Source organism: Vulpes vulpes, chromosome 3, assembly GCF_048418805.1.
Source record: "Vulpes vulpes isolate BD-2025 chromosome 3, VulVul3, whole genome shotgun sequence".
NCBI lineage: Eukaryota > Metazoa > Chordata > Mammalia > Carnivora > Canidae > Vulpes > Vulpes vulpes.
Window position 1 is genome coordinate 128,995,309 of NC_132782.1, and position 271,135 is coordinate 129,266,443.

Sequence of the window (271,135 nt, forward strand, 5' to 3'; positions counted from 1 at the left end):
ACAGCACTTCCCACATCCCTGGAACAGAGTCTGAGCCGCACCGGGTGGCGCAGCCCGCCCCGCCGCCGGAGGCACCTGCACCTGCGGCGTGAAAGCACAGCAGCGCTCCCCTATCTGCGGTTTCCCCTCGGCAGTTTCGCTCACCCAGGCCAGCCTGGGTCGGGAAGCACGCGGTCCTCCTCCTGACGAATCAGCAGACGGTCCAGAGTCACCTGACGCCGCGTCCGCGCTGACGTCACTCCCCGGCTCCACCTCCCGGCGGGGCGGCCGCGCGTGTCCCGTGGGCGCCGGCGCGGTGAGTCCGGCACCGGAGGGTCCTGAGGGTGAGTCGCGGGCGCGCCACTTTTCTTGCGGCTCTCGCGTTATAACTGCTCCATCTTATTATTAGTCACCTCTCTTCTTGTGCCTAATTCATAAATTATATTTTTTATCACAGGAATGTCTGTGCTGGGAAAAGCGCGGTGTGTCGGGGGTTCCGGGGTGTCGGAATCCAGGCCCGCAGCCGAGGGGCGCCCGCCCTTTGCCCTCAGCAGCTCGCGGTGGGGAGAGCGAGCTGCGCGCACAGAGCACAGGGCGCAGGCGCCAGGGGCCTCCTCGGTAAGCGTCGGCCCCTCAGGCGTGAGCCCCTCAGCCTGTGACCTCGAGGTCAGGAGCTGGAGCCCCGCCCGCCCGGGGCTTGGTGCTCAGGCGGGTCCGCTGCAGAGTCCCTCCCTCTCTCCCTCCCCGCCCACTCTCCCTCAAATACATAAATAAAATCTTTTTTTTTTTAATTTTTTTAACAACTTTATTTATTTATGATAGTCACAGAGAGAGAGAGAGAGAGAGGCAGAGACACAGGCAGAGGGAGAAGCAGGCTCCATGCAGGGAGCCCGACGTGGGATTCGATCCTGGGACTCCAGGATCGCGCCCTGGGCCAAAGGCAGGTGCCAAACCGCTGCGCCACCCAGGGATCCCCATAAATAAAATCTTTAAAACAAAAACCGAAAACACAGGACCACAAACCTACTGGGTTTCCCTCTGAACAGCTGTTTCCCTGCAAGCTGCCGGCCTACCTCTGAGAACTCCCGTTTATTTCCCCGACTGTAAGGAGATGCACATTATAAGACCATTTCGAAGAACTTCGCTGGTTTGAAAATTCGTGGCTTCTGCACAAATTAAAGCCATCCACATATTGCGTGAGTCATACGATGTGTAAGGAAATCTGGTGGCTTTCCTGGCCAGTTCCACCCCCAGTTTCTTTGGTAATATGTCATTTATTTAGTAGAATTCAGATTTAGTAGGATTCAAGCGATAAGCTTAAAATTACAACAGTTTTGCTCGGTGGTAAGAATTTTTTTTTTTAAGATTTTATTTATTCATGAGAGACACACAGAGAGAGAGAGAGAGGCAGAGACACAGGCAGAGGGAGAAGCAGGCTCCTCACAGGGAGCCCGACGTGGAACTCGATCCCAGGACACCAGGATCACGCCCTGGGCCGAAGGCGGCGCCAAACCGCTGAGCCACCCGGGCTGCCTAGGAATTTTTTTTAAACTATAAAATATTCATGGATGAAATAGAAGAAATAAGTTGATGCTAAAAACCTTATCTCCAGAAACTATCTGAAGATACCTTTTTTACCACAAGACTTGTGACTCAGGGAGGGAAACCCGCCAAATTCTGCAGAGTTCTCATTCTTACCCCAGAATGTATCCTTGAAATGGAAGTCAGCTCTTTAACATTAGGCAATAAGAAGGAGGCTGAAGTGTCCTGTTTTTCCTTATGGACTATTGATTTCAAATTTTAATACCAAGATAGAATATATGATTACTTCCCCCCCCAAAGTGATGACCTTTGAAATATATATTAATAAATGATTTGAAATTATTTAAAAAACTATATATTCCATCTTAGGTAATCAATACAATTCTATAAATTAAAAATACTCTAATGAAAATGCTGACTTGGAAAAACAAAACATGGAATGTGATTGGAAAATTAAGATATTATTAAGTATTTCTTCCAAAAGCAGTACGTTATTTTTCCAACAGAAGTGGAATTGATTCGATAAACTGCCTTCAATTAATAATGTATTTGAGGAGAGCCTCCTGAATATTTTTGTTTGTTTGTTTACCAGTGTCAGATAATTACCTGGAGCAGCTATTTCTTACTTCAGTATTAAATATGGGTTGGAATGTTTGATAACTTTCTATGATGTCTAACTTGCTTACACTCAGGAAGGACATTATTCAGGGAGTAGTTTGCCTCCTGTGTTCATTGCTTTGGATAACATTTTAACAAAAGGAAATCAAGGAAAGGAATGAGACTATCTTTACTGAATATTAATTATTCTACTGCCTGAAATGTTCACATTAACAGACAAAAGGAAATCAAGGAAAGGAATGAGACTATCTTTACTGAATATTAATTATTCTACTGCCTGAAATGTTCACATTAACAGACGGAAGCCACAGAACCACAAGCATGAATAAGGGCATATCTGTCTACCTATATGTGCTTACACCAGGAAGGGCTTCCCAGCATGACTTGCTGATTCAGGCATAGCAAGAACATCATCTGCAAGAACAAGGTGTGCCTTTGAAAATCCATCAGGGTGAACCCCTGGCTCCTCACCTCCATATCTCCAGGCATCAAGGCATCTTAGTTACTCATATGTAGTAAGGCTCAGAGACAGTGCTAGTTCCAATAGTACATAAATTAATTGGCTGTGAGGGCCAGGAGGAAGCTGACTCTCTGTGTGTCTCACAGGAAGCTAGCAGAAGTGATGTCCCAAGCACTTAACACTGATGCAGCTTGGCCCCCGACCAGTCTCTAATGAACATTAGGCATAAACATACTGGCTACAGCAAAGCACCCTGGTTGAGTGTCATGACCAGAGCCTGTGTACTTTATAGGTTACAGATACATTTTAAAATATATTATCTTCACTTATATGTGGAATTTAAGAAACAAAACAAATGAGCAAAGGTGGAGGATGGGAGAAAGTGAGAGGCAAACCACGAAACAGACTCTTAACTATAGAGAACAAACTGATGATTATCAGAAGGGAGGTTGGTGGGTGGGGGAATGGGTGAAATACGTGATAGAGATTAAGGAATACACTTGTAATGAGCACCAGGTGTTGTATGGAAGTGTTGAATCAATATATTATACACTTGAAACTAATATTACAAAACTAATATTACACTGCATGTTAACTGGTATTTAAAATATATGTATCTTTTCCCACTTAATCCTCAAATATTTGTTATGTAGGCATTATTCTTTTTCTAATTTATAGGTGAGGAAATGGAGGTTTGCTTACAGAAGTTAAGTTGCAGTAGGTCACACAACTAACTAGTAAGTGGTAGAGCCTAGATAAATTATGGCTGCTTAACACAACAAGTTTTATTCTGTAATTTCTCTTTCATTATCAGTGCTCATTATCAGGATATGAAACTCAATAACTTTAATTTTTTAAAAGTCTTATGGATTCAGAAACTAGAAAATTAAAACTGACAAAAGTGTTGATTCGGTATTTCAACTTCATGTTATTCAAATCAGTTACAGGTCATTCCCATTAAATGACTTTTTTCTTGGCCTATGGAAATGTTAACGCTAGCAAAAGAAATATGTGAACATTCTCAATATTATTTTTGTGAGGCTCTTCAGTGCTCTCAATTTCTGCTACTGTCAGCATGTTAATTTGTATTGAAAAATATGAATCAAATAGCTGACTTCCTGGATGAAATTTATCCTACAAGTTTAATCTCAGTAAGCAAGGCATGAAGTCATTGAGTCTTTCATAGGGGGACTAAAAATTGACTTATCCAGGAGAGTAGAGACAAAGTTCCTGTTCAGAAAATTCCAAATAATTTATGTAAATACTCGAGGAGATAGAAGCTAGCTCCTGACTCCTTAAGTGTGGGTTTTGCATAGTGACTTCTATCCAAAGATGACAGTACAGAAGGGGAGGGAGGGAAGTAACTTTACAGTGGAGAAATTTGACAAATACTGCCTTAGCCAGATGATCAAGCTTAACATCAATTGCGATTAGTCATATGATTAAAATAACTTTCTGAGGTCTTCCTCCCAGAAGCCATAACCTCAGTCTAATCATGAGAAAAGCACCAGACAAATCCCAGTTGAGGGACATTACACAAAAAAATACCTAACACTCCTCAAAATGCCAAGGTCATGGGGAGCCTGGCTGGCTCAGTCAGTAAAGCATGCAACTCTTGATCTCAGGGTTGTGAGTTTAAGCCCCACGGAGGGCATGGAGCCTACTTAAAAAAAAAAAAAAAACCAACAACCAAAACTGTCAAGGTCATCTAAAACTAAAAGTCTGAAAAATCCTCACAGTGAAGAGGAGCTGAAGGAAACATGATGACTAAATGTTATGTAGCCTGGATGGGATTCTGCAACAAGAAACAGCAGGGCTCAGTTAACTCAAAATTCCTAAAGAAGCAGATAATACAAATGAGACTGCAATTCCTCGAAGCCACCCTTGTTCTGAGAAAGCTTACCTCCAAGATCACCCCCTACACACACATACACACATATGCAGTTATCCTCTCTCATTTTGCTTTCACAGCCAAGGTTCTTATAAGGAAAGTGCAGACTTAACAGTCTCTACTTCACTTCTCATTCATTCTTCAATCCAATGCAATCATGTGTCTACCAACAGTGACTCAGAATCCAAATCCAGTGAGTCCTTTTCAGTTTTCACTTACGTAACCTGATACAGATGAAATTATTGATCATTCATTTCTATAAAATGTCCAGTTTCCTCACCACAGTCTCTCCTGTTCTCCTCTTACCTTTTCTTTTCCTTTGCTAATATTACAGGATATCTACCCTTCACTATTTTTATTTCTGCCTTTTTAAACTTGATAGAACTTGAGCTTCTTGGACTGGAGAAGGGTCACTTGAGTAACCCTCTTAGTTATGCAAATATAGGATGAGTAGACACCCATCACTCTGGAATAAGGGATTTTTTTTTTTTTTTTTTTTGTCTTAACAAACTGTTTCTTTCATTGGTATGTAGAGCTGGTCATTAGGGAGGAGATGACACAGTCCCTGTAAGAAACCTAGTGCCTTCTTGCAGAGAAGACATCAGAGCCCCATACTCCAATTTCTATGATTCAAATGTAGGAAACCTGTAAAGGGTCTATCAAGGAGTCCTGACCAAAGTCTGCTAGAAAGAGAATTAACCAAGTATTCCAAGAGCTGAATGGACCAGGGAAATAAGACATGCCAACACAGAGACTCTACTGCCTTTGCAGGGCCTTGGGGGTAGTAGCCTACCAAGAATGGTCTCTGATTGCCACAGTCCTATGGGACTCGAAATGCAAGCTCCCATGGCCACCAAAGCTAAGCAATCAGGTGGTATTCCCTGGGTAGCAGTCATAAGAACCAGGGCAGTCATAAAAACTAAGGCAACAGATGCATGTAAAGCCTCCTTCCAGGAGACACTGGTACTTTGGAGCACAGCACAGGGAGAGCTTGAAGATAGAATCTGTGGAAACAATTATAATCTATGCCTAGATGGGTGTTTAATTAGAAACCTCCTTCCCCTCAGGCTGCAACTATGATCATTAGCTATTTCATAGTCCTCCTTCACGGAAAGACCAAGTTCTTGTGTCTGTCACCTCTTGCTGTGCCCTGGGGATAGTACTGTTTAAGAAGCCTTTCTTCCTCAGTTACAGTCCTGTAGGACGCACAAGCATATGCCCCGTTGGCTGCCAGAGCCAGGTAATACAGAAGTGACCCATGGCAGCAGGTGCAAAACTTGAGATACCAGAAAGGGGTATGAGCTCCTTTCTATAATCCAATGGGAGCACAAGCTGCCCTGGCTTCCAAGCCAGGTGGCCAAGACAGCCCCTGGGCTGCAGCCACAGTAAAGCACACTTCCAGGAGATGCTGTTGCTCTGGATCCTGGAAAGGGGGTAGGGCAAAGGGTGTACCTGCTAAAGTCCATCCCAGAGAATTTTCCAGCAGGCCCCTACGTGTGTGTAAATTAGATGCCTGCCCTTCAGGGGTGCCTGGGTGGTTCAATGATTGAGCGTTTGCCTTTGTCTAGGGTCGTGATCCGAAGGTCTTTGGATCAAGTCCTGCAACGGGCTCCTGGGAGGGAGCCTGCTTTACCTTCTGCCTGTGTCTCCACCTCTTTCTGTGTGTCTCTCATGAATAAATAAATAAAATCTTAAAAATAAAATAAAATAAAATCTTGCCTTCAGGCAGATGCTTTAATATGAGCTTTCTTTATTTAAGCCTGGGTGCAGTTGGCTGCCTCTGACCTAAGTCTGGGGCTGGTGAGTTTGATGTTTTGGGGGTCCATCTCAGGTGTAGGTCTTACAAGTTAAGTTACCTGATTAGAGGGTGCAAACCCTTGGTCTCTGGGGGTGAGGAGGCTTTGAATTTTCCAGGCTTTGAGTTTTCTTCTGGTTGTAAGTCAACATGCTGAGGATGGAGGGATTTATGGTGAGATTCTGTGCCAGGCTTTCGTATCTGCTTCAGTGCGATTTTCTCCTCGTTTGCCCAAAATGTAGTCATCACTCAGCTACACTTTGGGTTTTTTAAAGAGGGATTGTTCCATAGGTGGTGTTCTGTGGGAGGAGGTGAGTTCAGGATCTTCCTACATTGCTATCATGAACTGGAACCAGAAGCCAATTCCATAGAAAAGAAGGGAACTTTTTCAGACTTATTTTGTGAAGGCAGCATTACCCTGACACCAAAACCAGACAAGGACCACAAGAACATGAACATAAATGCAAAACTTCTTAATGATATATTAGCTAACCAAATTCAACAGTACATTAAAAGGATCACACACCCTACCCTGATCAGTGTAATTTATTATAGGGCTGTAACAATGGTTTATCATCTATAAATCAGTGTGATACATCACAATAATAAAATGAAAAATAAAAAACGATTATCTCAATGGATGTAGAAAAAATACTTAACAAAATTCAATATCCATTTGTGATAAAAGCTCTCAATAAAGTGGGTACAGAGAGAATGTACCTCGCAGCTAATATCATACTCAGTGGTGGAAAGCTTAAATCTTCTCCTCTAAGATCAAAAATAAGACAAGGATGCTCACCTCCTCATTTTTACTGAGCATAGTATGAGAAGTCCTAGTCAGAACAGTTAGACAAGAAAAATAAATACAGGGCATCCAAATTGGAAAAGCAGAAGTAAAATCAACAACACTTACAGATGATATGATATTATGTATAGAAAACCCCAAAGATTCCATCAAAACACTGAAAGAACTAATAAACTCTGTGAAGTTGAAGGATACAAAATCAATGCATAAAAATCTGTTGCATTTCGTACACAAATAACAAGCTATTAAAAAAAGAAATTAAGAAAACAATCCCATTTGCAATTGCATCAAAAAGAAGAAAATATCGGGATGCCTGGGTGGCTCAGCCGTTGAGTGTCTGCCTTTGGCTCAGGGCGTGATCCCGGGGATCCTGGATGGCGTCCTGCATCAGGCACCCTGTGGGAGGTCTGCTTCTCCCTCTGCCTATGTCTCTGCCTCTCTCTCTCTGTGTCTTTCATGAATAAATAAAATCTTTTTTTTTAAAGTATCTTTAAAAAAAAAGAACAGAAAATACCAGGAATAAATTTAACCAAGGAGGTGAAAGACCTGTATATTGGAAACCACAAAACATTAAAGAAATTGAAGAGGGTACAAAAAATTGAAAGATATTTTGTGCTCCTGGATTGAAAGAATTAATATTGTTAAAATATGCATACTAATCAAAGAAATCTACATATTCAGTGCAATCCATATTAGAATCCCAGTGACATTTTTCACAGAAATGGAACAAATAATCTTGAAATTTGTATGGAATCACAAAACACCCTGAACAGAGGCATCTGGGTGGGTCAGTCAGTTAAGTGTCTGACTCTGGATTTCAGCTCAGGCCAAGAACTCAGGTTGTGAGTTCAAGCCCCAAGTCAGGCTCTGTGTTGGGTGTGGAGCCTGCTAAAGATTCTCTCTTTCGGGGCTCCTGGGTGGTTTATTCAGTTAAACAGCTGCCTTTGGCTCAGGTCATGATCCCTGGGTCCTGGGATCAAGCCCTGCATTGGGCTTCCTGCTCAGTGGGGAGTCTGCTTCTATCTCTGTCTCCCTCTGCCCCTCCCCACCACTCATTTTCTCTCTCTCTCAAATAAATAAATAAAATCTTAACAAAAAAATGACCATGAATAGCCAAAAAAATCTTGAGAAAGAACAAAGCTGGAGGCATTATACTCCCTGATTTCAAACTATAGTACAAAGCTATAGCAGTTAAAACAGTATGGTACTAGCATAAAAGAACAGACACAGAGAATGGAATAGAATAAGGAGCTTAGAAATAAACCCACACATATGTGTCAATTAATTTATGACAAAGAAACCAGGAATATACATTGGGGAGAGGACAGTCAATTTAATAAATGGTGTTGGAAGAAGTGGACAGGCCACATGCAACAGAATGAAACTGGACCACTACATTCCCACACAAAAAAATCAACTCAAAATGGATTAAAGACTTGATCTTAAGATCTGAAACTATAGAACTCCTAGAAGAAAACATAGGCAATAAACTCCTTGATGTAGATCTTGGAGATGATTTTATTTTTAACTGGCACCAAAAGCAAATAAACAAGTAGGACTACATCAAATTAAAGAGCTTCTGTACAGAAAAAAAAAAAAAGATCAACAAAATGAAAAGACCACCTATTGAATGGAGAAATTTTTAAATAAATTATAAATCTGATAAGGGGCTAATATTCCAAAATACATAAAGAACTCATAAATAATAGCAAAAACTTTCAATCCAATTAAAAAATTGGCAGAATATCTGAATACATTTTCCAGATGCTCAACATCACTAATCATCAAGGAAATACAAGTCAAAATCACATGTTAGAATAGCTATTACCAAAAAAGACAAGAAATAACAGGTATTTGCAAAGATGTGGAAAAAGGGAACACTTGTGTGCTGTTGGTGCAGCTACTATGGAAAATAGTATGGAGGTTTCTCAGAAAGCTAACAATAGAACTATCTATCATACAGTTCAGTAATTCCACTTCTGAGTATTTATCTGAAGAAAATAAAAACACCAATTTGGAAAGGTATACACACCTCCATGTAATCTGCGGCATTATTAACAATAGCCAAGATATGGAAACAAGCTAAGGCCCACTGATGAATGGTTGGGGAAATTGTGGTATATATTCACATATAATGAAATATTATTCAGCCACTAAAAAGAATGAAATCTTGCCATCTGTGACAATTTGGGCCTCAAATGCATCATTCTAACTGAAGTCAGGCAGAGAAAGAAAAATATCATATTATCCTTCTTATATGTAGAGTCTAAAATAAATAAATAACTAATACAAGCACAGAGATATGGAGAACAGATTGGTGGTTGCCAGAGGTGGGAGGCAGGAAGTAAGAAAAAGGGGTGAAGGGAGTCAAAAGGTAGAAAAAAAAATTAAGAATAATAAAATGCTATTCAAAGCTAATGGTAAACATAATCCCAGACAGGTGGAGGAGAGCCAGATGCAGAGCCAGAGTGAATAAGCTATTTGTAGCCTGGTGATTGGATTTGAAAAAGAGTAGAGCTTCCCAATGACCATTTTAAAATCACTGCAGAGACTGGTCAAAGAGTTGGGAGCAAGAAATCAGCATTGGTTCCAATGTCAGAGTACTTTGGAGAAAGTTTTTGCTGGAGACCAGCAGGGGTAAAAAGATTTAAGTTTAGCTGGGGTCCTGTGTTAGCCAGATGGTTCCAACTGCTGGTGAGAAATTCATCTAATGTTTTGTCATTTGGCAGCAATGGCAGAGCCAATCTCAGGCATTAGGGAGAAAACTTGTAACTATGCTGATCTAGTAGGAAGTAAAGGAAATGCCAGGAAAGTTAGAAGGGGACACCCCTGGTGGAGAAGCAATGTCCAGTAGCATTTTTGCCTATTTTTTTTTTCTTTCAAACTACAACCACATAGAGAACTCAGTGGAATATCTAAGAAGAACCAGGGCAATCTGTTTTACTGCTGGAAGATCAGGAATGCAGAAGGAGGAGGCCTGAACTAGAAAATTGGTGGAAAAATAAACAAAATAACTTATTCTAAGCCTACCTCTTTGGCTCTTTTCTTTCTCCTTGAGAATAATGTTCTACAAAAGAAGTTAACTGATAAGTGCTAACTGAGCAGTATTTTGAGTATCTATTTCTATAAATAGTTCAAAAGGAGCAGAAATCACAGTAGGTTGGAGCCACTGAGGGAATAGTGACTGAAACTTGTCTTCAGGGATAGGTAGGATTCCCACTAAGTGGAAAGGAAGAAACAGGAGAGGCTTGCTAGATAGAGGACCATGCCATGTACAAAGGAGGCAGGAAGCACAAGGCTACTATTACTCGTAGTTTAAGCAGATGAGAAAAGGTTCAGATAGACTAAATTGTCAAAGGATACACAGCTCCTATGTTACTATACTGGAAATTAAAGTAAAGGTACTTGATGTAAAAAACCACATTTCTTCCCTCAGAAAGAAAGAAAAAGAAAAGAGAAAGGACAAGACTGGTGTCTCCCGGTGCGGGGATACTACCCTAGGCACTGAATTCTCTTCTTGGATCTTAGATCTCAGCCATTACTCTGCAGCCAGGCATCTCTCCAGCTTGCTGGCAATTCTAGCTGCCTAACTCATATCTGGCAACTGCAGCCTTGCAGAGACACACAGATAAGCTGAAAAACAAAAACAGAAAAGGCAGCAATAATTCTAATGCAGCTCTATGGTACTGTTGTCCCCTATCAGACCAACAAGCACATCCCAACACCATCCATCAGACTGCGGGACCAGTCTCTAATGGTGATACCCTATGGACTCAAACAAAGATAGTAGACTTACCATTTCCAGTCCTCTCTCCACTTGATGCCTAGAAGAGGACAGACCCACAAAGCTCCCCACTCTTGGGTTGAACCTGTATCTGAAAAAGTATGGAAACTTCTTCCTAACATGGACTCAATTTATTAAACAAAACATGTGATCGCATTTGTAAATTTGTGAAGGTCACACCAGTCACACAAGTTTTGGTCTTTCTGCCTAACACATAAATATTGCCATTTTTTAAGATGTGCTTCACCTAGATAATTCCATCCAATCTGTCACCTTATTATCTCCATGGTATACTACTCTGAGGGGGGAAAAATAGGTATGCTATTTTTCTTCTAAAATGTATTAAGAAAAAAAGCACCTCTTGACCTCCAGGAATTGGCCTGCTACTATTAGCTAGGCCTTGGGGCTCTCCTGTTGAACATCAACAATTTCACAGAACTTCAGCATCAGACAAGGCTGCTTTGTGACCATGGTAAGTCAGGGCAATAAAAGCCACTCCATAGTCATGTCTGCACACAGACATAACATAAACATTGTGCAAGCCACAGAAATTACTCAACATCCTTCTAACCTGCCTAGTATGAATGACTGGTGCTTCTTTGCCAATAGCCTATTCTCCATTTGGTCTTCTCTCCTTGAAGATAGATTTATTAAGATACCCAATCATGGAATTACCTGTCTCCTGACAAAATCCAGCCCTAAGCACAGCCCCATTTCCTCAAACTCTCCCTAAATTGTGTTAAGTGATAACACAAACCCAAGTCCTATAATTTGTCATGGAGACACCCCACGAGTTCCCCATGGTATGCATTCTTCCTTTCTGCCATGAGTACTTAACCCCAATTTGTTCACTCACAAGTATGTTTCTAGTAGTCTTTGGAGGGCAATGGCAGTATGTTCTATATTTAAGTAAAATACTGAATACATATGTACTATTACTTATGTAATTATGTGACTTTAAGAATGATAGGAAGTCACATGGACAGCTGATGTACATTGATATACAGCCAGTATCTACCAACTAATTAAGCATTGCTTTTTAAAAAAGATTTTATTTATTTATCCATGAGAGACACAGAGAGAGAGACATAGGCAGAGGGAGAAGCAGGCTCCATGCAGGAAACCCAATGCAGAACTTGATCCTGGAACTCTAGGATCATGCCCTTAGCCAAAGGCAAAGGCTCAACTGCTGAGCCACCCAGGAGTCCCTAAGCACTGCTTTTTGTTGTCTCTTAACTTGTCTTATTTCACTGTTTTTTTTAATAGTATTTAATTTGTTATATTTAAACATTTATACTCCCCAATGGATTCTCCTGGATCTATCTGGACAGAAGGAAGTTTTGATTTGCTTGTTTTAAATAGGTATGTGATCATATGTAGCTCAAATACCGCCTCAGGAAGCATGTGCTCATGGGGTGACTTTTATAGCATGTAGTACAGGATGGACACAGCACCTTGTTGTTAAAAGACTCAGATGCTGAACTCATCCTGCAGAAGCAGGAACCCACGGTTCCTTTCGATATTATTGCTTGTGTTATATCAACTCCTTCTCTGTTTTCTCCCATCTCAGTAAAGTCTACAGACAATATCTTTGTTCAGGTGTATTTTTTGTGGAAATTGGAGATGAAACAAGTTTTGCCTGAGTTCATTCTATAAATTGTGGGAAAGTGGGTTTTTAGAGGCTACAGAATTAGCAATATGTTTTGATCTAATTTGATCTAGATTTTCAAGGAGAGGCTTTCTGTTGACACCTGGGTTGTACACATAATCTGAAAAATATGTTGAGACTTTTTGAACTATAGTGGAGAATGGAAGTGGCTGTAACTACACTATGGACTTTTTCGGAATGAACTTCTCTTTTCAATCCTTACTACTCAAAGTGGGATTCAAGGTACAACAGCATTGGCATCAACTAGAAGCTTATTAGAAAAATAAATTCCTTTCAATCCCAGGATCAACCATGCACAAACCCCAGACCTACTGAATGAGAATCTGCATTTGAATAAAACTCTTGATTCTTTGTAAGCACAATGAGAAGTGTGAGTCTGGTACTATACCTCAGTCATCCTTGAAGGAGAGAAAGGATAGAAAGAAGGAAGGAAGACCATCTTATTTTGAAAGCTCTTATGCTAGGTTATCAATAAATGAGTTTATGAGGTCTTTAAACATGAGGAGATAATAAGGAAAATATTTTAAATTAAAATTCATAAATACTATGTAGCCCATAAATGCTTTTTTTGTTTTGTTTGTTCTCTAATATCTCATATTACTGTCACAAAATTTCTCACAACTAATTTTTTAAATATAAGTGCTATTATGGTTGAAATCATCTTTTTTTTATTACTTACTTTGACATAAAAATGCTGCCAACTTTGACCTAAAAAAATAAGGACATCAATATTCCTTCTTAGCTACCCAGATCAGCACTGCAGTTTTTACATATTATTTCCCTTTGATTTAAGTTTTAGGATATTATTAATATTCCCTACTGAAGTTGGTCACCAACTTTCACTCATCTTGTTTTGGTAGGAAGTTAAGTTGCCAAAATAAATTGTATTAAGTCAATATTCACTTTATAATTTTGGCTCCCTTAACATTTTGAAACAAAATCATAAGCACCCTTCAAAATTGTTTTCAGGTTTGGTAAATTTAAGAAATGCTAGCGGTCACAATGACATTTGATAATGAACCTTGTGCTGAAGTAATCCTGTTGATATAAGTACTTTGAGAATTCTAAGTACTGTGCTGGCTCTCATCCTCCTTAGCAAAGATAAGAGAATGTTGGAAGTGCTCACACTCCAGTGACCTTAAGAACACAGTAAACAGAGAGCACTAGTCTGCTGGGGTAAAGATTTACTTAAATTTCATTGCTCTTCTCCTCAATGTTTGCTGAAGAGAAAGAAGTTCCCCAAGATATTCAACTATCAACTACAATGTTTTTGTTTATTTCCAGGAAATAAAAAATTATGTGAGGACCACACACTTTAGAAATCATATTTGTTATAGGAAATTATATTTTTCCACTGAATCTGTAGGATGTTATTATTTAAATGTTTGCTATTTAAATCATTTGATAGATTGCTTAGTATTTAAATTTAAATTGTTCAACATTGTATAAATGGAATCTACCAGACTTGTACAGACTACCTTCCCTCAATATTTCATGTGAAGGGTCTCATTAGTCAGACTCCAGCCTTAGCTTTCCAATAGCAGTCGCTGAAAATATAGGGGGCCCCGAGTAGATACAATTCCAAACACATCAGAAAGCCTCATTCTTCCACAGAAACCATAATTAGGCAATTCTTATTTATCATTAATGTATTGAAGACTTTCCTTCCCCACAATTAAATTATATATATATATATTTTTTTTAATTTTTTATTGGAGTTCAATTTGTCAACATATAGCATAACACCCAGTGCTCATCCCGCCAAATGCTCCCCTCAATGCCCATCACCCAGTCACCCCAACCCCCCGCCCACTTCCCCTTCCACTACCCCTTGTTCATTTCCTAGAGTTAGGTGTCTCTCATGTTTTGTTACCCTCACTAATATTTTCACTCATTTTCTCTACTTTTCCTTTATTCCCTTTCACTAATTTTTATATTCCCCAAATGAATGAGACCATATAATGTTTGTCCTTTTCTGATTGACTTATTTAACTCAGCATAATACCCTCCAGTTCCTTCCACGTGGAAGCAAATAGTGGGTATTTGTCATTTCTAATGGCTGAGTAATATTCCATTGTATACATAGACCACATCTTCTTTATCCATTCATCTTTCAGTGACACCGAGGCTCCTTCCACAGTTTGGCTATTGTGGACATTGCTGCTGTAAACTTTGGGGTGCAGGTGTCCCAGCATTTCACTGCATCTGTATCTTTGGGGTAAATCCCCAGCAGTGCAATTGCTGGGTCATAGGGCAGATCTATTTAACTCTTTGAAGAACCTCCACACAGTTTTCCAGAGTGGCTGCACCAGTTTACATTCCCACCAACAGTGCAAGAGGGTTCCCCTTTCTCCACATCCTCTCCAACATTTGTTGTTTCCTGTCTTGTTAATTTTCACCATTCTCACTAGTGTGAGGTGGTATCTCATTGTGGTTTTGATTTGTATTTCCCCGATGGCCAGTGATGAGCATTTTCTCATGTGCTTGTTGGCATGTCTATGTCTTCCTCTGTGAAATTCCTGTTCATGTCTTTTGCCCATTTCATGATTGGATTGTTTCTTTGCTGTTGAATTTAACAAGTTCTTTATAGATCTTGGATACTAGCCCTTTATCTGATAGGTCATTTGCAAATATCTTCTCCCATTCTGTAGGTTGTCTTTTAGTTTTGTTGACTGTTTCTTTTGCTGTGCAGAAGCTTCTTATCTTGATGAAGTCCCAATAATTCATTTTTGCTTTTATTTCTCTTGCCTTCATAGATGTATCTTGCAAGAAGTTTCTGTGGCCAAGTTCGAAAGGGTGTTGCCTGTGTTCTCCTCTAGGATTTTGATGGAATCTTGTCTCACATTTAGATCTTTCATCCATTTTGAGTTTATGTTTATTTATTGTGTAAGAGAATGGTCTAGTTTCATTCTGCACGTGGCTATCCAATTTTCCCAGCACCATTTATTGAAGAGACTGTCTTTTTTCCAGTGGATAGTCTTTCCTGCTTTGTCGAATATTAGTTGACCATAAAGTTGAGGGTCCACTTCTGGATTCACTATTCTGTTCCATTGATCTATGTGTCTGTTTTTGTGCCAGTACCACACTGTCTTAATGACCACAGCTTTGTAGTACAACCTGAAATCTGGCATTGTGATGCCCCCAGCTATGGTTTTCTTTTTTAATATTCCCTTGGCTATTTGGGGTCTTTTCTGATTCACACAAATCTTAAGATAATTTGTTCCAACTCTCTGAAGAAAGTCCATGGTATTTTGATAGGGATTGCATTAAATGTGTAAATTGCCCTGGGTCACAGTCACATTGACATTTTAACAATATTAATTCTTCCAATCCATGAGCATGGAATATTTTTCCATCTCTTTGTGTTTTCCTCAGTTTCTTTCAGAAGTGTTCTGTAGTTTTTAGGGTATAGATCCTTTACCTCTTTGGTTAGGTTTATTCCTAGGTGTCTTATGTTTTTGGGTGCAATTGTAAATGGGATTGATTCCTTAATTTGTCTTTCTTAAGTCTCATTGTTAGTGTATAGAAATGCCACTGATTTCTGGGCATTGATTTTGTATCCTGCCACACTGCCGAACTGCTGTATGAGTTCTAGCAATCTTGGGGTGGAGTCTTTTGGGTTTCCTATGTACAGTATCATGTCATCTGCGAAGAGGGAGAGTTTGACTTCTTTGCTAAATAATATTTTTAAACACCAGCTTGAAAATAATGTGTTCTGGGGGAGAAGGAGAGTAAGGCTAATAAGTACAGCATGAAGTGTTTCATATGGTTTATAACAAATTTTTAAATCCAATATTCTAAAGTCAAGGAAGGGTGTTGGTTCCTTTTTTGGGCAATAAATCCAAGAAGGTTCTCCAGCAAGGAATTTCGATCACTGTTTTCTCTTGAAAATCTCGATTCTTTATATTAAGCTACTGTTAAAACAACCATTGGGAGCACCTATTCATATGGTTTTATCTTAAGTAAGCTTTTTACTGATGTATATCATCCAGAAGTTTGTACAAATTACATAAATTTTATCAAATGAACTCACCCATGTAACCAGCACTGAGATCAAGAGACAGAACACTGCCAGAATCCCGAAGCTTCCATCCTTCCCCCTCCCTGTCATTATTCCAGCCTTTGTCTCTCTCCAAGGTGTAACTGTTAACATCATAGATTAGTTTTGCCTGTTTTTTGAAACTTATGTAAATAGAATTATATGGTATTAACTCTGTTATCTATCTTCTTTCACTCAACAATAACGAGTTCATGTTATTCACCCATATAATTCCTAGTAATTGTAGTTCATACATTCTCATTGCTATGTAGTATTCCACTGTGGGAATAGATAGGGAATGGGTTTTCCATTCTAGTATTGATGACATTTGGGTTGTTTCCAGTTCAGGGCTATTATGAATCATGCTGCTACATATATGGTTTCAAAGCCAAAGTAAAATAATGAGTTTGAATAAGGAGAAGCTTGTCAGATACTTCCTTTTCATCATGAGTTTCCTCTAAGAAAATGAAGCTATTGGACTAGAGAGAGCAGAGTTGAACCTTAGAGGTTAATATTCTATAATCCTAAAATATCATACTAATACTTTCTTCTTCTTATAAAAAGTAGTCAGCTTATCAACTCCATTAGTTTCCATTGCTGCTGTAACAAATTGCCACAAATTTGGTGGCTTAAGGCAACACGGATTTATTCCAATACAGTTCTGGAGGTCGAAAGTCCAGAATGGGTCTTAAGCAGCTAAATCAAAGCATTGGCAAGGCTGCATTCCTTCTGGAGACTCTAGGAGAGACTCTTCCTTGCCTTTTCCAGCCTCTAGATGCTGCCCATGTTCTTCATCTCACAGCTTGCAGCCAGTAACCCATCCCTGCCATCTGCACCTCTGATCATGTATCTTGCCTCCTTTCCTATATAGATCTTCCTCAATTTATGATGAGATTATGTCCCAATAAGCCCATCATAAATTGAAAATAAGTAAAAAATTCATTTAATACACCTAATCTATTGCACATTGTATCTCATCCTAGCCTACCCTGAACATGCTCAGAACACTGAATTAGTCTACAGTTGAGTAAAATCATCTCACACAAAGCCTACTTAATAATAAAGTGGTGAATACCTCATGTAACTTATTGAACACTGTACTTAAAGTGAGAAACAGATGGCCAAATGGGTACAAAATGGTTATAAGTGTATCAGTTATTTACCCTTGTGATCACCTGGCCAACAGGGAGCTGGGGCTGCCACCACCCAGCATCATAAGAGAGTATCATACCACATGTCACTAGCTGGGAAAAGATCAAAACTCAGAATTCAAAGCACAGTTTCTATTGAATACATATCGCTTTCACACCATTGTAAGGTTGAAAAATTGTAAGTCCAACCACTGTGAGTCAGGGACCATCTGTAATATAAGAACTCTTTTTATTACATTGGATCCATCTGGATAATCCTGTATAATCAAGATCCTTAATCACATCTGCAAAGCCCCTTTTGCTATGTAAAGTAACATTCACAGATTACAGGGATTAGAATATATATATCTCAGGAGGGCCATTATCAGCCTACCCCAACAATTCTCTGAAATCATGTTCTGCTACCATTTCACCATACATTTTGTCCTTCCCGCCTCACTGAAGGAAAGCAGAAATTCAGTGCCCTTTTATTCTGTGATTTCAGCCCAAAAACATTTATAACATAAATTCCTGGAGAGTAGAGAGTGACCGCTGTATTACTGTTTCTGCACCAACCCAATAATAATCTGATGCTCAGTCGGCATTCAGTGACTATTGGTTGGTTGACTGAATTCATGAAGAACTATTCCCTACATCCTCACATCTCCCTGATAGGTAAGAAGCAGCCACATTATACTCATGGACCTGGGGATGGGTGCCTACAGCTGTGCTTTCATTCCATAGTCTTGTCTTAACCTCCATTTCCTCATCTGATAAATGAGGTGGCTGGCACAGGTAATATCTAGTGTACCTTGCTATCACTATTCGTGTTCCACATTTTAAGTGGAAATGACTTACAATATACTGTAAAATGAAAAGGCGAGGATTCAAAATTCTGTAAATGGTATGATTCAAATTGACTGTAAAACTATGTACCATACTAACATAAATGCGGAAACCGGATTTGGGGTATTAACCGTATTAACTTCACAGTATTTTGGTAAACTTAAGCTGTTATTTTATATTTGAAAAAATATATTTTAATCCTCTATCCAGGATTCTCAGTAGTTATGGAGATGGATGTATATACATCCCAATCTGAGCACTTACACAAAACTGATTGGAAGATATGATGTGATCATATGTGTAGATATTTAAAGTTTAAGAAACAGTGGACTAATTCACTGGGTTTCTCATTAAATTCACCTCATTGTAAAAATAAAGCTACTCATTAAACATCAATTACCATAATTATCATTATCCATAGAAAAAGTTACATTAAGAAAACATTAAAACAATTAATCATGGTCATTGCTATGTGGCTAGATCACGGATCCCATTTCTTTCTCTTTTATTTTAGTAAGCAGGCTTTGCTTCTATGATGAAAATAAAATTAACAATTTTAAAGTATTTTCAAGAGTCTACACAAAAATTTTTGTTGGCTTATAATTTGAGCAAGTAAAATTACATATATTCTGTATGTACATGAATGTATATAATTGGAATTATTCAGTCTTTAAAGAAAATTTATTGATTCTCTTTCTACCCTTCCCGTAAAACATATTCCTTCCTTGATCTTCCCCCTCTCAGGATATAGGAACATACTCCCATTGTTCAAGCCAAAATCATAGAAAATCATTGTTTATCAGGCTTTTTCCCTTACCTCCCCACAAATCCATCAATAACCACTGTCAACTCTACTTCTAAAATATACCCTGAATCTGTTCATTTTTCTCCATCTCTACTGTCAGCACTTTAGACTGAACCAGCATTTTACAAAAACTGTGAGTTGCAACCCATTGATGAGTTATGAAATCAGTTTAGTGGATGACAACCAGTATTCCTTCTTTTACAGTGAAATCAAATAGCAAATCTCAGAGTGCATCACTCATGGTTAAAGGGATTGCTTCATGAAATTTTTGTTTATGCATATGTGTTTATGTACTGAGTTACCATATAAAATATGTGTCTTTTTGGCTATCATGCTAAAAAACGTTTGAAAGCCTGCATGTAAGCCCACATCATTTTTCCCCAGGACTGCTTAAAACCTGGAATTCTTACTCAGCATGATGAAAAGCCAAAAACCTTACAATGGCCTAACAACCCAATGTGATCTGTGCCTGTTTACCTCTCTGACCGCATCATCTTTCTCTCCTCTTCTTACTAAACATACTTCAGTCACAGTGGCTTTCTTTATATGAAACATACCAAAGTATCTATACCTCGGGGACTTTGCACCTGCTATTTCCCCCTACCTAATGTGCTCATCACAACACCTGTATGTTCTGCATGGTCTTAGTGCAAGGGTCATCTCCACAAAGTAGCCTTTCTAAAATGCCTCCCAATCCCAACTGTCTTTTCTTTTTTCTTTTTTTTTAAGGATTTTATTTATTTATTTGAGAGAGTGAGAATGTGCAAGAGCATGAGCAAGGGGTGGGGAGAGGGAGAAGCAGGCTTCCCACTGATCAGGGAACCCAATGTGGGCTAAGGGACTCTGGGATCATGACCTGAGCTAAAGGCAGACGCTTAACTGACTGAGCCACTCAGGTGTGCCCTCCCCACCCCCCACTGTTATTTCTTTCTTTCCCAGCACTTATTACTTGAAATTACCTTGTATATTTATTGCTTTTTGTCAAGTTTGTTTACCATTGTTTTCCAGTGGCTAGAATGTAGGTTCTAAGAGAGCAGAGCCTTCTGTGTCTACCTTGTTCACTGATGTCCTCTAGAGCCTAAAATAGAGCCTGGCACATAGTAAGTGCTGACTAGATGTTTTTTTGATTGCATGATTTACTATATGTGAAACGCTATGCTAGATCTGAGATCAAAGAGGAAAGACAGGGCTCACAGAGTCACTTGACCTATATATGCTTTCCTCTTCCTTACCTCTCCCTTCTAGCTCCCTGTCAAGAAGGCCTCGACAGTTTTGTTCACCATATTTATATACCCTGTGCTTGCATGGTACCTGGTACCTAAAGTGTCAATGTTTTTAAAGTGAATGACCGATTCCATGAATTTGTGGTGGCTCCAATTACACAGAGTTGAATGATTTTCCAGCAGATTTCTGGATCCTGAGTTGAATATACAAAATGTAGGCATTTGGTTAGATCTGGGATAAGGATATTTAAGAGTTTAAGCTAATGACTGGAGAGTCATGAAGGGAATGGACAGTGGAGAGTAGACTTCTTTTTGTGTTCACGTTTTCAATACACACAGTTTAGATGCCTTTCTAAAAAGAATGGTCCAAGTTATAAAAGTTTTTGGGTTAGTCATTTTTAAAGAACAAAATTAACATACTGGCACGTCCATTTTCTCACTCCATTCTTTAGAACATAAATCCTAATTAGCATTTATTTTTACTCATTAGAATGCTAAGGAATCATTCACATTTTCCCCTTAGAGCGATGCAGATTTACTTATTTCATTACTTTTCTTCGTGACACGGTGTCTTAGAGAGTCCACCTACTGATTGTAAAAATCCAGAGTGGATCTTTCTATAGAAAATTCCATTATCAGTCATCCAAAGACCAATAAAGTTACAAGAAACAACTAAGTATACCACTCAACTAACTCACAGACAACAAACGTCATCAGAATAGTTTCCCCATCCCAGTTCATCCTGGCCTTGACTTTGCACAGAGCCACCACATAACCCTAGCAGACTACGTTTAAAGTTACTAAGAACACAACAATCTTATGGAAAGTCTGATTAGCCAGTACTGAGTCAACCAAGGTAATTGACCCATTTGTGGTAGACTGGCTTCTCAAGATAATTGGAGGATTCAGAGTTTTTGTTTTGGTGAGAAAGGAATAAATAACTTACTGTTTACATTTTCATTAGTCATTTGCTTTCCTTTCTGATTATATTTTCTTGTGGGAAATAAAGAAAAGGGGTTCCAGTTTGGATACCATAATGGAGATGTTTATATCTTTCAGAGGTTAACACTAGGAAGAGTATTTTAAAAATCAACTTGGCTTCAAGTATAGTGGGAAAGTACATCATTAAAACTTTATCTCTTTTCCTGAAGAATCTTGAAGCACTTAGCAAATATTACACTCAGACTCTTTTGGCTAGGTTCATCGATTGCAAGTGATACCATCTCCTTTTACAAATGAGGAAGATGGAGTCATAAACAAGGGGCCTTACTCAAGGGCACACAGTTACAATCAAAGTTAGAATTTAAGCCACCTCCAAAAACTTAGCAACTGAAACCAATATTGTAGAATTGCTGGCTGACAAAAATTAGCTTGCCATAACCTGGGCTATATACCCCAACCTTGATTTTAATTACTCTTTTTAAAAATTTTTAAAGATTTTATTTATTTATTCATAGAGATGCAGAGAGAGAGAGAGAGGCAGAGACACAGGCAGAGGGAGAAGCAGGCTCCATGTAGAGAGCCTGATGTGGGACTCGATCCCAGGACTCCAGGATCATGCTCTGGGCTGCAGGTGGTGCTAAACCGCTGTGCCACCAGGGCTGCCCTTAATTACTCTTATCATAGAATGATGAACTTGAAAGAAAAGGAGCCTTAAATTCATCCAGTTGAACTTCTCACCTTACAGGTGAAAACAAATGCCAAGAAGGTGAGAACACTCGCCTACACAGGTCACAAGTAGGTGGTAAGCTGGAACTGGAATCCAGGCTTCAGACTCCCAGATCAAGTCTTTCCACCATGTTACTCAAAATAACAAAGTCTGTGCAGAAGCCTGAGGAGGGCTGAGCTCCCACTACTTGTTCCAGCCAGTGGGAGTGGATGAACTAATTTCTTTGAGAGAAAACATAACAGCTTGGCTATGGCCATAGAAGCTTCCCCAAGACAGAAAGTTCTGAGATCCAGGCTCAGTAAAGAATGAATTTATTTATCCTGGTTGTTCCAGAAGACCTCTTGGCAATCTAACCAGTGCTTAATAAATATTAACATGATTTGGTGTGCCCAGGTGGCTCAGTTGGTTAAGTGTCTAACTCTTCATTTTGGCTCAGGTCATGATCTCAAGGTCATAAGATTGAGCCCCAAGTTGGTCTCTGCACTCAGTGTGGAGTCTGCTTGTCCCTTTGCCTCTGCTCCTCCCCTTGCTGTCTGTCTCTCTCTCTCATGATTTAATAAATGTATTCTCCACTTCACCTGAATGTGTTTGTTTTGTTTTTAGTGGAGAAAAAAAAAGAATTTTCTTAGTATGTGTCTTGAGGTTAAAGTAGGTGACAGATCTGTGAGAGGCAAGGGTTTCCAAACTTGAGGCATAGCAAGTGCAAAGGCATGCAGCTTGGATGAACAGGTGCAGATAGTAGAACCAACCTGCTGTAAGTTAGATAGATAGGATAGGGTAAAATCACCAAGAACTTTAAATTTGGTTGAAGGAGTTTAGACTTGGGAGTATTTTACTCAGAATATTCAGAAATTCAGATCAGGGCTGTGACACATATTGAAGATGTGTTCGAAAATGAGTCAGTAGCATGTGTGACAGATGGGCAGGGAGGTAGTGTATACTGGGAAAGACCAATTAGGAGACTGTATAGCAGTCCAAGAGGGAACGATTTAGAGTGTTTTCCATGACATCTTCCTAGCAATTCAGACACAGAAACTGGAGACCTAACACATTCACAACAGCCTCCCTGAACCTGCTCCAGGTTACGTGGGCTTCTGCTGTCTGCTTTGAACTTTGCCCTCCACCCTCACCATCCAATGACCACCTCTCCTAGGCAGTCAAACCCCTCCGCAAGGCTGTAGCTCTGTCTGCAGCAGTATCCAACTACCGACCTGCAGCCAGACTCCCCAGAAGGGCCTTATATTCTAGTCATCCTCTCTAAACTTTACCCAAACTCTTTGACGAGAGAGGGCTGGACTGACACCATGGGCAGCATTGAGTCACGAGGACAGACAGCAGACCTGAAAGGGCTGTGGGGAAACTATGGGTCAGTGACACTCAGGAATCTTGAATACACAAATACGAGGGTTCAGGGCAAGACCGTTATTCAGACATGAGGAGAAAAGCAATGCAAGTCACCATAGTGAGGCACTTTGAGACATTTCTTTCCCCCAGAATGAATTCTCCAAGTGGCCATTATGTTAAAAGTTTACCACAGGCTCCATTCTGCTCTTCCAACTACTGTACTTTGCCTTTCCTCATGTATAGAAAATGCCTGAGACCTTGACTTCCCTCTTCCCTCTCATCCACAGCATCTCTGAAGAGCTGTTGCCATTCTCCAACATCTTGCTGAGTCCTCGGCTCCCCATGTTCTGACATCACATCCAGTGGCATCTGTCACCTCTCAGTTCCGCAGCTTTATTCGTGAGTTATATTCAGTTTTTCTAAAGCCTTCTGGTTCTCTCTTTGCAATATTTAGCAGATCTGGCCCTTCTGTCTTTCTTCCTTGTCCAAGGCCATGCATCAGGCTTAACCACTTTGCAGTTGCTTGGCCAATTTCTCCATCACTAGCCTATTTCTGTACTCCCATTCATCTGACACTGAGAATCTCCCTCAGATGCCATTCCAATCACATCACTAAGCCTTAAAGCTATACTTGCTCTGTTGTAATTGCTTTGTTTCAAGTAAAAGCTCTTACTAATAGGATAGGAGAGCTGGAAGGAAAGTCAGGAGATACATAAAACATAACTTTACAGATAACAAGACTAAGACTCACAGAGATTAAGATACTTTTTCACCAATACCTTTGGCCCTTGGATACTTCACTCTTTGCAAATTGCTCTTTCCTAATTTACAATTCAAACAAAATCCTACAGTCTTGTGCCATATCCATTCGTACATCCTTTCTGTCCACAACACAGTATACTTTCAAAACTTCATTTTCTAAAACCTCTCATGATGAGTCTGACAACACAAATTATTTCACAAAGCTTAACTGTCGGGCACAGTTGGGTGTTTTGTAATCACAACAGACTTGGACTTGGGGTCTTCTGCAGGCTCAGACAGTCCACTAAAATCACTGCTCCAGGAGGGTGGCCCCTCATTCCTGCCTCTGCACGGAGACATCTGTCAGCAGTGGGTGACACACTACCAAGATAGATGATAGATACACACAGTCATACAGCATACCTGCATATATATACATATATATATAAAGACAAATACTGGGCAGCCCGAGTGGCTCAGCGGTTTAGCACCTGCCTTCAGCCCAGGGCGTGATCCTGGAGACCTGGGATCGGGTCCCACGTCGGGCTCTCTGTATGGAGCCTGAGTCTGTCTCTGCCTCTCTCTCTCTCTCTCTGTGTCTCTCATGAATAAATAAATAAAATCCTTAAAAAAAAATAAAGACAAATACTATATGATTTCACTCATGTGAAATTTAAGAAACAAAACTAATGTTTGGGCAGGGGGGATGGGTTAAATGGATGATGGGGATTAAGGACGGCACTTGTGATGAGTCACTAAACTGTACACCAGAAACCAATATAGCACTGCATGTTAACTGGAATTTAAATAAAAATTTGAAGAAAAAAGGCACATATAATGAGTGCTTACATTGCATTTTAATGAAGACAAACATTATTGTAATGTGCACATGAATTTCACTATATTCATTTTGATGGGTTCATGTTACCCCAAATGCAATGTTTACCTACAGAGCGTGTTCTTATTTTGGCTTTCCTGTTCCTTGAGATCTTTTATCTCTACTTTTCTATGTCATTCTTCCCAAATTTCTATCTATCCTTGAACTTTATCCTCCATAAAAATGCAGCCTATAATCCATATTACTTTTCATTTCTCCCTACAAGTCCCCTTCTTTGAAAGTTCTGCTTAGATAATTTCTGAAATAGTATAACTAATGATTTGGTAAAATGACATAACAAGATGTAGCAGAATTTAGCTGGAGATAGATAAAAGAGGAAGGGGCTATTTAGCCAATAGGGGAGTCAAGCTCCAAGCCTAGGAGCGCTGCAACAATGGGCTACTCAAGTAGATTCGGTGTGCATAGACCTTATTTGAAGAGTCCAATTTATGAGAAGCATCTAGGAACAGATTATCAGTTACTAGAAAGGGGAAAATTGCAAACTTGCCAACTTGCTTATTCTGTGCAGTTTTAAGAACCATCAACAAGGAGGGAACGCAGTAAGTTAACTTTGGTAAAGACTAGGAAAAAAAAACCAAGACGGGTGGCTCATCTTTGAAACAAGCTGAGGTGTGAGAGAGAGCACCCATTTACACTTGCTTAGAACAGTTCTGAATCCTTGTAATTTTACCTGTGGCCTGTCTCCACTAACAGCTGTGGCTGCTATTTTAATTTTGAAATTCAGCTGTTCCTTTGCCAGTCTTGACACAACATTTTAGGCATGTTCTGAAGCATGACTCATGGTACTCTCTCCAAAGGCCAAACCACTTCAGTATTCTATTCAATTAGCTTTCTGCTTCCTGATCTACTGGATATTCTCAGACCAAGATGCAAAATTCAGACATGGGCAATTTGAGAAGGGAGAAACTCCAGCCAAGACATTTGGCAAAAAACACTTGAGACCACATGAGAGGCCTAAAGAACACGAGGAAGGAGATTAAAAACATAACTGCAAAAGTTTTACTTAATCTGAAAGAGCCTATGGATTAGATAGCACCATTCCTTCCATCAACAAGCATGACTATAATGCCTGCTTCCCCTCCTGGTTTGTTATAAAGCAGGGACCTCAGGGAGAAAAGGGAGGGAAGAGGGTAAACAAGCTCTACAAACATCTTGAAGAAAAATATTAGCTTTAGGATTCAAGAGCTGGAAGAGATTTGAGGAAAGTAATTTTTATCATCTATTCATCAATTACTATGAAAATGTACACTTCGCAGACTCAGACTTTTGCACTAAATAATTGTGATTTTATTAATTTTTTTCCCACAAAATACAAAGCTTTGCACCACATTAGTGTTCTAACACAGGAAAATTTCACGGTTTTCATTGGGAGGAGGGACGATTTATATATATAGGATATTGATTTTATACACATTCTTAAAATCAAGATCAAATAAAATTTGTCATGACAAAGGAAGACCAACCTTGTGTAACATGCAGATTATTGCTTAGAACTTGCATATACTTTGAACTGGCACACATACAAATAAAATATACAAACATTTAACATTTTTAAGGGAATTACCTAGAGATATTAATTAATCCCCTTCAAATTAAGCACAGCCAATGACCAAAGAATACTAAATTGCTATTTTAATTGCTAATAAATCTGAATAACACTTGTTTATAAATTACCAAGTCTCACATTTTGTAAATAAGAATTTTTCATTCAGCCTTATGGAAATAAATTAGAAGGTTTGTTTCTCAAAATGTTAAATGTATTTTGAAAGACTTCCAAAATCTTTATAACAATTAAATAGTAATGTATATTCCCAGAAAGAAATTTTGTGTATCACTAGAGTTACCACATTTGCTGTAATTTCCAAGTAGCTTTTTCAAATGAAATCCATGTCTAAAAGTTATTATAAATTCTAATAATTACCAAAAATACTCATAACTCATTCTAGTTACTAGTAAGAGTATCATCTATGCAAAAATTCTTTAAGTAGAAAGTAGACATAATGATACTAGAAGCAAACCAAGCAAGAAACAGAAAAATATATAGCATATTTTATTTACAGTTATATTTTTAGGCTTCATTAACCAAGAAGTAGCAAATACCTAATGCACACTTAATTACAGGAAAAAATTATGTAAAATATAAAGAAAAAATATACAGATGATGATTAACGAGTTTTCAGCCAGAGGTATTGTATTTATATCTTTAAGATTTAGAAATACTTCTCATTGTTTTTGGTCTTAAATATAGGGCCTGATATCAAAACTGTCTAGTTTGCTGTAGACATTTTCAATGCAAACAAATGGTTTATGGTTTATGGTGTAGCAAGGGACTCAGTGTAAACATTTTCAATGCAAACAAACCAATTTTAGCAGCTAGCCTTCAGTTCTCCACTGCTATCCAAAACATCTTCAAATAAAGGTACAACTTAATATCAAGGCTGGTAGAGGCAGTTTGAGGTCTGGGCTAGAGAGGGATAGGGCTCTAGTCCATGGGTGTTGCACTTGTAAAACATGCTGAGTAATCCACTTGCTGGTAAGCTTGTTTTTAAAAGAAACATGACCATAACTAAATTTGCTCAGTTAAAGAGCAGGACCCAGTAACGCTGCCACACACCGGCAGCCCCTCCTCCTAACGGCCTCATAACACAGAGCTACTTCATTTCCTCCTCCTGCCATGGGGTCTAAGGAAGAGCATTTAGATAATTTATAGGTCTACAATGAATCCATAGCTGAAATCTATATAAAGCTCTTACTGCTAAGCCAGTCTAAGAAAGAGACTACAGATGTTTTTCTCAATAAAACCATAACCTTATTAGCCTTGTTTCATCTTGTAACAAGTATTAAGTACTAAATGGCTTCTGATAGCCTCTTAGCAATTATGGTTTGCTGACCTCTACTTAAACGTATTGCAATGCTTTTTTCAATTGAAAAACGTACTTGAAAACTTTGAAATTTGCCACAACAGATCAGAACACTTACGGGTATGGGGAAGCCTCAAAAGTTGAAAGGTGCTGGCATAGTCTTAAGGGTGTTAGGAGGATGAGTTGGAAGGGCTGAAGGAATTCAGAGAACAACCTTTAGATGAGGGAGGGACATCATGCCTTTTAAAGGAAAATCAGTCATGGTGTCTCCAACTCCAGGTCCTGCTGGCTTCTCATTGTTCTCACACGTGCCACATATGCTTCATGTGAAAAATCCCTTGCAGTAGCTTTAAGGGATTGTGCCTGTCATCAATCAAGTTGTGGTTAAGGCTGGGCAGTTTGTTTGTGTGCCCAGGATCTCTAAACACAGGAGGGGTCTCACTGCTGTGTTGGTTCATACTGGTGGAGAAATGCTGTGCCACATTTCTGATAAAGTTATATGCACTTCTTCTGGAACTCAAGACACACAGATACATAGTCTTCCATAAAGTAAAACTATGATGTCAACAATTACATGGACTTTTCAATTTTAAGCAATAGCCTGGACCACTGAAAGCTGATTCATATGTATATTTACACATTGGAGTTAGCAGTAACCTAGAAACTGAAATTTGTTCAAACATTTATTTTAATAGTGTCTTTTGGAACATGTTTATTTCCCTTAAAAATGAAACAGAACAAACATGAATATTACACTTTCCCCTATATATCTCCATGACAGGACTTTTTCTGATGCATGATGACAAAAGGTGTAACCAGCTGTAAAGCTGGCCCTTACATCTGTGAAGAATCGTTCTCCGAACACCCAATGCACCTCAGAGAAAGTGTACAATTTAGAAACTGACACTTTAGCAAGAAGTCGAGCCAAACAGATTAAAATTTAGAAAAGAATTTGATTCAAACACCTATAAACTAGGCAGTTTTTAAAAATAAGACCTTTACAATAGTACTGGGGCATCCTCGGTATATCAATCACCCTTAGGAATGGTAAAGACATTATTATTTCTACAAACATAGCACTGGCCCATGAAACAACAAAACTAAACAGTTGAAATAAAAATTACATCTTAACTTACCATAAGGCATCAAGACACAAGTTACACATGAGTTAATTTCTTTGCACTTATATAACTCCATTTTGAGTTTTAAATAAATGCAAACAATACTTACTAGAAAGATTTCAGACACGAGTGCAAATTCTACAAACTCAAGTTCATAATTTTTAAATTCTCCCAAATAACAGATGCAGAATCTATGATCTTGCATGCTATTTAGTTGATTTTCATTCACTTTCAAAATTTTGTAAGAATTTTTATTTTTTAGACTACTACACATTCAAAGAACACCTTTATAGTTACAGGTTTGTCACTAATCTTTTTCTATAAAAATAGAATTGCTTAAAAATTTATACCAATTTGCTTTTATTTTCTACAAATATTTTAATAGTTGTTAAATTCAGAATGCCTAATAGATTTAAATTAATCCAGTCAAAATACTTAATATGTAAAATGTCTAGCAAAAGTTAGTCATTTAATAAATGAAAAATTCATCGTTTAATAAATGATATGTTCTGTCTTTAACTCCTTGTATCTTAGGTAGGTGGATACAATCACAGAACAGCAAAGTATAGCTCCTGTAAAGATCTGACTTAAAGTAGTATGGCAGTTTGTAGTGTCTTTTCCATTTCATGCATGTTGTACAAGGAAATATGTAGCTTCTACTTTTGGATATTGAATCTGGATGTTGAATTAGCTGTCATGCAGCCAGCATAAAATAAGATTTGCTGACTAAAGGGAATAGTGAACTTTGGTTCAAAACATTGTATTTTAAACACTTGTTTTGTGAGTAGCTATACTAATGAAAAGTGCTGTTAATGAAAGCAAAAATAAAGTTTTAAGCATGAAATAGCAACTATAAAAACTGAAACTGCTATATGGAAACTCACTTATCAGTGAGCTTTATATTACAATACATTGTAATATATTGCTTTATATTGTCTTCATTTTGATGGTGGATTTAAAATCTGTGTTCAGAAACTATAGAAATATCCCAAGAGTCAAAAATATTTACTTCAATTTTTGTTTCTTTTTAAAGGAATGAATTTCCAAAATAGTTTTCTAATATAAATATTTTCCACTTAAAAATCCAGTTTTCTTGCAAAAGAGCAAGAAAAGAACAAGATAAAACCATGTGCTTTCCTACTCCCTCTAAACAACCAACACGCATTTAAGTGCCTGTGATGTCAAAGGCACTAAATTGGTATCAAATTATCAATTTAATATTAGTAGCTTTAAAAACAAATACCTATACATTACTTTGTCTTTCAAAAATAAGTGTACTTACTGTAAGCCAATAAATTTGATTTTCTCATTGAGTTATTGACTGAGATTTTAGTTACTTTCTTTAAATGTTCTAAAACTTATCAGGCTCTCTCTGCATTAAACAGCCAAATCAATCAAATCAGATCAAATCAGTCTGATCTATCCAGCCAGCCTCCCTTCACCATCATAACATGGACAATGAAAGGAAATCATTCTCCTACCAGCTGAGAAACTGAGTGGATTAGATCTTTTGGGTTGGGTTCAATTAAATTCAAGCAGCTGTCACTGATTAAATTTATTCCCTAGGTGAGAACAATCATTAAAGTACTTGAGAAAAATAAAGGCAATAATAGTTAACTATTATAATTCTATATTTGGGTTGTAAGAATCAAAGAAGTAGTAAACATATACTTACAAGATACACAAAAAAAACCCCAAAACCAAAAAAGGGGAGTCACCAACCATTTATCACCACACGGGAGAAGGATGTTAATAATCAGAATATTTAGATTAAATTATCTATTTTTTTCCTGTTCTTTAGGAAAGACAGATATCCAAAGCACTCAAAATGTTGGTTAAGCAAGTATGGGTGTAAACTGTGAATAAAATATGAATTCTGACTCTTTTGGAGTTTTGGTCTCATTAAGAGGCCTACGTTAGGAGCGTGACAGATAGATACTGCATAACACTTTGGTACTGATGATGTTGGGTTCTGAACTTAGGGGAGTTTTTTGCAGATAGAGCAAATAGAAAGGTTATATTTTTCATGGAAAAAGTGCAAGGGAAACAGAGACAGCAGTGTTAAAGCTTTTTTCTTAATAATTCCTCCCATCAGCCTAAATAATTATCTGTAACATGCATTTTTAGAAAGAGGAATTCATCTCTTAAGGGGCTCTGTAAGACCTATCTTAAGCCTTACAACAAATAAAAAAGCAATACTTTGATAAAATGTTAAAAATAGAAATAAAGTGGTCTGAAAAATCTAAAAATTAAAGTATTTTCTGTGACTGAATTAAATATTCCCAAAATAAGCAAAAATATTTTATCATTCATAGATGATAACATAGCTAAACAAAATATACATCATTTCTAATAGCCTAAGAAAAAGAACATTTTAACAATTTAGAAATTAAACCCTACACGGGTATTGATAGCCATAGTAAGAAGTGAGTGCAGTACAACAAAATGTTGAGAGCTATTTACAAATTTAAAAGCAGTTCCCATTCTTTCAGCAAAATTGGTGACATAAAACTAAGTGCACCCAATTAGCATAGTCATCTTTCCACAGAGAAAAATACCAATGCAGGTTAACAGATTTCTGAAAAGATTCACCACTATATTTGAAATTTTTTTATTTAAACCTTTAAGATTTTATCCATGCTTATATTGCAGAAGAAAATCAGAAAAGAAATCTTGGAATAAAATCTAAGTTTTAGTTTCTCTTTTCTAAAGGTTAAAAAAAAAAAAAGGATTGAAATCCTCGATAACAAATATAATTAATAAGAAGTACAAGAACATGCCAAGAATTCATCCTATCAGTAGATATAATGCAGATAGTACTGAAGTATGCATATCAACAGCCCACTTTTAGTCAAGTTTTCCATTCTGAAGACTACTTTTGGTTTTCTCTTGTCTGATGAAAGAGATGACTTTGATGCAACCCTTTGTAATTTTGATCATCCACATGACATTCATTATATCCAAAACAACACAAGTAGAGATCCAGGAACATTGGATTAAAAATCCAAGCCTTATGTAGGCTTCTGTTCCTAACACGGAATACATGTAACTATAAAAAGGAGGTATTGGGGCAATCCGCACGATGAAGAACACCACTGTCATGAGTATTCCATTGATGACGTTAGCCTTGGAAAACTTAGGATACTTCAGAGCTTCAAAGAACCACCTGGAAAAAATTTTTAAAAGCATCACATTTACTCTGTATCTCCAAGGATTAACCATTTTAATTTTAGTTTTCAGTTTTTAAAATTCAGTGAATATCCCCCTAAGATTTATATAGAGAGGCAAAGGGCCTAGAATAGCCAATATAATACTGAAAAGGAAGAAAGTTGGCAGACACATACTACCCACTTTCAAGACTTACTTACTATATAAAGCTACAGTAATCAAGACAGCATGGCATTGGTGAGAGAACAAATAGATCAACAGTCTTAGCCCAGAAACAGACCCACACAAATATACTCAATCGATTTTTCACTACAGTGTAAAGGGAATTCAATAGAGAAAGAATAGTTTTTCCAACAAACAGCTGGAACAATTGGATATTCATATGCAGAAAAATGAACCTAGGCAGAGACCTCACATTTTATCCAAAAATTAACTAAAAATGAACCACAGACTTAAAACATAAAATGAAAAACTATGAAACTTCTAGAAGAAAACATAGGAGAAAATCTTCATGATCTTGGGTTTGGTGATAATACTTTAGATATAACACCAAAAGCACAATCATAGAAAACAATATTAAGTTGGACTTTACTAAAATTAAAAACTTGCTCTGTGAAAGGCACCGTTAAAACAAAATAAAAAGATACCCATGCACTGGGAGAAAATACATCTAGGATAAAGTACTTGTATCCAAAATATAAAAGGAATTCTTAAAACTCAACAATAAGGCAACAATCCAATTAAAATGTGGGCAAAATATCTTAAACACCTCATCAGAGAAGATATACAAAAGGAAAATAAGAATATGAACAAGATGTTAAACATCATTTGTCATTAGAAAACCGTAAATTAAAATAATGAGATACTACTACATATCTATAAAAATGATAAAATCCAAAATTTTGGCAATACCAATTGCTGGCAAGGATATGGAGCAACGGAACTCTCAAGCATTGCTGGTGAGAATAAAACAGTAAAGCCACTTTGGAAAACAATGTCAGTTATAACACTAAACATATTCATAGCACACAATCCAGCAACCACTCTCCTAGGTATTTTTCCAACTGATTTGAAAATTTATGTCCACACAAAAAAATTACATGCAAATTTTTACATCAGGTTTATTTATAATTGCAAAAAACTGGAAGCAAGCAACTAAGATGTTATTCAGTAGGTGAATGGATAAGCAAATTGTGGTATATCCACACAATTGAATGTCATTCAGCAATAAAGAGGACAAACTACCAATTTACATAACCACATGGATAAATCTTAAGTGCAGATTACTAAATAAAAGCCATTCTGAAAACAATACCCACAGTATGATTCCATTTATATAACATCCCAGAAAAAGCAAAACTATAAAAACAGAAAACATATCAGTAGTTACCAGAGGTTCAGGGAGAGAGAAAGAGGGTAGAGAGTAAGTGAAGCAGAGGAGATATTTTAGGGTGGTGAAACAATTCTATATGATATTGTAGTAGTGACTGACTGTATGACGTTATGCATTTGTCAAAATCCACAGAACAGCATGAAGAATGCGTACAAATTTTTTTTTCAAATTTTAAAATATCAGGAGTTTGGTAGTGCCAGGATAGAATCTAGACTGTGATAAAAGAATCTAAGTGCTTTACAAATATATGACATAACCTTACTGTAGGAAGTGTGGTAAACACAGGTGATCTAAGTAACTTTGGAAACGGTGGCTATAAGACTAAAGACAAAACTATACACAAGCACTGTATTCTAGTTGGTAAAGTTGCATGTCATGGAGGAACAAGTTAGCAATTCTGAAACCCATATATATAAATTGGGATTTAACAAATAAGTACTTTTGTTTGATGGTGAAGCAGGGACCCGGTTTCTCATTGTTGGGGTGGAAAATTACTGACAAGTGAGTAAAAGAGGCTAGATTGAGCCATATGATACTGGGTTAGAGTTAGAAACATCAGTATGAATTCATTTAGCTTAATTGTGTGTGTGTGTATGTGTGTATTTATGGACATAGAATAATTATAGGTAGCTGTGTATACACAGGCTAGTATATTTCCCAGTTGTTATCTGGGAAATTATAGAAACAATGATGCCCCAGTAACAATGAGGACACCCAGAGCCTATACCATGGTCTCTAATACCATTCTCCAATAAAAGGAATCAGGGCTCTTTGAGACACAGCTGATTCTAGGGCTGGAACAGAGAATATACAGTATGAATCCAGCATATTTTTTACTGCCAGAAAGTAAGGAAGTACTCAAAAAACAAAATGGTGAGGTTATAGCAAAGGGACACAGAAACCAACTGAAAGAGTTCAATGGCAAAAGCTGTAACATTTTAAAAACACTTGAAGTATAAAATAAATCCATGAATCCATAGTAATATAAATGAATGAAGGAATAAGTGATTGAAGGAGAAAAGATAAATATCCTATGCAGAATAATTATAAATAATTTCTGTAGATATTGCACTCTCAACAAGGAAAGGCATAACTCCTCACTCCTTAAGAGGGGAGCTATTCATAGTGACTTCCTTCCAGAGTTCAGGATAGAAAGCAGGTGGGATTGAGAGAGTAACTTAAAAATTGAGAAATCTAACAAATGTTACTTCAGCCAGGTAAACAAGGAAAACATCAAGTGATAAGTCATGTTTATAGCATGTAGGCCTGATATGCTGTCATGGGAATGGTACTTTACTTCTGTGGTCTTCCTCCCCAAACCCCATGATCCAAGTCTAATCATGAGAAAAACATGAGAAACTCAAATTGAGAAATATTCCACAAAACACCTACCAGTACTCCTCAAAAACAACAAAAGTCTGAGAAACTGTCACAACAAAGAGTAGTCTAAGGAGATACAACTAAATGTAAAGTGGTATCCTGGCTGGGGTCCTGGGATAGAAAAAGGAAAACTAAGGAAATCTGAATACAGTAGGGACTTTAGTTAATAATAATGTATCAACATTCATGAATTGTGACAAATGTACCCTACTAATGTTAAAATGTTAATAAGGGAAACTGGCTGGGGGGTTATGAGAAACTTCTGTATCACCTTGCACTTTTCTGTAAGTCTAAAATTATTCTCAAAGTTTATTTTAAAAAATTCAGTATTTTCTCTGTTATTTCTGCTCTTTAAAAAAGATTTTGCTGAGGGATGCCTGGGTGGCTCAGCAGTTGAGCATCTACCTTCAGCTTAGGGTGTGATCCTGGGATCCAGGATCAATTCCCACATCGGGCTCCTTGTGGGGAGCCTGCTTCTCTCTGTGCTTGTGTCTCTGCCTCTGTATGTATGTGTCTCTCATGAATAAATAAATAAAATCTTTAAAAAAAAAAGATTTTGCTGAATTTCACCTCATTGTTTAGAGATTAAACTGCAAATATAGTAAAATATACTATCTTGATATATATATATAAATATATATATCTTAATATTTAATTTGACTGAATTAGTTATGACTAAACTAGAAACTGCTTAACCTTAGTAACTAAAGCTTAACAATTAAGAAAACCTTAAAATATTTTACTAAGATCAAAAGATCAAGTAGGAGTAATTGGTAGGATAAGAGGTGTATTACAATTTGTAAGTATATGTAGTGTGAAAAGAGAAAAAGCTCAACTATTCAAGTCAATTAAAAGAGAAACTATTTAGGCAGCAATGTCAAATTAATAAAATATCACAAACAGGAAAACCATCACTGAAGCAGCAAAGTCAAAAACCTTTATTCTAAGGGATCTTCTATCCCTCAGTCTTCTTTAGTCCAAAGACTTCTCTTGTTACCCTCAGCCATTTAAAAAAAAAAAAAAAAAAACCAAATAGCCATTTTTTTAGACTATATGGTGGCCTTGGGATTACCAGAAATGCTATACCTCAAATGACCAATCCCTTTCTCATCACAACTCTTAACACCCCGTATTTCACCCTACCCAATTCCACCTAAACCCATTCTTTGACCTCCCAACTCTCAAAATCCTATCAGCCTCCAGAGTTTGATTACTTCCTTTCCTACCTCCCTGAACTCAGATAACTTCAGAACACACATTAGCACACTCAGGTCTCTAAACACTTCATACATCCCACCCACCCTGTCTGCCTCCAATTTCTTATCACACCACCTTTCCCAGGCATGTACACTGCAAATCGTACTGTGCTCTGCAACCAGAATGCCTGGGTTCAGAGCCTGCCTCTGCCACTTAGCACCTGTGTTGTCTTTCCTCTCTGTCATTGACTTCTATGTCTCAGTTTTATCTCTACAATACTGGGGGCAATGATGGGAACTCCCTTCTGGTATGAAGCTGTTATGACACATAGTAAGAACCCCACTCCAACTAGAGCTCAATAAATAATTATGACTCCCCAATACTGAAATTAAGATAAACAGCAGGCACAACTATAATTTAAAGAGAGCTGGACTTTAGCTGAATTCTCAAATTTCCTTCACCGTCCTTTTACTTAACTCCGCACTCCATAAAATTGCTTCTAACCTCTCTCACCATTCAAGTTACTTCCCTTCCTCATTCTTTTCTACTTGTCAATCCCTTCAGAGGAACTGGCCTCTTCTAACTACTGAGATAGTAGAGTCCATCAACCATGAATTCCTTAAACTCTGACCTCAAGGTCTCAAAACTTCTTTTCAGGCACCTTTACCTTTATACTCAGATAAAGAGTTTTCTCTTGCTCTCTCTAAGGCTAACTGCTTCCCTGCCCATGCTCGGGACCACACTCCATCTTCTGGGACTTTAGTCCATCCATCTAGGTTGATTCTTTCTTCTCTCTGACCAACTTGCTCAATTTTTCCTAATCCAAAAATCTCTCTGCTTCTCTTTCCTATCACACTTTTTGAAAGAGAAGTCAACAGTATATTCACAGGCATTCTTATTATATCTCATAACCCAATACAATATGATTATATTCCTCTACAAAAGAAATTGGTCACTAGTGGCTTCCCTATAATCAAGACAGTGGGTTCATCTTAGACTTCATCCTAAATGGCTTTTCTATAGCATATGACACTGCCAACCATCATACTTCCATCTCTCCTCACCTCCATGATACTATTTTCCTCTTGGTTCTCTAACTACACTTTTCCAGTCTCTACTTCCTCTGCCTATCCCTTAAATATTTGTGCCTTCCAATCATCATTCCTTTGTATATGTGCTACCAAGGCCATTTCATCCACTCTCAAAGGCTTGAACCCTAACATGAATATTTGATTTCAAGTCATCTCTCAAGGTCTACCTGTAGTTCCAGATTTTTAATTTATTCTTGAGCATTTTTATCTCATTTATTGGTGAGCATTTCACAAATCAAAAATTCTCAAATATGCCCAAAACTCAACATGCTTAAAATCAATACTCTAATCCTTGCCTAATCACTCCTCTATACCCAGCCCCCAACCACAGAAAACTGCCTCTTTCTCTTCTGATCCTCCCAATCATTTTGTGGGGTTTTTGAGAGATCGATATGCTTTTATTTTCACGAATAAACTCCATTTTAGTGTGTGAATATATACAAATATGTAAATATATGATATATATAATGAGTTTGTACAAGCAAACTTTTACAATAACACTAAGCTATAGAAAATTGGCTTGTGTAATTAAATGGTCATATTTCAGGTAGCTACATAAAACTGGGACGGGCCCAAAGGCCATCTTTTCAATATAGTTTGTGTGTTAGGTGTCATAAACATCCCAACATTTGCTTTTTCTTCAAATTCAGGTCTTTCTGTGGAAAACTGTGTGTGGGGGGGTCTGTAAATTTTAATTATTTATTTTTAAACTTGAAGTATAATTGACATATCACAGTATATTAGTTTCAAGTGTACAACATAGTGGTTCCACATTTGTATACACCGGGAACGGAGCACCACAATAAGTCTAGTTAATGTCTGTCATCACACAAAGTTGATACAACATTACTGATTTATATTCCACAGGCTGTACCTTACCCCACACATTTTATAAATGGAAGTTTATAGCAACCAATCCTCCCAAATCTTCATCAGTGGCATCACCAATGACTTAACCATCCAAATCAGAAACTTGCAATCATCCGAGACTATTCCTATAGTCTGTAACCAAGCCCTACTCATTCCATTTCTGAAAATTCTTCCTTTTCTTCCCCTGATTCATTCCGTTCCCACTGCTGCCATTATAATTTTTGGTCCTCAGTATCTCTAACCTCAATGACTACAATGACTCAACTGGTCTCCCTTGACCTAACCTTTCTAGACTTTTCTCTTCTCACAAGTCCTATTCTGTATTTAGTCCAGAATACTTACACTTTCTGTTCTCCAAGTACTTCATGCACTTTCCAAATTTTTGGTTGTGTGGAAAGGTGATCATCTACAAATCCAGACTTAAAGGAGTTGTCCTTTGGTTCTACTATGAAATCACCATATTCATCTTCTGCCAATTTTTTTCATGTAACCAATACCTGGTCTTTAAGCCAGTTTCATTCATTCATTCATTCATTCATCTGAGAGAGAGTGAACATGTGAGCCAGCAAGGGAGGGGCAGAAAGAGAAAGAAAGAGAATCTCAAACAGCCTCCGTGCCCAGCACAGAGCCCCACTTGGGGCTCAATCTCATGACTCCGAGATCATGATGTGGGCCAAATCAAGAGCTGGATGCTTAACTAAGTCACCCAGGTGTCCCAAGCCAGTCTCTTTTAAAAGAAAGAGCTCCTATATTAATTTGAGGTAAAATAATATTTATGTAATTGCTTTTCCCTTCCTCTCTCACATCAGAAGAGCCACCTATTTTGTTGGAATCTACTTCTTACCTAATTCAAACACTCTTTCATTCCAACAAATAAAGGCTACTAGATTGTGAATATATGCATTAAAGCTGAGAGGGAAAGGGGCAGGAGGAAGAAGGAAGACATGCTTGTGAGAAGAAAGGACAGAGGGAAAACACTATTTTACCCACCATCTACAGTTATTACTAAGAAAGGTATACAAGAAAAGATAGCCAATTGTATGTGTTTATAATCTTCCAAACCCAACTCTATAGGGAAAAATCTGTTTTTGGTCATTGAGCACTTCTTTCTCCACCTGCACTTCTAAACTTGAACCTTTCAATTATGTCCTGGGAATTAATGGTGCAGTGTGGTATTAACTACAAATAGTGTAAAAACAAGATATTATCTGGTATAATTCACACCTGGCAAAAGCAAAGATGGTTCCTTGCAGGAAGAGAAAGAAAGGAAAAAAGTGAGAAGAGAATGGAAGCAAAAAAGTCCATCCCAACACAGCACTGCTTCAGTGTGTTTTTGGAATTCAGAGTTGAAGGTCAGAATTTTGAGTAAGCCTGGGGTTCTAGGAGATATTGTGAGTTCAAGAGGAGCAAAGAGAATTTTAAGAAGTGTAGCTGTGAATAACAAACTCGATCTTTGTTGACATCCTTGGAAAAACTCCAATAAGGCTATGGATGCTGTACATTTCTGGGCCTGGGCAGTGAGTTGACCCCAGTTACCTTGGTTGCTAATGTAATTTTTTGAGAATGTAAACATTGGTATTTAATAAATATTAACTGTGAAATTTTAGGAGTTCAGAAACTTAATTTTAGAAAAGTTGCCCACTGCTCCAATATTATTTTGGCTCCCCTTCTTCTTCTAAACCATTCCTTCATTATCTACTCCTCCTTATCTTATGCTTCCATTCAAACACTCAACTTTATCATTTAAGTGCCATCTTTTCTCAAGGCTTCAAATGTCACCTCTATCTGATCATTCCAAAATTCTTCTCTGTACCTCTCACTATAGTTCTACTCAGATGCCCTGTTTGTCCTCTTACCTAACATCTCCAAACCAAACCACCTTCCCTTTAGTCCTCCCCCTTGCCTCCTCATTTCTTTTCATGGGCCCAATCCTCAAAGGTACAAAGGAGTTGCCCTAAACTCATCCCTTTTCTCTAATCTCTCATCCATTGCCAATTTCACTTTTTCTTCCTTGAAAATCTCTATTTTGTCATCTTTTATCTATCCCCACAGGCTAATTTGGACTCCTATTTATTTCCTGGACTAATGTAATTACACCATCCATTCATATAACTAAGAGTGTCTGCTAACCTCCTAACCCAATCTTTTGCCTCCAGTCTTCCAATCTATCCTACAAATACCAAAAACTACAATTACTCAATGCTATTTTCAGAATGTCTTCCCCACTAGACTATGTTCTCATCATCCACTGGTTCAAGTTCAATTAACTCTGACACTCAACACCCTGTAAGTCTATCCACCCTCCTCCTAGGCATACTCTTTGATTCTACAAGAATGGGTTTCTCTTTCATGCAGCATGTTTATTCCACTTTTTAAAAACTTATGTTCATTCCTTCCCCAACCACTTCTAAAAACATCCTAAAAAACATTTTAAGAATATGTCCTGCCTTCTCTGTGAAGGCTTGCATGACAAATATCAATAATAGATATTGAAATGTGGTCCATGCACCCTGAGACTTTTTGGAGGGTGTACAAGGCAAAACTATTTTCATAATAATATTAAAATATTATCCACCTTGCTCCTTGTGATGACTTCTACAATGAGGGTGCAAAGCATGGTAGATAAAACTCCTGGCATCTTAACACAAATAACGGCAATGGCACAAAATGATACTAGTGGACACTGTAGCCTTTACCACCACACACTTGCAATTAAAAATGAAACAAGGGAATTTTTAAAAATGTTACAAAAGGGGGGGGCATAAACAGTTTCACTTAAGAATGTCCCCAATGAAGAATAATTTCACTGCATCCTGACCTTTAGGTACATCTTTTTAATATTATGTGTGATAAAATGGGAAGTATACATAACACACTTCTGTTGCAAAGTACAACAGTTATCTGAAGGAAAAAAACCCTTAGATGATGATTTGAATTATGAGCTAAACTACCTGCCTTTTCAATGGAACACCATTTTTACTTGAAAAAACTGAAAAAAACTATGTTATTTAGACTTGGGTATTTGGCAGGCATTTTCTCAAAAATGAAAAGTGAGTTTGTCACATTGAGAAAAGAAGCTTGTCAGTATTTGTTGCCAATAACAAAACTTGAACTTTCAAATGAAAATCAGAATTTTGGAAAACTTTTATTTGCCACTATGATTTTGATAGCCTCCCAATACTTAAAGGCTTTTGAAATGAGATCAGTGGTGATATTAACTAATGTGAGGTTTTTAAATATTATGGTACATATTAAATATGTACCAAATTTGGAAAACCTACAAAACTCAGTGGACCAAATAAACAAATGACCAAGGCATGATGTTACATAATTATGCATGGGCAAAAGATTCAAAGTGCAAAGAGACCAATGAATTTGAATATAACTCTGTATGGGAAGTTCGTTGATATAGTTTCATATTCTATATTTAGATAACCTTTAAAAAAATACCTCTTGGTATATTTTGGCATAATGTTAAAGAAGAATATCCTTGAATACTTGAAAAGGCTTCTTAAATACTTCTACCTTTTCCTACTACATTACTAACTCTGAGAGGCCGGGTTTCTCTTTCATATGCTTCAACCAAAATAACATTTCACAACAGACTGAAAACAGAGGCAGCCCTGAGATTCCAGCTAAATACCACCATGCTAGACATTAGAAAGATTTGCAAAAGCATACATCCATGACACTGTTTCCACTAAAATTTTTTTCATTTTGGTAATGTGGTTATTTTTCACAAAAAACACATTATGTTAACATAAAATATTGTTATATTAAATGAATTAATAAATATTTTTAATGTTGCAGTTTTAATTTCCAGTCTGGCAAATATCAGTAGATATAAGCCCACAGGAAATAAAAGTTCATTCAAGTCCTCAATAATTTATGATATCAACAAGTTTGAGAACAGCTGTTTTATACCATTAACATCAGCGCTTTTTTTCTTGCCCCTTTATACATAACGTCTTGTTTTACTAGCTCATCATTTTATACTTTTAAGTCCTACTTTTTCAATCATAGACATGACACCAGACACCATACTCAAAGGTCCCAGAGTGCAGGGACTAGGACTTTAGGTACTGCGGAGGTATTTAGGAAATACTGAATTAACATATTAAGGAGCATGTGTACAAAGTTCTTATAAGCTATTTAATTTTAATAGCAATGAATAAATATGTCCTCATGGCAACTCAAGGCATTTAGACAAGAAGGAAGTTACCGCCATTGAATTATTTCTTATAAAAAGAAACCTGATGCGTGGATATAACTTAGAAGAAATGTAACTGTGAAGCCCAGGTGTCTAAGCTTTATTTCAGTCCTCTTTTCCTCTATAACCCACCATATGCATTCCATGTGCCTTCTTAAATCATACAACACTTTAAAATAAAGAAAACAAAAATTTACAAACTATAAAGAAAACAATTAGCCAATAGAAAACTCTAACAGAGCTTAAATAGCTGCACTCAATTTTGTTATGATCTCCTTGTTCCATTATACCATTTCCTGTTCACATTCCAACCACACTTCTCCTTTTCTTAATTTACTAAAGACTCAAAGCTTTTAGATAAAGGTATAGAATTAAACTATTGCTAATTTTATGAGTTCTCAAAAAGTTTCAAACAAAAACAAACTGAAGTTCCTTTAAGCATCAGAGTTAATTTTTGCTTCAGTATCACATATTCTGAATCATATTCAAGAGATGGACATTGCTAGAGCTTAACTGATCACCTCTTGGGGGTCATTTTGTCAAAAAGCAATTAAATGGCTATTAATGTGCCAGGCAATGAGTGCTGGACCACACAAAGTTTAACAAAATTTTGTCCTTGATATAATGAAACACAGAGATGAGTAAGACACAGAAAGAGAGAGAGAGAGAAAGAGAGAGAAAACACTATCATAAAATACACTGATCATAATGGTGTAACTCTATGTCACTATTATGGAAACACAGGTGAGGGATACACAATATAACCAGAGAGAGATGGGGTTTAGTAATGGAAATAATCCTCAGGCTGAGTCTTGAAGGATGAGTAAGAAGCCAGGAGACTTTTCCAGCACGTGAACAAGTTGGAGAGATTTTTGAGGAGGAATAGGTGGCAGAAAGAGATAAAACAGATGTATTTGGAAAATTTTCTGTCATATTAAAGAGCCCATGTTTTATCTTGTAAGCAGCAGGAATCACTGAGGGGATTCAACCAGGGGAGGGTTGAAAACATTTTTGTGTTTTAGAGGGATCATTGTGGAAGAAAATACAAAAGACAGATGAAAGGGGAACAGGATTGGAGACAGGGACAGTCTGTCTAGAGCAGGAATCAGCAAACTTCTTCTACAGAGAGCCAGAGAGTAGACATAAGTAGTAGGCTTTGGAAACTGTACACTCTCTGTCACAACAGATTGACTCCAGTGTTGTGTAACAGCAGTCACGTAAACCAATGAGCATCGCTGCGCCCCAATAAACTTTATTTACAAAAAAATAGCAATGGTTTGGCCCCCCAAGCCTTACTTTGCCAACCCCTGGTCTAGAACAGCACTGTCCAAAAAACCTTTATGCAATAATGAAAATGTTCTAAGATATGCTACCCAATTTGGTAGATACCAGTAACATGGGGCTGTGAAGCATTTGAAATGTTACCAGTTAGACTGAGAAACTGAATTTTTAAATTAAATGTAAATAGTTACAAGTGACTCATGGGTACCCTCTTGGGCAGTACAGGGTTAGAAGTTGGTACAGGAGCCTAGGCAAGAGATGATGGGAACTGATGGTAGAGACAGAGAGACAGTGGCAAGGCAAGAAATATTTAGGATCTGATGATGGACCAAATGTAGGTGAGAGAAACAAAGATGATAACCACATGTCAAGCAGGAGTGACTGACAGAGAACGGCTGGGGCACATGCTGAATAAGAGAATATAAGAAACTACAGAGGGAAATATGTTGCATTCTATTTTAGACATGTTGACTTTGATGTCCACTTGGAAGGAGAAAACACTTGACTATAATACAAAGAAGTAGGTAATAATAAATATGCTGTTTTTAAAGAGAAAGCAACTGTAGTACAGTGATGTTAAATAACTTACCCCAGGTCAGGGCAGGTTAAGTGGCAAGGCTGAATTGCAACTTGAGTTTATCTGGTTCTAAAATTCATGCATAGTCCATCACATGAAAATGAGCAAATTGGTAATAGATGACACCATGAAAGGAGAACTCACCCCAGGGAGAAGCATGGAGAAGGTCACTGGGCCCAGAAGAGAGCCTCAGGGAACACCAGCATTTATGGAACTGTCTCTTACCAAGGAAGCTGAGAGAGTTTGGTCAGAGAAATACAAGGACTGGGTGAATATGGTGTTATGAAAGCAAACCATAGAAGAAGGTGCTCAACAGCATCAAGTCCACAGAGAGACATAATGAGACAGGCACCAAAGGGAGTTTGCTGCATTTTGCAACTGGAAGTCACTGGTGCCTCTAATGAAATAGTTCCAGCACAATGACCGAGGAGGAAGCCTAATTTTAATGAGTTTAAAGAGCAAAAAAAGGTACAATAGAGAAAGCAAGTATAAACTATGCACTTCCAATGTTCATTGGGTTTTAGCATGTTGAATATGAATGACATTTAGCATTTACTGTATATAATACCCAATGGCAAGCACTGTGCCAGGTGCTTTATACATATGATCTCACTGAATCTTCACGACAAACTGTGAGGCCTATAGGCATCATCATCCCTGTTTTATAGGTAAGAAACCAATCTTAGATTAAATAATCTTCCACTCATATACAATGGTGAGTGGGAGAGTTTGGATTTGATTGCAGGTCTTTTGACTTCATAGTCATTGCTCTTTGCTCTAGATTTTCACATTATCAGAGTCTTTGAGGATTGCAGAAGAATTATTATTTTAAATATATAAATGGCCAAGCCTAAGAAACTTACTATCTTCTTGAAGAAATATTACACCATCTGAAATACTAGCAAACAAAATAAGACAGTATATAAACAAAACTTGGGAAAGAAAATGTCCAGCAGCAGCTCTGTAATCTATTTGCTCTTATTTGGGGAGTGAAAGGATCACTCTTCCTCTGCTCCCACAACCTTTGGCAAGAAAAAAAAGATCAGTCTAGGGGGACCTAGGTGGCTCAGTCAGTTAAGCATCTGTCTTCAGCTCAGGTCATGATCCCAGAGTCTCAGGATTGCGCCCCCACATTTGGCTCCCTGCTCAACAGGGAATTTGCTTCTCTCTGACCCTCCCCCATTCTCATGCACTCTCGCTCTCTCTCTCAAATAAATAAAATTTTTAAAAAATCAGGCTAATTGCTTGGTGAACATACTAATGACAGATGTCCTGATAAACAGACTTAGGTATTTGTTGCAGGAGAGTTTCATCCATGGAATGCTTTTCAGATATACCTAGTTTAGGATTGCTTATGGTACCCCTTGGGGAATATTTCATAAGTTATGTAACTATCTATTAAATGGCAGTGTTTCATAACCTCTATGTCCACAATAGGAGCTATATATACTGCCTATATGGCCCCTCATAGATAACCTTATTCCAGAGTCAGCCCAATGCCAAAAGGACCCAGGGAATCATTTTGATGGTCCTGAACATCTCCCTAATTTGCCAGGACTTCATGATTACCTGGACCCTTGGGATTATTAGTAAAGCTTAATAGAGGGTACACTCTAACCCACACGAGTCTGGTGTGACACTCTCAATTCCCTGGGTTATCTCTGTACTAAGTCACAAAAGGGCTAACTGCCATCCTGGGAGCCTCCCCTGGCTTTGGAACTTTGACCTAAGATTTAAAAATAGGTAAATTTTTCAAAGATGGAGGATGTGAATAAGGGAAGAAACGAAAGAACCACTCACAGGTGCATGACACAGTAAGGGCTCAAAATGGACCCAAATGAGTAGGAAGAAATAAGGCTGGAGACATGTGGAGCACATTACAGCGAACCTCAAAGTCAGAGAAGTGTCTAAATAGGATGCAGTTTTTAGAAGAAAATAAGGTACAGAAAGTGGATCCCAGGGAAGATTACATTAGTAGCCCTGTGAAGAGAGGACTGAAGAGAGGGTCAATCTGGAAGGAGGGAAGTCAGTCAGAAGGCTATGGCAGTAACTGAACTGTGGATATCCAGAAGGCCCTCACCTAGGACCATGGACATGGAGTGAAAAGAACAGCTAACATTACACAGAAAAGACATCAGCAGTCTTCACTAAATGACAAGATAAGGGTAATACAGCACCATAATAAATCCATTGGCAAATATGAGCAACTACCTCCTCCATGGGGTGGAGCTTAATTTCCTTTCTCCCTCACCCCCTTGAGAGTGGGCTTTACTTCATATCTTGCTTTTCAAGAATAGATAAGGAAAAGAAAAAACTTCACAGTGGAGAAACTTGGTAAACACCACTTTAACCATGGGATGCAAGTTCACATCCCCAGTGATGTCACATGGACATCATGTTCCTCCTGACATGATGTGATAAGAAGGGCATTCTAGTGTCAAGAATGTGAACTGTACCCAAGTTGAACCCAAGTATAATAAAGCATCACCATCCTTCAAAGAGAGTTTTGTTGTAAACTAGGACCCCCACTTTCTAACTAGGTTTCTCTCACCTTTCCAAAGCTTGGTTTCCTCATGTGCACAATGGTGATAATAATTAATATCACATATTCTCATTTTTATTCAGTAGCTTTAGGATCTTGGAAAAAACTTCCCCAAACTAAAAGTAAACAGCACAAGTTTAAAACAATGAGATTAATAACCTACCGCTGATTCACAAAAGGGCTGGAAAGTTCTGCAAGCAGGCGAAAATTCCCAATAGATGCCAGGACTCCATACCTCTGGATGATAGACATAAAACACAATGTCAGGGAGGACAAGCTTATCAACATTTCTAAATATTAAAAGAACATTCAATAACTTCTCCATGTAAAATAACAATCAATACCAAAACAGACCATGTCTCCTAGCTGATTTTCTTCGTTATGAGAATTTAGAAATGTCACTACAATCCTATAATATTTTTAAAAGACAGCATATTGTACAGTTATGTGCACTTATAAAAACAGATTTTAAGCAGTTGTTTCCTGCTTATGTTGAACTAATGAATTCTGCAAACAGCCAATGGTAGCAGCATTCTCAAATTACTGTAAAAATAATGACCAAAATAGCATAAATTTCAGAAGTTGAAGAATTTTATAGCAATGAAATACCTAATAGAAACTCATTTTTATATCCATTAATAAAAGTATCTTTAAAATCTCAAAAGTGTACTTAACATCCTAAATAACAATATGTGAGCCTGTGAGTAGATGCATATTTGCCAAGGGTACACACATGCTAAAACTTATTTATCGCACTTGACCTGAAAAATATATTTGTCAATCAGAAGATACTGCAGCTAAAACACACACTTTAAGGACTTTTATGAACTTAGAAACACAATGCCTAGTAGTACATTGTATGAATTTAATAATAGGAAAAGTAGAGCTAATAAACATTAGAAAGAAGAACAAAAGTATACATTTCAAAAATATCATGTAATTAAAAAATTATTGCTAGGTAAATAGTCATTTCAGTACTTCTAATTCAATCAGAATTATGATCACACACAAAAAGAAATAGTCCTACCTACCCCCAAAACATTAGATACACATGGAACTTCAGAAACCCAATGCCTAAAAGCTATACCATGCTGTCTTCCAAATGGGAATGGTACAAAGCAATAAAAACATGAACTTTTCATTTGAATATTTTCAGTTCTTCTCCATGGAAATTATTTTAGGGATTAAAAATTCAGAGCTTGGGGATCCCTGGGTGGCTCAGCAGTTTGGTGCCTGCCTTTGGCCCAGGGCATGATCCTGGAGTCCCGGGATCGAGTCCCATGTCCGGGTCCCGGCATGGAGCCTGCTTCTCCCTCTGCCTCTCTCTCTCTCTCTCTCTCGCTCTCGCTCTCTCTCTCTATGTCTATCATCAATGAATAAATAAAATCTTTAAAAATAAATAGATAAAAAAAAATAAAAATTCAGAGCTAGTTACACAAATTAGCTTTTCCAACACTAATTTAGAACTTTTTGTAATCTCAAACTCACTGGCCTTAGTGAAATTGAAATGTGTGATGAGAAAGAGAAGAAGGGCACCTGGGTGGCTCAATGGTTGAGCAACTGCCTTTGGCTCAGGGCATAATCCCAAAGGATAGAGTCCTGCATCAGACTCCCTGCGGGGAGCCTGTTTCTCCCTCTGCCTATGTCTCTGCCTCTCTCTGTGTGTGTCTCATGAGTAAATAAATAAAATCTTAAAGAAAAAAAGAAAAAGAAGGAACAGAGGGAGCAGGGACAAAGACAGTAGGTGAGTATTGTGCACGGGGGTGATCAACTTTATCTAAAGTCAGCTGAGACACAGCCACACCTCTCCAAAAACACTGACAACATAGAAATAATCACTCACATGTGTTATTACTTTAACAAAGAATTATAAAGAATCAGTGTTTATCTGAAATTATATATTGTTTTGTACTATTTACTTTTCTGTTACAATAAGAGCTTTTATTTAAAAAGATTAGTTTAATAATGGCAATTAGTAGTAATTAAGAATAGGACTAATTTAACAAGTAAATGTATGAAAACAATATTTTTATGCTTTTTTTTTAATAGGAGGAGAGAGAAGGAAAGGCGGGGGGGGGGGGGGGGGCGCAGAGGGAGAGAGGGAGGAGGGAGAGAGAGAGAGAGAATCTTAAACAGGCTTCGTGCCCAGGAGCTGATGTGAGTCACATTCTCAGTACCCTGAGATCGTGACCTGAGCAGAGATCAAGAGTCAGATGCTTAACCAACTGAGCCATCCAGGCGCCCCAACGTTTTTATGTTACTTTCTACCCTTTTATTTAACTCTTTTTTTCTGGATATTTAAATTTACTAGGCTATATTATTGTATATTTCTGAGGCTTTGTAAAAGGAGAATGTAAATACAATTGGGACTAATTAAACAGTTGTCTATATTTAATAAAAAATAGTGACAACTTCTTATCTATGACACAGTAGGATATTTTTACTCTGTTTCCTTTTCCAATACTACTACTATGAACTGCCTGCAGCCATTAGGTGAATTATATATATATGTAATACACACACATACACACACACACACACACATATTTTGCTTTTATTCCCCAGGAATGAACTACAGTCCAGCATACAATTCACTTTGATTTCTAACTCTGCTCTTAGAAGTCCACATTACTTATATCGGTCCAACAGGATGACCTCAACCTAAATATTTTCCTAAGAAAGATGTGAGCATAATATACTTGAGACTTTACTTACTAGCAACAGCAGGCTTCTTAGAGTTATAAGAATTAAGTCCCTAGCTCTCTTAAAAAGGTCCACCCACTTTATTCCTACAGGCTTATTTTGCTAGACCAACTGTTTGTTTCCAAGGTCCTCTGCATGTATAAATTCATCATATAGACTACTCATTTCTAAAATAGCCATCCTTTTCAACACTCCAAAGCACACTGGGTGGATTCCAAGTAAGTTAGAGTTCTAGTAAAGAAAATCCTGTTCAGTGTGGCTACTCTTTTCTGGTAACATTTTTTAGTTCAGAAGCAGTCTAATTTCCCCAAAATGAGTCATTTTTCCATTGCAAGAGTGTTCATCACAACCTGCACACCACATGAAATAACTAAGGTTTGGATTGTTCATCCTTTTCTGGCTGCTTACCGGTCCCCTCAGTAATCACCAAACACTTTTAGAGAAACGGTACATAAATACCCATTTACTTAATGTAATACTTTTCTTCATTCTCCAATTTATTTCCAAGTTACAGAAGGACATTCTCCTTGCCTCACACTCTAAACATGTGATTTTACAGCTGGCCAACATTTGCTAGCAACAATTGTAGCTATGTTGTAGGCACATGTCTATGGAGATCATCTCCTTATATTTCCATAAAGTCAAAACTTTCATTGTTTTTGCAGGTTTTGAGGAAGCTAAAGGTGACAAAGAACCTTCATTGTGAAAGCCTCAATGTCACAGGTAAGCAAATCACATTCCTTTTTAGCACTGTTCTATGCATGATGTAGAAGACATTTCGCAGGTAGTAACTTTTCATTTTATTTGGTAAGAAGTTGATAGACCAAATGGAATTTGCCAGACTTACATTTGTGCTGTCTGCCAAATATGCAGACAGATTGAGCAGAATCTAATCCATACTTGAACACATCAACAATTTTTGTTTATGTGGATTCTTTATAATCTTTATAGAAATCAAAAATTCAGCTTGAACTCCATTTTTCAAATCAAAGTACCTCAGAGCTAAGGGAACATCTTTTTGTTGCTGTGATTCGGTGCAACACTTGATAGAATGAAGAAAGTATGATCATTAGTAAGATCCAACAGAATCAGCTCTCTATGTTGTAAGAAGCCAACACATCTGTTATCAAAATTTCCCTTTTTTTTTTTCACTGACAGGATGTTTTAGTTGCAACCTCTGAATCAGGAAATGCAACTTTAGTCAGTTCCATAGAGCAATCAAGGGAAAAAATAAAATGTGAACCTCCATGTGATATGTCCAAGTTAATTCAGTGCCTGCTATTTTCAACTGAACGTCAATGTCTTTTTGGAAAATGAAAAAAGTACAGATTGAGATGCATTTGCTTCTCTCATTCCAGACTTGTGAGACTCAGTCTCTTCAGGTGCTTTTACATCCCTATCTCTACCAGGCCCAGGTTAATTTGCCAGAGCTACTATAACAGAATACCACAGGTTGGGTGGCTTAAATAACAGAAGGTTATTGTTTTACAGTTCTGGAGGCTAGAAATCCTAGATCAATGTGCTAAAGATCAAGGTGGATCCATGTTCCTTCTGATCCATGGGACTCGATGTTCCTTCTGAAGGTTCTAGGGAAGGCTCTGCTCCAGGCCTCTCTCCTAGCTTCTTGCAGTTCCTTGGCTTCTGGCAGTCCAACTCCAATCTTTAGGCCTTTTCCCTGTGTGCATGTCTGTGTCCAAATTTCCCCGTTTTTGTAAAGATACCAGTCACATTGGATTAAGGACCCAACCTTCTCAACAATGACCTTGTTTTCAATTAACTAATTACATCTGTATTGACCTTATTTCCAAATAAAGTCACATTCAGAGATAGTAGAACTTAGGACCTCAACAAATGAATTTGGGGGCGGGTTACAATTCATTCCATAACAATGCCCAAGCTCAAATTCTTTTCCGCACGTTGTGCAGTATGATCTATCTTGGTTATCCAATTCCCTCATCCATGTGTCTTTCCATACATCTATAATAACATACCACTATATACTAATATATGTAATAATATACTTATTTCCATATATGATAACTATAACCTTCTTTATTGGTGATGCTTAGAGCATTCTGGTGTTGGTATCATAACTATTCTCATTCTGGTTATCCAAACTTCCAATAGACAAAGATAATTGTTAATGCTCATGATTACAACATACCTCAGTTCCATCATTCAGCATAATGTGACAATGAATGATCCATTACTGTGAATTGCAAATCATGGTTGCCATGATTTTTTTGCATCACAGAAAAAGATTTCACAGGATGTAAGACTTTCAGTGCTAAAATGGTAAAACCAAAATGGACTTGCGCAGGCCACTCCTATCTTTGTTTTATTATGAATTTTATTATAATAAATCTCAAATGTCAGGTGAACTTTTTCATTTTAATACATAATCAGAATCATCTTCCCAGCAATGAGAAAGAGACATGAATAAAGAGTAAATGTCTTGGGATGCCTGGGTGGCTCAGCAGTTGAGTATCGGCCTTCAGCCCAAGGCATGATCCTGGAGTCCTGGGATGGAGTCCCATATCAGGCTCCCTGCTTGGAGCCTGCTTCTCTTTCTGCCTGTGTCTCTGCCTCTCTCTCTCTCTGTGTGTCTCATGAATAAATAAATACAATCATTAAAAAAAAAAAAAAGAGTAAATATCTGACCTAACTCATGCCGCACAAAGAAGCACTTTGAAGATAATAGGAAACAAATTGCCTTGCATGTGCCAAGTTTCTTGATGTTTTGTGGATTTATTTTTTAGTTTTGGTGATTTGTTTGAAGTTTAGGTAAGTGTTTCCAAAGGAAGTAGTTGGAATATTTCAGTTAAGAAAAGGTCAGGAAAATAAGTAATTGTGTTTAGTTGGAGACCATCCCAGTAAAATTAAAAAGCTAAAATGTCCTGCTTTCCTCTACTACATACTTAAATTCTGCAGTGAGCAGAGCAAGGGAGAAGAGCTTTGAAAATAGTGCACAGGTAGAACATGATTTTTGGGGAGGCGAAAAAAGCAAGGAAAATAGTTACTTTAGGGAGATTCTTACTTGAAGCACACATATGAAAATCTTAGAAATAATTTTTATTAGGAGAAATCCTCTATTATAATAAATTTATGTGTGTAATAAACATTTACTCTTATTTTTTTAATCTTTTTAAAAAAGATTTTATTTATTTATTCATGAGAGATGAGAGATGAGAGAGAGAGAGACAGACAGAGACACAAGCAGAGGGAGAAGCAGGTTCCATGCAGGGAGCCCGACGTGGGACTCGATCCTGAGACTCCAGGATCATGCCCTGGGATGAAGGCAGCACTAAAACACTGAGCCACCAGGGCTGCCCTACTCTTATTTTTAAAGTTAATTCTCTCATTTATAACATTGCCTTTCTCTTTTCAGGTAAAGGCAGCTCTTATTCCAATCTATTTTTCTAACAATCTTATTCTTTTGTTTAATTGTTTTAAATCTATGGTATTCTAGGTAACTATATCCAATGTTTAGAGAGTATGACAGACCAAACTACTATAAAATATGAATTAATATGTCCCTAGGGTCAGCCAAAGCCATGCTAAATTCCTTACTGTATCTTTCAAGTAAATCATTTTTCCAAAGATGAGATACAATACTGAAAAATTTTTAATTTTTGTGATTTCTAAAATATTTGCAGATACCCCAAAGTCATGCAAAATATTGAAATAATATTCCAGCAATAGTCTTACTCTCAAACTTTAAGAATTTTAAATATTTCTCTCTACTGAACTTTAAAAATACAAAAAAAAAAACATGAAATGTACTGACTTTTTTTAGTCTAGAAAATTATTTCTTTTAACTCCTTTCAAATTGGTATAAAATTAAAAGTAATATTAACCAAAATATCAAATTAACATCAGATAAAACCTGACTTTATAATAGTCTTTAAATATTAAAAATGACTAGCAAAAATTATAAATTTTGTATGTTACTTTCATCTAAATTTAGACAAAATGCAGTATCTCCACACTTTGAAAAGACTTTCTCTTGAGATTATGAAAAATTGGGCATAGCATCCTAGCTGTTCTTCTAATTTCTCTCCCCTCTTCCCAAAGAAAAGGGTTAGTTCTCTCATTTCTAACCCAGTGGTTCTCAAAGTGTGATCACTAGCCTAGAAGCATCAGCATCACCTGGATATTTGCTAAATATGCATATTCTTGGGCTCCTGAATCAGAAATCCTGGGGGTCAGATAAGCAATCTAGTTTTAACAGGCCCTCTACATGATTTCAATATTCACTAAAGGTACACAACCATTGCCCTAGCTTACAGATGACCTAGGAATCTCTAAGCCCTCAGGGAAACTATCTCCCTACTTCTCTGACATTGTAATTAGTGAAGATTTACAAATCCCCCATCATATCCCACCAGCATTATGAAGGTAGACTAGCTGTATCTCTCTAGAAATTTTTCCCTGATTCCTTAATATCCATCAGGGTTAAGTGTCTCAACAGATCTCTCTGCTTGTCAGAGTACTTAACTCCCTGCAAATATCTACATTCTTTGTGTCTCATTTACAGTTCTATCCATAAAGCTTAGTGCAGTGCCTGGCCTATATTTTCTGAGTTGAACCTCACCTGCCTCCTCAGTGTGAAACAAGCAGAATCACCTCCAAAACCAGAATCCTAAGAGTCCTACAAACCTATTTCTGAGTGGGTAAGCACTCTAATGAGAATATTAGTATTCCATTCTAAAAGAAAAGGAAAAAAATATCCAGATGTTAATTTTGTAAAGAGATCAGTAAAAAAGAGTTAGAGGTCATCATAAATGTGTATGATAAAAAGAAAAGTCTGTTATTTAATCTCCAAAAATTGATACATTTAGATTAGTGAAGCAAGACAGAAAAAAGTGGGTAGGCAAGTAAAAGAGATAGGGAATATCACCTTATTTCTATCAGATTGGCTAGTGTCAAAGCTAAAAAAAAAAGTAAAAAGTAAGTGTTTGCAAGGATATGAAGAAAAGGGAACCTTCATACACTGTTGGTGGGAATGTAAACAGACGTAGCCACTATGGAAAACAATATGGATGTTCCTCAAAAAATTAAAAATAGGACTACTATATGATCCTGCAATTCTACTTCTTGGTATTTACCCCAAAAAAATAAGAACACTAATTCAGAGAGATATGTGCACCCCTATGTAGCATTATTAACAGCCAAGATATGGAAGCAACCTAAGTGCTCTCTGATAAATGAATGGGTAAAGAAGATATGGTATATACATATAATGGAATATTAGTCATTAAAAAAAGAATGAAATCTTGCCATATATGAGAACATGGATGGACTTGACCTAGAGAGTTTTATGCCATGTTAAAGAAGTCAGTCAGAGAAAGACAAATACCATATGATTTCACTTATATGTGGAATCTAAAAAAACCAAAACAAATGAACAAGCAAAACGGAATAGAAAGACTCACAGATACAAAGAACAAACTAAACTAATGGTTGCTAATGGAAAAGTCTGTTGGTGAGGGACAGGGCAGGTGGCCAGATGGGTGAAGGAAGTTAAGATGTACAAACTTCCAGTTATAAAATAAGTCATAAAGATATAATGTACAGCAAGGGTAGTATATAGTTAATAATATTGTAAAAACTTGGTTTGGTGATGGATAGTACTACACTTACTGTGTAGATCATTTGGTAATACATACAAATATAAAATCATGATGATGTAAGCCTGAAACTAATAGGATACCATATGTCAACTATACTTTAATTAAAAAAAAAAAAATAGAGGTAAGAGAATTTGAGACCTGCATAACAGCTATGGACCAGAAGGAAACTCGCTAGAAGAGGGCATCAATGAGCCCTTTATTAACTGCATAACCTTATGGTTATTAACTGAATTTCTCTAACCCCATTTCCAGATTTCTACAAATATGATGAATACTTTTTAATAGAGCTACTGTTAGGAGTGTGTGACGGCTGCTGCACTATCATCATCCCTGTTTTACGGAACAGTGGAATGATAGATGGAAGTGTCTAAGAATGCTACTTGATTATCACCACTGTATCCCAATGCTGATGGCAGAATTTCCATATTTCTTGGCTGGCTGACTGTCAGAATCTTTCAAAACCTTATTCTCTTTGGAAAATTCATTATGATAATTAAACAGTTAAGTCTGGGAAGGCGGGAGACTTAGTATAGTGATCACAAGCCCATGGCATGGAGGCCAGGCTTTGAACCCTCTCTCTCCTGGGTGACCTTGGGTGAAGCTGATCTAAATTTCAGTTTCTCCATTTGTAAAATGGGCATAATACCACCTTTATGACAGAACTGATGCAAGAATAAGATGAAATGTGTACCAATGGCAACCAAGAGAAACATGAAAACAGAAAAGTGAAAAAAAATCTGTAGTTTAAAGGTAAAACTGAACCTCATAATTTTTCACACCATGATTATGAAGACGATTAATTAAGCTTAAGGACGAGTCCTAAAAGGACCTATTCCTTCCTGTCTATGTATTAGTCTTTGGCTCACTGACACTTGGGTGATTTCATGGGATGAATGGCCCAACTGGAAATGATGAGGAAGAGGTAATAATAACACATCACCGTCATGATTAGTGAGGACTGAATGTGGGCTCACTATTCTATTTCAGTATAAAACATAAATTATGTCAACACATCACTCCTCAAAAATAGCTAATGTTACTAATTGTTGCAGAAAAAAATCCAATTTGAAAAGGAAAATAAATACTTCTTAGGGCGAACTGCTTTATTTACAGAATAGCTTATGCCAAACTTTCTACCTTACAAGGATACTTCACCCAACCCAAACTTCACTCTGTTCATGACAACTTTATGTTCATCACCATCAGGAAGTGGTGGCCTCCTTTTACCCACAGATTTTGTAATCCCATCTACCAAAGCTCTTTCAATTTGCCCTTCAGCCTGGACAACTCCAGGTTAAGAAGTATAGCATCTCCAAAAGCTGCCTACTCCACCTTGGAATTGCTATTCAAAAGTTCCAGAACAGGGGATCCTTGGGTGGCTCGGGGGTTTGGCGCCTGCCTTTGGCCCAGGGAGCGATCCTGGAGTCCCAGGATAGAGTCCCACATCGGGCTCCTGGCATGGAGCCTGCTTCTCCCTCTGCCTGTGTCTCTGCCTCTCTCTCTCTCTCTCTCTCTCTATCATGAATAAATAAGTAAAATCTTTAAAAAAAAAAAAAAAGTTCCAGAACTACACTGCACCCTCTCTGACCTCTACCTGCCAGTCCCTACTTCTGATCTTGCTAATCCAAATATCTCTTCTTCACATGATAATTCTTCAAATATTTAAAGATAGCACATGTCTATCTTCTTTCCAGGTACCATTTCCCCAACTTGCTAAAAAAAATTCTGATCTACCCTTTTCACAGGGTTCCTGAGCCTTATTAACTGCCCATCTTCAGAAAGTAAAAAGAGAACAAACAACTAACCAATCTCTTGGTGAAAAGAAGCATTTACACACAATAATCTCTACACATTAACCAGTTAAGTCACACATGCACATACATCTTTTTGAAGGCATGGGGTAACCTTTCCAAAGAGAATTTTAGCAGAACATGTCAATATACTTAAAAATGTACATGCCACTTGCCCAAGATTTCCACTCTACAGAATTATTCTTTGAAGATAACTGTGTATTGCACAAATATGGCATAAATATGAAAAAATATAAGGATGTTCAATCTATACATAATCCAGAAACTCTGAACAGACACATAACAATAGGGAATTGGTTAAAGATGATTATATATCCACATGCCACCAAAAGAGATAACAATCTGACCAGATGGCCTGAGAATAAAAACATTTTCGGAACTTAAAAAAGACTTAGAGAATTTACCTCCTTCATGCTCTTCCTTAGGAAATCATTTGAGGTTATGCTACAGCACAACAAGTGAGTGAACCAAGAAAGACAGACACAGGATCCAGGAAACAGTGACCCCACACCAGGAAAGTCATGGCAGGAAGCCCAGGACACTGGGAAGCAGACCTAGAGAGCAAGCTGTTCAGACTGGAGTGGCGAATGGAGGGCTCCAAGGGCTGGGAAAAGACAATTGCAGACATGGGATGCAATCCTTGAGAATATGAGAGAAGTCAAATGTTAAATGATAAAGGCAAATGTTGCAAGAAGAAAGGGAGGCACCAGAAACTCTAAGCAAAAATTAGATAGGAAATGTAATCTTGCTTGTGCAGTGAACTATTTTAATATAATCATCATAAACACATTATTCATTTTCTCTGTGTAGGATAAACTGGATATAAAGGAAAACTTAATATGATTATGGAATAAAAGGTAAATAGTTTAATATCTTGGCGATACAAAAGTCCGAGTACAAATGACAGAAATTGAGGAGTGAAGTAGGGGTTAGAGACACAGAAGGAAGAATTGAAGTGCTAATATCTTCACCTTAAAAAGTGTATCAAGAGGTGCTATGGAACCAGAAATAAGAATTTTCAGAGGAACTGAGACAGAAACTATAACTCCTTTAACAACACTGAAATAGAGGCATGAACATTAAACTTTTATCTATCACAGCATGAAGATAATAAACATTCTCTCACATTGACCAAGACTGGGTGATAGTCTCCGAGGATGGCCACCACCAATTCCTTCTCTCTTTGTTTGTGCACAATGATCCTCACAGGAAGAGGTGGAGTCTAGTTTTCCTTCCCCTGAATCTAGGCTGCCCTAGGAAGCTCACTTGACCACCAGAATGCATTGGAAGTAACATTATGGGTCTTCTAAAGCAAGGTCATGAGAAGCCTTGCAGTTTCTTCCTGAGAAGCCCAAGGCACACGGAGGGGCCACATATGTGCGCTGTAGGCAACAACATGCTGAGGTCCCAGCAGACAGCAGCAATTCACGAGAAGGGGCTACTGGAATGAGCCCCTTTCCACCCAGTTGAGCCTTTAGAGGACTGCAGTCCCAACTGCTACCTAATAGCACCCACGGGAGAGACCCCATACAAGAACTGCCCTGCTTTCTTTTTTTTTCCTAACATCATTAAGAACTCATTGAGTCGATGGGTTTCAATGGCCACAGTAGTTTTTGTAATTGATGATCAAAATGCCACATTTTTCAGCCAACTGGACTACCTTCATGTTGGTTCCTGTGTCCTTTTGACACAGCCCCCATTAGTCTTTGATGGGTTCCTTGCTTTCTGATACAAGATTACCAGTTATTTTGTTGTATGCAAACTTCAATATGTAAAACAAATGTTACATTTTAGTTTTGATCTCATTTTTGTAATAGTCATACACAGAATGCTGTTTTTGACTTATGCATGCGTACATAGGAAAAAAGCAGAAATACATTCCTATATGTAAATGGTAATTAAATAGATATAAGTAGTTATGTCTGGGTTGTGGGATTGGGGCATTTTTCTTTTTGCTTGTCAATGTTTTCTAATCTTCAAGTAAAAATGAATGACCTGGCTAATTAATTTTTTTAAATGGCCTCTGCTTATACATTTTTTTTCATAGCTTTTTAATTTACAATGTTGCTATAAGGGGCTTAACCACTGTTTTCCAAATGTATACTTCTGTGGTTCTCTTTCTACCCTTCTGAAGTTCCCCTTTGCCTCTTATAGAGGATTATCCTCCTTCTGGTCCCTGACCATGACCTTGATCACACTGCCTCCACAAGACAAACCTTACTTCTAATGACATATGGGCCCCTTTCCCCTGGAACAGCTATGTTATTGCCACAAACTTCATAGCATCTAAGTTACCTTTCTGCACAGTGTCTCCCATTTCCTTCCATGGTATCACACTCCTCTAGTGCTCTGGGTCATTTTGCCCTTTTCATTCTCTTCATTCTCTGAAATCCAAATTAGTCACCATGGTCTATTGATTACAAAATAGCTTTTAGGTTTTTCTTCTTCATTAATATGACCACCACCATAACCACCAAAATTAAATTCTTCATAATCTATCACTTCTACTACTCTGATAACCTCCTACAACATATCCTCCCCCATGCAGTATTTTTTTTCTATATATTATTATCAGCTTTACCTTTCTACTATGCCAATTGTATCAAGTTATTTTTTGGCTAGAAGTCCTACAGCAATTCTGGGGGGAAAAAAAACAAGGCTGGTAAGTTGGAATGTTCACTCTATCAGGTGACCCCATCTTACTCATCCAAATGTACAACCACTACCAGTCCCCCATGGATCCTATGCCCTTACTACAGCCCCTGAAGATTGGACCTCTTCATAGAACTGAGCCCTTACTACAGCCCCTGAAGATTGGACCTCTTCTCCTCAGTGATTTTCATGTCTTCTGACCTAGGAAGCCTTCCCCACTTTTTTGCTGCCAATCTAAACATATTTTTTTTTGAGATTAAGTTTAAGTCCCATCTATCTCAAAAGCTTTCTTAGAAATTTTTAAAAAGCATAAATATATATAGGAAAATCTAGGCACAACTTATATTCACTTCAAGAATATATATCAAGTATTGTCAACTGTTATCTCTGAAGAATCAGACCTAGAAGACTATATATACTATATACTAAGCATTATATTTCAACAAACTCAGAATTTTGTTTATAAATATCCATATGTAGACAAAAATATTAATAGAAATTAACACATTCATCTTTTCATTCCCTAAATTGCTAAAGCATTACTGATTTATCAGCAGCTGATGTATTGGTTGAATTTTTTGATAACTTCCTATGTTTAAATCTTAGCTACCTAGCAGAATTCCACAAGTTCTATCATATCCTTATCCCCTACCCCCAGAGCTCCTTAGTTCAAAACCACACAGGGGTATAGAACTATGCTTCAGTAATCTTGCTTCTGTATTTTCTGCTCCCGTACCTCATGACTGGCCACCTGATTAATCCAATGCACCTATGACAGCATTAAGTGTGGCATGTACTTCCAGGGGCATAGGTAACTATTAGATAAGCCTTAGGTTATGTGTAATTCTTCATTACCTTATCCCCGGCTCTCCTACTCAAGAAAACCAACCGAAATACAAATGAGATAGATGTTATTAATGGGAGAGGTTTAAGTCTACTCTAATATTTTTAGATACATGAATTATAAATTTTGACACTTTATTGTTAGTGAATTATGACAAAACTCACAACTTACTTCTGGCCAATAACGGGTTTCCGACTCTACCATTTATCTACAGTACAACTCACACTTGCCTTGGCCTCTACATGACTCCCTGAGGGAAAACAAGACAGGATTTGGCTGATCCCTTCTGGAGCTTAAAAGAAAATTCTCCCTTTAGCCACTGATTATGAAAATCTGGATTTTTCTCACCATGGGAAATTTCATTTTCTTCAGCTGAAAGTGGCTAGGGTTAGAGCTTTAGTAGATAAGAGAGAAGGATAACTAAAATTATTATGCATCTACTCCTGTTAGCATGGTCTTAAATACTGTGCCACTATCAATGGCCTGGAGTGGGATGGACACCCTATCTCACCACTAGGGCTAGAGAGAAATGCTGGGCATCTCAAACTGGACACGTGTAAAAATGTGACTGTGTTCGGCATGGCAATAATGAGGTGCTTTTTCATAGGTTATTACACTGACCTGGAGCCTTAACACATTTCCATGGAAACTCTTCAGAGTACCATCAATCTTAAAATGAGACTTTGGAACAAAATCCATCCTATATTTAATAATTATTTGCTGAACTGTAATCATTCAAGGCTTTTGGTTATTTATTTACAAGACAATCAAAGGTCTAAACTAACACACAGAACTGGATTGCCAAATGAGACTAATGTGAAACTGATCTTATCTAATATTAAGCTTTACTAAATGTTCCAAAGATAGAAGCAGCCAAATAATTCAGAGGACACAGAGAGAGGTGGGGGACGTCAAAGGCAGCTAGCAAGCCAGGTCCTCCCTGTGTTGAACAGGAAGCTCTGGTGCCTAAGAAATGAAGACTCCACTAAGTGACATTCACAAAGTTCCCCATACAGCAGTGAGAGTTTCACTTGTAAAACAGCTCTTTCCATACCCCCAGAAAGTTGTACGGCCAATATGACGCTCTCCAAGGCAGGCCTCACAGCAACTCCATTCACATTACCATGTCATCTTTGGCCAGGGCCATCTTAAAGGCATTTCAGAGTTCAGGTCTCTTCCTCTTAACATAGGTCAGAACCCATCTTAAAGGCATTTCAGAGTTCAGGTCTCTTCCTCTTAACATAGGTCAGAACTCTGTTTACCCAAAGGTCCTGCTGACAAGATCAGACTAGAGTCATCTGCCCTCCTTTCTTCCCCTCCCTTTCTTCCAAGAAGCAAATGGATTTGTAGGCCAGCTGCTTTCACCCCTTCCTGCCATGGTTACTTAAGAACTTGGTGATATAATTTAGCTTACTCTTACTTGCCCATTGCCTAACTTCTCAGTATTAGAACCAAATCAAATCATTTTAACAAAACTGTTGAATCACAGAATTTCAGAATTAGAATAAAACTTCAAAGATACTTTAGCGTAAACTCCTACCCAAAGTTTTTACTTGCTATATCTATTTTTATATCTAGCTGATTTAAGATATCTTATGGTAGAACTATTTTTAAAAGGTCACTGTTATAATCATCTATTCATTGAGTGTCTCTTCTGTAAAACAGAAGTCTGGCCTACTTCTCTGTTACTGTCCTCAAAGGTCCCAGTTCCAATACCTGAATTAATCCAGAATAAATCTACTCTTCTTCCACTCAATAGTCCTCTCACATTCCCAAAGACATTTCCAAACCATCATGTCCTACAATTTATCTTTATAGGCTCACCTCTCTGGGTCCTTCAATTGTCACAGGATGATAGTTTCCTAATCTAATCTCCACTCCGTTATTCTGGCAGCCCCGCCCCCAGCCCAGGCATATGCAAGGTCGGGGACATCAGATAATGAGCTTGGGTGTGGTCTAACCAGGAAATCTGTGATTTTTGTTTGAATTGGATACTCTGCCTCCCTTAATAAGAGTCTAAATTTGAAAGCAGCATTCTTTTTGAGCAGATGTGACATGCTTTTGGTACAACTGAAGTTGTGGTCATTTACCACCTCTGGGTCATTCCTCCCTTCTTATACATTGCCACACCTAAATGCAAACCTAACATTTATCACTATTAGGTTCCACCTATTTGTTTCAGCCTATTGCTCCAGCCTGAAACTTTTTAAGAATGTAATATATTATCCAGCATATTATTAGTTCTCCTTCCTCACCTTTAGTCATTTGATAGGCTTGTTAAAAAATAAAACAAAAAACAAAAAACAAAAAAAACTTTCTTTATTGTGGTAAAATATATGTAAAAGTTACCCTTTTAACCACTTTTAAGTGTTTAAGTCTCCAAAACTTTTCATATCCCCAAACTGAAACTCTCACCCATTCAACAATAACTTTACCCCTTCCACCCAGCTCCTGGTAACTTTTCTTTTCTGTGTCCATGGATTTGACTATTCCAACACATCATATAAGGAGAATCATATGATAGGACTGTTTTTTAAAAAAAAATCTAAGACAAATATTGACTAGGGTAGACATGGCAAGCCTCTCAGCTGACATCTATTTTACTGTCACACAGAAGTCCAACCTATAAACTGTTTCATTTCCTGGTATTGAAAGGAAATAGGCTTCAAAAACCAAGCCAGGTTAGAAAGGGAAAGGGAGACAGTTCTGCTAAAATAATCCAACTATGCAAATCTGAGGGGATTCTCTGCTCTCATAAGAAAGCATGAAGAAGCAACCACAGGGCCAGGAAGGAAGAGCTAGCCTTGAACTCCACCTAAACCAAAACAAAGGGCGGTCTTAAGGAGCTTTGTTATGTTCATGAAATAGGGGGAAATGGTCACATCAAATATTAAAGTTTTAATATTTTAATAAAAATTAAAACAAATTCCAAAATCCAAACTCATATATTATATGTGTGTGTAGGTCTTTACATATATGCACACACATAGAACATAGTTTTTTAAATAGCCACTTAACATTTTAACCACGACTAATCCCTCAATTAGTAGTAAGAATTATAAACTAACTGTAAAACTGTGGTTGCCTATAGATTTGAATAACTATACAATACTAACAAAAATCTAAATCACACAGACCTTACTACTGAATCTTGCTTTAGCAAGCTATATTGGATGGCTATTTTATTACTTACCTCATCAACAAAAGTATTCATTTTTTGAAAGTTTATTATCTTTTGAAATGTTGCTCTAACAGCTATGATAGTTACCTAAAATTTTTCTTTAAGGCTCTCCTAACAGGAGAAAAGGAGGAAATACATTATTTATGTCTGAGAACAGGTAACACTATTCAAGTCATCTTAAAACATTTTAACAGTTTAACACTGTTAATGATAAACTGTTAGTGAGTCATGGCATTTGTTTCATGGCACTGTTGTGGCAATTCTTTTTTTTTTTTTTTAAAGATTTTATTTATTCATGAGAGACATATATAGAGAGAGTCAGAGACACAGGCAGAGGGAGAAGCAGGCTCCAGGCAGGCAGCCCGACATGGGACTCGATCCCGGGTCTCCAGGATCACGCCCCGGGCTGAAGGCGGGACTAAACCGCCGAGCCACTGGGGCTTCCCATGGCAATTCTTTAGACTAAACCGGAAACCAGTATTTTTCTAATTCTTGTCTCCTGATGTAAATTACAACTTTTTATTATATCTGACATAACAAGTCTTTCATTTTTCAATACCACTCCATACATACTTGCTTGCAAAAATGTTTTTAAAATGTGGACACTGGAGTATAACACTAAACAAAAAAACAAATTCTTACCCTCAGGGTATCACACTGCACCTAATTCCCTTACATAAATTCACTGAGAACCTTGGAAACCAAATTCTCTTCCTAAATTGCAGCTGCGTGGTTTAATGATTAGGTTCCAAGGTAGTGTAATAATGCAGAGGAGTTGGGGAAAGTATGTATAGCAGTGCTTTTCTTTTCAAATTTACAAGTTTTCCAAGAGTATTCTAACTTTTATTTAAAAGTTGTGGTTTGATAGGGGGAATGAGGTGATTCACAAGAAACACAGAAGAAAACAAAAGCTACCAAGAGTATCCTGAGTGAGGGAAAGGTAAATACTAAGAAAAAATCTGTAGGATTATCACCTTCTTATATAGAGAGATTTCTTAAGCTCTACATTACTCCACCAGAGAATTTTCAAACTCCATTAAATATACTGAGAGAGGTACAAAAAAATCAAGATGTTATATAACCTATTTAATAACCTATATTTAAAAGGATCTTACTTTTCAACTATTCAGTAGAGCATACATTTAAAACCTACAGATAACTCATCTCTATTTTTCATTTTAAGTTTTATTTAGTTACAATCAGACAGTCTTTTGGGGTGTCTGGTTGGCTCAATCGGAAAAGCATGTGACTTTTGATTTCAGGGTTGTAAGTAAGTTCACGTGGAGAGAGAAGTTAAATAAACTTTAAAAAAAAGAAAATTTATGAAGAAAAGAAGTTACTACAAATAGCTTAATTAGTTGTATGCATATCAAGTCAAAGTGCTTTCCAAACCCCAATTATCAACATATAAGTGAGGAAATTCATAAAAGTTTATGTAAAATAATAATAGTAGTTGTTACTATTATTATTTTGTTAGCCTTAAATTGCACAAAGTGACCTGGGATTCACTGCTTGGAACAAAAATTTTTCTAGAGTTGAACTGGAAATGTAGAATCCATAAATGACAAAGGTTCACTAACTACATCTATAAGCATTTATTATTTTCTAGGTTTTCTTTTTTGTTTCCCTCTAAATAGATTCACTTAGATAATTATAATTAGATAAATTTACCTCATATCATTTATTTCATACAACAGAACATAGGAAGAAACCAAAAAAGCAATCATCTCTAGAAAATACAGCAGTTAATTTTTTTTATCAACTAAATAAAGTTAATTTCTTTCAAAAAAATCCAGCATGCACCTTGATTTTTTTCTATAAAAGCATAAAAGTCCAAAGAGAAAACAGTATATATCCCACATAATTAAACACTCAATCGCCAATCCATGCACAGCCAGCCCTTTGGCAAGCCTGTAATTCAAGGGCTGAGAGAGAACGGCAGCTCATCATATTCACATTTACAAGTTCACATTAAGTGACCTGTTATCTTTCATCAGCTTATATTCTTTTCACAGCACAGTGGTTATTTGTGACGCATGTTCAGAGAACATACTTCTATACTGCAGTATGATACTAAACTTACATGGGCACCCACACATTCTTCCCAGATTTAATCAGTATTTTGTTAGTCAGCTTTCATATTTTTTAAGCAAGTGTTTAGGAAACAAGTGCTTGTACACCAAATTTTCAAGAACTGTAAAAGGTAAAAATCTATATTTTATAACTACTTATAATCTATTAAAATCTAAAAAGAAGACAAACAGTAGGAAATGCCACTAAAAATAGCCTATTGGTTCAGAAAAATAAAGGATATCTTTTGGATATACATAAAGCACTTGTTTATAGCATTAAAACCAGCATAGTTTTTAAGACATTTATGTTAATGATTTAGATTTATGACTTCAAATCGGTGATATAGTCATGGAAGGCCAATAATATAAGGACTTTAGTAAAACCAAATAAGAAAAAGTCAGTGGTTATATTTAAAAAGTAGAAAACATGGAGTTGGTATACCATAACTATTACATAAAATTTAGATTATCCTAGGGGCATCTCAGTGGCTTAGTTAGTAAAGTGGCTGACTCTTGATTTTAGCTCAGGTCATGATCTCGGGGTTATGAGACTGAGCCCCAGGTCGGGCTCCACACTCAGTGTGGAGCCTATTTAAGATTCTCCACCTCTCTCTGGCCCTCCTTGCTCCTGCTCTCTCTCTTGTGCCCATGCATACACATGCGCTTGCACATTCTCTTTCTAAAAAAAATAAAATTTATGTTATTCTATTTTACATGTATCGGTTATTTCCAAATATCTATTTGGGGCTTGTTGGCATATCTAGGTTTAAAAATAATTGATTGTGGAGAAACCTAACAAACATACAAGGGATATAAACTTGCTAATTTACAAAGGTATAATGCAGGAAAATAATTTTAGATATAAAACAATATGCATTACTGCCTGAAACATTCTGTTGAGTAGTACCCTCTATTAGTTCAGTCTTAGAACTCTGATGAAGTATCTGTGCAAGACTCTCCCAAATGCTCCAGTCTACTTCAATGTAATTACATATATACATGTAACTGTACAATAATTAAACAGAAAAGAATTATAGTAACTGGTTATATAAGAATCTATTCCTAACTCTGGCTGTTAGTCATAAACGCATCTAGAAAGACAGGCAGATATCAAAAGCTACGAAATCCTAAATGGTTTAGGTGAAAATTTAAGAAACTAGGGTCATCTGCCTTAAATTTTATAAATCCAAACAGACATACTAATACAAGCACACAAGTAATTATTTTTGTTAATAAAAAGATGACATATCACAAGGGTGATCCCTGAATGCATCTGGAGTTGGTCTTTATAAACTGAAAATTGTATGCTTCAATGTCTGTTCACCTTTAAGTCATCATTCCCAATCTTGTCTACTTGTCAGACTACTGTAAATTCTGGCACTCACCAGTACATAGTAGTATGCATACAGCGCTGCACAATGGTGAATTATAAAATATTTGTCACCAATCACTTTCCAATACAAAATGAGAATCAACAAATCTGAAAAAAGGAAAAATAAGTGAGATATTACATAGGAAGAAAGCTGTTTTGTTTTTCAAGTGTATTTAACTTTCTTCCTTAAGGAGTAGACTACTTCACTAGTCTAATTACCCATGTTATTGTAAGGTATCGCTTCCACACAACTGTTTCCCCAACTCTACTGTGACTACCCCCAGATGAAGACCAAGTCAGGGAATCTAGCACAGTGCTGACCACACAGGTAATATATTTGTTGGAAGTATAAATGAATAACTTGTTTCCAGGGTTACATAAAACAGAAATGTTATTGAAAAAGATAATTTTTAAATAAGCTTAAATTACTGATGTTTGCTACTATAACAATTCAGATAAGATGGCTGCAGAAAAGGTACAAAATGACAACTCATTTATGACACAAATTCAACAAACAATATTTAAAAATTAACAAAGGATGTAATTAAATATTCATTCAAAATAGCAAAAAAAAAAAAAAACTAAACCAATTCAAAAGATATACAAAGAGGTCAAGGCATCAATTTCTCTTTAAAAGATCCTAAATCTAAGCACCATGATTCAGAAAATAGTTTCCCTTAACAAAACAGAATGTTTAATGAAACAAAAACTTCTCAAAATGTTAACACAACTATTTTCTTTCCCAAATGGTTAAATGTGAAATTTAGACATGGAAGCAAATGGCTATCATGGATGGAAACCAGGGGAGGATTCAGCATTTATGGGGTTGGAGCTAATATATAATATTGGAATCTTCTTTTGTACACTAAAAAAAAAAGAAAATTACTGATACAAAACTAGATGTGAATATTTATTTTAAGAAAAAGTAATCAGATTACAAATTTTAAAGAGAAAGCAAATAGTACAAATGTGAAAATCAAGAAAAGATAACAGTATTAGAACTGACTGCATGACAGACCTGCAAAGATACATTTTCCACTACATATTTTGGCTGTACACTCTTTGGTCACCAATTTCTATGATAATGACCTTGTCATATTTTCCACAGACAGAATAAAAAGAATTCACTTTCATTCAGCTTGGTTTAGAAAAGCTGGTTTCAGTTCATAATTCTTATTTTTAAATGCTTCAGATTATTATCTTATTTGAGAAAAACTTTATCAAGTTTCTTTTATATAAGACTTTCTGGGGGAGCCTGGTTAGCTTAGTGGTTGAGCGTCTGCCTTTGGCTTTGGTCGTGATCCTGGGGTCCTGGGATTGAGTCCTGCAGCAGGCTCCCCGTTTCTCCCTCTGCTCATGTCTCTGCCTCCCTCTGTGTGTCTCTCATGAGTAAATAAATAAAATATTAAAAAAAAAAAAAAGACTTTCTGGGTGGTGACTACTCTCTGAATGGACAATACTCTTAATACTCTTAATGGGATGTACTATAAATGTTGTGTCATCCTTGTCAATGACGGTATTTTTTGCTAAACAAACATTCTCACTTAGTTTCCCCTCTGTCTCTTGTTTAAAAGGTTATTCCAATCCCATCCCACAAGAGGAGAAATACAACAGAGGGAAACATGGAGCAGAAAGAGTCCATGATCTTAATGGATTATGACTAAAATAGTTTTCCTTTGTGAACTTTCCCCAGACAATACAAAACCACAAGCATAGGAATGCATTTCAAGTGTCCTTGCAAGTGAAAAAGACCTTCATGCTTAAATTTCATTTGCTTCCACCCATTCCACCTGAGAGACCCTTTAGGCCAAAAATGGACCATTGCTAGTAAAAAAAAAATATCTTGGCCTGAGACCCCACTCATAGCTCTATCTTCAAAGAGAACCAGAGAGCCAACAAGAAAAATGTTTCATGTTCTACCATCACAGCAGATATTTTTTCCCTCTATATGGATCCCACAAGCAGCTTCTCAAATAAATAAACCAAAAGCACAGACTACGTATTCTTTGCAAAATCCCAGGAGTAGCTTATTTTTTAAATTTTTTTTCTTTTTCTTTTTTTGGTATATTTTTTTATTGGAGTTCGATTTGCCAAAATATAGAATACCCAGTGCTCATCCCGTCAAGTGCCCCCCTCAGTGCCCATCACCCAGTCACCCCAACCCCCTGCCCACCTCCCCACCTTCTACTACCCCTTATTCATATCCCAGAGTTAGGAGTCTTTCATGCTTTGTCACCCTCTCTGATTTTTCCCATTCATTTTCTCTCTTTTCCCTTTTAACCCCTTTCAGTATTTTTTATATTCCATGAGTAGTTTAAAAAGAAATAGTGATCAACATATCACATACCAGAAATGAGGTAGCCTGTAGCAATAGAGATATTCACTTTCACAAGCGATGAATCACCCCTATAAATATTTAAAAAAAAAAGAGTTTCCTTTTTAGCACATGGGTTATAGATGACAGCTACATTTTTTTTAATTGAGAAATAGAATTAAAATGCTTCCTATAGATTCTTGAATGGTAAATTGTCATTTGTACCAGGCCCTATGTTAGCTATGATATACTTCTAACTACACAAATAATCATAATCTCTTATATTAGCTAAAAGTTTTATATAAATAGTTTTACCAAAAGACAACTTCATATAAATGTGTTCTCGTATGATTTGTTTCTGAAAGGATTCAAACAGATTTCCAGATGCTGGATTTTTGTATTTTCGGGTTTTTTTTTTTTAATTTATTCGTTATTCTAAATCAGAGACTCAAATACCTCAAGAAGTCATCTAGCCTGCCCCTGACCTTAAGGCAATCAATACACTATGATTAGTATCACTCTACTGATGACTGGAGAGATCTGCCTATTATCACACAACTGGGAAATGGTTAGAACAGGACAGTTTAATTCTGCTGTTTCAAAACCTATACATATCAAGATCCTACAATTTGCTCTAATAATTGTCTTTACTCCAAGAAACAAATATGAACTATTAGCCTTTTATCTGGTTTATAAGGTGAACTACTGGTGAAATGAACACAAAATTAAACTGATAACAGCTAAACTGCAAATGGAAATGTTTAGCAGAAGTCCCGTCTTCTTTATAAATTTTGACCTGCAAATATAACCCAGGAAAATTGAACTTGGAATTAATTGCAGCATCAAAGAAAAGTAAAAAGTCTGATAAGGACAAGAATTGGTCACTGAATCAAATCTTTGTCATAAAATTTACCTCCCAAAAGAACTGGTTCTGTTGACAATCATTTACTACAATAAAATTAGGAGAAAAAACTTAGAAACAGTTTAGGTAGATTACATGAAAACCTTATGGAATTAAATTCACTAAATTGATTCACTTTGAAAAATACCTTTCTGAAGAGAATTTATCAATACTGATTGAATTCTGATGAGCATAATTCCATATTTATTAAAATGATATTGCTGCAAACAAATAACCAAAAATTAAATTGTCCCACATCCCCCAGAGCCCTTATCTACTACATCCCTATGCAGTGCTTTCTCAAAACATACCTCACCTCTCAAACAGCGAAACTAAACCTTCTCATATAATGCCAGGAAATACAGTTTGCAGTATCTCTGCCATTGGAATGACATTTAAATTTTTCAAAAAGAGTCAGCTTAGAAATTATCCTATTATTGCTGAACATAGTTATTATTAGTACTTCAAATCTCCTCACGTGGTACTAACTTCGTCTTCATCTATAATCCTCATTTTTATACCTTTGATATCAAATGATGGGTTAAACACAAGACTGAGTCTTAAATAGATTATTATCCACATTGACTATCCTATCTCAGTAGTAACTCATTTTTGCTCAAAACAGTGGTTACAACATATTGGTTTTACTCACTAACTCAGTATAGATGTTTACATCGTCGTCATATTCTCCCTGTTTTGGATAATAATTGTGATAGTCGTACAAAGTGGCCCTCATTATTTGTGTTCAACTCTAAAACCCTTTTATTGCATCTTGCTGAAATAAGCCTGAACACAAGCATTTTAATAAACCATGCACCATCAATATGTTTTCAATTTTAAAGTAAGAGATGTTCTTATTAATTATTAATATCAAAACATAAAATCAATTTGACTATATTGGAAAGAAAGCTTACCAGAGTGGATCAGCCATTGTAGCCTCATCAAAAAAGAAAAGGTACAGGCCAAAAAGCCCAACCACCAAAGAATGGCATGTAGATACTACCCTGAAATGAAACAAAATATAAAGATTTTAGGTTCTTTGCAAGAAACTGTAATTCTAGCGAGACATTTAACATTTTGAAGAAGTTAAATCTGGAAGCATTTAAATATAGGAATGGAGTACATCTAAGAGTATGATATAAAATTGCCATTTAGAAATCCAAGGGCTATGACTTTACTTTGGAATTAATAATGAGAAGGATGCCCAGGTCTACAATTTCCCGCAAGAAAATTGTGGAATCACTTATTGGTTAAATATTCCAAAGCAAGAGTGCCAGGGTAGCTCAGTCAGTTGGGCATCAGACTCTTGATTTCAGCCTAGGTCTTGATCTCAGGGTCATGAGTTCAAACCCTGTGATGGGCTCCATATTGGGTGTGGAGCCTACTAAGAGAGAAAGGGGGAGGGGGGAGGGAGAGAGAGAGAGAGAGAGCGAGCAGAGCCTATCTAATGATGAGGTTGACAAAATTTTGTAGAGAGAGCACCTGGTAAGTCCACTACCCTGCAACCTGCTCCAAGCCCCAACCCTAACATCACTGCAGTAGTAGTTTCCTGTTCCAAACAGTTAGGAATAATTTCTAAATCTACTGACCTTCACCAATTCTATATTCTTGAATCGGAATTCGAATGGATCGTGAAATGAAAATTTATTGCCTTGGAGATTTCAGTGTTAAATGCACATTCACATGCACTGCTGCACTTGATTCCTATACCAATCCATGAGAAAGCTAGAATAGCTATTATTAGTCTCTTTTTATCATTATTATGAAACCAATTCTAAGTAGAAAAATTGAGGACCATGAATTTATACAGAAAATCTATTTTTAAAAGAAACACTTGAGTGAAACCAAAATGTTCACGAGATCCGGGCTGAATTTTCTTTTATAGAAGGAATAAGGTTTAGATGAAAAACATCAGTTTCTACGAACATATCTTGCTAATAATTTAATGATTCAACCAACACCCAAGCTCTATGATGCACTACTTAAAGAAGTGTACATAGGATACAGTATATTTATTCACACAATGAAAAAGTTTACAACTAATTAAGTTTCTTTTCTCTTCATTAGAATAAAGGATAAAAGGAACAGCAAAATTTTCTCTTTAGAAATTAATAGGATATCAGTCTAAAATATGACCCCAAATCTTTAACACTGACACATATCAACTAATATGAAGCTTGATATTAGAAAGTCTTATTGTAACTTGAAAAATCAATATGCTTGATCTAATAGTGTAGGTCTAAATAGATATACCATGTTACATCATATTTAAAATGCTCAAAGATCCTCACTAATTTATTTATTTATTTATTTAAAAGGTTTTATTTATTTATTCATAGAGACAGAGAGAGAGAGAGAGAGAGGCAGAGGGAGAAGCAGGCTCCATGCAGGGAGCCTGATGTGGGACTCGATCCCGGGTCTCCAGGATCACACCCCAGGCTGCAGGCGGCGCCAAACCGCTGCGCCACCCGGGCTGCCTGATCCTCACTAATTTAAAGGCACTGACAAAGAATACTTTGTAACACCAAAAGATCATTTCGAAGTGTGAATAATCCAATTTATCTGGTTTACAAGTCTGGAAATTTCATTCCAAAGGTATCTATACTCCAAACACAGCAGTTTAAGGATGTAAGTTCCTTTGCAGCAAACAAAACTCTCCATCTAAATAATCATACAGTCAGCTTTCTATTGCCATTCAAAAATTCTATGACACCAGAAAACACAACCTCTCACTAACTTATTTTAGTGTTTAATAAACTTACACCAGAAATTTTCCCCTTGGAAAAATGCAAACATTTTGTTCCTGATACTCAACCCTCAAATTCCCTTTTATGTTGAAATGTTACATGATAAGTGGGAAGAATTACAAGCCCTAGCTGATGGAAATGGTATATAATTCATGAGAGAAAAGTTAAATCTTATTTGGATCAAATAAGCTCCCACTGTAATGAGCAGGAAAAAAAAATACCCTATGTTTACATACTCCTCTGCATTAAAAGTCTATGCATTCAGAAACTTCTGTTTAGCAAACATTTCATAATCTATTCTTTATTTTTTTTTTTTACAATCTATTCTTTAAAACCAGACTCTTGGCAAAGCAAAATGTAGGTTCCTCACAGTCTAAAATGAAACACCAAGATGCCCAAAAGAAAATACTTTTTTTTTCAAAGAAGGTTAAAAAGAAATGTTTGTGCTAATAAAAAGACAGGGAAATAATGGAAATAATGACCATTGTAGAACAGCAATTTAAAGTTACTGCTCATTTGCAGAGTATTAGTAGGAGTATTTCCAACAGAAATTATAAAGCTCAAACAGACAAGAGTTAAAAATTAGAGAAGTGGATTTTAAAATTAGGAGTATTTCGACACAATAGGACTTTCTATACCATAGGAAACAAGTGTATATAAGAAAATGTTTTTTAATTATAAGATATAAATAATACCTCTATAAGTATGTTTTTTTCTGAAAAAGCAACAATTAAATACAGCAATTTATCACTTATACTTAAACTGTCCTCTCAGGGTGAATTTTCTGGTGAGTTGTTTTTCCTCCTGTCCTTTTTTCTTCTGTAGGGCTTAGACCGCTCATTATTCAGAGATTCTTTCCTGATTATTAGTAAGAATTATGTGGGTTGTGTTGATCTGGGTGTTTCAAGACTGGAAGCTGATTTCAAGACCTATATATGTACTTTACTCAAAAAACAGTCAATCTTTTTTCTTTCTTTACATTCTACCTCACAGTTTCAGTCTCATGTAAACCAAGCTGGAGTGGAAACAAGAGAACATTTGAAAGAGAGACAAAAAGAGAGAGAACACCATTTGAATAGGGTAATGCATCTTCTATAATCCCAGACTCCTTTTTCAAATAGGAACTCAGTTTCCCAAATGGTGATTCTGCACACCACAGAATGGCAGTGATTAGACTGAATAATGCAAAGCATTTTTCAATTTCATTTCATTTTCATCTTTCCCTCTATCTCTCTGTACCATCCCTATTTCGTGGGCTCCCTGCTCTCCAAGATTCAGATGCCCTTACCTACCCTAACCATGGTGAAAAGGAAATGAAAATAGCTCAAAATTTATTCTCAGAAAATTGGTTTCCCATCCCACTCCTCAATCCTTCCTTCTCTTTCCCTATTCTACCTATCTCCATGTTAGAAAGGGTTTTTGAAAATAATGGTTAGTATCTTTTGTTTTTTTTTGTTTTTTTTTTTAATTTTTATTTATTTATGATAGTCACAGAGAGAGAGAGAGAGAGGCAGAGACATAGGCAGAGGGAGAAGCAGGCTCCATGCACCGGGAGCCTGATGTGGGATTCGATCCCGGGTCTCCAGGATCGCGCCCTGGGCCAAAGGCAAGCGCCAAACCACTGCGCCACCCAGGGATCCCGGTTAGTATCTTTTGTATCCCACTTGTGCAAAACATCTTTGTGCTATTAAGACAAAAAACACATACTTATTTTTCAAAACTACACAGAGAAATAGTTTTCATTTTTTGGGTAAAAAGAGCTATAACATGTATAAACTGGACAAATCAGTGTAAGGTGCAAAATGAAACAACTGAGGTCTTATTCAGTCTTAAGTTATAAAAGTGGATGCCTACAAACCAATTTGACTCAAATAGAGGGGATTTCCAGTCAAATATGACCATTCTCAAAAAAATACTTAGACTTTGGCAGAAGTTAATTCTAAAAGGAAATTTCGATGAAAAATAATTATAGCAAGTTTAGAGACCTGCTGAATTCATTTTATAGTTAGCATTAACTTCAAGTAAACAACAACAAATATGGCGATAGCTGCTCCAATTCACCGTAGTTTGCAAATGCTTAGTGATGTGTGGGTGAAATGTTCTCAAGCACATGAAGCAGTCATCAGAGTCATTTTGTGTTTGAAATGTTGTGTGAAAGGTTAACGAGTTGCACACACAAAATATCCATAAGCCAACTAATTAAAACTCTGCAGATTTCTTTACCCTAAACAAGTACTTCTCATTTTCCTTATTTTTTTGGGGGGGGTGTCTTAAATAAAATCTAAAAAGTGTATTTTACTTTAACAAAAGAATAGATTCTGGTGGGCTGAATTATAATAAAAAGTTCATCAAAAGAGAGACAGATATGTTAACCATTTACCACACTCTTTGGTGTACAGCATTTAACTGCCTTCAGTCTGGCTAAACCAGACAACACTATATATAGGCTACTCACAGCCCCAGCCAACATTAACTTCTGTGATCACTTCCAGAGAGCATGTGTTTGTTATCATAAACGTTTCAGAGGAGAATGTAAAACAGGACTCTTCTGAAGTCAGCTGGAATCTACTTAAATGTTCCCACGCTTCCCCAGAAAGTTCAATTTTTCCTAACATCTTTCAATAGAAGAATTTTCTTGTATGAGATCTGTCTACTTACTTTCCTTTTCCTCCTAAGGTCAGATAAAAAAATCTGACCTTAAATTTTGTTAGACCTTAAATGAACAATTTTTTGGAAATATTTTAGATAATTTTATTTCATAAAACTAACTTTCAAAAATCAGTTACATTTTCATATGCTTTACCTGGAGTTCCATTCAATCTTCTTCTCAAAGCTGAGACTAACAAAACCTGGAGAAACTTTTGTTGAAAACCAGAAACTTATAAAGTAGAAAAGAAGCTGAAAGGTGAAAAAGCTGGTAAAAACAGTGCTGGAGACCACTTTGGTGTTGGTGTCCATATTTCTTCAACCTGTTAAGGAAAAAAAAGATAGCTGTTAATTGCTTTAAATTGCTCATAATAAATCTAATTTTATTTTAAAAGAGTTATGTGCTTACATTTTTAATAATATATTTTAACTTGCACAAATACCAGAATACAAGGAAACTAAAAGACTTTTAAGTCTTTATCAGCTATTTGTCATGTATTTTGTATTTGTATTTAAAGAGAAGGGAAAATTATCTTAAATATCTCACTATTGTCAATTTTAGAAGGCAAATTTAACAGTATGATTTCCAAAATTATCTCAGTCTTAGAGTTTAAGAGGGCATTTCAAGTACTATAACTGAAGGTATTCTTTTAGTAATATTTTTAATTAAACTTAGGAAAAATCACCTGATTTCTCTATGCCTTAACTTCCTCATCTATATGAGTTCATTAGATAATTTCTAAGAAACAATTAGGCCAAAAATCATAATAAAACCAAGATTATCTGCAACAGCAAAACAAAAATAATTATATTATAAAAATTGTACAGTGAGACAAATGACATTTAAAACAAAATTAAAATGTTAAGAAGAATAATACTATCTTAGAAAAAAGAACTATACCACTGTTGCTGCTTAAATTAGAATTTAACTTTTAAGAAGTATTCTGCAATCACACACATCTTTGAACCAAAAATAGCCCATGGCTTTTTATCTCTAAAATAAAAGATTTTTATAAAAGAACTTCAGGTTTTAATGGTAGAGTTAGTAGAAAGAATAGTAATATGCATATATACACATTCAAAGTATGTTTTCCATCTCACTGAACTGAACTGTATTTGGATCCTAAAATCTTCGGAACATTCAGACCAAAAGAAAGACACTAAAGCATTTGCTCATATTCAGCAAATACAGCATTTCTAGAAATGGCTCCATCTTTGAGAGAGCTGACCCTCAAATGAAAAGGAAATGAATCAATACATATTTCCAGCTGCCTCATGTGAAGAAATAAAGTCACCTACTGAAGCCAATTCACTAGAGAAAAGCCAAGTCATTGACTGTACTAGCAATAACCCCACTTCATTCCCTTCCAACCAGGACCTCATAATAAGAATCAGGCTCCCACAGGGCCCCTTCTGACAGAACTCATGTGTCTGTAATGAGTTCTTTCCCCATTCTTTCTTTCTGATGTGTGTGCTCAGTAAAAATATTGATATTACAATTCTTCTCCCTGAGATTCCATTAACCTTATTGTTCATTTACTTTTTTTTACAATTCAACATGTGTTTTAGGGTATTAAAAATTTAATTTGTGATCTTTTAACCTAGGTTTAATATTAACCAAATAACACATAAAAGTTTTGTACATAAATTAAACATCATTATAATTCACTAAGTGAGATGTAATAGGGAAAATGGTTTTCTAAGATTAAAGTAAATGGGGATCTGGAGGCCAGGTGGGCAGATAAATATTAAAAAATGAAACCAGTAACCAGAAAGGAGTGGAGAGTTTAAGCTTCATTGTGAGGATAGCTTGCCCTGAAGGATTCTGTATGTTCCCTGTTAGTCCTGGTGGGTGGCTGGACATAAGCTACTCATTTACTTTTGTTAAAATTCAACTATATAATGAGCATTTGTTTCATTAATGATTTCTTTTTTTTTCCAAGGTGCAACTTTTTTTTTTTTTAAGATTTATTTATTTATTTATTCAGAGAGAGCGAAAGAGAGGCAGAGACACAGGCAGAGAGAGAAGCAGGCTCCATGCAGGGAGCCGGACATGGGACTCGATCCCGGGTCTCCAGGATCACACCCCAGGCTGCAGGCGGTGCTAAACCGCTGCACCACCGGGGCTGCCCTCATTAATGATTTCTAAAGTTATATTATAAAACATAGTAGGTATCACACAATATTATCCATTTTATGAACTATTACCCAGCATGTTAAAAAAACACTTGAACAACTCACCATTAAAGACATTCCTCATTCCTACTGGAAGAACAAACATTATTAAAATGTCTATCCTACCCAAAGCAATCTGCATATTTCATGCAATCCCTATCAAAATACCACCAGTATTTTTCACAGAGCTAGAACAAATAATCCTAAAATGTGTATGGAACCACAAAAGACCCCAAATACCCTAAGCAATCCTCAAAAAGAAAAGAAAAGCTGGAGGCTTCACAATTCCAGACTTCAAGTTATATTACAAAGCTGTAGTCATCAAGACAATATGGTACTGACACAAAAACAGACAGATAGATCAGTGAAACATAATAGAAAACCCAGAAATGGACCCACAACTATATGGTCAACTAATCTTCAATGAAGCAGGAAATAATATCCACTGGAAAAAGGACAGTCTCTTCAACAAATGGTGTTGGGAAAACTGGCAGCAACATGCAGAACAATGAAACTGGACCACTTTCTTACACCATACACAAAAATAAATTCAAAATGGACAAAAGACCTAAATGTGAGATAGGAAACCATCAAAATCCTACAGAACACAGGCAGCACTCTCTTTGATTTGGCTATAGCAACTTCTTACTGGACACATTGCCAGAGGCAAGGGAAACAAAAGCAATAATGAACTACTCGGACTTCACTGAGATAAAAACCTTCTCCACAGTGAAGGAAACAATCAACAAAACTAAAAGGCAGCCTATGGAATAGGAGAACATATTTGCAAGTGACTTATATGATAAAAGGTTAGTATCCAAAATCTGTAAAGAACTTACCAAAACAACACCCCAAAAATAACTCATTTAAGAAATGGGCAGACATAAATAGACATTTTTCCAAAGAAGTCATACAGATGGCTAACAGACACATATAAAGATGCTCAACATCAGTAAGCATCAGGGAAATACAAATCAAAATCATGAGATACCACCTCATCCCTATCAGAATTAACTGATAACTAAAATTAACAACACAAGAAACAATAGATGTTGGTGAAGATGCAGAGAAAGGGGAACCCTCTTACACTACTAATGGGAATGCAGACTGGGCAGCCACTCTGGAAAACAGTATGAAGGTTCCCCCTCAAAAAGTTAAAAATAGAATTATGCCATGATCCAGCAATTGCACTACTGAGGATTAACCCAAAGAATACAAAAATACTGATTCAAAGGGGCACGTGCACCCTGATATTTATAGCAGCATTATCAACAATAGCCAAATTATGGAAAGAGTCTAAACATCCATTGACTAATGTATGGATAAAAAAGAGGTGTTATAGACACAACGCCCCCCCACACATACACACACACAATGGAATATTACTCAGGCATCAAAGGAATGAAATATTGCCATTTGTAATGATGTGGTTGGAGCTATACTGTATGATATTAAGCAAAATAAGTCAGTCAGAGAAAGACAAATACCATATGATTGCACTCATATATAGAATTTAGGAAACAAAACAATAAACACACGGGAAGGGAAAAGAAAGAGAGGGAAGCAAACCATAAGAGACTTTTTTTAAAAAAAGAGTTTATTTATTTGACAGAGAGAACACAAGCAAGGAGAAGGGCAGAAGGAGAAGTAGGCTCCCTGCTGAGCAGGGAACCCGATGCAGAGCTTAATGTGGAGCTCATTCCCAGGATCCTGAGATCATGACCTGAGCCAAAGGCAGATGCTAACCAACTGAGCCACCTAGGCATCCCACCATAAGAGACTCTTAATGATAGAGAACAAACTCTGGGTTGATGGAGGGAAGTAGATGAAGAGGACTAAATGGTGATGTACTTGTGATGCACACTGGGTGTTATCTGTAAGGGATGAAACACCAAATTCTACTCCTGAAACCAGTATTACACTATATGCTAACTTACTAGAATTTAAATAATAATTTAGAAGAAAAAAAGAAATTCCTCATTCCTAAAAGGCTACTTTTTGTTAAGTCTGGCTTATTTTTAATTTTTAACAGATTCACTTTCACTTAACGGGGTCTTTAGGGTACATGTTGAGTCTCCCTTTGCAAAAATGTCTCATTTAAAACTAAAGAGCTCCATATAGTCAGTGGAGCTGTGGCTTCTATTAAAGGCTCAACAGACAGAAGCTAATTAAATTGTTCTACTCCCAGCTTTGTTTCTTATTAAGCAGCTGCTTGCTTCATCAGTCATGCCAAATCAAGGACAAATCCAATGATTTTTTACAAATTTCCCCAGAAAATCAAGGCTTCCAGTAGAAAGCAAAGTGCCCCTTTCATTCGTTGAATCAGACAAGAAAAGGGGGAAAATGGACAATGCTTATTACTGACCTAGATTAAGAATCTTGGAGGGGCACCTGGGTGGCTCAGTGGTTGAGCATCTGCCTTTGGCTCAGGTCATATGATCTGAAATAGACTTGAGAAAAACTCCTGCTATCCCATAAGGTTCTCTCTTGGTCTCTTATATGTAACATTTTTAACAGATATTTATATGGTACTCAATCTGCATATAATGCAGAGCTGGGAAAGATAGCTAATATAATGGGTTAACAGAATTAGTTTCTAAGTTATCTTCATAAGCTGAAATAGTGAATCCCAATCAGAAAGAAAAAGTATAATAGGAATACATTTTTTAAAGGCAATACCTAAGTACAAGATTTAGTATAATAGCTACATAACACACACACACACACACATACACATACACACACATACACACACACACACACACACAGTGGAAGCCTTAGCATTTTAAGTTACACAAACCAATGAGAGATAATGTAATGAAGATACGAAAAAAAAAAAGTTCAGGCTCATTTATAGTCAGCATAAAAGTATACCTTTGGATCAAGATACTTATTCTCACTTTACTCTGAATTAATCACATATCATTGGGAACAAGATTACTTAGAAAAGACTCAAGAGCATTCTGCAAACATCTTCGGTGTCATGCGGAAAAGTGAAAGAAGGAACTGATTCTGCATTACTCAAAATGGCACAAATGGCAAAAATTACAGGAGGGAAGAGTTCAGCTTAATTTAAGGAAGAACCTTCTAACAATTTAGAAGTGCCCAAGTATCCATCACGGAGGTGGTAAAAGGACCTCAAGGAGGTGGACCTGAGGCTTTGAGAGCACTCTCAAAGAAAGATTCTCTAATTCTAGGACTAAACTGAACCTGAACTTTGGTATCTAAAAAAAAAAAATTGGGGGGGATGTCTGGGGGATGTCAGTCAGTTAAGCACCTGCCTTGAGCTCAGGTCATGATTTCAGGGTTCTGGGATGGAGCCCTGCATTGGGTTCCCTGCTCAACACGAAGCCTGCTTCTCCCTCCCCCATCCCTCTGCTACTCCCCTTGCTTGTGCTTTCTGTCAAAAAAACAAAACCTTTTAAAAATAGACAATTTTTAATTAAACACTATGTAAACTTCTCAACAGTCTATCATTTAGGTTTTTAAAAATCAAAATTACATATGTAGGAAAATATTAAGTACATATAACTCAGTGGGGAACACAGAGTTAGTTGCGGTCTTGAGGTTGAACTTCATTCCACCGCTTGCTGTGTGACTCAGGACAGATTACTAATTTGCCTTACCTGAACTTCAGTTCCCTGTAAAATGGAGATAATACTACTAGCTTGGCATGGTTGTCAATGAGGCATGAACCATACGTATGTTGGACACTTAGAACAGTACATGGCATACGGTGCACATTCAGTTATGTTTCTGCTTCCACCACTATCCGTCCCCAGCGGCAAGAGGGTATGCAATTTCCGGGTCTGTCACCACGCCAGCCAAGGGCAACAAGACGACTGTCTGGCCACTAGCCCTTAGGCCCCTAACCCCTCCCAGTTGGCATTAGTCAACAACACTCTCACATGCAGGCAGACCCCATTGCAGATATCTATCTGCAGAGACCACGTGACTCTCCCTATCATGCTCCTGAGTTTCTCCCCAGCAGCCACCTGACCCAGCCCCTCACTGTTCACCTCCCAAAGCCTCCCACTAAGCCCCCCATTGTGCTGCTGCTCCATGCCCAGGGAACAGATCTCTGTCCTTGGCCTCTCCTCTGTGAGCTCTGAAAACCACCCTCCCCCACCCCTCCAGTCCCCTCAGGTCATCACTGCCTGGTCTCCCACACTTCGGAATCAGGAGGTGGCCCCATGTCCTCTTTACTCCTCATGGTCTCCTTTGGGCCCGACTCCTCCTGTCCCCTGCTGCCTGAAAACACCCAGCATGCTTTGCTCCTGCTATTTAGTGATGCTACCTCCTAATATCACCCTGAGTGACTTCTCACTACGTAGAAGGTGCAGCCTTCCTTAACAGCCCTGTCCTTCTTTCTTTCTTTCTTTTTTGTCCTTCTTTGTTCATCAGAACTGGCACCTCTTCCATGCCACCTCAACCACTCATGGACCTTTATCATTCCTGATTCACTGTTTTCCTGACTCCACAATAACATTTCAAGTATTCCCCTGTTGACCTTTATTCAAGTGTGCTCAGTATTACAACATTTTTGAGTCCACTGACTTCTTGGCTTGTTCCCAACCCACCAGCCCTTTCCTGTGTTTTACTTCCCTCTTTCATCAGCTTAGATCCTAGAGCCTATCATTTTAGTAATACTCTTACTAGCACCCTACATTCCTATTCCACTGCCAAGAGCTGGCAAAGCTCCAACCCCAAAACTGCTCAACTATTTACTCAGCGATGAGCCCTAAACAATCAGAGCTCTGTTGGGAAGTGCCACACACCAGAAGGGATTGGGGCTGGTGAGTGAAAAATGGCAGAGGGATTAGACAGCCCTCAACACTGGCTGCACTCCCATCACACTGCCCTGGCCGACCCATCCTCTCACACACCACCATTCATTTTCCAAATCATCCCTACTTTTCAAACCTCTAGCCATGCACCCCCATTCTCAACAGATAACCCCCATCTGACCTCATAAAAGAACAGAAGCTAACATAAGAAAACGCAGTCACCAACTACCTGCATCTTCACCCATCTGTCCTTCCATCCCAGGACAACCTCTCCAACCCATGCACTCTGGATCCATCCTTTCTGGTTGCCCTGGGAATCTTCTGCTCCCCGTGATCCTTAATTCTCTGCAACTAGATTTTTCTACTGGCATTTAAACAGGCTCAAGTTCTCAGTAGAAACAAAAATCAACAAATCCACCACTTCTTTAATCTGATAGTTTTCTCTCTTGCCTTCTCTCCCCCTCCCCCCATTCCCTTGAAAGACAAAGTTCTAGAAAGGTATACCATACTACCATATCTCATCTCTCTTGCTCTTTAGCCCACTCCATTCTATCCCCACCTTCATCACTCCCCTGAAATGGCTATCACTAAGTCAACAATGACTCCTAACATGGCCTTCGTGTTACCTGAACTCTCAGAAATGTCAGACACTATTGACCACTTTCTCCTTGTAATACTTCCTTCCCTGTGCTTCTCCTAACACCTTACTTCATCTTCTGTCCAGTCACTAAATAAGAGAATTCCCTAAGGCTCAATCAGATCCTCTTCTCTCTACTTGCTTCCTATGTGATTTCACCTATATCTGTGACATCAGTAACCACTTACATGCAGAACAATCTCAAGTTGAAATATCCCTCCCAGACCCTTTGAGCTCCTGATGTATACAGCCCACTGCCTACTTGTCAGTACCACATAAGATTTCAAAGGCATCTGAAACCAAGCTCATGACTTGACCCCTAAACTTAGTCCTCTTCTAGGCTCTTCATTTCAGTGAGTCTGTATATCCAGATTTGACAGACAGAGCCTAGGAGCCATCCTTAATAACTTGCTTTCTGGACCTTCCTATTCCCCATAATCCAATCCAACAAGTCTATGGGTTTCATTTCTCAAAGAGCTTTCAAAAATATCCATTTTTCTCTAGCTATGATCATCACTTTTCTAGACTATCTGTAAACCGGCAGACTATCTCCAAACAAACTGGAGGACTCCAGGGGGATTCTTCACTCAAAGCTGCCCTTGATTATGTCACATCCTCACCTACCCCCAACTTAAAACCTACAATGGTTTCCAAGTGCTCTTAGGAGTACCCTACTTTCTCTAGCCTCAACTGGCACTTGCCCTCACTTGCTACACTCCAGCTAGTGTGACCTTTCTGTTCCTTAAAGATGCCACATTCTCTGCCTTTAGAAGGCCTTTGCAGAACCTATCCCCACCCCCCACTCTGCCTCCCACTCCCAGGTTAACTCTCATACTTCTTCAGCTCTCAAGTCAACCCTCACTTCCTCAGAGAGGCCTTCCCCAAGCTCCAGCACCAGGTCAGTCTTCTCTGCTCTCATAGTCATAGTGCCAAGTTCTTCCCCTTTACAGCTGCAATTTTTAAAATATTTTATTTATTTATTCATGGGAGACACACACACAGAAAGAGAGAGAGAGAGAGAGAGGCAGAGGGAGAAGCAGACTCCATGCAGGGAGCCTGATGTGGGACTTGATCCTGGGTCTCCAGGATCACACCCTGGGCCAAAGGTGGCGCTAAACTGCTGAGCCACCCAGGCTGCCCTACAGCTGCAATTTAAAAAAACTATTTTTTTTAGTATACTAATATGCAGTGTTGTATTAGTTTTGGGCATACAACATAATAATTCAGTAAGTCTATATGTTAGAAACACTCACAACAAGTATAGCTCCCATCTGTCACCACACAACACTATTACAATACAATTACTATATCCCAATGCTGTGCCTTTTATTCCTGTGACTTATTCATTCCATAACTGAAAGCCCATATCTCCTTCTCCCCTTCACTCATTTTGCCCACCTCACACTCCTCCCCTCTGGCAACCATCAGTTTGTTCTCTGTATTTATAGGTCTGATTCTGCTTTTTTTTTTTTTTGCTTGTTTATTAATCTGATTTTTAGATTCCACATGAGTGAGATCACATAGTCTTTGTCAGTTATAGCTACAATTTAAATCAATGTCTCCTTCCCCTAGTGAAATGTGAACCCCCATGAAGGTGGGAAACATGAACTTGTTTCCCCTTGCCACTGCATCCCCATACCTAACACAGGCCTGCCACATACAGGCCTGTGCTCATACATGTGTATTAAACAAAAATGATTAATAACAGGCATTCATATCCTTACATGGGCTTTCCATTCTAATACCTCATCAACAACAGGTCTCTCATTTTACAGTATAGTCAGAATATTTGAAAAAAAAAAAGAATATTCTAAATTGATAACCCCCGTATTACAGCATGAAAACATATTTACTTCAAAAGGATCCTCACCTCGAATGTCCAAGAGTAAAGAGCGCCAACAAAATATTATAAACTATTACTGAATATGTGTTTTAGTCCATTTGTATTGCTCTAACAAAATACCACAGACCGGGTGACTTACAGACCGGGTGACTTATAAACATCAGAAATTTATCGTTGCCCACAGTTCTGGAGGCTGGAAGTCTGAGATTTCAACATATGAATTTTTAGGGTGGGGGACAGACAGACATTTAGAATATAGCAGTAACATGAATGGTTTCTCTATCCCAAACTCCTTATAAAAAATGGTATGTGTTCAAAGGTTTCATAATAATTATAATCTGCATTGTATTTTCATTCTCTTATCAACGACAGAAGTACTTCTTGATTTAGCTATGTCACTAGGCCTAACATGTTAAAGTGTTTTAAAAGTTTCTATTTGCAAACTGTAAGCTATTCAGAAATGAACACAGGTCTACAGAAGCTATTTGCCAAACCAAACAAAAACCCTATCAAAAAAAGGCATACATACTTGCACCTCACCCAATCATTCTCAGTTTTGTTTGCATTTTCATATAGGTGGTACACTGCAATTATCTATCTAAATGCTTGTGAAATGTCAGTAATTAACCAGAGACAATACCCCCCCCCAGTAAAGAATAACTATCACACTACACACTCTTATCTTTTTATTCATGTAAAAACCATTAAACATCTAATCAAATATATACAAAGGTCTCAATTAACTACAGTTATAGTTTTGGGTTTTATTGGCATTACTGTTATTTTAATTCTACATTGAAAGCTATATGAGAAAAGGAAAATTATGTGCAGAAAACATTCCACCTCTTCTCCTTTTCTGAGCATCAAGTTCAAGAACCATTAGCACTAGTGTGAAAGTCTACGGGAAGCCAGCTACATAAAAGCCAACCTAACTTCCATAATCCTCCAGCTCCTTAACCCCTCTCTGAGAATTCCTGCTGTTTCAAGAAATAATTTCTCTCCTTGGTTTCCTACAGCACTTAATCAGGTCTCCCTTCTATTACAGGTATTTTTAATTAGGATTTTAATAAAACATTCATTCTTATTTTCCTAGCTTACATTTACTTACACTTTTTACATGTTCTGGCTATTAACTTGAAAATAAATAAAATGAAATCTAATACAGTTAACCTATATTGTATCAACTTTTTAAGTCTTGTCTTATTCACATTTTTTTATTTCCTTTTGCACTTACTCTCTGATATGGGATTTGTCTTTATTTTTTTTCCTAAAGATTTTATTTATTCAAGAGAGATACAGAGAGACAGGCAGAGACACAGGCAGAGGGAGAAGCAGGCTCCCCACAGGGAGCCCAGTGCAGGACTCAATCCCAGGACCCCATGATTATAACCTGAGCCGAAGACAGACACTCAACCAACCACCCAGGCACCCTGGGGATTTATTTTTATAATGCCTAACAAGAAGTGTGGCTGTAGGAGAGTGACAGGAAAAGGCTGCCTTCCCCAGCTCGCCCTACTGCTCTGCTAGTTCCTGATTCCCAATCCACTGAAAAATTCTCACCTTAGAAATTCAGTCCATTTTCTAGGGCCTTAAGGCTCAGAGTACAGATTACATTTTATTTAATTGTTAAACATTTCCTAGCATCTAACCCCACTTAAAATTTCTATAAAGAAGTTTTTGTTTTGCAAACCTAAGAGATCCAATGACAGCCACTGGATTTTGGATAAACCAGAATGTCTTAAGCTAGCAGACAATAGTAATTGGGAGATTGCACAAATATAGCACTTGACACAAATAATAGGGGGGTTAGAAGCATGTACAATTAGAGGGCCCATCCTTAGGAAACTCAAGATTTCAAGTACAACACAGTCCCCAAGCCTTAGAAGAGGTTAGTGTATGAGGAGCCTAACAGCTAAAGCAGGGACCAGGTGGCACTGTGTCACCTGGGGGACTTGGGAAGAGGACTGATGTTCTGCAGCCAACTTCTACACAACATCCAATGTCCTTATTTCCCTGCAATTCTCTTCCTGGAAGGGAGCCTCTTGGCTTGAGACATCTCTTGGCTTTCTGCCAACACTGTGAAATCAAGGAAAAGCTGGACAGAGCAAGATTTTTTCCAAATATGTTTTGTTCCTCTTCTAAAGGAATCACTGCCAAGCAAGCTGGGAAATCAGAACCTAAGGAAACAGGGAGGTCCTTCTCACCTTCAAATTGTCAATCGGATTACCCCTGAGAGAGTCCTTGGGATGCAGAGAAGTGGCTGAGGCAGGACAAAGTCCGCCTATCTTCCATTTTCTCTTTTTGCCTACTCCCCACAGGAGCCATAAAAAGTACTAATGGGGTAAAGGAGCTGAAGAACAATTTAGCAAAATTCTCTCACCTGTTGAGTCTTAAAATACATTCCATTCAATTCAAGAGAGACCTAATATCAAATCCTACTCCCAGAGGCCATGGGCAAGAAAAATATAACCTTTCTGACTTGCAAGTCCTATGGAAAGGGATAAGAATGCAAACATTGCAAGACTGTTGTCTGGTTTGAGTGAGATGGATTAAGTACATCAAGCACAGTGTTTGGCACATGTAACCACTTGTGATAATTCCTTGGCAGTGTGACATCACCACTCCTGTCACCCATGAATCTGAGCTGGCCTTGCCCCCTGATGACAAACAATGAGTAGAAGAGAGGCTGTGAGGATCCCAGGGCCTCAGTAAGCCTCAAAGCACCTCTTAGAGCATCTGCCTTTTGCTCTCCCGAGCATTGCTCTAAACTTGCCACATAAAGAAACTGGTCTAGTCTACTGGAGCATGAGAGACCATCTGCAGAACTGAGACACCCCGCTGACAGACAGCACTCAATACAAGCCACCTGCGCCACACTGGTAAGCCTCCTCCGATCTGCCAGCCCAGTGGACCCTCTAGCTGAATGCAGCCATATATATGAGCCTATAACCAGCAGAGTAACTGCCCAGCCACCCACAGAATCATGAGAAAGAATAAATCACTGTTTTAAGCCACTAGGTTTGGGGGTGGTTATTCAGGGGTACATCAAAACACCACTCAATAAAGGATAGCACCTGTTATCACCACCTTTTCCTAAGCAAGAAATGTTACACCCATGTCTCAAATGGTACCAAGTCACAGAGGGATAGGATATTCAGGATTTAAAGCAATGTGATCATTTCCCCCTCCTTTTAACCTATGGCCTAGGGGCCCTGCAGCTTGTCTACACCTCTGATCTGATTGGGGGATATGGTGGCTTAAATAAGAAGAAGCCAGAGTTTTTAAACTCTCTAGGTAGCCTTTCATGTTGTTCCCTAAAGGCCACTTAACACCCTACCAAGGCACACTGAGAGTGGTTTCTCTTCTCTTCTGACATCTTCCCGTCTTCCCGTAAGATTGCCTTTGCCCAACGGCACTGTTTCACAATAAATAGGATATTCACCAGCCTCATGACACTTGTCAGGCAGTCAAAAAAATCTGAACACAGTGACATGTTTCCCTGAACCATTTCTCAGGCCATGAGGTGATGTACAAAACAATCACATGTAGCTTCGGATGACCTCAAGGTTAACATTTACTACAATCTCATGTTTAAATTCAGGCTAAGTCCTATATAAGTACCTTAGCTTAACCCATAGGCTGGGTAATAAAGAACTGTTCTGGGACAACATTCTGAGTTAAGACTTGAGTGAATACGATCATGGAAGCATAGACTCAAGGTTCATGAGACTTGAAGTTTCCCAGCTTCACAAAACAAGGTCACACTGCACTGACCTGTAGATCTTGGAGTCCCGCTAACACTCTCACATGCTACAACTTAGTAATAACTGAGAGCTGGAACACGCTCTTGAGATTTCTTGGAATGGTGACCCTGAGCCCTTCTCAGTGTGAACACGTACCATCCTTCCTACACGGACCAACTACAGATTTGTGCGTATATGTTTTTAAGAGGAAAACTTTTCACTCATTGCTATAGTTCTGATACATTAATGCTATTTAAGCATCCTCACTTCTTAGAGGTGCCTGAAATAGATGATGGAGGATTGAGGAGTGCACTCGTCATGATAAGTGCAGGGTGGTGTATGGAAGTGCTGAATCACTATATTGTATACCTAAAACTAATACTACACTGTATGTTAACTGGAATTCAAATAAAAACTTTAAAAATAAATAAGTAAACACCCCCACTTCTTGCTGTGTAAGTTGCAATCCTAGAAATCCTGGGCAAGTGGATTCTACTCATAATATTCTACAAAAATTATATAATCTGTACTACCTTATAGGAAAAAATTGCCTGAGAACAATACCAGATTGCTGTTTTAATCTGTCCTCTTAAAGCTCTCTCTGGATTAAGCCCATGATCTTACCTCTCACTCTAATGGCCCTTCACTGAGGAGTGCCAAGGCATGATACCCCTGATGAACAGTAAGGAACATGGTATGAAATGGCATCACAAGGCAAGGTCACTAGGTTTTACTGTACAACACTAGGGATGTTGTTGGGAATCCTGGCCATCGCAAATGCAATGTTTTCTGGCTGAAAATCCAAAGGGGAAATTTCTCTCACCTCCTAGAATCAGGAATAGATGGATTTCTCCAATTTGATTTCTCTTCTAGAAACCTTGAACCTTGTTGTGGACTGTTTACATCTCCTCTTAGGCTGCTGGAAAGTTTACAGACAAAACTTCAAAGTACACTAACTAACCTCCCTCATAACTCCATCTTATTTTCCTTTGGTTTATTTTTCACTCTCATCTGAAATTTACTGCATCTTGTCCTATCATATGCATCTTTGTAAACCATCCCGAATCACTTTTGGAATAAGGATGGGTATAAATAAAACTAAAGATATTATAATCAGTGTGTATGCCTAATTCCCCTATGCCAGATGGTGAGTTCTTGTAAGGAAGGGCTGTGCACTGCCCCACTATGAAATCCTTATAGTGTCTAGTGCTTTTACCCCTGAATGAATATTTGGGGAATTAAATGTACAGAATATATACATTTTGATACCACTGTGTTAAATGAATTACAAAATAAGCAGTATACCAATGATTTTATCTTTTATCCTTAAAACAGGAATGTGTCAGTGGATGCATGTACAAGGGTGTCTACAACAGCATTAGAAACAACTCTCAGGGCCAATGATAGGGAAATGATTAAATATACTGGTGCAGCCAAACTAGCAAAGGTTATACAGACATTTAAATAAACAAGGTGATACAGAAAGGCATTCATTCACCTATCACACACTATAGGGTGAAAAAAAAAAAGCAGGCAGTAAAACAATACATTTTTCATAAATACCTGAGTATTTTGGCATTTATAGAGAAGAAAGGCTATACCCCCAAACTGCTAACTGGCTGTATTCGGGAGTGAAATCAGGGGAAATTGGAGCTGGAGAAAGGGGAAGAAGTGAACTGTCATTCTCTTCTGTATTGATTATTTTCATGGTTTTTGTTATTTGTAACAAGCAAGTTTCACTTTTGTAATTAAAAAAAAAAAACACTAAAGAAAACATTTAGCGACTTGAGGTTATAAAGCATTCTCGAATCCTCAAATTGTCTAATGTCTCAAGGGTTTGGTTGGGAGATACTAAGCTGGGATATTCCAAACAAGCTGCCTTTGCTCCCAGGCTCTGCCTTCCTTATGGGCAACTTGGCCTCCTACCTTTAGAGCCTTTATCTTGCCCTGGATTCCTCCACAAAGCACGTAAGAAATTGGTCTGTTTAGTGACATTCATACAGGTTTTTAAAATACGAAAAGGCAAAACAATCTTTCTTAGTCAGAACACAGCTATAGTCTTTGCAAGTCCTGAAAATAGCACATAATAAATTATAAAAAATTTAAATTCTTAATTGTCTCAATGTTTTCACATGTACTAGAGCAAAACATGTTAATTGAACAAGACTAGGTTTGGGGAATTATGTCCCTAAAACGTTAATGCTTTGTAAACAGGGAAGGTTTAATTGTTCTGATTTTTCCACGAGATGAAAATTCCTTCTTCCCCCATTCCACTAAGTAAATACATATCAAATAGGGAGAAGTTTTCTATGCCTTCAAAGTGTACTTTTGAAAGGTTTTTTGTAAGCCTATTTGGAGAAAACTAAACTAACTTGACCAAGACAGATTTTCCATGTCCCCAAAATGTAAAAATTAAATCAAAACCAATGTATAAACCCATCAATGAATGGTTATTTCTAGGTTGGCCATGGCAGGATACGGTGGACACCAGCACAGCACAGGCCAGGATCCCCACACGGGATTCTATGGGAACAGTCAGGTGGACACCAGCAAGTCCAGAGCTCAGAGATTACATCAGAGAAAGTACTAGATCTATACCAGACAGCTGAGGAGAAGGAATGTGAAACGCTGAAAACATATCACCTAAGGAAAGAAAATCAAACAAAGCAAGGATGGGTCAAAGGGAGGATCTAACGAGTTCAGAATGTGTATGACACAGGCAAGCAAGTACACAAGCACCTCCAGTGAACTCTGACACCAGTGCATGCGGCCTTCCACCCTTTGTGGTACTTGCCCTACTAGTGAGGGTGCCAGGTGTAGGAGTCAGGTGTTTGTTGTTAGGAAAAGGCAATCAAAGGCACACAGATAAACTCTGCCCTTGATTATCAAACCCCAGGACCCAGTTACTGGAAATTAGCTTACGGATGCTGCATGCTGCCTCACCTATTTCTCCAAGCTTATTTGGCAATCCCAAAGACTATGAATAAGGATTCCAGTTTGACTGTAGATCTTGAAATAGACATCTAAGGAAGCTTTGATAATCTAACGCCTTTACACTAGGTAATGAGAATATTTTTCCAATTCTCTGTAAGGCAGCTAATTTCCTAATAAGTTTCATCAGCACATGGGATTTTGAAATAACACATCTCATCCACTTTTGTAAGAACTTCTCAAAGCTGAAAGGGGAGTTGCCCACATATTAGACTATGAGCCCCTCTGGTCCCTATCCAGCTGATGAAAGTGGACATGGCCTAAATCCACCAGGCAATTTGTTCTGGATCCATTTGTCCTCTTAACCTACAGAAAAAAAAATCTGCCCTAAACCCTAAAGATCCAAGTTTACTCCTTCCACGCTTCCTTTTCCCTCAAAACCAACTATTTTGCTTTGATGTGGATAGAACCAGTAGGAAGTTCCCCTCTGCACCTGTCCATCCAGCTGCTTTCACTAATGAGTCCTGCTATGAGAAACCAGATGAGTTCCCACACTTCCTCCTGTCTCCACCAACAGAGGTCCAGATTTCCCTATCAATTCTATGCTCCCCTCGAGCATCTCCAACCCCAATGCAACCTGCTTATCCAAACATTAGGCAAACATCTCTAAGCAGTGGACTCTGATCCACTAATGGATAATGAGTTTTTCAGAACACTGAATAGGAACAGAAAGCATAGAAAGAGAAACAGAAAACAGAATGCTATGCAGGGTAAGGGTACGTATCATTTCATGAAAGTGGTTTCAGACTCACATATACTTACTTACATCCTGGGTCGTGGTCCAAAAACCCATTTTGTACTGTGTTGTAATCCGAAAACTCTGAAACACTGCTTTAGACAGCCTTTATCCCTGTAGTCAGACTACCCCCTTGCTATCCATCCCACTGCTCGACAAACTCCCTTCCCTCATGCTAGCTCAAGCTCTGAACAGACTTCCAGCTGTCTTCTTCACCCGCTGTTTTCACAAACCTTGGCCTTTTACAATGATTCACAAGCTCCTTCTCATGTATCCAAAGGATCGCCTTCTCCTTGAACAGACCAATGTTCTGAGGAAAAAAAAAAAAACAAAAAAAAAAACAAAACTCCCTTGCTATTCCTGCCTTCTTTTCAGGTCTGGGATTTGCTTGCAGAACATCCAACTGTCTCACTATGAATAACAAACCTCTGAGCAGTAGGACTCCATTTCTTTGTGTGCTACCTTTCATCTCCAACAAGATAAAAAAAAAAAAAAAAGAAAGAAAGAAAGAAAGAAACACCACCAAAGTCACTCTCACAATACCTTAGGTTTTCTTACAAAATTAACCTCGCTTTCCTGATGTAATGTGTTCTCGGGTGTAATACATTGAGTGCCTGAGACCAATGCCAGGTGAATATAGCTCATCTCCAGTGGTGAGTTAAAGTCTGGTCCCCATCCTTGAGAACAGATGGTTACTCCACCTCCATACTGCCATCTTCTTCCTCTTGCAAGGCAAATGGAAGGAGGGGAAGCACAGCAAGGTGGCTCTCCCTGTGTGGTGGCATCCTTTCCTCTCTCAAGGACGAGGGCACAAGCTGTCCAGCACAATTCCACCACTCTCCGCCCCTGCCTTTCCTTGTCCAACTGCCCACAATTCTCCCCCAGACCATTCATTCATTATCTTCCTCCATAGGAAAACTAGTTTTGTGTATCTTCCTGTAGACTGTTGAGTTTACTTTTTTTCAGCCAAAATGACTACCCTACTTTTTAACCTTCCAAGAGATATCAAAGCCAAATCTGTAGGACATGGAACACTAAGTTGAGAAGAAGGGGACAAGGAGACACTGAGGTCTGAAGGTTTCTTACGAAACCTGCTCAGTTTCCTCTCATACTTGGAATGCCAGCTTTGCTGGTGGAACATAAACCTAGGGTAGTCCCCTTGCAGAGCACTAGGGGAGGAAAGAGCTGCACTTGACTCAGAAGGGCAAGAAACTTGCTCAGAGGGAAAGAGAAAGGGAAGTAACACCTAGGGCACTTTCCAGAATTTGCCAGGAAGTTCCATCGCTGGTCCCTTTCTGTAACCCATCCCCTTTCTCACTTCTGAGTTGGGAACCTGGGGGCTCCTTCACTACCCCTCTGGTTGCCGGACTACCAGGCAGGCCCTCCATTCCCCGACCCCACACCCAACCACACCAAGTCCTCCTCCCTAGTCCTTTGGTGGGAATGCTCTTCATCAGCACTGAGTCAGGCCTCTGTTTACCTTGGTAAACAAATGAATCTCTCTCCATTGGTGATTTCAGAGAAGGAAGGAAAAGCTAGGCCGACTCTTGTGTCCATACTCCAGGGTGTATTGAGAAGACCCAGCTTCTTCCGGTTAGCTTCAGCCCTTGACCCCCACCATTCCTAGGCACCTCCAAGTACTCAGCTTTAGCTTCGAAGAGCCATTTTTCCTTCCCGCAAAGAGGCTTACAGTTAAAGTGATAGGAACAGAAAGCTCATCGTGTACACAATTATGAGCACTGAGCAGCTGGATGCCAGATGTCCAGCTCTAGACAGGTGAAATTTGTACAAGATCACACAGTAAGGATTCCAACACTGGAGGGGGGTATTGTGGCAAAAGGAGTCGCAGGGGTAGGAAGAAAAGATGCGCTCTGTAAATATATTCTCTGGGTCATCTGATGGCATGGGGGGGGGGGTGGAGTAAGTCAACTAACGTCCACTGTTCCTGGAGCCATTCTTTCTAATTTTCTAGCATGGCAGGAGTCCACTTGTCTAATTTAGTTTCATCCCTACAATTAAATGAAACGATTAACAAGGGGAAAAAAACCTCTACTTCACACTTAGAAGGGAATGGAGGTTCTCGGTCATATTACCTTAACTGGCTGCATAAAGATGAAGCTGCATTCCAACCTATGCCATTGCTCACACAGCAGTTATCTCTCAACACACACACAATCCCAGATCGATTTTTCTCAACTCCATTTATGACTGAGTGAAGATTTCACTAAAATGACAGCTTTTCTTCCTGCTTCACACATCAACTCCTAACATCCACACAAACTCTCCCCTCTTGTCCCCAAACTGGGATCAGAGTCATTTAAACATTGTCAAAGATCAGTCCTTAGGAACAATTTTATAGTCTCACGTAAATATGTGAGCTGCATTAACACTCACAAGGGGACCACTGAGGGGGGAAAAACAAAAACAACAAACTCCTGGCCCGCAACAGTGACCCTTTAAGGAACTTCGACAATTCTAAGCACTTTCCCGGAGGTTCCCCCACACTCTTGGGGCTGTAGGAAAATGCTGGCATTATGGATCCCATTTCCCGGCGGGGTACACCGAGGCTCTCGGTGTAATAAACTCACCGGGGCTGCCACAGGAGTGCTGTAAATAGAGCCCAGAATCTTCCCAGCAGACTCTTAGCATGAGGCGACTAAAAATGGGACCCACTTGAGAACGACCCGGGTGAATAAGAGCGTGTTGTTCTCTGTAGTTGGGGGGAGGTGCGAGGGGGGAGACTCGCCCACCCGTGCGCCCGTGGTGCCCCGGCCTCCCACGGGAAGGCCCCGCCGCCCCGCGCCCCCCGCGCCCCCCGCGCCCCCTCCGCGCCGACACCGGGGCGCGGGCCCGAGGATGCTGCGCGGCCGCACACCTGCTGCACCCGCGCCCCCGCCGCCCTCGCGGGGCGCCCACCCGGCTCCGCGCGCCCCAGCCGGCGGCCGCGCTAGGCCGGCACCGGGAGCCGCGGGCGGCGCGGGGCGGCGCGGGGGACCGCGGGGGACCGCGGGGCGCAGCGAGCCCGCCCTCGGCCCCGAGCCCCCTCCAAACGGCGTCACCTGTGCCGGGTCCCGGGTCCCGGGTCGCGGGGCGCCTGGCGCGCGGGCGGCGGTGCACGGGCCGGGAGAGCGACGGGCGCCGCCGAAGCCTGGTCCTCCGGCAGAGCCCCCGCGAGCTGCTCGGCGGCCGGGAGCAGCCCGAGACCACAGCTACCGCCGCGGCCGCCGCGCCCGCCCGGACTGCGGGCTCGGGTTTCCGCACGGCGGCTCCTTAAAGGGGCCGCGGCCGCCCGGGCCCCGGCTCGGCCCCCGCTCCCGCTCCCGCTCCGGCTCCGGCTCCGGCTCCCGCTCCGGCTCCGGCTCCGGCTCCCGCTCCGGCTCCGGCTCCGGCTCGTGGCGGCTGCGACCCGCGGCCAAGGTGGGCGGGGCCCGGGCCGGCTGCGGGGCCGACCTCCGAGGGCCGACCTCCGAGGGCCGCGCTGGGTCCCGGGGGCGCAGAGCCGGGGACGCCCGAGGCGAGCACGCCTGGCCGCGGACGGGGCGTGCGGTTCCCCCGCTTCCCACAGCGCGAGCCAGACTAGCAGGTGAGGACGGTCCGAGCCCCGTTCCGCAGCGGGCAGGACCTGGGCTCACGCGTCAGGGAGACTCTTTTCAGATTATGACTTTATATTACATTTATAAGCGAGAGGACAGGAAAAGGCCAGCTGCAGATTTCCCGTGCCACGTCTGACTTGGCCAGAGCCGAGTCCGCCCAGTTCTTGCTGGGGTTGCAGGTGCATCCCAGCTGGGTAGGGGGCGTGTGTGGAAGAGGCTCGTGCTCCCCCCTGAAAACCACCCCAGAGAGTGCCCTAGCCCTCCACCTCCACCCAACACCTGGAGCCCCGCTGCTGTCCGGGCGAGGATGCAGGATCTCAATTTTTGGTGCTGGCAGAGAATTCCAAGTTGCCCAGCGCATGAAGTCTGCCGTTCAATAGCAGCTCTCTGACCTGCTACATACAGCCTCAAAAACCTTCAAATATTCTCCATCAACAGGATGGAATTTTTTGAATACAATAAAATAATGAAGTATATTTGGGCTGTTTGAATTTGCGAAAAGTAATCATAAATACTTTTTTTTTTGGAAAGAGAGGAGTTCTAATGTTAATTAGTAAGCACTACTCTTAATAATGCAGGGAAGTTATTTGTAAGAAATGTCTATCAATACAGTTAATATGTTTTACCTAATATTTACATGCACACACATACACATTAGCTAAACTAATCTCACTGAGGCTCAATTTCCTCATCTATAAAATGGGGATAATTCATAGTTACCTCTGCAGACCCCAATCTTGGCAAATGTACCTCTGACTGACCTAGAAAGCCAAAGCCAAAGCCAAAGCCAAAGCCAAAGCCAAAGGAAAGGAAAGGAAAGGAAAGGAAAGGAAAGGAAAGGAAAGGAAGAGAGAAGGAAGGAGGGAAGGAAGGAAGGAAGGAAAGAAAGAAAAGAAAGAAAAAGAAAAGAAAAGAAAAGAAAAGAAAAGAAAAGAAAAGAAAAGAAAAGAAAAGAAAGCCTGTTCTACCCTATAGGGACAGCGGCCTGCTGGCAATCAAGCAGGGTGGAAGATCCTGCAGCCCCTAGCCCATTTCTTCTTTTTCTCCCCAAGACTCTCAGGAAGTACTAGGGCAATAGTGGCCTTTGACCACAACCTGTCCCATCATATTTGCTTCACACAGTCCTTGACAACTTGGGTTTGCCCCACATATGCTTTATGTACTCATGGGGCTATAAGCTCACTCTGTGGTTGGTTGTGTGTGTACATCTGTGGGGGCAGCGCTACATACACAGATTGCACCTGTCATCTCCAGACTCTGTCTCTAGATACCTCCTCCAGACCCTCCCCTGTGTTTGTCTGCAGTGGCTGATAGTTGCTCTGTTTTTTTCTGATAAATGCACCATCATTATGTTTAATATGCATATTTTCTTACACCCAAAGCAGTAGCCAAAGCCAAGTAAACCCACAAAAATCCACTCTATACTCTATGTCCCACTATATTCCTTCTTGTTAGGCCTCTACAAATGAATGCACCATCAAATCTGCAGGATTGTTGTGAGATTACACAGAGCATGTCAGTGAATACATCAAGGACAAGGCCTGAGATAAGGAAAGGAATTCAGTAAACATTAGCTGAATTTTGAAACTTTTAAACTAATCAAAACACAATGACCTTAGAAGGTAGAAAACTATATCAACTGCATATTTTTCATCAAAACTGTAATGCAGTTTAATTTCTTTAAAAATATTCATTTCATTATTCACATTTAAGTCTTAACTGTGTTTTACCAATGCTCTCCTTCCAAGGACAGTTGCCCCAAAGTCTGTTATTTACTATCTTAAGTTTTTCTCCTTCTTAACTGTGAGGTATCAAAGCTGACCTGCACTTCTTAAACTTTTGGTCATTGAAATAGTTCAGAGAAATGAAATTATCTTTCCTTAAAAAGAGAAAAAAAATACAAAATTCCTTTAAGGCAAATCCCCCCCCATTTTTTTTCTGCATACACTCTAGACAAGAAATATGGTTTATTGTATTTGTTACTAAGTAAAGAAATAGGGTTTATTTTATTTGTTACTCTCTAAGTAATGTATTCTTGTTACTGTGTGTGTGTGTCTTGGTTTTTTTTTTTTTAATTCCATGATTAACATACAGTGTTATATTGGTTTCAGGTGAGCAACATAGTGCTTCAATAATTATATATTCTCATTGCTCATCATAGGTGTACTCTTAATCCCCCTCACCTATTTTACCCATCTTTACACACATATACATACACTATCTCCTTTATCCATTCATCTATCCGACACCTAGGTTGCTTCCATACTTTGGCTATTGTAAATAATGTTGCAATAAACATAAGGGTGCATATATCCTTTCAAATTAGTGTTTTTGTACTCTATGGGTAAATATCCAATAGTGCAATTACTAGATCATATGGTAATTCTATTTTTAATTTTTCGAGGCAACTCCATACTATTTTCCACAGTGGCTGCACCAGTCTTGCATTCTGACCAACAGTGCAAAAAGGTTCCTTTTTCTCCACATCCTTGCCAGTACTTGTTGTTTCTTGTGTTTTTGATATTAGCCATTCTGACAGGTGTGAGGCCATACCTCACTGTGGTTTTGATTTGCATTTCTCTGATAAGTGCTATTGAGCATCTTTTCATGTGCCTGTCGGCCATTTTTATGTCTTCTGTGGAGAAATGTCTATTCATATCTTCATCCCATTTTTTAATGGATTGGTTTTTTTTTTTTTTTGGTATTGATATGATTAAGTTCTTTATATATTTTGGACACTAACCCTTTATTGGGTATGTCATTTGCAAATATTTTCTCCCATTCAGTGGGTTGTCTTTTAGTTTTGTTGACTGTTTCCTTTGCTGTGCAGAGCTTTTTATTTTGATGTAGTCCCAGTAGTTTACTTTTGCTTTTGTTTTCCTTGCCTTAGGAGACATATCTAGAAAAATGTTGCTATGACCGATATCAGAGAAATCACAGCCTGTGTATTCTTCTAGGATTTTTATGGTTTCAGGTCTCACCTTTAGGTCTTTCATCCATTTTGAGCTTATATTTGTATAGTATAAGAAAATGGTCCAGTTTCATTCTTTTGCATGTAGCTGTGCAGTTTTCCCAATGCCATTTGATGAAGATAAATTTTCCTGATGAATTTGTTTTAAAAAATTCCTAAACTACTAAATGGAGGCAATTGTTTAGAAAAACTGAGACCAAACGCTGTTTCTTCCTAAAATAACAAGATAATTAAGGCAGAAGTATTTTGGAAGACTGCCTCAATTCTCCACCCTCTTGTTAGAGAAGATATAACCAAAATAATAGCAAGCATTTTGATCAGAAAGATTGATTTAGTTAAAAATGAATAACCCCACGCACTAGTTTTTAAATTAGTATTGATAGTTTTCATGTATCAAAAATTTGTGAGTTTTTAAAGTATTTAAAAGTCCTTTCATTTGTTTTTCAGAACTTTTCAAGAAAAAATATTTCAGGATATTACTAATGGTTATGTTAGTGGGTAAGATCCTTATGTCTTTTGTGGGGTTTTTGCTTATCTTATGTAACTTTTTCCTATAATATGTATGTATTGCTTTCGTGTGCATTTTTAATGAAAGTAATACATATAAGTGAATACTCAAATAGTTCATAAAGGCTTATAACAAAAACACTTGAGTCCCATCAGCCCCTTAACCAATTTCCTCCCACCAGTTCCACCCCATGCTCCACATAACCCTACCAGGTGTTCATTTCCTAAACGATATGCTTATACCAATGTTTCCTGACTTCCATTTTTAGACATTATTTATTGACTTCTTGTCATGGAATTTTGAGGATTTAGCTCTTTTATGCATACCACCACCACCACTTTGCCCTTACCCTTCTCACACAGCTATGTCACAACTTTTATTCAAATCAATAATTTGTGTTTTGATCATTGTCAACATAAATACAGTACACTACTGAATCTAGTAAGCTGCCATAATTAATGGTGCTTCTCTTGAAAAATCTCCTGGTCTCCCTGGAGTTAATAATTGCTTTTCTTTTTCACTTATTTTTAATGTATCTGACCCAAATTTTATCCAGATGCTTCAACATATCAAACACCCATGAATAATATCTTCAATGCTCAAACATTGGAAGTTCACACTCTTATTTTGCTGAAGCACAGATTTCAGTAGTTGACTTGGAGAATGTGTATAGAAGATATACTATTTTAGCGTGCTTGCATGTCTGAAAATATCTGTATCCTAATTCTCATCCTTGATTGATAATTTGGATAAGATAAAGATCATTTTTCCTCAGCATTTTAAAAGCACTGTCCCACTGTCTTTTACTTCTAGTGTTGCCACTGAAATAAATGCCTAATGTCTTTCTGGTTCCCTTTCTTCTGTATGTAGCCAGTTCTTCTTTCTAGAATCTTCCTATTATCTTTATAATCTGAAATTTCACAATGTGCCTTTTGCTTTAGAACGGGCCTTTTTTCTTTGATTGTGCTAGACCTCCAGGGGTGCTTTCAATCTTACCTGCAGATTTTTTTATTATTATTATTTCTTTGCTAATTTCCTCCTCATTTTCTATGTTCTTTGTGAACTCTATTCAGCAGGAGGTTGGGACTTCTCAAGATTTATTGTGCTTTTATCCCACTGATTATCTCTACAGTTTTCTTTTCTTTTCTTTTTTTATTTAAGTAGGCTCCACACTCAGCATGGAGCCCAATGCAGGCCTGAATGAATTCATAACCCTGAGATTAAGACCTGAGCTGAGGGCAGCCTGGGTGGCTCAGAGGTTTAGCTGCAGCCTTCAGCCCAGGGCGAGATCCTGGAGACCTGGGATGGAGTCCCACATCAGGCTCTCTGCATGGAGCCTGCTTCTCCCTCTGCCTGTGTCTCTGCCTCTGTGTCTGTGTGTGTGTGTGTCGCCCATGAATAAATAAATAAAATCTTTAAAAAAAAAAAAAGGACCTGAGCTGATATCAAGAGTCAGATGCTTAACCAACTAAGCCACCCAAGTACCCCATCTTTTCTATTATCTATTGTCTAAGGCAGAGGTTCTCAGTTGGGGCAAGGATGGGAGGTGCTGATTCTCCCCCACCCCAGCCATTTGGCAATGTCTGCTGATGCTTTTGGTTGTCATCACAGGGAAATGAGGCATGCATGGCCACCTAGTGAGTAGAGGCCAGGGAGGCTGCTAACCATGTTAGAATGTACAGCCTTCCCACATTTAGGAATTTCCAATCCCAAATGTCAGTCACACCAAGATTCAGAAATCCTGGACCAGGAAAATTACTTATCTTTATCTTCCAACCTTCTACTGAAGTTTCTATTTCAAACATATTTTTGGGGGATCCCTGGGTGGTGCAGTGGTTTGGCGCCTGCCTTTGGCCCAGGGCACGATCCTGGAGACCCAGGATCGAATCCCACGTCGGGCTCCCTGCATGGAGCCTGCTTCTCCCTCTGCCTATGTCTCTGCCTCTCTCTCTCTCTCTCTGTGTGACTATCACACCAAAAAAAAAAAAAAAAAAAAAAAAATCAAACATATTTTTTGGCACAGGATGGTAGCATGCAGTGGTTTAGGCTAGGGGAAAAAAATGCAGAGGCAGTGCCCATAGCAAAGTGATGAGGCTACAACAGACCAGTGACAAAGGGGTGTGATCACTGACAATAACTGTTTCTTTCTCACAGATTGTCTAAAGCCACAGGGAAAATGGTGGAAAACTCACCATCGCCATTGCCAGAAAGAGCTATTTATGGCTTTGTTCTTTTCTTAAGCTCCCAATTTGGCTTCATACTATATCTTGTGTGGGCTTTTATTCCTGAACCTTGGCTAAACTCCTCAGGCTTAACCTACTGGCCTCAAAAATATTGGGTGGTTGCATTGCCCATCTACCTCCTCATTACTATAGTAATCGCTTATGTACTCTTATTTGGAATAAGAATGATGAGTACCTCTCCACTTAACTCCATTCATATAATCATAGGTAACTATGCTAAAAAATCAACAGCAGAATAAATATCAAGAAGAGGCCATCCCAGTATTAAGGGGTAATCCTATTAGTGAAGTGAGCCACATGTTATTTCTTGCAGCCAAAGAACTTTATGCAAAAAATTAAATTGTATGTAGACTAATACCAAACACTTATTATAAGTTTTTGATGTAATAATTTTGAACATAATACTTTATCTCTTATTAGCAACTGATAACGAAATATAAAAAAAGCTGAACTTCTCTTAAATTCCATTAATCTTATAAATGTTCCCAAATATTAGTTATTAATGGACAGAATAAATAAAATACTGCATTACCATAAAAAAAATATCTTTCTTTCCCAGTCTCTGATCAGCCCTTCTGTTACAGGAACTCTCCATCAAAACATAAACACCTTTCTCCAGAAAAGAAACTTCATACTTCACAGAGGGATTGTGTTAGTGGTAGTATGGTCAGTATGACATACATGAATGCACACTGCTGTATGAGAGGCAAGAAGGGACCCAGTGGTGTCCTAGAGCCTTATAAACAACTTTCAGGCAACTCTCCTTCAGGCTTGCGCCTCACTCCTGCCTTCCCCGGTAAGTGCCAAGGCTCCTCAAAGCACTTTTGATTAGCCCCTGTTCCACTCCGTCAAGTCAATTATCTCCATCAGCCAACTTCTGGTTTCCATAATTTATTGAAATGTCTGATCTACTGTAGACTTTTCTCTTGTCTTTTTCCTTGTGGATTCTATCTTGTAAACTCCTTTCTACACTATCATCACTATGTACACTATGAGTACCACTTTGCAAAGAATAAGGATAAACAAAATAAAATTAAAATAGCAGAAAGAGATCCAGAACAGAGAGAAAAGGAAAAACATGAACCTATTTTTCTTAATTTCTAACTTGTTTTTTTAATCGTGCCAAAATGTTTTCATGAATTTTTAAAAACTTTTACAGATACTGAAATCGATATTACCAATCAGTAGTTTATGTTCATAACATTTTTTGTTCTATAATCTTATTTATTCCTTTCTTTTTTCTTTTTTCTTGAAGCATAGTTGACACACAATGTTACATTAGTTTCAGATGTACAACATAGTAACTCAACAACTTTATACATTATGCTATGCCCTTCATAAGTGTAGTTACCATCTGTCACCATACAACACTATTACAATACCATTGATGATATTTCCTATGTCGTACTTTTCATTACCATGACTTATTTACTCCATAACCAGAAACGTGTATCTCCCATTCCCCTTCACCTATTTTGCCTCACCTCTGGCAACCATCAGTTTGGTCTCTGTGTTGATGGATCTGGTTTGCTTTGTTTGTTTAGTTGGTTTTTTAGGTTTCACATATAAGTTAAATCTTATGGTATTTGTCTTTCCCTGTCTGAATTATTTCACTAAGCATAATGCCCTCTAGGTCCATCCATGTTGTCATAGATGGCAAAAATCTCATTCTTTTTTATGACTAAGTAATATTCCACATCTTCTTTATTCATTTATCAATGGACACTTAGGTTGCTTCCATATTTTGGGTATTGTAAATAATGCTGCAATAATATATTCATAACTTTAAGATCAGTTTGTTGAATATCCTCCCAGAGTTTTCCAAGCATACATGTATATACTTTGATTTTTTTAAACAAAAAGGACTAAAATATACACATTATTTTGTAATTGCTCAGACTATTCCATTCAATGGATGCACCATGATGTATTTTACCAAACCTTTACTGCTAAACATTCATGGACCTTATCATGGACCAAATTGCCAGTTTTCCAGGTAGAGCAAAGTAGTAATTAATGTCTGACTAGCAATTAATTCTAAGATTCAAAGCTAGTTTAGATTGAACGGGGAAACACTGGAGGGTTCTTGTTCAGGTCAAGAAAGGAACAAGGGGATACCCACTCTCCCACTACTAATACAGTGATACTTGCAGTAGCAGTCAAGGGAACTAATGAAAGAGAGGAAGTAAAAACTGCTGGGGAAAAAAGATTATACAGTTGTTATTTGTGGATTATATGATTATATACTTAGGAAACCCAAGAAAATCAACTGAGAAAATAAACAACAGAAAATTAAGTATGGAAGCTGGATACAAAATTAATTTATAAAAATCTGTGACATTTATGCATATGTAACATTTATGTATATATAAATACATATGTATATACATGTGTTGTACACACACAATATCCTCTTAACAAATAAAAGAAAGAAAAGATTCCATTTACAATTGAAGCAAAAAATGTAAAAGGCCTAGGAATAAATTTTAAAAGGAATATGAAAAGCTTATATGATGAAAACTTTAAAACGTTCTTGCAGGATCCAAAAGTAGACCTGAATAAATGAAAAGATGGACTATGTTTTCAGATTGGAAAAGTCAATGTATATCAATTTTCCCTTTTAATTTTTAAAATTTAATTTTTAAATTTATTGCAATCTCAATGAAAATACCAAGAGGCTATTTTCTGGAATAGGGCAAGCTGATTCTAAAGCTTGTATGAAAAAAGTAAACAAACAAAAATAGCCAGAAAAACTTTCAAAAAGGAAAAATAGCTTTCTATATATTTTTAAAAAATAAAATTATAGAACCTCAATAATGAAACACCCTGGGATTGCTATAGGAATAGACTAATGGAATTGATTAGAAAACCCAGAAATAGACCCAAATAAGTGGCATCTCAAATCAGTGAGATAAGATGGGACTTTTTAATAAATGTGTATCATCTGGAAAAAATTAAGTTAAATCTCTATCTCATATTGTATGAGATAAATTCCAAATGGGGCAAATATTTAAAGTATGAACACTCAAATGTATTAAAAGAAAATATGAAAAAAATTTTAAAAAAATAAAAAAAAAAGAAAATATGGGTGAATTCTCTTATTTTGGAATGGAAAAATCTAACTATGATTCAAAATCTAAAAGCCACAAAATATTAATAAATCTAATTAAGAATAAAAAAAAACACTATGAGGTAAAAAACAATAATAATAACAGACACAGAGTCAAAACACAAATTACAAACCAGGAGGGGATCCCTGGGTGGCTCAGCGGCTTAGCACCTGCCTTTTGCCCAAGGCGTGATCCTGGAGACCCAGGATCAAGTCCCATGTTGGGCTCCCTGCAGGGAGCCTGCTTCTCCCTCTGCCTGTGTATCTACCTCTCTCTCTCTCTCTCTGTGTCTCCCATGAATAAATAAATAAAATCTTTAAAACAAACAAACCAGGAAAAAAGATGTGGTGCTCAAGTCACAGGTAAAAGGCTAATCTCCTTAATAAATAACAAGCTCCTAGAATGTGAGGAAAGAAAGACCAGTCACTCAAGTGAAAGATAATGGGCATTAACAAACAAGTGACAGAAAAAGAAACATAAAAATGACCTATACACATTATACATGACCCTCATTCATATAGAATATGCTAATTAAGATTAACCAACCCAGAAATAGATTGTAACTCTATTTTCACATTACTCTGCCTTTGGAGCATTTACTTTTCACTACATTTTCTTCAGATTGGCACTATCTATCATTGTTTTTGGAAATTTATGAAGCTGTATCTTTTTTAAGTTCTAGATCCCAAACAGTAAAGTATTATTGTTTATAGACAGAGTTTATGCTTAATGTTTCAAAACATGAAAAATCCATGTATCATATGATAAAAATCAGAATATAATTCCCTCTATTGCTATGAATAAATGATTTTTTTAAAAAATAAAGTTGATAGTTGAATTAGTCATGTCATTTTCATAGACCTTATAGCAAAATGCAATTTTTGAATTTAGAAATATTCCTTAGTAAAAAACATCTCTTGCCCCACCCATCCTGATAAACATTCTCAACTCCAAATTTCTGTAGTGCTGTAAATCTACTACTTTGCTGGTCATATATCCACATGCACCATTTATATGATCTATCCTTTTTTTTTTTTTGATTTATCCTAAATATAACTAAAAAGAAAAAAACGAGAGAAATTTTCATGACAGTATTTTTAAAATATATATTTCTCTTCCATGTCCCAATCAAATTGATCTCTTAATGTCATTATGACGCTTGTTCATTCAGTATAGTATTACTATAATCAACCTACTCCTGTACATCTAAATGACGTTCATCACTAACTTAAGTTCCTACTTTTAGACACTCTCTATATACAAAGTTAAAGGATCAAGAAAATATATATGCTGCATTCAGATCTCCCACTTAATCTTGAGGTCTGTATTCTTTGCATTTTGGTAAAAAAAAAAACAACACATTTTTGCCCTCCAACAAGGAAGTTTTGAAAAATTACCATCTCTTTTCAAAATACTTTTGTTATACTTTGCAATATACTAAGAATTTTTTTTGATTTTAAAAAGAAGACAGTCTAGTTTTAATAAAAAGAAATCATCTTGTAAGAATGTATTTTCCACAAGGAAAGGTATGGTTCTCGTCGCAGATTTTAAAATTCTCATTGGTAGAAAATAAAAGGTAAAAAATAATGTTTGAACGACTGTTACAATTAAATGTCTTCAAACTTTGTCAAATATGTTTCACATGTGGAGTATCCCAAAATGCTAACATAATGTTTAATAACCAAAAAGTAGGAAGAAATGGATTGTGGGGTAAGGAAAATGTTAACTATTAGTACTAATTATATATAACGTATCAGAAACTATAATATCAATAATGAAAAGACCATCAGGATATTTAACTTAATCACTGAATTCTTCTCCTAAAATATAAATCAAGTATTTCACAAAAATAATATGTATACCAAACTGAAATCGCCAAAATTTTTTAGCACAAAAATTATCGTTTGATGTAAATAGTAAACTTGCTTTTCTCCTACATATTTAGTTGTGAGCTAAAGTCTTCAGAATTTGGACCTTTGGCCATAACCAGTTTGCAGACACACTACTACTCGGAGAGGCTCTCAATCTCTCTGCAAGGCTACATGACCCACAAACAACTGTGTCACCTCTGACTCCCTTCCTGCCCCACAGAAGAAGCATTCATGGTCTGAATCAGAGCAACCATCACCAAGCTGGTCTCCTGTGCTCCAGCCTTACTCCTACAACTTCTAATTTACCTTTATTGCTATCATGAGTAAGAAAATAATATTTTTCATATTTAGAAATAAATATGACTACATATTCATCCAAAGTCCAGCAGAGTTCTGGACAGCACTTCACTACCAAAGCCCATCACCAAAGGGAAAGGCAACATATGTTCCATCAGAGTCCAGAGCACAACGGAGAGTCTCACAGCTGTGTTCTGGGGTTCAATCACTAAAGTTACCTGGATTTTACGTTGCCTGAAGACAAAGTTTCTGTCTCATGCATCTTTGCACCTTACACTGCACCCTGCAAAGGTTAAGTGCTCTGCATGTATTCTCTCCTCACATGTCTTCCCCTACTCTTCTCAGCTTGCCAAAGAATTCTTACAGGAATTCAAAGCTCTACAGCTCAGGGAGAGTCTGAACTGATAATCTATATCTACAAAGGAAAAGAGCAAAAGAATGACATATTTCCCCTCATTTTTTATCCTGAGCGATTACCCACAGGTAATAAAAGGCAATCAAGTGATTTAAAGAACTACTTCGCCTTTCCTTTTAAAAGCTCCAACAGGGGAACTGACCTCTGGTTTGCAAAGGAAGTCCTGGACCAGGTGACATTTTAAAAATGATCAGGACTTGGCTTTTAACACAATTTTATGCACACAGTATTCTGCTAGTACAGAAAGGGAAAGTAGTCCCCCCACCCAATATATCAAGGTAGAAGTGAAAGGAATTTAACTTCGATTCACTCTGTCTTAATCCAAATTATCAATTCTTTCAACAAAGACTGCACATTTAAGAGCATCACGGGAGACTTTTAAAACAATTGAGTAGATTCTGATTGCTCGTTATACAAGAAATTCTTGAGAAATAAGTAACTATAACCAACAGTTAAAAACCCCAACTGTTTACATTCAATATTTGCTATATTGATTTGAAAGGCGGAGAGGACAAATAGAGCTAAAGTTCAAAACCACTTGTCTCCTAAACAATGTAGATGTGGTTTTTGGTTTTTGGGTTTTTGTTGTTGTTGTTTTGGTAGATCTGCCCTTCTTTAGTGTGTAATGACCATTACAACAAGAGAAACTAATCCTTCTTTGAATTTGGATGTCAGTATAAAATTACAAAGTGTTAACTCACTGACATCTCTGTCATCACTTCATCACCCTGAACCCAGAACTCAGCCCTTCCACTAGTTTCCAGAGAAAAATTATCTCCGAGAAGTTCATGGTTTTTCCCCCAATTTATATACAATTAAGGAGTTCCTGGGGAGTTGAATGGCTTCCCACCAGTCCTGTGTTCTCTCTCTTCCCTACATGGGAATCGAAGGACTATCTTCTCTTGCTTAAACTCCTTGGAGTTTCACTGCTTGCCTAAAGTAGCGCTTCCAAAGGCAACCCTATCCCTAAAATAAGCCCTAGGAAACATTCTTCAACTTGATTCCCCTCCTTTGCTCTCATTTCTCAATAAGCTCTTGCATTCTCCTAGACCTTGACTTCTTCATCTCCAAGTTTATGAGTCCCTGCACCCAATAACACATGGGCTTTTCTGCTTAATTCTGAGGTCTAAAGTCTGCAGTTGACTTTGCTCAGTTCATTTCTACCTACTCAAGGCAATAGCCTCACCCAATATGGACCCTATCTCAGCCTTGACTTATCTCTGTCCTCTCTATTCTCCAATCGTTGGAATGTATCTAATATCAGCTCAACTTACACGATACCTGTCTTACACTTTCTTTCTTGAGCTCCAGATTTTTAATCCCAATATCATACCAGGTGTTCCAGGTTCTACAAATGCAGTAAAATTATCCCCTTTCTCCTCTCCATACTTTTTTCTCACTTTTCTCAGTTTATGGAGTAATTGTGCCTCTAATCACCAAATCCAAGAAACCTCAATTTTCCTAAATTCTCCCCACTGCTTAGTCCTCTGCATCCAAGTAGACACCAAATTCTCTCAATTCTACTTGCTAAAGATCTTCCATATATTTACCTTCTCTACCCTTCCTCTTTCACTCTCCAAGTTTAGGCCTATATACCTTCCCAGAGAATCTCTGACATCTTTCTGACATTTTCCTTCTTCAAGCTTTTGTATACCAGGACAATAACTTCTCTTCCCATGTTCTCCTAATGCTTACTACCACATGTTTCACACACAACAGACCCTGAATAAATATTCATAAGTTAGGGAAAAGATTTCAAATCCTTGTAATCTCACATCTTTCCTTTTCTTGGCATTCAAAGATTGCCTCTATCTCTCCAACCTCATGCTTCTGCAGGATTCTTCTAACTTGCTGTTGATTATCTTCTTATTCTTTCACTTTCAGTCAAAGCTTTCTATTACTCTTTATTGCCTATCAAGTAAATGAATGGCATGGAGGTCCTCCATTCTAGCTAAAAGCTACCTTTCTAATCTCATGGCTCATATTCTCCCTCTCACATTCTTTACTCAGTCTAGCCCAATCCAGGCACTAGCCATTCCCAAAACATGCTGTGCATTTTCCTGACTCCTTGCTTTTGTTCATGCCTCTTCCAAAACAGAGATTGTCTTTCCTTGGGACACTTGGGAGGCTCAGTCAGTTAAGCGGCTGCCTTCGGCTCTGGTCATGATCCTGGAGTACAGAGATGGAACCTCGCAATAGGCTCCCTGCTCAGCGAGGCATCTGCTCCCTCTGCCTTTCACCCCACTCATGCTCTCTCTCTCTCACTCCCACTCCTGCTCTCTCTCAAATAAAGACCTCTAAAAAAACAAGTCTTACTTTCCCTTCTTTCTCTGTCAAAAGCATTCCTAATTTTAAGACCCAAACTGAATGTCACTTTCTTCATAAAGCTTACAGATTCCTCCAGACAGAATTTCTCTCTTCCTCTTCTCTCCTTCTTTGAAACTTAGTTTACAATTTTGCTTTGTACAAGTATTTTATTTCTTCTACTAAAAAAGTTGTTCAAAGCAGTGTTTTTCAAACTACCTGAAACAGAATAACTGGAGTCTAGTTTAAAAAGAGAAGCATAATAAAAAACCCTACAGAACTAGTTTCAGGAGGTAGAACTGCAATCTGAAGAACCCTGCAATCTGAAAGCCAGCACCCCCTTAAGGTGCACAACAAAGCTGGAGACCTTGGAGTTGCAGAATGGGCCTTGAAGTTGGTAAGCCTCGGAGTTGCATTCCAGTTATGTCTCTGTTAAAAGATAATTCTCAGAAAAAGCTAATAGAACCATAATTCTGATACAGATAGAAAAGGAAAAAAAAAAGTCAGAGATTTTACTTAACTCATTCAATGAGGTAACCAGACAGGTGTCATAACCTGTTCAAAAGAGAATCTGAAACACATTCATACAGGGTTGTAAAATGGCTCAAATATGATGAAAGGCTACCAACAGATAATCTGAAAGGATGTGCAATAGCTCAAAGACAATGAAAGACAAGAATCTGATGACCTAGAAGATGTCCTTTAGGCAATGCAGAGTTTTCTACTGACACAATTTTTTTCTATACCTCTTCCTAGCCATATGACTTTTGAGTATGTTACTTTTCTGACTTCAGTTACTTTTCCTATAAAATAAGATTTCATAATTTAAAAAAACTTTAATGGTAATAATACTTACCTAATATTGCTCTTGTGAGAATTAAATGAGCTAAGGAGCACCAGGCACTCAAGATGAGCACGTAATACTCGACAAACATTACATAGTGGTACTAGTACCAGTGGCAGAAGTTCCTTGAGACCCTCTCTTGTTTCCTAATCAATGTGTTCAATCAATCAACCAATGTGCATAGAATACCTAATCATGCTAAGTTTGGGTAAATAATAAAATAGTCCTTGTCATCAGGGAGTCCAGGCTAGCCAAGGAAATGAGAACCAAGGCCAATAATTACATGGGATATAATAAGTGAAAATAAAGGTATGTGAGCACCACTGACAACATGACTAATCATGTGTGGAGTGTACAGAATGCTTACAGAGAAGCATTATCAAGGGGAACTTGAGCTGAATCTTGAAGGTTGAACAGGAAATCCCTAAGCACAGTGTGCTAACAATTATTGTACTAGATCATTATGTATGTTAACCTTATTTAAATCACACAAGAGCCATACAATACAAGCTCACTCTAATTGAGTACTTACTATGTGTCAGGTGCTATTTTAAATAACCACCATTATCTTATTTTATGGAGAAAAAAATCCTGAGGCTTAGAGAAATCAAGTAACCTTTCCAAGATGATACAGCCAATGAGGGGCAAAGCCACAATTCATCCCAAATAACCTCTTCCCAAACTGTAGGAAATATTACCTCAATTTACTAATAAAAGAATCAAAACCTAGAAAGATGATGAATGAGTTCTCCCAGAGAAACTGATTAGAAATTTTGTCCCTGGTTTTATCAGTCAGGCAAATGGGAAGGAATAATATTTCAGAAAGAGGGAGAACAGACAAAACCCTGGAAGCATGGAGGTTAGCATGGCTGCAGGAACCAGAAATGTTTGGAACTCAATATGCATTTATGGAAACAGCAATCAAAAATAAAGCCACTGGGGGCATCTGGGTGGCTCAGTCAGTTAAGCATCTGCCTTCGGCTCAGGTCATGATCTCAGGGTCCTGGATTGGAGCCCTGAGTGCGGCTCCCTCCTCAGTGGGGAGTCTGCTTCTCCCTCTCCCTCTCCCTATGCTGCTTCCCCTGCTTGTACTCTCTTGCTGTCTCTCTCAAATAAATAAATTAATTAAAAAAAAAAAAAGGATAAAATCACTAAAGTAGGCAGGGACTATGTGAGAGAAATTACACCATACTAACTATTGCAGACTCTGCTCAGGAGGATATGAAACTATCACAGATTTTAAGCAAGAGAATGAGACCAAAAGTTTGGCAACTGGAATTTAGTATTATTGAGACCGGTATTATTAATACCAGTATTATTGAGATCAAGAGTTTTGAACTCCAACAGTCTGCCACTTATCATGACCTCAGGAAAGAGAATCTCTTTGAGCCAGAGTCTCCTCATCTGTAAAATGAATAATAGGGTCACCACGAAGTTTAAATGAAAGAAGGTAGGTAAGTACCTGCTAATGTACTTCCAATCTAATTGGCATTTGATAAATGGTGGTGGTAGTATTAACAGTTGTTTATTGTGACTTTTGCTGTGATGTAAATACATTGAGACCTAGTTTAGGTCTTTTTGAAGGAAGAACATGTTAAATAAATACTCTTTTACTAAAGTTGTTTGATTTGTTCAGTCAGAGTAGATTGATCTGTTCAGACAGAGTAGATTGTTCTAAATAGCAAAGTCCCAGGAGCACAAAAAGAAGCAGATTTCAGGAAAGGCATGAAGTTTATCAAACAGTTCTTGTGTCCCTACCATGTGTGTCTAACATTGTATTAAGTGGTACATATCTAACAAGAATTAAGATACAGTCTCTTTTCACAAGGAGTCAACAGTCTACAACAGAATTATTTTGGTTGATTTCCTTATCCCAACCTGGCTTCCTCTCTTATTTACAACTTCACCCTCCCCTAAGGTCTGATATATACATTACTCTCATGGAAATGACCTTTGTTTCCCTACTTGGTTACCTGCCCTCCTCTCCCACCTTGGACTACTTCCTTTCCTGGCTACTCCAGTTGGCCATGTCAGATTACACCGGTTTGATCCAAATCTGTTCCCAGTACCCTGGTTCTAAGACATCTTGCTCCTATAGTGAAGTTAAACCAATTTTCTCAATAGCTGGTAGAATTCTTTTCAGAAGAAAACAACTTCATGAGTCATTGCGAGCAGTATGACTGAGGAATGAGGTTAGCAGGAGACAGGATCGTAAGAGACAAAATGTTCTACTTCAGAAATTCACCTGGGGGTAATGGAAGAAGTAGTTAGAAGAGAGAAGAGAAAGAGAAAAGAGATGGAAGACACAGGAACTTCATATAACACCTAAAATACTTTTTTAAATGTACAATGCTCTTACTTGCATTTCTTTGACTCCCTCATGTCTTCCAAATCGTTAGTAAGCCTTCTATAATCCCTAGGCCCCCACGCCTCCCCACAAACATATGCCTTGTGAGTAGGTTGGCGGGGAGGGGTAAGTGAAGAAATCATGGGGCCAAGTGCCACACTTGAAGACAAAAGGAACAGCATGGAGACAGCACACACAAAACAATGATACAGGGCATAACTGAACCCATCAGTAGGAACAGGGCCCAAGGTAATGTTAAAATCATAGACATCTGGGAAATTGGCAAAACTTATCAGCAGGTACCTTTATTTAAAAGTTGTATAATTGGGCCTTGAACCAACTTAATTAGTTAAAAAGCAAAACAGATGATCTCGGCTGATATCTGGGTCATGATTTCTTCAGTCATTGATAATTTGGTACCAATTCCATTGGTCTGCCTTTCCAACATTCCTACTGCCTTCCTCGAAGGTGGTCACTATTGTCTTACTCAGTTACTGCAACCATCTCCCTGGGACCAGCAAACATTTTCTTTCTCTTGCTCTCTTTAAAACTGTACTTACTTATCTATTTATTTATGATAACACAAGTTGGGGGGGGGGGTGCAGAGGAAGAGAATCTCAAGCAGGCTCCACACTCAGTGCAGACCCCAACGGAGGCTCAATCCCATGACCCCAAGATCATGACCTCAGGCGAAATCAAAAGTGGGACACTTCACTGAGGAGCCACCCAGGCACCCCAGCAGACATTTTCTTAAAGGGTCAGAGAGTCAGTTATGCCACTCTGCACTTAAGGCCTGGAAGCAGCCACAGACAATATGTACATGCATGGATTTGGCTGTGTTCCAATAGAACTGTTTTACAAAATCAGGTAGACTTTCTGTTCTGCTCCTTCTGTTCCCCACATTATATTCTTTCAAAATGTCACTCTTCTGTATAAACATGTGATTGTCTTCCCATTAACCTCAGAATAAAATTCCAAATTCCCTAACTTAAATTTTATACCATTATCTCCTCTCCAGCTTTTGGCTTCAAACTCAATTTTCAGCACTATTGAACTGCTTTAAATTCCCCAGGTTCCTGGTTCTCTCTTCTTTCTATGCATTCGCATATGTTGCTCTTTGGCCTGGAATCTTGCTCTCTTCCCCCCCACTCCCCTTATTAGTAGATTCCTACTCATCTAAAGTTCAAGTTTCACATTAAGTCTAACTTCTTCCAGGAAGATTTTCCAATCCCTAAATTCTCACAAAGAGTTGAGGTTGCTGATTTAATTGCCTGAATCTGCTGTTAGTTTGAAGTTCTGTGAGGACAGGAAACTGGTCTGCCACTTATCATTGTATTCCAAGGTGCTCAATAAATAACTGGATTCTTAACTGATGAGGAAAGAAAAGACAAGAAGCAAGCTAAAGATGCAGGGGGCCCTCAAAGGCAATTGGTGGTGCATAAGCTGAGATTTGTTTGAGCTATTCCCTCTATTTTTTTAAGATTATTTATTCATTCATTCATTCATTCATTCATTCATTCATTCATTCATTTATTCATGAGAGACAGAGAGAGGCACAGAGACACAGGCAGAGGGAGAAGCAGGCTCCATGCGGGGAGCCCGATTTGGGACTCAATCCTGGGACTCCAGGATCACACCCTGGGCAGAAGGCAGATGCTCAACCACTGAGCCCCCAGACGTCCTGAGCTATTCCCTCTAATCCAAAATCGGCTCCTAAAGCATTTTCCATTTTGCTGTTATAGCTTGCAGAGAGGTTCAGGAAATATACATTACATCATCCTACATTTTCTGATGCAGCAACCGAAGTCCTGAAGGGTTTCACTTTTGCCTTGGTTTCCAAACTTCATCTGTTCACCTTCTCTTTGGCACCTGATTGCTTACCTCACATCCTGTTTACCATCTTGTACACATGTACATATTATCCTTGCCAAGAGATCTTGGCTTGCCTTTCTCACCAGTACTCACATTTCAGTTATCATGTAGCGGGCATATTCTATATGCCAGGCTCACAAGGCTTTTTCTATAAGCCAGTCCTACAGGACTTAATCATTCATTCAGTCCTCAGGCGAGCCTTGAAGTGATGTTCTCAGAGATTTCCTTTTATTATTTCCACTCAACAGCTGACAAAAGGAAGACCTAAAGGGAGTAAGTAACTCATGAAAGAAAGAGAACAAATGGCAGAGCTGGGATGGAAGGGAGGAAAGCCTGACTGCCGAGCCCAAATTTCTGACCTCATACTACTTTACAGTCCCTCTAGGACCATGTCTGTTTCCCTCTGTGAGTGCTGATCCAGCCCAAGCCCAGAAATCTTCCACAGTGATCCTGCGTGGTCCCTCCTGAACTTCACGGATGGTGTGGCTAAATTCAAGGCCGTCATAATCACTAACACTTAGAGAGCATAGTCACTGTGCTCAGCTCCATTCATTTAACCTGCACAGACCCTAATATGAAAGATAGGGTTAGCTCTGTTTTATGGACAAGGAAACAGAGGCACAAAGAGGTAAAATAATGTGTCCAAAGTCACACAAATAGTAATGGGAGAACTTCAGATTTACACCTGGACACTATAGCTTCACAACCCGCACTCCTAGGCAAGACGAGCACATACAGGAAGGGAAAAAACACAGAGTTCCTCAGGCCTCACAGGATGACATGAAAAATATGGGTGAGGTTGAATGATTTGAGCTTTAATCATCCTGGATAGGAGGTCATTAACGAAGTCTTAGTTATTGCTGCCCAAAATAAACTATCACAAAACTTCATGGCTTAAAACAATCATTTATTAGCTACCAATTCTGTGGCTCAACAATTTGGGCTGGACTTAGTTGGGAAATTCCGCTGCTTTTGCCTGGGCTCACTCACACAGGGATAGTCAGCTGTGGTACCTTGGCAGGAGCTTGATGGTTCAAGATGGTATCTCTAGGGTCAAGGCCTGCTTCGTGGACATGCAGCTTGTGCTGAGTTTATTCTGCTATTCCCATCTCCTTGAGATTCTTAATAATTATAGAACAGGGGGAGCTACTGGGCCTTGTAAATTCCACTGTTAGTCATGCTGGTGGTTGGTACTGGATGCCAGCTGGGCACCTTCTCCACATAGCCTCTCATCCTTAAAGAGGCTAGCCCATGTTTCTTCACAGGATGACAGAAGCTTTCCAAAAGATTGACAGCAAAGCCTGCGAGGCTTCTTCAGCTCTAGGGTCACAAATCCCACATCAGTACTTCTGCTGCATTTTATTGATCAAAGCAAGTCACAAAGTCAGTCCAGATACCAGGAGGTGGAGATCCGGAGTCCACTTCTTGATGGGAAGAACAGAAAAGTCACAGTGCAAGAGGGCATATATAGTGGGGATAGGCCGAGTTTGTGACCATTAATTGCAATCTCTCACAGAGTAGGTACATGTTTAAGCAAAAATTATTTCAGTCTCAGACATGTTATGATGAACATTTTTCCTATGGTCAATCCATGCAAAGGTATCCAATACAGTTAACCCTTGAATAGCATGGGGGTTAGGGTACCAACCCCATGTAGTCAAAAATCTGCATATAAATTTTGATTCCCTCAAAACTGAACTACTAATAGTCTATTGTTGACTGGAAGTCCTACCAATAACATAGTCAACTAACACATATTTTGTGCATTATATGTATTACATATATTCTTATAATAAAGTAAGCTAGAAAAAAGAAAATTCTCAGGAAAATATATTTATAGTACTGTGCTGTAAAAAATCCACATGTAAGTGGACCTGTATATTTTGTTCAAAGGCTAACTGTACTTAGATAATATAGGTCTAGAACATGAAAGAGAATCCTGGTTGGACATATGAATTTGAGAGGTATCAAGTGCAGGAGATAAGTTTCTGAATAAATAAATCAGAACCTCCAGGAAGATTGTATGAATTAAGGCAAAGATAAACAAAGAGGTTCACTCAATCCTTCAGACTACCCAACTATGTGAGCACTCTCTTCTTCCTATATACATCAACCTCTCTCTCTAAAAGACACCATTCATGGCCTACCCAGGTTCTGTAGCCAGCTCAAAGTCCAGTATCTCTGAGGAAAGTACAGCCTTCTCTGTTATGTCTATGTTATGTGGCTGAATATAGTCCAATAATTATAAACGAAACAGAAGTTACTTGATGCCCATACTCAATGCAATATGCAATGGTGGGGCAGGAATAAAACTAACCACAATAAAAACTTCCAATTCAAAAAGGACAGAATGGGAAACATGCAACAACCAGTAGTCCTTCATAGTTTCTTTCCAAACAGAAATTCCTGCCCTAGCCATGGAAGAAATTTCCTGATTAATAGCTCTGGACATGTTTGGTTATGCCCACAATGACCCCAGGTTTACACACTCCAGAGGGTTCTTCCTTGTCCATTATCCTCCAGATTCAAAATGGAGTGAATACTGGAAAGTGTGCTTTCCTAGAAATGGCTTGAGGACATAATGACTGGCTTTTGCAGGTCAGATCCCTGGTTTCTTTAGCAATGTAATTTCCTCAAAATCTTAGTAGGCTTCTATGCTATTCCTCTCCAGTCTGTTACATGTGCCAGAAACTATACCCAAAGTTCTTTTCTGGATGGAGCTCTTCAACTTCCTTACCCTCTAGTTTTATTGTTTTAATGGTTGCTATTTTGAGGTAATCTTTAAAAACTAAGTGAGGGTAACACTGCTAATCTGACCTTCACTGTAAGGCTAGATCTCTTTGGCTGATGAATCTTAATGGGTGGGCTTTAAGAAAGTGTTTGAAAAACAGTCTTATCCTGTTTGGACCACAGAAGTAATTGAATTTCCTAACCTTGTGAGGCTCCAATTTTCTATATACTCTATTCCTTCCATCTCTCCTTGCAAACCTTCTTTTTTTTTTTTTTTAAGATTTTATTTATTTATTCATGATAGTCACACAGAGAGAGAGAGAGAGGCAGAGACACAGGCAGAGGGAGAAGCAGGCCCCATGCAGGGAGCCTGACGTGGGACTCGATCCCGGGTCTCCAGGATCACGCCCTGGGCCAAGGCAGGTGCTAAACCGCTGCGCCACCCAGGGATCCCCGCAAACCCATCATTTCTTATGTGAGCTCATTTCTTTCTTGAAAAACCTTCCTAAACTAGCCAAGGAGCAACAATTTCATTTATATTCTGGTTCTTTCCAAATGCTTCCTCTAAAATTCAGCCATACAAGAAACATGGTCAGTCTTCCAAAACGAGTAGGTGAGAGTTTTACCAAATATCTTACAATGGTGCCACGAGAATCACCAGTTTTCTAGCCTGCAAGAGCTATTTCCTCGCTGCCAATTATCTGACCACTTAGGTAATGCTATATGCTTTAAGACTTTGTTACAAGTCTCCCATTTCCAGGTATCGATTTTTATATTCGAGTCAAGGCTAACTTGCTGTAATAGAGACCCCAGAAAGCAGTGGAAATGAAAGTAAAGAAATGAAAAATTAAAATAAAAAGATGAGTGTCTTTCCCTCTCACATGATAGTTGGGCCTAGACTACAGGGCACTCTGTTCTGTGAGGCCATTTAGGACCCAGATTCCTTTTATCTTGTTGTCCCACTCTCTCTTAAGATGTCTCCCTCATCTCAATGGTTGCAGATGGTCACAGACATTTCCATGGAGGAGACGGCAAGCAGTGCAAGGGAAGCTGTCTTCTTTTACAAAGATAAGGCCAAAGTCATACTCACCACTTCCAGTCAGAGTCTATCAGCAAGAACATCCCCACAAAATCATACCTAGCTATAAAAGAGGACAAGGAGTCTCTGACCGAGCCAACATGCACCAGAAGAGGAGGAATGGAGGTTATGGCAGCAGCCATTCATCTGCCAGAAGAAGTAAGAAAAGATTCCCAAAGTTAAGAACCCTCAGAGGTATAAAGACCAAAATGGGGTATATAAGGATTTTTTTCTTAGAGGGAAAGAGAATGGCAATATGGAGAAAAAATACAAGAAAAGGAAAACCTAGCTGGTGACTACCTAAGTTTCCATTTTATTATTTCTAGTATTTTCTAAATATATTTTAAGCTGTTTTTGTTTAAGGGAAGTAGAAAGAAAAACTAAAGAAAAAATTCCAAATAGAACAATAGTGATGTGAGGAGAATCAGAAGAAAATGGAGTAATGAAAATCAATGGGAGGAAAAAGGTTCAATTACCTGACTGAGAGAAGACAAGAGAGGCTAGAGAAGGAAATACTCTTTGGACTTGAAAATCTAGACGTTACCGGTGGATAACAATGGCAGAAACTAGATTGCAGCAAATTAAGAGTGAATATGAACAAAGAAAAATAAGACATCAAACATGGATTAACCTCTTTTAAGAACATTGAGTTTTTAGGAAAAAAGAGATAAGATGGTAACTAGTTATGACTAGTTCCACTTGCATCTGGACTAAGATGAGAACTAATCCCCAGGGACCAAGTTGGGGTATCTGGCTCCGGAGACCAGAGAGGCCCACAGTTTTAGCTCCCTGGCATTATATAATGTGTAACTTGAACAGTTGGAATAGAAGAGCGTTCTGCATGTTAGGTTGGTAAAGTTCTCCCAAAGTTCAGAACTACTCTTGGATATGGTGGTTGAATCCTATAGTAATGGGGTCCTGAGGCCTCCAGAGACACTGCCTCCACCTACCTCCACTCTCATAATCAGTAATTGCCTCTTGTGCATGAGATAGACGGCTTGTTCTCTGGAGAATCGGGGATCCATGCTGGGTGTGGAAATGAAGGACCCAAAACACCTTAGCCACAGCTGGAGTTTGGGCAACCCCCTATTCTTTAGAATATCAATGGAGGGCAATACATCAACAAATATGAACAGACAAAAGAGAGATAAATCAGCAACAGTGAAACATAAACTTTAGGCATTTTTGTTTGGCAGATTAAATTGAAAATATGACTCCCCTCCATCCCAAACCCCCATGAAAAGACTCAGAATGAAATTCTAATTAAAGTTGGTGCTGTTTCTTTAAAGTGCCAGAGAAAGTAGCAATCTTTGTTCTGATACTATAGGGCCAAAATTATTTTAAAAGGAATATTTCATGGAGAAAGGATTGGATTGGATTGGATTGGATTGTCTCTGAGGAAAAAAAGTGCTATTGCAATGTGTGCTTAAATTTTAGATGGCATAGAGATCACTGTGGTGGGAAGACTAAACAACTATTGGGATATTTACCTTCACCCTTAGTCATGAGACTTAAGGTCATTATCCTCTGGAACCACAAATGACTAAGGGGAAAAAAAAAAGAACGCTTGTTCAGATGAAGCCTGAGGCATTGGGACATGGAAAAGAAACCAAGGAATAAAACATCCTTTGATGGGAGGTGGATGAATATTTCTGAAGGACAAGAGGGGCCACCAGACTGAGACTAAGAAGAAATACAACAAAATGGGGAGAAGGCATTTGAAAGCTCCTTTCTTAGGCAGTTTGTTAGGTCTTTTCAGAGAGTTATTGCAGAGCCATAGGGTGATGGCTAACAGGGAAGACTGGCTAAGATAGAGCAAACCTAATAAACCGCATTTGTTTGTTTCCTTTTGTAGGGGCAAGTCAGGTCAGCACAAATTCAACCAAGTTCTTAACCACTCAGCCACCCTTCAGGCTGGTATATTATAGAGGTATCCTGTATACATAGGACAGTGTCATTCTAGGTCAAGGCCTGTGTCAGTCAATACCTACTTCTCTAGGGTTGAGATGAGAGGGTCCTGCTTCCTCTATACACTGAGAGGAGCCTCCATATGTGGAGTCCACTAAGAATCGGCTGCCTGGCTACATGCTCAGATGACTACCTCTCAACACCTGAAATACAACTTTGCTTTGTGCTCACCAGAAGGCTTCAGGAAACAGCCCAATTGTGTAAAAACAGGCTGGGAGTGGAAAAACACTCTGGCAAAAGCATAAAGGTGTGGTTAAACACTGGAGTGCCATTTTCATGTGGTTGGGCTGTGCCTGGCTGGTAGTTTAAAAGGGTTATGCTGAGCCAGACTGATTGAGGAAGGGTTTTATTGATTTCGCTTTTATTTTTTAATGGGGGAGACTTAAGCTTTGTAGGCTAAGGATAAAGACACGGTGAGAGTCAGTGGTTAGTCAGGAAAGAGAGGGCATAATTGATGGAGGATACTGACCATGGGAGGTTTTGTTTAGTTTATAGCATTTTTTCAGAAAGGGAAATCTAGAGATTCTTTTAAATTTTGAAGTTAAGACGCAGGTACTCCCTAGTTCCCTAGGTAAATACTCATCAAATATTTCAAAGTGGTAAGACTTTCTCAGGTTCATTTGTTATCTTTTATGTTACTCCAAAACAAATAAAACCTGCAAAGATCTCATTGGAGTACTAGAGTGGAAAAGAGAACCTTAAGTTTGGGAAATAGCTAAGTTATCTGAGATTTCTACCAAAAAATATTTTTGGTAAATTAACAACCCTGTCTGTAACAAATTGAGAAGAGATTTCACATTGAATAGGGCACCTAGTGCTGATATAAGGTGAGTAGAACATTACATAAAGCACAGAGACTGATAAAAAACCAGGTTAAAGGGCACAGTAAGAGTTATTTACCTGCTGTGGTGAAATGTATTCATATACATTTTTTTGTTTACACAAAACTTGCAAGAGAAAATAACACTAACCTTTAAGTAGCACATCTGTATATTTCATTCTTCTTATCCCCTTCTTCTTAATGTAACATGTTTTCTGCATTAAGTGTCTTCCCTAGGTAACATCACCATATTCCTGAAGCCACTAGATGGCCACAGTACATCCACCGGAAATCAAATCAAAGCAGCAGCCGCGATTAGTGTTAGCGTGGTAAAGCCTCAACTTCCTCACCTACAAAATGGGGATGATAATAATACTTAAGTTCACAGGAGGCTGTGAAAAGTGGTTTAGAAGGTATATAAATGCCTACTGAATGGTAGCCTGCAAGTTTTATTATGCATGTGAATTTCACAGGTACAATGTATAGTCAGATAAGAGAAAGTACAATCTGTGTGTTTCTAACAAGGACAAAGAGCTCTCTGGCAGCAAAAAAAGGATTTGGGAAAGATAGGGTGGAAAGGGAAGATGTACAATGAAGAAAAGACAGACCCGATTGTCATGCCAGGCAGAGGCATTGTGGGGAGGGAGGGTTGGGATGAAGAGAAAATTAATTAGCAAGATTTCAAAGAAAAGCAGTATTTAGTGCAGAAATCTAATTGTTTCTGACTTTATTTGTAGGTCTAGAATTGAAAATATGGTAACTGAAAATTAAAGGAGCCATTATTGTTGTGGTTGTCATTAATAAACGGTACGACGTGGTGTGATACTTACTGTGATAGTCTGGGAATGTATTTTTAAATAAGATTTTAATGTCTTGCTAAATTTGGAACTGATCAGGCATTTTGTGTGTATAAGGCTGGAGCAAGGAATTTATAAACCTATCTGGAAAGATATACCTAAGATAAATGAACATAAAGCAAGAGAATAAAATTAGTGTGTCTAGTAATTTCACTGCAAACTTATCTTAAACAAGGCATGAATCAAGAGTGATTATATACACAGAGAGACAGAGAGACATGTCTATTTACTCTAATATCCTTTTGGAATGCAACTGAAGAACAAGCTAGAAAACAGAAGCAATTCTTAACTGGAATATGAAAAACCCACTTTAAAACAAATTTTTTTTGGTAGGCTCTACACCCAACATAGGGCTTGAACTCACAATCCCTAGATCAAGAGTCATATGCTGTATCAACTGAGCCAGCCAGGTACCCCTGAAAAGGTCACTTTTTAAAGATCCTTTGCCTCCTATTTAGCTCCAATTTTATAAAGAAAAAGTCATAGTAGAGTATATTTCTATCTTCCTTTCTTTAATATATAGCACAACAGCTGATATAAATAGATGACAAATACTTTTAATGATACCGTAGAAGGGAAGAGTATGGCTTTTTGGAATACTGACTGCCAATTCCGGGCTCTGTGACCCAGAGCAAATGATTTCTCTGTACCTCAATGTCTTCATTTGTAAAATGGGATCATTATAATGCCTACCTTGTAGGGTATTGTGAGAATTAGTTAATTCATGTTCTGAGTGCCTGGCATATAGGAAGCACACAGTAAATGCCAATTAAATATTAACAATTGCCTTAGCCTTTAAGGGTTAGTGTTCAAGGAATCCTAGCACGTGGCTTCATTCAGGAAAAAGCTGCAACTTAAACATGTATTAGTATATTTGACAAGGAAAAAGTCTTGGCTATAGCAACGATTTGGGTTGTACTGGGACAATTTCTGTCCCCTATCCTACCACATCTTCCAGAAGATGTCTGTGGCAGTCTGTGGCCCAGACGAAGAACTCCCTTCCAAGTTTACCTTGTCATGGGCAAACATAATGCTGATCAAAGCGGTCTTCCTGGCTCTTGCAGAAGAGCTTCAGTCTTTATCCATAATTTACTACTCTCATTAGGCTTCAGGATTGTTGAACTCTGTTGGGAAAGGGCCTACCTGCCAGGGTCCCTAGTGGCCCATGCTCCAGGGCAGCCCATGAAAGCATGGGTTAGGTAGCTTTTCTCTAGGAGGCCCTTTCTCTCTAGGAGGTATGCAATTCACATAGTCAGGGTCATTATTGAGTCACTGCTTGGGTATTAACTGTTACTGCCTTACCACTGTAACCCCAGGACCTAGCCCAGTGAGCTGCACATATTAGGTACTTGTAGAACTGAACCCAAAGAATCGAGAGCCTGCCCTCCACCGTATTTACTTCAAGCCCTTAGAAGCCTCCCAGATTAGCATTATCCTGATTATCAAGATATTATTATCTTCATGATTACTTTAAAACTTCTATATTCCCCCAATCTGACACAACTCCTATTCCTCACCACCCTTCAAACCCTTTCACAGCATACTTTGGACCTCCTAATCTGTAACCTGAAAACTTCCCCTCTATCTTCAACTTCTTTTTGAATGACTTCTCCACCTCCCTGCAGAAGCCGAAGACTTGCTCCTCAATATGTCTCTCAAATGGAGGCCATTTGTTTCTCACACATGCACAGGAAGTGGGGAAACTCCTGATCCATATCACTGCTTCCAAATCATTTCTCCTTCTTTCAAAAGAACTAGCTCCTCTGAAGTTCTTGATCATGCAGTTGTACCACCCCAACAGAATATAGACGGCATACTTGTATTAAGGTGAGGATGACTTAATAGAGGTACTATTTACAGAGGTAGGAATGAGGGAAGGAAGGCACAAGGGACAGTGCAGTCACTGAAGGCCAGTAACAGTGGAACTGTCACCATCCCTTGCCCTGAAGGAATATGGAAAGGGAGCTCTGGGGCCCAGAAGGAGAGAGAGGTGTAGAAGCCATGTTGAAGAGCAGAGACCTCCCATTCAGGGACATGGCCTCCCTGCATCAGATCTACTAAGGGACCCCACTGGCCAAACCCAACCAGAACCCGACAGCAAGGAAAATGTTGACTATCCACAGGTTTCAGCTCTCATGGCTCTGAGTAGGGTGGAGAATAAGGAATCTTGAGGGACAAATGAAAGACATCCAGCTTATACCCAAAGGTCTTTTTGGTTGCTATCATCTTCTATACTCTTCTTGAAAACTTGAGCTCATCTTCCTCTCCACCCCTTAGTGACTTTGGCATCCGTGTGCGTGGCCCTTGTATCTTTTTCATCCATTCTTACAGTTACGCCCTAAAAACTACTATCAGTAATAACACAATACTGACTTCAAGCATCCTACTCGCTGACCACTGCCTCTTATCTCTACAGTTCACAGGCTCTAGTTCTTTCATTGCTAATTTTCAACCTTCTTTAGGCCTCCAATGCCCTGACTTTTCATTCTGTCACTATTCACCCACTCTCCTACCTTTACCTCCTGTCTTCACTTCCCACTATGTTCAGAGAAAGTTCCACAGACCTTGCTCCCTTGAGAAGAATCTTATCTTGCTGATGTATTCACCTGTCAAAAATCTAACTTTGGTTAAAGCCAACTATCTGCCTTTTCCAGTGGGGAAAAAGACATAAAATTATGCTGACTGGTTTCTCTCTAAATTTGTTATCACAAGCTTCAAGTGGGCATTCCAATCTCCCCAGAAATCCTACGCCAATCCTTGTGAATGTGCCAATTACTTTTCAAGATGATTATTTCCCAACTTCTTTCTCCTTGAGTCTCTCACTCTCTACCCTGAATCTCCACACACTCATCTATTTACCACCAACTCTATAAACCTCACAGTACCTGCATTATATCCCTGCCTTACACCCTGTTATCTTGGGATAAGGGTCCCTCCTCCTATCAAAGCCTAGTTCCTCCACTTGTGCTACATTCTGACCCTCTTCATCTTTTGAAGAACTTTGTTCCTACTCTCATTCCTTTTCTCTCTTGCATCAATTTTCATCCATGGGCATTGTCAACATCAAATGAATATGTCTAACAATTCCCATCTTAAAGTAAGTTTCCTCAATTTCAAATTCTCCATTTCCCATCCAATTTCTCCATTCCCTTTCAAAGAAAAACTTGAAGTAACTGTCCACAGACACTGTTTCTTCATCTCCCATTCTCTCTTCTGCCCATTTCCAACTGCCTTCTGTAACCACCATTTCAGGGAAATGCTGTTCTTGCTTAGATCCTCAGCGACTAATTTAAGTCATGTGATCCCAACTATGAACAGCATGTGATATAGCTGACTGCACTCCCATTCTTGAATCATTCTCTTCTCCTGGTTTTTGTGGATACCACTCTTTTCTGATTTTCCTTCTATCTCCCTGGCTTTCCCTTCTCTATTTTTCTTGCTGGCTAAAGCCCCTTTGTTAGACCTCTAAATGTTAATGACCCCATATTCTTTTCAATCCTGAGCTGCCCAATACTGTAGCCACTAGCCACATGTGTCTATTTAAATTTAAAATAATTTAAGTAAAATTAAGATTCAGTTCCTCAGTTGCATCAGCCACATTTCAAGTGCTCAACAGGCACATGTAGATAGGAAACAACGTGGACATAAAACCTTTCCATCATCGCAGAAAGTTCTATTGCACAAGACTGACCTAAACTCCCTCCCTAGGTGATCACACCCAGTCTCATGGCTTTCAGTACCATGTATATGCGGACTTCTAAATTTAAACCTCTAGCTCTGACCCAAGCTTCAGAATTGTACATGAAACTACCTATTTGACATAACCACTTGTATGTCTAACAGGCTATTCAAACCAACATCCAAAACAGAACACTTTATTTTCATCTCCTCCCCTTTGTCTACCCACAAAAGCTTGTTTCTCTTCCTGTCCATCTATTCTTAGCAAATGACACCATCCAACCACTTTTGAAGTCAAAACTCTAGGAGCCACCTTGATCTCCAATATCTAATCCAACAATGAGTCTTAATGACTCTATAAAATATATCTCAAATCTACCCTCTTCTACCTCCAGTATCATCTTTCTAGTCTAAGTTTCTCATCTGGGTTATTGTTCTATTTATACGAAATCCACTGTACCTAAATCTAGCACATAGCACATGCTCATTAAATGTTGATAAATTAACAAGTACAATCCTACTTAACAGCGCAAAATAATCTTAACTTTTTTAATATTCATGAATAATAGAGATTTTCCATAGAAGCTTTAGAAAAATAGATTTAAAAGGATAATAAAAATCACTTCCCAAATAGAACTTTACTTACAATTAGTTATGGCTCAATAGCATTACTCATTGCCAATTTTTTTTTTAATTTTATTTATTCATGAGAGACACAGAGAGAGAGGGGCAGAGACAGGCAGAGGGAGAAGCAGGCTCCATGCAGGGAGTCAATGTGGGACTCGATCCCGGGATCACGCCCTGAGCTAAAGGCAGACGCTCAACTGCTGAGCCACCCAGGCGTCCCACTCATTGCCAATTACTAATATTTTTCATGCTTTCACAGCACTATAATTTACTTCTGCGCATCTGTAATCTGCATTGGTGGTGCAACTTACTCCTCAAGAGAAATTTTAGTTGCTGCTTGCCACTCAGCCTTGCTTTTCCTGATTAATCCAGTACAGCTTCTTGACCTCTTGATTATCAACACATTTCGTGCCTGTCACAGCCCAGCGATCACTGATTTCGTTCAGGAGTTCCCAAGTTTGTTCCTGTCCCTGCCTGCCACCTAACTCCTCTCTGAACCCAACTTCCTTGTCAGGAACACTGAATATTTTGACCCAAGCCTTAATTCAAAATAATCAATAATTCTAAACAATGTCTGCTACTCCTCCCTCTTTGATTCACTGCATTTACTGGCAGCCCCTAAAAGCTTGATCATCCTCATTCACTCCAGCTACATGCCAATGTGGTCAAGCTGGTTATTTCCTACAGATACAGGTAATTATAGAATTGAGGCGATGGGGTAAAAGAGAATGCAAGGGTGTCTTCTGAGACCTGCAGTCTAGTAATTATTAATATGCCTGACATCTGCATTACCTGTGTTGGGTTACAAAGCCATCTGGGACACAACATTTTCACAGCAATCCAAACGCTATTATTTGCCTAACCAACAATCATCTCTCCTTTACCGTCCTCCAACTTCCTTCTCTCCAAGAGACCATTGTGTTCAGTACCCACCCTCCAACCAACAGCCGGATACAACAGGTATGTTGTATACCATGCTCCACCCTACCCAAGCCAGCTTTGAGGTTTCATCCCTTTTATGAATAAGCAAGTGACATAAATATGGCCAGAGAGCATGAAAGAAAGTTGGCTGTAAGGGGTTCAGGCAAAAGTTTCCTCATCCCTTAAAAAAAAAAAAAAGACCCAATGACAAGATAATGTCCTTTTTTTTTTAGCTCTGGAGATTTCCCCCATCTGCATGTAATTTCTGAGACGCTAACATCTTCTTTGAAGTAGAAGGGGTGAGCCTTACGTTGAAGACATTGCTGGGAATGGCAGAGTGGGCAGATGAAAGAAAACTACAACCTTTGTAATATAGTTAAGTTGTTTTTTATACTGTGCCAGAGGCTCCGGACTTTGAACTACGTATTTATGAGCCCAGGGGATTCTGATTCCATTAAAATTTGAGGCACTGACTTCTAAGCCCACAACTACAAACCTTCTCCACCACTTCCTAGCTAAGAAATCCTAGGCAAATCATTGAACTTTTATAGAATCCATGTCTTTATCCTTAAAGAGGGAAATAATATTCACCCTTTGGCCTCATTGTGAGGGTGTAGGGTTAAGAGGATTTGATCGGAAGACTGAATATGGGAAGCGCTGTGAAAATGATGCTACCAAGTCCCTAAATGTTTCTCAGACTTGCCTGCTGATAGAAATTGATACACTGCTTAGATGACCTGATCCCAGGCCTCTCCTGAGGGGACTGCATTTTAAAAGACACATTCTAGGCTCCAGGGAAGTGTGATCATCAAGCAAGTCTGGAGCAAAGGAATACACCATGTAATAGTCCTATGCGGAGTTAGCATTTCTGGCTTCTGAATCTCCATCTGCCACTATTTCCCTTGAGCAAGCGGTTTCATCTTTCGGGACCTGTTCATTCATCTGTATACTTGCCCTGTCTAACCTGTAGTGTGTAGGGGACTGATGACAAATTACACTTGGGGTGAGGGGGCTTCTGTAATCTCAGTTATTTTTATACTGCTGCAATGCGGATCAAATAGGCCTCAAAAGATTAGCAAAATTGGGGCTGGCGGAGGTGCTGGCTTCGTGGTAAAATTAACTGAATATTAACTGTAGGCGCTGCCTTCTCTCTCCTGCTACCTTGAGTCACTGAGCTTCCACTCCTCTCAGCATCATGGCATAGCTGCAGGTGATCGCTCTCGGCCACTCGGATCACAAAGATCTGTGACAACGCCTAGAAAAGTTAAAAACACGAGTGTCGGGAAAGAGATTGAGATGGGGGCCTTACATTCAAATTTTTCGTACTAAAGGAGCTTTCACTGGCAAGTACAGTCTGCACGTGCAACAGAAACACTTCCTCTGGCATTTAAAAAGGAGGAAGGGGAAGGAAGGGTAGGGAAAGGGGGGAGGGGAGGGAAGGGGGGAGGAGGAGGGGAGGGGAAGGGGGGAAGGGCGAGGAGGGGAGGGGGAGGGGGAGGGGAGGGGGAGGGGAGGGGGAGGGGGAGGAGGGAGGAGAGAAGGGAAGGAAGGAAGGGAAGGGGAGGGAAGCGAGGGAGGGAGGGAGGAAGAAAGGGAAGGAAAGGGAAGGGAAGAGGAGGGAAGCGAGGGAGGGAGGGAGGAAGGAGGGAAGAAAGAGGGTTGGAAGAATGAAAACAGGCGGCGAATGCCATCGGCCTCAGGTGGAATTCCGAGTCAGCGGCGCCGGACACCTCCGACTTGGGAGCTCCGGAGTCCCTGGGGCGCACAGGTGGCCTGACCTCGTCACGGGTGGAAATCACACTTGTCTGGCGCTGAAGCTGCCGAACTTCAGTCCGTGCGCGGGAGCAGCCGCGCGGCACCTGCGCCCGCCGCCCGAGCTCCTCCCGGCGCCGGCAAGCCCCACCCCCGGGCCCGCCCCGCCCCGCCCCGCCCCGAGTGCGCCTCCGCGGCGCCCGTACTTCTTGAACTTTGACCGCGGCTGAGGGTGGTGCGCATGCGCCCTGTCTCCGCATGGCGAGCGTCCTTCTCCTGGCGGCGGCGGGAGCTGCGGGGGCCGCGCTGCTGGCGCTGCGGCTGTGGGTAGTGCTCCGTTGTCGCGCCCCCGGGCCGCGTCGGTCTCTCAGTCTCTTGGTGGTGGCTGGGTCCGGTAAGTATTGGGCCGTGACCGTCGAGCCTGGGTCGCTCACTACAAACCCCAGAGTACACCGCGGCGCTCTCCTCTAGTCTCCTTAGCCGTTTTCGGAGCGTTGCCTGCTGGGATTTGTAGTTTCCCCCGTATTACCGGACCCGGTCCGCGCGGCCGGTGCAAAAGGCTGGTTTGCCGACGCGGCCCAGGCATCTTTTAATGACAAATGAGTGACTTACGCTGGTCTGTAATTAAGCTTCCACGTGGCCTGTATCCTTCTGACTAATCATCATTGAGCAGAGAGGACGCAGAAGCCTCATGACGCTAACGTGCAATCTTCCGGAGTAAAAAATTGCTGCTTTGCATTATTAATCGAGGCATTTTTGTCTTTAGTGTAGGGATCACCCATACTACATGGCAAGTGAGGCAAAGTGAATTGTCACATTCATAAAATACACAGATCCATGAGGATAGGGACAACATAGAAAATACACATTTCAGAATATGGTGTCAGACTGTGAACAACAAGCTGCTGTGTCAGGTAATACAATTTTACAGTATTTAGATTTAACAGTTTAATTTTACCAACTCGGCAGGCCCTCACAATTTTAAATGGGGCAAGTTCTGACAGAGACAGATAAATTGTGTGCATTTAGAGATGCTAGGAGACTGTATCCACTTAGAATGCTGTTTATAGTATGAGCAAGTGTTCTAAACTTATGTTCAAGTATAATTCATAATTTTCATTCACTTAACGTATATTGAGCTACAGGAGAGGCCGGGCACTATGTGCTAAGCTCTGGAGACAGCAAAGCCGGCTAATGCTACTACTTGTCACAGAGTGGAGACCAGGTACTGAAGCCATGTGAAAGGTACAAGGATATCACAGCGAAGGACATGGGGGTCGTGGAAAAACTATCAGAAAACAACGAAAATAGAAAACAAAACAAAACAGGTATTCAGCTAAAACCTGGGGAGTACAGACTGCTATGGAAGTCTCCTGGAAGGGCACCATTTTCTCTGAACCTGCAAAGTGCTGTCTAAACTGGGACTTGAAAGATGACCAGGAAGCATCCAAGGAAGAGGGTCAACCAAAGAAAGGGGGACCTGGGGCTCTGAGGACTGGGAGGGTGTGAAGAGAAGTTGATAGCACTTGGAATGGTCAGAGGTGCGAGGGCACTGTTGCTTGGAGTTCCATACGGAGCCCTAAGCCCAGTCCAGATCCCAAAGGGCGCTGTAAACCATCCTCTCTAAAGCTATCAGCACCACTCCACTGCTTCACATCACCTAGGGGTTAGGCCCCTATGCTCTAGCTTGACGTAATCCTGGAATTGAATCACATCTCTGCCCCTTACTAACTTGATCTTGGACAAATTAGTTAACCTCACTGAGCTTCCTGTTCCCACCTTAAAAAATATGAGATGAGGGCAGCCCGGGTGGCTCAGCGGTTTAGGGTTTGGCGCCTGCTCTCGGCCCTGGGCATGATCCTGGAGACCCGGATTGAGTCCCACGTCAGGCTCCCTGCATGGAGCCTGCTTCTCCCTCTGCCTGTGTCTCATGAATAAATAAATAAAATCTTTAAAAAAATATATGAGATGAAAGGAGGTGATGAGAGATTAAATGTGGTGGTATTAAAAGTGTATAGCAAATGCTTGACATATAATAAGCATTTAATAAATGGTGACTGTTGTTAATCCTGGTAGCAAAGGGTCTTTTAAAATACTTTTGAGTGGAGAGTGACCCAGTTAAATCTAAGCTTTTACAAAGATCATTCAGCTTGCATTGTCACAATGTTTTGACAAAGACTGAGGTAGGGAGACTTCTGGTTTGCAAGTGGGAGGTGAAGGAAGGAAAGGCTCAAGAATGATGTCCAGGTTTCTGTCTTGAACGAATGGATGAATGGATGTTAGAGCCATTCACTTGACAGTATTAGATTTGGTGGACTGGGAACCAAAATTAAAATTGAGAATTAGTCTGGCAAGTGGTGCCTTTGTCATTCACACCATTCAAGGTAGGGGGAGGTCAAGGACCTCAAAGAATCATCCAAGTCAAAGACTTGTGATCAGACAAATAATAGTTCATGCCCAGAATTTTGGAGGAGGGGGAAGGCATTTTCAGTGTTTACCTTGAATACCAAAAAATGTCTAGTCTTTTAGATTTCCATAAAATATTATTAATCAACCACATATATTCAAAGAATATCAATAAAAATTACTTTTCTTTGAAATCCTGTATGATTTCCTTAGGCAGATTTTAGATTTCATACCAAATGCTCATCTACCCGTATACATTCAGTAATAGGAGTGCCTACTATTTTCAAGCCACTGGAGATCAGCAGTAACAAAATGAACAGAAGTCCCTGCCATCATCGTGCTTACCTTCTAGTGGAACAAGGGTTAGAGGAGACAAAAACAAAAGAAATAAATAGACTGTATATGAAATTAAATGGTGATAAATACTATGAGGTAAGGAAAGGAGGTTGCATTTTAGACAGAAGTGTAAGGGAAAGTCTCCTCAGGGAGATGACAGCTATCAAACACAAGGAGGCCAGAGCAGCTGGAGTAGACATAAGCCAGGTCCATGAGGTTAAATTAAAAAGTAAGGGGTCAAATTACGAGATGCCTCTTATTCAATGTGAGAATGGAATCCCCTGGAGGGTTTTGAGCAGAGGTAAATAATTTGATCAACTCTCCCTAAAGGATCACACTGGATACTGTATTGAGGATAGACTGATACCTTGAATAGACAGGTGGAGCTAGGAGAGCAGACCAGGAAATTGTGGTCATAATTGATGCGAGGATGATGTGGCCTGGTGCAGGGTAGTAGCCAAGGAGATGATGAGAAGGGATTGGATTCTGAATATATTTTAAGATAGGGTAGACCTGAGAAGATTTTGTTCCCAAAGAATATATCTTAATAAAAGAGTAAAATGGAAGATAAAGCCCATCATTTTAATGACTTTATTCAATGGCAAGGTTAAATCTTCAAAGAATGTATTCAGTAAATGTTTCTTTTTAAAAAAAGAAAAGACGGGACGACTGGGTGGCTCAGCAGTTGAGCATCTGCCTTTGTCTCAGAGCATGATCCCAGGGTCCTGGGATCGAGTCCCACATCCGGCTCCCTGCATGGACCCTGCTTCTCCCTCTGCCTGTGTCTCTGCCTCTCTGTGTGTTTCTCATGAATAAATAAATAAAATCTTTAAAAAAAATAAAATAAAAAAAGAAAAGACTGTTAAAGCAGGTATAATGAAGTTTTAATTGCAACGGAAAATGGGAGTATTATCCCTTTTATCCTTAATTGGTCCAGCTGTGAAAACAAGTACCTGCTTTGCAAACTACATTTTCTCAAGGCTAAAAACAAAAATACTAAAATGAATGTAAATCAGATGGTGTAAATTACATGCCCCAGACAAGAAGATGAGTGACAAATTATAAAGTATGGTTCTAATTCCTCCTCACCACATAATATATGCCAGTTTTATTTCTATATCTAATTCCTTCTGGAACCTAAAGAGTAATCCTTCCCTTTCTTCTATAAGAAAATACGTGTGGAAAAAAAAAAAAAAGAAAGAAAGAAAATACGTGTGGAGAAACCAGACACTTAATTTGTTTGATTATCCTTCTAGATGTTCACTACTGAAAGCACTTCCATACAACAGTAACAGTAGGGGAGAGTTTAGCAGATGGGGGAAACAGTGTGACCAGAGGCAAGGAGGAGGTAACAAATAAAAACACAGAGAATGTTAAGGACATCAACTTGGCTGAGGCTGAGAGATTGTGAAGTGAAACAAAATAGGTATAATAGGGCTTATCAAGAAACAGTTTGATTGCTTTGCTTAAATGCTATGTAGTTAATGCGAGAGGTTGATGTTCTTTTGGGGTTTTTTTTTTCCCTGTGAAGGAAACCTCAGTGTATACAACTTTTAAATTCATGATTTTGAAATTAAAGTATTAAAATTTTGGAGATCATACAGTTTCAAAAACTGAACAGGTGTTTGGTGAAGCAAGTGAATATTTGACCTGTAGGGTGCTGAGACCTCTCTTTGGAGCGGGGGTCACAGCGAGAAATGGAAGTCTTCCCTAGGAAGCCCCAAGCCCTGTGGGTCAGTGCTCATGCCTCCCTGACGTCACATCTCAGCACAGAAACCCTCAGTGACCATCTTGACATTTTCCAGCCTACTTTCCTGATCTCTATTCCCTTATCCTTCTTTGCAGTATTCCCACCATCCCTTGAACACACATCTCAGCTCTTGCCATCTCATGTCCTAATAATCCTGCTTCTGCCTAGGGGCACCCTGCTCCTATCTGTGCATTAGTTTCACCTTTCAAGTCCTCTCAGCCTTTACCAGGCATCTTTCTTCCTCTTATAGGTTGGTTTTTTGTAACCATTTGCTTGCCTCCCCTCTGCCCCCATTTATATTTTGCATGCTGTCTTGTATCACTCTTTCTTTGTGCGTGCCTTTCCCTTCTTCTACCAGGCTTCTTGATAACAGGAGTTGTGTCTTATACTTCTTTGTGCCTTCCTTAGCACCTACTGCTAGTGCCAATTTTATTTTTATATAGTTATTATCTTCTTCCCCCATATAAAAGTAGTATTTATACAAGGGCATAGATTAGTGTTTCCAAATGTTCCTTTTATAAATACGTAAAACATAACATTAGTATAACATAGTCAAATAAATATGTCCATTGGGGGTTTCTCTTTTTTTTAAGGTTTTATTTAAATCCCAGTTAGTTAACACAGCGTACTATTAGTTTCAGGTGTACAATGGAGTGATTGAACACTTCCATACAACACCCAGTGCTCATCACAAGTGCCCTCCTTAATCCCCATCACCTATTTCACCCACCCACTCCACCCCTCTGGTAACCACAGTGTGGGTTTCTTAATCTTAGACCTTCCAATATTTTTTCCAGGCGGGCACACCACTGAGATCCTGCGGCTGCTTGAGAAGCTATCCAATGCTTACTCTCCTAGACATTATATCATTGCTGATACTGATGAAATGAGTGCCCATAAAATAAATTCTTTTGAACTAGAACGAGCTGATAGAGACCCCAATACCATGGTAAGTGGTCATTTCTATTTCTAAGAAAGTTAAAACTTGAATATTGGGTTGAATTTATATCTGGAAACAATCTTGTGGCACCACAGCTCCCTGCCCACCCAGTACAGTCGAGTGTTTATTGCTGATGAAATACATTTCCTCTGCTACTAAAAGATAAGAATTTCTTTAAAATACATCTTCAAGGGGTGCCTGGGTGGCTCATTTGGTTAAGCCTTCAGCTCAGGTCATGATCCCAGGGTCCTGGGATTAAGCCCCATGTCCGGCTCTCTGTTCAGTGGGGAGCCTGCTTCTCTCCCTCTCCCTCTGCAGCTCCCCTTGATCGTGCTTGCTCTCTCACTCTGTCTCTGTCAAATAAATAAATAAAGTCTTTAAAAAAAGAATAAAATACATCTTTAAGTGGTAATCTCTTATATTCTTTTAAATAGAGGAAATTGTTTTTTCAGTTAATTCCCACTGGGAAAATTTTAACTTACATAAAGCATATAGTGCATCTGCTTTCTGGCTCTTCACTAAAGTTCTTCATCAATATATTACATTTCTTTTTTTTTTTTTTTAAGATTTTATATATTCATGAGAGACAGAGACAGAGAGAGAGGCAGAGACACAGGCAGAGGGAGAAGCAGGATCCATGCAGGAAGCCTAATGCAGGACTCTATCCCAGGACCCCATCCCAGGACCTCAGGGTTAATGTCCTGAGCCAAAGGCAGATGCTCAACCACTGAGCCACCGAGGCGTCCCAATATATTGCATTTCTTGATGATGTATCTGTGACTGTAGTAGTCATAGATATATCAAATCGTATTTGTATCTGCCTTTAAAATTACTTCTGTTTCTGGTTGCTCACTTCAGTTTAGCATTTTTGTCAGAATTAGGGGTAAAAGAACAAAAGTGAAACTACTTCTTTATGAAGGAAGAAAACTCAAACTGTTCCTTGCATCGTTTGTCTCCATCTTTCCCTCCCTTTGGTACCTGCCCAGCCATGACGCGGCAACAGGTAGTTCAAGGGTAGAAGGCAGCTCAGGCTACTCGAAGTGTTTCTCTGCGCTTTTTGGACTTGGGGACCCAGAAGATGGAGGCAGTCTTTCTTTGGGGGCAAACCCTATAAACTAAAATTTGAGAGCTGCTGGCAGGCATGTTTTCACCTGGTGAGTGAAGATAAACTACAGTTGGAGAAAAGAATGAGGTTAATACACAGGAAGAATAAAATGAGCAGACAGGTGGTAAGTTCTGCCCTCAGTAACTCCAGGGGTCCAGTTGTATCTGTGTGGGAAAATGGGGATCCAGCAATATCACCCATCTCCCCCTGCCCCTCATTTCTGCTCTCACCTCCTCACCCCATACCACTGCCAGGCTCTTCTAAAGTCTCTTTCAGTCGAGTTTTGGTCAGGATCCCTAAAGCACTGTTAAAATGTATTCTTGGAAATTCCATGTCAAACAAGAATCTGCCTGCTGTTATTCAGCCATAACAAGGTGCTGTGGTCTGTTTCTTCTATGTGGAGGATGAGCCAAGTGCTTTATTTCTGTTTTAGGAATCGATACTGTATCTGTTTCTTATGGCCTGTATAACAAAGTACCACAGATGGGGTGGGGGTGGGGGGGTGGGGGGTTGGCTAGGCCGAGTTCCTGCTGGAGGCCCTCAGGGGAGAGTTCCTCCTTGCTTCTTCCTAGCCTCTGATGGTTGCCAGCACTCCTTGGCATTCCTTGACTTGTGGCAGCGTCATTGGAATCTCTGCCTCCACGTTCATGGGGCTATTTCTGTGTCTCTGTCTTCACATTCCCTTCTCATCAAGACATCAGCCATTGGATATAGGACCCAGCCCCATTCTGAATGACCTCACCTTAACTTGATTCCATCTACAGGACCTTTTTCCAAATAAGGTCACATTGACAGGTTCCAGATAGACAGGAATTTTGGGGGGACGCTGTTCATCTCTGTGTGCTAGTAATTGATCCTTTTAATAATGTGCGGGACAGGGGCACCTGTGTGGCTCAGTGATTGAGAGTCTGCCTTTGGCCCAGGGCGTGATACCAGAGTCCTGGGATGGAGTCCCACATCAGGCTCCTTGCAGGAATCCTGCTTCTGCTTCTGCCTGTGTTTCTGCCTCTCTCTGCATCTCTCAGAAATAAATAAATTTAAAAAATAATAATGTGTGAGATAGATAATACTATTCTTATTTTATGAATGAGAAAATTGAGACCCAGAGGTATAAGGTTCTGCCTAATATGTGACACTTACCTAAATGTGTCTTCTCTAAAACTTTTTCTGTATAGACCACTCTGCTTTTTTTGTGTATTCTTTTCCAATCCAAAAAACTAAGTGAAGAAAGAATGCTTTGGGGATTATTCACAGCATCAGAGTCTAAAAATGTCATTGAATCACTTATCTTAGAGAGTGTATCAGAAATGATGGAGAATTGTAGAATACAATGGTGATTTTTTATACAAGTGGAATATAGTATTATAATTTAGCACTGATAAAGACTAGTTAAAATATAAAAGTCAAGTAATTACAGAATTGTTATTGTTCTCAACATAAGGAACAGGTATTTTTCTAGCCAGTTATTAGCATATATATTATTATCTTCTTTTTGGAGTTGGATCCAATCAGAGGCTCCAATTTTAATTTAGCATACATATTGAGTATTTCCCTCCTGCATACCAGCATATGTATTACTTGCTGAATTTCATGGTCTAATGAAACATTTGGAAGATTGCTTTATACAGGAAGTGTTTGAGGGTTTTTTTTTGAGTGGGGGTTGGGGGGGAGTGGGGGGGGGGAGCAGAGGAAGAAAGAGGCTGAGCATGGAGCCTGACACAGGGCAATCTCACAACTCTGAGATCATGACCTGACTGAGCCAAAATCAAGAGTTGAACACTTATCTGACTGAGCCACCCAGGCACCACTATAGAAATATTGTTACAGACGCTTTAGAGCCCTGTAAGTTGGGTATCTTTCACTTTATTTTTTTTTTAATTGAAGTCTAGCTGACACACACTGTTACAGTAGTTTCAGGTGTACAACATAGTGATATGACAACTCTATGTATTATGCTATGCTCACCACAAGTGTAGCTCCCATCTGACACCATACAGCACTATTACAGTAGCACTGACTGTATTCCCTATGCTGTAACTTTTTATTCCTGTGGCTTACACATTCCATAACTGGAAGCCTGTACTTCCCACTCCCCTTCATCCATTTTGCCCATTCCCTCACCCTCTCTCCTCTGGCAGCCACCAGTTTATTCCATTCTAATGGGCCTGATTCTACTTTATTTGTTTCTTTTGCTTTTTAGATTCCATTATAAGTGAAATCATATGGTCTTTGTCTTTCTCTGTCTGACATATTTTACCTAACATTATACCGTCTAGATCCATACGAGGTTTGGGTCACTTTAATACAAAAGCCAAAGATTTTGAATTTTTAGTGCCATTATTTTGTCTCACTATCAAAGTGGTACCACCAGTGTAGGACTAAGCAACTTTGTTGGACTACCTTCTTCCATCAATTAATTCACTGCTAGGGCAATGCAACCCTTTTTAGAGAAAAAATGATACCTCATTCCTAAGACGATCTCTACTCATGAATTCAAAGCTGGGAAGAGGCGAGCCATTGAGGGTTGTAGCTTAAACATGCCTGTTATCCTTTCTGCTGGCTATACCATATGCCACACGTCGGGGAGAGGCCAAGTGGAGAGACCTTCCTACCAAGCTTTACTCAAAGGAAGAATCCACTTATTTTCTCTTTTTTCACTACAGCTTAGGGGACTTGTGCCTGCAGCCTCCTAAACAGCTATCTATTATACCATCCTTGGAGCTCACCTCCTTACCACTGTCCTTGGTGTCCTTACCACCTCCTTACCACCTTGGAGCTGGGGGAGAAGGAGTTTTGCTGAAGAAATCAGTAGTAGTCAATATATTTGCTGGCAGAGCCCTTATTAGCCAAGAAGATTGAACAATGTAGATCTACACGGTCTAGTACAGTAGCTACCAGCACTGGCTCAGCACTACTTATTGAATACTTTTTTTCACTGATCTGCAATGCTACCCACTGTTAAATCAAGTTTCTATGTACGTAAAGATCTGTGTGTGAGCTTTCTTCTTTGTTGACTGGTTTGTCTATTCCTACTATCAGCTCCCATAGTCTTACTCTGCAGAAGTGTCTTAGGGGTTCTTTCTTTTTCACATGGGTTTTTTAGTTAGGTTTGACAAATTCACAAAGAAACATGTTAAAATTTTTATTTGAATTGAGTTAATCAATGCATCAATTTGAGGAGAACTTAAATCTATATGATGATATCTTTCTATCCAGGGACATCATCTATCTCTGCATTATTTAGGTTTCCTTTAATGCTTTTCTATAAAATTTCTAATTTTCTTCATAAAAGACTTGCATATTTTTATTCTTATATACTTTGCATATTATTTATTCTTATGTACCTTATTTTATTATCGTTGTCAGTGATTCACCTTTTAATGTGATTTACAGTGTTGCAGCATATAAAAATATATTCGATTTGAGTATAGTGATCTTTTAAGAACCATCTTGCTGCACTCTAATTAATTTCAGTAATTTGGACACTTTGTGTTATCATCTACAAAGATATCATCTGCAAATACTAACAATTAGTGAGTCTTTCTAATCTTTATACTTTTTATTTCTTTTTCTCATTTTGTTGTTAGACTTCCATAATAGTAACTAATATAAGCAGTGTAGTGGTCATCCTTACAGTCTTTCTGATTTTATTTTATTTTATTTTATTTTTAAAGATTTTATTTATTTATTCATGAGAGACAGACAGAGAGAGAGAGAGAGAGGCAGAGACACAGGCAGAGGGTGAAGCAGGCTCCAAGCAGGGAGCCCAAAGTGGGACTCGATCCCACGCCTCCAGGATCACGCCCTGGGTAGAAGGCGGCACTAAACCGCTGAGCCACCGGGGCTGCCCAGTCTTTCTGATTTTAAAAATTTGCCAAGAGTTTAATTTTAAATCATATTTGGTGGTTGATTTTTATCGAATGTCTTTTCTTTATCACAGATGATCATACTATTTTTCCCATTTTATCTGTTTTCAGATAAAAAACAGTTATGTGGTATGAACTAATTTGAAGTCAAAAAATTAAGATATTAAGTCCTCCTAAAAAACAAGGCTTTTAGAATTTTTTAACTTTAAGCACCTCTTCCCGTCTTACATATTATTATTTAATGTTTTGGTTCTACCTTATTTTTATACCACCCAAATTACTTAATTACTATTATTGTTTTATACAGTGCTTATTTAGATTTATCTTGTTTGCTTACTCTTTTTCCTTCCTTTTGGAGCCATTTTCTTTCAGAGTATATCTTTTATTCTTCCATGGAAGGTCTATAAGTGATTTATTCTTTCCATGTTTTTTTTGGCCTGAGAATATGTTTTGGTTTTGACCTTTCTTTAGTTGCATTCTGCATTTAGAATCCTAGGTTGAATTTTTTTTCCTTCATAAATACGTATTTAGCATTCATTTAACAAATACTTGTTGAATACTTTCTGAATATTAGTGATACAGTAGTGAATAAAACATGCAAGAATCTTTCCCCACATTCCAATGGAGAGACAATAAACAAGATAATCAAGTAAAATTACTTAGCATTTAACACTAAGGAAAATAATAAAGCAGGGGAAGGGAATATAGAATATTGGGGGATTAAAGGGAGGTTGCAGTTTTAGACGAAGTGGCATTTGAACAAAGACCTGATGGGGAAGGGATGATCAAAAGCCATCTGGGAAAGAGAATTCTTGGAGAGGAAACAATAACTGCAAAGAAGACCCTGAGATGGGGTTATGCCTGGCATATTTGCAAAATAACAAGGAGATCTGGGCAGCCTGGATGGCTCAGTGGTTTAGCGCCGCCTTCAGCCCAGGGCGTGATCCTGGAGACCTGGGAAAGAAGGCCCACTTTGGGCTCCCTGAATGGAGCGTGCTTCTCCCTCTGCCTGTGTCTCTGCCTGTGTCTCTCTGTGTCTCTCATGAGTGAAAAAATAAAATCCTAAAAACAACAACAACAACAAGGAGATCAAATTGGCCAAAGCAAAGTAATCGAGGAAGAGCTGAATAGATTGTGAGCCCATAGAAGTCAGGGTGAGGATGTTGAGATCAGATTTCTTTAAGACCTCATGATCCATTTTTAGTCTTAGAAGTTTTTTTTCCCCCTGTGTGTGAAATGGGGAACCATTGGGAAATTTTAGATAGAGGAGTGATGTGATTTTTTTTTCTTTTTCTTTAATTGAAGTATGTTGACATATGATGTTACATTAGTTTCAGGTCTACAACATAGCAATGTGATGAGTTTATATGTTATGCTATGCTCATCCGAAATGTAACTCTCATCTGTCACCATAAAAATGCAATTATAATATCCTTGATTATATTCCCTATTTTCTACCTTTTATTCCTGTGAGTTATTCATTTTATACCTGAAAGCCTGTGCCCCCATTCACCCATTTTGCCCATCCTCCCAGCTGCCTTCTCTCTGGCAACCATTAGTTTGTTCTCTGTGTTTATGGGTCTGTTTCTGCTTTTTGTTTGTTCAGTTGTTTTATTCTTTTTTTAAATATTTTATTTATTTATTCATGAGAGACACACACACACACACACAGAGAGAGAGAGAGGCAGAGATACAGGCAGAGGGAGAAGCAGGCTCCATGCAGGGAGCCCGATGTGGGACTCGATCCCGGAACTCCAGGATCACGCCCTGGGCTGAAGGCAGCGCCTAAACCGCTGAGCCACCTGGGCTGCCCCATTTGTTTTATTCTTTAGATTCCACATGTAAGTGAAATTGTATGGTGTTTGTCTTTCTTATTTCACTTAACATAATACTCCCTAGGTCCATCCATTTATCACTAATGGTAAGATTTCATCCTTTTTTTTATGGTTAAGATCCCATTATGCATGTATACCATATCATCTTTATCCATTCATCTGTCAGTGGCCACTGGGTTGCTTCCATATCTTGGCTACTTTAAATAATACTGCAGTAAACATAGGGTGCATATATCTTTTCGAATTAGTGTTTTTGTTTTCTTTGGATAAATAACCCTATAGTGGAATAATTGAATCATATGGTATGGTATTTCTATTTTTAGTATTTTGAGGAATCGTCATATGGTTTTTCACAGTGGCTACAGCAGTTTGCATTCCCACTAATAGTGCACAAGAGTTTTCTCCACATCTTTCTCAAGTCTTTGTTACTTCTTATCTTTTTGATTCACAGTGGTAAGGAGGTAGCTTATTCTGGCTCTGATTTGCATTTCCCTAATGTTGAGCATCCTTTCGTGTCTGTTGGCCATCTCCATCTCCGTCTTCTTTGGAAAATATCTATTCAGGTTCTCTGTCCATTTTTAATCAGATTATTTGGGGTTTTGGTGTTGAGTTGTATAGTTCTTTATATTTGGGGATATTAACTCTTCATTGAATATACCATTTGCAAATATCTTCTCCCATTTAGTAGGTCACCTTTTGTTGAGGGTTTCCTTTGCTGTGCAAAAGCTTATTATTTTGATGTAATCCCAATGGTTGATTTTTGCCTTTGTTTCCCTTGGTTTAGGAAGCGTATCTAGAAAAATTTTTCCTTAGCCAGTATCCAAGAAATTACTGCCTGTGTTTTATTCTAGAAGTGTTATGGTTTCATGTCTCGCGTATAGGTCTTTTTTTTTTTTTAAGATTTTATTTATTTATTCATGAAAGACACAAAGAGAGAAAGGCAGAGATGTAGGCAGAGGGAGAAGCAGACTCCAGGCAGGGAGCCTGATGTGGGACTTGATCCTGAGACCACAGGACCATGCGCTGAGCCAGGGGCAGGTGCTCAACCACTGACCCACCCAGGCGTCCCACATACAGGTCTTTAATTCATTTTGAGTTTATTTTTACGTATGGTGTTAGAAAATGGTCCAGTTTCATTTTTTTCATATAGCTGTTCAATTTTTCCAGCACCATTTATTGAAAAGACATCTTTTCTTCATTGTAAATTCTTGCCTCCTTTGTCATAGATTAACTGACCATTTTAGCATGGGTTTATTTCTGGGCTCTCTTTTCTGTTGCATTGATCAATGAGTCTCTTTTTGTGCCAGTACTATACTTTTTTTATACTTTTATTACAACTTTGTAATAAATTTTCAAATCTGGAATTGTGATGCCTCCAGCTTTATTCTTCTTTCTCAAGATCATTTTGTCTATTTGTCTATATGATCATGATATGTCTTTCCATTTGTTTGTGTTGTCTTCGATTTCTTTCATCAGTGTTTTAAAGTTTTCAGAGATCATGTCTTTAATCTCCTTGATTAAGTTTATTCCTGGGCATTTTATTACTTTTGGTGCAGTTGTAAATGGAATTGTTTTCTTAAGTTCTCTTTCTGCTTACTTTGTTAAGTGCATAGAAATGAAACTGATGGGATCCCTGGGTGGCGCAGCGGTTTGGCGCCTGCCTTTGGCCCAGGGCGCGATCCTGGAGACCCGGGATCGAATCCCACGTCAGGCTCCCGGTGCATGGAGCCTGCTTCTCCCTCTGCCTGTGTCTCTGCCTCTCTCTATCTCTCTGTGACTATCATAAATAAATAAAAATTAAAAAAAAAATCAACTTATTCTATTTCCCTTTAAAAAAAAAAAAGAAATGAAACTGATTTCTGTGTATTTTATATCCTGAAATTTTACTGAATTCATTTATTCTAATAGTTTTTTGGGAGAGTCTGCAAAGTTTCCTATGTATATAGCATCATGCCATCTGCAAATAGTGACAGCTTAACTTCTTTCTTACCAGTTTTTTTAATAAATTAATTTTTTATTGGTGTTCAATTTACCAACATAAGGAATAACACCCAGTGCTCATCCCGTCAAGCGTCCCCCTCAATGCCCGTCACCCACTCACCCCCACCCCCCGCCCTCCTCCCCTTCCACCACCCCTAGTTCGTTTCCCAGAGTTAGGAGTCTTTATGTTCTGTCTCCCTTTCTGATATTTCCCACACATTTCTTCTCCCTTTCCTTATATTCCCTTTCACTATTATTTATATTCCCCAAATGAATGAGAACATATAATGTTTGTCCTTCTCCGATTGACTTACTTCACTCAGCATAATACCCTCCAGTTCCATCCACGTTGAAGCAAATGGTGGGTATTTGTCGTTTCTAATGGCTGAGTAATATTCCATTGTATACATAGACCACATCTTTATCCATTCATCTTTCGATGGACACCGAGGCTCCTTCCACAGTTTGGCTATTGTGGCCATTGCTGCTATAAACATCGGGGTGCAGGTGTCCCGGCGTTTCATTGCATCTGAATCATTGGGGTAAATCCCCAACAGTGCAATTGCTGGGTCGTAGGGAAGGTCTATTTTTAACTCTTTGAGGAACCTCCACACAGTTTTCCAGAGTGGCTGCACCAGTTCACATTCCCACCAACAGTGTAAGAGGGTTCCCTTTTCTCCGCATCCTCTCCGACATTTGTTGTTTCCTGCCTTATTAATTTTCCCCATTCTCACTGGTGTGAGGTGGTATCTCATTGTGGTTTTGATTTGTATTTCCCTGATGGCAAGTGATGCAGAGCATTTTCTCATGTGCATGTTGGCCATGTCCATGTCTTCCTCTGTGAGATTTCTCTTCATGTCTTTTGCCCATTTCATGATTGGATTGTTTGTTTCTTTGGTGTTGAGTTTAATAAGTTCTTTATAGATTTTGGAAACTAGCCCTTTATCTGATACGTCATTTGCAAATATCTTCTCCCATTCTGTAGGTTGTCTTTTAGTTTTGTTGACTGTATCCTTTGCTTTGCAAAAGCTTCTTATCTTGATGAAGTCCCAATAGTTCATTTTTGCTTTTGTTTCTTTTGCCTTCGTGGATGTATCTTGCAAGAAGTTACTGTGGCCAAGTTCAAAAAGGGTGTTGCCTGTGTTCTCCTCTAGGATTTTGATGGAATCTTGTCTCACATTTAGATCTCTCATCCATTTTGAGTTTATCTTTGTGTATGGTGAAAGAGAGTGGTCCAGTTTCATTCTTCTGCATGTGGATGTCCAATTTTCCCAGCACCGTTTATTGAAGAGACTGTCTTTCTTCCAATGGATAGTCTTTCCTCCTTTATCGAATATTAGTTGACCATAAAGTTCAGAGTCCACTTCTGGGTTCTCTATTCTGTTCCATTGATCTATGTGTCTGTTTTTGTGCCAGTACCATACTGTCTTGATGACCACAGCTTTGTAGTACAACGTGAAATCTGGCATTGTGATGCCCCCAGATATGGTTTTCTTTTTTAAAATTCCCCTGGCTATTCGGGGTCTTTTCTGATTCCACACAAATCTTAAAATAATTTGTTCTAGTAGTATTGGTTGTTACTTCTACTTTCTTTTTCTTTCTTTCTTTCTTTCTTCCTTCCTTTCTTTTTTTTTTTTTTTTTTTTTTTTTTACTTTTTCATTTCTGATTTTATTTATTTGGGACCTTTCCCTTTTTTTCTTGATGAATCTGGCTAAAGTTTTTTTTTTTTTCTGGCTAAAGTTTTATCAATTTTGTCTTTCTTTTCAAAAAACAGCTCTTGGTCTCATTGAACTTTTCTATTGCTTTTTTAAAGTCTCTACTTCATTTATTTCCACTCTGGTCTTTATTATTTCCTTCCTTTTACTAACTTTGAGTTTTGTTTTTTCTTCTTTCTTGTTCCTTTAGATTTAAGATTTAAGGTATCATTGTTTCATTATTTGAGATTTTTCTATTTTTTGTGGTAGACCTATATTGCTATAAATTTCCCTCATAGAACTACTTTTGCTGTGTTCCAAAGATTTTGGACCATTGCATTTCCAGTTTCATTTGTCTCCAAGTATTTATTGCTTCTTTGACTTCTTCATTGACCTATTGACTGTTTAGTAACATGTAGTTTAAACGTGGATAGAGCTAAGAGGATATTATGCTAAGTGAAATAAGTCAATCAGAGAAAGACAAGTTACTTCTACTTTTTCATTTCATTATTTCACTTATATGTGGAATTTAAGAAATGAAACAGAGGAACATAGGGGAAGGGAGGGAAAAAATAAAACAAGAAGAAATCAGAGGGAGACAAACTATAAGAAACTCTTAATCATGGGAAACAAACTGAGGATCGCTGGAGGAGAGTAGGATGGGGGATGGGGTAACTGGGTGATGGACATTAAGGAGGGTATGTGATGTAATGAGCACTGGGTATTATATAAGACTGATGAAGCACTGACCTCTATTTCTGAAGCTATAAATACATTATATGTTAATTAAATTAATTTAAATAACATTTTAAAAAGATTTTAGGCACCTCTGATTTATATTTTAATAGGATCATTTGTACTGCTGAATAAACTAGAGAGGAGAAGGGCAGAAGCAAGGAAAGGAGTTTGGAGGCTATAGCAGTGATCCAAGGGAGGCTAGTATGGTTTGGACCACAGTGGCAAAAGTAGATGTGATGGCATATAGTCAGATTCTGGATATATTTTGAGGGGAGAGCTAAATTTTGTGTGCAGATATGATGTTTGTGGGTATGGGAAAGAGAGTAGAGGATGACATCCAGATTTCATCTTAAGCTACCAGAAAAATGGAATTGGCCATTAATTTAGGCAAAGAGGATTATGTGAGGGAGGAGGAGGACTAAGGGTGGGATGTCTGTAAACATCTATGTAAACATGTGGGCTCCGCAGTTGGATCTGTGAGTCTGCAGTTCAGGAGGGAGCTCTGGTCTGGAAGGTGAATTTTAGAACCTTCTGTGTTTATATGAGGGTACTTAAAACACAAAGCTGGATGAGATCGCCCAGGGAATAAGTATAGTTAAAAATTAGATGAAGACCAAGAAATGAGCCCCATAGCACTCCAACTTTCAAATATAGAGAGCTGTGATTGTCAAATCAGTTTGTGGTTCCTCTGTCGCCTCTCATCAAGAAACCACAGGGGTCCTCAGACCCCAACCCCAGGTTACTTGCATAGTAATGTAGTTCTATCTTTCTCCCAGATGTCTGTGTCTCAAGCCATCTCTCCTTCATTTTTTTATTATTTTTGTCAAGTAGGAGTTGTCCTTCTTTTGACTTCAGATAAAAGAATATTTTCTTCCATTTCTAGGAGCATTTTAATCTCTTTATAGAGGGCTTCCAGGTTAGTTTGTATTGCCATCTTGCCAGAACCAAAGTCAAATTAATTTTCTAATTAAAGTCAGAGTTTTAATATGTTCTCTATATTGATGTCTATTCTGGAATTTTTGTATAAGTAGCAACTCCCCCCCCCCACCACCAATTTTTTTATTTTTTTTTTCTGATATAGCAATGAAATTTCCTAGCAATAGAGAGTGTTCTTATGGTTAAAGGCCTTGATTCTCACTCTCTAGTTTGATTTTTCGATTTTTTAAGTAAAGCAGAAAGTCTGCAGTATTTGAAAGCATGAACAGTAATTGTGCTCTATGCCTGGACAAGGTGTCTCATCCACATCGCTCAGAGCACTCTGGGAATAAAAGTGCATCGATTCACACTTGGTTCTGGTGAGAAGCCAAAAACCACATTTGCAATACAAGCCCGCTCTTCCAAAAACATAAAGACCTTCCCAGAAATCAGGAGATACAAATTACCAGTTGTTAATCACTTAGATTTACCAAGTAGCATAGAAATGTTGTCGTTTGGTTTATAACTTACTCTGATATGGAATTACTCTGTAAATTTCTAAATGTTTTTGCTAGCTTGTAGGAAATGTATTTAAATGCTTTTGTTTGTCTATTTATGCTAGATATAAATATACAGTAGATTTTAAGCTACATCTTAATATAATTTTACTAATTAAATGGTAGAGATGACCTATTTTTGTTACAGGAACTTCATTCAAATTTTCCCCAATTCCTTTGATTCAGTATAATTTTTAAAATGGTATTTAAAAAGTAAGGTGTGTAATTTATCCTATTGGTTACATTGAAGTAAAGAGAGATAATTATTTGTACTTTTTAGCTCTATTAGCCTGTTTCTCTGCATGGTTTTGCAGTTAAAGAGAAACGGGCTTTCCTTGGGAAAAGCATCTCAACCCTGCTGGAATAAAGCAACTGAAAGTAGAAAGATGAGGACTGAAAGCTAAGCAAAAACACACACAAACTAGCAAAACAAAAACAAGAAAACAAATGTTTAGCTGTGAAATTACTTACATGAAAAAAAACTTGAAAAGCCTCCCAAAGAAAATGTAATTTCCACTGGGATTAGTTCTAAAGTAAAAAGTAGCTAAAGTACTATCTTTCAGAAAGATTGGAGAGTAACTTCTCCAAATAGAACCAATTACCAGAGCTGTGTCATATGAAGGTAAGTGAAAAATCGAACCAGAGCTTTCTTCCTGGAGCACAGCAGTCTCTGCGTGGACCTGTGTTTTGACAGGGACACACACGTGGGTGAGACGTGGAAGGGAAGAGGCTCAGGGCATTTCACTGGGGATTTTGGTTCATCCTTCTGTTCCCTTCCCTGTCTGAGCCTTATCTGTTAACTGCCTCCCTTGACAGCCGTTACTCCTGTGCAACTTCTGTTAGCCCTTTTAGATCATATCACTAAAGGAAAAAGCTCAGTGACACTTGAATAAAGCATTTTCAAATCTACTTGTAAAAATGACAGGGTAGGCTTTTTTCTTGCATAAAGGAACCAAAGTTGCTGAAAACTGATTTGAAGGGTTAAAAATTAGAGCCAACTTAACTTTAGGGTCATTTCACTAGATTTCCCACTACTGTATTAGTAAGCTTATACTGTTTTACCAAGGAAGCTATTTGTCCATTTATTAAAAAAATATTAAATGAGTACCAATTCTGTACAAGACACTATGCTTATATATATGTATATATGTATATTTCAGCAAATCTATATTAAATATGTCCCCCAATCAACTGTGGCAGGATTGTGATTATTTTTCTGCCTCTTTACTCTTTTCTTTCAAAATCTTATTGCCTATTTTTTAAATTTATTTAAAAACTACAGACAGTGAAGAACTTCATCACTTACTTTATATAAAAGAAAAAGTGGGAGTTCCCTGTTCCTATCCCAGTCCCTCTATAAATAAACATTGTGCGAGCTTGAGTCATACCTGCCAGTATTACTTTTTGCCTTCTGTTGTCCATGTACTATAAAAAATATAAATTACATACGTATATATGTGTATATATAAACACATAAACCACAGGATGGGGGCAGGGGGTTGCTGGTTTATAAATCAGACCCTATATCATTTTCAGCATGTTTGCATGTAACTCTATAGCTTGATAGCTTTCCATGTTGGTACATATAGATCTACCTTGCACTTTTTAATGATTGCATAGTAGTTTACAGTGTCGATGTACCATTTCCCTGCTGTGGTTTTCAGTTTTTCATTAAATACTGCAGTAAACATTTTGTGCACACAAATACTCTTATGTGTGTTTTATCTTGATTAGAAAAGAAGTTAAAAAGCAAAAAAAGTGGGGCACCTGGGTGGCTCAGTGGTTGAGCGTCTTCCTTTGGCTCAGGTCGTGATCCCAGGGTCCTGGGATTGAGTCCTGCATTAGGCTCACTGCGTGGAGCCTGCTTCTGCCTCTGCCTCTGTCTTTACCTCTCTCTGTGTCTCTCATGAATAAATAAATAAACAAAAAAACAAAAAAGTCCAAATAAAGTCGCTTGGTGAAATTAAAAGGCATATCAACCCTTTCCCACTTAGCATTCGGCTAGATTGTTAATTGAATTCTTGTTTTAAAGTAAATGTAGGGTAGTCTGGGTGGCTTGGGCAGCCTGGGTGGCTCAATGGTTTAGCGCCGCCTTCAGCCTAGGGCCTGATCCTGGAGACCCGGAATCGAGTCCCACATCGGGCTCCCTGCATGGGTCCTGCTTCTCCCTCTACTTGTTTCTCCCTCTCTCTCTCTCTTTCTGTGTGTCTCATGAATAAATAAATAAAGTAAATGTAGTAAACATATTAAAGAGTATAAATATCAAGGGGGGTAGAGACATATAATAGATATCCCAAACAATTGTTCTGGTCACTAAATAAAACTTCCTGTGCCCTCTATTCATATCCATAGACATTAAATAGGACCCATATATGTGGGTTTTGAGCCTCATGCTGGGTGTAGAGATTACTTAAAAATAAAATCTTTTTAAAAAGAAAAGATTTTCAGTTTTCCCAAATTTATAATGCAATAGTAGTCAGAATTCTAATGATTTCCTTTTTTTTTTTTTTTTTCCCTTCTTTATTCAATACTATGTGTTTGCTTTCCATTGGCCAGGCATGGTTAGTGTCAGCATCCTCAGCCCCTGTCGCTGTCATTGCCCCCTGCGTCCACCGGGTGGCAGCGCACTGCGCCGTAGCTCCCTATTCCCTCTCCCGGAGCGAGCCGCTAGGGCGGAGATTGCCAGGGTGTGTTACAGCCTAACCCCCTTGGGGAAAATGAGGAGAGGCTGGCTCGTTTCTTTTTTAGAAACATCATATATCCTTGCTAAGGATGATTTTCCTCTCCTGAGTTGAAAAGGCTTTTAGAGCAATCTTTCCACGTTGGAGAGTATTTTTATCTAAGGATTTGATCCACCACGCACCTTGCTGAGGTTGCAGTACTGGCATCTGTTTTATGAGCTCTTCTTGTTTGAGATAGGTAGAGCAACACCTGGAAGCTGTGCTGTCCCCAAAGTGAAATCCTTCTTGAAAATCAAAAGTGAACATTTGATTAATTTCTGTGTGCAAAATTTCGACCAAGTTCTATGAGGAACACAGATAAGGAAAGGAAGTGCCCTTTTGCCTCAAGAAATTGATACCTGTGGCTCAGCAGTTGAGCGTCTGTCTGCCTTTGGCCCAGGGTGTGATCCCGGGGTTCTGGGATTGAGTACCACATTGGGTTCCCCACAAGGAGCCTGCTTCTCCCTCTGCCTGTGTCTCTGCCTCTCCCCCTGTGTCCCTCATGAATAAATAAATAATTTTTTTAAAAAAAATTTGGGGTGCAGTTGGAGAGGCATAAGCACAAATAGTGGAAGTCTTAAGAATTTCTAAAAGTGTCACTAGGCAGTGCTACCTCTGGAGCCTAGAGTACAAATTGGTTGAAGCCTGCCTACGGACCAGTTAGGCTCCCAGGCCGTCTACCCTATCCTGGCAGAAGAGCCATCACTTACTACTGGAGAGGTTGAACTAAATAAAAAGGTGGAACACCAAACCAAATTGTAGATGGGGTAAGACAGTGCCCTGTGAACAGTGGGCTTAAGGGGAGTGTATACTTACTCCTGGTGCCCCCAATATGCATCACTCAGGTCTCATATCCAGTCAGTTCCCAGAATGCTACATTTATGTCACCCAGGCAGGAGACTGAAGATTAGCTTCAGGGAAACTGGTTTGCTCAGGAGAATAGAACTAAAGAGGTTCTGACACTTGGGATTTCCCCCAGTGAGATGGCCAAATGGACCACTTGTATCTTCCCCTTAATAAGCCCTACCCAGGACACAGGGCTTTCAGTCTGCCTTTTAATGCCTCCTTCCTTGATAGGAACCAGGGTTTCTCAGCCTCAGTGCTATTGACATTTGGGGTCAGGGAAGTTGTGTGAGGAGGCTGTCCCCTTGTTGAGCAGCATCCCGGGCCTCCACCACTAGATGCCAGTAGCACTCCTCCTTTCCCCAGCCCTCATCGGAACTGTCGCCAGACCTTGCTGAATGTCCCTGGGGAGAAACCCATCCACCTCTTGAGTCACTGGCTTGAACTGGCATCCACAGATTCAGACATTGGAGGGAAGCCTCAAGCATAAGGAAAAGCAAAACTAACTGGGGAAGGAACTTTGAGAAGTAATCAGAGGAAAGAGCAAATCAAAGGGGGTGGGGTGGAGACCTTAAAGGAAGTTCCTTCAGGGAAGTGAAGCTTTGGTTCACTGTAGCTTTGGTTTTATAAGATCTTAGATATTTATTGGGAAGAGAGAGAGAGCACACACAAGCAGGGTCGGGGTAGGGGAGGGAGAAGCAGACTGGGGCTTCCACGCAGGGCTCAACCCCGAGACCCTGAGATCAGGACCTGAGCCAAAGTCTGACTCTTAACTACCTGAGACACTTGGGCGCCCCAGGATCAGGACATTATATCTTTAAAGAATGATATCATAAAAAAAAAAAAAAACAACCAACCAACTCTTAGAACTAGAAAGACCCTTGGCTATTAAAATTTTGATTGATTGTAGGAATAAAAATCAAAATATTCAAAGATCATCCTGAAGAATACTGATATAAAGCGGAACAAAAAGGTAAAACCAATAGAGAAAAGATTTAAAAATTAGATAAACTGGATGTTGGAGGACTACTCTCCAGAAAAAGCAAGAACACAGGGCAAAACTTTAATTTAAAAAAAAAAAAAAAAGATCACCCAAGAAAAATTCCTATAAGTGAAAGGACATCTTCAAACTAAAAGACTGTTCCCAGCCCAATTAAATTGTAGTCTCACAAGATATAGCATCATGCAACTTCAGAACTGGTGATCCAGGGCAGCCCAGCTGGCTCTGGTTTAGTGCCACCTTCAGCCCAGGGCCTAATCCTGGAGACCCAGGATCAAGTCCCACATCGGGCTCCCTGCATGGAGCCTGCTTCTCCCTCTGCGTGTGTCTCTGCCTCTCTCTCTCTCTCTCTCTCTCTCTCTCTGTCTCTCATGAAAAAATAAAATTAAAAAAAAAAAAAGGACTGGTGATACAGAGGTGATGCAGAGGATAGCCAAAAATTTCCAAAAAGAAAAAGAGAAGAGTCACAGTGGAGCCCAAGACCACCATGTACAGGAGACCTAGAGAGCAACTGTTTGGGAGTGGCACCAGGGAACAGAGAGAGAACTCCAGAAGGGATGGAGCAAAAAAGTAGTGGTGATGGTGAGTACTACCACAGTTGTTTGACCAGAGTTTCATAGGGAACTTCAGAACTCTGTGTGTGTGTACATACATAAATATATACATAGAGAGAGCTTTGATTAAAAAAAAAAAAAAAAGATAAATGCTTTGAATGCAGGGGAAGGAGGGATCTCAGGGCTAGAGTGTTGGGATGGAGGGGAGGTCGCTTCTCTGAAAGGTAGAGGAAGATGAAGAGGGGAGGATGGTGTGGGGGAAAGTGCTGGGTACAATCAGGCAAATGTAGAGCATTTTTGAACCAAGACAGGAGATTGGGAAAGAAGTTGGTTAAATTATAAGAAATTACTTCGATTTTAGAAACTTGAGATCTCATCTTAGAATGTCTGTTACAGAAAGGATCTAAGTGATCCAGGACTTTTTTTAATTTTTTTTTTTTTTAAATTTATGATAGTCACAGAGAGAGAGAGAGAGAGAGAGGCAGAGACACAGGCAGAGGGAGAAGCAGGCTTCATGCACCGGGAGCCCGACGTGGGATTCGATCCTGGGTCTCCAGGATCATGCCCTGCGCCAAAGGCAGGCGCCAAACCGCTGCGCCACCCAGGGATCCCCCCCAGGACTTTTTTTTAAAAAATGATGCAGAGGGTAGAGGGATCCTCTCTAAGTTGTGAGTAATAGTTGGTTTTTGCTTTTGTCTTTGGACATTTTTCTATATTTTATAAGGTTACAATTAGAAAACAATGAAAGTTATGTTTTAGAAACAAACTAAGAAGAGATAAAAGCCCAGTGGAAATATTAACCTATTGATATGAAACCTTTATTTTCTAAACCCAAATAGGTATCAGAAGCATGAGTCTTTTGGGACAGGTATCTTTACCTTTTTGGAGGCACGTTAGTTTTCTGTGACTTTAATAAACAGATCTTTTCATTTGTATCCCTTATTCCGTACATGCATATAAATCAGTGGCAGTTTGGTGGTTACAGGACTGATCAGTCAGGACCTCTGAAGTTAACATGGCGTGCTTGCATTCAGCAGCACCTACTGTTTTCCACAAGGTGGGGTGCTAACTTCACACAGTAGACTGAGTCTGCTGTAACTTACAGAAACTTCTAACTAATGAGTCTAACTCAAGTTAACTTCTAACTAATGAGTCTGCTGTAACTTACAGAAACTTCTAACTAGTGCATTTGCTAACTCTTTTTCATAATTCCTATGAAATTTCATAATTCTATAAGCTGTAACTTACAGAAACTTCTAACTAATGAGTCTAACTCAAGTTAACTTCTAACTAATGAGTCTGCTGTAACTTACAGAAACTTCTAACTCTAATGCATTTGCTAACTCTTTTTCATAATTCCTAAGCAATTCTAAGAGAAATAATGTTTGGAAGTTATACAGTTGCCATTGTGGGGTTTCACTTCATTTGTAAATTAGGTTAGACTCGTGATTTACATTTTTAGAGCGTGACTAACCTACATAGACACTTTTCCTCTTTATGGTGGACCTTGGCTGTATTCAATTACAAGCATAGATAAAGAATACCTTTAATTTGGTGAAGGCCATTTTAAATAAGTGAATACACGAATAAGGAAATGTTTGTAGTCTATTGCAAACAGAGATCCTGATGTGGCTATCTCAGTGAATAAAAGATTATTTTCAAAACACTGTATCAGGTAGATGTACTCATGGTTCTGAAGTATTTTAAATTGCTTAATCTCATAGATTCCTTCCTAAATCTTAATTAGCCCATCCTCACTTTCTATAACAAAAGCACATCAACTTAAACTTCCTGAATCAGATTCTGAATTGATAGAAGACTTGAAGAAAGTATGAATAACATACTGCAGTTGTGTCAGCCTTCTGGTAATCTGTCCAGTTTCCCTATGCCAGTTAAATTTGTGTGAAAATCTTACGACATGCAGAGCCAGTAGCAGTTTAGTATATGATGCTTCTATTTCTCCATGTTGAAGCAAAATAAAAACATTCTAATAGCAAGTATTTAAATGTAAACATATATACAAGTAGCATACTTTCCTTTGTCCTTCTTTTGCCAAGGTAGAGCTTCTTTGGTCCCTTTAAACCATTAGGCTCCAGGAAATAATTGTGGAGCTGGTAGTTAGAATCATGGCAGGCACAATATAATTCCAAGCCATACAAGTAGTGAGGCTGACCATTGTACTTGCAGTTTCAGGATTGACCAAAGAGCTGAGCATAGGAAGGAAGTGAAAGTGATGAGTGCAGAGGGATGTTCACTTGTCCTTCGAGGACATGATAGATGCTCGATTCATAACAGCTGATGAGGAAGTGCCATGAAGTGACCTATTGGTGAAGAAGTCATAGGGCATGATTGGGTCCTGCTGATAACCAGCTCTGCTCACTTGGGCGAATTAGCCTCTCTGGACCTCATTCTTTTTCTATGAAACAGAGGCCTGGCTGAGATCTCAAGGGATCCTCAAAAAGCCACTGTGATCACCACAACTAGCTCTCAAGTCTGACTTATCAAAGACAAATGGAGCTCTGCTCCAGGCCATGCCACTCTAGGACCCACTGGTGCCTGCCTAGAATCTTCATTTCTCAACACTGCCTTTTCCTAGATTCCTAGGCTGTCTTGCTCTATCTACCCACTTGCCAGGTCCACCCATTGCCCTGGTGTTAAGTACAAGCCCCTGTCTGCCCCATTTCAACCCAAAACTTGCCTGTAACATCTCTTAACATTGATATACTTCGTACTTAGTCTTTTACTGACTCATAAAATTATGATCAAAAGCAGACTCTGATCAATAATGATGTGCTCTTGATCTGTTTCCCCTTTCACCGTTCAACCCACCTAAAAACCTAAGAATCACCCCAAATCCTCCAGCCTCCAAAAGTCCCTCCTTCCCACCATTTGCTCTCTCCATTCCTTCATCACAAGGCCACAAGCATCCTTTAGGCCCTGGACATCATTCTCCTGATATATTTCAGGGATCTGCTAAATGAATTTTCCTTGTCTGGGTGAGCCCCACCACTTCTGTTCATTCTCTCCCTAACTGCCAGAGTGGTAGTTCCTGAATGCAGATCCTGTCACATTACTCTCCCTTTTTTTGTCAGCCTGCAGTGGCTCCTCATTGCCTTTAGCTTTGAGTACGTGCTCCTCAGCATGGCTTTGAAGGCCCTGCCTCACCACCTCCATTTCCTCTGCTCTCTGCTTTGCTTCTGTATACCAAAACATAGTTCCCCAAATATTCCATGCTATTTCATGTATCACTGCTTTGAACATTCAGTCTGGAAGACCCTTACCCCTTCCCCCCATCCTGCTATGCCTGGTAAATTTCATATCCTTCCAAGTCAGATCAAGTATCTCTTCCATAAAACCTGACTTCATTTATCAAAATATAGTCCATTGTTTCTTACTTGGTGCTAACGTTACCTTTAATTTTGTATTTTGTTGTATTAATCTCTTTGATTGCAATTACTAGTTTTTCTGTGTTGCTCTGCCATGCTATAATGAATTCTTTATGAATGTCTTACCCACCCTTGTGTTTCTAGCCCAGTTCCTGTCACCTGGTAGGTGCTCTAGAGTATTTAATGAATGAATGAATCTGTGCTCACAAAAATAAATAAATAAATAAAGCTCTGAAATTCAGTGTTCACCTATGGTACTGATAGATTTTCTGTCATATTTGTTTTTGTTTTTGTTTTTTTAAGTAGGCTTCATGCCCAGCTTGGAGCCCAGTGTGGGGCTTGAACTCATGACCCTGAGATCTAGACCCGAGCTGAGATCAAGAGTCAGATGTTTAACTACCTGAGCCAACCAGGCACCCCAAATTCATACCATTTTGCAGCTGAAAGGGTGTTTCAATTGCAAGTAACATAAAACTAAACCCTAAACTGGCTTGAATAATAAAGGGAATTTGTTGACTTACAAAATGGGAAAAACTCAGTCGTATTTCTGGGCGAGACTTGGTTGAGCTGCCCAAGGATTTCACTAGCAATAGTGTCTCTCTGCTCTGTCTTCTGCAGTGTCAGCTCCCATTGGCCTCCCTCCCCACAGTACTGCCAAGGTCAGCTCCACACTCTCCCCTCAGGGTGGCAAAAACCAGTAGTACCTCCTGGCTTCCTATCTTTGCACTAGCCTGTGTAGAGAAGAAAGTCTCTTGTAACTTGTAGGAGATCAAGAGAAATGAAGCTTCTTTTTCCCAGAAACCTCAGCAAATGTCTTCAGTCTCATGGTCCTCAGTTGGGTTATAATTCCATCTGTCAGCCAATCGTTGTGGCCGGGGATGAGAGTTTTCCCATTTTTCTTAAGCCATTCCAGGCCTACTCTTGGAATTAGAGGGTTGGGGGTGAAGGAGACACAGGCTGAAATGCTACTGTCTGCCTGAGAAAGTAAGAGGGGTGAGTTACCCAAAAGAAAGCTTGGATATTGTTGACAAAGGTTATTGTTGACAAAAGGAGGGGACAATACAAGGTTGGGAAGAAGACAATTAATATTCATTATAAAGGACATTAGAAATTTGGGGGACCAGAGTCCCATAATTATTTTAATAACAAATGGATTTTTTTTTTTTATTTCCCTGAAGTCTAGACTTCTAAGTAGGGAAGGGCTTCTCAAAGCGAGGAGTGGATGAAAGCCATGGGCAAGCCCAGAGCAGTAGCCTTGCTTGTCTTTGACAAGTCAGACTTGAGAACCACTTGTAGAATCATGGTGGCTAGTTGAGGACCCATGATCTTGGAAGGCCTCCTTGTGAGAGACTGAGAGATCCAGAGAGATTGACTCATCCAAGGTGACAGAGCCAGTTATCAGCAAGACCCAATCTGAAGCCCCTGTCTCCTCCACTCCATCATGGGATTTCCTCATCAGCTACCATGACGTGAGCAACTACTAAGTACTTAAAGGACATGAACATAAAACATTTTTGTGCATGCAGTAAATTATGGTCATTTTGATTTCAGAATGATGGAACCATCCCACATATTTTTTTAATATATGTATTATACTTTGCATTATTGAAAAAACAGTTATGAAAGAAAGCTGAAACCATTTTTGGTTGAATGAAATTTTGCCATTTTAGTTTTGTCTTGTTTCCAAGATTCTGCAATAGTGTGGCATTCATTAAATAATAAACATATTGTACACTTCAGTGTGTGGTAACAGCAAAGAATGACTTCATAGACCACTTAATCTGCTCTGTTGTGGTTTATGATGCCATCTGGATTCCTTGGTGGAATTATTTCCATCTAAATCACTATAAACTTCTATTTAGGTTGTCACAGATCTAAAGCCAGATATGTTTGTGGGTTTTAGCAGTGATGTAATTCTGGAAGATACTTTGAAAGTTACAAGTTGTCATATACCATTAGCATTTAACTCCATGTTTCACATAATTTCAGACAAACTGGAAGCCTGAAAAAGAATCCATTTCCCTATTATTTTTTTTTCCGTAGGCATTCTCCCTTTCTTGTCCATCTTGCCACTATACATTGAGTGATGCATCAGTCAAGCATGCGTGGAAAACACTGGGAGGCTCTGTGGGTATACACCGTACTATAACACATGACCTCTGCCCTTTCTTAATTAGGACACTTGGATGGATGGAAAGGATGTTTCACTAACTAATATATGTCCTTTTCTAAGATATGGTGGAGAGAGAATAAGGGAAAGCGAGGATCTTACTTCTTTGTCTTTTATATTACTGCCATTCGTGGGATAGAGACTGGATCATGTTGCAAGATCTGCACACCCTGAAGGATTTACATGGGAGCTGCACAGAAAGAAAGCGCTCTGCTGAAACATACTTTCTAGGAGCATGTAATTCATTGGCTACAGGCAAGTGCAATAGGAAAACAACAGAACTTGGTAAAGCTCAGAAGAAAACTCTGAAGTTTTCTGAGGCCCTATCATTTTTATTTATTTTTTTAATCAGAAAGGCTTGGAAGCAGGGGAAGGAGACATCGGTACCTGTAGCAGGTGGGGGTGGTGTGCCAGACCTACAGTGCAGAACAGGATCCAAAAGAGAAAGTAATGGCAGGAAGCAGAGAGCTCAGCTCCCACAGAGCCAGGGAAAGAGATAAGCTCTGAGGGTCTGTGGATATACATGGGGTTAGGTGAGTTGAAGAACAGAGAAGGAAAAAGAAAATGGGTCTGGATGGGTAGTTGGCTATATATAGAAGCAACAGAAGGCAGGAAGCATAGCTCCATAGGAAGCTGGTACAGCTCATTATGTTGGGGAAGGCAGGCTCCTCAGAAGTGGGGTACAAAGATAGAAGGGCCTTTAGAAGGGTGAGTCAGCAGCATATTTCAGGACACATGAAAGACCTGTTCTACCACTTGCTGGCTCTGTCACCTTGGGAAAATTTAGATTTCTCATCTGTGAAGTGGGGAGGTTGGAGTAGTTGGGTCACTTGTAGTCCTGAGATGCTATAAGGTAAAGAGTCAGCATCTTCTCCCACACAGACCCCAGTCTGGACATCTAGAAGCTACAGTGACGGTCAGTTCTCTAATCAGCAAGTACTGACCGAGCATCCGTGGTGTGTGAAACACCATGCTGCACACTGGGATTACAGCAATGAGCAAGAGGAAATCCTTTCCTTTCACGGAGGTTGGCTCTGAACAGAGAGGCAGACAACAATCAAACACAGAAATGAACAAGTTAATTGGAAGTATGAGTAATTGCTGCGACGATGGTAAAATAAGACAGTGCGTGGAAGGTGACTGAGTATGGGGGAGGGGCCAGTGGGGAGGCTGCCTCTTCTCTGAGGAGGTGATGTTCAAGTAAGACCTGAGTGGAGCCAATCTCAGGGGCGCAGCAGACTGCTCAGAATGAACCAAAAAGATCCTCAGGAAGGAATGAGTTTGGTGCATTCACACAGCAGAAAGCAAGCTGGTAGGGCTGGTGAGTGAACAAGGAACGATTAGAAATTTGGATTTTATCACAAGCCTTTTGAGAGTTGTAAGCAGGAGAATGAAAGTGGAGGTCTGCTATACATTAGCATCTCTGGCAACTCTGTAGAGAATAAAGCATAGGGGAGCCAGAGAAGAAGCAGAGATGAGTTAAGAGGCTGTTGTAGTCAAGATGAGAGATGGTGATAGTTTGGACCAGGAGTAGCAGGGACATAGGAAATAAGTAGATAAGGAATGTGTGTAGAAGTTTCGAAAGAAGGAAACACTGGAGCAGGTCCTCCCACCCTCCATCCCTGTCAACCCCAACATAGATTTTCATGGCCTTTATATATAACCAGGAAATCTACTTAATGATAGATTCTACTATTCATTTGTCTATTTCTGGCTTGGGAATGCAGAATAGCATGCTCTGGGAGATTTGATCATTCACTTTTGAGTTGTAATAATAAAGCCTGGTGAATAGAGGAACACTAAAACAAGTATGCATTCTTGGTGCCAGGGGAATGGATTCGGAGCCAGTTTAACAGCCACAGTGTCTTTCAAAGAAAGAACATTTCCTGGGTCCAGAATCCAGGAAAGACTGACCCTGCTTGGGTTGTAAGGCCACTCCTGAACCAGATATTGGGTCTGGGATGAGTCGGGGTGGTAACATGATGGATGAAGCTTCCTTTATGTCCTGCATCCCATTAGTATGAGATAAAAGAGGGTCAGGGACATTTCCCTCAAGGCAAAGGTACAGACTAACAAAAACAATATGTCTGTGAAGATGCCCTCATTTGGATTTCTCAGATGCCGCACCCCCTAGGAATGTCTGGCCAAAGGTCATAGCCAGGCCTGAATTGTAGCTCTCTGAAACTCTGTCCCATTCTTTTGTCTTCAAAGAAACTTTTGTTAAAATCAAAATACAAGCTTGTTATCTATAATTTGTCCTTGTTGACATCTTTATATATTTGATTATTTAGTATATAAAGTAATAATAAAACTCTCTCAAGAGTTTGCCATGGCCTAGCCCTTAGTGTTTCCTTTAGACAACACAGGACATCACATACCCCAACACCAAATTCTGTGTGTCAAGCATAGCTAATCTGAGAGCCTTGTTCTTATCAAGATGGTGCTGGGTTCCCATCCACTTGACTACACATCTGCAAAACAGGTATAATACAGAAACTGTGGACACAGGACTTTTCCAAGCAGTTTTAGGTGCAGAATGGGATGCTCTGCTCGCTCAAATCTAGCAGGCTCTAGCATTAAAAAAAAAAAAAAAAAGGGAAAAAAAGGGAAAGCCTTTTATGCTCAGACCTCAAAGCCTCAGGGACACTCCTCTCTCATGGATCTGTTTTCTGGGAAGAGGACCCACAGGGCTGAGAGGCTTCTTGAGGCCCCTGAATGGTCATTTTCACAGAGAAAAGTCTAGGCTATTTACCTGGAACACATTATCAGTGGGGGGACATTGGTCTTTGGATCCTTTTCACCCTCCCTCCTGTTTCCCGAAGCCCTTAGAACATGGTCCCTCCTGGCCCTAGCTGTTTATAAGCTCCCAACCCCCTGCTTTGCTTGGGTGTTTTCTCACTAATCTCACTGAATTCCATTCAGTTCAACCCATTTATTGAGTGGCCTCTGCAAGTAAGACCCTAAATGTGCACTGAGAATCCCCTTCTTTTTGTCCTTTTATATTCTCCATGTAAATGCATCTCAGCTAGGTGACAAGATTGGATTAATTTATATTACACATACAATAAACAACATACTGAATCACTCATTCAATAAACACTTATTATAGCTTCAACTGTAAACCAGGTACTCTCAACAAGCACTGAGGTGGCAGTGATTATATTTCCTGGCCTCCCTAGGTAAATTATGTTCTAATGGGGGAGACAGATAGTAAATAGTATATAATATGCGAGTGGAGTAATTGTAAAACACAAAGGAAGCCTGCTAATATGTACATGTGGGGGCAGGAGCCATCTTAGAAAGGTTAGTTGAGCAAGGTGCCTCTGAGGAAACCAGACCTAAAATGGGGGAAATGGGTGGGTAGAGACTTGGATTTGGAGAGAAATCTTTTTGGTAGGATTTCCAATTTACCTGAACTTCTCATCAAAAAATTAAAATGTAGGGGCACCTGAGTGGCTTAGTTGGTTAAGCATCCGACTTCAGCTCAGGTCATGATCTCGGGGTCCTGGGATTGAGCCCAGCATTGGGCTCCTGTTCCACAGGGTGTCTTCTCTCTCTCCCCTTGCCCCTCCCCACCATGCTTATGCACACTCCCTCATTCTCTCTCTCTCTCTCTCTCCCCCAAATAAATGAATAAAATCTTTTTTAAAAAATAGCAATAATGTAGGGAAGATTTGGATAGGACTTGGAGATAGAGGGCCTCTCCAGTATAGAACTGTAGGCTGGACCACTGCACCATACAAACTCTCCTGTCCCCTGCCAGTTGGGGTCATGGTTCTGACCTCCCAAGCTCGTCATCACCTGACTCTTTTCCTGTTTATACACTGGTAGAACTTCCCGCTTGGCTTTCTTCCCAGCTACCACTTACACTCTTCATCCTTGATGGTAATGCAGACTCTCCCATCACGTTCCCCAGGCTATTCTGAATAAATTTCTTTCCCTGTGACTTGGAAGAACCTATTCATTGTCTTGCCCTGTAGGTTACTATATAGTTTATCATTTCACTGGGACACTTCTGAGAACAGAAAGGACACTGTTAATAATTATGCTGGGCCTCCAGGTATAGATTGGGACTGTCCTCTGCAAACTGTGTGGTTGTCACCAGAGATACGTGGTCATTGTCCTAGTTAGCTCCAGCCACAAGTGAACTGATTGCCCTCTGCTAGCCTCTGATCCAGAGGCTGAGTTGGGCTCCTTGCATGTTTATCTAGAAGTCAAAACAGAGGCCATCCCTCTTTCCTCACCAGCCTTGTTTTTCACTCCTAGGATTGTTTTTCTAGTTTCCATCTTGGAAGTCCCTCTATCTCCATACTAGAACATCCCTCCACTAGTTTTCATTCCTCTTCTGAGAATGGAAGAGACTTCCTAAATCTATTTTCTCTGTTTCTTCAAGCTGCTACCTGAGATGAGACGTAGACTGTTCTTCTGTGTCCAGGTCTGACACCGCTGTCTTCAGCCCCAGACACTTTTGCAAAACTCCTACCAGGCCTGTGTGTTTGTCCCTCTGGAGTGAAGATAGAATCTGAAGAGTTGGGCTTCGTGAGGCAAAGTCAAACTGATGTCCTTCCAGCCCCTCAGGACACTAAGAATATCCAGAAATACTGTGCATTGCCTCTTTACAAAGTTATGTGCTAACAGCTTTAAGAGATTCAAGGGACAGGGATGCCTGGGTGGCTCAGTGGTTAGCCACCTGCCTTTGGCCCAGGGCGTGATCCTGGAGTCCGAGAATCAAGTCCCACTTCAGGCTTCCTGCATGGAGCCTGCTTCTCTATCTGCCCCTGTGTGTGTGTGTGTGTGTGTGTATCTCATGAAAAAATAAATAAAATCTTTGTGAAAAAACAAGAGAGAGATTCAAGGAACATGATAAACACCCATGCTTTTTTAAAAAAAAATTTTAAAGATATTAAGGTCAGACCACAAAATTGGGAAGTAATATAAAAAAAATTTATAATAAGACCCTTCTGGGTTATTTTTACTATAATAATAACACTGACATATTATTGGATTCAAATATATTTTGCAGTTCAGGTTCCATAGTCTCTTATCCAAATCCCCAAAAAGTTCTGAAAACCAGGGGGTAGAAATTCAAAGTTTGTCACAAGTTTGACAGTAAAATCTGATTTGAATTGGCCTTAGTCTCATAGTCTTTGTCCTACTTAGTGTGACTATTCATGTTTTGCTACGGAAATATTAATATGTTTGGTTACTTCACCAAACTTCAAAGGGGGACTTATGCTATATGTACTGTATTACCTGTTAAAAATACTTCTGACCCAAAAGTTTTCTAATAAGGGATTTTGGCTCATAGTACTAGTTTGCCAGTTATGTGTTTTCGATTAATAATCTCCACAAATCAGGTAAAGCACAGACCTCAAAGAAAATTCCTTACAGAGTTGTCCCCACTTTATTTACTGTTCCTTGCCTGTTTGGTCTATATAGCTTGGGAACTAATCAGTATTATTTTCCAGTTAAACATTTAGTACCTTAATCCTGTGGAAGGAGATACCATGTTGATTTAATAAATGATGAATGAATAAAAACAGTGAATAACATGTTGAACCCAGATCTCTCCTTCTCCAGTTGTGTAACATGGAAGAGGAAAGAGCCCTTTACAGTTACATGTGAGACACAGTAGTCACACATGCAGTCCATATTCATTCTGTGCTGAGTGTGTAAGAACTATGCTCATGCCCTCCTGGAGCCTCAAAGAGGCCTCCAGAAACAATTTCATACCTTTTTCTAAATGCATAATCTTAGGACCAGTAATTGTGGGTCTTCCATTAGTTTAGCAAAAGGCTTTTCTATTCTTTTCTCAAGAAGTATATTGTACTTCCAAGACCAATAAGGGGGATAAGAAAAGTGTATTAATATTTAGCCCTTTACTGTCCAACTTAACCTGTGTGGTAGCCAAACTCCAAGAAACCCCCGGTGATTCAAGCCCTTGTGTAGTTCCTTCCATAATAAATATGATTTATCTTTGTAACCAGTAGGACTTTGTACAAGTGACAAAATGTGGCTTCTGATGTTAGGTTATAAAAGACATTGTGGTTTCTGCCTTTCCCTATCTTGGATCACTTGCTTTGGGGAAGGAAACTAGCTGCTATGTAATGAGAATACTCTAGTAACTCTATGGAAAAGTCCATGTAGCAAAGAAGTAAGATCTTCTGCCACAAACTCACACTAAATTGCCAGTCATGTGAGTGAGCCACCTTGGAATTGGATCCTCCAGCCCCACTCAAACCTTCAGATGAAGCACCAACCAGCACCAACCAAAAACTTGACTTCAGTTTTGAAAGAGACTGTAGTCATAACAAACCTGCTAGCCTACTCGTGGATTCCTGATCCCCAGAAACTTGAGAAACAAAAAAATATGTGTTGTTTCAAGCTGCCAGGTTTGAGGGTAATCTGTTCTACAGCAAAAGATAACAAATATACCAGGAACTTTGATTCAATGAAGAAATGTTGATTTCTCTTATTGTGAAAGTAATAATACATGCTTGTTGCAAATTTCAAACATAGATATATGTGACCTAGACACTAAAAATATCCAGTTATTTCACCCTCTTTGCAATTTATGACGAATAGTTCCAGATTTTCTCCAAGTAGATACTAATATGTATACATGTGTATATACAAACATACATGTGTTGTGATTTGTTAATACAGACTAGATCATATTAAACATACTGTCCTGCAACTTGTAGATTCTCTTTAACAACTTACCATGGTACATCTTCCATTTAAGTTCATATAAATCTATGTCATTTGTTAGTATATCTTCATATATTTTGTTGTGTGGTCTCATCCATTTCTTACTAGAGGATATTTGGGCTGTTTCCAGTTTCTACAAATACAAAGCATCATACAGTGGATAAGCATGTAGATAAATCTGTGGGATATATTTCTGGTAACAGAAATGTGGATCAAAAGTAGACACACTAGGGGATGCCTGGGTGGCTCAGCAGTTTAGTGCCTGCCTTTGGCCCAGGGCATGATTCTGGAGTCCTGGGATCGAGTCCTGCATCAGGCTCCCTGCATGGAGCCTTCTTCTCCCTCTGCCTGTGTCTCTGCCTCTTGCTCTCTCTGTGTCTCTCATGAATAAATAAATAAAATCTTTTTTAAAAAAGTAGACACACTTAAAATTCTGATAGATATTTTCAGATTGCCCTCCCCAAAAGCTGTATCCCAAAGTTGTACCAAGGATTGTAAATGTCTATTTCTCAACACCCTCAACAACATTGGGTATCCACAATCTTTGACAATTAGGCAAGTGAAAAATGATACATTGCAATTTTTTGTGTTTGATTACTATCTTTTCACATCTAGTTATTCTTCTGTTTGGGATTGTCCATCTCCTTTGCTAATCTTGATACTAGATTATTTGTCTTACGTATTGGTTTGTAAGGACAGTTTGTCAGTCAGCATGTTAACCTCTCTACCTAAAACATATTTTCTAGAAAATTTACCCCAACTTATCATCAAAACCAACTTTAACATTTTAGAATCATATCTAGAAGCTTTTTTGTCCTAACCCAATAATGTGTGTTATATCAAGTATAAAAGAGGCTTTATAACTTAATTTGAAAGTAGTTAGAATGAAAATTTTAAATAAAGCATTTCCTATGTGTACAAGTATTAACTGTTACTGTATTTATCTTGGGTATCAGTGGCCTGGTTGATTTGGATTTTTACTATTTCCTCTAGTTTCCTGAATACTATATTCACCGCATTCCCAGAAGCCGTGAGGTTCGGCAGTCCTGGCTCTCCACAGTGGTCACCACCTTATACTCCATGTGGCTCTCCTTTCCCCTGACTCACAGAGTGAAGCCAGATTTGGTATGTATTACCATCACTAAGGAGATGGAAAGTCACACTCCTGTCGATCCTTTATTAGTAATAGGACATAGTGTTTTCTTCAAAAGCTACTCTTTATCAGGGTGCCAAATTTTACACTAGACCTTTTATGTTAAAAATTGATCACATGAATGCACTCTGCTGAACAAGGTGAGATATTTATCTTCCCTTTCTAGCTATAACTTGAAGTCTAAATTTGCCCTCTTCCCTCCCCTTCTCTTGTGGTGATAAGCCCTAACAGGACAGTGTCTTTAACCAGTTTGTCTTCCTCTTCAAGTATGGTTCCCAGGCCAACATCATGCATTTATCAGCCAGAAGAGAGCCAACTTTTTATTCCTTTTCAGTACTTTTTGTTTTTGTCAAGATTGTTAAGATTGTCTTACCAGGTTATGGTATGCACTGGGATGAATGTCCTACACACCCAAGTTGTTATGGGAAAGTAATACGGAAAACATAATTTTTATAAAAACGTAATTATTACACTGTGTTCAGCCTTACCTTCCTTATCATCTTAAGTTCTCTATGGTCTTCAGGATGAAGTTCTGTTACTCAATTCTAAATGTATTTTATTTTTAAAGGTTTATTTATTTATTATTCATAGAGACAGAGAGAGAGAGAGAGAGAGAGGCAGAGACACAGGCAGAGGGAGAAGCAGGCTCCCTGCAGGGAGCCCAATGTGGGACTGGATCCCGATCCCGGGATTCCAGGATCAAACCCTGGGCTGAAGGCGGCGCTAAACCGCTGAGCCACCCGGGGATCCCCTCTAAATGTATTTTCATAGACAATGGAGAGCAATGGATATGTTATCATAGTAGTATACACAGTTCTTAAATAATACTTTCATTCCTATTTTAAGGCAGAATCCATTAATTGGCATAGCGTGAAAGGAAACTCTTTGCTTGTTCTCCACCTACACGAGTTCTGGCACAGCAGATGCTGTTCTTATGAGTAGTTGAACAGAAATGTGTTTAGCTTGATTTTGAAAGATCTCTGAGTTGGTCATTGCCTTTCATCGGCTGGATTGCACTTCAAGTCCCTTCTTTAGCTGAGAATTTTAAAATCTGAATTATTCTACATGAGTAGTTTAGATTGTTTTTAAAAGATACAATTTACAAACAGTGAGATGCACAAATCTTTTTTTCCTGAGTTTTATTTAAGTAATCTCTATCCAATGTGGGGCTTGAACTCTGAGATCAAGAGTCACATGCAGTCCCAATTGAGCCAACCAGGCGCCCCAAGAGATACGCAGATCTCAAGTGTTTGATAGTTTGACCATATTCCTGTCATGATACAGAACAATTCTATCACTCTAGAAAGTTTTCTCCTGCTTCTTGCCAGTCAGCCTCTGTCCCTGAGCAGCCACTTTCTGATTTATGTCACCAAAGATTAATTTTACTTATATTTATTTTTAAATTTTTGACAAAATGAGTTTATTTCATAAGCTCCCACCACATTTTTAGTGTGTAGAATTTAGATATTTCCCTAAAAGATCATTATTGCCCAGAAAATTTTATTTCTAAAATTCAAAAGACAGTGGAAAAGAGGAAAAAGGTCTTGAAATTTTAGGCAGGAAATTTGGGATTTATATTTACTGCATCACTAGAGGCCTGACCACCATGACAGGCAACAGCTAGCTTGAGTGTGGTTTAGGACTCTAAAGGGTTAAGGCTCAGAAGGAAGTAGTGACAGAGGTGGATGATGTGTGTTGCAGACAGAAGAGCTCTGGTGACTGCCTGACCGAAGTATTTGATACCCTTGTAGTGGAAAGAGTAACCGGTGGGGCTTTAGGACACTTGGTCCCAGGCCCACGTTGGCTTTTATTTCATTTTAGTCAGTTCTCTTCTGGGCCTCATTCTTTACCTTAAAACTAAAGGATTGTACTAGATATCTTCTCAGTTTCCTTCTGACTTTAGTCTAAAATTTTATGAGTGCTATAAATTTGCCCATAAAAAGTGAAAGGGGAAAAAAACTATTATGATGTTTCTAAAGGAGTAAGAGTGAAAAGGGGTAGGGGGATATTAAATACTCAATTTCCGTTTGGAAGTGAGTTAGTTAAAAGAAATTATTTCAAACCTGAGCATTTTCCGATCAGCTGCTCTGATACAGTTGGCTTCACAAAATCAATTGGCACTTAATGAAATCCCCTTCACTTTACAGAGAAAAGTTAATAGTTAAGAGGCCTTTTTTACTATAACATGCAGATCTTTCTTGTATTCTTCCTTGGCTTTCTTATGACTTCCATCACAAAGCATTATTCCTTCTTTACTTGTTTAGGGGGTAAAAAAGTGAAAGAAAAACCCACTCTTGGGAGAGATAGCAGCATCAGACCTTAAATCACTGGAGTTAGCTGAACGGCCAGGTGCCTGTCTGCTCTGCGTTAAACTGTGTGCACCTGAGTCTGCTGCACACTCAGCTGTGTCTCTACATCACTTTGCCATCAATAAAATACAAACACAGGCACTTTCCTTTTTGTTCCAGAATGAGTGCTGAATAATAGAACATTTTAATGTTCTTCAAGTGGAAATGCCATCTAGTGTATATTGGGCACTGTTCATTGAGCACTTAGATGTGCCAGATGTAGTACGAGTATGAGTGCTTGCATCCCTGCTGTATGAGATAGGTGGTGCTGTGGTTCACATTTACAGGGTGAGGAAACTGAGGCACTGAGGTAGGAGGTTACTTGCCCAGAGTTTGCACAACCAAAAAATAATGGAGCTAGGAATAAATAAATTAATTAATTAATTAATTAATTAATTAAAATAAAATAAGCCAGGCCTTGCTGATTCCAAAGCTCAAGGCATTAACCACTGAACTGTGTGCCACTTTGCTTCTGGCTCACACCATGGACGCTATATTCATTCATTTGTACCAATTAAGAATCAATTGATACATTATTTTCTTTTATTTAAAGATTTTATTTATTCATTCATGAGAGATACGGAGAGAGAGAGGCAGAGACAAGCGGAGGGAGAAGCAGACTCCATGCAGGGAGCCCAATGTGGGACTCGATCCCAGGACCCTGGGATCACGACCTGATCCAAAGGCAGACACTCAAGCGCTGAGCCTTCCAGGCACCTGATACATTACTTTTTAAAATAAGTTACATGAAATATCACTCCCCCTAAGTAGTAGTATAAAATGAAAATAAATCCCCAAAACTCCCAAGTACCTGCTTTCATAGAGGTTTAACACTGATATAAATGAATAATAGCATGTGTCATGTATATTTGTCAGAATATCTTTAAAACAAAGTGGTACTAAAAATGGGAAATAATGGGGAATAATAAAGACGTATTATTACAGAATTCTACAAATGAGATTGACTTGGAAAATTAAAATTCATATTTACCAGTTTCCTGTTAGAGAAATATGTATATATAAAACCATTGTGAGGATATGGACTGTTTCATGCTTTAATTGACTGTTTTGGGAGACCTCAGCCTAATCTCTGCCAATAATTTGAAAGGATGGTTTCTTTTTTTATAAGATCATCAAATACTTTTTAGGTGCTTCTAATATTTCACAGGTCATATTTTTTAAGAAATAGGATTTTGCCACGCATCTGTGAACAGCCGTCATAAGTTCATAAGACTATTGTTGAGTTTGAAGATAATGAGACCAAAAGCAGAGCAGTAGTTGCCAGCATCTGGGACTAACTACAAAAGGACTTAAAGGAACATTTTTGGGGTGAAAACTGTCCTGTATCTTGATTGTAGGGATGGTGGTTAGTTGATTGTATTTGTCAAAACTCAGACCTGTACACCAAAAAAGGGTAAGCTTTACTGTATGTAAATCGTATCTCAATAAATTTTCATTTTAAAAAAGATAGAATGGATTAGAATGTGTATAATTGCCCAAAGCAGCACATTTAGCTTCCAGTAGTCTTATGTATATAGCCTTTCACTCACTATCTTTGAGTGAAAGTGATTTGATGAGTCATTGCTTACTGCTCTTGACATTAATCACTGCAATGTTTATAAGGCCTAAAGAAGTGGAGCAAATACTTGAATTGCATTGACAGCATTTGTCTAAAATTTCTGACATAAAACGTGGCACCTTTGTATTAAAAATCTGGGTCAAGAAGCATCAGAGGAAGCAAAAATAACACTTCATCAAATGAACTGAGATCTCTGGTCATTTTAGTCACTTACTGTTTTCTGGTTTTCTCTATTACCTTGGAAGCAGCAAATACAGTTAGGCAAATTTGGACTGCTGTATTATGTTTGATTTGTAGATGAATCTATCCTCAAAGTGGTAGTTTTTCAAAGTATACAGCAAGTGCCTGCTGTGTGCTACTTTTCCAGTTGGATATCTAATAGGCATCTGAAACTTTCTTAGTCCAAAATAGTAGATATTTCGTACTCTTTCCCAATTTTAGCAAATTTGCTCAGTGAAATCCCCAGGAGACATCTTTGATTCCTCTTTCCCACACCCTACTTCCTGTGTTCAATAGCAAGCCCTGCCAGCCATGTCTTTAAAATTTATCACCTGTCTGTTTATTTCTGTCCATTTTCACTGCCACCATGACACCCGGCCCCTCTATTGCCTGGTCTCCCAGCCTGTCTGTGTATCTGCATATGGAAGGAAGTTCGTGTCCACCTGCAATTTCTTTACCACTTAACAATCAATGTAATTTTTTAAATGTAAATTAGATTCTGTTACTTTACACTCAAAAATCCTCCAGTGGTTTTCTATGCTGTTAGAGTAGAGTCCAAACTTAGTGGAGCCTGTGTGCTCTAGCCCTGACCTCCTTCTTTGACCTCTTCTCCTGCTCTCATCCCCTAGTTCACTATGTGCCAGCCACACCTGCCTTCTTTTTTTTTTTTTTTAAACAAACCCAGCTGATTCATATCTCAGAGCCTTTGTACTTGCTTTTCTGTGCTTGGGACTCTTTACTCCTGATCTAAACATAACCAGATCCCTTTTGTTCTTTGAGCTCAAATGTTACCTCCTTACAAAGACCTGATTGCTAGCAGTTCTCCGGCTAATGTCCTCATCCTCTATCATATTGTCCTGCTTTATTTTCTTCAAAGTACTAATCCCAATAAAAGTTATCTTTTTTTATGTATTTGTTTATCATCATTCCATAAGAAACCGTGCTTGCCTTGTTCACTGTTAGGGAATGGTGCCTGGCCCAGGGTAGTCACTCAGGACAGATCTTACTTAGATAAATGTTCCAGTCACTGTGCTGGTTACTCAGGATGCAAACATATGTGAGACATGGGCCTTGCCCTCAGAGAGCTTATACTCTAGTGGAAGAAACAAATGGGAAAGTAATTGTAATTCAGTATGCCAAGTTCCTTAGTAGTAGCAAGTCCAAATTGCCATAGGAGTATCAGAAGAGGATGCCAATGGTTGGTTCATTCCCAAATATTTGTTGAGGTCCTACTCTGTGCCAGGATTTATACTCTGTGTGAGAGATATAAAAGTAAGCACAGTAGGCAGCAGTCTTGCCTATAGCTGGATGGTTACAGTGTGATAATCCTCTCTGGGGAGTGAGGTAAGGCTTCAGAGTAGAGATGACATTTAAGCAAAGGTGGATAGAAGAGAGAATAGAAAAAGGTCATTTTAAGAAGAGCAAAAGTAGTAAGTTAGCTGAGTAAAAGTCACATACTGTACATAAATTTGAAACCTTTGACTACACCTTTATTAATTGGCATTTTACATATAACATTTCATTGTTATTAGAAATCAGTAGGACCTAGACCTTAAGAACTCAGTACAAGTAATAAATAGTTATTTTTACAAAACTAAATATCATAGGTACTGTTAAGATGGCATACTTGGCTTTTTTCTTTAAAATCCCCATAAACAGGCATTTTTCATTGAAATTTCAGTAGTTAAAGGAAATAACCACTTCACCATTTTATTATCATGTAGATTTATGAGAATGGATCCACCTAAAAGTCATATTTTTAAAATCTTTTAGAAAAAATAATTATTGAGCAATGCCTGGGTGGCTTAGTCAGTTTAACATCCGAATCTTGATACCAGCTCAGATCTTGATCTCAGGGTCATTAGTTCAAGCCCCAAACTGAAAAAATTACCGAGCTATTCTGATCTGTCTGGCACTCTCCTGAGTACTTTACATACATTAACTCATTTAATTTTCCTAACAGTCTCCTGACATAGTACTCTTTATCTTCATTCCATAGATGAGGAGCCTAAAGCCCAGAGCCGTCTAAGTAACCAGGGTCACAGAGCTAATCAGTGTAGCTTAACTCTGGCTCTCTTTAGAAATGTATTAGATTCTGTCAGAATTAGCTAACTTGCTCAATTCAGAACTTAACTAGTCTTTTTTTAAACATCTGTGTTGCAGTAGGCACTGAAGGGGGTTAACACAATATAGCCTGTGTCTTTGAGAAGCTTTTATTTAGTTAGCTTCAAGAAAAATAGTAAAAAAAAAAAAACAAAAAACAAAAAACAAAAAACACACAGGTAGACATGAAATAGAGAGTAATTCTATTGGAAAAAACCTATTTAGATTAGAAATTTTTCTTTCATCTCCGTAGCTATAGCTTGTTTTGCTACTTGAGATTTTTTTAAAAAAACATTTGAACACATTTTTTAAGCTTTTTTAACATTTTGAAATAATTATAGATCCCAAGAAGGTGCAGAAATAATACATAGAGTTTCATGTACTCCTCACCCAGCTTCCCCTAATGGAGACAAATATAACTGTAGTACAATGTCAAAGCCAGAAAATGTGTATTATTAGTACAATACTGTTAACAACCAGACTATACTCACTTTTCCCTGTTTTTTATATATACATTCACATGTGGTTGTATGTGTGTGTATGTATAGTTCTGTGCTACCTTATTCATGTATTTATTTGCGTAACTACCACCAAAATCAAGATACAAAACTGTTCCGTCACTGCAGAGAAAGTCCCCTGTACTTCCCTCATCCCTGTCTCTTGGCAGCCACTGATCTGCTTTCCAGCTATACAATTTGTCATTTCAAAAATGTTCTATAAATAGAATTAAACAGTGTGAAACCTTTTGAGGTTGACATTTTTTGCCAACTATAATGGTCTTGAGATTTTTTCTTTTTTTTTTTTTGCATGTATCAGTAATTCCTTTTTATTGGTGAATAGAATTCCATTGTACAGATGCACAGTTTGCTTAGCCATTCATGCATTGAAGGACATTTGAATTGTTTTCAGTTGCTGCTGTAAGTAAAGCTACTATGAACATTTATGTACAGGTTTTTGTATAACGATTAAGTTTTCATTTCTGTAGATAAATGCCCACAAATGAGATTGTTGAGTCTGATAGAAAGTTCAAATTAAATTTTGTAAGACACTGCCAGACTATTTGCCATAGTGACTATAACATTTTACATCTCACTAGCAATGTACAAGAGATCCAGTTTCTCTACCTTCTCTCTAGATTTCTTGATATTATCATTACTTCTGATGTGTGCAGTGACACAGCATTGTGGTTTTAATTTGTATTTCCCTATTTGCTAATGAATTTGAATATCTTCATGTGCTTGTCATTAACATGCCTTCTTCATTGAGACGTCTGCTCAAGTCTTTTTGCACAGTTTCAAACTGAGTTGTTTTACTTTTGAGTTTTAAGACTTGTCTATATTCTAGATATAAAGGCTTTGTGCTATATTGTGGTTTATTAGTATTTTCTTCCAAGTCATAGTTTCTCTTTTCATCTTCCTAACAGGGACTTTCACAGAGCAAAAGTTTTATTTTGATGAAGTATAATTTGTCAATTTTTTTAAAATTTTGGTTGTCACATCTAAGAACTCAGGTGAAGCATTCTAGATTCTGCCTACCCCTAGATTCCAAAGATTTCCTCATTTTTTTCCTAAGAGCTAGATAGTCTTATGCTTTACTTTTGAATCCATTGATAATTTTGAATCAGTTTTTGAATAAAATATAAGGTTTAGATGAAGGCTCATTTTGCCAATAGATGTCCAACATGATCTGTTTTAAAAAACAAAAACAAAACAAAAAAACAACTTTCCTTCCTCCATGGAATTGCTTTTGCCTCTTTGTCAAAAATCAGTTGGAAATTTTTTTTAAGAATTGGTGTGGTGTGTTTGTGTTTATCTATTCCTGGACTCTCCATTTCATTGATCTCTATGTCCCTCTGCCAGTACAACACTGTTATGAATGATATAGCTATATATAGTAAGTCTTAACTTCAAATCGAGTTATTTCTTCCACTCTATTCTTTTTTAAAATTATTTTAGCTCTTCTAGTTCCTCTGCCTTTCTGTGTAAATTTTGGAATAAGCTTGTTTATATAAATACAACAAAATTTTGCTGGGATTTTGATAAGAATTACATTATATGTATACATCACTTTTGGGAAAATTGACATCTCTGTTGAGTCTTGCAGTCCATAGCCATGGTATGTCTGTACATTGTTTTTTAAGATTTTATTTATTTATTCATGAGAGACACACAGAGAGAGAGAGAGAGAGAGAGAGAGAGGCAGAGACACAGACAGAGGGAGAAGCAGGCTCCATACAGGGAGCCTGATGTGGACTCGATCCCGGGTCTCTAGGATCATGCTCTGGGCTGAAGGCAGCACTAAACCACTGAGCCACCTGGGCTGCCCTATCTGTACTTTTAATTTAGGTCTTCTTTTATTTCTTTTATCATCATTATGTAATTTTCTGTATATAGACCACATATATATTTTTTAATTGATATCTTGGCATTTCACTTTTTTGGAATGATTGTAAATTATAAATAGTATTATGTTTTTAGTTTGGTTTCTACTTTTACATGTCTGTTGCTAACATCTAGAAATACAGTTGATCTTTATTTTTTTTATCTCATATCTTGTGATCTTGCTTAACTCATATATTAAATCCTAAGAATTTTTAAAATGTATTTCCTGGGATATTCTAGACAATCTCATATTCTGCATATAGGGAAAACTTTTCCCTTCCAACCATTATATCATTTATTTCATTTTCTTGCCTTATCGCACTGGCTAGGACTAGTCCCAAGCAAAAAGCTAAAGACCAATACCACTCACGACTATCATCATTAAAATTCTCAACAAATTATTGGTAAGTATATATATATATATATATATATATATATACACCATGATATGGTGTATATATACACCATAGCTGGCTAGCTTTCTGCTTTTTTTTGTCCGATTTTGGTCTTGAGATAATAGTAGCCTTATAAAATGATTGAGAAGTGTTTCACCCTCTTTGTTTTCTGGAATATTGTTTAGAACTGATATTAATTTTCTTTTAAATGTTTGGTAAAACTCCCCAGTTAAGCCATCTGGCCCTGAAGATTTCTTTTTCAGAAGCTTGTTGTTGTGGATTACATTTCTTTAATAGTTATAAGATTATTCAGATAATCTGTCTCATGTTGGATGAATTTTGGTAGTTTGTGATTTTCAAGGAATTAGTCCATTTCATCTAAATTATTACGAGCATAGAGTTGTTTATGGTATTCCCTTATTGCTTTTTTTTTTTTTTTACCAGCTTTAGGATCTGTAATTACATCCTCTGTTTCTTTCTTGATATTGGCAAAATCTGTCTTCTCTTCTCTTTTTACATTTGTCATTCTTGCTAGAGGTTTATCAATTTTGTTGGTCTATTTGAAGAGTCAGCTCTTTTTTTCACTCACTTTTTTCTGCTCTTTATTGTTTCCTTTCTTCTGGTTGCTTTGAGTTCATTTTGCTCTTTTGGTTTCTAAAGGTAAGGGCCTAGATATTGATTTAAGAAATTTCCTCTTCTCGGGATCCCTGGGTGGCGCAGCGGTTTGGCGCCTGCCTTTGGCCCAGGGCGCGATCCTGGAGATCCGGGATCGAATCCCACATCAGGCTCCTGGTGCATGGAGCCTGCTTCTCCCTCTGCCTGTGTCTCTGCCTCTCTCTCTTTCTCTCTGTATGACTATCATAAATAAATAAAATTTAAAAAAAAAATTTAAAAAAAAAAAAAAGAAATTTCCTCTTCTCTAATATAAGGATTTAGTGCTACAAATTTCTCTTTCAGCACTGTTTTAGCTTCATCCTACAAATGTGGATATGTTGCATTTTCATTTTATTTAGTTCCAACTATTTTTTTATTTCCTTTGAGTCTTCTTTGACCCATGGATTTAGAGTGCTTTGCTTAATTTCTGAGTACTTGGAGGTTGTTGTTGTTGTTGTTGTTGTTTTCCTATTATCCTTCTGTTATTGATTTCTAGTTTGATCCCATTGTGGTCAGGAAACCCTGCTCTGTTTTTAAATATTTCATGTTTGTTTTATGATCCAGGATACAGTCTGTCTTGGTGAATACTCCACGGGTGCTTGAAAAGAATGTATATCCTACTCTTGTGTGGAATATTCTGGAATTGTCTGTTATATGTTAGCTGGTGGACAATGTTGTGGAGTTCTTCTGCATCTTCACTGATTTTCTATTTAATATGTCTACTGATAGCCACAAGAGACATGGAACACTTTGTTAGCCCTTCTAAAACCACGGCTAACTAGGCCCATTGATCTTGGCCCTTCATAATCTGTTGTCTGCCCTTTTCCGCCTAATGTAATAGACACGTTGATCTCTCAGTAATATGAATTTTAAATACTCTTTGTAGTTCCCTGTTTGCATCTTGAAACCCCAAAATTTCTTCACTGTTGTATCTTCTTTAGTTTCTCCTAAAGATAGGAGTCTTTAAGTCAGTCTTTTAGTGAGTAGACTGATCTGGTACTGTCTTGAAAATATACTCCTGAGGAGAAATTAGTGTGTTTCAAGGAGGAGAAGAGAAAGTTGAATTTGAGAGATTAGTAGTCATTAAGCTACAGTCAGAGAACTGCCTGTGTTGGGGGAAAAGATCTGTACAGTTCTCGAGGGCAAGGGCTGTGTATTTTTGTTTTTCCCATGGTCCCTTCCTAGAAAAGTGCCTTCCACATATTTGCGGAATGACTTAAAAATAAATGAATGAATACTGGATGGTGTGAGTCATCACAAAAACAAAGACGCCCACTCCCTAAACTGCTACTCTTCTCAGGCTTTATTGAGCGTCTGAAAGACCAGAAGAAGGGTTTCACGAGTCCGCAATGTTTGATTACTGGCTTCATTCCAACCTGGCTGTTGTTAAATGAAATATTCAGGCAAAGAGCTCTGCATACAAAAATGAAACCTAATTTAATTTTTAATCAAGTAAAAAATAAATTTCAGATTCTACATGTATAACAAATTGGAAAGAAATGGACCATTTCAGCCTAATACTCTGCCTCTTTGCCTGAAGCTGAAGCTGGTTTAATTTGCCATGACAAATTTAGATGTATTTATTACATGTACACTCATGCTTTGTATGAAAGAAGACCATTATTTTTCTTACTCATTTTTTCCTATGTTCCATACCCAGTTTGAGCTGTGAAATGTCTAAGTTCAATAGCAAATTGATGACATAGAGAGTGGATTATTGTCCATAAGTGGGATACTGTGATTTTTTTTTTTCATTAGATATTTTCTATGGTGAGCCACAAACTGGGCGGCACTGGGATTACCACTGTTTGCATAGCATATAAAATTTTTATTGGCCTATTGATTGACATGTGTTTGAAACATTAAGAAGTCAATTAACTTCTTGTTGACTTGCCAGAATCCTTACAGGAACTTTCTTTTTTCCCTGAATTGCTGTTAGTTTGATCCTCTTTGTATAATGAACTTCATCTGGTATTATATTTTTTGGTAATCAAAAACCTTTATAACATGTTCAAAGGAAACGTAGCTGGACAAAGAAAAAGTCAGCTGACCCAAGATGCCTATCTGTAAATGGAGTTAAGTGAGAATAAGATTTTTCCAGCCAAGTCAAATAAGAAATGATTAGACTGCAATTATCTCCCGCTTTATGTTTTTCAGGATTAATGAAATCATACTTGTGAGACATTTGTTTAAATTTGTTCGATTCCTATACCTCTGCTAACCAGTCCCCTGTAACACAGTAAAATAATGGCAGAGTTCCTTTGACCCAGCTTGTATTTCTCCTTGGTACATGCACTGTAAACTTAGTAACTTTCATGAAGATATAGAAAAACCAATTCTATTATACGTGCATTTAGCAAGTCGGATGATGGTTAGAGTCCACTATGAGAAGCGATTCTATGTGAAAATCCTCCCACATATCTGGTTTCTTCTGACTGACAGGCTGCCTCTCCCAGCTGCATGGTGAAATTACCAGCTGTGCCACTGACACATTGGCTGGGTGACAACCCGTAGCTGCTTCCATCCACAAACGAACTATTTAATTTAAACATTATGACTTCTGTTTCACATTTTGAGTGACCTCAGAACAAAATCTGGGTCAGAATTAGGCTGTATGTAACCAGAGATTGCTTTGAGTTGTTTTTATTTTTCTCCACTTTAGAGGATTCTACAAAGCTTGAAAATGATTTTTCTCTCCTTTCTAAATTGATCCTTTTTCCACTTGGCAAACATTACGTTTTTCCTCTCTGCAGAAGCCAGCATGGCTTTGCCTACCGGTTTTCTCTCTCATTTCACTTTGCCTGCGTCACTGTCTGAGTTTGTCACCGTTCCAGCCCATCACAGGCATATGTGAGCACCAGTCCTGATGGGGCCTCTTCCTTTCAGGGTGAAAGCTAGCATGTTTTCCTAAGGATAACAATGTGACTACAGTGAAAACAAAAACGAACGTTGAAGGAAAAGGAATTCAGTCGTGAGAGGATGCGAAAGGGAAGCTCGATGAAAACAAAGCAGTTTCCAAAGAAAGGACTCATGTGCAGCCAGAGGCAGTGAACTTGGAGAGCCTTGGCCTTGTGAGAAAGGCTGTGGGAGGCCCAGGCAGCTAAGTGAGAACTGAGGGGGGGGGAAGAAGAGAAAGGAGATCTTTGAAATGATCCTCAATTAAGTATGTGATTCCTAGAGCCAGTCCCAGTTTCACAGCCTCTCCAGGGCCTACTTTAAAGTTTCAAATGAATCCAGATAGCTCTATTTATATAGCATCTGAAAATCAATAAAGTGCCATTTGTTTTAGCATTTTGAAAATCTCTCTTTGGTCCTGAGGGGAAAAGGAAGAGAAAGGAGCACAGAGAGAACACAAATAGTTGAACATGGTATGGGAACGCTTAGTTGGGAAGGCTGGGGCAGTCCAAGTCAAGTGCACTCTTGAAAGATTTGGAGATGGCCAGGACCAGAGCTGGAATGGAAGCAGCTGGGAGAGTTTTTGGAATTGAATGCAGACTGTGAACTCCTTGAGGAAAGGTAAGGTGCGTGACTCATCTTGGCAATCTCAGCACCTATTAAAGAGAAGTTGGGGAGGAGGGATATAGAAAGGAAAGAGAGAAACTGTGAAAACTTAGTGATGACTGCTTAGAGCTTTCTTAAGTGGGGTGGAAAAAATAAAATGAAACAACAACAACAACAAAAAAAAACATTGCAGAACTGCTCTTGGTGAACTTTTGCACCCACTGAATTAATCCCTGGAACTCATCTCATCTAAGGATTTTTTTGATAGTGCATTTCCGAAGTGTTAAATGTTGCCTTTGTCAAAGAAAGCAGAAGGAAGTGGAGAGTTTCTCATTCATCTTACGCAGAATACTGTTGGTTTACTTTATTTTTTTTATCAAGATGCAGTTCACACAACATAAAATGAACCATTTTAAAGTGTACTAGTCAGTGACAGTGAGTACATTCACTGTGCTGTGCAACCACTGCCTGTAATAGGCTCTGAAACATTTCATCAACACTTGCTTTACTCTAATGCCTGAGTGTCATGGGATCACTTAGGGCTTTGTCTTTATAGGAAAGAAAGAAGAGAAAGAAAGAGAGAGAGAGACATGCACACATACCTAGTCAGTGTTTTGTAAAGCCTCTGGAGACTAAATGCCATCTCCTTCATTGTCTTTTGGATTTCTCATTGCCTTCATTGCCTTCCCCCACAAGACAGTAGCTAAAACTGTACCTTTTTAGGCTAACATTTCCTCTTTAGCAGTTGCTTTTTGGTGATTTATTTTTCTCCTGGCCTCCTGGTATAATCCTTATTTAAGTAGCATGAATACAGTGAAACTACCTGGTCATGGATTTATTTTTCTTTTCTTTTCTTTTTTTTAAGATTTATTTATTGGAGAAAGAGAGAGTGAGCACAGGTATGGGGATGGTCACGGAGGGGCGGAGGGAGAAGGAGAAAGAGAATCTCAGGCGACTCCCTGCTGAGCATGGAGCCTGACTTGGAGCTCCACTTAACAACCCTGAGATCATGACCTGAGCCGAAATCAAGAATCAGATGCTTAACCAACTAGCCACCCAGGTGCCCCTGGATTTCTTTTTCTAGTATTAGACATGTATGAAGTTAAATCAGCTGTAGAAAACTTATTCTCTACATGGAGCATGAGATTTAGGATCCTACTTGCACCAGGACAGCATTTTATATAGATGTAAGCCATGTGCTTTTTGCCTTCCATGGAGCCTTTTTCATGGGGTCAAAAGAACAAACTCTGATTTTCTCTGAGGCACATTGGCAAATAATTATAAAAATATTCTTCAAAAGGACCTTCCAGTCAGGGTTGGGGAAACTATGACTATCCTAGGATTACTGAGGGGAATGAGTAAACACCTTACAAATTTCAAATGTTGTTGTGGCTTACAGACAAAGATGTTTTAGCATTATGGTTAGAGGAGTTTGAAGGGTTGGATTTGAAACAGGTTAGAGAGCTTGAGCTGTTATTATTGCACACACTCTTAAAAAGACCAAAAAGTTCCCTGCTGATAAGACCTTTGAATTACAGAAAGAACATGTTGTGACTGATCATTCCTTTTAAGAAATGTGAATACCAGATTTATAAGATTCATATGTTTATGATGTCAAAATTTCCATATTCTGTCATAAAGAATGAAATCTGCAGGGGGATCAGCTGTAGAATTGCAAAGGGCAGCAAATTCCGTTTGTTAGCAGAATACCGTTTTGCGTTCTTGGTCTTCCTGACTTCACGTTTAAGCCATTTATACAGATCTTTGACAAAGCAATTTTTTAAAAATATTTACAGCCAACAGTTTGTGAAAACAGGTTTGGCCTTATGGGCTAAATAATTGCTTTTCTCTAAAGACAGGTGTCACATGCTCAGATCAATTGTGTCCACATCTTCAAAGCTCCAGATGCTGCTTTTCAAAAGATTTGCTTACACAATACAGGATTTTGTAGATAAGTCGTGTTTGTGGAGGCAGTGCCCAGGGCTCAGGGGACTTGGTCTGGTGCTGTTTTATTATTCCGAAGCCAGCTGTCCTGTTTGAGCTTTTCAAGGAGCCATGATTCAGCCTCTGTGGAAGTCACAGGGGAAAAAAAAAATTCCTTAGGGCACCCTGCTGGAGGAAGAATTGGAGTGGATGGGCGCTGGGAGTCGGTAGAGGTGTGGTATGCCCTCCTCTCTTTGGAAACCAGGCGGGGCTTCTGTGTGGCAAATTGCCAATCTTCAGCTCACACAAGAAGAGTTCCCCACTTTTATTTTTTAAGTTTCAAGAACTCCCCCTGACTACTTGCTTTACATTTTTTCTCTAAATTTCCATTTTGTTGTTTTCTCTGGTCTGCATCCATTTGTCATACTGTAGTTGTGGTATGGGAGAAAAAAATGCCATACTGGGAATCAGGAGGTTTGGGTTTTACTCTCAGCTTTGTCAATAATTAGGTGTGTGACTTGAAGCTAACCAGGTAGCCTCTCTGAGCTTAGCGTCACCTCCCTATCAGATGGGAATGATAAGAAGCTCAGTAGAAAGAGCACAGATTTCAGATCCACTTTGCTTTTAAACAAGCCACTCTCTGCCAGGAAGGTGATTTCCCAGCCATTCAAAACCACTAGCTCCTGCTCACCTCCTGCCAGAATGACTTAACATTCCTTGCACCTCCTGCATCTCATAGGGTCACAGATAGAGTGGAAGCCCAAAGCATGTTCTGTTCTGTCTCCGTTCATACTTTGACCATTCTTTCTTCCTCTTCCTTATTCATACCTCTGTGCTCCCACTGGGATCATGTTGAAGCTGCAGTTTTCGTCTTCCCCTTGAAATCTCTCCCACCTAACTGTTTACAAAGACCCTGGAGTTTGGCCTGTTAACCTTCACTCCTGGGCAGTTGCCTTAATATTGCAGGAATTATTCTTTTCCCCAGAGTCTATTGAGAAATAGAACTCAGTTTTAATTTTTGACAATTCTCCCCATTTTTTCTGTCCCTGAACCCAGCACACTCACCTTTGTTGTAAGGGGTTTCTTGCTGTTGGCTGCAGGAAGCAGATAAGTGGTGACAAAAAATAGAGAAGGATTATGGGGAGGACCTGGTTGGCTCAGGCAGTAGAGCATCTGGCTCTCACTCTTGGAATGGATCGAGGCCCACGTTGAGGGTAGAGATAACTTAAAAAAATTTTTTTAAATCATAAGCCTTATAGGAGTTAGATGTGTAAGAGCTTATGGGTTACTTGATGGACTTCATATAAATATGAATTGAATAAGGTCTTTCTCAGTACCTTTTCTTTGTCTACTTCAGTAATGAGCCCTTTCATATTTCTAAGACAAGCACTCCTCCAGCCTCCTGACTTTTCTTTTTTATCAGCAAATTCTAAAGCAGACTAATGTTCCTTGGGCCACATGTGAACACAGGCATGTTTTGTCATATTCATATAGTTAGTTGGTCAGTATTTGAACCACTTAGTTGATCAGTATATTTCACATAGCACCAAAAAATCCATATTTCTGGCTCTTTTTGAAAAATTGGGTGGGAGGATATTAGCGAGAGCTGAGTAGTGACTTCCCCATCCAGGATACATGCTCTCTGTGATCTCTTACCTCTGTTTCACTTAGGTGGGTTGTATGAGTGGACCATGTTTGTGTCCAGCCTTCATGCTTTTTCCTGAGGACCTTAATGGGTCATAGCAGTGGGAGGGGGTGACTGGTAGATCTCATACATATCATGGAGGACTAGATGCAGGGATATAAGTGAAGACAGTCGGCTTATTGTGCACAGTAGCAAGGCAAACCTGCTGTCCCTGAACCCTTCCTATTTTTAAGTCCTAGAGCTGCTACCACTAATGTGGCAGAGTAGTTAATATTTATTAGATTACTGATTATTATTATCTTTATGGATCTCTAGATACAGAGATTAGTGTGGATCCTCGTATTCCCCTTCCTGAGTCACAGCAAGTCACCCCCTGGTGGTACACTTTGAATTATACAGATAATACCTTAGTAATAATTTAATCTCACTCATTTTATTTATTTTTAACTTCTTGATTTTTCTTAGAAAGAGAGTAGAGGCAGAGGGATGGAGCAGAGGAAGAGGGAAAGAGAGAACCCCAAGCAGTCTCCACACTCAGCATAGAGTCCGACACAGGGCTTGATCCCTTGACCCCAAGATCATGACCTGAGCCAAAATCAAGAGTTAGACACTTAACCAACTGAACCACCCAGGCACTGCCCTCGCCCCTCATCACACACACACAACATACTCTCTATTTTTAAAGCTTAGATAATAGAGTCAAGAGGGGGAATGCCTTGTCCAGAGCCTTAGGACTCATAACGAAGCATGAACAAGACAAACCAGTTCTTCTCACTCCCAGCTCCAGACTCAGCTCTAGGCCACACCACAAATGAAACAGATTTCTCTCCTCTCTAAGGGTAACCAAGTTTATACTCTTAATAAGGAACAGAGAAAATGGGCTTGGGCAATACACATCCTGGAGTTCAGAATCTAGGTCTGCTATTCTGATATTTGGGCAAGCTTGCATGAGCTGTTTAATCTCCATAAACTTCCTCTTCTTTATCTGTAGAACAGGGACCATAATACCTACTTCATGTGAACACAAGTAAGATATGCAGGAGGGCCCTCCATAGTAGTTTCCTAGGTCTTCCGCTGCCCCCTTTGTCAATTCCTTTCCAAAAATTCAGAGGCTAACAAGGAGTTAATATTTTTAAACTTAAGCCAAGGAATGTCTGCACAGTGCCCAGCTTGGACGATGTGGTATGCCTAACTGTTTTCATGTTGATTTTCATGCCACAGTGAGCCCCTTCAGGCATGAAAACAACCAGGGATTATTTGTTTCTCTGTTCTTTCTTTTTTGGCTCTCTTATTGTATTTTCATCACAGTCTCCAGCCCTTCCAAAAGCAGTCTGTCAGGATTTACCAGTGAATCTCAGCTTTCTCCTGTTGGGCCACCGTTCAAGGGCATCCTTCTGAATCTGGCCCTCTCAAGGAGGAGCTCATCGGCATGGGCCCGATTCTTAGTTACGTAACTCTTTTCCTCATTTTCTAGATGCTTCTTCTGAGCTTTGCTTTGCACTATCCCTCCATCCAGATCTTTCCTTCCTGTGAACACCTCTTCAACTAATAAGTTAGCATTTAATTGTTCTGTAGTCATTTTAGCTCCGTTACTTTTCTCCTTCCCCAGATTAGATTGTGAACACTTTAAGGTCCAAAAACTAAGACTCCTGGCTTTATCATTATCTGCTATGGAGTTTAGCAATCTGTCAGTTGCTTGGCAAGGTCTTTGATTAATAGCTGGCTTGTAGGGAACTGGAACAGATAGCAGACAAGAGGGTGGTAGTCAAGGAGGAGATATTTGGCTGACCAAAGAGGAAAATGGTGTAATACTCTTGTCCCTCTTGATCCCACTGAAGGTGAATGGAATTCAGGGGAACCTTGAACTGCTTCCTGGGTCATCTTTCTTGCTGGGACTCTCTCCCTCCCTACTAGCCAGGTGTGCCATGTTCTACTTATCAGAGAGCATGGGAACTTAAATGTCCTCTCTTCAAAGAGTGCCATGGCAAGTTTAAAACTGTGCTAAGCTCTCTTAAGATTGAAAGATTAGGAAACATAACCAAGGCTTCGGAACTCAGATCTTCCTTTACTGCCATTCTGCCAAATGCCCACTTGATTCTTAAGGAAAATGTTATTCGTTGAATTATTTCTTATTTTTTAAGAGGATCTGCAACCATCAATGTAGAATTGCTTTCTCTTGCCATTTCCTTATATCACAAGACCTAGATATCAGAGCAGAATTTTACTGATTATAATCTGAATGCCTGTCCTTTGAAGCTATTTATTTCTGAATTTTTTACTATTTTATAAACTTGTTATTATTTACAAATGGTTACAATTATTTGTAAATAAATTATTCGCAAATTTGTTACTGTTTTTCATTGAATAACTGCTGTGAGCTAGGCACCACGAATGGTGAGGATGAGACATGGATGGCATTTATGTTCAGAGGAGTAGAAAATCTAGGAGACAGGGAGTACCTGGGCAGCTAATTTGGTTCAACATCTCTAGGATTCACTCAGGTCATAATCTCATAGGTCATGGATTGAGTCCCATTTCTGGCTTCACTCCCAGCAGGGAGTCTCCTTCCCCTATTCCCTTTCCCACTATCCCTCCCCCTGCTCACATACACTCTCTTTCTCTCTCTCTCTCTCTCTCTCTAAAATAAATAATTTTTTAAAAAAATTTAGGAGACAACCATGGCCAAGGGTAGGAAGGAGGGATCATACAGACTGGGAACTGACTCACCTCAAAGTTCGAGACAGAAACACCAGTGTGATTATTTGAAGGTGTTTTAAATCCCAGGCCCCCTTTTGGAGGTGAGAGCAGGTTAATGAGCCATTATCCCACTATTCCCGGCTGCACAAACTACATAGTAAAGAATATGGCATGAGGTTCAGAATGTCTGTCAGAATGATTCCAGAAGGCAGGAGCAGTGAATGTACTTCAAAGAACCCAGAACAAATAGCCCTTTAGGTCAGTTTTTAAATCAATAGCAGATCGGGCACTACAAGAGGAAGCCTGTTTCCGAGCCAAACAGTGAACAATCCTAAAAGTCCAGGCTCCCACAGTCTCTGGGGAGTAATTAGAACGTGTTCAGTAATCAGCCAATTTGGATTTCTGAGCATGATTCTAAACACAAAATGATAAAAGTTGGGGAAAGTAAACTAACCATTGCTTCATAATCGAATCACATAATTCAATTAGAGAATCATAAAGTTAGAAATGCTGGAGGGTTTTTCTGTTTTGCTTTGTTTTTTAAGGAAAAGTTATTTAAAAGCAATGCTATTAAAATAAAAATAGCTAAAAATATACAGTAAAACATTTATCTCACTAGGGACCTGAAAACAGTTAAGTATCCAAGTTGGAGTCTAGCCCTCATTAGACCAATAAATTAGTTTTGGAACTCTGAAGTCATTATTTGATTTCTTTTGTCTGCCTAGCCAATTCAGATGTGGGGGACTGTTTGCTCTAGTTGTTGGCAAAACACTATAAACATCCAGGTTCTGGTTGTTGTGTTTTTATTATAAAGCACAGGAAAATTACTTTCATCAGAAGAAATGAAGGGTTAGGATAAATTGTGAGTAAACAAGAGCTTTTGGTTAAGTTTAAATATGGCCTGCTATTTATCCTACACTGGAAATATGAGACAATTCTATATTTACAGATATAGCAACCCTAATATTTGTAACGAAAGGGGAAGACTCTCCCAGATTGTTTGCTTAAGTTTGTTTTGTTGTTTAATCAACAATGCAGACACAAGAAAGGACTGAACAATATCTTACAAGATGATACTTTTTCCTGTGATATCATTTTTGATCTGAAGTTTCTTTCCAACTTTAAGAGTCTTAAATTCTTGATTCTAAAGTGATGTACTAGGAAATTCCACCAAAGCAAGGCTGCTTGGAACAGGCCCAGTTGGCCCTGGAACATAGATAGTCTCAAGAGGGGAAGCCAGTATATGATACAGTATGTGACTAACTTGCAGAATATTGCCTGACTAGAAGTACCTCAGAACTTTCCCTGACTCTGCTAACACACCCTTGGGAACCACCAAATCTGGCATTTGTATGTCTTAGTAACAAATATGGAGAACTAATTATTACTTAATCAGCAGCAAAATCTTACTAAGCTCTCCCACAATAAGATGGTAGCTTACTGTAATAAGAGAAAAGAACTATAAAATAGTTCATAAAAGTTAAGTTTCAACTCTACTTCTGATTGGGTTGATGGTATTATTTCCCTAGACTAGAGATTTGGGGTTATAATGACATTCACCAAAAGAGCCAAATTACGTTTACATGAAAGTTCATATGACGAAACAATAATTAAGTTAGGTTAAATGTTTTCACTATTTTTACTTTTTATCACTTTGATTTGTTAAAAGTGAAGACTGAGGGCAACCCCGGTGGCTCAGCGGTTTAGTGCCGCCTTTGGCCCAGGGTGTGATCCTGGAGACCTGGGATCGAGTGCCATGTCGGGCTCCCTGCCTGGAGCCTGCTTCTCCCTCTGCCTGTGTCTCTGCCTCTCTCTCTCGCTCTATGTCTCTCATGAATAAATAAATAAAATCTTTTAAAAATATAAAAATAAATAAAGTGAAGACTGAAACAATAATCAAATTTAGTTTTTGAATTTCAGTAGTAAGGAGTGATAGAGAATCTTAAGCCTGTTATATGTGGAATAATTGGGATCTAAGTTTCGAGACTAATTTAGTTGCCCGCACCATCCCTCATTCTTTTCTGAGTTGGTTTTCTGATCACAGGGTGGTAAGATCAGTACACAGTATTCTAAATAAATGGTCAAAACAGTCCTTCTGTCTTCATTCAGTTTCTTTGTTTATATAATGAAGAACTTTGCTTGTTTTTATTTCTGCTAGGCCCTGTTGGAATTTGAATTCTGTCTTCCAAATTTGTACAACTTTTCACTAAATATGGAATGATACTCTGATTTTTTTTTTCCCTTCCAGTCAACAAGAACTTCCTTTTCTTTGTAGAATTTAGGAATAGCAAAAAGAAATAACTCATCCTTTTGGTATTTTCTAAATTCATAATATACAGATGAGTGGCTAATGGCTACATTAGCTAATAGATAGCTAATAGAAATATCAGTATACTAGGCTGTCTCTTTCTCTCGTGCTTTTTAATAGATTTCATTTTTTTAGAGAGGTTTTAGGTTTATAGCAAAATTCAGTGGGAGGCATAGGAATTTCCCATGTAACTTCTGCCCCCACACAGGCATAGCCTCTCCCATTATCAGTGTCTCCTACCAGAGTGGTACATTTATTATAATTGATGAACAAATACTAACACATCATTATCACCCACAGTCCATAGTTTACATTATTTTCACTTTTGGTGTTATACATTCTATTGGTCTTGACAAATGTATAATGACATGTATCTAGCATTTTAATGTCATACAGGATAGTTTCACTGCCTTAAACATCTTCTGTGTTTTGCTTACTTATAGTTATTGGTGTATACCCACTTATGGGTTGTTTTAATTGCATTTCCCTAATGATATGATGTGGATGGTCTTTTCATATGCTTATTTGCTATTTATCTGTCTTCTCTGATGAAGTGTTAAGATCTTTGATCCAATTCTTGTTTAAAAAAAATATTTATTTTAGAGAGAGAGAGAGAGAGACAGCATGAACAGGAAGGCCATTAGAAGAGGAGAGAGAGACTCTTAAGCAGACTCTGCTGAGTGTACAGCCCTTGCAGGGCTTGATCCCAGGACCCTGAAATCATGACCTGAGTTGAAATCAAGAGTCAGATACTTAACTGACTGTGCCACCCAGGCACCCCTGGTTCATCTCTTAATTGGTTTGTTCATTTTCTTATTGTTGAGTTTTAAAAGTTTTTTGTATATTTGATATCCCAGGCCTTTACCAGATCTATTTTTTGGTAAATTTTCCCCCCTATCTGTGGCTTCTCTTTTCATTCTCTTGACAATACCTTTTGAAGAACGGAAATATTTTATTTTATTGAAGTCCAGCTTATCAGTTATTTCTTTCATGGATCATGCCTTTGTTGTTATCTCTAAAAAGTCACCAACAAATCCAAGTTCACTTAGATTTTCTCCTATGTTATCTTCTAGGGATTTCATAGTTTTGCATTTTACATTTAGGTCTATAATGCATTTAGAGTTAGTTTTTATGAAGGGTGTAAGGTATATAACAAGATTCATTTTTTGTATGTAGATATCCAGCTATTGGAAAGACTATCTTTGCTCCATTGTGTTGCCTTTGCTCTTTTATCAAATATCAGTTGACTCTATTTGTGTGGCTCTATTTATGGCTCCCTGTTCTTTTAATCTTTGTGTCTCTTCTTTCACCAATATCACACTGTTTTGATTACTGCAGTTTTATAGTAATCTTGAAGTTGGGTAGTGCTCATCCTCCAACTTTCTTCTTCTTCAAGATTGTATTGGCTATTCTGTGTCTTTTGCCTCTCTATTTAAATTTTAAAATCAGTTTGTTGATATCCATAAAATAATTTTCTGGGATTTTAACTGGGATTTCTTTGAATCTGTAGATCAAATTGGGAAGAACTGACATCTTGACAATATCAAGTTTTCCTATCCATGAATATGGAGTATCCCTCCATTTATTTAATTCTCCTTTGATTTTGTTCATCAGAGTTTTGTAGTTTTCTTCATAAAGACAGGCCTGTACATATTTTGTTAGATTTATACCTAAGTATTTCATTGTTCAGGGTACTAATAGAAATGGCAATGAGTTTTTAATTTCAAATGTCAGTTATTCAATAGGAATGTGATTGTCTTTTGTGTATTAACCTATGTACTGTAACCTGCTGTGATCACTTATCCTAGGAATTTTTTGTCAGTGTTTTCAGATATTCTACATAGATGATCATATCATCTGCAAAGACAGTTTTATTTCTTCCTTCTTAATCAGTGCATCTTTTATTTCCTTATCTTATTACATTGGCTAGGACTTCTAATACAGTGTTAAAATGCAGTAATGAAAGGGGACATCCCTGCACTGTTCCCAATCTTAGTAGAAAGACTTCTAGTTTCTCACCATTAAGTGTGCTAGCTGTAGGTTTTCTGTAGATATTTTCTTATCAAATTGAGGAAGTTCTTGTCTATTTCTACTTACTAAGAGCTTTTATCATGAATGGCTGTTAGATTTTGTCAAATCCTTTATCTCCATTTGTTGATATGATCACATGATATCCTTAGCCTATTAATATGATATAGTACATCAGTTGGTTTTCGAATGTTAAACAGCCTTGCATGCATGGGATAAATCCCACTCAATTATGGTATATAATCATTTTTAAAAGTTGTTAGTTTTGGGATCCCTGGGTGGCTCAGCAGTTTGGCGCCTTCCTTCAGCCCAGGGCATGATCCTGGAGTCCCGGGATCAGGTCCGGCATTGGGCTCCCTGCACAGAGCCTGCTTCTCCCTCTGCCTGTGTCTCTGCTTCTCTCTCTGTGTTTCTCATGAATAAATAAATAAAATCTTAAAAAAAAAAGTTGTTATATTTGATTTGCTAATATTTTTTGTGGGGGGGATTGATTTGCTAATAATTTATTGAGACTTTTGCATCTGTCTTCATGAGAGATATTGGTCTGTAGTTTTCTTTTTTTGGTAATGTCTTTGGTTTTAGTATTAGGATAAATCTGCTGTCATAGAATGAGTTGGGAAGTATTCCTTCACCTTCTGTCCTCTGAAAGAGATTGCCACCAACCTCTTAACATTATGCCTCAGATTCTCCAGAAGTAAAGAGTGCATATACCTGCTTAACTACAAGTAGTGGGGACATGCAGATTAATGAGCTTCAGATTTGTGACCAGTTTGGTAGCTTGTTGAGTCTTATGATTGGGAGCCCCATCAGAATAACATGGAAGAGGGAAGAAATTCTCAAAAGAAAGGAATGCTGGGCAAAACAAAGATAGAGGTCTACCATTATCAGGTCAATTCATTAATTCATTAGATGAATATTTGTTGAGCATCTGTTACATGCACTGTTCTAAGGGCTGGGGATATATCAAGTAACAGACAGATGTCCCTGCTCTTGCAGTTTACCTTCAAGCTGGTCTGTCCAGCTGCAAAAGCATGTTGGAACTTGAGCAGCCAGTAAATGTGACATAAAGTGCTTAGACTTCTGAAGCTAGTCTGTCTCTTATTTCTTGGTCAGTCCACTTGAGGCCATCGCATTAATGGTGGATAGCAAGCTATATTTATGCCCTCATGATGTCTTTGTAGAGTTCTGCTGTGGATTCCAAAGTTTCAGATCAGTGGATGCTATCACTGTGGTTCAGGAGTCTCTAGCATCTAGAATGGGGAGATGAACTGGCACTGTTTCAGCTCCAGGACACAGCATGTTGGCAAGAGCCAGTCAAGTTATTGCAGGGTTTCAGTCTCAGACCAAAATGGGATAAAAAATCAGGAACCTAAATAGAATTATCCATAGAATAGGGCTCAAGCTGAGGTTCACTGAATACACAGGAATGCAGGGGTTTTACACATACACACATCAGATCCATGTTTAAGGCAGAAATACTAACTTCAGTTTACAGGCCAGGCCCTGGAAAGAGTGGTGGACCTGCCAGTCTTGGTTAGATTGACTTGGGACATGGGCAGGACCCAATCTGTTTTTGTTTGTTTATTTTTTTATTTTTTATTTTATTTTTATTTTTTTAAAAGATTTATCTATCCATTCATTCAGAGAGAGCAAGAGAAAGGCAGAGACACAGGCAGAGGGAGAAGCAGGCTCCATGCAGGAAGCCCGATGTGGGACTCGATCCCAGGTCTCCAGGATCACACCCCAGGCTGCAGGCAGCGCTAAACCGCTGTGCCACCGGGGCTGCCCCATGGACCCAGTCTGAAGAGGAAAATGTCTTCAGACAAGAAATGACTGTAGAGTGGCAGGAACCACACACTATTTGTAAACAAAAGTAATTGTTAATCAATTCCATAATTAACCAGTCCCATATTTTCATTTAATACTAAAAACAAAAACAAACTAGGGGGGAAAAAAGGCACTGAGATCAGAGCTGTATTTGCAAGTATTAAAAATTCAGAATTAACTTGCTTAAACAAACAAAAAATTTTTCAATATTGGCAGTACAGTGATGACTAAGACAGATCCTCCCCTGTTCCCTTCCCCATCCTGATCTCACTATGTAGAGTGATAACACTTTCCCCTTTGGGGAATCTTAGGAGATACAGTTATTGTTTCAGCTCTGGAAATCACATTTCGTTCTAGGCACCACACTTAAAGAACCACTGACAAATTGGAACATGTTCAGAGGAAAATGACCCAGATGGTGAGGGAATATGAAACCAAGTTACATGAGAAACAGAGGAAGTAGGGAGATTTAGTCTGAAGAAGAGAAGGTTAACCAGAGAGTATTACAAAGATCACAGTTTTTAGATTCTGGAAAAGACACTACATAAGCTAGGGATTTATCATTCTCTACCTACTGGAACCTCCTAGAACAAGGGCCACTGTGGAGGAGATATAGGAAGATATAGGAAGAATGTCAAAAAGAAATTGATAAAAATCCAGGGTCATGCCAAAAGGAATGGATATCATTGGGAGGCAGATCCCAAGCCCCACATCTCTGAAGTTATTAAAACAGAGGATGGCAGTCAGTGCCCACTCACATTATACTTCTTCTGTTGGTCTTTCTAGATCCCCCATGGGCAATAACATCTCTTTCCCTTGTTCTCCCTTTGTACTTTTACCTCTCTGAGGTGCTTCCATGATTTATGTCTGGCTCTCACTAGTGATTCTCAACCCTTTCAACATAATGTATCCTTTATATAACAAATATTTTATAACATGCCCTTTCTTATCCTGAACTGAAGTTCATAGTTGACATAACCCTCCTCTGTGTCACAGAATTCCAAAATACCATATAATGCCCTAGTCATAATAATATAAAGGAGAAATAAAAAGAAAGTAATTAGTAATCACATTGCATGTTTTACAGTGTCTCCAGGCGTGACCACACCAGGAGTCAAGTAGATAGATTAGAATGTGGAGTCGCCATGATTAGGACAGCTGTAATGCAGACTGCTGCAGGTACATTGTATTAGTAACTCAGAAACTGTAAGTGGGTTTGCTGCCTCTCATGTAATTATCTTTTTTCTTGTTTTTTTTTTAAATTTATAACATTTTTATTTTGAAATATATATATAACCGGGGTGCCTGGGTGGTTCAGCCAGTAAAGTGTCTGACTTTGGCTCAGGTCATGCATGATCTCAGGGTCCTGGGATCCAGCCCCGCATTGGGCTCCCTACTCAGCAGGGAGTCTGCTTCTCCCTGCTCCTTTCCCTTCCCTCTCCCCCTTCCTTGTGTTCTCTCTTTCTCTCTCTCAAATAAATAAAAAATTTAAATATACATATATATATATATATACACCATAAAATTGACCATTTTTAAGTAGACAGTTCTGTGGCATTAAGCACATACGTTGTTGTCAACCAGTACCACTCCCCATCTCCAGAACTTTTTCAATTCCCCCAATTTGTGATGTAATTTTCCTGAATAGTGAGCAGCTAGCTCTTGGTAAAGGTCCAAACAAAACAAAGTATAGTCTTTGCTCAATTCCCATGGTAGTTCTATTTGGAACATTCAATGTGTGTAAGAAACATACAAAAAGATCTCTTTTGTCTTTCTGTGTGAAAGAGAATTAGGTTCTATGCTCAAATAATTATAAATGGAATATCACCTATACATATGTCCAGTGGGACACAGAATAGTGCTTTGCTGTATTAAACTGTCCCAAATATTACAGAATGTGTGTATCTGTGCCATTGTCCACTAAGTGCAAATAGCATCCCCCTACCCCCGTCACTGTGACAACCAGAAATGATCCTGTTAGTTCCCCAATACATTGTCACCATTAAGAACCAGGCTATAGAGTGCATAAACTCCAGGAAGGCAAGACCTGGTTTTGTTTTCTTACAATTTTCTTAGTACCTGCTACAAAGGGCGCTCAGTGTTTGTTAAAATTGAGAATGTGGTAGAGAGGATGCCCAGATATCCTTCAGGTGTCTCTAACTCAGCTTTTCTAAAACTGAACCAAGGTGTCATCTTCCTCTTCTCTACCCCAGCTCCCAGCCTGTGTTACCTCTATCATGTCTTTACAACAGTCTTAAATGCCTACTTCACTGCACACATTCAGCCAGTCACTAGATCATTTTGCCTCTGCCTTTCCTAACTGGCCTCTATTTCCCCCTGCTCCAGCTTCCATTTATGTTTTCACCCGGACTAATAGCCTTGTTTCCAACCCCCATACTATCTCCCTTTCAAATACACAGTGAACTCTGGGCACTCTCCATACATGGCCAAGCTCTCATGCTTTGGTAGTATAGTTTCCTGTGCCTAGAGCAGTGTTACCTTTGTCATCTAGAAAACTCCAGATCATGCATCAAGACCTGGCTTAAATGTCTCCCCCTCAGCTCCCAGACCTGAGAAAGAATTACTCAGTGTGTGTCTCTGTTCATATCTTTGTTGTGGCATTTGTTGTACTAAACTTTATTTGTCCACATGCCTGTGGTCTCTGCCAGACCGAGTTCCTTGAGTAGAAGTTAAGTGCTCAAGCTTCGGACACAGTGGCTAGAGTTCGAATGCCACATGATTTACCGGTCCTGTGGTCCTGAAGCCCCAGTTTTCTTATCTGTAAAAATGGGGATAATGTAATGCTTATGACATACTTAAGATAAAGCTTGAAATGTTAATAACCATCATCATTGGCTTTGTATCTGTCCAGCATCATAGGGAAGCGTGCTTACCAGCTGTCTTAAATGAAGGAAAGAAAGAACTGCTGCTATTGTCAAATTCTAGATGTTATTATTTAGTCACAAAAGCGGATGTTCTGTTTGGCAGTTGTAGCAAATTTTGTCATGAAGAAATTTAACCTTGGAAAATATTTTTTTTTGAAAGAGATCTATTTTCCTAACTTTTTTAGGTGCATTATAAAGCATTCTCTCTGAAACAGTAATGTACAAACTTTTGGGCTTACAAAGTCCATGCCCACCGCGGAAAGCTGTGTGCCTAGAAACTCCCGTGGGGGGGATTTTGACTTCTGTCTTCCAAAATGTGAAGTGCGGGGAACGTCTGCTTCCTCTTACCTATCTGGAATGGGGAAGAGCAGCGAGCACCACTGGTTTGGTGAGCTGAGCTCAGTAACTGTCCTGCAGCTGGCTCACCTTCAGTTAAAATATATAGTCTTCTTCAGCTTATGGCTCAGTTGTTTCCTTGCTTTGAAAAGCCTTTCTTTTATATGTCTCAAGTGCTGCTTGCAGTATAAAACTAAATCCTAAATTTTAAAAACTTCCATAGCTAATACTCTGCTAAATGTTTAAAGCCTGACATTTAATCTGCGTGAACTGAATCTCTCTGATTTCACTGTTTGCAGCTAGTAAATGTCACTCTAAACATTGTTGCCTTCACTCACACTTAAGCCTTTCATCTGCAGTGGGGGCAGCCTGTCAGAGAATTCTTTGTGTGTCACTCTAGCAAGGGGAAAAAAAGACTCCGGCCGGCCTTTAAACAGAGTGAAAAAAACTGCTTGGAAGGCAAAGACGACCCTGTTTTTATATGGTGTTTGTGAACACACAATCCCGAATCTACCAGATACTCTTAAAAAGCAACTATATTAGCTCAGTCTGAACAGGGTCCCCGCTGAGCTCATGCAGGGTTGCCAGCCAGCTCCCCGCTCTTTTGTGCCTGGAGGGGGATGGGAGGGTGGGGGCAGCGGCTAGAGATGTTGTCATTACTTTAATTTCACTTTTGCCTACAGGAGGAATCTTGTCATCTTCTGGCTCCCCAAACTATTTTCAACCGGGGCGTTTTATTTCTTAGTTCCTGAAGGCTACTGGCACACAGATCCGCCCTCACTTTTCATCATCTTGACATAAAATGGAAAATCAGTCTGTGGCTCTTTTCAGAGCCAGTGATTTACTCCTGTTCTTTTATCTGTCTCCCCGTTACGTTCTTTGTTGGGACATATTTTTATTTCCCGCGTCTGCAGCCTTTTGTTCTGCTGGGATGTTTATGGTCATTCTTCCTTGCTTGCCTCCTCCCCAGCCCCCCTCCCCCCAGCCCCCTGTTGGGATCCCTTCTTTCTCTGGGCCCCCAGTCCTTTGCCCTGCCCCTTCTGTGTGCTTGCTGCTTCAGGCCAGCTGCCTGCCTTTCCCCCCCATCTGTACCGTGCGCCGCGGGTGCCACCTCCACTGCTTCTCCCTATCTTCCTGCCCCCCTTCTTCCTGTACCTACAGGGCTCAGTCAGTAGTGGCCCATGATAGAGCCGGCGACAAGCAGACATGCTGAACTCATCCCTAACCACGGTGGTAGACCAACAGATTCTCAGCTAAATGCTTAGGTATATGTGTGTTTTTACAGCAGTTGATGCCAGTGCTTCCGGTTTCCTGGCAGCCATATGGAAGCACGAATTGAAATCTGGAAATAGAACATTCTATAAGAAGCACTAACATGGAATTTTAGGAAACCATGGGCATTTCTGTCAGACATAGATTCAAGTTTCTATTCTGTTTTTTATTGGCTTTGTGGACTTGGACAAATTCATTCATTCATTTAACACATATTCATCGAGTGCCTATTATGTGCCTTGTATTTAGCTCTTAGGGAGCCAGTTAATAGCCCTCTGTCTTCCCCTTTTGTGTTCACAACCAATTGAGAAATAAGACAGAAAGGAAAATATTAGCTTTATTGAGTGATAAAAGCCAGATTGGAGGATGTGGCTCTTATATGTGGCCACTATGGGTTTACTAAGTCTTCTCGCCTCAATTAGGCTGCAGGCTTGCCTCTCTCCTCTACTCTGCACACAAGCCAGAGTAAAGGACAGATATGGAAGATGAATAGGCTAGAAGAAAGAAAGTGAAAAAAGCCCATGGGCCTGGCAGGGTTGAGCATCCTCAGTCTGTTCTAAACTCCCTGCCCAGGCAAGCCACTCCTCTTCCCCAGGGAAGGGTTGAGTGAGAAGACACTTCGCTCTTCCCTCCAGGGAGACAGGATGGGTGAGCTTCCCGCTTAAGTGTGGACATTACACTTCTCCAATGGTTACCATAGTAGGCAAAATAAATATTGCCGGTCTGTCTCTTCACCTGTGAAATACAGATAATCATACCTATCTCTTATTGTGGCTGTGGAGACTGAAATGAAGACCCGATAACTGTCATTCTTTGGTTAGAATCAGCCTGAAATAGAACTGGTCGTTCAGGGGTCTGATTTATCTTTATTGCCCCCTCTATCTTTTCTTTCTGAGCCCTAATTTGATCATTTTTCCCCTCCTCGTTCCTGTTTTAAAAAAATAAGTGGGACTACTGGTCCTAAAGCTTTTGATTTGCACAAAGCATACTGGCCAAATCTTTTCTAATCCTGGCTTATGTGTTCAAAAAAACTCATTAATTTGGACAAAGAAAGTATTTGGAACAATTAAGTCTACTTCAGAATGACAAAACTGGTTGTACCTGAAGGGTCACTAAAGTACAATACGTGGCTGCAAACAGGTATTATTACATGAGAAATACGTGCCTTGATTCCTCACCTTTATTGTTATATTAACTTGAGTGATGCTCACAAGTTTCTCTATTACTGTAGAAAATAATCTAAATCTAAAACCACGGTGATGAAGGAAAACAATACAGATAGGGAGTTTTATAAAAGAATTTTTAGGGTGTTGGGACTTTATGTTGGGGGCAGCAGGAAGCCTTTGACGATAAGTGATAACAGGATCAGGTTTGTATTTGAGGAAGAAGTCTCATGGTAATGCTGCAGACAGTGGAGCTGAGAAGGAGGAGGAGGGCCTGGGAAAGCAGGTAGGAGGCTCTAAGCAAACCAGGTGAGAGGCTCACCCCAGGTGGTGGAGATCAGGGCCAGACTGAAGAGGCCTGAGAGATGGAATTGGCAGGGTTTAGGTGAGAAGGGAGACAGAGAAATGGATCAGATAAAAAAGCTGTTTGGTTTTTTTTTTTTTTTAAGTTAAAATAAAAAGATTTCAGATGGTAGTGCTTCCAGAGCCCCTTCCCCAGCAAGATTAGAGGGTTAACATGTTGAATCCAGCCTAGGAAGACAGGTGGAGCCAAAAGAGAGATAGAATTGACCAATAAGAGGGAGTGGACCACTCTCCCACTAGAGAGGGAACCCCCTGACAGGTCAGAGCTGCAGGGTATGGTATAACACAGGGATTTGCTTCCTACTGACTGCACAGAGGGAAAAAAAGGAGGAAAAAGGAAGACAGGAAAAGACGTAAGTAACCATGTTAGGGGCATTTGGGGGCCACATGCTTTCCAGAATGCAAGGCTATCATAGACTCCTACCTCATGCACAATTATGTCTGACCGGTTTTTTCAAAAACCAGATCTAACAAAAAGTACTTAATCAGATACTTAGCTAGATGTTACTTATATTGTAGACTGCATCTTTATTTTCTTTGGATTTTTTAAATTGCATTCTTCTTTTGCCTTAAACTGGATTAGAAAGAATTCAGGAAAAAAGAGAAAAAAAAAAAAAAAAGAAAAGAAAGAAAGAATTCAGGCCCTGGAACACGCTCTCTCCTTGTAGTCTGCTTTTATAGGGTGTTACAAGAATTTTTGGGGTTTTTTTTTTTTTAAGATTTTATTTATTCATGAGAGACACAGAGAGGCAGAGACACAGGCAGAGGGAGGACAAGCAGGTTCCATGCAAAGAGCCCGTGGGACTCGATCCTGGGAATCCGGGATCATACCCTGAACCAAAGGCAGACACTCAACTGCTGAGCCACCCAGGCCTCCCAAGAACTTTTGGATTTAAAACAAAGATTTAAAAACAAACAAATGAATAAGAAAGATCAGTGAATACTCTTGCAAAGTGGAAGGAGAAAGGAGAGGGGATCAATTTTATGGCTTTAGAACAGTCTGTGATGTTCTTCTCTCACTTTTTTATATCTGTATCTATAGTCTAAAGGTTTATATTGATTGAACATAATAGCACTCAGTGTGCCCCTCGTAGCAGAGCATTACGGGCATATCAATGGTGAACACACACTTTAAGTTTTATAAGTGATTACATAAGGCAATGAAAAAATATTTCCTCTATCTGTTTAAAGACTAAAACTCTCCTGTTCGTTTCATAGTTTTTAAAGACTCTCAGTATTGGAGTGAATAGTTTTTAACTAATGACATGTTATCTAAAGGTTTTGTTTTTCTGTGTGGAGCCAGTGTACAAGCCATTGGGTTTGGTTTGGTTTTGTTTTATTTTTTGAGGCATTTTGTGATGTTAAACCATCCACCACCCCTGGAGACCCAACAGTGAATCAGCAGTTTCTGCCACCTTCCCCCAAGACGTTTTTTGTGCACCCATTTTGTGCAAAGTACATGATAGAAGCTGAATGCAGTACCACATTTGTAGATTATAGGCTCCCTGATGGTTCGCCCATCTTCCCAGGCCCCCATGCCAAGAAAAATGCTAGGCATCGTTACAATTCCTTATACGTGTTAACTCACTTAATCCTTACAACAAGCCTGTGAGTTAGTTACCTGCCATTTTTTAGCCTCATTCTGTAGTGAAGAAAACTGGGGCATAAGGGAAAAATCTGACTTGCCCCAAGTTTGATGGTTACTAAGCAGCAGAGATAGTATTCAAAGCCAAATAGTTTGAAGCTGTGGCATTCGTACTGTCCTCATTTTAGCGTGCTACCCACTCTACTCAGGATGTAATTGTTGAATTCATGAAAAAATTTCTTAATAAAGACATTCAGGTGAGACAGCCCAGAGTGATGGGCTAGTGGGAGCTCTTAGAACCACAATGTGGATTTTAATTCCCTCAGTTACAATTAACATCAAATTTAAAGTTAGCATCTGCCCCATATGTAAGTGCCTTGCTCCAATTCTCTAGAATTCCCCTTGCCAACGGTTTCCCGAACCAAACACAGTGCAGTTTTGTTTGGGGGTGCAGCTCTCCAAGACAGGAGACACAGAGCTGGCAGGGGAGGTCAGATGGGCTGGACCCTGGTGGGGGCCTGAGTCAGGGACGATGATGAAGGAGTAGCATTAAAGTCTGTGCGGCGCTTGCTCTCCCTGGAAACGCTCTGTCAGACTCAGGAAGCCAGATTGAATCCTGGCGGAGATAATTCCACTTTATGCCCTAGAATGGACCTCTTACAGAATTTCATTTTCAGTCTTGCCCTGGGAAGCTTCACCAGTAAATAATTTGGAGTATGTGTTATTTGCCCTCTTTGCCGAACTGCACAAAATAGGGGTCTGTTCTTCTGCCAACCCACCTCCTTTTCCCTTAAAAGGCTCACACGAGAGGACCTGGGAACCTGCTGCCCCAACAGAGGATGCCTGGACTGTGGCCCAGCAGTGCCCTCAGCGCAGCTCTGGGGAGGAAGAAAGACTGTAATTAAGTCAAAAGAGCCACTGTTGATCTTGAAAGAACATCAGCCATACAGATGACATGAGGATTCCTTTCCTCCTTCAGTTTGAAGGCTGTCTTTTGGAATTTGTTGTGAGGGAACCCAAGGCAGAGAGACTTAAAGAAAAATAATAGCAAATATGCATAAGGGACCTGTTGAGTTCTAAGTGCTTTGCAAGCCTTACCTCACTTAATCCTTACCATAGGGGATCACTGGGTGGCTCTGCAGTTTAGTGCCTGCCTTCGGCCCAGGGCGTGATCCTGGAGTCCTGGGAACGAGTCCCATGTTGGGCTCCCTGCATGGAGCCTGCTTCTCCCTCTGCCTGTGTCTCTGCCTGTCTCTCTCTCTCTCTCTGTGTGTGTCTCATGAGTAAATAAATAAAATATATTTTTAAAAAAATCGTTACCGTAACCTTACCTAGACAGCACTATTTCAATTCCCCTTTTACAGATGGTGAAACTGAGGCAAAATTAGGTGAAATAACTAGCACAAGTTCACGCAGATATGAAGTGGCTGAGCCAGGACTCACTCCCAGGCAGTCTGGCTGGAGAGTCTGTGCCCTTACCTGGAGTCCTGCTCTCTCCCTGGCCTGTGTCAATTGCTCAGATATGCTCAGATATTGCATCTTGTTCACAATTAGAAACTCTTATTTCCAAAAACACGGGTTCCATATCTGAATTAGAAAACCTAGAGGTTCACGATTCCATGGTGGTTGAGAATCTCTTCTTTAACCACATTTGGCTTTTGGTCAGGTAGGGTGTTTCTCAGATTACCTGCTAGATGAAAGCCTCTTGCCCCCCCCTTTTTTTTTTAGATTTTATTTATTTATTCTTGAGAGATACAGAGAGAGGGGCACAGAGAAGCACACCCCCTGCAGGGAGCCCCATGTGGGACTCAGTCCCGGGATTCCAGGATCACACCCTGAGCCAAAGGCAGACACTCAACCACTGAGCCACCCAGGCGCCCCTGCCCCTGCCCTTAAGAAGACACTGGCGGAGCACCACCACTGAGGCCCTACTTCTCCAGCCCTCTCCTCCCCAAAGACCCCGGATGTAATGCCAGAAAGCATGCAGCAAACCATTCCCCCACGTCTGCAGAGACTGCTTCTTCAGCATGGGTGAGATGGGGCACGTTAGTAGCTAAGAGAGGATATGCTGCTTTGCCACCTCCCTATTAATGTATGTACCTTTCTGTTCTCTTACACGTCAAGTGCCTTCTCTGTATCCTGTCCCTACTCTCAGAATGCTGTCAACTAATCCTTTTTAAAGCATTGACTACTAATTTAAGGACCTAGGTTCTAGTGCTTTAAGATAGGTCTCCTCCCCAGGCTACTTGATTTCTAGGAGTTTTGCCAAAAGAGTTCTCTGCTAATAGGAACCTCAGGCTCGCTGAAAAGCTCCTCCAGATGAGTTCAGCTGGGCTCCTGCCCCCACAGTGGTCTTGCAGGATGAGAGAGAGAGAATGGCCTTTGATAATCACCAGTAGCCTCATCTCCTTCTCCCTTAGCACACACAGACCCCTTTTGCAGGAATAAATAAGCGTAGATGTGATGCCAGCCTCCTTCCTGCAGTATAGCACAGAGGTTTACAAGCTATAGTTTGTACCAGAATCTGGGAGCTTGTTGAAAATGCATATTCTTGGACCCTGGAGCCAGAGATTCTGCTTTGGAAAGAATTACATTTTGGGTAATTGCCCCTTGGTGAATGTGATGGGGAGGCCTGAGAAATACTAACATAGAGTCGCTTCTGTCCTTGCTAGTTGAAAAGGGTCCTCTCTGAATGGAACTGGGATAAACTCATTCCTTCTCCAGTTCCTACCAACGTCCCTGTCCTCTGAGTCTATAATGGGAGGGAATCAGTAGTGTAACCTTTAACTCAGCTAAAGGTTAAAGTCAATAAAAACTTCAAAAACTACCTTGATTTTGACAAGCAGGGTCACCCTGCTCATGCATGTTACTGATCGAGTCAGGTGCACCATCACTAGGATTTTGATAAATGTGTGGCAGACCGCTAAGAGGAAATAACTTGTGAATACCTGAATGTACAGAGTAAAGCACATGTTTGTTGGAAAACCTTGACAGCTTACTCAAGGTGTGGCGTCCGAGCTTGGCAGCAGAGTCTATGTTTAACCAACTACTTAATCCATCTCAATTTTTTGAGTAGTATCCTTTGTCTTTATTTCATTGTCTAAATGTCTCTCTTTTACACACACACACACGCACACAACCAGAATCTCATAGGCAAGTGCTTCTGTGTATCCTTTTGACTCAGAACTAAGGAATCAGGTAATCCTCTATAAAAATTCATAAACATTTTTATATAGGCATAGCTTAACGATATTATAGATTTGGTTCCAGGGCATAGCAATAAAGCCAGTATCACAATAAAGCAAGTCAATGAATTTTTTTGGTTTCCCAGTGCATATAAAAGTTATGTTTATGCTATACTATAGTCTCTACTAAGTGTATACAATAGGATTATGTCTAAAAACTGCATATACTTTAATTTAAATATACTTTATTGCTAAAAGATGCTAACCATCATCAGAGCTTAGTGAGTTGTAGTCTTTTTGCTGGTGGAGGGTTTTGCCTCGATGTTGATGGCTGCTGACTGATCAGGGTAGTGGCTGCCGAAGATTGGAGTCATTGTGACAAATTCTTTTATTATTATATGAGAGAGAGAGAGAGAACACACATGAGCAGAGGGAGAGGGACAAGCAGACTCCATGCTAAGCATGGAGTCTGATGTGGGGTGCCATCCCACAACCCTAAGATAATGACCTGAGCTGGAATCAAAAGTCAGACCTTTAACCAAATGAGCCACCAGGTGCCCTATGACAGTTTCTTAAGACAGCAGTGAAGTTTGCCACATTGGTTGACTCTTCCTTTTATGAACAATTTCTCTGGATCATGTGATGCTGTTTGCTAGCATTTTACCCATAGCAGAATTTTTTTTCACAAACAGAGTCAGTCCTCTCAAGCCCTGCTGCTGCTTTATCAACTAAATGTATGTAAGATTCAAAATCATTTGTTGTCAGTTCAATAATCTTCACAGCATCTTCACGAGGAGCAGATTCCATCTCAGGAAACCACTGTCTTTGCTCATCCATAAGGAGCAACTCATCTGCTGTGAAAATTTGATCATGAGATTACAGCCATTCGGTCCCATCTCCAGACTCAACATCTACTTCTAGTTCTCTCACTATTTCCACCACATCTGCAGTTACTGCCTCCACTGAAGCCCTGAACCCCTCCAGGTCATCTGTGAGGGTGGGAATCAACTTCTTCCAAACTCTTGTTCATGTTGATATTGTGAGCCCTTCCATGAATGCAAGCGTTCTTAATGTTACATAGAATGAGGAATCCTTTTAAAAAAAAAAAAAAAAAAAAAGAATGAGGAATCCTGGGCAGCCCAGGTGGCTCGCTCAGCAGTTTAGTGCCGCCTTCAGCCCAGGGCGTGATCCTGGAGACCCGGATCGAGTCCCACGTCGGGCTCCCTGCATGGAGCCTGCTTCTCCCTCAGCCTGTGTCTTTGCCTCTCTCTCTCTCCTCTCTGTGTATTCTCATGAATAAATAAATAAAATCTTTAAAAAAACAAAAAAAGAATGATGAATCCTTTCCAAAAGGTTTTCAATGGACCTTTCCCAGGTCCCCCAGAGGAATCACTATCTATGGCAACTATAACCTTATGAAATGTATTTCTTAAATAAGGAGACTGGAAAGTCAGAATTACTACTTGATCCATAGGCTGCAGAATAGATGTTATGTGATGCATGAAAAAAAACATTTAAAATAATAATAATAATAATAATAAGAAGAAGAAGAAGAAGAAGAAGAAGAAGGAGAAGAAGAAGAAGAAGAAAACATTAATCTTGTTCTATATCTTCTTCAGAGCTTTTGGGTGACCAGATGTGTTGTCAATGAGCAGTAATATTTTAAAAAGAATCTTTTTTCTGAGCAGGAGGTCTCAATAGTGGGCATAAAATATTTTAATATATTATGCTGTAAACAGATGTACTGTCATCCAGGCTTTGTTGTTCCATTTCCAGAGCATAGGCAAAGTAGGTTTAGCATAATTCTTAAGGGCCCTAGGGTTTTCAGAATGTTAAGTGAGCAGTGGCTTTGACTTAAAGTCACCAGCCACATTAGCCCCTAACAAGAGTCAGCCTGTCCTTTGCAGCTTTGAAGCCAGGCATTGACTTCTCTCTGGCCATGAAAATCCTAGATTTTCATGGCATCTTCTTCCAATAGTAGGCTGCTTTGTCTACGTTGAAATCTTGTTGAGTGTAGCTACCCTCGTGAATTATCTTAGCTAGATCTTCCGGATAACTTGCTGCAGCTTCCATATCAGCACTTGCTGCTTCACTTTGTACTTTTATGTCATAGAGATGGCTTCTTCCCTTCAATCTCATAAAACAACTTCTGCCAGAATTGAATTGCTTCTCTCATTTCCTACCAGTGTTCCTGTCTTTTGAGTATATAACAGGAAAAGAGTCATTAGTGTAGACTTTGGCTCAAGGGAATGTTGTGTCTGGTTTGATCTTCTATCCAGACTGCCACAGCTTTCTCCATATCAGCAATAAGGCTGTTTTGCTTTCTTATCATTTGTGTGTTCACTGGAGTAGCACCTTTAATTTTCTTCAAGAACTTTTCCTTTGCATTCACCACTTGGCTGGCTGTTCAGCAACTTTTGGCCTCTCTTGGCTTTTGACATGCCTTCCTCACTAAGCGTAATCATTTGTACCTCTCTATGTAAAGTGAGAGACATGAGACTATTCCTTTCACTTGAATACTTAGGGGCTCTGGTAGGGATATTAAATGGCCTAATTTCAATATCATAGTGTCTCAGGGAATAGGGAGCCCCAAGGAAAGGCAGAGAGACAAGGGGAATGGCCAGTTGATAGAGCAGTGAGAACACACAAATTTATCAAGTTTGCCACTTTATATGGCTGCAATTTGTGGCTCCCCAAAACAGTTACAATAGATCATTTATCACAGATCACCATAACAAATATAATAATGATGAAAAGTTTAAAACTTTGCAAGAATTACCAACATGTGACACAGAGACATGAAGTGAACAAATACTGTTGGAAAAACAGCAATGATAAACTTGCTCGATGCAGGGTTGTCACAAACCTTCAATTTGTTAAAAACAAAAGCAAAACAACCCAGTATCTGCGGAACACAATAAAGCAAAGTCAAGTAAAACAAGATATGCCTGCACTGCCAAAATAATCTGGGTGTAAATTATCTAAGGAAAACTGCTGACTAGTTTTCAGTTCAGCACGATAGAAATTTTATACATGGCTATATGAAAAAACAAAGAGAAGGATCATGAAGAAAATATCACTTGTCTAGTCAAGAGGGGCCTTGACAAGAGTCAAGAATTATATAATTGCTTTGAATAAGCCAGTTCTTTCCTGTTTAGAGAGGATATTCCCTTTTCTTATAAAAATGTTAACCATTTTTCCTATTTAATCTGCTGAAAAGGTTTCCTAATTCATCCTACTCCAATGGTATGTTACAGTCTACCACTAATTTCTCTATTAAAGCTATAAAATATTAGTAACATCTGCCAGAATTTCACCTTTAGTTAAACTCCATGCATCATATCTGCCCTGGAGCCAGCCTTGCCTTTAGCCCACTTCCAGCTAATGCCAGATTTGCTTGACAGGTGCAGGACCAGGATGATGGACAGAAGAGCCCATGCTTGTCTTCTAAAAGCTAGGTTTGAGTCTCAGCTGTGTGACCTTACGTGGGTCATTTAATTTCTTTGTGCCTAGTTTTCGTGTCCTAAACGAGGATAACAGCATCCACCTCAGAGAGTGATTATAAGGTTTAAGTGAGGTAATTATGCAAAATGCCACACAGGCTGTGCCTGGCAATAGTATGGGCCTGTAAAGGTCAAGGTCTTGCCCTTCTTCCTCAGGCGACAGGTGAGAACTGGACCAAATGACTCTCAGAGTCTGCATCTACAACTAGTAGTCTGTGCTTCTGGGAGAGCAACTGAGTAGAGGGTGTGGGGAAAGCAAAAGGAAAAAATTCAGACAGTTGAAAATACAATGAAAACAAAACAAAACAAAATGCCAAGAGGGCAGGAAACGTCACCTTGACCATTTGGTCCTGACAACAGGAAAACTAAAAGATTCAATTTCCTCAACTGCTTCCAAGAAGGGTTGGGAAAACAATGTTTGGTTAGGCTGACAATGATCTTTAATAATGACATGAAGCAGGCATGGCTTAACTAGACTATATATATATATATATATATATATATATATATATATATATATGTTTTAATTTTATATATCTACTTTTTTTATGATGGAAGATCAGGGCAAGGAAATGAAATGCCAACCCACTGTGTCCCCTGACAACCTCTGAGTTCTTTCGCCCACTCTGCACTTCCAGTGGGAGGATTGGCCGTCAACATGTACAGAGTGCCAAACCTTGTGGGCCTTGGTCTGTAGGGCCTTACTAACATGCACTGGAACTACAAAGCACCTCTGAGTTGTGGAGGGGACGCTGGAGCCTGTGTCTCTGCCCCCTATTTAGCCACCACCCCTGTCGCTGAACCCAAACCCAGCAAATCAGGAAGGTCACCAGAAGATTAGGAAGTCTAGTTTCCCATACAAGGGGAAAATAGCCAGCTCTGTTTTGAAATGAACAAGATCAGGCTTATTCATCATGTCATCAGGCTTGTTGACCATGTTGTGGCCATTCAGCTTTCACAGCCATTGGGCCACAGGCTGAGAGGTAGCTACTGGGGCTCCACAGACCCAGAGCAGGAACATTCAAGAATCCCTCTGTCATCTACCATCTGTGGAAATCCAGAAAATACCACTGCTGGTCATCAGGCTCCTTCTATCATTTTTTTTTTTTTTTTTTATACAGACGTCACTTGGAGTGAAGCAGTCGGGGCAAAAAATATGACTGGAACATAGAGACCAAAATGGATGGTTGGGTTCTCTGAAAAAGTATCCTCTGAAGGGTAGGATAAATCATGCCAGGTCGATGCTATCCATGACTGTGACAGAGTATGAGGCTAGAGCTTTGTGAGCACTCCTCTAAGAGTTGAAAAATGCTACAATTCTACTACTTCACTTTTGGATAGATTATGATAATAGCTGCCATTTACTGAATTGTTACCATGGGCCAACCACTATTTGATGCTTTACATGTATTATCTTATTTAATCTTCACTGTAACACAACTATGTAGATGCTGTTTTCCTTGTGTTCTGGTTGATTACTCTTCCCCACCTAACATTCTCTGCCTCACCCCTACAAACTCCCAAGGAGAATACATTAGAGTTTATTATTAGAGGTTCTTATTCGCCTCCACACAAGGACATCAGACCAGGGTCATCTGGCCCTGCATGTCTTTGTTTCCAATATGTACACAAGAAGTCAAACCCCTGAGATAGAGTTTCACTTGGACATAACAGCTCTGTTAAATTATAAGCTGTTTCAAACTCCTGCCCCTCTCCAACCTCTCAGACTTTTTCACTGGCCCTTGGTAACTTACGGTCACCCATAAAATCTGCTCCATCTCCCCTGCCCACTGCTCTATCCAATGTCTGATTCCCTTGGAAGACTTCATCAGATCCTTGCTCACAAACCCCCTTCTCACACATCTTCCTTGACCTCCATATCTCCTGTTTCCCTATCCTGCTTTATGTTAATCTATTCATACGTGCATCTGTTATTTTCTGTCTGCCTACTGCAGCGTATGCTTTGTGAGGGCACTGACTTCTGTTCACTAATACATCTCTAATATCCAGAACAGTACCTGGCATATTATCTTTGCTCAATAAAGATTTCTTGAATGAAGTAATCCATAAATGAGGAAACTGAGCCATGCAATGGATAAGCAGTTTGTCCCTGGTCACAGTGCTGTGGAACAGCCAGCTCAGGTCTGTGTAATTACAAATGCCTGGCGCATAAGTACCATGTTGTCCAGCCTCTTGTGGATCATGTGAATGCAATATGAGCAAGAATATTCTGGCTGAACTGGAGTAATCAGTGTCGGGGTGTCAGTATAGGGAACTTAATTGATTGGGCAAGATACTACAGGACCAAAGTTCACTGCTCTTTTTTTTTATTATATTGTACAACACTGTGATTTAGCAGTAGAGTGTGTATTTGGTCATTGAGGTGACCAAAATTTATTTCTCATGTATATTTGGCCTTCATCCACAGTTCCTGACTCAAAACTCCTCTAAAGCCCTTGGAATTTCCTAAGTTTCCTAAGTGATGAGAATAGTAAAGGTTGTTGGGTTTTGTTGTTTGGGTTTTTTTTTTTTTTGGAAAGCCCCTGAGATGTGGGCTGGTTGCTGGTTGCCAATGTAGCCAACATGTGATTCAAGGGTTTGAATTCTCAGTCCCGACCTCCAGGGAGGGAAGAGGACCTAGAGGTTTGATCAATCACTGGTGGCCAATGATTTAATCAATCATGGCTGTGTGATGAAGCCTCCATTAAAAAAAAACTAGAAGACAGAACTCAGAGAGATTCTGGATTAGTGAGCACATGGAGATTTGAGAAGAATGGCAAGCTCTGAGAGGGCCTGGAAGCCTGGCTCGCCCTTTTCCCATCCCTTGCCTTGTTATCTCCTCATCTGGCTGCTGATTCATATCCTTTAATATCCTTTGTGATAAATCAGTAATCTAGCAAATAAATGGAATTTCCTGGGTTCTATGAGCCAGTTTAGCAAATTAATTGAACCGAACGAGGGGATCCTGGGAACCTCTGATTCACAGCCATTCAGTCAGAAGTACTGGTAACATGGACTTGCAGTTGGTGTCCTGAGTTCAGCAGGTGGTTGGAGCCTCTGGTTTGTAGCCTGTCAATCAGAAGCACAAGTAACATCCTAGTTGTGTGACTGGTGTCTGAAGTGGAGGGCAGTCTCATGGGACTGAGCCTTTTACCTGTGAAATCTGATTCTGTCTCTGGCAGATAGTTTCAGAATAGAGTTGAATTATAGAACACCCAGTTGGTGTCTGGATCATTGTTGGTATGGGGAAGTATACACAGACACACAGAGACACACATTGGAATTGGGTCCAGGAACCTGATTTACAGTAGGAACAGTTTTTTTTAGTTGTCACCAAACAAAATGCAAGTAACTGATCCTTTGAGGAGCCAGCAATAAAATCAGTATCCTTACAACATGAGCACATTAGCCTACATGGGAACAATTTATAATTTACATACCTTTTTGATATGGTTTAAAAGAAAATGAAAGCTATACTTGGGTCTAGAGAAATAGGGAAGTTTCCAGGTGGACCATGGCACATTCGTTGCAGCGAAACAACAAACAACTGTGTAGCACATGGAATGAAAGTAGTGAAGAATTGGGAAAGTAGACCTCAAAATGCTATATACACAATGATGACAACTCTGAAAACTCACTGTGTTAGCAAACGAATTGTAAGGGACCTTTAGGTTCATAAATAGCTGGTGATTCCAGTGTTTGGGATTTATGTGGTTATTTTATATTGGTTTTGATATTTAGATGTTTCTGTTGAACTGTTAATACTCAGATGATTAAATATACATAAAAAAGAAGAAATACAGTGTACCGTATCGTGAGCCAAGGAATACATCATCCCATCTGCTACACATCCTTTCCTTCCTGCTGTCCACCTCCGCTGCTCACAGACACTCCGTGCTGCCTTTCCTCAGGCTTACCCCCTGCCTTCTGGTGCTCTAACAGTAACCTCTACGTGTTACAGACCACCTGCTCTCCAACTGTATTTTCTTCCTCACTCCCTTGATTATTCTCAGATGCTTCTCTCTCCAGTTTCCTGAACTGTTCCCTCACTGATGGTGCCCTCCTCCCCTCTGGATGAGGCCTTACACCTGTCCTTCCCATCCTGGAATGCTTGCCTACCAGCCTCCTCCTCATCCACGACTCACTGTGCCTGCTTCCTGTGCTCACGATTCAGTGTTCAGTCCTGCCTGAGCACATCCTCTGCCTTTCGACATGATCCACCCCTCCTCTAACTCTGCATTTGCTGCTCTCAAAGCCTTTGTTCTTCCCATACCAGTCTGGGTTCTTGGTAACAAACCATAAAAATCTACTCTCACTGATTGAAACAGGAAAAGAGTTTAGTGAAAGGCTACTGAGAGCTACAGTTTTGTGATTTGTAAGAAATATATAGTTGGTCATTCAGACCAATATTCAGATGACCAGCTATATATTTCTTACATGTATTTGGTCTTAGTCCAAGGTTCCTGGCTCAAGGCTCCTAAAACCCTTGGAATTTCCTGTGATAGGGCTATGAATGAGTCTTTTGTTACATTAATGAAGGTGACTTTGGAGTCCTGGTTGCCAGGAGGACCAACCCTGTGATTAGAGGGTTGGAATTTTCAAGTTCCCCCCACCCCCCATCTAGGAGGAGGGAAGAGGGCACTGGAGGTTAAATCTGCCAGGGGCCTGTGACTTAGTTGATCATGACCATGTCATGAAGTCTCCATCAAAACCCAAAGGACTAGATTCACAGAACTTCTGGATTGGTGAACACTTGAGAAATTGGAGAGAGTGATATGCTATACCTCATCCTATGAATCTCTTCATCTGGCCGTTTATTCTTATTCTTTATCATATCCTTTAATAAACTGGTAAGCATAATTGTTCCTCTGAGTCCTGCAAGCTGCTCTAGCAAATTAAAAACATAAGGAGGGCAGCCCGGGTGGCTCAGCGGTTTAGTGCCGCCTTCAGCCCAGGGCATGATTCTGGAGTCCAGGGATCGAGGCCCACGTCGGGCTCCCTGCATGGAGCCTGCTTCTCCCCCTGCCTGTGTCTCTGCCTCTCTCTCTGTGTCTCGAATGAATGAATGAATGAAAATAAATAAGTAAGTAAATAAATAAATAAATAAATAAATAAATAAATAAATAAAATAAAATAAAAACGTAAGGAGGAGGTTGTTCTAATTTTTAGGCTATAGCCTGTCAGTTGGAAGCAAAGATAACAGCCTCTGGCTTGTGATTGGTGTCTGAAGTGAGGGGTGAGAGCCCATCTTGTAGGACTGAACCTTTCACCTACGGAATCCGGTACTATCTCTGGATGGATAATGTCAACATTAAATTAAATTCTCAGTTACACTACTGGTATCTGAGAATTGTTTGATATTGTGTATAAGGGACCCTCCCCTGCTCCTCCTCTCACACACTTTGGAATTGAGTCTGGGAACCTTAAAAAGAAGAGCTCTTAGAATTACTGAGAAAGGGGCACCTGGGTGGCTCAGTGGTTGAGCTTCTGCCCTTGGCTCAGGTCGTGATCCTGGCATCCAAGATCAAGTCCCTCATCAGTCTCCCCACAGGGAGCCTGCTTCTCCCTCCGCCTATGTCTCTGCCTCTCTCTCAGTGTCTCTCATGAATAAATAAAATTTAAAAATCTTATAAAACAAAAAACAATGTTTAAAAAAACAAAAAAGAATTACTGAGAAAATTAATGGAGTAGGATGAGAAAACATGGAGGGTCAAACTAAGAACTGGGCAGGTAGGACCATGGCCAAAATTCCATGGCCGCCAAGCTGGTTTGGGAGGACCCTGTGCCACCACTGCTAGACAGTGAACACTACAACAAGCACCACTAATATTAGACAGGAGACTCTTCTGGTGGCACATTGGCCACAAGAATAGTTTCTTCTCCAGAGTTGCTTTTCTACACTGCTAACTCCTAGTCAGAGGTAGGCAGAAACATCCAGCTGGGTCCCCAGCCCATCCACTATTGGCAAAGAGGACCTAGAAAGGAGTCTCACTTGTGCTATGAGAGGTGGGCTCTACTTGCTGCCACAGTTCAGTGAGAAATCGCTGGAACAGATTCTAGGCAAGAGCAAAACAAAACACAGTGGGGCCCATTCCCAATCCATGACAGTTGTTTCTACAACTTCTTTAAGTCCTTGAACTGTTTCTTCTAACCTCTCACTCAAGGAGAACTCTGGAACATAGTTCAATGCAAAATTAAAACCATAGGGGTCACAGATTTGTAGACAAAGATGTTCAAAGAGAATGATTTAGAACAGGAAAAAAAATTAAATTTCTACCAATAAGAGAAGAGTTAATTGAGTTATGAGATATCCATAGAATTAAATACATGTAGTCAGGGATCTCTAGGTGGCTCAGTGGTTTAGTGCCTGCCTTCAGCCCAGGGATCGAGTCCCACATCGGGCTCCCTGCATGGAGCCTGCTTCTCCCTCTGCCTGTGTCTCTGCCCACCCGCCCCCCTCTGTCTCTCGTGAATAAATAAATAAAATCTTTTATAAATAAATAAATAAATACAATCATTAAAAAACAAGGATTTTTTTTAAACTTTTTATAACACACAAAACTAGCTAAACAACTTTATGGTGTTTACATACAATTATGTGTGTGCATATATGATCCTATTTATAGTAAAATATAGAAATGTTTATATAAAGACATTTTTTGAAAGAGAATGTTAACAGATTGATGAAATTAGAAGGATTGCTCTTTTTCTTTATGCTTTTTATAGTTTTCACATTGAGCTGAAAATTATTTTAGTATGTAAAAGAAAATCTGCTGGGGGCAAACTTCCAGTCCCATCATTCTTATCCTTTGTCATGTCCTCAAAAAGTACAGGTTTTCCCACACTAACCTCAAACTCAGGATTCTTTTCTTCTGGTGTTGAAAGAACTCACTGTCTGCTATAGAGTAAGTTCCTCCCTCCCCACCACTCTGTTCCCACTGACCTTTTACGTTCCCATGTAGATCACTGGTTCCTGCTCACCTCACCTGGCTCCTCCTGAAGCTCTCCTCCCCCTCCAGCTCACTCTTCCCCTGCCCTGCATTTTAGCCCAGAGATTCCCTGAAATAGCTATCCCTGAGGTTTCCATTACTCTTTTCTTGGCCAAATCTCGGATCTCTATCATTGTAGCTTTGATGATTATGAGAAACATTGATTCATTCTCTTTGGCTCACTTTTGGGCACAGGCTATGTCAGGTAGCCTTGTGGTTTTCCTAATTTTCTGAAATAAGAAGGTGCATGCTTAAGGACCTCATCTGACTTTGCTTCCTAGTAAGCCTTATGTCCAAGCAGTTTTTCTCCCAGTGTCTCCAGACAATTCCCAAACCTCAGTGTTTGCTCCCTTCTGCATCTCCCCATTCACCTGTCTAGAAAGTGGAGCCAGTATCCTACAAACAGAAGTGTTGATTCTGAAACCTGTGACCTCCACAGGTCACCTGAACCTGTTCAGCTTTGACAGTGGGCTCCAGTTCTCCAGGTTTATCCATGGCCCTAGAAGCTCTGCTGAACCTTCCCTGCAGCTCTGTTCCTGTAGTTCATGAGCTCTCTCCAGCCTCGACCTCCACCAGCAAGAGACTGTTTGAAAGCCTAGCTTTCAGGCTGGTACCTCAGAGTTGGACTCTGCCTCTCTGTTCCCTGCAATTGCAGCCCTAGTTGGACTCTCCATCTGGCTTGCAGTCTCTCCTTCACACGCTCCCTGTTGGCGCACTCTCAACCTCATGGCCTCTTAACTTCAAACCAATCCAGGACCCCAAAGGTCCTGGCCCATATTCTGTGTATGGGGTTCCTACTAGGCTGGGAGTTGAGCTCAGGCTACCCAAGTTAACTGCATCTCTTCATACATGCTGATGTTGTGTCTCAGCCAACGGGACTTGGCCTCTGGTGACCCAAGTCTACAGAACAACAATCCTCTTGTAACTATTGATCCTTGATCCGGCTCATCCACCCTCATGACTTCATATTTATATTAGCCCTGACCTCTTTCTGTTTTCTAGACCTCTGAGTTATATTATTCTTAGTACATCTCTTGGATTTTATGCTCTCAGAGAAGCTTTATTGGTCTGTTAATTCATCTCGCAGGCACGTACTGAACACCTACCAGTTGGCACTGCAAATAGTCCGAGGCTAGTCAGGGAGTTAGACAAAATAAAGGGCTATATCAGTTAGTATACTTTTTATTGCTAGTGACAGAAGTCCTGATTCATACCGCTTAAGCAAAAATGGAATGTAGTCTCTCACCTACCTGGCAAGTCTAGGGATAGATCTGGTTTCCTTCAGGCACAGCTGGATTTGTGGATTGTAAATGCTACCTTGGGACTTGTCCTGTCTTCATCTCTCATCTCTGCTCTCTTCTACGTTGTGATGGCTTCATCCTCATGGCAGCAAGATAAATGTTAACCGTGCCAGGCCTACGTCCTCCTAGGTCCCAGTATAGCAAAAAAGGCACTGCTCTCTGAGCAGTCCCAACAAACGTCCCACTGCATCTTGTGGCATCTCACTGGATTAGGTGCTCTTTCCTAATCAGGTGACTTTTGTCAGAGAAATTCAATGCCCTTACTGATCAGACTGGAGTCATAGGTCCTCTCCTTATGGTTGAGTATGGAGTCCACTCCAGTGCTTAAGTTGAGAGACCGGTAGCAGTGGTTCCCTGGAGAAAAGGCAAATGGATGTGGGATGGTTGGGATTTTTTGGTTTGGGGTTTTTTTTGGGGGGAGGGGTTAAAAGTTGTCAGTTATAGCCATTATATATATATATATGATAAGTGGGTATAATAGAGTCACAGAGTTGAGTGTAGCAAAAAGAGCATTTGACTCCATATACAATAGGCAAAGAAGGATTCCCTCTGCCCTTACTCCCTTATCCTTCCTTTGGGCAGAATATAGTGAGTGCCTTTTTTGTTCAGGTACAGAATATAGAGGTTGACCCTGCCCATAAGGAGCTTACAGGGTATTGAGGAGGAGAGGGAATAAAAGCAATGCCCCACATTGATTGAGAATGTCCATTTTAAGAAATAAAAATATAAAGAATACTTCTATGTTTTTTATAAAATTAAAAAGACAACATCAACCATTATATTGTTTAACATTGTTTAAATCTTTTATACTTAATTCTATTTTGTTCAGTCCTTGGAATAAGTCTTTATGATACGCTTCATTGAACAGTGGAAACTCCATAATCCACAATGTTTTAATTTTTTGCCTAGGCTTCCGTAAAACTCAGAGTTAAAACCTGTGCTTAATTAAAAGTAGCATTCCTTAGCCTAAGTTGTCCTTGAGACTAATTTGCCCTTCTTTTTTTTAAGTACTTGATTTATGGTTTTGTGGTTTTATCATACCTATGACTTTTATACTAAGTGCTTCAAAATAGAGATGTGGCAGAGATAAATAAATGAATACCTTTAACTTCTACTTTCATCCTGACAGTCTCTGCTTCTGATCTATAGCAGGTTGTCAGTACATCTCCCACCAATGTCTAGTCATTTCCCTGTCTACAGACGTCTCTATCAGAGTATTCACAGCTTATGTATATAGAGAGCAAAATGAACACGTGTGGATGTGTACATTTTTTTGAAGGCAACAAACATGAAAATATTTTTGTGACATTGAAGACCCAACAATTAGTCTTTACATTATATTTTAACCTTAAGTTTCATTTTGTTTTGTACAATGGAAAAAAAGACTGAGAAAAGCAACATATAATCCACAGTTTAGGGGATTCATTAATGCAATGGTTCCCGACTGGAGACATTTGGCAATGCCTGGAGATATTCTTAATTGTCTTGCCTACTGGAATCTTGTGGGTAGAGACCAGGAGTGCTAGTAGACATCCTACAGTGTGCAGGACAGGCCACCACAATGAAAAATTATCCTATCCAAAATGTCAATAATGCCACTGTTGAGAAACCTTGCATTAATAGGATTTTTAGAATTCTAAACCCTGAAAGAATTCAGAACAATCTTGTAACTTAGGCATAAGACAAAACTAGACGCAAATTAAAGTCATAGAATTAGAAGAATCGTGGAGCTGACAGGGAAAGCCATTTAGTCCAGTCTCCCTGTGTATATGGTAACTGAGTCACAGAAGAAAAAGTGACTAAAGCAATAGAACTCCTCCACTCCTAGGGCGCCTGGGTGGCTCAGTGAGTTAAGCATCTGACTTGTGATTTCTGTTCAGGGTCATGAGATTGAGCCCTCCATCGGGCTCCATGCTCAGTGGGGAGTCTGCCCCAGATTCTCTCTCCCTCTCCCTCTCCCATTCCCCACTGCATGCGCTCACTCTCAGTCTCTCTCTCAGTCTCTCTCTCTGTCTCTCTCTCTCTCTCTAATTAAATCTTAAACCAAAAAAATGAACTCTCTCACTCCTAAACATGTGATCAGGCAACTTGCCCAATCTTTATGTGCCTCAGTTTCCTATTCTGCAAAAAGGGACAATAAAACTTGCCTCAAAGGATTGTTATCAGGAGTAATTAAAATAATGTATGTGAAATGTTTATACAGTGAGTTGTTGATAAAGAGTGGTGGTGAGAGCCGAGGCAGTGATTCCCATTTCTATTGCCCAAGTTGGTTGCACCTTGTTCCCCCGACTCTCAGTCCTGTTTTCTATTACACTGCCTTGAGGGTCTATGAAGAAAGGTTATAGGGGCAACTCACTAGGGATTAAAGAAGACTGATCTGAAAAGCAGCTTGGTAGCTGGTAATCCAAGAAAAATTGAACAAAAATTCTTCATAAAGACAAGGGGTTAAATTTTAGGTAAACACTTTAAAGAGGACACAAAAAAGATTGGTTCCCCCCTGAAACAGGCACCTTCTCTCTTCCCAAAGTTCTGTGAATGGTGTGCCAGTGGTCATGCCTCCAGGAAGGGCAGCGCCTAGATCAGATAACCTTTATCAAACCCTAAGAGCCCTGGCCATCGCCCGCAGCTGAGGCAGGACGTCTGTCCATCTGGGAGAATCTCTGAAATGCCAAGATGCTGAGGTAGTGTATCTAGGGGCCCTTTCAACTCTAAGGTTCTCTGAGGTCTGATAAGTTTTGTGGATTTTTTGCTGGAAAGATCATGTGACATTGTAGGTAATGCCCAACAGGCGTGCATTAGACAACCACATATCTCCTGTTTTATCATTTGTGGAATAAAAAAATGCTTTATTAGGGGCACCTGGGTGGCTCGGTTGGTTAGGCATCTGACTCTTGATCTCAGCTCAGGTCTTGATCTCAGGATCATGAATTCCAGCCCCAGGTCAGTCTTCACACTGGGTGTGGAGCCTACTTAAAGAAAGATGCTTTGTTAGGGTTACTAATTCAATCAATACAAGCATATGATTAAGATGTTTGTGCAAATACATTTTTTGCTGAAAGTAATAATAAGTTATCTTACCAATAAGTCTGTGAAATAGGTTTCCTCTCATTTTCTTAAAAGACTTCTAAGGCACTTGGGTGGCTCAGTGGTTGAGCATTTGCCTTTGGCTCAGGTCATGATCATGGGGTCCCAGCATCGAGTCCCATATCCAGTTCCCCATGGGTAGCCTGCTTCTCCCTCTGCCCTCGTTTTTGCCACTCTCTCTGTGTTTCTCATGAATAAATAAAATCTTAAAAAAAAATACTTCTAAAAATTCTTTGCAGTTGCTCTAGGAGTTGAATTTTTATTTTTTAATTTTTCTTGTTATTTTTGCCAACTAAATTGTTTTTAACCAGTGACTATCTATAAAAATTAGCAGAATTCAAAGGCATTAAACTCTCTAGACCACAAGCACAGATTAAATTCTCTTGAAGAAGAAATGACATTTATTTAGTACCCTTCTCTCAAATATCCCATTTGTTGGGTTGAACTCCTAAAATGATTCTATATCCCACAAAGATACTCTACATAGTCATTTATTTATTTGTTTTTTAAATATTTATTTATTTATGATAGAGAGAGAGAGAGAGAGACAGGAGGAGGGAGAAGCAGGCTCCACGCCAGGAGCCTGACGCGGGACTCAATCCTGGGACCCCAGGATCGCGCCCTGGGCCAAAGGCAGGCGCCAAACCGCTGAGCCACCCAGAGATGCCCTACATAGTCATTTAAAAGACATTTTCTCCTACATCTTACATGTCACCCCTCCAACTATTATAAAATTATTTTAAGAGATCAAGAACAAGCTGATACATGAGAAAATATTGACTCAGAGCTAACTTTATCTGTCTTCGATGTTTTTACGTGATCCATAAAACAGTTGGAAAAGAGCAGCACACACACGTCCAGTGAACACTGGCTGAGCACCACGCAGTGTGCTGGATGCCTCTGGTCGCACAGGGCAGGCCCCCTGGGCCCAGAGCAGTTCTGTTATTTGCCCCAGGTCACACAGTGATAAGCAGGAGAGCCTGCAACACAGCCCTGCCTGGCTCCCAAGTGCATGGGTTTGCTACATCCTAGATCTTGACAAGGAATAATGCAAGGCATAGAATAATAAAAATCTCTCCTAAAATGTGACTGTTTTTAATTTCAAATGCCTCTTTTAGATTAGTATTCTGTATGTTAATTTGACCTTCAACTTTGTGTTTTTTTAAGGTGTTGTGTAATGGACCAGGAACATGTGTTCCTATCTGCATATCTGCCCTTCTCCTTGGGATACTAGGAATAAAGAAAGTGATCATTGTCTATGTTGAAAGCATCTGCCGAGTAGAACATTTATCCCTGTCCGGAAAGATTCTGTTTCACCTCTCCGATTACTTCATTGTTCAGTGGCCGGCTCTGAAGGAGAAGTACCCCAAGTCTGTGTACCTCGGGCGAATTGTTTGACGAATGATAGCTTCTCTGGAATTTTGCAGTCAACCATATTTATTATAAATGGAGTAGAAAATACTACACGTTTTATTGTAAAGGCTTCTGAAGATCCTGAGAATTATTGGTGGTAAAGAGTAAAAAAATGTATAAATAACCCAGTAAGGAAACCGAAGGTGCTCTTACGAAACAAACATTAAGGGATCCCTGGGTGGCTCAGCTGGTTAAGAGTCAGACTCAGGTCGTGATCTCAGGGTCATGAGATCGAGCCCCACGTCAGGCCACCCCGCTCAGCATGGAGCATGCTGGAGATTCTCTCTCCCTCCCCACTACGCCCCCACACACACGTGAACTCTCGCTCTCTCAAAAAAATAAATAAAATCTTTTTAAAAATAAAATAAAAATAAAACAAACATTGATACGCCATTAAGTATTTATGCTTCCGTGCACCAAATTTCTTTTCTTTTGTATCACTACCTACAAGTTATCTTCTGACTTGTTTTAGTAGTATTTTTCCTACAACTAAATATAGAATTAGTATGATTAGTAACATTTCCTGTTCTGCAACTCTTTTTTATTTTACAATATTTTGCCTAGTAAAAAGAAAAGAGATATTTCTTAGTTTTTGTTCCGATACAGCAGGCTCTGTTTCCTGTATGGAAGCAGTAAAGTCCCTAGTGAATCCCTTCAGCATATATCACATGGGCTTCATGACAAGTTATACTCCGCAGGCTTCCAGAACCTTGAGCATGAACCAGTATCCTTTTTTGTTCTTCGGTTTTGCTTTGTGAGTCGTTGCCCTCAATCCAGAAGACCTTTTGAAATCTCTTGTTTAATTGTTAAAATAAATTAAAAGGTGACCAACTGTCCTAGTAATAAAAGCATGATTCTGGTTTTTAGAAATCTAAACTCTCAAAACATTTTTTTTTTAATGTTTTAGTAAATTCACAATGTCATGGTCATCATCGTCCCTGGCATTTTGAGGTTGTTTAGGCTTAGTAGAGGATATTTTTACTAAACATGTGAGTGCTTGCAATATGCTTCTAAACACTTTTCAAACATTAATTCCTATAATCCTAATAACAACTCGATGAGGTAGGGTCTGTTATTATTCCCCTTTTACAGGTGACTTGTCTAAGATCACATGACTAGTAAATGGCAAAGTCGAGATTCAAGTCCCGGCAGCCTGACTGGAGAGTGAAGCCCGCTACTTGGGCATGCGGCCTCTGCAGCCACACAGGGACCCACACTCAGGAAGGCCCTGCACTGGTTTTCGGGCTCTGCTGTCACTCTCAAATTCCTTAATAGATGTAGAACAAGGGACCCATGTTGTATTTTGCACTGATCCTCACGAAGTATTTAGTTGGTCCTGCTTGAGAATCTGTGCTGCCCTGCCTAGTACAATACCTAGTGCGGCACCAGGCCAGGGAGCTCTTCAAAAAAATAGGAATTCCTCTTTCTCTAAGTTCTCTCCTTTAACAGTGAGAAGACCTCTTGTAGTGTTGGAGTTTTTAAACTTTCTCCTCTTAAATCTGTTTAGTAAGTATGACATAGATCTAATAAAGAATGAAGAGATTAAATGTCAGTGGAAATGCATGAATACCTTGAGATGTTAGAAAATGAAAATGCTGAGGCCAGTCTAGCTTTTATTGTTCTCTGGGCAAATCTTCTCTGGATAAAGTAGGCACATCTGTCATCAGGACGTTTTCCTAGGTGTTTGGCTGAGAAAACCCTCAGAATAGGGCAACTATTTTGCTGTCTGGTTTGGTGGCCATGGGAGAGCCAGGAGCTAGCTCATTGTGTGCTTTGACCTTAATCGTCAAATGTCAGGTGCTGCCCCCGCTACCCGATGGAAAGGCCTGGAATGTCAGAGGAAATAAGTCTACTTTTCTCGAGAGAGAAAGTGATTTTATTTTAGGGATAACAGCATGAACATTTTTTTTCACCTTTGGCTTTTTCTCCGCTCTGCACTTTGTTCCTAAGTGGCACTAGGTAAATAGTCGATGCATGAAATTGGACTGTGTTCAGTTCAATAAATGCCTGTCCGTGCGCCAGTGCAGCCTCCCCGGCCCCCACAGGTAATCCTGCTGCGGAGGCTCCTGTCAGGCCAGAGCACACAATGCTTAGGCCGGGGAGAGTTGTAGAAAAGATGCTGTAATCTTTTCCAGAAATGTATGTCCCAGATGTTTTGCAGAGACTTAACTTAGACAGTGGTTAGCCTGGAATGTCAGAGAAAGAACCTCGTGTGTGTTATATCACTAAAAATTTAGGACTGTCTTCCTGGATTCCGACTATCATGCACACATTCAGAGTGAGGTTTGCTCAGTTCCAGATTATTCGGTAAGCAAGTGCCTGCCCTGCTGTGTGTGGTGGTTATGGCTAATTCAGGGCCTCGAGGTCACAGTGGCAAAGGGAGTTCTCCTTGAAAAAAATAGTGCTCTAGCCCCAACTCAAACTGAAGATCAGTAGCTAGCTTGTCCTTTCTGATTTCTCTTGAAACACTCTGGAATTCACCTCTTACTGGAATAGACTGTTCATGAAAAATTAATTGCATCAGTCTTTAAATGAGAGACAAGGAAACCACACATCCTGCCCACACCTACTTCCCTGGAAGATTTTTATCTACAGTTCAGTTGTCCTGGAGGGTTTCAGCAGCTTGCCAGAGCCGAAAGTCTAACTATTTCAAATAGGACATCCAAAAGTCATCCTGGGAAGCTTTAGCCAGGAACTTAGAGTGCTATGAAGCCGTGTCAACAAGAAGAATGTACAATTTGAGCTTGAGTAGCAAGAAGTCCTTGCTGGAAAGGAGATGACCCTGGCTTTTCCCTACAAAAGCAACTTGAAACGTGTTTATTTGGCCTTCCAAAGTTAGATTCAAACTGAGAAATGTACTACCCCCCTCACTGTGCAGTTCCTTAGACTGAATCAGTGCTTTAATTCTCCCGAAAAGCCCCATCTCACCAAAAGGAGTTTGACAGCAATGTATTAAGCCTCTTTTATCCACCATAAGAACGTCATTGAGTGTTAACAATTGTCCTTCTCCATACAGCCCAGCGTGGGGGGCCGTGCAGTTTCTTCCCCGATATTGCAGCTCTGGCCAGCAATGAGCAGACACCCAGATTTTCTTGTCTGCTCTCAACTTTCTTCTGTTCAGCCTGTCACTCGAGCGCTCTAAAAACAAATTGTCTACACTTCTGTTCTTGCTGCTAATTCACTTTAAACATGGATTTGACATACTTTCCCCTTTTCCCTTCCAGAGTAGTTAACTAGCCACTTTCGTATCTCTCAAGCAGCAAACTTTGGAATAGCTGCTGTTTTGTACGCTTTTTCCTTACTCCATATATAATTAATTTGTCCCCCCCCCCTTTAATATCCCCAGAATTTTCCTTTGTCTTCCCATTCACTTCTCTCCATATCGTCAGAATTCACCTATCCGTTCTACCTTTGAACTAATTTGCACCCACCCTTTCCTCTTCAGTCCCATGGTCACAACCTAAGCTAACTCTTCAGCATAAATTCCTTGTTTTCTTAGCACATTTGTTGGGAGACTGAGGCATAGAGAGATTAAGTATCTGCTCCAAGATTTTATAACTAGAAAGTGCCAGAGCTGGAATTTGAACCAAGACGTTCTAGCTCCAGCCAGACTTAATGGCTAGGTTAGGTTAAAAAAAAAAAAAAATGCCTGGAAGGAAATAAACAGGGTGCTCTGATGGAGAAGGTGGTGCTGGGTGCTCTAGAACGGGATGTCAGGAAAGGCTCTCTAAGAAGGATGTCTTAGCTGAGATCTGAAGGATAAGCCTGGAATATTTGTCCTCCTCCTCCTACTTCCCCACCCAACTTACATTTCACCTCCCTCACAAATTGTTCTCCATCTCCCACAGCCTTGTTTCAGCAACTTCTTCTCTAAACACCTTGGTGACATAGGCACCCATACCTGAGGTTAGCGCTGAGCTACCTCAAATCGTATTTCAGTACCTCGTGCCTAGAAACAGCTGCAGAGGAGAGAAATGAATGGTTCTGATAATTATTTCTTTATGTTCTCCTTATGTCAGGGACTATACCTCATACTTATGTGTCCTTGTTCCACTCTTGGTCACACCTGCCACAGTTGTAGACCAAATGCAGGCATCACCTAACCATATAAATTCTCATACCTTCCGACTTTGTCTAGGCCTACTTAGTTACAGCTCACCTAGCCCAACATGCTCAAACTTTTTGGTCTCAGGACCTCATTACACTCTTGAAAATTATCGGAGACCCAAGAAACTTTTGTTTATGGTGGCTGTGTATGTCAGTATTTACCACATTAGAAATTGAGACAAGGAAACTTTTTAAACAAGAATACACAGGACACATTCCATTAGCCATCAGAGCAACGATATCCCCGCACATCACATAGCATCTAGAAAACCATAAGATCATGAGAGAATGAGCAAGGAAAAGAAAATGACATCTTTTCATTATTATGAAAATAGTTTTAACCTCACAGACCCCTGAAAAGGTCTTGAAGATCCCCCTGCAAGGGTTCCTGGGTTACATTTTGAGAACTGTGCTCTATATGACAGCACATCTATAACTTCATCTCCTCTACCAGCTTTTAGTCAGTCGGTGATCTATGGACTAGTTTTCTATTGCTGTGTAACAAATTGCCACAAATTCAGTGGCTTCTGACAACCCGTGTTCTTTCTCTGTTCTATAGGTTAGAAATCCAGGTAGAGCCTAACTACTTCTCTGCTCAGGGTCTTACAAGGCTTTGATCAAGGAGACGGCCAGGGCTCGGTTCAGATTGGGAACTCTTGACCTTCCAAGCTTGCTTAGAAGAATTCAGTTCCTTGTGGTTGTATTACTTGTGGTGACCTGCTCCTTAAAGCCAGTGGGAGTCCCTACTGCTGCTTGTCTCTCTTAAGGGACTCATGTGACTGGGTCAGGCACATATAGGATAATCTCCCTTTTAATTAACTCAAAATCAACTGACTAGGGACCATATTTATATCTGCAAAGTCCCTTTGCACGTATTAATGTAACATAATCAGGGGAGTGATGGCCCATGATATTCACAGGCCCACCTATCCTGGGGGATTATAAAGCTGAGGATGCCATGGGTGGAATATTGGTGGCATCACGAGTTTTGCCAACCACAGTCTACCGTCTACGCGTGTTTTGTTTTGCTTTGGGGGAAAAATGTTCTTCGACCTTTCAGTTGGACTACAAACTGCTGCCTTAGTGTCCAAGTTTTCTAATTTTTTTTAAATATAGGAATGCATGTCTTCCAAACTGCATCACTTTTCCAGCAAGTTCTCCTGTGCCCTGGTTTGTTTACCTGTCAAATAGGCAGAATGATGGTCCCTCCTTACAGAGTTGTGTGCATCAAACTAAGATGGTACATGTGCCACTGTTAGCAGAGAGCCTGGCACATAATAAGCCCTTAGTAACTCTGTCTCCAAGTAACCAACGTGACTTCCACGGTATGTAAGTGGCCTGAAGGAGGGGTGTCCTTAAACTCAGGGCAGCAACCATTTCCCACCCTCTAGGATAGCTATCATAAAAAACATTGTTTTAAAAGCAGAAAGTAACAAGACTTGCCAAGGATGTGGAGAAATTGAAACTCTCCTACATTGGTGGTGGGGACATAAGATGGCTTTGTGGCTGTGGAAAACAGGTTAGCAGTTCCTTAGAAAGTTAAACATAAAGTTGCTGTACGGCCCAACAATTCCATTCCTAGCTACATATACCCCAAAGAATGGAAATCACACATTCACACAAAAAGTTGTACACAGATGTTCATGCCCCCATTACATAAGAGACAAAAAAATGGAAACACCCAAAGGTCTACTGAGCAATGAATGGACTAACAAAATGTGGTATATCCATACAACGGAATGTTACTTGGTCACAAAAAAGAATGAAGTACTAATACGTGACATGGTACAACATGCATCAATGAACCTTGGAAACATGCTCAGTGGAAGAAGCCAATCACGAAACCACATATCATATGATTCCCTTTATTATGAAATGTCCAGAATAGGCAAATCCATAGAAAGTAAATGTTTTGTTGCCAGGGGCTGTGGAAGGGGCAATAGGGGGGATCCCTACCGGCAATGGGATTTCTCTTCAAGGTGATGAAATGTCCTGGGATTAAATGGTGGTTATGGTTGCACAACTCTGAATATACCAAAAACAACTGAACTATATGTACACTTTAAATGAGTGAATTGGGGGGCTCCTAGGTGGCTTAGTTAACGTCTGCCCTCGGCTCAGGTCATGATCCCAGGGTCCTGGGATCAAGCCCCACTTCGGGCCCCTTGCTCAGCAGAGAGCCTGCTTCTCCCTCTCCTCCTGCTCGAGCTCTCTTGCTGCCTCTGTCTCTAAAATAAACAAAATAAAGTCTAAAAAAATTTTTTTAATTAAAAATAAATGGGTGAGTTTTATGGTATTTGAATTATTTCTCAAAAAAAAAAAAAAAAAGGATTTCTTAACCATCAATAGTGAAGGAATCCGTCCATATATATTTGTGGCTGTACATATAGGTGGAAGAAGACAAAACAGAAAAGTAAGTACAGCGGCCAGGAAGCTGCTGCAGGGAATGTTCTTGTTTATTGTGATTCCCCCTCTGCCCACGAGAGGAAACAAGGACAAAGCAGGGCTTTGGGGCAGAGCTGAGTAAGAACTGGATGAAACCGCCTAGTGAGGGGCCTGGGGGAAGAGGCCTCAGCAGGAAGAAGGCTTTCCCAGGCCTCCTCACTGGAGACGCCTGGTCACAAGGCCTCAGGCCAGCAAAGAGCCAAGCGCCCGAGTCAGCTGCCGCGTCCATGCGTCCACACTCGCATCCATGTGCTCTCCTGCAGTATGGCCCGGACTTCTCCGTCAAGAGGTAGACCCCAGGGACTCTAACTCATCTGGCCTGGGTGGCTTGCCCGCCCCTCGGTGCAGCAAGAGGGGGAACAAGGTGCTGACCTGGTCTCTTGAAATGCTGGCCCCCTGGGCCCTCCACCTTGGGATGGCCCCCCAGCACCAGGCCTGCGCCTCCAGACGCCCAAGCCACATGCAGGAACCACGCCTGGGCGTTCTGGCTCCCAGTCACATCCGGGGACAGACGAGTCCTCTCAGTCCAAGGTGCTAGACCTGGGCGGAGAGAAGCCTCCAGAAGACTCTGGCCCTGCCATTCCCATCACTCCCCGGCTCTCTAGGCCTCTCAGCCCAGGCTCCCCCGTGTGTTTCTGACCCTCGGAGTCCATGAACAGGATGAGATGGCTCCCCTTTTCTGCCACCAAGTGTGGGGGGCAGTTTGTTACAAAGCAATAGGTAATTAGAACAATAACCTTTCAGAAGGAGCCAGTCCCTCCAAAGTTTGGTTACTTTGGCTTAATATTAAGAGAGGAAACGATTTCTCGCCCCCAAGGCCAAGGGAAGAAAACATATTTCTACCCCAACGATAGGAAAAGGCTTTTTTCCCTCCTTGCTCCTTGGCCTGCCTGTAGCAGTGGAACAGAAACCAACGGATTCTTTTAAATCTTTTAACCATATGCAGATGAATAAGCAATGGTTGGACTTGCTTCCTAATCTCTTTTCCTTTCCTGAATAACTTTTTTTTCCACTCTAATAAACTTTAGCATTTAAAACAGAAGTCATGTGTCACATACATGACGATTAACAGCAAGAATGTAGAAAACGAGATAGCTGCTGAGCACGAAAACTTAATTAATAGCCCAGCCATTCAGCCGAAAATAAGAGCAGTGTTTCTGGCAGGGAAATGTGAAGTCTTTTTTCTAACTTGAAATTCCTTTTTTTTTTCCCCCACTCTCAGGCTTTTTAGGATCGTGATTTAAAATTCAGTGACTACACAGAAAACTTTTTAAAGTTTCCAGTTGATCTCCACTGATTGAAGTGCAATATCTTGCAATGACACTGAGCAGGGCCACTCTCCCCACCCCTGGGTCCCCCCAGGAGCTGCCAAAGCCCAGAATCTGCAAACTAAGACTCCTGCAGGAATCAAATGGCAGGAGAGCTGAACAACAGCAGAGGGGATGAGGGGTCTGCCACGACAGCCTTCTCTCTCACAAACAGGGGAAGGAAGGTTCATTCTTGGGGCGCCTGGGGGGCACACTGGGTTGAGTGTCTGCCTTCAGCTCAGGTCATGATCCCAGAGTCCTGGGATCGAGCCTCACCTTGTGTTCCCCGCTCAGCGGGAAGCCTGCTTCTCCTGCTCCCTCTGCCCCTGCTCCTGTGCTCTCTCTCTTGTTTATCTCTTCTCAAAGAAATAAATGAGATCTTTAAAAAAAATTTTTTTTTCTTTAAATTAGAAAAAAAAAGAAGAAGTTTCATTCTTAAAAAATGGAGGAGGGAGAAAACAAGACTTCCATGGGAATATCATATACAGAGTTATCAGAAATTCGGCAAGGGATTAAAAGCATCCAAAATGTTCTTTATTCAGTTCCTGCCAGAGGCTCCATTTTCAAGCTGATTTGTCCTGAATTCTCGAGACATGTTATCATGCAAGGCCCAAGACCTGGTGCACTGACTCCCCCAAACAAGCGGAATCTAAGTGGCCAGATAGAGAGCTTCAAATGTTCACCAAAATTGTAGAGAAAACGAATTGTTTATGGATGGAACGATAGAAGGCCTGAAATTTGGTTCAAAACCCATTGCCCAGAGCCCCTGGGTGGCTCAGTGGTTGAGCGTCTGCCTTCGGCTCAGGGTGTGATCCTGGGGTCCTGGGATCGAGTCCTGCATTAGGCTCCTCATAGGGTACTTCTCCCTCTGCCTGTGTCTCTGCCTCTCTCTCTCTCTCTCTCTCTCTCTGTGTCTCTCATGAATAAATAAATAAAATATTTAAAAACAAAACCTATTGCCCAAGTGGGGAAGGAAGGGAAGTTTATGGATGAAACAGGATTAGCCATACATAATCACTGGGGACAAGTGGGTGCACGGGGCATCCTATGCCAGACTCATCATATTATTGCCTCTGCTTTCCTGTATATTTGAGCATTTCCATAATTAAAAGTTTGGGAGCACCTGCTGGTTTAGTCAGAGGAGCATGAGACTGTTGATTTGGGGTTATGAGTTCAAGCCCCACGTTGGGTGTCAAGATTACTTAAATGAATAAAACTTTTTTAAAAATTTAAAAATTAAAAAAATAAAAATAAAAATAAACTTTAAAAAAAGTTTTAAAAATATAAATTATTTTTTAGTAGGAGTGAGACATCTTCAGATGCTAAAAAATCAGAGTATATTATTATGGATAAAATGAAATAAACTAGGTTTTACAATGAGAACAAGAAAGGAAATCCCCAAATTCCTCTTATTGCATATTTAATTCCTAAAAAGAAATGCGGTCAGCCTATAATTCTGATTCCTGAACCAGAATAGGTTTTTGTGACTTAAAATATTCACGCTGGGGCCTTTTAGTACGCTGCTAATCACGTACAAAATGTCACCTTCTTCTTTATCCATATGCTTCTCATCATTCAGTAAATATTTGCGGTGTTCCAACGTCAACATGGCGAGCCATTCACAGGAGGCCTAGACGTGTTGGCTCCCACTGAAGGTGCCCCTTTCTCCAAGGACACACTCCCTACCCCTTTTCAGAAAATCACGATAACACAAGTCACCTCTGTAAACTTTGAATATTAGAGGTGGTTCTGACCCCACACCTTGGCGTTGCTGAAGAGAGCGCGTTGTGGAGCAGAGAGAGGAAAGGCAGTTGAGTGGTAAGAGGCCCAGGTTCAGGTTCTGTTTGTGCTTAACAATGGTTAATTTTAGTATTTCTGTGTTTCCTCACCACAGAACATGAAGGACTCAGACAAGATAATGCTTGAGGTCTCTTCTGATAACAGTCCTGCCACCACAATAGTAGCTCCCATGATTTATTGAGCACCAGCAACATGCCAGGTGCTGCACTAAGCATGGGACATGCACTGACCCATTCCTCAGATACAAGCAACTGAGGCCCCACACTTTAGAGATGCCTCCACTTGCCACTCCCCTCCTTGTGGGATCAAGATGGTGCGACCACCCTGAGCCCACACTCCCTTTCTAGACCAGGCTCTGCCTGCCTAGGGCTCCAGAATCGCCTGCCTCAGTGGCCCAAGCCGCCTTCTCGAGCTTGCATGGGCCTCTTCCCCCGGTGTGCCCTCCCAAGTTTGGCTTACTGGCCAGTGAGTGGGGGTACGGGGGCAGGAGTGTGGAAGGATCAGGACCTGTAGGTTGGAGTGTGGACACTCTACACAAAGCTCCTCACCGTGTGAGATGGGACCAAGTAGAAAGAAAAGGGATATGTGGGCTGGGGGTATTTTGTTTATACTCGGCTCAGGTCCTATAAATGTTAGGGATGGGCCTAATGAGGCATGGATGATGATGATAATGATGATGATGATTATATCTATTTTACAGAGACTAAAACCGAGATGCAAAAGCTTGAGTAATTCGCCCCAAGCTGCACAGCTGGTTAGTGGCAGAGCCAGGGCTCGGGTTGCCATCCTTGTGATTCCATGCTCTTTCCTTTCATGCTGCCACCCAACAAAACCGCAGAATCTGGGATCCCTGGGGCTCTCATGAGACAGAGATGGTCCTGAAAAGCTGTCGGCCACCAGTTGAGTTGCTTTTCTACTGCCTACTACCTAATCGGTGCCAACTGAGAATGTAGCAGACAGCAGTGGTGGCAAAGCCTCATCCAAAAGAAATTACCATGGGAAGTTGATTCAACAGAAAAATATTTGATACAAGAGTATGACAGTTAATCCTAGGATTTCACTCTTTGTTCTGAACTTCTGACCCACAGCTGCTGGTGCAGCCACGGAACATCAAGAAGGTAACTTAACTAGATTTTAACCCCGTCCAACAAACGTTTGGCCAATCCAATAAATAGGTCCTTGTTGACTTCCTTTAAACTCTAAAACCAGGAAATCACTTCTACTGTGTTAGGATCCCCACCTTCCCTTCAAGGACATCCTGAGGCACAGAAATAAAATCTAAACAAACATCCTTTCAATTACTATTCATAATGAAACAGCCAGCAAATTATACGTAATCTGAAAAAGCAAATTTCTGAACAAAGCGATAAAAATATTCTTATTTTTAGAACGCATAATTTGATGGACTTAATACCAAGCACTCTATTTAGTTCTGTTTGGGTACTAACCACAAATATCTGAAGTCAATGGTAATAATAGCTAACCGTGTGGAGTGCTTATTATGTGCCAGGCGTGATTCTCCATCTTTAATGTGTCCTCCCTCACCTGACCCTCATGACAGCCACAGAAAGCAGTTCGTTCTATGGCTTCTTTGCACTCAGGGACAGAGAGAGGGGTTGGTAAGCTGAGAACTAAGAGTGTACACAAAGCACTTTATCAAATTACCATGTGTGATAGAAAAAATGGAAACAATCTAAATTGGATAAATTATATGTCCAGACAATGGACTTGTGTGCAGTCATTAAAAATCATATTGTTGAGTAATATTTAACGGCATAGAAAAATGCTTAAAGTGTTACACTAAGTTTTTCAAAATAATGCAAACAAGTGTATATTATGAGGACGGTTTGAACCTCTATGTAAATAGATACAAAGTTTTAAAAGGGCTAAGGCTATGTAAAAGGTTTAAAATGGTTATCTCTGAGTTAAGGAGTTATGTGTAAAGTTTATTCCATGATTTTTTTAAAAATTCTATTTCGATTATGTATAACATAATGAAAGAAAATAAGATTTTTAAAAAATGACTGAATTCTTGTGAACCATCAGTTCAGGGAGTAGAAAAAAAAAAAAAAAAGGAAACCATAATATATCCAAAGAAATACCATGCTGGCAAGTGCAACAAATAATAATAGAAATAACTACCCACTAAACGTGTCTCCTACTTCCTGTTTTACATGCAGCTTTCACAACATCTCACTTGATCCTACAAGGGCACTGAGAGGGAAAAGAGTCTTAGCTCCCACTTTTCAGATGATGAAAATAAAGCTCTGAGGGGCTGTGACTTTCCCAAGGCTGCACAGATGGTGACATGGTCAAGGCAGGGCTAGAATCTTGGGATATTCTGTCCCAGGGCAACATCTGTGAACACAGGCCCAGTGTGTGGGCAGCCAGAAATGTGTTGTCCTGGCCACGTTCTGACTTATTCAACATGAATCGAATAAGTATGGAAGCCGACTAAGCCCCATGCCAATTTATGGGAAGGCCAGTGAAATAGGCATCTGGAGATCTGAGTTCTAGTCTTGGATCTGCCATTAATTAGGTCGTGGGCAGATCCTCTGACCTCTCTGTTCATCTAGATCCAACACAAGTGTAATCGAGCTTCTTAGGCTCGATTCATTTCTACTGAAGATGAGCAGGAGGAGAGTTGCATCACATATCACCAGCAAAACATTCATACAGTTTCCTTTAAATACTTCCTTTTCCCCTAAATTCCCTCTTCCCTTATGAGCTGCCCAAATTCTTTGTTCTGTTTCTTTCTCCCTTTAAAACAAAAGCAAAACAAAAACTCTTTTTGCCCCTTCTTTATCTGAGCCACGCTCTTCCAAGATTTCTCCCTATTCCAAGTCTATTTTCATTCAACAAATATTTCTTACATGCCTGCTGTCTCCCACGACTGTTCTTGGTGCTGCAGGATACAGCAATGGACTTTGCATCCCATCCATTCTTGCATAGAGTTATCCCACTCGGTCTCAGTTTGCATCTAACCAAAGACAGCCTATGAGGGTGGTAAGAGAGTATTTTAATTACTAACTGTTTTTTTTAGTGTTACACATAAAACAAGAGGTGAGTACTTATTGTTCTTAAAGGACTGCCTTGGCTCTATTTTTTAAAAATGATTCTCTGATTCCACTAAAGTAAATTCATAGTACTGTAGGGGAAGAAACCGAGTATCTCTCTACCCTTCTGGGTTTTTTGCTGAGACACCCCTTGTAATAAAAGATTAACAAGAATAAAACAAATTTAATTTAGTGCATACAGGGGGCCCCCGAAAAAGGAGAGCACCTGTCACATGGGGAATTTATTTCCTGCTTCCTAGGGGACAGCCAGCTTGGTCAGAGCATCCAGTCCCTCAGTCCAGAGAATAGGCCAGTCCAGTTAAGTATTTGTGTCTCATTTCAGTAGGTTTTCTTACAGGAAGACCCCTACAGTTAGTCCTGTGTGGCTCAAGCAATCAGGTATTTAGTAAGAGGCATTTATACAGAAACAAAATAAATATGATAGTTCATGATTAGCACAGACTCTAATTCTAGTTTCTGAGTTCTGAAGGCCGTTAATTGTGAAGATTTCTAGATGTCCAGCTCAAAGCATCTTTAGACAAAGGGAGGGCAGGCAGTGGTGATTTGAAAGAGTCTCCTGATTGACAGTTTGAATGTCTCTGGTGATCTTTCTGAGTGGCCCATAGAGCAATAGGCATGAAGGTTGTCCATGCATGGGCTATTCGTATCGTTATCTATTTTATTTTATATTATTTTATTTATTTTATTTTTTGTTGTGTTGATTTCTGTAGTTAACATCGAGTTGTCCAGCTTTAGCTTGTGCGGCTTTGGAAAAAAGGGCAGATTTAGTTCTCAATGATTCTGAGTCAGGAGGGGGTGGGGGGGAATTGGACATGTTCATTTGGAGAGTTGTAGCATGATATTGGAGGAAACTAGAAGAATTCAGGATCTAGTCAAGTTTATAGGTAGACAATGAAACCTCAATGACAACTGACAGAACTAGAATCTAATATCCACAAGTGCACATTATAGGTTTTACTGACACATGATTTTTTTTTTTTTACAATCACCACGTTTCTATCAACAATAACCACGGTAAGACTAATTTATTTACAAATTAAGTCTAGTTTCAATAAACTTGGCTTGTGTATTTATATGAGTGCAGTAAGAATAGCTTTTGATCATATAGAATCTTTACTGAAACTTTTTGGAAGGAACTTCAAATTGGACTTTTAAAGCTTTCAAGGCTGAGAAGCTAACCTAAGGACTTGTCATCAGACTTCACCTCTAACATCTAGGTATTTGGGGAAATTCCTCTCTTCTTGAGGTCTCCAAAATATCCTGAGGTTCCTGGGCTTGCCAGGAAGTGACCTTCCTTACTCACCTGGTAAGACTGCCAGGAACACTGGAAGCAAAGTGCCAGGCCAATTTTTCCAAGAGACTATTGGCTCCATAAAGTCAACCATAGTTCCTTGAAGCGTCTGATCGTATCTGAGTCTATACATGTGTTTCTCAAACATGACATTCCAGTCAATGTCTTGGTAATATAACCAATGCTTCCAGTGTCCTGTCGTAAGGAGAACAAATTCTTACAGAACCCATATAAATAGCTCTATTGCCATGAAAATATAATACTCACTCACAGTTTCCAAATTCTAGGGGGATGAAGTGGGGAGAAAAAGATCTATGTGTCATAATTGTTCATAAAGATATATTTTACCAAATTGCTTTAAGTCACAGTTAGCTTAAGAGAAAAGAGTAAAAGTTTTCCTTAAATTTGGGACAACAAAACATTTTTAAGATCACCAATGTTGGGATCCCTGGGTGGCTCAGCAGTTTAGCGCCTGCCTTTGGCTCAGGCTGTGATCCTGGAGTCCCGGAATCGAGTCCCGCGTCAGGCTCCCTGCATGGAGCCTGCTTCTCCCTCTGCCTGTGTCTCTGCTTCTGTCTCTCTGTGTGTTTCTCATGAATAAATTTTTAAAATCTTAAAAAAAAAAACAGATCACCAATGTTTCAAAGTCATAAAAAATTATAACTATAATTATCCTCCTCAATTCATTTAGTCCCATTTAATTAATTCTTGTAGCCTAAATCCAGCTTTCCATTAGTTTTGGAAATTCTTACCGAGCTCAGTTTGATGCTCCCAAAGCTATCAGAAACCTGTATTCTAGAGGACTTGTCAGAGTCCTTTCCTCAAACCTCTCTGAAGATGAAATACATTCCCAAAAGTATCAGAGTAAAACAATAACCATCTATAAATGACAAAAGACTTAAAAATACTCATGGTTAAAGATCTGATGAGAGTTCATTATAATGCAATTGAAATTTGGTTATTTTTATGCCATGCAACATTTTAAATAATAACTAGAATAAATAATAACTGGAATTATGACTGATAATATTATACCAGGACATATCAGAATTTTAGGAATTTTACATAATTTCTGGACACTTACATTAATAATATTCACCCATATAACATAACCTAGGAAGGTTTAGCTCCACTTATCTGGCAATGCTTCCCATGTAATTTAAAATAACAAAATAACAAATAGGTGAATTAGTGTAACATTTCTCTTTTCATTAGGAGAGAGAACAAATCCTTTGACTTGTCCCCGGAACCTTCTGGAAATTCCCAAAGTTTGTTTGAGGTCAAATAGACTTTGTTTAGAATCTGATTTGGGGGAATTTTGTCGAAAATATCAAAGAGGTTTAAAAACATTTTGTTAAATAGGATCATATGTCACTGTGAAACAATGCTTAGTTATCTGTTTAAGCATGGTGACAAAGATTTCTCCCGCAAACACCCCAAGTTAAAAAGTTGTAAGTAAAACTGAGCTCTTTTAATAGAGAAGACTCAGTTGTTGTTGTTGTTTTCAAGGAACTGAACACATTAAAACACAAAATATTTGCTTCCTAGACAGATTACTTAAAAGGTAAGGAAAAATCTTTTATGATATCTTCTCAGAAGCAGATTGAAAGCCCAAGCAAAGTCCTTTTAACACATGAAGGAAAACTAAGTTCCAGTGTTACATAAATACACGATTGATATTAAAGCTTTCTTTTAAAACCCTTATAGCAAATCCATTACATTTCATTCAATTTGATCACACATAAAATTCCTTTCCCAAGATCCTTTTTTTCCATAAACCTCCTACAACTTTCTATGGCCTTTTTAGTTTGTCCCCTGTCATCTTTCCCACTCAGAAGTAATCAGCTTTACTTTAGGAAGAATTACTTTCCTTTCCCTCAACAAAAAAAAAATTGCATCTCTGTTCTCCATATATTTTCTCAAATTGGACTATAGGTCCTACAATTCAAATAACCTAGGTCCTATGTTCAAATAACCTAGGTCCTACGTTCCTTGCATACAGAGTTGTTCCCCTTACTATTTTAAGTAACTTTAATTTCATATATTAACTAAAATGCTTAACCTAAGAAACCCTAGTTTGTAGTGAAAACCAAGAAGTAAGCAATTGTGAACTGTTATACCAACAGTCTTTAGATTGGCAAATTTATGAATATGTTTCATAATTTCTATAAACCTACATTTCCTTAGAGCAGAGTTTTTTAATATGGCACAAGACATGTTTACTAATCAACCCAAATATCCTTAGTTCCTTTGTCATAAGAGGTCAAAAGTATGTAAACTTAGACTTCTTTAGCAATTAGCGTTTCTGTATTTTATCTTATTTGGAAATGCTCTAGCCTTTCGGTGAATTCCCATCATCTAATTTCACTTGGATGGTGCAAGTTACCCAAGAGATTTGGAAAAGTATTTAAGCAAACATGCCATAAAATAATCATTGCCAAAAAGGGCACCTAAAGCCTCATCTCCTTTACATGTATTCAATTCATTTGTTCTTAACAATCATGCTTAGATTACTCAAGATTTCATGAGACATTAGCCACCATCTTAAATTATTTTTCTTGCTAACAAATTCTCGTAACAGAGATAACATGAGGTTTTTTGACTTTTAGCAAACCTGGGTAAAATAAAATATTATGCTTAATGCTGATAACTCTAAAAGTATAATACATGTCTGTACAATTAAACCAACAAACTTAAATATTTTTTATTTACCAAAAATTATCCTAGATAATGTGAACTTGAAAACCATTTGGGTTAGTTTCTATTATATTTCTGAAATTTAGAAATGCTTAATTAAAAAGTACTTATTTTTACTCTTATACAAATTAATTTTGGCAATACTATTTGGAGGTTGAAACATAACCATATCCTGAATGCACACATGTAGACATACACACAGCCAAATACAGACAGCTATCTTACATTTAAATTTTTTAAAAGATCTTATTTATTTACTCATGAGAGACACACAGAGAAAAAGAGGCAGAGACACAGGCAGAGGGAGAAGCAGGCTCCATGCAGGGAGCCGACATGAGACTGGATCCCGGGTCTCCAGGATCACGCCCTGGGCTGAAGCCGGCGCTAAACCACTGAGCCACCAGGGCTGCTCCATTTAAAATTTTAACCATGAATCAGGTATAACAGTATAAGGCTCGCTAGTTTATAAACAATAATTGGAATAAGTTTATCCGTTCATATAACCATAGCAATTTTACTATTTGTGAAGAAGACCTTTAAGATCTATATTCACCCTTGAGAGGTAATCTTAAGGAGGCTGTAGTCTTAAAGAGTTTGGGCAAGAGAGCCTCTCCAGCCATCTATATTTTTAAAAGGCCTCTTTCCCCACCCACACAGTCTCCAGTGAGTTTTAGTTACCTCCTAGGGTGTTTACCTTTCAAAGACATGGTAAGATTTACATCTTCAAGGCACAGAGAAAGAATACAAGTTTTCTTCTAGGAATTTGGATATATTTTTCCATTATCAGAAGTCTAGGGTAATTGCTATCTAAATTTTTTTCCTCTTGAGTGTAGGACAATTGTACTTCTAATGTCCTGATTTTTGCCATATCTATGGATGTCTGAAGGCAAATAGGAAAGGGTCTAAATGGATTTTGAGTTGATTTCAGAATTATGCTTTTGTTTTTCTAAAGAGTTAAACTGTAAATCAGTAATTCTTGGGGCTCCTGGCTGGCTCAGTTGGTGGAACATGTGACTCTGGATCCCGGGGTCATGAGTTTGAGCCCCACATTGGGTTTAGAGATTACTTAAATAATAAATAAATCTTTAAAAATAATTAGTTTTTAATTTTAAGTAATCTCTTAAAAAATAAATCTCTTTAAAAAATCAATAATTCTTTAAAAAATTTTTATTTTTAAGTAATCTCTACATCCAACATGGGACTCCAACTCACCACCCCGAGATGGAAAGTCCCATGTTTCACCAACTGAGTGCCCCAAGAATTGTTGATTTTGAACTCTTTTTAACATTTGCATTCCTGCAAGCTATCTTCAAAGAATTGCATAACCTTTTTCATTAAAACACTTAGAAGTTAATTTGCCCACTCAACCGTATTGTTTTGAATTTGACTTTTTATATCAGGGAGAAAATTTCCAACTAAGATAGAAATCAATAGACTTCAATGTTCTGTTGTCCAGAGGACATGAATTCTTTGGGTGGAGGCCTAGAATATATCCACAAAGGACATTGCATAGGAAGGCCTGAAGCTTGCAGAGCCTGAGCCTGATTATAGAACCCAGCAAAATGAGCCTCATTGTCCAGGCCAGGCACTTCTGAATTTATTTCCTGGCTTTTAGCATTTACATGAGTAACCTGTAGATCCTGGGCCCAGAGATTAGGCTGAGTGCTCTCGGTATAGCTTATAGGGAAAGGGAAGTTAAAATAAGGTTAGTGTTTAAGGGATTTTCTGGGGGAAGGGGGAGGAGTTTAGGGAGTTAGCTTCTTTGCTGAGGAGACTGAGCTAGATTGTAAGAAGGGGAATTTACATTGGATGTGGACTTTAATTTTGTTCTAATTTCTTCTCTTTCATCTAGTGAAAGGAGTCCCCAGGGCTAGCCGTTCTGCTTCTTAGTATCCACTTTGCAATTTGGGCTTTCCATAGGTATAATGAAACAATTATTTAGGATGAATGCTCTCTAAAAATTTTTTTCAAATACAGGAATTTTTCAAATTCAAAAGATCCACTGTCTGGCCATTGGCCAGTAGGATCTATTCATCCCAATAGCCACTTAAACCAACAGACCTGTTTTTGTCTGCACCAGGATGCAAGAGGTATCCCCAAAGGAGAGTGCAAAAGATGCAGTCCACACAAGTTCCAGAAAGGTCACTCCCGGAGTAAGCCCAAGAAAGCAAAGGCCATCCTTGTCACAAGGGGTAAGAATCATGTAGTGAAAACAGTGTCTCCAAGTCTCTAACAGAAAAACTAATCTGTGACAGAGGGCAAGTGCTACTGGAGTGGGACTTCTCCAGAACTAACAAGACGATGAAGGTTGAGATGACAGGCCCCTTATGAACTGGGATTCCTTACCACAAACTCCTCTGAGAGCAGAAACAGTCTACAAAGAGAAGGTTGCTTGTGACCTCGTGTCTTGGAACCCCAGTCTATTCACTGACCACCAGATACACACCAGCATGTACATGTTTCAGATGGCACAGGCCAGAGAATAATCTTAGCGTTGATAAAGCCAAACTCTCAGGACATAAAATAAGACAAAGGGAAAAACTCATTAGTCCTATGAGTTTTATGACAAACAGCACAGAAGAAAGAGACAAAAGAAAACAAAGACCACCTCTGGGAGGAAGAGGATGGATAGAAAACAGGAGTACTCATTACCAAATCTTCACCGGAGTCGCTATATACAAAGAAATAGTTCCACAGGTATTTCCTCCTGCCAGTCTAAGTTTTAAAAAAGGGCTCTCCCTACCCTCACTTCCAACAGACCCCGCAGGCAGAAGTCCAGGAGACTGGTGCGGTGAGAATTCCTAGCCTCTGCCAATGCGCGGCGGAATTCCCACGCTCTCTCTGCTACAGCAGCCCCAGAGCAAGCAGGTGCAGCCTAGTGAAATCTCCTGGATGCCTTGCCAAGACCGTAGGGGGAAAAGAAAAATTTCCCTCTTCCCTTCTAGTTTCTTGGCCAAGACACACCCCATCATAAAAGATCAACAGGAAGAAAACAAATTTAATTTAGTACATACATGGGCCCGAAAGTGGTGACACCCAAAGTAGGGACCGAAGCAGGCGGCTTTTATACCTTTCAGACAAAGAATAAATTTATAAAGAACTGACAAGACAAAGGATGCCTCTACCCTCCAGGTGCTGCGAGGGTACCCTTCACATAGGGACTTTATTTCTTGCTTCAGGGGGACAGGGGAGGGTCGGAGTGCCCCTCTTGTACTAGCTGTTTCCCAAATAATTTTAGTTAAAAAATAATCCACATGCCAGAGTGGCCTGCCTTGAACCCCATCCATAGTGTCTCCTTCACAGTCACTCATAATTACAGCAAGCCTTTCCTGGATACTCACAGCGCCTCTTTCGCACTAATACCTTACAGTGAATTTCCACAATTCAGTGAACTATAGGTACTATTATCACACTCCTTTCCTCAGAGAGGATACTGAGGTGTAGAGACTTTTAGTGACTTGCCCAGCTCCGGGACTCAGATCCACACCTGTGTGACCCTAGACGCTGTGCTTTTAGCCTCTGTCCTGACTGCACCATGTCCCCAGTCCTGGTCTTTACCCAAAGCCACTGGTGTCTCTGGGACTTACTGACATGATATTAGAATCTATGTTCCTGTTCTGTTTTTGCCACATCCTCTTTCTTAGTCCATCCAAGTTGCCATGACAGAAATACCATAGAATGGGTGGCTTATACGCAACAGAAATTTATTTTATTCACACTTCTGGCATCTGGAGAGTCCAACCTCAAGGCACTGGCAGGTTCAGTGTCTAGTGTGAACTGCTTTCTGGCTCACAGATGGCCATATTTTTGCCACAACCTCTCATGGGGGCAGGGGCAGGAAAGCTCTCCGGAGTCCCTTTAATAAGAGCGCTAACCTCATTCGTGAGGATTCCACCCTCATGACGTCATCACCACCCAAAGGCCTTTCTTTGCCAGAAAAAGCTCCATTCATGATGCTGTTTAGAGAACTAACTTGTCTGCCTCTCAACATGTTTTCAAGTCATGGGCTTAATAAGCTGCTCCAGACCCCTCATGTGGAATCTCTTTTCTCTTTCCCTCTGGTTTTCTCTTTATGGACTCCAGGTTTCAAATTATTACTACAACCTCCTGTCTGTGACAATGTTTTTTTAAACAGTTTTCTTAGAAAACTGCTTTTCTCTGTAGATGAGTGAGAACTCCTGGAGGGATTCATAAAGAGCCAGGATAGGTTTTTATTTCTAACCTAAAAACAATAGGGTAAGTGGCCACATGTCCTTGGTGAAACGCCGGCACATTCTTCACACCAGCATTGGCTAGAGTGACCTGGCGCTTCTTTTTTCCTTTAAAAAAATTTTTTATTTATTTGAGACAGAAAGAGTGCTCGAGCAGGGGGAGGGTCAGAGGAAGAGGGAGAGAGACAAGCAGACTCCCCAGTGAGCACGAAGCCCACCTTGGGCTTGATCCTGGGCCTCTGAACCAAAGCCAGACTCTTGGTGGATTGAGCCACCCAGGTGCCCCCGATCTGACACTTCTAAGCTGAGACTGATGGAGACAATTCTGATTCAGTGTCAGAGTTTTTATGGCTTTATTGTTCCTTTATTGTCTAACAACTTTTTAGAGGTGAATGTCCACATAATTAAAATATCTGAGGGCCACCACGCGAGTCCGGCTCACAAAGGGCCCTGAATGCATAGATTTAAGGCAGTGTCCCTTGAAAGGCATACTCCAGTTGTGAGAGGAAACGAGTCAGCTACACAATGGAAGGATTTCCTTGCTTTTTCCTCTGCTGTTCCAGAGATGCTCTAAAACTCAGATTTGTTTAACCAAACCTGTTAACTTTTCATAAATTTACTGGGTTGTAAATGGGAGCTGATCTACACCATACACAAATTATGTCTGAAATAGTTTGGAAAACTAAGGGTCTGGCTGCCACTATTACCTATGTAGAGTACCTGGAAATCTTACAAATAATATTTTTAAATATTTTTTCCCCAATGACTAAGCCAAGGATTCTTAAACTGGAGTCTGTGGAAAGGTTTGAAAATTGGGGGATTTACCTATGAATTTTCTGGTAAGAGAGTCCATAACTTTCATTAGCATCTCTGTCACCCTTTCTCCACTCCACCCCCAAAAGATACAAAACTTGCACTTAAGTTTTATTTTACAATCTTTTATTTTTTTTTTCAATCTGAGGCTTGAATTTAATGAAAAAACAAACAACCTTATCTCCCTTCCTTCTGTGCCTGTTCAGTCATCCCACACCTCTGAAAATGAATGGTGTGTGTGGGTTGGTGCATCTGTAAAGCCTTCTCTTAGGGTAGCAGGATGTAAGAAAAAAAGATGGAGAAAAAGTTTTTAAATAGGGGTAGACATTTTCGTTTTTTATAGTACTCTGCCTTGCATTTTTTTTTTTAATTCTCTCCTGAGTTTCTTGACTATTATTATTGTTACTTAGTAGCCTTCACTCTAAATTCTTTCGTGGACAACTGTGAAGTGCTAGATTCTATTTTAGCTAGCTGAGCCGACACAGCAAATTTATGTTCTGTTATAAATTAAGTGATGTGATGACATATGCTTAGTGGTTAGACTGACATGCAAAATAAATCAAATGTAATCATTCGAATATAAGTTTGAGATATAAAATAAACCATTTGGGGGTTGAAACAAAAGACATAACTATAGGAGTAGCAGTCTGCCAAAGCACAAATAAGCTAATTCTGCTTGTAGTCAGCAAAATAAAAATAATTTCAATAATTTCAGTTGGATTTTTTTTCTCCTATGAGTATCATACCTCTTTTCTCTGTGAGGAAACTGAGCTCAAAGAGGTGAAAAAATTTGCTTAAAGTCCTACAGCTAGTAGGTGGCAGGACTGAGATTCAAACCTGCCTATATGTGATGCCAAAGCTCACTGGGAGAACTGTTGGCTAGGATGGCACTTTCCTCACTTTTGAATAGCTGACAGGTGCCAGCAGATCGCTATACAAATAGGTATTCAGTAGGTGCTTTTGAAAATGAGTGAATGAATAAATGATAGGTTTAGTGAGAACAAAGGATAAGGACTTCATTATATATTGTCGACCTTTCCGATATGTCTTGTTCACCTCCTATCTGGGGGGCAGTCTACACAACCTACAATCCAGCAACCCAGGGATTCATCAAGTTTCCCCGGTTAAACACCAGAACTCCAGGGCCCTGGTGCCAGGCTGCCTGGGTTTAACTTCTTCTTCTTTTTTTAATTGAAATATAGTCGATATATAATATTGTACTAGTCTCAGGTGCACAACACGGTGATTTGACATAGACATTACGAAACGCTGACCACATTTGGTGGTGTCACCTGCAACGTTATCACGATGCTATTGACTGGATTCCCTGGGCTGTGCTTTTCCTCTGGGCCAAGTGGCTTCATAACTGGACATTTGCACCTCTCCATCCCCTTCTCTACACAGCCCATCCCTGCGCCCCGCGCCTGCCGGGCTTTACCTGCTGTCTCTGCCACTCGCCCTCGCCCTGGCCAAGTCACTGAGCTCCTCCGTGTGTCAGCTGTGTCACTGGTAAGGAGGTGGGGATTCCAGTTGTGACTTCTTTATAGGGTTGCTTTGAAGATAAAGCAAGTTAATAGATGTAAAGCACATTAGAAAACACAGTAAACACTCAATAAAGAGCTTTATTAACTTAAATGCAGTTCTTCAGAGCCCTTGTAAAACCCTTACCATCCTTTTGCAGTAAAGCTTTTCCAAAAAGTGCGTCCTACCAGGGTCATGTTTGTGTTCTTTTCCTGGAGTTTCCTGAGTGTGCGCTGTGTTGACATCCCATCATTAATATCTTCTGCTGTCGGTGCTAAGTTTTTCATCACGGCCTCAGATACCCCCGGGGTTTGCTGCACTTCAGCGGACCTCCAACATGATAACAGGACCTGAAATGGCAGAAACTGAAAGCAAAATAGAAAAACTCAGCCAAGAAATGCTGGGTGACTTTTCCCTTTGCTGTGTAGTTAAAAAAAAATAAAATAAAATAAAGGTAAATTGAAAACCTATGAAGGCAGGCATATTGTACAGGGCTGTTTTGGTTTAATTTTCTAAATATCAGTACAGAGTTTTCATTGCTTTGTTGAGCAGACAACTCCCGAGTGTTTACTGTGGTGTGCCCGGACTCTCTATATACATCTGGTGTCCATCTAGCCTGGATTTTCCAGAACGATCCTAATTTTAAATGTCTTTGGCATCTTTTCATGGAAATAAATTAACAAGGCTGGGAGAGAAAAGGCTTTGTCAGAACTTCTGGCTAGAGTTTTGCTTCATATTTACGTTCAGCTGTGTTGCCACTTGCCCCAAGCGTAGGAGCCGCCTAATAAAGAAGCCTCCACGAGTCCTGCGGGGCTGCTGGAGCCAGGTGAAGGCACTTACCATCCCATGCACTCTGTTCCCCCCTTTGGGGGAGGAGATTTAAATATTCAGATTTTTATCCATAATTCTGGTTGTTTATTTGGGGCTGGCAATACTGAGAAGTAACTTTTTATATTATATATTCTTAAACTGTTGCTTTTAAAAAATTTTGCAAGGAGACACATGACTGTAATAAGCAGAAAAGAAAATAAAGTTTTTAAAACTCGAATTAGGGGGCACCTGGGTGCCTCCGTCAGTTGGGCATCTCTTTCTTGATTTCAGTTCAGGTCATGGTCTCTGGGTCATGGGATCAAGCCCCAGGTCTGCTCCATGCTCAGCAGGAAGTCTGCTTGAGATTCTCTCCCTCTGCCCCTACACCCTGCTCACACCCACTCTCTCTCTCAAATAGATAAATAAATTTGTTTAAAAAAATAAAATAAATTGGGCAGCCCGGGTGGCTCAGCGGTTTAGTGCTGCCTTTAGCCCAGGGCCTGATCCTGGAGACCCAGGATCGAGTCCCACGTCGGGCTCCCTGCGTGGAGCCTGCTTCTCCCTCTGTCTGTGTCTCTGCCTCTCTCTCTGTGTCTCTCATGAATAAATAAAATCTTAAAAAAATAAAAATAAAAAATAATAAAAATAAAATAAAATATTGACTTACTACCACAAAGAAAGTGGACGTTCTATTTTTAAGCAGCCCACTAGTACGGAGTGGCATCACTCCAAGAAGCCAAAAAGCATACACTCTGGGAGGACAGAGATCATCTGCTTTTCTCATCTTTGTGTTCCCACAGAGGAACACTTGATAAATATCTGCAGAGGAATGAACAAAGGCCTCTTTAATATTCTCTTAAACATCTTCACTTTCCCGAATAAGAAGACCAAACATTATAGGTCACCTTAAGTGTGCCCAGAGTTATATGTGACACACACAGAATAGATAAATATAAATCTGTATCTATGCCTGTATGTATCTGGATTTACACACAGACTAAGTATTATTTACTTGATGGAAGGATTCACCAGATCCTTATATATAGCAAAGCTCTGTAGGTTTAAAGTGGAATTTGATTTTCTTCCTTTTTCCTATGAAGTAGTGGAGTAGTTTGAAAGAACTTTGGTTGAACAACAGCCCTGGGTTCGAATTTGACTTCTACCTCTTACCTCTTGTGTGTCCAGGCTTTTGTTTGATTGTTTTACCTCTCTGGGTCTGCATCATTTCCACTGTGAAATGGGGAAAATTGCAAATGTTAAGGGTTCGGCATTAAAGCACCTGGTACAGTGCCTGGAGCACAGGTACAAAGGGTACCTACTGTCACTGTGGTTTACTAAAGCTTTAGGGAACATGCACTACAGGAATCCAAGTATCACCCCAACAACAGCCACCAGTCCCCAACTGCATCAGAGAGGCTCACGATTAATTGGCATGAGAAAAGAAGGCCTTCCATGCCCCGTCCCAGCCAAGTGGTATCAATGCTTAGACTCGCAGCATTTCACGCTTGGCGTTCTGAGAGCACAGAGACCTCCTTCACTTCCTTGTTTATGTGACAAGAGGAGGGGAAATCCCACCCTCCTCCAGCCTCTGCAGCCTGCCTTTTTGAGGCTCAGCCAGGGAAAAAGAAAGCAGTGGTTAAATTCGGGAGCAGGGGCTGGAAAACCGGGATATTGGCATTGTAGCCTAGCCAGAGGAATAATTAAAGCTTCAACTCAACAAAATTACCTAACCTTCAGTGTAAACTTGTCAGTCCAATAAATAAACCAAGAGCTGCACCATATGGTGAGGTAGGAAGTGTCCCCGTGGCTGCCCCCTTCCTCTCTGAGGCATGAGAGGTGCCTGAGGGCCTCACAGGCCTGTGGGCTGAAAGCCTCGAGGCCCCCCAACGTGGCTGAGCAGGGAGATGTGCTCCAGATTCCTGATGCCAACCCCCACTGAGCTTTAAGAACCAGGGCCAGTGGGGCGGGGAGGGGGGGGTTGGGGGGGGCAGGAGGAAGGAGGCAACAGGCAGGTGTGTTTTTTGCTCCAGAACCTGGTCTCCAGCAGCTCTGGTTACGTGGCTACCAGCCAAGCCATGTCTGGGGTGAGCTCCCCTGTGGCCTGGTGGTGCAGTAGCCCTGGGCCTCTGCTAAGACCTTTTGCAAGTCCGCCAGTGAACAGACTTCCTCCTCATACCACACCGGTCATGATCTTCTAGAATTGGAACGGGACTTTCAGGAAGTGGATGAGGGGCCACAGGCTACTGGGCACGCCCACCTCGACCCCACAAATGAGAAGATCTCTGTGTCCCTTTTGTCCTTGTAGTGAGTGTGTAATGCCATTACAAGTTAAAGAGAGACAGAATGGCTTTCAAGGGAGGAAACCCAGAACTCGGGCCCCCTTGTCCTGGTCACAAGCGAACGGAGGCTTCAGATACTTTAGACAAGGAAATTACAGAGAGAGCACGGGGCTAAGGTAGGATAACATTGTCCTCGAAGTGTGTGTGCGGGAGTGTGCATGCACACACACACACACACACAGTGTACGGAGAGTTCACTGAGATATATTAGACGGCAACTTGTACTTCTCTGAATTTTTTACAATTAGCCAACACAGTGTTAAATCCATGGTACATGCTCAAGTGATATTGTTGAATAAATGAACATACACCTGTTGAAATAAAGAGCCCTGGATGGTTGAGAGTGAGCTTCATGGAGGAGTAGTAAGTTACCTAGATCATTACGAGGCATTGACCAGAATGTGGGTTATAGTAAATTTTTCAGTGTTATGGTCAGAACTATGTAGCCTGTAGTGGTCATAATTATTAAAAAAAAAAAAAAAAAAAAAGCAATTCCTTTCTGCTTCCGTCTCATACAATATGATGGGAGGGAGGGCAGACCACTTAACTTTTGACTGATCTTTTTGCTACTGAAGGGAAGGATGTTGTTCCCTAAGGACCAGATGTACAGCTGTCCGATTTTCAGTCCTGATTTTCTACTCTGCCTACAGGCTTCTTCAAAAGAACCAGGGCACAAAAGGCCTACTGGTGAACAACAGGGGTCAGGTGATCCTACTCTCGGAGCCTCTCATGGCCAGCCAAACCCAATGCTTGGCTCTGTCGAAGATGGACCTGTAGGGCAGGCTTTTTGGTGATAACCTTCACTGTACCTGATTCTAGGCAGAGAAATTGGTTATTAAAGCTCAGGTGACTAGATATTTTCTCATGAAAACAACGAATCATAGCATAATGATTATAGCGTAGTCTCTAGTGCTTTTTAAAATATTGTATCTTTGTAGAAAGTTTCATGTGTTCAGTATATTTTGAAAATAACATGTCTTCCTTTACCAGAGCAGGAACAGCCTCTGAGTGAAAACAGGAGAAAGAGAAATAGGCCATTTCTGAAAATGTTGGTGGCTATTCCCAACACATCTTGGTGTGACTTAAGGAAATATTAGATGTTTGTTATGGCTAATTTTATAGCCAGGCTGTGATACCCAGATGTGCGGTCAAACATTATGGATGTTTCTGTAAAGGTATTTTGGACGAGATTAATGTTTGAATTGGTTGATTTTGCCGTCCATGATATGGATGGGTCTCATCTAATCAGCTAATCAGACCTGAATAGAGTAAAAATCTTACCTTCCCTGAGCAAGAGGGAATCCTGCCAGTAGATGGCTTTTGGACTTGAACTGCAACATTGGCTCTTCCTAGGTCTCTAGCCTGCTGGCCCACCCTTCAGATTTTGGACTTACCATCTACCATAATCACATGAGTCAATTCCTTAAAACAAATCTCTCAATAGATTAGATAGATAGATGATAGATAGGCAGATAGATAGATAGATAGATAGATAGATAGATAGATAGATAGATGCACATCCTATTGATTCTCCTTTTTTCCTGGAAAACCCTAACTAATACACTGCTGTAACAAATAACCCTGCACATTTCAGTGGCTGAACACAAAATTAATGTCTTGCTCAAGGAGCAGCCCAATGCCAGACTTCCACATCAGGGGCTGATTTTTTCACCCTGTGGTGATTCAGGGACCCAGGGTTCTTTCATCCCATGAGGCATTATCCTCCAGTTCCCCCAAATCCTCTCTGTCTAGCCAGCAGAAAGCAAAGTGAGAATAAAGAGGCACACTTGCTTCTCAACCACTTTGGCCAGATGAGACCCACATCATTTCAGCTCCCTCTCCATTGCTGGGAACTAGTCGCATGACTCCATCAAGACCAATGATGGGATTGGGAAATGTGGTCCTTGAAGCTACTTGCCAACAACTGTCTACTCTAGAAAAGGAAGCAGGACTTTGGTAACTACCATAATCTTCTTCATGAACCCTCACTTTCTTATCTCTGTGTTTAGGACTTAGTCCACCTCAACTGTCATTCCTTTTGTGTTTTTCTTTGGTGAATTTGTTTCCTTCTGACATGACAGAGAGTCTCTTCTGTCAATTTTCTGTGATTAACCTCATATCATTAGACCTTTACCGATTTTGAATCTAATAAGGAAAGCAAGGTTAACACAAATTTGAAAGGTTAAGTAATAATAGAAGGCAGTGCAGTGCATGTTATATGTGTAGGAGCAGAACAGATGGCAAGTACCATGGGTGTTCAGAAAAGGGAAAGAATTCTTGAGCTGCTATGTCCAGAGCAAGCATTCAGGGAAGAAATGAACTTGAATTGAGATATTACATATGAGTGGGGTTTCAGTAAGCAGCAGGGATGGGAAGCACGTTGTAAGGAGGGTGAATAGGAGACAGGAAGGAGGAAGTACTTTTGAGGAATAGTCAACCAATCTAACTGGAGGGAACACTGGGGAGAACATTGGTTTAAAAGGAGGGTGGGGGATCTCTGGGTGGCTCAGTGGTTTGGCACCTGCCTTCAGCCCAGGGCATGATCCTGGAGACCCAGGATCGAGTCCCATGTCAGGCTCCCTGCATGGAGCCTGCTTCTCCCTCTGCCTGTGTCTCTGCCTCTCTTTCTCTTTCTATGTGTCTCTCATGAATAAATAAATAAAACCTTAAAAAATAATAAAAAATAAATAAAAGGGGGGGTGGGGGGAATTAAACCTAGGTTCTGTTTGAAGTGGATTAAAGTATAAATACTGGAGATCCTTGGAAGGATAACGTAATAGAAGTTTGCAGGATGGTTGGGAAGGGGAGCACATAGAGGCAGGAACCCAGAACTTTCATGATCCTGGGTTACAATCTGCAGTAAATCACAACTGTTTTAGTTGCATCTGAAAGAAGTGCAACTTCGTCAGGCTTATGTAAGAAAAGAATGTCTTGGTTTTTGTACACAGGTGATCTAGGCTGCATCTGTTTCAAGCACGGCTGGACTCCAGGAGCAAAAGCACATCATTAGAGCTCACTCTTCCGTCGCTCAGTGCCACATGATTCTGTGTGCCACCCTTTCTGGTCTGAGCGACAACACTGTATGGACAGCTTCAGCCTCACATCCTCGACAGGCCCGACAGAGAGTCTCCCTAGATCGGGCCTATGGGGAAGTCCCTGTGCAGGTACTTCTTGTCCAGGTTTGAGTTGTATGTGCACCCCCTGAATCTGGACTCGTGTGGCCAGTGCTGGGCCATGTGCCCCCTGAGGGGGAGGATAAAGGTATTTGGGGGGGGGGGTATGGAGAGGCTAATGTGTCCCATCTGAAACAGCAGAATGAGTTTACCATGAGAATTTATTATCAGAAAAAGGAAAGGAGTGCAGTTCACTACAATCTCCATTTTTTTGCATTAGGCTTTCCTTTTTTAAAAAAAAAATATTTGAAGTTCCTCATAAAACAAGCAAAGATTTGGGTCCCTCTTCATTGACTGGATCATGTTTTGCTAATATCTTCCATCTCATCTCCCTATATCACTTGTGGTAGTACGAAGCGGATAGTCCACACTCAGCTTTTTCTCTGAATTCTACTCCGGGATATCTCGTGTTCATCCCTCCATTCACACTCCCCATCCTGGTCCTGGGAACAAAGCCCTCATGCTCCTTGCCTGGTGTCCTGAAACAAACTCCCTGCTGGGCTTCCTGTCTCTAATCTTTGAACTTTCTAATTCATCATGTACGAACCACCAGAGTCATCTTCCCAAAACACAGGTCAGACTGTGACAAAATTCCAAAACCCTTATGGTGATACGACCATTTGTTGAATGCACACAAATTCCCCCCCTCCCTGTATTACACTCCTTTGCAATGTGACTTCACTGCTTCTCCTCATGAGGCTTGGAGTCCGTTTTCCTGCTTCCTTGAATCTGGGTTGGCCTTGTGATTTGGTTTGACAAATGAAATGCAGCAGATGTGACATGAGCGTTATGAAGCTTAGGCCTAACAGGCCTGGTAGCTTCTGCTTGGCTTGTTTGGAGCATTGCCCTGAGACTCTGATGTAAGGAAGCCAGCCTAGCCCAGTGGAGGATAAGAAGGTAGGTGGGAAGAACTGAGGCTCTCTAGCCAATACCTGACACCCAACACCAACTGCCAGACTCATGAGTGAGGCCATCTTGGACCTCCCAGCCGGCTAATTGGCTGTATGCAGACCATTAATAAGCCCAAGAAAAATAATAGCAGGATACTCAGCCAAACCAGAGTATCATGAGAAATAAGAAATCATTGTTATTTTAAACCACTAAGTTTTGGGGCAGTTTGTTTAGCAGCAATTGGATAACTGAAACAGAATCAATAGGGTTTATTTGAAGGTGAGAGAGAAGAAGACTAAAATGACTCCCATTCAGTGAGCTTTAAGGAAACAGTGAGTTCATACAAGGGGGTCATGAGCACTGGGAGCCTTCAGGGTATTCCAGGGGGGTGTCCAGTAGGTATTGAGTATGTGGATCTGCCTGGATTGGGACTTCAGTGTCAGTAGTTGGGAGTGGATTAAATCCCCCAGGGCTACCCACTGAGTGAGAGGAGCAGAAGCCAAAGGTCAGAAGAGAAAGCCTTGGGGAACATCAACATTTAAAGATAGGCAGGGGAAAGAAAGCCAGAAGAGGAGATAGTTTTTAACACTGTTAAAAAGGGATGGGGTGTTTGTACTTTGCTTTTATTCTTTACTTCTTTCAGGTTGGTCAAAAAGGAAAAAAGAGAACAGTAGAGGAAGCCAAGAAGCTACCCAGAATGCTAATGTAAGGATGTCCCGAGAACCTAATCAGTCATTCTCAGGATGCAAACCACCCTTGGAAACACAGCAGGTCAGCGATGAGATGCTGCCCCCTTGCATGCCAGGGCATGGGTGACGCGCTTAGCTCAGTGGCAGGGCAAATAGTATGGGGAAGAAAACAGTTTCTTTAACCAAGTTTGCCACCCATACTCCTCTTTTACCCAGACAGAGATGCAAGGAGAACCCAAACAAATGCAGAGAGATATAGACAAACCAGCCAGTCTAGTCAGCGCCAGAAGAGGCAGGTATGTGGGTGGAGGCAGTCACAGAGGGACGCGCATCAAAATCTACGGAACACGGGCACAGTGAGGACAGGGACAAGATGCAGGACAGTAGCAGAGAGGTGTGCTTCTTGAATTGTCCTACCTCTGCTTCAACTTTGTTTCTCTCTCAGATCTAGCGCCACTGTAGCTTTATGAATACTGCCTGTGGGAATCCTGTTTGTTCCATTTATATTTCAGGATATGTAAGTATTCGTTACATATTTATCCCAGAGTCAGAAACTCCTCATCTAAAACATCACCGTAACAGTTCAAATGAACAGAGCCACTGATACTCTTTATAATATGTGGTGTGTGTGTGTGTGTGTGTGTGTGTGTGTGTGTGTGTGTGTGTTTAGTAATCAGGTCATATCTTTAAAACAAACTCCACTCTCTTAGCTTTGGTTTCCTCATTTTATGATTTTTTTTGACGTTTTGTATAAGACTGCAGTACTGTTTACACCACCATGCCTCTTAACCAAAGATTCATTTTAACAAACATACACTAAGCACCCACACTGTGTGAGGTTTTGTAGGACACACACAGATGTAGGCAGTGGTGTCCTGGTAAGCCGGCACTCCAGAAAAAAAAAAAAAAAAGACCTGATTTATAGCATTTTTCAATTTTTGCAGTATAAACACTTCCACATGGCTGATTTCAAGCTACCAGTGGTTTAACAGCTGACTTACAAAAAATCCTGAATACTTCGCTTCTCTGGGACAAACATTTAAGAATAAGCTGCCACAACTGTCAGCCGTGTGTGGGAAACTATATTGGTCCAGGCAGCCTGGCTGGCTACCCAGCCAAAGTGTGTCCAGGAAAGACCAGCACAAGAACCTCCAGAACAAGCCAAAGAATCATGAGAAATTTTAAGCTGTTTATTAAGCCTCTAAATTTGGGGATGATTTGTTACATAGCGGTAGCTGACTGATACACATGAAGTACAGGCTGCATTGGTAAGACTCAATCGAGAAGCTGGAGCTGTTTTCAGCCTTCCCTTCTTTTTGGCATCATAGTCCTATTCATAGGCTGTCTGGGAAATTTTGATCTTTCTTTTTTTACAGGAAGCAAGACTTCTTGGCCACCTGGTGCTAAACATAAACCCTGGCACCTCCGATGCTCTTGGCCTTTGGATATGCTTCCCAGTTGAATTTTTAATCAGACTAAGCAAACCAAAGGTCCATATCTATAAGCAGTAGTTTTAGGAGAATATGTTTTTTTTTTTTTTTTAAATCAGGGCTGATGATTTTCTCAAATGAGGGGAATTGGAACTGCCATGAGCAAGACCACCCAAAGGCAAGTGGAACATTTAATAACATTCTTCTTATCTTATTATCTCCTCTAGGTACTGACCTTTCTCATTTGTAATAGACTTTGACCAACTACAACTGACTTGTTAAATATTGACTTGATGTAGTAGCAACCATCCAGGACTCACTTATTCCAGTATATTCCATTTCTAAAGTTAGTATTCTGTTTGGGGGTTACCCCCTCTGTTTGTGCATACTTTTCCATAGCAGACCCCAGCTCCTCTAGGGGTCTTTCTTCTGCTAAAGATTTTCAAAGACAAGATCTGTCCTCTTGGCCCATGTATCATTATCACATGTGAAATGACTGATGACTTCAAAGTATCAGAAACCAAGTATGACTGATCAGAAACCAGAGCAATGAAAAAGCATTATTTTAAATATTCAGTTTCTTAAAGAAAAGAAAGAAAATGATGATCACAAAAGTCAAGAGAGAGTTTCCTCCCAGGAGGAGGTGGAGGCTTAATGATCAGGGAGAGACAGAGAAAGAAAGAGTTCGTCTTGTCTGAGTAGCGGGATCACATAGCATTTGCTTCATTGTAATTTTAAGTATTCATGTAAAGTTTATACTCTTGTGGATGTAGGTTTTATTTCACAATAAGAAAAATAATCAGGGGCACCTGGCTGGCTCAGTTAGTAGTGTGTGATTCTTGGTCTTGAGGTCATGAGCTTACTAAATAAAATTAAATCTAAAAATCAATTAAAAAGTAATGTATTTTGTATTCTTTCTTTTTTGGATTGTATCACCTGCGAACTTGTGAAAAATGAAGAATCAGGATCACTCTCCCACCCCCAACTTACTAAGCCTCCTGCACATTAAAGACTGAGAAGCACCACCCAAGATGAAAAGACTGCAAGTGGGGATCCCTGGTGGCTCAGCAGTCTAGCACCTTCCTTCAGCCCAGGGCGTGATCCTGGAGACCTGGGATCGAGTCCCACGTTAGGCTCCCTGCATGGAGCCTGCTTCTCCCTCTGCCTCTCTCTCTCTCTCTCTCTCTCTCTCTGTCTCTCATGAATAAATAAATAAAATCTTTAATAAGTAAATAAAAGACCCCAAGTCACTAGTCCTGAGGTGTTGGGAAATTCACCTTATCCTTGCCTTAGTTTCTCATCTGCGAAATGGGTATACTACAGATCCGGCCTCCCTTCTAGGCTGCTGTGAGGAGAGTATGAGAAGATATACCTGAAAGCACTTTGAGAAGACAGTAAAGCACCATCTAAATGTTAGGGACTGTTACCACCTTGGGATAGAGCCCTGAAAGAATCGATTACAAAGAAGCAAACAATGATCATTCCTTTACATTTAATCTTTTTTGGAATCTTTTTCAGTCTGATTTTGCTTTGTCAAAACTTGCTTTCCTCCCTGCCCTGAGGGTATTACCAGCTTCATGACCAGATGCGTGGTTCTCAATGCCCTTCGCAGCATCTCTAGGGCAGAGAGCTTTCCTTCCAAAGGCACTGGGGTCACCAATGAGACTTTCTGACAAATCGAATCCTGTCATATGACAGCAGTGTTCTGGCCTCACCTGGGCAGAAGTGGACCTGTGAACGTGAAGCAGCCAGGCCTCAGACATACTTCCAATTGCTCATGACTCTCACTTAAAAAAAAAAAAAAAAAAAAAAAGCAGAACTCCTGTGCCTTTGCACATTGTTAAGGCTCAAAAAGTAAAGAAAGGAACCAGGGACACCTGGCTGGCTCATTCATGGAACATGTGACTCTTGATCTGAGTGTTATAAGTTTGAGCCCCAAGTTGGGGGTAGAGATTATGAAAAAATGAAACCTTTAAGAAAAATAAATACATAAAATAAAGGACTAGATGTCAACTTGGAAAAAAATCCCTCAAACTTATTAATGTCATTGTCATGATTCTTGATAGTCTACTGATGGCGTTTGTGTAGAAGAGCGTCCACATAGCGAACCCAAACTCCTAGCCATCAAGAGGCCTGCTTGCAAGGTTGGCTCTTGGCTGGTGTCTGGGAACTTAGGTTTGAGCAGGTTCCCACTTAACTGATAAGAGTGGCTCACCATGTCTAAGCTGTTTATCTAAACAACGTGATTTATGCTGAACACCTGCTTTCCTCCTGAGAGCCCAGCGTTTGGGTATACGCCAGGCAGAGGCTGCCTCCACGAGCAGCGTCCAGTCAAAACCCTGGGCACTGAGTCCCTAATGAGCTCCCCTGGTTGACAACATTCGGGATGCTCTCACAGGTGGAGTTCGTGGCTGGGAGGATCAGCACGTCCTTTGGGTCTCCCCTGGGAGAGGACCCTTGGAAGCTTGCGCCTGGTTTTGCCCAGAAGTCACCCACGTGCTTCCTCTCTTTGCTGACTGTTTGGCATCCTTTGGCTGTAATAAGGCAAAGCCACGAGTGCAATGGGACGCCCAGTCCTGTGAGGGCTCCTCGTAAATCACTGCATCTGGGAGTGGGTGTGGGCACCTCCCAACACAGCACTAAACTAGTTGCCTCTGAATGAAAACCAGTTTTGGGGAAAATACCACAGTACTATCTAATATAATGTCGATAAATGGACACACCATCTCATAAAAAGACACAGAAATATAGGATCTGAAAAAAAAATTTCTGAAGAAGTAAAGGATAAAAGTGCTGCCAAGCAACATGATGTCCTCAATGACTGGTCTCTAGAACTAGTTGCTGCTGGGAGGCCTTTGGCACTGTAGACGTCACCTATAATGTTTAGAGCGAAGCAGAAAACGGCAGTGCTGTCATTTGCAATTTTTAATCACTTTAAGATTTAAAAATCTGCTCTGCTCCTACCGTGGACTTGATTTCATTCCCACTATTGATGAAGCTAATTTTGATATTCATTCGCAAAGCCTGTGTATTTTAAGAGTAAAATGTAGAAACGTAGCGGGTTGTAGAGATTTCCAAACTAATTGCTTCAGCATCAGTTTGAAACATACTTATTCAACAAGAATTAATTGGATGCCTTCCCCAGGCCAGGCGGACTTGTAAAATTCTTGGATAGAACTTGAACCCTGCTGTTTTCATTAGGATACCGCAGAATGCAGCTTACAGGCCTCTCAAAATCCCTTGCTTTATTTTCTCTTAAAGATGATCAACAAAAGCATGGATTTGGGCTTGTTGTTATGCTGGGCTTTGTATCAAATGAACTAGTCAAGTGTATTGTTTTCCATCCCTTTGATGAAATGCAGATTTTCCATTAAAGAGGCAAATCCTCCATTTAGAAAAGCATTTAATAGAATGGTACTTCTTTCCAGCTGGTTAAATTTAGAACACCAAAAAGTTTCATGTCAGACTCTTCTCCAAGTCCGGGCTGGGGCTGTTTTCCTTTGAGGGTGAGCTGGGTGCATGGGCCCGGGAGGGAGGGAAAGCCGTCCCCTGGATCCTGGTGCCCCGGTTTCCTTACCAGGGGGTGCAGATCGCCTTGCTTGCTGCCTGGACGACGCCCCTCCTTGGAGCGCCCACAGATCTCAGGGCAGGGCCTGGTCCAATTCTTCCCAGTTTCCTCTCTAAGTCGCAGATCGAGACGTTTCTCTGATCCTCCCGTGGGCCCACCCTTGCTGTTCTCTGGAGCAATCTGGAAGCCTGCAGAGGATAACTGGCCAAAATGATGGAGACAGACAGTAAATGCACCCAGCTGCAAGAGGGTGCATTAGGCTCAATCAGTATTCATCCACGGAGCATGGGCAATGAGGAAACCCCGAGTCGGGACAAAATGCTGATGTGCCTGCAAGGAGCACCTTGTCAGCTCGATGGTCCCCGACAAGGCTCTTTGGTGTCAAGGAACAGAGGGCCCCCTGGGTGAGCTTCTGCAAAGCCCGGGGTTTCTGAGAAGCGAGGGCAAGCAAGCTGCTGGGAGTCTGTGGGAGACTGAAAGGAGCAGCGGGTGCCACCTGGAAGGCCTGTGGCTCTCCCAGCCTCAGGCCCCAAGTCTCTCCCTGCGGCTTTCTCTCTTCCTGGGCTCCCAGGGACCAGCCAGCTGTGTGAGCCTGGACGCAGCCAAGACTGTTCGTTGTGTCTCCCCTTCTCTGAGGATAGAGTTTTAGCTGGAAGTAAGGCTACCGAGCCAAAGCCACCCCTCCAAGCCTCCCTCGCTGCTAACTGTGACCATTTATTAGGTTCTGGCCAACGCCACCCAGACAGAAGGGATAAATACAACTTCTAGGGGATGCTCTAAATGCAAGGGAGTGAGCTCCTCTCTTGGTCCTTCTCTCCTCCTTGCTGCCTAGGTGTGGAGAAGGGTGGCAGGGGCTGAAGCCATCGCCTTTGACCTGGAGGTGAAAGCTGCCAGTGGAGGATGTTGCAGCCCTGAGGTAGGAGCGTGGGTCTCCAGCGACAAGGAGCCATCATATTAGCCCTGAACTCTTAAAGGAAAGGAAAACATGCTTCTATCTCATTTAAGCTGGGGTTAATTGAGTCTTTCTTTCTTTTTTTAAAAATTTTTTAGATTATTTGTTTATTCATGAGAGATACAGAGAGAGAGAGAGAGAGAGAGAGAGGCAGAGACAGGCAGAGGGAGAAGCAGGCTCCTCACAAGGAGCCTGATGTGGGACTTGATCTGGTGACCCCGGGATCACGCCCTGAGCTGAAGGCAGACGCTCAACCACTGAGCCACCCAGGTGTCCCTTTATTTCTTTTTTTAAAGATTTATTTATCTATTCATCTGAGAGAGAAAGAGTACCATTAGGGGGAAGGGCAGATGGAGAGGGAAAGAATCTCCAGCAGACTCCTTGCTGAGTGTGGAGCCCAATGTGGGGCTATCTCAGGACCCCAAGACCATGACCTGAGTTGAAATCAAGAGGCTGAAGCTTAACTGGCTGAGCCAGGTGCCCCTATATTGATTCTTTACTAAAGAAACTGGAACCTGTAACCTAACTAATAAACTTGTTTTATCTGCTTTTCTACATATAAAATGGAACATGATCACCTTACAGCTTCTATATTTAGAAGACTTAAGTTGAAGTGACCAACCAGGAATCAAACATGTAGGGAAGAGAATGGATTGCCCCATCTCCATCTCCTAGTGAGCTGAGCTGTCAGGGGAGGGTCAAGGAATCCAAGGATCACTGCTGGGGCTCACCCTATGGGCGAGGTGAAGCGAGAGGGGTCTTCAGAGAAGGGCTGTCCACTTCATGGACTCCAGCTTCTGTCTTAAGACTAACCATTCCTAGAGACACCTATGTATTATTTTAGAAATAAATAATTCATAACAGGTGAAAGTCAAATATATGCATTAAGTGGATTAGTGAGTGAGAAGGAAATCTCAGAAATTGGAAGGGAAACCATCATCACTCTCCCAATTAATAAGGTCTCCTGTGGATGTGAGGTGGACTGGCTAGCTAGGGGGTGATCTCGTCCCCCAACACAGATCTTCCTTGGCTGCTCATTCTGCCAAAGAGGATGACAGTCCCAAATAAGAAGACTCTTGGGGGGCCCCTGGGTGGCTCAGTCTGTTGGGCATCTGCCTTGGGCTCAGGTCATGATCTCAGGGTCCTGGGATCAAGCCCTGCATGGGGTGCCCTCCTCAGCAGGGAGTCTGCTTCTCCCTCTCCCCACTGCTTGTGCTCTCTCTCTCTCTCTCTCCCTCTCTCTGTCAAAAAAAAAATTTTTTTTAAAAGAAGACTCTTGGGTCAAACATAGTCAAGGAGCTATGTTTTTCCCACTAGACCCCAAACCAAGCATAATTAATATGGGATGTTTTGGGTAGGTAAAGGGGAGTTTTAGCTGGAAGCAAGGATTGTCCAACTGAAGAGCAGCACTTTTAGGATATTGGTGGGTCATCCCCAGGAAATGAAATGATAGTAATAAAGGATGTTTTCCTTGATGAGGGCGGGGGATACTGTGTTCATCATCTTGTCTCTTCCTCTAGTCCCTCTGCCCTTGCAGCCAGCAACCAACAGGAGGGGGTGATAGTTCAGAGAATGGGCTCTGGAGCCCCACTACGTAATCTGGTGGGTCACCTCTGCAGGCCAGTTTCTTCTACAGAAGGAATATGATAGTATCATGTCACCGGGTTATGTGAGGACTGACAGAGATAACTTGTGGAAAGTGCTCAAAACAGTACCAGGCACAGAGTAAGTGCTGTGTATGTTAACTATCACTATTAATTAAGCATCTAATAATCATTATTCTTTCATTAAGCAAATACTTATTAAGCCTGTGCTTGGCTTCAGGAGTAAGAGACGCAGCTGAGTTAATAACTTGCCTAAAGTCTCACAGCTAAGAAGTATCGGTGCTGGTTTGGACCCAGTGGGTCTGCTTCCCAAAAAGAGAGGGTGGAGAGCTTTGAGCAGGAATTCTTATCGATTTCAATACACACCCTCCTTCTTTCTTTTTTTTTTCCCCCTTTCTTTTAATATGGACATAATAGGTGTAAAGGAATTAGCCTCTAAATTTAAGAAGCACATAATCTAGTGAAAAGAGAGGCTAGATCATTATAATATAGTGCAATAATTTCTATGACAGAGGATAAAAAACTCAAAATCACAGAAACCTAGAGTGGGTGCTTAACCAGACTCAGAGGAACAAGGAAGGCTTCCTGGAAGAGGTGATTATTGAGCCTAGTGGGCGAAAGCCAGGTAAAGCAGAAGACTTTGGAAAAGGCTATGGAGAAGGCTTTGTCTGGACACAGCTGTTTTCCTAAATTACTAAAAGCAGGTCATTCCCTAGAACACATGCAAAGGTGAAGCATGCAAGGCTTGAAGAGCATTTTTTTTTTTTTTTGGTTGTTTGGTGTCCCTGTGTGTGTGTTTCCACGCTAGTTATTAGTGAGACATTCCATGTGAAAAGGGCTTTGTAAACTCCAGGATGTTTGGAGTTTATCCTGGAAGCACAGGTAAGTCCTACAGTAGTTGGAAGAAGTAACTGGCTGTGCCGCTGTCCTTGGGCACATATGTTACGGTTAAATCAAAGATAGAAGGATAAATGTCTTGACTTTTCCTGAATCAGTTCGGAGAGTAAAACACAAGCAAGAGTAGCGATGACTTTGAAGTCGTGGACTTTGTCTTGCTGACTCCTGTCTCTCCAAAGTCTAGGACAGAACTTGGCACACAGTAAACCCTCAACAGACATTTGTTGAATGAATAAATGAGTTGGATGAAAAGATGTGTGTATTTTAAGAGCACCATTTGCCAGCCTTCATTTATCTTTTGTGGGTCGATGCTGACTAGAACAGTATTTTTGGCTTGCATCCGAAGGAGCTGACAAATTATTAAGTTATATATTAACTAGTCTTTTGGATGGTTATTAAAATGACTCAGCAGTCCTGAGGAGGTAATGCTGCATTTTATCTTTACCTTGGGTATAATTGACTACACTGCAATTTTAATTCATAAATAGTGTGTGTGGCCACCTACTTTGCACTCAGAACTCTGCTAGGAACCATAAGGAACAGATTGACCCCTATCCCATGGGGTTCAGACATCATAGGAAGATGGGGATAACCTATGAAGAGGATCAGAATATGCCATCCCAAAATATGTTGCTTTGGCATAAGGATTATTTTGAGGTGAAGGCAGTTAAGAAACAGTAGACGTGGGAGGAGCTCTCTGCCCTCTCCGCACCCTCACCCCCACCAGCCCCGGTTCTGCTTAAAATCATGGCATAGATTTCCCTTTGTGAAGGTCTCCCCTCCCTTCTTTTCTGTACCAGGAAGAGAAGAGTGATTCTTAATCGCTGGAGAATCTTATCATAACCTACCTTACCAAAATAACCCTTATCTCCATTCGTTTCCCCCATATATTTACCTTCTCACAATATAACACCCCTAGAAGCCAAAATCTTTTAACTTTCCATCTTGTCCCTGCCCCACAGTTTATTGCCCCGTGTTAAAATGGTATAGAAGTCCTCAAGCCTAGCTCTGTGCTTTGGGTTTTCACTTCTCTGGAAAGCTCCTATGAGCCTGCAGGTAAATCTGTGCTGCTTATCTGTCATTTGTCGGCTTCATTTACTGTCATCATTTACAAAGCCTGAGAGGTTAGAGGAAAAGTTTTTTCCTTCCCTACACATGCATGATAGGAGGATGATCACTACCAAAGCTAATTGTGTGATGATGATGAATGGTGGTTTAACTGATAGGTACCAAGATAAGAATATGTGAGTAAATGGAGTGTAAGATAAATAATTGAGGGTTAGGTTTTAACAAAGTAAGTGCAATTTCACCTTGGGAACATATGTTTAAAAATAATATGGGCACCTGGGTGGCTCGGTTAGTTAAGTGTCTGCCTTCGGCTCAGGTCATGATCCTGGGGTCCTGGGATTGAGCCCCACATTGGGCTCCCTGCTCAGCAGGGAGTCTGCTTCTCCCTCTCCCTCTGCTTGTGCTTGCTCTCTCCCTGTCTCCTGTGTCAAATAAATAAATAAATAAATAAATAAATAAAAAGTTTTTTAAAAGTAATCATATACAGTTGACCCTTGAACAACATGGGTTTGAACTGTGTGGGTCCCTTATATGCAGATTTTTTACAGTACAGGACTGTAAATGTATTTTCTCTTCCTAATGATTTTCTTAATAATATTTTCTTTTCTATTGTTTTATTGTAAGAATACAGTATATAAAAACATAACATACATGAAATGTGTTAACTATTTATAACAACAGTAGGCTAATTATTAGTTAAGTTTCTGGGGAGTCAAAAGTTACATGTGGATTTTTGAGCATGGGGTAAGGTAGGGAGAGTTCCTAACCCCTGCATTGTGCAAGGGTCAACTGTCAACCAAATTTCATGTAACCATATGAAGAAAATATTTTTGTTTTATTTCTCCTATATGACTTATGGCATGACAGCAGTAAAACCAAGCAACTAAAAGGCAAATTTTGACAGCTGAAATAGATTTTTTTTTGTATTGGGAATAATGCCTATAAATCCTACCCATATCCTCTTTATGCTGAAAGTAAAGTGTACTTGTATCACTTTACAAAGCAGTTTCCTTGAAAACTTTTTGAAAAAAAGAATAGGTGAGGCTAATATGTTTTTTAAAACTGTGATCATGATCCAAGCATTTTAAAATGCAAAACTGGAAAAATAAATGGAAACTAGTAGAGTAGCCAATTCGAAACACACAATAAAAGAGTGGAAAAATTTTTTCCTACCGTGTTGACCACATTCCTCCCCTAAGTAATAAGGATTTTACTTGAACAAGCATAATAATATAATAGGTGCTTATTTATTTAGAATGGCTGGAAAATGAGTCCACCTACTTAATTTCATTTTTTTGGATGAGTTATCAGATACACCACTCAAGAATTTTTATTTTTAAGTTACCTCAATACTTAACTTATCTGGGCTTATTTTAATCTTTCTTTAGTTCAGAAAACAAGCACAGAAGGATTTTTCGGGAACTTTACTCCAGAGTTAAGGACCGTATTCCTTCTTTCCTTATCTGTCCTCATAGCCTTCAATACCTTGCTTGATCTGACCTCTGAGGGGGGGCAGGCAAAATTGGTAAATGGTATTAAGAGGTACAAGCTTGGAGTTATAAAATAAATAAGTCATTGGAATGTAATGTACAGCATAGGGGACATAGTCTATTATATTGTAATAACTCTGTATCGTGACAGATGATAATTAGGCTTAGTGTGGACACCATGTCATAATGTATAGAAACACCGCTATGATGTGCACCTGACATTAATAGGATATTGTATGTCAATTATATTTCAATTAAAAAATATTGAACTTACAGAAACAGAAAGTAGATTGGTGGTTACCAGGGGTTAAGGGAGGTGGAGGAAATGGGGAGATGTTGGTGAAAAGTCAGTTATAAGATGAATAAGTTCCGGGGATCTAATGTACAGCATGGTGACTACAATTAACAATACTGTATTGTATATCAGAAAGCTGCTCTGAGAGTGAAACTTAAATGTTCTCACCGCCACCCCCAACAATACAAATAAACGATGATCATGCGAGGTGAAGGACGTGTCAATTAACCTTATTTTGGTAAACATTTCACAATAGATAAATGCATCAAAAAAACATATTGGACACCTTAAATTTACATTAGTGCTATATGTCAATTCCATCTCAATAAGGCTGGAAAAAAGGTGGAAAAAAGGAAAGAAAAAATACTTTCTATAAAATCCATTCTGTGAGAAGCTTGCTATTTTTTCATTCCTTTATGTATTGAACGGCTACTATGTGTTCAAGGTGGAGATACAATGTTGAAGGGAATGGTTCCTGCCCTTCTGGAGTTTCTAATCTTTTTTTTTTTTTTTTAAGATTTTTATTTATTTATTCACTAGAGACAGACTGAGAGAGAGAGAGAGAGAGAGAGAGGCAGAGACACAGGCAGAGGGAGAAGCAGGCTCTGTGCAGGGAGCCCGACGTGGGACTCGATCCCAGGTGTCCAGGCCCTGGGCTGAAGGCAGGTGCTTAACTGCTGAGCCACCCAGGTGTCCCTGGAGTTTCTAATCTAATGAAAACTAAAAGAAAAGCTCAGTTTTCTGTTTCCTATATGAATGCTTTTAATATTATTGAACGAAATGCCTATTTCCCAGATGCCTTCACTGCCCAAAGCTAAACACATATTTCAAGAAACAGGTGCCAAGCAACTTTCAGTATAATCAGGAAGCACTCTCCGGTGCTACGTGCTGAAAGTTAGACCATTAGATCCTTAGGAAAGGCTTCCCACAGCCTCCTAGGCTGAAAAGGGATTGTATTTCAATAGGAAACTCTGGCCTTTACGTTTTGGAGTAAACAAGTTTACAAAGGAATTAAACTGCATTAGTATTTTGATACCATCTTAAGTTTTCCTATGATTTTTGATAAGCAACAAAGAAGAAGGGAATGTGACCCTGGAATGAGTCGTTTTGTGCTTCAGAGTGGTTGCTGAGCTGAGTTTCGGGAGGTTAATCCTACTCCCTACAAGCAGAAGCTTTTGGACCATGTCCTTATCAAGATCAAGAACGCGGGTTCTCATAAGGAAGCCAAACCTAACCAGCTATTACGTGAGAGAGGTGAGAGGCAGCCAGGGCCAGAAACTTTTTGGACCCTTCTCCCCTTGGGAATTAAGGAAAGGAGTGGGACTTTTTCTAGAAGAATGTAGATCAGCACAATACACACAACAAAATCCTTGCATAAAAGTCTTGTGGGGGTTGCGACCCCCTGGCTGGGACCTCCAATCCCTAAACCCCTTCCTGCGGCTGGTGAAGCATGTTACTGTGAACCCCGAACTGCCAACAGTGAGGCCTGTGATGCTGAAGGGCAGCCCACGGAATTCCTGGGGTGTTAGCACCTGCTGCGAGCCGGACTGAGGCGAGACAAAGGCAAAAGGAGAGAGAAGACAGAAGGAATGATGTGTGAAGAACATGGGAATGAAGAGAAGGAAGGGAGAGGTAAAGAGAAGGGGCTGTGGAGGCCGAAGATGGGGACAGGGACAGACATCCTCCCTCCTGCAAGTCTGGGGGAGCCCAGCCTCCCTCAGCTCCTGCACGCCCCCGTGCCCCACCCTGTACCCTTGGGGGCTCACCTCTCCAGCCCCCCAGCCCCTGGGTCCTTTGTAGCTCTGTGGATCCTCCTCCTGGCCTCCCTTGGCTGCCTGCTTGTCGAGCCTTGCCTTGCTGCTCCCCTTCCTCCCCCCAACCCATGGGTTTTCTACCCCTGCGGCCTCCATGGTCACCAGCTCCTCCCTTTCTTGCCCAATAGATTTGCCCAGTAGATTTCTGCTGGACCCGTGGTCCTGAGGCTTCTCATTGAGAAGGACCAGAGTGAAATATATATATATATATATATATATATATTTTTTTTTTTTTTTTTTTTTTTAAAGCAGGCTCCATGCCAACCGTTCGGCTTGAACTCACAACCCTGAGATCCAGAGTTGCATGCTCTACTGACTGAGCCAGCTGGGTGTCCTGAAAAATGGCTTTTCTCATCTTCATTTTATGTAGTAACTCCCTTTTTTCCCTTAAAACTCTCTTCCATGAGGGGGGAAAAGGATTGCTTTGGGGTGCTTCACTGGCTCGCTCAGTCAGTAGAGCATGTGACTCAATCTCCGGGTTGTGAGTTTGAGCCCCATGTTGGGTATAGAGATTACTTAAAAAATAGATAAACAAATAAAACCAGGGGTGTCTAGGTGGCTCAGTTGGTCAAGCATCTGACTTTTGATTTCGGCTCCTATCATGATTTCAGGCTGTGAGATTGAACCCCAAGTTGGCTCTAGGCTGCATGTGGAGCTTGCCTAAGATTCTCTCTCTCCCTCTCCCTTTGTCCCTCCCCTTCCTCCCCCACTCCCCCACACTTGGGCACACACACACATTCAATAAATAAATGAATGAATGCCTAAATAAAATTATATTATCAATAAACTAAAAAAAATAAAATCTTAAAAAAAAAAAAAAACAACTCTCATCCAGGTTGTTTCTGAGTTCATTTTAGAGATTTGCCTTGTGCTTAGTTGTTTCACTTGCCCCATGTCTTCCCCTCTCCAAATCTGAGCCACCCCAGAGCTGAGCTCTTTCTTCTCTGTTTTCCATATACATGCCATTTCCTGAGGAAACTATGGATTAAAATTAGGTGGCATAGTGTGGTAAGAAAAACATGAGTTTCAGAAGCAGAAAAAAATGAATTCTGGTTCTAGTATCACTGCTGTGGTATCTTGAACAAAATACTAACCTCTCTAAGCCTGTTTCTTCCATCTGAAAAAAACTGAGGACAGTCATATCTCCCTGGAATTGTTTTTGTGAAGATTAAATGGGATAAGATTTGTGAAAAAGTACCTGTCATGGTCCTTCACTGAGCAAACATGACCATCAGCTATATGCCAGGCTCAGTATAACATACTGAGAAATGAAGCAATCAACGATACACAGTTTTCTGCCCTAAATTCTACTCACAATCTGGGACAGACATTGGCATGCAAACACATAAATCAAAGACACTGTATCAAGAGCAACAATAAGAACACTTGAAAAACAGAAAGCAGACATAGAGAAGGGGAGGAATCAACCTATCGGAACCTTGTGAGACAAGGAGGGCTTTTGGGGAAAGGTGATATTTGAGTTGGATTTTGAAGAATAAATGCTTTTTTTTAAAAGACTTTTTTTTTGAAGGATAAATATTAACAAATAGAAGCAGAGAAAACCACTTATGTAGACATACCTACGTGTGAAACAGCCCGGAGTCTTGGGGCTGGAGGGGTATAAGAAGCCAGGGAATAGTATGGTAAAAATAATGGCAGCAACGTCCACTTACTGAGCGATTACCCCGTGCCAGGCACTGCCACATAATTAAATACTTTGAGTACATGATTTCTTGAAATCCTCCTTATGGTAACCCTGTGAGCGGAGACCTTGGGCTTGGCCCTGTGATCAAATGAAGAGCCCCTTGACTTTAAGTAGGGGGATACCATACTGCTTTCTGCCTCTGAATTTGACTACTCCAGGTACCTCAGAAAGTGGAATCGTGTAATATTTCTCCTTTTGGGACTGGCTTATTTTACTTAGCATAATGTCCTCAAGGTTGCCCATGTGTCTGAATTTCCTTCCTTTTCAAGGCTGAATAATATTCTATATGTTGAAGGGGAGCATATATTACCACCTCAAAATGTGTCTCTTTGTGGCATAAGGATTATTTTGAACTAAAACCATTCAAAAGTGAATGGCCTTTCTTCCCTTTGTCTCCCCAGATCCTTATCTTTTTCCTTAGCTCCATGATATTACATAAACCTCAATTACCTGGCTGCCCTTTGAGTCTTCAGATCTTCGTGAGGTGTTCATATGTATGCAGTTAAGTTTGCTCTTCTCTGCTAATCTGTCTTATATCAATTAAATTATTGCTGAAGAACCTAGCAGGGAAGAAGGGAAAAGGTTTCCACCCCTTCAATGTATATACCACATTTTGTTCATCCATTCATTCATCGATGGGCACTTGGGTTGCTTCCACCTTTTGGCTGTTGTGAATGGTGCTGCTGTGAACCTGATTGCCCCAATATCTCTACATGCTCCTGCTTTCAAGTTGTGAAAGGAGTGGAATTCCTGAATCACATGGTAGTTCTATTTTTAATTTTTTTCTTTTTCTTTTCTTTTCTTGTCTCTAAAACCCATGCTGTAAGGCATCAGTTTTGAAGATGAATCTGGGAGAGGAAGGCTGGAGTCAGGATGTCATTCCTTGGCTACAGATGGTAAGAACTTCAATTTCAGGCTGTTGGGAAGGGAAGGAAAAGAACAGAAGAGGTGAGCCATTGATGAGAACTTGATGCCTAATTGGCAGTCAGAGAGGAGGAAAGTGGCATTTAGGATGACTTCCTTATAGGGTGTCTCCAGATTTGGGGGAGCTGGAGCTTAGACAATTTGAAATGTCATCTTTCAGAAAAAGAATAAAAAGCAGTGAATAAAAAATTAAGTGCAGGACTCTGGAAGGTGTCCCTGGAAGCAAGGGGGTGTTCTAATGTACACCTAAGAGCACTTGCAGGGGAGCATCGTGTGTATTTGGCCTGCCAACATCACTTTCCTTTTGATTTCCTTTGGGGTTGTGTGTTCCCTCTCCCAGCTCCTGTGCTGTGGGGGACAATGCCCCCTCACCTCCCACAGCATCTCAGACACTGGAGCCAGGCGTGTCAGTCAGAGCTTTTCTCCCTGTGGCCAATAATTGTAGAGAGTTGGGTCCATGACCCAAACTGAGGCCAAGAAGACTCAGTTTCAGGACTTCTGTTGGAACCATTGGGAAATTGTTCACTTTTTTTTTGTCATGCACTCTTTTGTGTGCAGCTACTGAGAGGTCAGGATGCAAGGCTGGACCTTCTGGTGGTGAATTTGACATCAAGGAGGAAGAGAGTCAACAGAAGAGGCATGTGGAGATACTGGCTTTGTGATCCCTGTGACTGAGTCCCTGCATCTGGTCACATCTAAGGCTACATCTTCTCCAGGCTTTTCTGTCACATGAGCCAATTAAGCCCATTTTTTTGTTTAAGTCAATTGCGGTTAGTTTTCTGTCCGTATAACCAAAATATTCGACTTCCATGTTTGTTTACCAGAAAGAACTGTGGTGGACCCAGCTTGGGTCAGGCCTTCCTGAAGCTGATATCTGTGCCTGGGGGGTAAAGCCCATGACAGACCCGCCACCTCCTGCCTGCTGAGGAAGGAGATAGCTGTGTGCCTGAGAGCTTCACAGTACCACGTGGAGTGAGTGGTGGGCCCTCCTTAAAAGGACAGGAAGTGCAGCCAAAGAAAAAGCAGATGTACCTTGCAAGAGTGGTTTCAGATTCCTGAGGGATCTAGGAAGTTGATTTTTGAGAAATCCTAAAGCAAGCCTGATTTCAAATCCCAATTCTGCGCTCTACGAACCACTTGGCTTTGGCCAAGTTGTATATCCTTTCTCGCTGAATCTTAGTTTCTGATTGTAAATGGGAATAGATAATATTTACCATTACAGGGTCGTTGTGAGTGGTATCTATAAGGGGAGGTGACTCTATAATTTAACATCTAAACAGGGACACTTTGGAGAGTGAAAAGGAACACTATTTTTTAAAAATATTTTATTTATTTATTTAAAAGAGGGACAGGAGGGATCCCTGGGTGGCGCAGCAGTTTAGCGCCTGCCTTTGGCCCAGGGTGCGATCCTGGAGACCCGGGATCGAGTCCCACGTCGGGCTCCCGGTGCATGGAGCCTGCTTCTCCCTCTGCCTGTGTCTCTGCCTCTCTCTCTCTCTCTGTGTGTGACTATCATAAATTAAAAAAAAAAAAAAAAAAAAAAAAAAGAGGGACAGGAAGTGAGAGAAGGAGCAGAGTGGAGGGGCAGAGACACAGGGAGAAGCTGACTTCTCACCAAGTAGGGAGCCAGACAAGGGTCCCAGGACCCTTGGATCATGACCTGAGCCAATGGTAGATGCTTAGCCAACTGCACCACCCAGGCACCCAAAGGAACACTATTAAGGAGACTTACTAGGACTGTGTGAGACAAAAAATATTAGTGGTACCACATTTCACTCAAAAGCATGCCTATTTGGGTAATATATTATCTCACTGCCCATAATACATCTCTAATGGTGCTTAGCACACAGTGGGTAGTTTTAGTCTCCTGTGAGCCTTCTACAGTCCCTCTGCCTTTAATACAATTGACTGATGCCTCCAGAGTTCTTTGTAATTCTCCTACATTGTGGATTTATAGGATGTAACCTCCAAAACATTAGTTACTATTATCCTGGTGACAAAACACGTGACAATATGATCCATATATTTTTATCTGTGCAAGAATCTTCTCTTACAACTCCCCAGCAACTGCTTAAACTGGAAATTTGGGAAGGTAGCACTGACCTCCTTAAGAGCATTTATTTCAAACTGTTCTGTGTGTTAAAGGCGTTTCCAGCTAAAATACTTAGGATTGTTGGGACACACCCTGGAAGTTATTCTGTAATGTGAAATTTTACTCAAACTTGAGTATTTGCTGACACATCCTATTGTTAGAAATTGGGCGGGATTTTCTAAATCTACCCTAGCAGGGTAAGTTAAAGAAAATACAAAATATGGGCAAAACACCGAACGAACACTTGATGAAAAAGATACGTAGATTACAAGCACATTAATTTATTTAACTTTATTTAATTAAGATTAAAACTATGATGAGATACCACTCCACACCTATAGAATGGCTAAACCTAAAAAGATTGATTATACCAAGTATTGGTGAGGATATAGAGAACTGGAACTCTTATATGCTGCTGATGGGAATGCAAAATGGTACGGTCACTCTGGAAAAATTTAGCAGTTTCTTAAAAAATTAAACATATACCTTTCATATGATCCAGCCATTCCAGTCATATTTATCCATGAGAAATGAAAGTATATGTCCATAAAAAGACTTGCACATGAATGTTCATACAGCTTCATCTGCAAGAGTAAAAAACTGAAAACCCAAATATTCAATAAGGGAATGGATATATACATTGTGATATATCCTTATCCTTCCCATAGAATATCACTCAGCAATGTAAAGGAATGGACTATTGCTATATGCTACCGCATGGATGAATCTCAGAGTAATTTTGCTGAAAGAAGCCAGTTAAAATGGAACACACAATGTATGGTTCCATTTACATAAAATTCTAGGAAACACAAACTGCGATGTAGAGACAGAAAGCCTACCAGTGGTTGCTCGGTCAGGTAGGGCAGCAAAGAGGAGAAAGAGGGAAAGATTAGAAAGGTCCAATTTTAAGTAGACAGCGGTATCATTGTTTTAGGATTATTGTTATCCATTTCCAGAGCTTTCTCATCATTCCAAACTACCAAGTCTCTACCCATTAAACAATAAACCTCATTTCATTTTATTTTTTTTAAAGATTTTATTTATTTATTCATGAGAGACAGAGATAGAGAGAGAGAGAGAGAGAGGAAGAGACACAGGCAGAGGGAGAGGCAGGCTCCATGCAGGAAGCTTGATGTGGGACTTGATCCCGGGACTCCAGGATCACGGCCTGGGCCAAAGGCAGGCGCTAAACCGCTGAGCCACCCAGGCATCCCAATAAACCTCATTTAAAAAAAATATATTTTATTTATTTATTTATTCATGAGACGCACAGAGACACAGGCAAAGGGAGAAGCAGGCTCCATGCAGGGAGCCCTATGCAGGACTCAATCCCAGGACCCCAGGATCACGCCCTGAGCCAAAGGCAGATGCTCAAACGCTGAGCCACCCAGGCGTCCCAACAATAACCCTCATTACACAAAACTCACCTTTATAAGTTTTTCATGACAAAATTGGGTATAATTCTTGAACATTCTATAAGGAATGAACTTTAGATTAAAATGATTGTGACCATATGCTTTCCATCTCCACTGTACCTCAGATCTGGCCACCGCTTCCCATACTCAAGGAAACGTGGGTGAGGTTTTGTCGATGACACATGGCCACTATCACACTACTTGAAAAACAGCCCAAACCGCTTGTCTCGATAATTGTGGGTCAATTGTGTCATTTGTGTGGGAAGAATGACCTAATTATCATTACTACCTCCCCTCCCGTCTAAATTAGCAAATCACACGTAAATCATCCACTTTCCTCCCTATTAGCCTCCCCCCCCCCAGCCTTTCCTAAGTCCATAGCCATTTTCTGCACTTTCTCTTAAAGTTGCCTTATTCATTTCTGTTCCAGGGTGGCTCAACCATGGTAAGATGTTTGTCTTCTGATCCCATGATCTCTTCCGGCAGGGTAGCTGGTGTTTGGTAACAAAACTCATACTGGGATCTCAGGGGTTGAAACATGTCGCAGGTGTGCCCGGGAAAGTGATGACAAGAGGCGAAGTTTTGCAGATGGGCAGGCCTTGGCCAGGATACTTAGATTTCTGAGTTTCATTTTCCTCATCTCTGCGACGCATATGATGCCTACCTGCTAGCTATTGGTAGGGGGGAATGAGATCATGTTGGGAAGACGCCTGGCACCGCGCTGGGAGCTCGGGCGAATGGTGACAGTTGGGCTCCCTTCGTCCTGCTATCAAGTAACTTCGAGATCCGAGGAAAGCGAGTGGTGGGTGGGCAGGAAGCAGGGCCCCTATGAACGCAGGTCGCTTCTGGTCCCAAGGAGGACACTTGGCTCTACACAGAGGTCTGTTATTCGAAGGGGCCGCTAGATCAAAAAATAATGAAATAAAATTTAAAAAGTAGAGCAACAGCCACCTGGGTTTTTGGACTCGCTGAATTCCGGATAAAGATGCTTGTAAAGAGAGGAGCTGGTGCGAACCCAGAAAAGGACTCGAAACGCTCCAGGCTTTGCCATGGCACAGTCCCCGGCTTTTTCCGCAGCGCATTTGGACGCGGGGAGGGGGAGCTCGAGTTGGCCCAAAGCCTCGGCCGTTCCCGCGGCGGCAGCAGGGTGGAGGCCAGACCCACAGGTGCGGGGGCTGCGAGGTGCGGGGAGGAGCAGGTGTCGGTGGGGGCCCCTTGCCTCGGGCCCCGGGGCTCCGAGGCCGCTCGTGGTGTTCCCCGCGGGGGGACCCCCGCGCCCTGCAGGCGCTGCGCCCGGGGCCGGGGCGCGGACCCGGGGGCCCCTCCCTCCGCCTGCCCCGGGCGCCGCGGCGGGGGCCCGGACGGGGACGCGCGGTCTGGGCGGGGGCAGCCCCCGGGCGCAGACGCCGGGCAGGGCCCGCTGCAGCCCGCCCCTCCGGCCCCGCCCCCGCCCGCTGCAGCCCCCCGCCCCCTGCCCTGCCTCCGCCCCGCTGCAGCCCCCCGCCCGGCTGCAACCTCCCGCCGCGTCCCCCACCGGCTGCATCCCCTTGCCCCGCCCCTGCCCCCTGCCCCGCCCCCCGCCCCAATCCTGCCCCCCGCCCAGCCCCGCTGCAGCCCCCCGCCCCCTGCCCCGCCTCCGCCCCGCTGCAGCCCCCCGCCCGGCTGCAACCTCCCGCCGCGTCCCCCACCGGCTGCATCCCCTTGCCCCGGCCCTGCCCCCTGCCCCGCCCCCCGCCCCAATCCTGCCCCCCGCCCCCTGCCCCGCCTCCGCCCCGCCGCAACCTCCCGCCCCGCCCCCCACCGGCTGCATCCCCTTGCCCCGCCCCTGCCCCGCCCACCC

General features: G+C 39.9%; 2 protein-coding genes and 1 pseudogene across 12 annotated transcripts; 2 read left to right on the forward strand and 1 right to left on the reverse strand.

The window, feature by feature from the left end:
* Positions 1-26,502: 26,502 nt before the first annotated feature.
* Positions 26,503-129,678, reverse strand: TLCD4 (TLC domain containing 4). 8 transcript variants are annotated; one of them, XM_072754552.1, is made up of 9 exons: positions 129,550-129,678; positions 128,933-129,026; positions 121,840-122,038; positions 75,963-76,128; positions 71,327-71,416; positions 69,545-69,603; positions 67,211-67,305; positions 47,093-47,166; positions 26,503-32,386 (listed from the first exon to the last, which is right to left on the reverse strand). In XM_072754552.1, exons 4-9 carry the CDS (start codon positions 76,115-76,117, stop codon positions 32,068-32,070), a joined length of 792 nt encoding a protein of 263 aa, XP_072610653.1. In that variant the 5' UTR covers positions 76,118-76,128; positions 121,840-122,038; positions 128,933-129,026; positions 129,550-129,678; the 3' UTR covers positions 26,503-32,067. The 8 variants fall into 8 exon arrangements, with proteins under 8 accessions (XP_072610653.1, XP_025852327.2, XP_072610654.1 ...); XM_025996542.2 differs by lacking the exon at positions 121,840-122,038; XM_072754553.1 differs by lacking the exons at positions 121,840-122,038; positions 128,933-129,026; positions 129,550-129,678 and adding an exon at positions 96,390-96,629.
* Positions 101,947-102,371, forward strand: LOC112918451 (phosphatidylinositol N-acetylglucosaminyltransferase subunit P-like; annotated as a pseudogene).
* Positions 129,679-129,728: 50 nt separating the features above from the next.
* ALG14 (ALG14 UDP-N-acetylglucosaminyltransferase subunit) lies at positions 129,729-219,263 on the forward strand. 4 transcript variants are annotated; one of them, XM_025996540.2, is made up of 4 exons: positions 129,729-129,917; positions 134,813-134,964; positions 166,024-166,155; positions 218,625-219,263. In XM_025996540.2, the coding sequence occupies exons 1-4, from the start codon at positions 129,782-129,784 to the stop codon at positions 218,853-218,855; spliced, it is 651 nt and encodes a 216-aa protein (XP_025852325.1). In that variant the 5' UTR covers positions 129,729-129,781; the 3' UTR covers positions 218,856-219,263. The 4 variants fall into 4 exon arrangements, with proteins under 4 accessions (XP_025852325.1, XP_072610659.1, XP_025852326.1 ...); XM_072754558.1 differs by lacking the exon at positions 218,625-219,263 and adding an exon at positions 200,193-203,910 and having other exon boundaries at positions 129,738-129,917; XM_025996541.2 differs by lacking the exon at positions 129,729-129,917 and adding an exon at positions 130,020-130,437.
* Positions 219,264-271,135: the final 51,872 nt, after the last annotated feature.

Coding starts and splice junctions, on each gene's coding strand:
- ALG14 (XM_025996540.2), top strand. CDS start 129,782: ATGGCGAGCGTCCTTCTCCTGGCGGCGGCGGGAGCTGCGGGGGCCGCG. Junction 129,918..134,812: donor CTTGGTGGTGGCTGGGTCCG/GTAAGTATTGGG, acceptor TATTTTTTCCAG/GCGGGCACACCACTGAGATC. Junction 134,965..166,023: donor ATAGAGACCCCAATACCATG/GTAAGTGGTCAT, acceptor TATTTCCTCTAG/TTTCCTGAATACTATATTCA.
- TLCD4 (XM_025996542.2), bottom strand. CDS start 76,117: ATGGACACCAACACCAAAGTGGTCTCCAGCACTGTTTTTACCAGCTTT. Junction 69,604..71,326: donor ACAATGGCTGATCCACTCTG/GTAAGCTTTCTT, acceptor AAATATTTATAG/GGGTGATTCATCGCTTGTGA. Junction 47,167..67,210: donor ATGCATACTACTATGTACTG/GTGAGTGCCAGA, acceptor TCTATCATCCAG/AGGTATGGAGTCCTGGCATC.